The 288,358-nt window shown below is 43.1% G+C and overlaps 8 protein-coding genes across 8 annotated transcripts; 6 read left to right on the top strand and 2 right to left on the bottom strand.

Moving 5' to 3' along the window:
• Window positions 1–7,215: 7,215 nt before the first annotated feature.
• cd81a (CD81 molecule a) lies at window positions 7,216–27,381 on the bottom strand. Its single transcript, XM_084154194.1, has 8 exons — window positions 27,037–27,381; window positions 21,517–21,631; window positions 10,853–10,950; window positions 10,665–10,739; window positions 10,300–10,419; window positions 10,048–10,146; window positions 9,854–9,937; window positions 7,216–9,700 (listed from the first exon to the last, which is right to left on the bottom strand). The coding sequence occupies exons 1-8, from the start codon at window positions 27,100–27,102 to the stop codon at window positions 9,638–9,640; spliced, it is 720 nt and encodes a 239-aa protein (XP_084010320.1). The 5' UTR covers window positions 27,103–27,381; the 3' UTR covers window positions 7,216–9,637.
• Window positions 27,382–47,619: 20,238 nt separating this feature from the next.
• On the top strand, window positions 47,620–81,156 carry kcnc1a (potassium voltage-gated channel, Shaw-related subfamily, member 1a; the record flags this gene model as incomplete). Its single annotated transcript, XM_084154237.1, has 4 exons — window positions 47,620–48,156; window positions 64,563–65,502; window positions 77,037–77,222; window positions 81,092–81,156. 4 exons carry the CDS (start codon window positions 47,620–47,622, stop codon window positions 81,154–81,156), a joined length of 1,728 nt encoding a protein of 575 aa, XP_084010363.1.
• Window positions 81,157–99,763: 18,607 nt separating this feature from the next.
• LOC311111217 (tryptophan 5-hydroxylase 1-like) lies at window positions 99,764–107,178 on the bottom strand (the record flags this gene model as incomplete). Its single annotated transcript, XM_084153929.1, has 11 exons — window positions 99,764–99,938; window positions 100,052–100,185; window positions 100,285–100,380; window positions 100,489–100,615; window positions 101,048–101,183; window positions 101,386–101,582; window positions 101,743–101,810; window positions 103,971–104,071; window positions 104,437–104,629; window positions 105,267–105,422; window positions 107,077–107,178. The coding sequence occupies 11 exons, from the start codon at window positions 107,176–107,178 to the stop codon at window positions 99,764–99,766; spliced, it is 1,485 nt and encodes a 494-aa protein (XP_084010055.1).
• A 10,271-nt stretch (window positions 107,179–117,449) lies between these two features.
• Window positions 117,450–131,392, top strand: LOC311111111 (AP-2 complex subunit alpha-2-like). Its single transcript, XM_084153784.1, has 23 exons — window positions 117,450–117,616; window positions 118,893–118,961; window positions 121,035–121,177; window positions 121,367–121,560; window positions 121,740–121,869; window positions 122,147–122,248; window positions 122,433–122,541; window positions 122,691–122,841; window positions 122,965–123,133; window positions 123,301–123,438; window positions 123,635–123,817; window positions 124,689–124,786; window positions 124,939–125,170; window positions 125,576–125,749; window positions 126,458–126,651; window positions 126,800–126,871; window positions 127,079–127,161; window positions 127,270–127,359; window positions 127,507–127,630; window positions 128,114–128,230; window positions 128,850–128,919; window positions 129,890–130,024; window positions 130,186–131,392. The coding sequence occupies exons 1-23, from the start codon at window positions 117,550–117,552 to the stop codon at window positions 130,261–130,263; spliced, it is 2,922 nt and encodes a 973-aa protein (XP_084009910.1). The 5' UTR covers window positions 117,450–117,549; the 3' UTR covers window positions 130,264–131,392.
• Window positions 131,393–157,534: 26,142 nt separating this feature from the next.
• On the top strand, window positions 157,535–170,078 carry LOC311111371 (mucin-5B-like; the record flags this gene model as incomplete). The annotated part of the gene is made up of 25 exons (XM_084154088.1): window positions 157,535–157,703; window positions 158,032–158,094; window positions 159,119–159,380; window positions 159,654–159,735; window positions 162,129–162,345; window positions 162,437–162,562; window positions 162,976–163,093; window positions 163,192–163,330; window positions 163,591–163,701; window positions 163,842–163,911; window positions 164,129–164,266; window positions 164,370–164,534; window positions 164,651–164,745; window positions 164,976–165,102; window positions 165,213–165,468; window positions 165,711–165,763; window positions 166,041–166,141; window positions 166,951–167,102; window positions 167,181–167,319; window positions 167,665–167,775; window positions 168,012–168,191; window positions 168,324–168,563; window positions 168,644–168,800; window positions 168,917–169,045; window positions 169,888–170,078. The coding sequence occupies 25 exons, from the start codon at window positions 157,535–157,537 to the stop codon at window positions 170,076–170,078; spliced, it is 3,591 nt and encodes a 1,196-aa protein (XP_084010214.1).
• Window positions 170,079–170,421: 343 nt separating this feature from the next.
• Window positions 170,422–189,423, top strand: LOC311111370 (mucin-5AC-like; the record flags this gene model as incomplete). Its single annotated transcript, XM_084154087.1, has 21 exons — window positions 170,422–170,506; window positions 170,920–171,584; window positions 181,461–183,162; window positions 183,301–183,527; window positions 183,670–183,841; window positions 184,083–184,330; window positions 184,536–184,719; window positions 184,807–184,999; window positions 185,192–185,370; window positions 185,464–185,533; window positions 185,623–185,753; window positions 186,113–186,147; window positions 186,450–186,618; window positions 186,762–186,860; window positions 186,959–186,999; window positions 187,304–187,426; window positions 187,678–187,776; window positions 187,981–188,109; window positions 188,416–188,455; window positions 188,606–188,729; window positions 189,043–189,423. 21 exons carry the CDS (start codon window positions 170,422–170,424, stop codon window positions 189,248–189,250), a joined length of 4,923 nt encoding a protein of 1,640 aa, XP_084010213.1. The 3' UTR covers window positions 189,251–189,423.
• Window positions 189,424–199,203: 9,780 nt separating this feature from the next.
• Window positions 199,204–230,260, top strand: LOC311111369 (mucin-5B-like; the record flags this gene model as incomplete). Its single annotated transcript, XM_084154086.1, has 44 exons — window positions 199,204–199,225; window positions 201,749–202,010; window positions 202,139–202,253; window positions 202,706–202,796; window positions 202,890–202,996; window positions 203,126–203,339; window positions 203,441–203,566; window positions 203,889–203,962; window positions 204,172–204,291; window positions 204,491–204,601; window positions 204,891–204,960; window positions 205,084–205,221; window positions 205,322–205,486; window positions 205,596–205,690; window positions 205,791–205,917; window positions 206,309–206,551; window positions 207,115–207,215; window positions 207,436–207,587; window positions 207,705–207,843; window positions 207,928–208,038; window positions 208,179–208,358; window positions 208,478–208,717; window positions 208,848–209,004; window positions 209,232–209,360; window positions 209,551–209,672; window positions 221,548–221,673; window positions 222,490–222,570; window positions 224,914–225,085; window positions 225,186–225,433; window positions 225,640–225,823; window positions 225,983–226,184; window positions 226,401–226,573; window positions 226,718–226,787; window positions 226,889–227,010; window positions 227,198–227,229; window positions 227,599–227,767; window positions 227,935–228,039; window positions 228,192–228,232; window positions 228,441–228,563; window positions 228,692–228,790; window positions 228,886–229,014; window positions 229,227–229,266; window positions 229,473–229,596; window positions 229,799–230,260. 44 exons carry the CDS (start codon window positions 199,204–199,206, stop codon window positions 230,010–230,012), a joined length of 5,865 nt encoding a protein of 1,954 aa, XP_084010212.1. The 3' UTR covers window positions 230,013–230,260.
• A 5,246-nt stretch (window positions 230,261–235,506) lies between these two features.
• LOC311111368 (mucin-5B-like) lies at window positions 235,507–282,388 on the top strand (the record flags this gene model as incomplete). The annotated part of the gene is made up of 27 exons (XM_084154085.1): window positions 235,507–235,699; window positions 235,848–235,870; window positions 236,014–236,228; window positions 236,357–236,460; window positions 236,543–237,097; window positions 268,407–268,668; window positions 268,953–269,034; window positions 271,122–271,338; window positions 271,440–271,565; window positions 271,991–272,108; window positions 272,207–272,345; window positions 272,895–273,005; window positions 273,149–273,218; window positions 273,436–273,573; window positions 273,677–273,841; window positions 273,958–274,052; window positions 274,283–274,409; window positions 274,520–274,775; window positions 276,665–276,803; window positions 277,148–277,258; window positions 277,499–277,678; window positions 277,811–278,050; window positions 278,131–278,287; window positions 278,404–278,532; window positions 279,961–280,122; window positions 280,786–281,398; window positions 282,286–282,388. The coding sequence occupies 27 exons, from the start codon at window positions 235,507–235,509 to the stop codon at window positions 282,386–282,388; spliced, it is 4,830 nt and encodes a 1,609-aa protein (XP_084010211.1).
• Window positions 282,389–288,358: the final 5,970 nt, after the last annotated feature.

Raw genomic sequence — 288,358 nt, 5'->3', positions numbered from 1 at the left:
GGCTTATTTTGTCACAAAAATAAATCGGTGCTGATGATTTATTGTGTTGGTGTCAGCCTGATCGTTGTCTCAAAGTGATAGTGTTTTCATATTTCAGAACAGATGTTTGAATTATTAATCTGGTTGGTGTTAAGATCATGATTGCCAAAGCCATAGTTTAACATGAGGGACAGATAGGAGCTGTTAGCAGGGGTCTATAAATCAGGCATGACTGTGTGCTTGTGCTCAGGATGGTCATAACAGCTGTCACACAGCTGTCAATCACATCAGGACTCCCAATCAGTGAGGCAATCAGTGACTCTCACAGTCAGCTCCAACAGGGCTGTCACTGTCAGAGACCTCTTCTCTCTCCCATTCCCTAATGGAGAACACAACCATCCCGTCCTTTCTAAACATAAACAGAATGTGCTTGCTTACACCCATGTGCACTCACTCCTCCTTTCACTTCCAAGCCAGCCACACCCTGTAATGTCAGAAATGTGTGGCATTTGTAACACCAAGCGTTTACAAAGAGGTGATGACAAATGTGAGTATTTCACAACCATCATCTCTGTGACTAGAGAGGTCTTAGGCCCACGGTTAGGCTGCTTGGGTCTGACGCAGGTGGTTTTGTACAGGATAGAGCCTTCATTGAGGTGAGAACAAATAAAGAAAAACACTTTGTTGAGGAGAGTGGGACAGAGCCACTGCAGTGTGTACAGACAGTAATGATAAAAAGCCATGAGTGCATGGCTTTGGGGCCATTGTTACCTTTAGTCTTGGAGTTTGATCAATGGTAGGCATTTTCCCCTATGTGCAGGTCCAGAATCTATTATTCCCTACCCTTGTCTATGATTATAATTTACTATGAAATGGACCCAAGACATAAGATGGACCCAAGACAGAGTACTCTCATAAAGTGAGATTCTTTGGTACAACATGGAACACATAGAACCTTGTCCAGAGACAGTATAGTGTCTGCCCTCTCTGAGGTAGTGTTAGAGGTTTTCTTGGAGTTTGCCTGGTCTTTATTCCCTAATGGGTCTGGTTGTAAGGTTGTTAAACTGTTCTGGTATGTGAAGAATCTGTGCAGCACTGTCAGGTCAGGGGAGTGGCCTCTTCATCCTTAAATCCGGGCTGAGGACGGTCAAAGTGCCACGCCACAAGAGGGTGAGTTGAGGTGTTCTAATGACAGAGGTGTAAAGTAACTAATTAATTACTCTCGTTACTGTAATTGAGTAGCTTTTCTAAGTACTTGTACTTTTTTCAGTATTTTTCCAAATCACTGATGTTACTTCTACTTGAGTCAAATTTCATTAAAGTAACAGTACTTCTACTTGAGTAGGATATTTCAGTACTCTTTCCACCCCTTGTGAGTAAGTGAAAGATGATTTTTTTGAGTCAGTGAGTGAGTGAGTGAGTGAGTGAGTGAGTGAGTGAGGAAAGAGAATGTGAATGGGTGACTGAGTGATAATGTCAGCCGGTCACATGGACAAGTAACAAGTAACAGAGGGGTGAATGAGGAATTGAATGGGTGAAAGAATTAGAAACGTTTATTTCTGGAGTCTGAAATATATTGAAGTCTGTTTATTCACTTAATTTTTTACATTTTAAGTTTAATTTATTTTCAAATGTTAAAAGTATATTTTTAACAAATCCTTATTTGTTTTTACATACAGATGTGCCTTGTTACAACTCAAAATAAATGAATGTAGTTCCTAGTGTAGAATAATTTCCTCTCTTCCGTTTCTAAATGAAAATATAATGTATAACAACATTCAGGTAACATGCAGTGAAATTAGCTGAATTATAAAGGTCAATGTTTTTATTTGAAAAGTAACTCAATTACTTTTACTCTGAGTACTTTTTAAATTAGCTACTTTTTACTTTTACTTGAGTAAAATGTAATTAAAGTAGCAGTACTTCTACTTGAGTAGGATATTTCTAATGAGTAAGTCTTTATTGGCTGAGCGTTTGTGTTATCTTGCTCTAGCAAATAGGATTGCTAGCCGGTCCTCGGTAAAGATCTGCTTGTCTTTAGACTCAGGATTGGACATGTTAGTGTGGACATCTAGTCTTACTCAACCCTGGTCCCAGCCCCACCTAGGCTACATTAGATCTTCCAAATACTTCAGGATCTGAGGTCATAGTTCACATTAAATAATATGCCATTTAGCAGACGCTTTTATCCAAAGCAACTTACAGTCATGTGTGCATACATTTTTACGTATGGGTGGTCCCAGGGATCGAACCCACTACCCTGGCGTTACAAGTGCCATGCTCTACCAATTGAGCTACAGAGGACCACAACACAGATAAGCTAAGAAGCCTGCCCTTACTAATAGATCTAAGTTTTGTAATGTACAAATAGATTGAGTTTAATTAATGGATCTTGAGTGACTTGAATAAAGAAGTGGAAAACATATCAAGGATAATAATTGTGTGCTGGAGAGTGCTATGCATTAGTTTATAGATTCCTAGAAAGTAATCCATAGTGGTAGATCCCTTGCTAGCATGCTCTAAAAAGCCTTATTCATGTTTTGTAGCAATGGAATACCATCACAAGATACTGTATACACTGAGTATACAAAACATTAGGAACACCTGCTCGTTCCATGACATAGACTGACCAGGTGAATCCAGGTGAAAGCTATGATCCCTTCCTGATGTCACTTGTTAAATCCACTTCAATCAGTGTAGATGAAGGGGAGGAGACAGGTTAAAGAAGGATTTTTAAGCCTTAAGACAATTGTGACATGGATTGTGTCAAATCTAATCTAATCAAATCAAATTTTATTGGTCACATACACATTTTTAGCAGATGTTATTGCGGGTGTAGCAAAATGCTTGTGTTCCTAGCTCCAACAGTGAAGTAGTATCTAACAATTCACAACAATACACACAAATCTAAAAGTAAAAGAATAGAATTAAGAAATATATCAATATTAGGACGAGCAATGTCTGAGTGGCATTGACTAAAATACAGTAGAATAGAGTATATACATATGAAATGAGTAAAACAGTATGTTAACATTATTAAAGTGACTAGTGTTCCATTTAAAGTGACCAATGATTCCATGTCTATGTACAGTGGGGGAAAAAAGTATTTAGTCAGCCACCAATTGTGCAAGTTCTCCCACTTAAAAAGATGAGAGAGGCCTGTAATTTTCATCATAGGTACATGTCAACTATGACAGACAAAATCAGAAAGAAAAATCCAGAAAATCACATTGTAGGATTTTTAATGAATTTATTTGCAAATTATGGTGGAAAATAAGTATTTGGTCAATAACAAAAGTTTCTCAATACTTTGTTATATACCCTTTGTTGGCAATGACACAGGTCAAACGTTTTCTGTAAGTCTTCACAAGGTTTTCACACACTGTTGCTGGTATTTTGGCCCATTCCTCCATGCAGATCTCCTCTAGAGCAGTGATGTTTTGGGGCTGTCGCTGGGAAACACGGACTTTCAACTCCCTCCAAAGATTTTCTATGGGGTTGAGATCTGGAGACTGGCTAGGCCACTCCAGGACTTTGAAATGCTTCTTACGAAGCCACTCCTTCGTTGCCCGGGCGGTGTGTTTGGGATCATTGTCATGCTGAAAGACCCAGCCACGTTTCATCTTCAATGCCCTTGCTGATGGAAGGTTTTCACTCAAAATCTCACGATACATGGCCCCATTCATTCTTTCCTTTACACGGATCAGTCGTCCTGGTCCCTTTGCAGAAAAACAGCCCCAAAGCATGATGTTTCCACCCCCATGCTTCACAGTAGGTATGGTGTTCTTTGGATGCAACTCAGCATTCTTTGTCCTCCAAACACGACGAGTTGAGTTTTTACCAAAAAGTTCTATTTTGGTTTCATCTGACCATATGACATTCTCCCAATCCTCTTCTGGATCATCCAAATGCACTCTAGCAAACTTCAGACGGGCCTGGACATGTACTGGCTTAAGCAGGGGGACACTGCAGGATTTGAGTCCCTGGCGGCGTACTGTGTTACTGATGGTAGGCTTTGTTACTTTGGTCCCAGCTCTCTGCAGGTCATTCACTAGGTCCCCCCGTGTGGTTCTGGGATTTTTGCTCACCGTTCTTGTGATCATTTTGACCCCACGGGGTGAGATCTTGCGTGGAGCCCCAGATCAAGGGAGATTATCAGTGGTCTTGTATGTCTTCCATTTCCTAATAATTGCTCTCACAGTTGATTTCTTCAAACCAAGCTGCTTACCTATTGCAGATTCAGTCTTCCCAGCCTGGTGCAGGTCTTCAATTTTGTTTCTGGTGTCCTTTGACAGCTCTTTGGTCTTGGCCATAGTGGAGTTTGGAGTGTGACTGTTTGAGGTTGTGGACAGGTGTCTTTTATACTGATAACAAGTTCAAACAGGTGCCATTAATACAGGTAACGAGTGGAGGACAGAGGAACCTCTTAAAGAAGAAGTTACAGGTCTGTGAGAGCCAGAAATGTTGCTTGTTTGTAGGTGACCAAATACTTATTTTCCACCATAATTTGCAAATAAATTCATTAAAAATCCTACAATGTGATTTTCTGGAAAAAAAATTCTCAATTTGTCTGTCATATTTGATGTGTACCTATGATGAAAATTACAGGCCTCTCTCATCTTTTTAAGTGGGAGAACTTGCACAATTGGTGGCTGACTAAATACTTTTTATCTCCACTGTACATACTGTAGGGCAGCAGCCTCTAAGGTGCAGGGTTGAGTAACTGGGTGGTAACCGGTTAGTGATGGCTATTTAACACTCTGATAGCCTTGAGATAGAAGCTGTTTTTCAGTCTCTCTGTCCCAGCTTTGACGCACCTGTACTGACCTCACCTTCTAGATGATAGCGGGGTGAACAGGCCGTGGCTCGGGAGGTTGATGTCCTTGATGATCTTTTAGGCCTTCCTGTGACATCGGGTGCTGTAGGTGTCCTGGAGGGCAGGCAGTGTGCCTCCGGTGATGCGTTGGTCAGACTGCACCACCCTCTGGAGAGCCCTGCGGTTGCGGGCGGTGCAGTTGCCGTACCAGGCGGTGATACAGCCCGACAGGATACTCTCAATTGTACATCTGTAAATGTTTCTGAAGGTCTTAGGGGCCAAGATATATTTATTCAGTCTCCTGAGGTTGAAGAGGCGCTGTTGCGCCTTCTTCACCACACTGCCTGTGTGGGTGGACCATTTCAGATTGTCAGTGATGTGTACGCCAAGGAACTTGAAGCTTTTCACTTTCTCAACTGCGGTCCCATCGATGTGAATAGGGGCGTGCTCTCGAAGTTGTTTCCTAAAGTCCACGATCAACTCCTTCGTTTTGTTGACATTGAGGTTATTTACCTGGCACCACTCTGCCAGGGCCCTCACCTTCTCCCTGTAGGCTGTCTCGTCATTGTTGGTAATCAGGCCTACTACTGTTGTGTCATCTGCAAACTTGATGGTTGAGTTAGAGGTGTGCCTGACCACGCAGTCATGGGTGAACAGGGAGTACAGGAGGGGGCTGAGCACGCACCCTTGTGGGGCCCCTGTGTTGAGGATCAGCGTAGTGGAGGTGTTGTTTCCTACCTTCCCCACCTGGGGGCGGCCCATCAGGAAGTCCAGGACCCCGTTGCACAGGGCGGGGTTCAGACCCAGGGCCATGTGTATGCCATTCAGAGATTTAAGTGCCTTTGAACGGGGTATGGTAGTAGGTGCCAGCTGCACCGGTTTGTGTCAAGAACTGCAATGCTGCTGGGTTCAACAGTTTCCCGTGTGTTTCAAGAATGGTCCACCACCCAAAAGACATCCAGCCAACTTGACACAACTGTGGGAAGCATTGAAGTCAGCATGGGCCAGCATCTCTGTGGAACGCTTTCGACACTTTGTGGAGTCCATGCCCAGACGAATTGAGGCTGTTCTGAGGGAAAAGGGGAAGGTGTTCCTAATGTTTGGTACACTCAGTGTACATGTAACTATTGATAATCTATACTGAACAAAAATATAAATGCAACATGCAACAATTTCAATGATTTTACTGAGTTACAGTTCATACAAGGAAATCAGTCAATTGAAATAAATCATTAGGCCCTAATCTATGGATTTCACTTGAATAAAGAAGTGGAAAACATATCAAGGATAATAATTGTGTGCTGGAGGGTGCTATGCATTAGTTTATAGATTCCTAGAAAGTAGGCCCTAATCTATGGATTTCACATGACTGGGCAGGGGCACAGCCTTAGGCGGGCCTGGGAGGGCATAGGCCCACCCACTTGGGAGCCAGGCCTATCCAATCAGAATGAGTTCTTCCCCACAAAATGGCTTTATTACAGACAGAAATACTCCTCAGTTTCATCAGCTACACTGGTGGCTGGTTTTAGACGATTCCGCAGGTGAAGAAGCCGGATGTGGAGGTCCTGGGATGGCGTGGTTACAGGTGGTCTGTGGTTGTGAGGCCGGTTGGACGTACTACCAAATTCTCCAAAACGACGTTGTAGCCGATTTATGGTAGAGAAATTAACATTCAATTATCTGGCAGCAGATCTGGTGGACATTGCTGCAGTCAGCATGTCAATTGTCATTCCCTCAAAACTTGAGATATCTGTGGCATTGTGTTGTGTGACAAAACTGCCCATTTTGTGGCCTTTATTGTCCCCAGCACAAGGTGCGCCTGTGTAATGATCATGCTGTTTAATCAGCTTCTTGATATGCCACCTGTCAGATGGATGGATTATCTTGGCAAAGGAGAAATACTCACTGACAGGGATGTAAACAAATTTGTGCAAAACATTTTAGAGAAATAAGCTTTATCTGCATATGGAACATTTCTGGGATATTTTATTTCAGCTCATGAAACATGGAACCAACACTTTACATGTTGCGTTTATATTTTTGTTCAGTATAGTATTATTTTCTCCTTACAGTGTTAGATCGTATCTTGATTTCCTGTCTAAAACCGCTGACCAAATACAAATTATGACCAATGGTGGTGACTTTTTGAATCCATAGATGTTTTTCTCTATATCCATATAATTAGGTAACTTCGTAATTTGGAAATATAATTTTATGGAATTAGGGTGAAGAAAGATGACCCTGGTTTAACACTTAGGGACATTTCCTCTCTAGGCTAGAATAGAAAACACTGCCACATAGGGCCTACCTGTTAAGGATTTTAACAACAACTCATGTACTATATAAGATGTGAAAAATAGACAGGTTATTCCTTATACTAACAATGAATAGAGAATAAAACAAAAGTCATGGACATCATGCATTATTTGTAAAATACATTTAATCCCTTAATACTTGGGCAACAAAACCAAACCAAAATCTAAAACAGAAGAGAAAGGGCACAGATTTGAGCGGCAGTGGGCTATTGAGTCTGTCACTACATAGTGTATAGTGTTTTTACAGTAGGGCAGTGACATAGATACTAAAGAGAGACACTCTTTTGCTGGCGTTGTTCTTTCACCTTTGTGTTGTACAGCATATACAGCCATGTTGCTAATCTCCCCAACCTTTAGTTAGTAACTCAACTGATTTCTCAGTCCAGCACACTGCCACTGAAGCCGACACCCATTTTTCCTTTGACAAAGTACCAGACAAAATATCACAATGAAAGGCATAGCTACATTGTCTTTACATGGTCATTAGTACAATAATATATAGCTGTACATGTTACAAGACACTTCACCGTATATCAGCATAGGCATTATGTGTTAACAAGACTAGGTTTTGGTTGGCTTAGAAAGCCATACAGTATATTATGTAGGACTATACAAATGATGTGTGAGTATGTGTGAGTGTTTAAGTGCTCATGTGTGTATGTAGGTAAATGTTAAGGGCCTGGTTCCACTTCAATCCCTAGACCCTACCCCTTCAGTGTTCACAGATCTGAAAGGACTGGATGGGTGTAGATAATAGGGTGATAGCTCCACCTAGCACCTCCAATGGACCACATTCAAATCTGTGAACTCTGAAGGGAAGCTGAAGATCGAAATGGAACCGGCCGAGAAGTGCTTTGTAGTTGAGCAGGCCTCCATAATCACAGTGGAGCAAGAATGTATGACAAGAGCTCCCCCTGGCTTTGGAACCATAGCCATTGAATACCATGAAGCGTCACAACAGGCCTGCCCCCTAGTGGTGGGTTGGTCCGAGACAGTAATGGACTTCCAGACACACAAACAACCTCTCACAACTGCATGGTCAGTGGTATTATACAGTATCATCATACAGCACAGATACAACATTGTCCGGCAAGTCCCAGCATAATAAGACGTTTGACTGTCAGAGTATAACAAGCAGGCGTAAAAAGGATTATTTGAAAATAAACTAGATTAGTCTGAATGGCTGAAGAGGTGACATTTCTTATTTTGTTCTTAAATATTTTTTTCAGTTTATGGCACCTGGTATTCCCAGGTGGTCTCCCATCCCAGTACTAACCAGGCCCGACCCTGAACAGGCGTGTTCAGGGTGGTATGGCCACAAGCGTATTTTTTACCCCGTATTAGGTCCCTTGGCTCATCTCTGCAACGGGCTCGGGAGAGGCGAAGGTTGAGTCATGCGTCCTCCGAAACATGACCCGCCTGGCTGCCTACTTCTTAACACAGATGTCAGCCGCACCAATGTGTCGGAGGAAACGCTGTTCGACTGATGACTGTAGTCAGCTTGCAGGCGCCCGGACCTAACACAAGGAGTCGCTAGAGCACGATGAGCCAAGGAAAGCCCCACCAGCCAAACCTTCCCCTACCCCGGGCACTGGGCCAATTATGCGTCGTCTTATAGGGCTCCCAGTCCCGGCCGGTTGTGACAGTCTGGGATAGAACCCCAGGCTGTAGTGGCGCCTCAGCACTGCAGTGCAGTGCGTTTGACCGCTGCGCCAGCCCAGGACCCTAAGATGTGAGATTTCTGTAGGTATGCATAGTACACAGCAATAGGTTAAGGACAGGACATTCAATGTCGTTTTACAGGAACAAGGTGTTGTTGGGAAGGATGGGACATTCGACTCATAAGGCTTGGAGGCATGGGGTCTCTTTATCGCGTAGATTGCTAGTTGTTATAAAAGCACAGGGGAAACTATCACCTCTATTATCTTGGTTTTAAACGGGATAGTAAAATCAATAGTATCCATTCACTGTTTCTTAGTGGTTGTTCTCTCTGGAGAAAACTCAGGCAGACAAGCAGTTAGTGCAGAAAATTCTGGGGAGAAGGGATTCAATACAATATCCATGCTTGACAGTCATAAAGCACTGCAAATATATACAGTTTATACATAATCATTTGAAAAGAGATTGATAAACCAACAGAATACAATGTTTTGGACTCCAGCAAAGTAGAAATACTTCACAATTATCACAAAAGAATTCCAGGATCTGTACTCGTGTGTGTGTGTGTGTGTGTGTGTGTGTGTGCGTGTGTAAATGCCATGCCAATGTAAACCTCAACATTTTGTACAGACTAACATTAGTCAAAATATTGAACAGCTATCTGTGACTGACAAGAATAGTTGGTACTGTATTATCAAAAACTGTGTGAGAAGATGCATTTTTTATCTTGTACAACTGACAAAATTGGCAAGCAACTATTTGAGGAAGTGACAGGCTATAAAACCAAATAAAGGAAGATAAATATTTTCCTTCAGTCATTGGCTAGTGTCTCCAGAGGTCACTAGCCCTTGCTCCTTCCCCCTGGACTTTAGTACACCGGGCTGTTGCGGATCCCACAGCACAGGACCATGCTAAAGGTCATCTCAAAGATCTGACAGGAGAGAGAACAAAGACATGAGAGGGGCATTATGGGTCTCTTCATAGAGAGGGGCATTATGGGTCTCTTTAAAGAGAGGCAAGGATCCCATATCTTCTATGAGCTAAACTTCCACACAAGCTACATTCGCTCTTTCATGATACTCACCATAATAATAGCAACTATCAGGGCAGCGATGCCAATCAGGTAAACCTTCTCATTAAAGAGCTCCTTGATTTTCACATGACAGTCCTGTCAAAACAAACAAAATAACACACTTCAGTCGAAATTGTACCTTGTGGTTTATGTACTGTATAACCAACATTATGTATTGTCCTCATAGTTGGCCTTAGAGTACTTACTGAAGTGGAAGCGGAGACTGACTTGGGGCAGATGTCTGTCAAACCTTGGGTGATTAGCGTAGTGAACGGGTTGCTGATGCCCCTACCACAGCAATCCAACTAAAATAAAAAGGCACGTGTTAGTGGAGTTGTATTAGTGAGATGTGTCTTTCTGTGTTTGGATGTTGATATGAGATTAACTTTGCCGTGTGTTTGAAATCAGCTTACAAGCGAGTTTGGGACAGTTATGCTTTTAGTTTTAGCTTGACTTACCGTCTCATGGAAGACCTTCAGCACAGCAGCGGCAGCCTGTTTCTTGTCCTGGTCTGTTAAAGTGTTTGCTAGAGAGTTGTCATACACATTGTCGTAGAAGGTAATCAGCTCTTTGGAAATCTGCAACCAAAAGGACAGGATGTGTCTGGTCAGAGTATGACAGATATGGAACTCTGAAGGTGATAACTGAATGTGACTTTGTCATGATCACATTAGAGCCACACTATCACATTATCAAATGGCTTTTAACTCTATCATGTTGTACTGTATGCTACGCTGTGTGTTTCAACATACATTTTGTTTTTGTGTGTGTATGTGTGCAATGTGTTTCTGTGTGTAAGATCAGAGTTAGTATGTGTCCTCACCGAATCTTTGTGCATGAATCCAAAGATTCCAGCTGCCACCTCACAAGCGAACAGGATCACCAAGCAGGCAAAGAACTGGAGGAAAACAAAGACATTCATTCAGTGGCCAATTTAGGGGATAGCTGGGAATGGGCTGGCTAGACCACATACAAGTGACTCTTTGCTGCATGGTGTTCTGTATGACTCACTGTTCCAAGAAGACACTGAGACTCCTGAATGGCACCATAGCAGCCGAGGAACCCGACAACCATCATCACAGCGCCAACAGCGATCAGGATGTGAACACCTAAAATAGAGAGGGAGAGAGAATAAACAAAGACAACTGGGTCAATAGTCAATATTCTGCAGAACATTGCTAGTGTGTCTACACCTTTATGATGAGTGCAATCATCTTAACTACCACCAGGTGGCATGAGTTTGTGTTAATTATTTGGTTTAGCATGTTTTTCTTCTGCCTAAATATGGGAACTTTGCAGTTATAAACACAAGGTGCTTGGCTCACAATCCAATACAATAAGCATTCATGTCATGTCAAGAAGCATCCACACATTGTAGATAAATGTTATTCTTATGAAGAACATATGGCATAAGAATTGTGGAGAATGCAGGAGTGGGGAAGGATATTTTGTTTTCAGTTGACAGGTTTATAATATATCAAAGTCAACTCTCACCAGGTAGTGCAATGTTTTGTTTTTACAGCTCCTTGGTGAGGTCAGATTTCATTAGCCCCTCCCATCATGCCTTGTTTTCATCTATCAGACCCTCAGACAGGGCTAGCATGGTAACCATGGAAACCCAGGGTAGCTCTACTGATGTTGGTGTGCAGGACTGATTTTACCCATAAATTAAATCATAAAACCTGCTCTTAGAAATAAGTCCAACTATGCATAAGGCCATATAACGCCTAGCGCCTCACACTGAATGTCAATCAGGGGGTTTAGGTGATATTAGATGGGCAGTTTTCATTATCTTTTGTTCTGACCCACCATTCGTCTCTCTTCATGTGACCTCATTATTAGACTTTAGCATGCCCCCCCCCCCCCCCCCCCACCCCCACACTGCAGAAGTGTTCCTGTGGTCCAGAGCAACAGTTGCCTGAGCCACTGCTTCCCAAGGCACTTAACATTATTGTTCACTGCCGTTTCCGTGACGACAGCCCTGAAGTTTTGAGGGGACAGTAGCTCAGAGAAGATAGGGCTGGTGTGAGGTGAGCTGTGTGGTGAATCTGTGTGGTACCCATTTAACGGCTGAACAGTGAATGCAGACCGGGGTTGAAATTGCTCACTAACCACAGATAATAATGTTCATTTTTAGCTCAAGAAATATATTTATTTATGCTTTAGTTTACAGGCCCTTCTCTTTCCCTTTCTGCAACCTTTATATGTCTCAGATAAATTAGGTTCATGGGGGCTTTATGCAAAGTATTACGGTACCAATTTTGATAAACCAATTTGGGTAAAAACACATATTTTGTCTTGCTTGAGACACTATACTGGGCTTTTAGTAGGGGTACTGTATGCCACTGTCTCATATGAGGTTTTCTTTTATCTCTCCCTCTCCCCATCCATCATCCTTAAGACCTCCACCCACGCCCCACAGACTACACTCCCATTCCATCCCTCTACTCAGTCCTTGATAGATACAGGGAGGGGCCTGGTCACGATTTGGGTTAATGTTATTTTGTCCTGCATAATGTAATCGCAAAGCTTATTGGATTCTCATCCTCTGGTCCTGTATGTCCTCCCATCCCCCATCCCCTCCTATTCCACTGAAGGGACATAGACGGCCAGGACAGCACCTCTCTCCTGCCTGCTCGCCTGGCTCATTTAGAAATCGATGGCTTGGAGGCTGATCAAGTGCTCCTTCAATTTCCTTGATTGTGGCTGTGTGGCGGGGGGAATTGAATCACGGATGGGGAGCTTTTTACGAGCGCTGCTCAGCCATCCCTTACCATGACATCATCAGAATAAAACAGGGGCATGACCGGCATGTTTAGCAGTGGGTCGATGCAGTATCACACCCTTCTCTCTCTTCCTTCCTTCCTTTCTTTCACCACTTGTTTGAGCTACAGTATATCCATCCGTTCCTGCATTTGACCAATCTATGCGTTATCAACAATTTATTTACTTTAATTTTATCTTAGTTTTCGTCTGTATACAAGTTCTAAAAATGTTGCTCTGAGAGTCAACTGGTTGGCTAAAATAGCAGACTAGACTGGAGGCCTCAGTTAGGTAATCCAAGCAGCCTCAGAGGAAACTCAACATTTTGATCTTTGTGACCCAGGTGCTTCCTGTGGTGAGCAGCAAACACAACATTTTTCCTATGTGAAGCAGTGGCAATGATGACACACGGTAGCCGTCTAGTTTTCTTATGACCAACGTTTAAATAATCCATCCTACCCACTTGTGTCCTGAGTGGCGCAGTGGTCTAAGGCACTGCATCGCAGTGCTAACTGTGCTACTAGAGATCCTGGTTCGAATCCAGGCTCTGTCGCAGCCGGCCGCGACCGGGAGACTCATGGGCGGTGCACAATTGGCCCAGCGTCGTCCAGGGTAGGGGAGGGAATGGCCGGCAGGGATGTAGCTCAGTTGATAGAGCATGGCGTTTGCAACGCCAGGGTTGTGGGTTCGATTCCCACGGGGGGCCAGTATATAAAAAAAAAAATGTATTCACTAACTGTAAGTCGCTCTGGATAAGAGCGTCTGCTAAATGACGTAAATGTTGTGTACTAGTGAGAACATGGTTGCTACCATATGACATCATTGGATACCACTAGATTAGAGGGAAGAGTGAACAGAGCCTACAAAGTCTTTCCATTGGGAAAAAAAAGGGCATTTCAAACAAACTAGATGTTTTTATTATTACCAAAAAATGTATGTTAGAACACAAATAATGTGTATAATAACACAAATATGTGAAATACCGTAGGCTTTGATCTGAGGTAAATAGTATTTCTGCTGGTTGATTAATCAGGAGGTTCCAAACATCAGAGCCCCTGATTGTCACGGTTTCGGCCGAGGCTGCTCCTCCTCCTTGTTCGGGCAGGCTTCGGCGGTCGTCGTCTCCGGAGTACTAGCTGCCACCGTTCTATGTTTCATGTTCGTTTGGTTTTGTCTGTTTGTAACACCTGTCCCTTGTTAGTGTTTGATTGTGTTCCCTATTTAGTTTCGTTTATTTGGGTCAGGTGTTATGTGTGATTGTTATTGTCAGCTATTACCTCCGAGGAGTTTTCTCTCTCGTTTGTTGTTATTTCGTGAGTTCGCACTGCGTGCGCTTTTTCTTGTTTTCCGCACTGTGTGTTGTGCGTAATTGTTCGTGCCGCCCGGTTGGGTTGGCGACTCATTCCTGTTTTGGAAATTACTAAAGTCTGTTGAAGAACATCCTTGTTCCTGCGCTTGATTCCCTTCACTACATCCACACACAGCACTCTGACACTGATGTGACCTTCTACTCTGACCTCACTCACTGTGGATGAATGGTGACCTACACTCTTAGACAAAAAGGTGCTATCTTGAACCTAAAAGGGTTCTTCGGCTGTCCCCATAGGGGAACCCTTTGAAGAACCCTATTTGATTCCAGGTAGAACCCTTTTGGTTCCAGGTAGAACCCTTTCCACAGAGGGTTCTACCTGGAGCCAAAAGGGGTTCTCCTGTAGGGATAGCCGAAGAACCCTTTTGAAACCCTTTTTATAGGCAACGGAAGAACATTTTGAAAACTGCACTTTGTCAAGTACTGTATGTGTTAAATCCTTCAGGTAAAGATAGAGAATACAAGATGCTTCAAATGGAACTTCTGTTTATTTGAAACACATACATTGTTCTTGGGTGCACGACCAAGGATATATAGTACAATGGATTTCCACTGCGTCATCACCGGTCATTGCTTGTACGGAAATTATCTGAGAAACACAGGGAGAAGTGCTGACCACACCCAGGTCATCTAGAAAACTGATGAATCCTGACCTCATTGTGTTTCAGTTGTTTTATTCAAACTATTATCGGTTTCTCTGGAGGATACACTTTCTTTATGTGTAATAAACACTATAGCCTAACCTTGGAGTTAGATTCCAATGTACACTACATAGGCCAGTTACCAACAATTGTGTTTTTAAGTTGAAATTGAATTCAATATGCCACAGACTACATTCTAAACTTAATAGGTACGGGTGTGATGTGAATTACCGTACTGTTCCGCTACCTCGTACAAACCGAAATGCCACTGCTTATGTCACTATTTGAAATGTGTCTTTGGCTATGGAAAAACATGTAGAGGCTGTACCAGGCTGTGCACATGAAAACTGATACAGCACTGTGGTACTGGATAGTCAATTACTATCCAGAAAAGGTGTGTGTGTGCTTGTGTGTGTCCATGTGTGTGCATGCCTGTGAACGGTAATGCAGCTGTTAGTCTCATTAAATCCCGGGGCAGGCAGCTGGCTCTGAGCCAGGGGGGATAGACCCTTGAGTGAGAGGAAACATAAGGTCCAACACCAGCTCTGGAACCAGTGCAGTCTATGACATCAGGTTCTCCACACCACGCTGCTACAGTGCCCAGTCTATGGGCCATGAGAGAGAGAGATGTGCTGTGTGGGGCCTATCACAGAAGGAGAAGGTATAGGCATGAGGGAAAGAAATGGAAAAGAGAAGAGAGAAAAAGAGAGGAGGAGGATACCAGAGAAAGAGAGATATGAACAGAGCAAGAGAAAAACAAGAGGATTGAGATGAGGATAGAGAGAGTGGTAGGGAGGTGGAGAGAGGCAAACCAAGAAGGATATCGGAGAGAGGAGTGACAATTAAAACAAAGGAAGGAGGGAGAGAAAAGAAAGGACGGAGAGAGGTAGACAGAGCTGAAGAGGAGGAGGGAGAGAGTGTAACACAGACGTTAAACACAAACAGATGTGGACAAAGCTGAACTTCAGTGGAAAGTAACAGGCTAGAGGGGAAACTTTCTCAAGAAGAGGGTGGGGCAGTATGAGGGAGGAGAGGGGGAGACTGGTGAGGATTTATTTTCCTTTCGTTTAGAAAAAAAGCAACAAGGACCATGCTCTGAAGATAAAAATACTTTATGTAATGGGCAGGCTGTGAGTATTACGTTTTTTTGGGCTGTGTGTACGTTAAAGTCCCTCTCCTGTTCCATTTGTTTTTGCATGTTTTAAACAAGCAAGTAAATTGTTGAAGGACATACAAACCCAGTTACTGAAAAACAACCACAGTCCCTTGGTTTCTCTTAATCAACTTTGAAGTGGCTGGAGAGAAGAAATGTTAAAATAATGCCCTGAAAACATCCAAAACAACATTGGAAATCCCCTGAGGATGGATTGTGCTCCATTTGGCTACTGTTTATTAGATCTGCATGGACCTTGTGCTTCTTTAGCCTAATCAAGGCTAAATGGCTGTAGTTTCCTCTACTGCAAGTTCACTTCCCCATTTACTCCATTTGACCTCCTTCCTTATATCTGTTTACCTTTCTGACCTGCGTTCATGAATGATAGAATGAATGACTGATAACAAGGAAGATTATTCATGAAGCCAACACTGAATGCAGAATTGGAACGTTGCAGCTTGTGAAAGTTGAGGGTAGAGAGAGGACATTTATGAAGGAAGTTGACCTCACAAGGAAGGAATTTCATGTGGAGTATACAAAAGGGCTGACAAGTTTGAGCCCCTGAGTAGCAGAGCAAATCCCTCGCTGATGTTAGTAACCTCAACCAAGTCACACAACCACGGCCAACTACACAGTATCTGACAGTGAAGTGTGAACACAGCCACGGCCAACTACACAGTATCTGACAGTGAAGTGTGGACACAACCACGGCCAACTACACAGTATCTGACAGTGAAGTGTGGACACAACCACGGCCAACTACACAGTATCTGACAGTGAAGTGTGAACACAACCACGGCCAACTACACAGTATCTGACAGTGAAGTGTGAACACAACCACGGCCAACTACACAGTATCTGACAGTGAAGTGTGAACACAACCACGGCCAACTACACAGTATCTGACAGTGAAGTGTGAACACAACCACGGCCAACTACACAGTATCTGACAGTGAAGTGTGAACACAACCACGGCCAACTACACAGTATCTGACAGTGAAGTGTGAGTGATGCCATACTAGACCTGAACATGACAGAGGAGTCTGGGGGTCATTTAGTGGAACGCCAGCTTTTTGAGACACACCGAGTCCGGACTCTGGAAGCAGCTCAGTATTACATAAACCATCCAGGCTCCATTACTGTTCTATAATATCTCTACCTAAGGACATTATCTAGAGGAAGTGGTAGGGAGAGGTATGAGTGGGAGACTCCTGGGACAGGGGTGGCGCTAATAAACATCTTCTGGCATCTTCTCCCCTCATGGGTGGGCCTTTACTGGAATCTATCAGGAGAAAAGTGGACATAGTACCGGGGGTTTACTCTCACTGAGAGTATTTAAATGGGCCAGTAGAATTACCCTCTTACCTCTTTCCTCTGTCCAACCTCACAACGCACGAGAGGAACCTGAGTACCACCCAAGTCCTGGCAAAATTACATGAAATGTAACTGTGGTTTTATTGGTTGTAGTTCATGTAAAATGTATTCACACTTATTTTAATTTATGATCCGCTCTCGTTCTCTGTCCCTCAATATGGTTTGATTGTGTAATGTAAGGAGATGTTGGTTATTTTGGTAATGTGGTTATATGTCAAAGGCAATGTCTATGTTTGTCTTTTCCTGTGAGGCTGGGTGCCTCTGTGACTTCCTGTGCTTGCAACAGAGGTTTTTGCTCTCTGCAATACAGTGCTGTGTGTTGTGGTGAGGCACCCAGTTCCATCTGAACATAACCAGACTTTGTCTCATAAAATATTTACACTTTGGACCAGAATTGTTCAAACTAGCAAACATCATACATTAGATCTGTTCTCACTCTGACAACTCCCTTAACTTTCCCAATCACTAGTTGGGCAAGGTGGTTTCAGAACACAGAGCTACCATTTAAAAAGTTCCAATGAATCAACATTGATACAATATCACCAATTACCAAGCTATGACAAGCATGATGAAAAATCCTTAGTGAGTCCTTACTTATTTTCCAATGTATAACATTTCTACAATATATGTCCAATATCAAGATGCAGTTCTACAGTAGCAAGGCCGCAGTACTTCCTACTGCTACTCCCACAAAGCAGATCAATAGCCTCATGATATCCCCTAGCACAGAGGTGGGCAAACTACAGCCCATTCAATCAGGCCACTCTTGAACATCTAGATAGAAAGTATATAGAAATTGGGGCCTCCCGGGTGGGGCAGCGGTCTAAGGCACTGCATCGCAGTGCTAGAGGCGTCACAACCGGCCGTGATCGGGAGTCCCATAGGGCGGCGCACAATTGGCCAACGTCGTCCGGGTTAGGGGAGGGTTTGGCCAGGGGGGGCTTTACTTGGCTCATCGCGCTCTAGCTACTCCTTGTGATGGGCCAGGCGCCTGCAGGCTGACTTCGGTAGTCAGGTGAACGGTGTTTCCTCCGACACATTGGTGCGGCTGGGTTCCGGGTTAAGCAGGTGGGTGTTAAGAAGCGTGGTTTCGGAGGACGCATGACTCAACATTCGCCTCCCGAGCCTGTTGGGGAGTTGCAGCGATGAGACAAGATCGAAATTGGGGAGAAAAAGGGAGCAATATATATATATATATATACATATACACTACCGGTCAAATGTTTTAGAACACCTACTCATTCAAGGGTTTTTCTTTATTTTTTACTATTTTCTACATTGTAGAATAATAGTGAAGACATTAAAACTAGTAACCAAAAAAGTGTTAAACAAGAAGGAAATAAATTCCACAAATTAACTTTTAACAAGGCACACCTGTTAATTGAAATGCATTCCAGGCGACTACCTCATGAAGCTGGTTGAGAGAATGCCAAGAGTGTTCAAAGCTGTCATCAAGGCAAAGGTTGGGTATATGAAGAATCTCAAATATAAAATATATTTTGATATGTTTAACACTTGTTTGGTTACTACATGCTTCTATATATGTTATTTCATAGTTTCGATGTCTTCACTATTATTCTACAATGTAGAAAACAGTAAAGATAAAGAAAATCCCTTGAATGAATAGGTGTTCTAAAACCTTTGACCGGTAGTGTATATAGAAATTATAATGAGCCTATATATTTTCAAATAACTGGCCTTTTTCTGGGCCGCAAATTAATTTTGACACACAAATCGGTAAAAAAATATAATCTGTACGGCACTCTGTTGAATTTCGAAATAACAATGTGGCCCTCGAGACAAAACGTTTGCCCACCTTTGCCACAGCAGGTATTGCTATCATGGCTGAGCAGCCCCTTCAGCTGTCCCCAGCCATCGATGGCCACCCACTGGCCTGGGATAAAGGGGGCTGTGTCCATGGAGCCCCATGAGGTCATGGGTCAAGGCCTGCCCAGGCCATTACAGTGGAACTTCCCATCACCATCCCTTCTATTACAACTTCACAGGCTATGTCCCAAATGGCACCCTATTCCTTTTATAGGGAATTACTTATGGGCCCTGACCAAAAGTAGTGCACTATGTAGGGAGTATGGTGCCATTTGGGACACATCCACAGTCTCTGGGACTGTGAGAAACACACAAAATGGATGCTGATAATGCGTATGAGCGACCTACTAGTCTCACTTCCACTAGCAATATTGTACTACTTACAATCACTTCACACACTTGCACTTCCCACAAGAAGAATCCCATAAACACTTTTAAATTCAAGCACAAAGTCAGTGGGGTAATGCCCCCCTCTAACAGACTATTTCAGGATATTTTAATGAGTTTTCACTTTACTGGAATTGCTTAATTGTTGAGACCGTCACATTCAAAGATTTGAAGCTATGCCTTGTAATGATAGGGAACGTACAATCTTGTAGATGATTATCATGGATTATAATGGCATACATTATACAGTTAGATATCACTTGAGTAAGATAAAAGATTAGCCTGCTAACATCTGTGTTAATAACCTCTGGTTAATCATGACAGGCGAATGGCCACAGTCATAAAATTGAGAGCTTTTGTCTCTTATAAAACAAAAACTATTAACCTTGTGTAAAAATGCACAAACTCTACAAAAGGGTGTGGACACAACGCTGTGCTTATAATTGTTTTAATCACAACAATGACTTAGAAAAAGTGGTTTGACTGATTTTATGTCGTAACCTCAGGAAAGAGAGAATGTGATGACAACAATCAATTGCTCCCTTTCCTGTTGTATTAAAGAAATGCCTGTTACAGAACTTGGTTTCTAAGAGCCACGGGATTTCCATTAGGTTGGAAATATAATCATGGTCAGCATTATGCCAAGATTCCTTTAAGAACAGGGAGGGAAGAGGACCCAGAGAGAGAAAGAGGCCTAGTGAGAGACAAGGAGTAGTGGGGGGTGAGACTAGAGGATATCAAAGTTTACATAATAGTGAAACTGAAAACCTGATGCACTTGGTGTGTGGAATCATTGTCATGGTCAGAAAAACAGACAGTTGAGACTCTCTGGAGAATTGGCCAAGCCTCCAAAACAAGAAAACATGTCCAAGCCTTTATTTAGGCTTAAAATGATGTTTAAAGTTTTCCGAATAAAAGATGTGTGTACGCCCAGCAACAGTTTCTCAACAGAGATACAGTATAAACACGGCTATGGCTGCTTCTATTTGAATTCCACCCATAATGTTACATGGGTATGACTAATGCAGGATGTGGTGATGATGCGGTGATGATGCGGTGATGATGCGGTGGTGTCTGGGAAAGTTTATTATAGCTGGTCTGTTGTGACACTTGAACAATTGGGGTTAGAGTGCTGTGACCCTTGTTTAGGTTGCTGTTTGTCCAGTTGTTACCAATTACCTCTGTCAGACAGAAATAAAGACCTCAGCTATAGAACGCTTGGTCATGGCCCATAACACCCAGCTGCTAACTAAGAATAATAAGTTTACCAGAAGGGATCTCCCTTTTTAGTGCAATGGGAAAATCCCTGGCAACCTCAGTCCAGCATACATACATAGTGGACTGCCACAATCAAGAAAGATACTATTCAGTGAATTCTGAGGTATAAACCCAATACTACTGTAACAGTACTTGTACTAAACAAAACGCCCAAAATACCTTACGGTACTATCCCTGTAAATGTTTGGTAGATACTTCCAGTTTCAGAATAAGACTTGTATATGTGTGGGTAGTAGTTGTCTAAACAAAGATATTGGATAAACATTGCACTGCTCTCTGGGAAAACGTGTTTCTCGCTCAACATCTGAGCAACATAGGCTACATTCTTCCTGATAACACAGGGGATTTTTTATTCTGTAAACCCCTTAATTAAAAGGTTAACTGAGGGAATTTAGAATTCCTCACTGATGGCATTCATTTTTCCAAACGAAGCCACACCCCTGGGGGTATCACAGTTTTTATTTAAAATATATAAATATCACATTGCCCTGTCTTTGAGAGTAAGTGATTTTGAAAGAAATTAAAATAATCACTATTTTGAATCCTTTAATTAAACACTCATAATTTGAATCTTTAAGTTACTCTAAAGGAACTCCCATTACGTTTGTCACACTTTGACCATACTGGTAGAGAAGTAGAATCTGCCATTTTAGAAGACCCTGAGGGATCAGTGGAGCATACTGTTTGTTCTGCTTGACCGTGTCCCTGAGCACTCCAGAGGAGTACAACTACACAATGGACAAGGTGTCAAATAGAGAGAACCCAGCTCACAACACCTTGTTTATGGCACATCAATAAATGTTTATAACACACATATTCACCATGTTAAATGCATGCTACAGTATAGTCTGTAGACAAGGAGGGAGAGTGTTAAAGTACTTACTGTTTAAGAAGGTGGTTGGTGCTTGTTGGCCGTCAAACTTCAACTCTAGCAGGCTGCTGGTGTGGCCATCATGTCGAAGCCATAGTGCCACGCCCAGGACCACACCTCCTGCGAGCTGGACAGAAGAGAGAGAATGAGAAAATTGGAAGGGTTAGACACATGCACTCACATAGAATAACCATCATTCATTTAGCTTGCAAACTTCGCTTTGAAGCCTTCTTTTGTTAGGTGTAGTGAATAGAACTTCAGTGTTGTTCATGTTCTTTGCAGACTGAACATTGTCACTTCCACCACTTTCTTCTCTAAAGCAACAGTGCCTCTGCCTAACCTCCCTGCCAAAGTAGGGGTCAATGGTGGAATCCCTGTGACTCCACTTTACCTAAACTGACTGAACTTTATTCAGCCGAGGTTTCCATATTTTTTTTAGTCATTTAGCAGACATTCTTATCCAGAGCGACTTACAGTTAGTGTATACATTTATTTTATATTTACTTTTTCAAACTGGCCCCCCGTGGGAATCGAACCCACAACCCTGGCGTTGCAAACGCCATGCTCTACCAACTGAGCTACATCACTGCTGGCCATTCCCTCCCCTACCCTTGACGACGCTGGGCCAATTGTGCGCCGCCCCATGGGTCTCCCGGTCGCGGCCGGCCACGACAGAGCCTGGATTCGAACCAGGATCTCTAGTGGCACAGCTAGCACTGCGATGCAGTGCCTTAGACCACTGTGCCACTGCACCACTTTCAGCAGTGTCTGGTTTCTCCCTGAATTTGGATGAACAGTGAAGAGTATTTTCTACCATAGCCTCCATTTTGGCTCTGAGAATGGGGGTCTTCTTGGCCCCGTCTAGTACCTCTCCAGAAACAGCACAGAGCTGAACATAGAAGGAGAGACGAGGTGGGGAAAGTGAGGCCTTATTCAAAGAGTCATTTCTGCATTCATTTTTGTTTCTATTCAGCAGTATAGCAGCTGGGGTTCGCCAGGAGTGGATTGGTGTTGACAGATCTTTACGGTTGTTATTAGGAAGGGGAGTGTTGGTGCTTAGGTAATTAATCTAAACAGCACCGGTTCTGCCGCAGTCCCAACAAACACAGGCAGCACAGCTCTGGCTAAGGAATGTCCAGACAAGTGGAGGACAAAGGAGGCCCTGCCCACCCACCCACAACCCCAGTGTCCTCTTAGCCCCTGCCCTTACTTATGCTATAACAGCACAGCCACATCTGCTAACAGCTGCATAACAACACAGAACACTTGAAGAGATCACATTCTACAGAGACCATTCCACCTTCTCTGATGGTGGGGTGGTGGCTGTAATGCTTCAGATGAAGAGAGCTTTCACTAAGGCTTCCTGTACCTGGAGTCAGTGTCTCTACAAGCTGCTACTGTACCTCTGCCCTGCAGTTGGTAAAATCCATCTAACTGGACTTAACTCCAAAAGGTTTATTAGGATAGTGAAATGTAATATATCTAACCCATATCTTCACAGCAGGAATATGTTTAGACTTAACCTTATTTAGCTGTATAATAATCATGGTCCCTCTGGTTGAGTCTTAAGTTCATGGAGACTATCAGACATTCTGACTGAAAATAGCCTCCCCTACCCAGCCTCTCTGCTCTTCTCTCCTCCACATCTCCCTCAGCAAGGTCCATTCCACTGCTGAGGCTCGCTGCTGCCTGGCAACCAGATCAACACTGCAGCCTGCCAAAGGGTGAGGCCCCTGAACGGTTGCATTCTGGAGGAGCCAAGAGAGACGTCTGCACAGTCGTCTCTTTTGGGATTTCTGTAATTTGGACATTAATATACTGTATCTAGTATTTGAGACAGACACAGGCCCCCGAGACACAGTATAGTGTACATAAATTACGTTAATATGATACTGTACTGTATCATACAATGTTTAATATAAGCTTCTTATAAACTTTTTTTTCACAAATGGAAAGAGTCCATAATTATTTCCAAATTCTATATTGAGGCCTAATGGTCCCATAATACATAAAGTTGCATACAAATTCCTTACTGTTGCTAGGGGGAAAACTATGACTAAGAGCAGTGACTGGGAAGGCATGCCAGTTCTCTGCAGCTTTATTGCCAAACTCCTCTTTCAGGAGTCTTCCCTCACCCCTGTCAGCTGTTGATGTTCCCAGTATGGGCAAATGGCCACTCTGATGTATAATATAATATAATATGCCATTTAGCAGACGCTTTTATCCAAAGCGACTTACAGTCATGTGTGCATACATTTTTACGTATGGGTGGTCCTGGGGATCGAACCCACTACCCTGGTGGTACAAGCGCCATGCTCTACCAATTGAGCTATAGAGGACCTCATGTCTACTGTAGACACACTATGACTCCCCTCCCTCCTTCCTTCCCTCCACCTACCCAACCCTCCCTCCCTCCCTCAATAAGTCAGCCCTCACATCTCTTTTCCTTTGCCTTTCCAACAGGCTGGCCTGGGAGCAACCTGCAGAGACAGGTGGCAGCATGGGTAAAATAAGGGAGGTCGCATGTGTCAGTGCACAGTCATTAGTTTGCTTCCACGCTAGGGGGTCTCATTGAAGAAGGGAACTTTGGACTCCTTTTCCTACCAGGACACCAAAGCCCTATGAGGGCAACAGAGATATTTCACTGTGTTTGATTCTCTGTGTGGTTGCTGCGGCAAGATTCCACTGTAGGATGTTAAACTGTTTGGAAAGTATTCCATAGTTCTATCCCAAGTACAGTGTTTCTTTCCATGGCCTCCTCCCATCCATGTACTGATCAAGTCCAGATCTACTTAGAGTTGGCTTTATAGGCTACAAAAAAAGATGTCACCACAGACAACAGTCACTATCCACTAACATAATTATTAGGTAACTAAATGTTTATACAATATTGTTACTATAGTAATTACAATGATACGACACAGGTGTGAGAATGCAAATCCAATCCATTATTATTCATATTATCAAAGTGGTACGAAGCCAACCATATGACTAGCAAGTGAGTCTTGTGAAAATCTCTGGGAGACCAACCAACCATATCATTATATTAACCCTATCAGGTGAACTTAAACATATCATTTCCATGCTAGCTAAAAAGTAAAATTCACATAAAAAAATAACAACACACCAAAACAGCTACCATCTTCAAGTACACATCACAAACTGCTTATCTCACTTCGTACTTCCATCAACTCTTGCCTAAGAAAGAGCATTTCAGCATGTTGACAGAATTAGAGAGTTGAATGTGTCACTTATCTGTGCAAGGATATACAGTACATGCTCTTCCTGTACTATGACTGGCAACCACAACACAGTATACCTTACATTTACATCATTTAGCAGACACTCTTATCCAGAGCGACTTACAAATTGGTGCATTCAAAAAAAAATGGGGGGGGGGGGGGGGGTACCCCACTGTGCCAGTACCCCACTGTGTTTCCCCTTTGCTGTATTATGACTGTATCCTGATAGTACAGCACTACATGCTTTGCTGCTATCTGTCTGGGACAAGATAACATACCACGTTACCTCCCTAGCACCTCAGCTCTTTTTACTGCGGTCTAGTGAGAGGGCTATTTCTGCCACATGCCTTGTGTGCAGGGGGTTGTAGAATGCTTGGCGCGCTGCTGCTGCTGGTGGTGGTGGGGATGGCTCGAATGCAGAAGCCACAGTTCCTGTAAACCACGGGTCCACCGGCCCCTTTCCACTCAACTCTGATTTATGTTCTGAGAGGCCCATGAGTCTTGTCCTTATAATGTGGATGTAGAAGACGACATTGCCTGGCATTGTTTAAATCAGAATTGTATTTGATATATCTCAATGACTTGTTGTCCTGGCTCAAGAGGCAATCCACAGGAATGAACAAAGTGATTGAAATGTTTTCATGTGAAAGGATGTGTTCAAACTAAAGGTAATTAGCTAGATCTTTTTTTCTGCTTGTTCTTGAAGTGATTTGCCACCTGTTCAACATATGCAAAATGGCAAGGGTAGCAACCCCTAATCAGAAAAATATTTACAATGACAGCCTTGGGATTAATTATCCTTGAGAGAACAGAGAATTGATGATATACATTTCCAGTCTAATGGATATGGTCATTGAGCAAGCAAAAGACCCTGACACATCAATCCATGCAACCACTTAAGCAATCATGAATCTTAAAATGAGTATATCTCAGTCTCCACAGATGACTGCTATGCCACACCCCAGCCCCTTATACAACTGATCCTTCCCAACCGTCTTCATGACTGAGCCAAGACTCACAATGTATTTTACTCCCACACTGACAACCCACATGCACAAGTGCGGGTCTTGGCACAGTCAATAATTTCTCAAGTGCAGTGCCCTCACCTAACCCGGGGTCACCTAAAGTTGCCTTGGGGATATATTAACAACAATAGTCCGGAGGTCAACCAATACATTTCCTTCTGATTGTTGCGGTTCTACTCACGCTCTTAAGAATACTTCCGCCTTATCATCAATCATGAATAACATATCCCTATAATAATAATATACATCTCAAGACAGAAGAATATATCTGTCTGCTGACTATATCTATATGTTTAAGACTATATCTATACATTTGGATATAACATGTTGTAATAGACTAATTTAAAAAAGTGAATGGTTCACATAGGGACATAAAATGACTAAGGAACATTTCACTTCCACTAAGGATGGTGTGACAATCTGTTGGCTTTTGCAAAGTTAGCCTAAATGTTTGTGGTCTTTTAGCCAAAGTTTCCATCCACCGCAATGATTCTTCCACCATCACAAAACTTCCCCAATGAATCACAGGGGCAAAGGCATTTCAGGGGATTTACACAACTTCACGATTAACGGGCCTCTTTTATAAAAAATAAAAAAAAAGTCCCGAACTTAATCAAGTTCATTGGAGGCAAAAACACCCCTGAAAATTAGGGGTGTATGTATGAGATTACTGAGGGACAACATCGAGGTATTCCAATCTAAACAATGACTGAAATTGGATCTGTAATCGACATCGGACCACAATCTATGTACCGGAATACACACTATGTTCTTAGTTCCTGCACAATCATATTCTGGTCAATCATATTCTGCACTCGGTTATTATTTCTATCATTATTTTAGTTGGCAACATCATTTCAATCTTCACAAATCGTGACATGCGGTCACTAGAATATGGCTGCTCTTGTACGGCTATTCCCGATAAATAAGAACGCACCCCATATCGCCATATGGCAGCATAGGCTACGAGTCTAGGCCTATTCAAAAACAAAACAGCTATTTGTATTTTATTTGAATAAAAATATCAAAATAAACAATACATTATTGACTGAAAATGGCATATAAATAAGCCTACTACATCGGTATCTACAGGCCTATTTGGGTGATGTTTTCCCCAGATCGTATACCTATTTGGCAACAACAAAAAATACAAAATAAAACACGTAACTCTTTTCAGCGGGAAGGGGGGGAGGTTACTGCCCCTACAGATAAACAACCAAATGCTTGGCCATTTAAAAGCGTATATTACAAGAAAAAAATCTCACCCAGAAGATGAAGTTGAAGAAGAAAAGCATGTATTTGATACATTTAGTGCAGCCTTCGACTCCCATGGTTGAAGTTTTCAGATCCCTTTCGGTGGTGAGAGAAGGCGGTTGTTGAATGAAAAGAATCCGATTTTTTTAGCCGCTAGACTCTTTGTCGAGGTCGACGCAAATAGGCAACACCCAAGTTCTCCCCCGCCCTTTAAAAACTAAGTGGAAGAGACTCGGACTGCTTGCCAACAAGATATGTAGGATACGCAATCCTTTCGCGTGACCCCGCCTCAGTTGTTTTAATTCTCCTCTCCCCTTGCACAAATCGAACAATATTGTTGTACAACGGTGCCGCCTACAGAGGAAGTGGTGCATGGAAGCTGAGGAGGCTATACCAATGGGGCCCAGTGGGTGAGTTTGGGGCCGCTATTATACAATCATTGATAGGCCTACAACAACACCCTGAGTGTGCATAGAGTCGACTTTTTTTCTTCCATAGGTTTATCTGTGACTGGGGCTTCAGGTATCATGGCATCAAATTGTTGGGGTCTGTGTTGTGCTCAGTTTTGCATGTTAGTAGGCTAACTAGTTTAAGGTGTAGCCATTCACTTAGGCCTATAGAGAGGGCTACAGGCTGCTGTATCATATGGAGTGATATAGTTATTGACATCCTGACAGGACAGGTTAGCTCTGAGATGGAGGTGGAAGCTCAATTACTGAGGCCTTTATAGTGCATGCATTTTTCATGGCTCATTCAAAGACCCAAACAGAGTCTTTACATTTGAATAGCCATTTGAAGTTGGAAGACTTCCAGAATATGGTAATTCATCAATTGTGATTCTTTGGGGAGCTATACCTCACAGTCACACCACATGTCTAGAAATCACCACCAAATATATATAGGATATATAGCGCAGATCTAGCATAGAAGTATTTCAGCATGCAATAGGCCTAGGCTACTTGAGTATACAGTATTGTAACGACCCGGTATTGTGTTCTGTGTTCGTGGGTGTGTTATCGTTCTCATGGGTGCTAGCAGGGGTTAAATATGCCAGGACAGATGGAAAGGTTGGGGGGGTATGATGGGTAATCCCGCGGGGTTTTGGAATGCTTAAATAGGGGTTACGGTCTCATCTCTCTCTCTTCTGTTTTGGGACCCTTGACTTGACATGTTATAATAATGATATATTTGTGTATGTTCAAGGTTTAGCGGCGTGGGCTGTGGCCTGAACAATAGCCCATTCAGGAATAAACCTGTGTTCTGCTTGTACACCTGGTGCCCGTCTCTCTTTTACTTTATGACCCAGCTGGGTCATTACATTGGTGTCAGAAGTGCTTTCGAACGACGGGATAGATCGAGATTAGGCGAGTTAGCTGTTTCAGTATAGGCCGTGGTTAGCTTTAGCGTGACTCGCATCTACGGTCATGATGATCGGGGCGAGGCGGAAAATTAAGGAAGAGTCGGACAAAGTGTCGGGAGGGTCAGGCGACGACGGCTGTAGAAGAGCTGGAGAGCCACATGGCGGAAGTTAAATAGTCAGTCAGCAAGATGGCAGAACGGGCGGGTTTTCCTTCAAACCGCTCGACCAGAACAGACGTCACGGCGACGGAGATATCGACGTCACCGCGTGCGGAAATGGCTGGGCCTCCTTATGTAAACAGAGATGGCAGCGCCCTATTGCCATTAGCCACGGTAGCGGCTAAACTTCCAAAGTTCAATGGACAAGGTAAATGGGAAGTTTTTTTCACTCCATTCGAGTTGTTGGCTAGAGCCGGGAGGTGGTCTGACGAGACGAAAGGGTTACAGCTTGCCCTGAGCCTGGCAGAGGAGGCGTCGGAATGCCTGCTAACGCTAGCCCCGGACGAGAGGGGCGACTACGGTGCGCTAGTGGAGGCATTGGGGGGCCGTTTCGGCAGCGATGCACAGCCCAACATGCTGCGGATTGAACTGAGTAACAAAAAGAGACTTCAGGGGGAATCATTAAAGGCGTTGGCAAGTGATATTCTGAGCCTGACCAGGCGGGCTTATGCAACTATGCCGATTGGGGTGCAAGACGAGCTGGCACGGAACAGTTTTATTAGAGCGCTCTCCCCCACCGAACTGGGTAAGCATGTTCAGATGTCGGATCCAGCATCTCTGCGGGCTGCAGTGGAGATAGCCAGGAAGAGGGAGCTGATCTGGGGTGAGGGAGTGAGAGTGGAGGTTGCCAGTCAACCAGAGGTGAGAGCAGCGGCGGCCGGGGTGCCGGGGGTCACCAAACCAGAGTGGGTCGACGAGTTGGGCGGGTTAGTCAAGACCGCTTCGCTTGTCATTGAGAGGGGCTCCAGACAACATCGCAGTGTCAGCTCAACTCCCATTGTCTGCTGGGGTTGTGGCCAGCCTGGCCACATTCAGCGGGAGTGTGGCAGATTCTCCCGTCACCAGGGAAACGACAGCGGGTTCTCGCGCAGGGGGCAGCGCGGGCCCACCCCTCCGCCCCCGAACCCACAGTAAGCAGAATAGGTACCCAGCAGCGCAGGCAAGAGGGTGGGGACCTGCTTCCCCAGGGTGTAGCTGCCACCGTGTTTCCTAGTCCGGTAGTTGTGGTGGGACGTACCACCATTGGGGACTTCTGCAATGTCATCGTCAAGGTAGAGGGGGTGGAATGTTTGGCCCTGGTCGATACGGGCTCTACAGTAACCCTGGTGAGACCAGACATACTACCTGTTGGGGTGCGGGTGGAGCCGACCCTTGTCCAGCTACGGACTGTCACGGGGGAGCTAGCCCCCATGTTAGGGAAGTGTCGGTTGTCTGTGACTGTGGGGGGGGGAGAACTGTGGGGTGTCCGGTGTGGGTAGCAGCGGTACAGGACCCCTGTATACTGGGAATGGACTTTTTGAAAAACTGTGGGGCTCAGTTGGACTTAGCTTCGGGCACTTTGAGGCTGTCGGGGGGGCCCACAGTGGGAATGTCGCCTTCGGGAGGGCCAGCAGGGGGCAGTCTTCCTCCAAGCTTGCCGAAACTCCACTGGTCGTCCCGGCTGCTCCCTTGGTCGTTGTGCCATCCCAGCAGCTGTCTCCGGCGGCAACGACCTTCACTCCCCATAATGGTGCAAGCACAGGCATCCCAGTAGCCCAAAACACACTGGCTCCTTCACCCCATCAGCCCGACGGGGGGAAGGAGGAAGTTATCGATGCCGTTGAGGCTGTGTGGCTGAAAAACTGTCAAGGTCTGGATGAGAGACAACAGAGACAGTTAAAGCAGCTGCTGTTTGACTTTAAAGATAGCTTCGCTTGGGGGGAAGATGAGGTAGGGCAAACGCACCTGGTTCAGCACGACATCGACACTGGGGACAACCAACCCATTAAAATTCGGCCCCGTCGCATTGCCCTTGCCAAGAGGGAAGCAGCAGCCACAGCTATTGCTGACATGTTGCGGGCTGATTTCATTGAGCCATCAGATAGCCCATGGTCTGCGCCGGTCGTCATGGTGCCTAAGAAAGGGGGTAAACTTAGGTTTTGTGCGGACTACAGGGGCCTAAATTCTGTCACCACTAAAGACTCTTACCCCATACAGAGGATCGATGAGTCGCTAGACCACGTCAGAGGGTCCTCGTGGTTCTCTTCCCTTGATCTGCGCAGTGGCTACTGGCAGGTGCCCCTCTCGCCTGGGGCACGTGAAAAAACGGCCTTCTCCACGGATAGGGGCCATTGGCAGTTCAAGGTGCTGTGCTTCGGGCTTTGTAATGTTCCTGCCACCTTTGAGAGGCTCATGGACAGAGTGCTGGTGGGGGTTCCGAGAGACGAGTGTGTCGTGTACCTAGACGACATATTGGTGCACGGCACGTCGTTTGAGGGGGCACTGGGGGCACTTAGGCGAGTGCTGGAGAGGATCTCGGGGGCGGGGCTAAAATTACATCCGGAAAAGTGCCATTTCATGCAAAGGGAGTTGGCGTTCCTGGGTCATCAGCTGGGTGGTGAGGGCATCAGCACGATGCCAGACAAAGTGGAGGCTGTGAGGGGGTGGCCAATTCCAAGGGGGAAAAAAGAGGTTAAGAGCTTCCTGGGTCTGGCATCCTACTATCATAGGTTTGTGAAAGGGTTTGCGGGGATAGCAGCTCTTTTGAACCACCTTCTCAAGAAGGACACTGTTTTTCAGTGGACTGAAGAGCACCAGCGGGCGTTTGAGGCCCTCAAACGTGCCCTGGTGGAGGCCCCTGTCCTGTCCTCACCAGACCCGAACCGTCCGTTTATCCTGGACACCGACGCAAGCAATGAGGGCTTGGGGGCTGTGCTGGCTCAGCGTGGTTCTGACGGGGAGCACGTAGTAGCTTATTACAGCAGAACTTTTGATAAGGCTGAAAAACGCTACTGCGTGACAAGGAGGGAGCTTTTGGCTGTCGTGGCAGCAGTACGCCATTTCAAGTACTACCTGGGGGGCCTGCCGTTTGTGGTGCGGACGGATCACTCCGCCCTGCAGTGGCTTCTCTCCTTCAAGGAGCCAGAGGGTCAGATCGCCCGCTGGTTGGAGGAGATGCAACCCTACAACTTCTAGGTGGAGCACAGGGCCGGCCTTCACCACAGCAATGCAGACGCCTTGTCCCGCCGCCCGTGTGCTGAGGACGGCTGTGGGTACTGCGCCAAACGGGTGGAGCGAGAGAGGGAACTGTGCATGGAGGAGGGAGTCACCGCCATGGTGAGTCAGCTGAGGGTAACAGAGTGCCGGGAGCTTGAGGCTGTGGACGTCGGGGAGTGGAGGCGTCGCCAGGAGGAGGACGCAGAGCTGCGTCCTGTGCTGGGGTGGGTGGAAGAGAGAAGACGACCACCGTGGGGGGAAGTAGCCCCTCTATCACCAGTCACCAAAGGACTCTGGGCTAAATTCTCAGTCCTTAGAGTGGCTGAGGGAGTGCTCCAGAGGGGGTGGAAAAAGCCAGCTACTGGAGAAATGACGTGGCAGGTAGTGGTTCCCAAAAGGCTGCAAGGGAGCGTGTTACAGCAGCTTCACGGGGGAGTAGGCGCAGGGCATTTTGGGGTCTCCAAAACGTTAAAGCGCGTACGTAAAGGCTTCTATTGGGCCAGGCACAGGAGGGATGTGGAGGACTTTTGCAGGCAGTGTGACGAGTGTGCTGCTAAGAAAGGACCTCCAGGTCAGTCACACACCCTCCTACAACAATTCCCAGTAGGGGAGCCCATGGAGAGACTGGGGGTAGACATAGTTGGACCGTTTCCAACCACAGACAGCGGTAACAGGTGGATTCTAACTGCTATGGACTACTTCACCAAGTGGCCAGAGGCTTACGCTCTCCCAGACCAGGAGGCAGAAACAGTAGCTGATGCGTTGGTAGGGGGAATAATCAGTCGGTTTGGGGTGCCACAGTCTATACACAGCGACCAGGGGAGAAACTTTGAGTCACGGGTGTTCTCAGAGTTGTGTAGACGGTTAGGCGCGGAGAAGACGCGCACTACTCCGCTTCACCCCCAGAGTGATGGGCTGGTGGAAAGATGTAACAGAACATTAGCACAACAGCTGGCTATCGTTACCTCAAAACACCAGAGAGATTGGGACACCCACTTACCGTTTATTCTTATGGCATGTAGGTCGGCTGTTCAAGAATCGACTGCGTGCTCCCCAGCGCTACTAATGTTAGGTCATGAGTTGCGCACCCCAGCCGAACTGACGTTTGGCCACCCTCCTGATAACGACGACGGGGTTTTGCCTGGCCCGAACTATGTTCGTCGTCTGCAGAACCGGTTAGAAGCGGCTCACACCTTCGCAAGAGAGTAACTCGAGAACGCAGGAATGCGCCAAAAGCGCCACTATGACTCACGCGCTAGGGGGAGGCACTTTGGAGCGGGAGAACGCGCGTGGCTTCACAACCCCACGCGCAAGAAGGGGCGGTGCCCAAAGCTGGACAGTGCCTGGGTGGGGCCGTGCCTGGTGATAGAGAGAGTGGGGGAGGTGACGTACCGGGTGGAGGTTCCCCCACGGAGCAGGAAGGTGGTGGTCCACCGGGACCGATTGGCGCCCTACAGAGGGAGGAAAACGGTAGGGAATGGAAGTGAGGACTCTGATGTGAGCACACGGGGACAGTCTAGCGAGGAGACTCTAGCGCAACCTGAGCCTGGAACGGGGGCTGCCTCTTCGGAGGGCGCTGGAAATGACATTGGGGCAGATGAGTGTTCTGGGTGTCCACCAGTGAGAGTCAAGGGGAGGCACAAGAGACTGATGCGACCTCCGGGTCGTTTTAAGGATTTTGTTTTGTAACCCTAGTGGCTAGGGTTTAGAAAGGTGGGGGCTATGTAACGACCCGGTATTGTGTTCTGTGTTCGTGGGTGTGTTATCGTTCTCATGGGTGCTAGCAGGGGTTAAATATGCCAGGACAGATGGAAAGGTTGGGGGGGATATGATGGGTAATCCCGCAGTGTTTTGGAATGCTTAAATAGGGGTTACGGTCTCATCTCTCTCTCTTCTGTTTTGGGACCCTTGACTTGACATGTTATATTTGTGTATGTTCGAGGTTTAGCGGCGTGGGCTGTGGCCTGAACAATAGCCCATTCAGGAATAAACCTGTGTTCTGCCTGTACACCTGGTGCCCGTCTCTCTTTTACTTTATGACCCAGCTGGGTCATTACAGTATGTTATAAAGACACAATGACAACAAAGATCATAAGTAAAGTAGTAATACAAGCTTAGATTTGGGGATAGAGTAAGGCAGTCATACTAGCACATAGGCATTTATAAATTACAATTTGGGTATATATATATTGAAATTACATTCAATTGTGCTTTCTGCTGTCCATGTATTACCGTTTTGTGTCCACTGGGTGTGAGCACTGTATTATACAGTGAGGGGCGAAAGTATTTGATCCCCTGCTGATTTTGTACGTTTGCCCACTGACAAAGAAATGATCAGTCTATAATTTTAATGCTAGGTTTATTTGAACAGTGAGAGACAGAATAACAACAACAAAAATCCAGAAAAACGCATGTAAAAATTTGTATAAATTGATTTGCATTTTAATGAGGGAAATAAGTATTTCACCCCCTCTCTATCAGAAACATTTCTGGCTCCCAGGTGTCTTTTATACAGGTAACGAGCTGAGATTAGGAGCACAATCTTAAAGGGAGTGCTCCTAATCACAGCGTGTTACCTGTATAAAAGACACCTGTCCACAGAAGTAATCAATCAATCAGATTCCAAACTCTCCACCATGGCCAAGACATAAGAGCTCTCCAAGGATGTCAGGGACAAGATTGTAGACCTACACAAGGCTGGAATGGGCTACAAGACCCTCGCCAAGCAGCTTGGTGAGAAGGTGACAACAGTTGGTGCGATTATTCGCAAATGGAAGAAACACAAAAGACCTGTCAATCTCCCTCGGCCTAGGGCTCCATGCAAGATCTCACCTCATGGAGTTGCAATGATCATGAGAACGGTGAGGAATCAGCCCAGAACTACACGGGAGGATCTTGTCAATGATCTCAAGGCAGCTGGGACCATAGTCACCAAGAAAACAATTGCCGTGAAGGACTGAAATCCTGCAGCGCCCGCAAGGTCCCCCTGCTCAAGAAAGCACATATACAGGCCCGTCTGAAATTTGCCAATGAACATCTGAATGATTCAGAGGAGAACTGGGTGAAAGTGTTGTGGTCAGATGAGACCAAAATCGAGCTCTTTGGCATCAACTCAACTCGCCGTGTTTGGAGGAGGAGGAATGCTGCCTATGACCCCAAGAACACCATCCCCACCGTCAAACATGGAGGTAGAAACATTATGCTTTGGGGGTGTTTTTCTGCTAAGGGGACAGGACAACTTCACCGCATCAAAGGGACGATGGACGGGGCCATGTACCGTCAAATCTTGGGTGAGAACCTCCTTCCCTCAGCCAGGGCATTGAAAATGGGTAGTGGATGGGTATTCCAGCATGACAATGACCCAAAACACACGGCCAAGGCAACAAAGGAGTGGCTCAAGAAGAAGCACATTAAGGTCCTGGAGTGGCCTAGCCAGTCTCCAGACCTTAATCCCATAGAAAATCTGTGGAGGGAGCTGAAGGTTCGAGTTGCCAAACGTCAGGCTCGAAACCTTAATGACTTGGAGAAGATCTGCAAAGAGGAGTGGGACAAAATCCCTCCTGAGATGTGTGCAAACCTGGTGGCCAACTACAAGAAACGTCTGACCTCTGTGATTGCCAACAAAGGTTTTGCCACCAAGTACTAAATCATGTTTTGCATACTTATTTCCCTCATTAAAATGAAAATCAATTTATAACATTTTTGACATGCGTTTTTCTGGATTTTGTTGTTGTTATTCTGTCTCTCACTGTTCAAATAAACCTACCATTAAAATTATAGACTGATCATGTCTTTGTCAGTGGGCAAACGTACAACATCAGCAGGGGATCAAATACTTTTTTCCCCTCACTGTATCTTCGTTTTAATGGATGAATGTTTTTTCAGGAAACGTATTACAGATCATCTGGCTGTTTATCTGGCGGCGCTGATGGCCATACTGTTGGCCTTGCAGTGGGTGGAGGAAGTCAAACAAGACAGAGTAGTTATTTGCTCAGATTCATGTGCAGTGTTAATGAGCAAGGCAGAGGCAAAAAGACTGATATATACAGTGATGGTGCAGAGATGGCAGGAGCAGTGGAATAGAGATAATAAGGGAAGGCATTTATTTCAAGTACAGAGGAAAGTCGGGGAGGGGAGGACGGCAGGAAGGGACAGAAGAGAGGAGGCTATTTTTACAAGATTAAAGGTGGGACACAGCCAGTGGAATAAGACATGTGATAGGAAAGCATCCAACAGGAAAGTGTGAATATTGTCAGGAAACAGAGACCATGGGAGCATGTATTGCGTGGGCAGTGTCAGAGGGAAAGAGAGAGGATGAGATCTAGTATGAGGGAGAAGGGGATACAGGAAATTAGTTTAAAGGGTATATTGAGTAGAACGTCATTAGATATAGTCTCAAATATTTTGTTATCTTTTTTAAGAGAAACGGGGCTGGCAGGTAGGTTTTAGTTTCTTCCTGTCGCTGGCCCACACTCCAGTACAGTAGGTGGCGGTAATGCACCATAACGTTGGATGCCAACCGCCGATAAACCCCACTGAAGAAGAAGAAGAAGGAAAAAGAAGAAGATCGTACCACATTGATGTGCAAGTTTTTTTCAATTCAGAAGTTGAAAGAAGTTCGGCGCGAATAATATTGTTCAAGCAAGAATAAGGAAATAACGAGAGGTGAGCGAAATGTTTAATATGTTGTATTTGTAACATAGTTAACTATTAAATGCATTACAGAAGTGTAACGTTAGATCAGCTAATGTTAACCTGGCCGTTTGTTACCTTCTTTGTGAATTAATGAATTGGCTTGAATCCTGGGCTATGTATTCGTTTGCATTGTTTTTGGTTTAGTTTTGTAGCTAATTCTAACAGTCAGGCATCGAAAATGTATGGCAATATAATATTTGATCAAAAACACATGGTGCTGAGTGCTTTTACTTAAACCACACTCAGTAAACGCATTGTAACGTTATTTTCAGTAAATTAATTAATAAGCTTGGTCCCCATTGCTTTTGCTCTATAGTTTTCACCAACATGAAGAGAAAAAAGGACATAATGTCCTTCTTCCAAAGAAAAGACAAGGCAGAAAGTCAGACAGAGCCAGAGGTTCAGGTGTGGAGAGAGCAAGAGAGCAGAAAGAGAGCAGGAAGTCTTGTCCATTGGGAGAGTGAGGGCATAGTAGAGCAGGAAAGTGAGACAGATGGAGAGGCTGAGGGGGACGTAGAGGCTGAGAGTGAGACACCAACAGAGGAGCCATGTGCGTCCACAAGCAGTGGACCATCAGGTTTGTGATGTTGAATAAATCTGTGGTTACTTGTAAAGCAGTGCAATTAGTCAGTTTATATGGTGTATAGAAATCTGTCTGTTTATGATTGAAATGAATGATCTCATTTAACATGCTATTGGGCTTGTGATATAGATATCAGATTTCAGAATTTGTCTGATGGCTATGGATGTGTCTAAAATCACCCAAATAGATACTTTTAATTATAGTTTTTTTTCTTCGACAGATATCAGCAAATCCTGGGAGGACCCACCGGTGCAAGCTGTAAAAAAATAAATAAACTGTAAAAATTAATAAGTGGCCATTTTCATTGTGATGATAGTTATATCATAATACAGTAATCCGAATACCAATCGACAAAACAATCTATTTAAATATGTAGTATCCAACAGGTCCTTGATAGTAAAACAACATATGACAAATCACTAATGCATTTTACTTGCAAATTCTGTTTTTTGGCAAGCTTACAACTAGACATAGCAGCACAATTGATGGCTCTATTTAGCCTCTGACTGAGTCTGATCACAGTTCACAGCTTTTTAATTTTTTTATTTAACCTTTATTTAACCAGGTAAGCCAGTTGAGAACAAGTTCTCATTTACAACTGCGACCTGGCCAAGAAAAAGCAAAACAGTGCGATAAAAACAACAACAACACAGTTACATTGATGAAATAAATGTTATTTATTTTCTATTCTAATTGTTCTGTGAAAGGTACTCTACTGTTAAAGGGGTATTCAATCAATAAACACTTTGTCCATGGTGCCATATTATGATTGACCATCTCCGTGCCAGGGTTGTGGTGTCCTCTTTTGGTACAACATAACTGCATACCTTACCCACTTAGCTGAATCACAGTGCAAATAAAATACTAAACTTCAACTAATAAACATAAAACTGTATAGTAATAATAGTGATGGTGTGTTTTAATTTTCATAAGCATAAGTATGAAAAATGTATGCACTCACTAACTGTAAGTCGCTCTGGATAAGAGCGTCTACTAAATGATTAAAATTTAAATGTAAAAATGTAAATGCCCTAAACATGGAACACAACAAACAGGTTCAAGAAAATCGGGACTATATTAAAACAATAGAAGTACTACTACTTACAGCCACACAAAACATTGCACAAAGAGGACACGATGAGTCTGCAGAGTCTGATAATAAAGGGAACTTCATGGCAATCCTAGAAACAATAGCTAAGCATGACACAACTGTGAAAAAATGGTTGACTTCCATTCATAATGCAAAATACACAAGCAAATTGATTCAGAATGAGGTTCTGAGTTGTTTGGCAGACATGGGTTGAACAAAAATTATAGAAGAAGTGAAAGACAGTGAGGTCTTTAGCATAATGGCAGATGAAACAAAAGGGAGCAGATATCTCTAGTACTCAGGTACTATTTCAGTGGAGCTGTCCATTAGAGCTTTCTCCACTTTGAATCGGTTGATCGTCTAGATACAGCAGGGGTTACTGACAAAATCATACACATATTAGAAAGTAATGGTATTGAATTCAAAAACAACATAGTAGGCCAAGCATTTGACGGTGCTTCATTTATGAGTGGCAAGCATTCAGGCGTCCAGGCACGCATTAAAGAACAAGTAAAGCATGCCTTTTACATCCACTGCAGTGCACACTGTCTAAACTTAGTTTTAGTGGATACAGACAAAGCTGTCCCTGAGGTAGGACAGTTCTCCTTACTAGAAAGACTGTATGTCTTCACATCTGGGTCATACAGTGGGGGAAAAAAGTATTTAGTCAGCCACCAATTGTGCAAGTTCTCCCACTTAAAAAGATGAGAGACCTGTAATTTTCATCATAGGTACACGTCAACTATGACAGACAAAATGAGATTTTTTTTCTCCAGAAAATCACATTATAGGATTTTTAAGGAATTTATTTGCAAATTATGGTGGAAAATAAGTATTTGGTCAATAACAAAAGTTTCTCAATACTTTGTATATACCCTTTGTTGGCAATGACACCGGTCAAACGTTTTCTGTAAGTCTTCACAAGGTTTTCACACACTGTTGCTGGTATTTTGGCCCATTCCTGCATGCAGATCTCCTCTAGAGCAGTGATGTTTTGGGGCTGTCGCTGAGCAACACGGACTTTCAACTCCCTCCAAAGATTTTCTATGGGGTTGAGATCTGGAGACTGGCTAGGCCACTCCAGGACCTTGAAATGCTTCTTACGAAGCCACTCCTTCGTTGCCCGGACGGTGTGTTTGGGATCATTGTCATGCTGAAAGACCCAGCCACGTTTCATCTTCAATGCCCTTGCTGATGGAAGGAGGTTTTCACTCAAAATCTCACGATACATGGCCCCATTCATTCTTTCCTTTACACGGATCAGTCGTCCTGGTCCCTTTGCAGAAAAACAGCCCCAAAGCATGATGTTTCCACCCCCATGCTTCACAGTAGGTATGGTGTTCTTTGGATGCAACTCAGCATTCTTTGTCCTCCAAACACGACGAGTTGAGTTTTTACCAAAAAGTTCTATTTTGGTTTCATCTGACCATATGACATTCTCCCAATCCTCTTCTGGATTATCCAAATGCACTCTAGCAAACTTCAGACGGGCCTGGACATGTACTGGCTTAAGCAGGGGGACATGTCTGGCACTGCAGGATTTGAGTCCCTGGCGGCGTAGTGTGTTACTGATGGTAGGCTTTGTTACTTTGGTCCCAGCTCTCTGCAGGTCATTCACTAGGTCCCCCCGTGTGGTTCTGGGATTTTTGCTCACCGTTCTTGTGATCATTTTGACCCCACGGGGTGAGATATTGCGTGGAGCCCCAGATCGAGGGAGATTATCAGTGGTCTTGTATACGTCTTCCATTTCCTAATAATTGCTCCCACAGTTGATTTCTTCAAACCAAGCTGCTTACCTATTGCAGATTCAGTCTTCCCAGCCTGGTGCAGGTCTACAATTTTGTTTCTGGTGTCCTTTGACAGCTCTTTGGCCTTGGCCATAGTGGAGTTTGGAGTGTGACTGTTTGAGGTTGTGGACAGGTGTCTTTTATACTGATAACAAGTTCAAACAGGTGCCATTAATACAGGTAACGAGTGGAGGACAGAGGAGCCTCTTAAAGAAGAAGTTACAGGTCTGTGAGAGCCAGAAATCTTGCTTTTTTGTAGGTGACCAAATACTTATTTTCCACCATAATTTGCAAATAAATTCATTAAAAATCCTACAATGTGATTTTCTGGATTTTCTTTTCTCAATTTGTCTGTCATAGTTGACGTGTACCTATGATGAAAATTACAGGCCTCTCATCTTTTTAAGTGGGAGAACTTGCACAATTGGTGGCTGACTAAATACTTTTTTTCCCCACTGTATGTGCATAAAAAAATGGATTAGCGTACACAGAGAGATGTACCCAGGTGCAGCTAGAGAGCTTCAGAGACTAAGTGACACTCGCTGGGCATGTCGATATATGGCTCTACATACTATTATGGATAGATTGCCTGCCATTAAGCGAGTCCTGCAAGACATAGTCCAAGAACACAACGGTGACAGATCTGTTGAGGCACGAGGTCTGCTTGCACAAATAGATGTACAATTCATTGTGTGCCTTGTTACTCTCCATAAAGTTTTTGGAGAAGCAACATTTCTATCAGATATGCTACAGTCTTCATCACTTGACCTGTCAAAGGCTGTTGATTTAGTTGAAGCCTTAGTTCAAACTTTGAATGACTACAGGGATAAGTAATTTTTTGATTACCTATTAATGCCTGCAATGCAGTGGAAAAAACGACATGACAACAATGATGTCTAATGTAACTGGCCCCTCTAACAGTACAACTGGCACCAGCCTGCCCCCCCCCCGCCCCCAGTTGAAATGGTGGGAGGGCCGGAACATAATTTGTAGATTGCAAGTTGACCGCAAGAAGCTCAAACAGATATAATATTTGACTAAAACATAATAATTTCAAACCTTGCTTACATTTGTTTGTATACAATCACGTGTCTCTGTTATGCGTGGGAATACTTTGGAACAGATTTCCACAAATGTAAATCACTTGGAGCTGATTTCCTGGTGTTTTCAGTCTTTTATGGCCAACAATGAATATAAATAAAGCAAATAAAAAAATTGTTGTTGTTGTAGCCAGAAAATTTGGAGGGCCAAATAAAATCACCCGTGGGCCAAATTCGGCTCACAGTCCTCCAGTTGGGGAACCCTATCCTAGACAATAGATGAGCCCAGTCTAAGATCCCATCACTGATCTGGAGTATCCTGATGTTGATAAGGTTATGGATGCTGTCTGTAAGCTAATAAACTCATGTGCTCTTGAAAGCTGTTTTAACACACGTGATTGAATAGGCACAATTTAAATTACTCGTAATAGCTTTTGCTTCAACTCACAAGACGCCACAAGAGGGCAGTGTCTGTACTGCATAATAAACATACTTCTCTCTACATAAATACTTTCCCCACATAAGTATACTATGTATAAGTACCAACGGTACAGGCTGGTGTTTGTGGTGTAATGGTGTGGGGAAGGTGTTCCTGCACACGTTAGGTCCCTTGATACCAACTGAGCAACGTTTCCATGTTCCGAAGTATTCAGGCTGTATTGGAGGCAAACTGGGGTCCGACCCGGTACTAGATGGGTGTACCTAATAAACTGGCCACTAAATGTATATGAGTATACTATTTATAAGTATGTATACTATGTATAAGTAGCTTATTTATATATACAGTACCAGTCAAAAGTTTGGACACACCTACTCATTCAAGGGTTTTTCTTTATTTTTACTATTTTCTACATTATAGAATAATAGTGAAGACATCAAAACAATGAAATAACACATGGAATCATGTAGTAACCCAAAAAGTGTTAAACAAATACAAATATATTTGAGATTTGAGATTTTTCAAATCACCACTCTCCCTTGATGACAGCTTTGCACACTCATGGCATTCTCTCAACCAGCTTCATGAGGTAGTCACCTGGAATGCATTTCAATTAACAGGTGTGCCTTCTTAAAAGTTAAATTGTGGAATTTCTTTCCTTCTTGATGTGTTTGAGCCAATCAGTTGTGTTGTGACAAGGTAGGGTTGGTATACAGAAGATAGCCCTTTTTGGTAAAAGACCAAGTCCATATTATGGCAAGAACAGCTCAAATAAGCAAAGAGAAACAACAGTCCATCATTACTTTAAGACATGAATGTCAGTCAATACGGAACATTTCAAGAAATGTGAACGTTTCTTCTAGTGCAGTCGCAAAAACCATCAAGCGCTCTGATGAAACTGGCTCTCATGAGGACCGCCACAGGAATGGAAGACTCAGAGTTACCTCTGCTGCAGAGGATAAGTTCATTAGAGTTACCAGACTCAGAAATTGAAGCCCAAATACAGTTGAAGTCAGAAGTTTAAATACACTTAGGTTGGAGTCATTAAAACTCGTTTTTCAACCACTCCACAAATGTCTTGTTAACAAACAATAGTTTTGGCAAGTCGGTTAGGACATCTACACTGCACTCGTGAGTCCTCACTGGAGGAGGACGGGGCGCGGAGTGTAAAGGACGGAGACATTCATAGACCTCCAGCGCCGGTTCCCAGTCCGGCACGCCCCGTACCTGCTCCTCGCACCAAGCCAGTGGTGCGTGTTCCCAGTCCGGCCTGTTCCTGCTCCTCGCACCAAGCCAGTGGTGCGTGTTCCCAGTCCGGTCCGGCCTGTTCCTGCTCCTCGCACCAAGCCAATGGTGCGTGTCGCCAGTCCGGCACGGCCCGTGCCCGTTCCACCGGTGCCTGGTCCGGCACCGGCCACCGGCTCCACTCCGCAGCCAGAGCAGTCCGCTCCACCGGTGCCTGATCCAGCTCCGGTCAGCGGCTCCACTCCGGAGCCGGAGCCGCCACCGAGGCTGGAAGCCCACCCGGACCCTCCCCTATTCAGTCAGGTTTGTGCGGAGTCCGCACCTTTGGGGGGGGGGGGGGTACTGTCACGCCCCTGGCCTATAGAACTCTAGCTAGTTTGGTCAGGGTGTGTTTGTATTTCTATGTTTGGCCGGGTGTGGTTCCCAATCAGAGGCAGCTGTCGCTCGTTGTCTCTGATTGGGGATCATACTTAGGCAGTCAGTTTTCCTGCCTGTGTTGTGGGTTTTTGTTGTGTTCCTGTTGAGGCTTGTGTGTTAGCTCTTTGGACCGTCACGGTTAAGTTTGTTATTTTGGTTACTGTGTCGTGTGTTTATTAGTTAATAAACATGTACGCCTTTCACGCTGCACCTTGGTCCGACCCGTTTCTTAACGTACGTGACACAATTGGAGGTGTACCTGTGGATGTATTTCAAGGCCTACCTTCAAACTCAGTGCCTCTTTGCTTGATATCATGGGAAAATCTAAAGAAATCAGCCAAGACCTCAGAAAAAACATTGGTGACCTCCACAAGTCTGGTTCATCCTTGGGAGCAATTTCCAAATGCCTGAAGGTACCACGTTCATCTGTACAAACAATAGTACGCAAGTATAAACACCATGGGACCACGCAGCCGTCATACCGCTCAGGAAGTAGACGCGTTCTGTCTCCTAGAGATGAACGTACTTTGGTGCGAAAAGTGCAAATCAATCCCAGAACAACAGCAAAGGACCTTGTGAAGATGCTGGAGGAAACAGGTACAAATGTATCTATATCCACAGTAAAACTAGTCCTATATTGACATAACCTGAAAGGCCGCTCAGCAAGGAAGAAGCCACTGCTCCAAAACCGCCATAAAAAAGCCAGACAACAGTTTGCAACTGCATATGGGGACAAAGATCGTACTTTTTGTAGAAATGTCCTCTGGTCTGATGAAACAAAAATATTAATGTTTGGCCATAATGACCATCGTTATGTTTGGAGGAAAAAGGGGGTTGCTTGCAAGCCGAAGAACACCATCCCAACTGTGAAGCACGGGGGTGGCAGCATCATGCTGTGGGGGTGCTTTGCTGCAGGAGGGACTGGTGCACTTTACAAAATAGATGACATCATGAGGAAGGAAAATTATGTGGATATATTGAAGCAACATCTCAAGACATCAGTCAGGAAGTTAAAGCTTGGTCGCAAATGGGTCTTCCAAGTGGACAATGACCCCAAGCATACTTCCAAAGTTGTGGCAAAATGGCTTAAGGACAACAAAGTAAAGGTATTGGAGTGGCCATCACAAAGCCCTGACTTCAATCCTATAGAAATGTGTAGGCAGAACTGAAAAAGTGTGTGCCTGCAAGGAGGCCTACAAACCTGACTCAGTTACACCAGCTCTGTCAGGAGGAATGGGCCAAAATTCACCCAACTTATTGTGGGAAGCTTGTGGAAGGCTACCCGAAACGTTTGACCCAAGTTAAACAATTTAAATGCAATGCTACCAAATACTAATTGAGTGTATTTAAACTTCTGACCCACTGGGAATGTGATGAAAGAAATGAAAGCTGAAATAAATCATTCTCTCTACTATTATTCTGACATTTCACATTCTTAAAATAAAGTGGTGATCCTAACTGACCTAAGACAGGGAATTTTTACTAGGATTAAATGTCAGGAATTGTGAAAAACTGAGTTTAAATGTATTTGGCTAAGGTGTATGTAAACTTCTGACTTCAACTGTAAATGCTTCACTGAGTTCAAGAAACAGACAACTCTCAAAATCAACTGTTCAGAGGAGACTGTGTGAATCAGGCCTTCATGGTCGAATTGCTGCAAAGAAACCACTACTAAAGGACACCAATAAAAAGAAGAGACTTTCTTGGGCCAAGAAACACGAGCAATGGACATTAGACTGGTGGAAATTACCTCGTGAAGCTGGTTGAGAGAATGCCAAGAGTGTGCAAAGCTGTCATCAAGGCAGAGTGGCGATTTTGAAGAATCTCAAATAGAAAATATATTTTGATCTGTTTAACACTTTTTTGGTTACTACATGATTACATATGTGTTATTTCATAGTTGTGATGTCTTTACTATTATTCTACAATTTAGAAAATAGTGAAAATAAAGAAAAACCCTTGAATGAGTAGGTGTGTCAAAACTTTTGACTGGTACTATATCTATCTATCCATCTATCCATCTATCCATCTATCCATCTATCCATCTATCCATCTATCCATCTATCCATCCATCCATCCATCCATCCATCCTGTAACAAATAGTAACTTGACTCAATGTCATGCTCAAAATAAGTGTGTTGTCATGTACAGTGGGGGAAAAAAGTATTTAGTCAGCCACCAATTGTGCAAGTTCTCCCACTTAAAAAGATGAGAGAGGCCTGTAATTTTCATCATAGGTACACGTCAACTATGACAGACAAATTGAGAAAAGAAAATCCAGAAAATTACATTGTAGGATTTTTAATGAATTTATTTGCAAATTATGGTGGAAAATAAGTATTTGGTCACCTACAAACAAGCAAGATTTCTGTCTCTCACAGACCTGTAACTTCTTCTTTAAGAGGCTCCTCTGTCCTCCACTCGTTACCTGTATTAATGGCACCTGTTTGAACTTGTTATCAGTATAAAAGACACCTGTCCACAACCTCAAAAAGTCACACTCCAAACTCCACTATGGCCAAGACCAAAGAGCTGTCAAAGGACACCAGAAACACAATTGTAGACCTGCACCAGGCTGGGAAGACTGAATCTGCAATAGGTAAGCAGCTTGGTTTGAAGAAATCAACTGTGGGAGCAATTATTAGGAAATGGAAGACGTATACAAGACCACTGATAATCTCCCTCGATCTGGGGCTCCACGCAAGATCTCACCCCGTGGGGTCAAAATGATCACAAGAACGGTGAGCAAAAATCCCAGAACCACACGGGGGGACCTAGTGAATGACCTGCAGAGAGCTGGGACCAAAGTAACAAAGCCTACCATCAGTAACACACTACGCCGCCAGGGACTCAAATCCTGCAGTGCCAGACGTGTCCCCCTGCTTAAGCCAGTACATGTCCAGGCCCGTCTGAAGTTTGCTAGAGTGCATTTGGATAATCCAGAAGAGGATTGGGATAATGTCATATGGTCAGATGAAACCAAAATAGAACTTTTTGGTAAAAACTCAACTCGTCGTGTTTGGAGGATAAAGAATGCTGAGTTGCATCCAAAGAACACCATACCTACTGTGAAGCATGGGGGTGGAAACATCATGCTTTGGGGCTGTTTTTCTGCAAAGGGACCAGGACGACTGATCCGTGTAAAGGAAAGAATGAATGGGGCCATGTATCGTGAGATTTTGAGTGAAAACCTCCTTCCATCAGCAAGGGCATTGAAGATGAAACGTGGCTGGGTCTTTCAGCATGACAATGATCCCAAACACACCGTCCGGGCAACGAAGGAGTGGCTTCGTAAGAAGCATTTCAAGGTCCTGGAGTGGCCTAGCCAGTCTCCAGATCTCAACCCCATAGAAAATCTTTGGAGGGAGTTGAAAGTCCGTGTTGCTCAGCTACAGCCCCAAAACATCACTGCTCTAGAGGAGATCTGCATGCAGGAATGGGCCAAAATACCAGCAACAGTGTGTGAAAACCTTGTGAAGACTTACAGAAAACGTTTGACCTGTGTCATTGCCAACAAAGGGTATATAACAAAGTATTGAGAAACTTTTGTTATTGACCAAATACTTATTTTCCACCATAATTTGCAAATAAATTCATTAAAAATCCTATAATGTGATTTTCTGGAATTTTTTTTCTCATTTTGTCTGTTACAGGCCTCTCTCATCTTTTTAAGTGGGAGAACTTGCACAATTGGTGGCTGACTAAATACTTTTTCCCCCACTGTAGGTGATTCACCTATGTGTAAGCCCATATGTGACCTGTCCATGGTGCTGACAGAGCCCAAACAGCTGTCAGCGACACACCCCTCATCAATTTAGCTGCATGCACCTGTGCATCCTTACCAACTAATGAATGTTATTTAATGTACTGTACAAAACCATGAGAAGGAGTCTGTGCAACCCTGCCTCACGGTATACAGCGCATACTGCAGGCGCTCCCCTCATCCTCCTCTGAACAGAATTTCGAACAGAACACATTAAGTTGCTGTGATATGCAGTGGCACTCGTTCAAGGATCTGTGTTTTAGACGTATAGGAATTCAGGAGCATTATCGAACACAGAAAATGTACAGTAATTGTCACGGATCAATGTTGATCTCCCTGTAGCAGTCCTGCATCTGGGATCAAGGAGAATATAACGAAGGGAAAGGGACTAGTGGGTGCAAGAGTATTGTTTCAAAGACAGTGGGAGGGGAAGATGAGAGAGAGAGGAGGAGGAGGAGGAGGAGGAGGGAGGGATTGTGAGGAGTGTGCGCTCAGAGAGACTGGTGCTGTCCGTTCAGCACCACAGCTCCCATCTTTCGTTGAATGCCACAAGGGCTGTACGTTTCCCTAATTAAAAACCGGCGTGGATTTGGAACTAGTTTTTCATTATATGGAGTCAAAGCCTACACACATTTTTCATCAACGCTTTTCGGAGGGGTGTTCATCATTGGTTTTGTGATGTAGCCTAACCATGAACATTTAGCTTTTTTTTCATCCTGTTTCTGGGGCACCACATGCTGTTTCTTGCTTAAGCCTACCTGGCAACTATATCAAACATCCGTTGAGGCGTTGCTTTCTTTGGTATTATTAAAAGTTGGGATTTATCTGAATGCTTGAGAGGAGCCTGTGTGGGAAGAAATCTGCCTTCTCTTTTCCTCTTTCAACTCGAGTTCATGTTCCGGCCAGATCTCACTGCGTTGCCTTGCACATGTTTTGCAATTTAATGCTTGGAACCTGCTCGAGACATGCCTAAGCGACGCAATGGGCCAAGGCGACGAGAACGATCGTATTGTGATTAACGTGGGAGGTATCAGACACCAGACCTACCGCAGCACCCTTCGCACATTACCGGGCACCCGGTTAGCTTGGCTCGCCGAGCCCGATGCTCACTGTCACTTTGACTATGATCCCAAGGTTGAAGAATTTTTCTTTGACCGGCACCCGGGTGTGTTTGCGCACATCCTCAATTACTATAGGACCGGGAAGTTGCACTGCCCTGCAGATGTTTGCGGCCCATTGTATGAGGAGGAGTTAGCGTTCTGGGGTATCGATGAGACGGACGTGGAACCATGTTGTTGGATGACTTATCGGCAACATCGAGAGGCCGAGGAGGCATTGGATAGCTTTGGGGGTGGCCCCCCGGAGAATTCAGAGGACGATGGGGATGAGGAAACGCTGGGAATGATCAATAGGTTGGCTCTTGATGGACCAGATGCCAAGTCCGGGGGGCATTGGCGACGTTGGCAGCGGTTGCTTTGGGCACTTTTCGAGGATCCCTATTCTTCTAAATATGCAAGGGTAAGTAAGGGTTGGAATCAGTCATCTTGACTCTATAAAAGTTTAGATAGGCCTACTACTAGCCTGAAAAAACAATGCATTACAATATATCTTTCTGGGCTCGTGCGTGTGTGAAAGAGAGATATTTGCTTTAACATAGTTCCTTTCACGTTTATCCAACGTTCACCCAATACAAGTTAGTAGCTTACTAATAGCCCTCGCGAATATTCATTGAGATTTGAAGCTTAAAGTTAAAATCGGAAGTTGGTACATACATTTTCTGACTTTTAAATGAATGACATATACCCATTGATTATTGAATAATATAACTTACAAATAACTGATTAGCTTAGTTCAACTGTCGGATCCCAACAGAACCCACATAATAAACTTGTTTTACTTCATTGTTAAACAAGTCAATTGAAAACAAACACTCTATAGCCTCTAAAAGGTTGACATCATGAATGGTCAGACCTTGCATCCATAGCCATGTCTATGAATTTGAGAGTGGTTACATTTCTCAAGCCCCATCTCTCAGCTGTTTATCCGAACAGTGGTGGGGTGTCCGCTTTGTTATTGTTTGAACTGCAGATTTCCCCTTTAATGGTTCCATCACCAGCACACAAACATATCGCAAAGTGATGATGCACTGTGCTCACTCTCTGACATGTGCATTCTGGGCGTCTAGTCGCATTGATCGACGGCCTCCTTTCCTGCAGTTCAGCTGTGCAACATGCAGTCACCCTGCTTTCAGACAATGTGAGGTCTTATGAATTACCTCATTAGAACTAGATAAAATAAAACTTAGAATGAGAGTTTAATTGTTTATATGCCCCTCGCCGTTTTTAATGAAGACCAGGTTGTGAGTACACTGGGGGAGTAACAAGACATGCACCTGGCTCTTTCCTAAGCTGGAACAGAATGGTGATCAATAGTGATCAAGAAGAGGATTATTTGTAATGGTCAACAGACCTACATAGTTTAGTCTGGTACAGATTTAGCTTATTCATTACATTGCCTGGTTGGAGCTGTCTGTGGTTATGTAGGCTTATAGCTGCATTTATAACCAGACCTTTCTGTCTCTTCTCCTTGCAAATCGACTTAGCTTTGAACAACAAAACCTATCACACATGGCATTCCCATTCCCAATGCCTTTTAGTTTCACTTGAAAACAATTCAAAAGTAGTCTCTTACTGACCCAATAGGATCCTGACCCACTGTCCTGAGACAGCTGTGAGGAGATGCAGGGATCAGAAATCCATCCTCCCCTAGCTCAGTACAGGATACACCATGTTAGAGTATAACATCTTCAGAATGTATCTATAATCGATCAACTGGTCAATCAATCAATATGCGTTATGCATTATATGTGTTACGTTTTGGTTGGTTATTGGTCCTCTTCAGTGGCGGCTCCTGAAAAAATTCTCAGGGGGGGCAATTCTTCTGATGATTTAGGTGACCTACACACATTTTAAAAAATATATGTCCAGCAACAACATGAAGACAGGGGCAGCATATAAGTCAATACCAGAAGCATTTATTGACTGATCTCAAAAGTGTTGGCTTACAAAAGCAAAATAAGTTATCACAGTAAAAATAATCAAGGGTGTTCTTTCACATTCCTCAACACTGCATAAACAATATGCATTTCCATAAAACACCTCATCTAATTGTGCCACAAAGTTGACAAGTCCAAGAAAAATACCAGGGTTGGTGGAGCCCTCAGTTTCATCTTTGCCTCGCAAAGCTAACTCAAACACTCCGCAAAACTTCACACACTGGATTAGCCGGCTGAGGATGTGGCGGTTCTTGCTAACCTCATCGTTGTGGCGGCGGACAGCTAGCCTGTATCCCTCATCCAGTTGAGTGGCAATGTTCACTCTCCCCAAAGCAGACAATCTCAAACAGCTATCCATGTGGGTCTTTGACAGCTCATGTTTCTTAATCTTTTCTGAAAGATGGTGCATGTCCGTTACACCAGTCGCTGTCCAAGCGGTGCTGTCTGCCGTGCCGCCTTCAGGGTGAAAGAGTAAGCAGGGGTAGCAGAAGACTGCATTAGCTACATCGCAGCCTGCTAGCCAGGTTTTTCGTTCGTACCAATTTTTGGAAAATCCTCGGGTGTAGGACTTTCCCCCTTTAGTAGAAACCTGTTGAATTATTAAATTTGGTCTGGGAGGATCTAATTGTTTCGTTGCCAATTTATCTTGATTTGTTCGCCGACAAAAAGGAACTTCTTTCAAAGAGACAATCGAGTTGCACTGAACGCTAGCCATCTTGACAGTAGTACGTGAATTGATTGACGCTGCTACCCGCTCTTTTCTTAGTTACGTTCATGGTTATGTTACGTATGACGAAAGCGCGTAAGTGCAAGCCCTCCCGGAACCCATAGAGATTGTATTGAAAGCTCTGATATTTGAAAAAAAAAGATTTTACATGAGAGTCTATGAGAGACTTCTGGGGCGATTTTCAACCTGACTGAAATCGCCCCAAAAGGGGCGGGGCCATTTGAAGCACGACTTTAGCCTGATTGGACATTTAGTGGCAGATCAGACGTCTAGATTAGAACACTGATAACTACTGTTGCTGTGATATAATTGATTAGAAAAAAAATCCCTTCCTTTTCCCGTTTGGCAGTGCGTCGCCCATATCGCCCTAATGAACACACCGCCCCTGGTCCTCTTGCTGTTCCTAGGAGACTGAGCAGTTTGCAAATTACGCAAGTGCAAGCAATAGCCTCTGCTTTGGTTCTGTCAATTTCCATAAATGCTTAGATCAATGTATATAAGTGCATCTGCTTACTCGTTTACACTGGAGCATACTGGCTTGCCTCCAGCTTTTGCACCTCTCAATTCCCCTGAGGGGCAGTGATTACAATAGTGCAGGGTTGAGTAACAGTATAGTCTACCCTCTCTCTTCCACTAGTTAAGTGTATTGTCTACACTCTGGTTCTCTCATATAGCCTCCTTCCCATTGCCTTACTCTCTTTACCTGTTTCTCATTCTCAGTCTCTCATTTTGACAGTAAATCCTTGAGTTACTATAAATGAACATGCTCCGGTGCCTTAGTAACTGGAGATCACATGGACCATAGAGACCATGCAGTGTACACAGACACACCATAGGGCCTTCACAGAGCATTGGGAGAACAAAACGTGAAGCTACAGGTGTAGGATCTTAATTTGATCACACTTATGTTGCTGAGAAGTTTCCTGCACCGCAGGAAATGCATATGTGCTTTGTGATTTACATATATTCACTGAAAACCCACAGTAACACACAGTTATATTAACAGTATTGCACTTTTCATGTAGCCTACTTTTGGTCAGCTAATAGCCTAACCACCGATCAAGCAACATTATGGAGTAAACATTTAAATCCTGTTGCAGCAAGATTATTTTGCTGTGACAATGCTGCTGTACTGACCAATTATGTGAGATGAACCAGCCAGGGAGTCGATTAGTTGTTATTAAATCCTTATTAGGCCCAGTTTTGGTCAGAAGGGGCAAACGTAACACTGATCTCAGAGGAAGAAAATATTGACCATCCGTCCTTATCTTTTGCTCCAGTAACTTTGGTTTCCTCCTGTGTAAATAATAGATATAGAAGGAAGAAAGGAGAGAGAGAGAATCCAATTTTTATATCTCCTTTGGAGTCCCCTTTGTTGGTGCTGGGTAGCATGGAGGACCTCATTATCACCTTTCTTAATAAACACCCAGCCTCAGCTCTGCCACCTCATACACCCTCCTTCCCTGCTGGCGGACATGCTGCGCTTCCACTCTATATCCCATTTGACAAGCAGAACTAATACCTGGGCATTACATGGTGATTAATGCAGTGCCAGTGTAGCAGTGATGTAAGTAAATGCAGTTACATACAGTACCTTTGTATATGAAGCAGGTGTAGCTTGTACAACATGATGTCCCGTGTAGCTCAGTTGGTAGAGCATGACGTTTGCAACGCCAGGGTTGTGGGTTCGTTTCCCATGGGGGACCAGTATGGTAGAAAAAAAATGTATGCACTCATTAACTGTAAGTCGCTCTGGATAAGAGCGTCTGCTAAATAACTAAAATGTAAATGTAAATGTCTTTACCACTACTAACCGTTCTTGTGGACAGGTATTAGTGCAGTGGGACTCACGTTGCTTTCAGACATGGCTCACATACTCTCACATACTCCCAGTGAGCAGTATATTAAATTAACCTGTCTTTAGTTTGGAAGGCAATCTGAGGGAATTTAGACTGACCATAATTCGGACATGTGGGTATGACTACTATACGGGGGATGGACTGATAACACCAAAGACAGGAAGTCCTCCTTATGAAAGGGATCATTGAGGCGTCATGTGCCCTTGGACTTTTGATGACTCGGCCCTTAACGCCTGGATTTGCGAGAGGGCAAATCGTTTAGATTAGTTTATCGATCGATCTAATTGCTGGATGTAAGGATGTGAAGAAATACTTAAGTAAAACAGGTGTTTAAGTGGTGAGGATGATGAGAAATGAAGGAAGAGCATGACTGAAAGCAGGTTGGTGGGGTTTTGGGACAGGTAGGGTAGGTGTGGGTTTGCTCAGGTTAGAAGTGGAGGTGGGAGCTGCTGGATGGGAATGGGTAGGAGGTTTCTTTTCACTCAGCCATGGCTGTGTGTTGTAATGTTTCACTCCACGTCACATAAGAAAAACAGCAGTGAGTTTATGTGGAGGAAGAGCTTTGAAATCAATATCATGCTAGGCTTTTAAAGTGGACACGTCAGCTTTAACGTGAGGAGCCTACTGACTATACAGACACCCTGCCAGCTACCATGACCTTCAGCTATCTGGGAGGAAACTGCCCTTGAGTTTAGAAGGAGATCCATTTAACTTAAAAAAGAGTAGAAAAGTGCACCTGCATGGAAAGTAGCTATACGGCTACGTAACCACCCTAGAGAGACAGTGTGGGGACGGCAGCTTCTAACCACCACAGAGTGAGTAACAGATCCAGGCTGAACTGAACACAGCAAGGCTGGTTGCTCCTTAGGGGGCTGGAGCGATTAGCATTAATTAGGCCGCAGAAGCGGAGTTGGGCACAGACCCTGGTAATTAATGGAGAGAGAGAGGGAGGCATCCTATTACACAGAAGACATGCTGCATGGCTAACCTTGTCACACTTTAACAGGAAGTCATCTAGGTTTTAAGGAGATCCACACAGAGACTGGTTCGTCTGGAGGGCTGTGGATGGACATATTATTTTATCAACCAACACCAGCTCGTAGTCTATCATGTGGCATACTATAGTACATTGAGGTTCACATGTCTACCTGTATGAACACACATCATGCACCTGCAGGTGAGCATGTGCATGAAACACATCCACACAGTCAAACTCCAATAGGGAAATGTACAAACCAATCAAAAGCTGGTCACAGTGCAACCCCATCCATCCTCTGTTCCCTCAGGGTGGGATGTCTAACGCAGCTCTTTCTCCCAAAAGAAGTGGAGCAGGACACCCCTTAAAAAGCACTGGGGTTTGTCCCTGCGCTCCTGTATAATTAATATCCCAGGCAGAGAGGAACGAGGCACCCAGCAAAAAGCACTCAAACTGGTGCCGATTTAGAGCCAGAATACAGGCCTCTCACGCCACCATTACGCTGCCTAACAGAGAGGGAAGTTACACTCACTTGTTCTGCCTTCATCTACAAGATAACACTGGCTCCAACAACCTTTCCTCTGAACAAACACCCAACAGTCATCTGAGAAATCCCAAACACCAAAACGATTTGATCTTCATGACCTGCAAAACCACAAGGTTTTCTTTCTTTCCAGTTTGGGCCTGAATGGTCAGGCATGGTGAGGGAGTGTTTATTCAGTCACTACTTTTGTCCATTAGCTATACATGCTGGCATAGCCATTACCTCAGCCAGAGACCATACCAACTGACATGGTGGTGCCACTCAGATTTATCCCACTGAAGATATAACCCATATAAGACTGTTCTGTAATATTGTGCCCTCCCTGTTGACATACTTGCCCTACTTAAGGGCAACCCAGTTTTCACAGAAAACACTAATGTGTGGCTCTCAAATATCACCATGATTATTGAATGAACATACATGTCTTTCAATAGCTTAGTCTCATTAAAAAGAAAATTGATTCAAACTACAGTGATTTAGCCAAGTTTTGATTGAGATTGTTTTGCATTTGAATGTTAAGTCAAACTGAATGTGTTTCTTGCTCTGTGCTAATTGGTGGACCAGAAATGGACAGAGACATTAGGGACAGCAGGCAGGGTGACAGCCTGCAGAAGAGAATGGTTATGGATGAGGAGGGAAATGAGGCTTCACTGAGGGAAGCAGGGATATCCTCAGAACGCTGTCAACAATGTGACTACAGGCTTTTCAACTGATCATCATGTTTTTATCTGCCATAAGGCTTATTATGTCACAATCCCCTCAGATTCCTCTGATATGTTTATTAACATGTTCATAAGTGTATTCATGTTAAGTGTGTGTGTGACTTGAAAAAATATGATTTAGGATGACAAATATGATATAACCATGATAGCCACACAGTACAGCAGGATGCAACCCCCACAACAAGATCACAGGGCATGTTTGTGGACAATAACACACACCTACAGTGACTACGTACAGTACAGTGAGGGAAAAAAGTATTTGATCCCCTGCTGATTTTGTACGTTTGCCCACTGACAAAGAAATGATCAGTCTATAATTTTAATGGTAGGTTTATTTGAACAGTGAGAGACAGAATAACAAGAAAATAATCCAGAAAAACGTATGTCAAAAATGTTATAAATTGATTTGCATTTTAATGAAGGAAATAAGTATTTGACCCCCTCTCAATCAGAAAGATTTCTGGCTCTCAGGTGTCTTTTATACAGGTAACGAGCTGTGATTAGGAGCACACTCTTAAAGGGAGTGCTCTTAATCTCAGCTTGTTACCTGTATAAAATACACCTGTCCACAGAAGCAATCAATCAATCCGATTCCAAACTCTCCACCATGGCCAAGATCAAAGAGCTCTCCAAGGATGTCAGGGACAAGATTGTAGACCTACACAAGGCTGGTGAGAAGGTGACAACAGTTGGTGCGATTATTCGCAAATGGAAGAAACACAAAATAACTGTCAATCTCCCTCGGCCTGGGACTCCATGCAAGATCTCACCTCGTGGAGTTGCAATGATCATGAGAACGGTGAGGAATCAGCTCAGAACTACACAGGAGGATCTTGTCAATGATCTCAAGGCAGCTGGGACCATAGTCACCAAGAAAACAATTGGTAACACACTACGCCGTGAAGGACTGAAATCCTGCAGCGCCCGCAAGGTCCCCCTGCTCAAGAAAGCACATATACAGGCCCGTCTGAAGTTTGCCAATGAACATCTGAATGATTCAGAGGAGAACTGGGTGAAAGTGTTGTGGTCAGATGAGACCAAAATCGAGCTCTTTGGCATCAACTCAACTCGCCGTGTTTGGAGGAGGAGGAATGCTGCCCATGATCCCAAGAACACCATCCCCACCGTCAAACATGGAGGTGGAAACATTATGCTTTGGGGGTGTTTTTCTGCTAAGGGGACAGGACAACTTCACCGCATCAAAGGGACGATGGACGGCGGCATGTACCGTCAAATCTTGGGTGAGAACCTTCTTCCCTCAGCCAGGGCATTGGAAATGGGTCGTGCATGGGTATTCCAGCATGACAATGACCCAAAACACACGGCCAAGGCAACAAAGGAGTGGCTCAAGAATAAGCAAATTAAGGTCCTGGAGTGGCCTAGCCAGTCTCCAGACCTTAATCCCATAGAACATTTGTGGAGGAAGCTGAAGGTTCGAGTTGCCAAACGTCAGGCTCGAAACCTTAATGACTTGGAGAAGATCTGCAAAGAGGAGTGGGACAAAATCCCTCCTGAGATGTGTGCAAACCTGGTGGCCAACTACAAGAAACGTCTGACCTCTGTGATTGCCAACAAGGGTTTTGCCACCTAGTACTAAGTCATGTTTTGCAGAGGGGTCAAATACTTATTTCTCTCATTAAAATCCAAATAAATTTATAACATTTCTGACATGCGTTTTTCTGGATTTTTTTGTTTTTCTGTCTCTCACTGTTCAAATAAACCTACCATTAAAATTATAGACTGATCATGTCTTTGTCAGTGGGCAAACGTACAAAATCAGCAGGGGATCAAATACTTTTTTCCCTCACTGTACTGTATGTAGTCACTTGCTATTGGTATGTGTGTCCAAGTTAGGTGATTACTGATGGATATAGGCCTGTCTGCTTCAAGACCTCACCATCACGGTTCACAACTCCACGGTGTCCCCCTCCCAGAGTGCAAATAACCTTGGTGTGACCCTGGACAACACCCTATCATTCACTGCAAACATCAAAGCAGTGACTCGCTCCTGCAGGTTCATGCTCTACAACATTCGTAAAGTACAACCTTACCTCATACAGGAAGCAGCGCAGGTTCTAATCCAGGCACTTGTCATCTCCCGTCTGGACTACTGCAACTCACTGTCGGCTGGGCTCCCTGCTTGTGCCATCAACCCCCTGCAACATATCCAGAACGCTGCAGCCCGCCTGGTGTTCAACCTTCCCAAGTTATCCCATGTCACCCCGCTCGTCCGCACACTCCACTGGCTTCCAGTCAAAGCTCGCATCCACTACAAGACCATGGTACTTGCCTACGGAGCAGCAAGAGGAAATGCCCTTCCCTACCTTCAGGCTATGCTCAAACTCTACACCACAACCCGAGCACTCTGTTCTGCCACATCAGATCTCTTGGCCTTCCTACCCCTACAGGAGGGCAGCTCCCGCTCAGCCCAGTCCAAGCTCTTATCTGTCCTGGCACCCCAATGGTGGAACCAGCTTCCCTATGAAGCTAGGACAGCAGAGTCCCTGCCCATCTTCCAAAAACATCTAAAACCATACCTCTTCAAAGAGTATCTTAAATAATCCCACAGCACCCCCCTTCGCACCCCCTCCTCACCCCGCCCCATAAAAAAATTTAAAAAGCATTTTGTGATCTTACTCTTGCACTTTACTTTTCCCTCTTACTGCAGTAGCTCTGACTTTGCTGTTAGCTAATTATTGAGGAAAAATGTACTTACTATGACTATCTTAAGATGAATGCACTAACTGTAAGTCGCTCTGGATAAGAGCTTCTGCAAAATTACTAAAATGTAAATGTTTTGTGTGAGTGGTGTGGGCAGCAGTGATGATGAGGATTGGCACTGAGCACAGGGATCACTAACACACATGGCCTAGGCAAATGTTTGGTGTGTCTGTTGCCAGGGGAGTCCATTAGCAGAGAGAGCAGGCGTTAAACCCAGGCCACTGGATAGCATGATGATGCTCTGACCACGGCTTCCTTATAAAGCTCACTTATTGGTATCCCAACCACTTCAGCCAAATGTCTGACTCCTTCTGTATCTTATCATTTACTATGGTGCTTAGTCTGCCTACATATACTGTCATTCATGTTACAGTAAGTTACGCCTCGGTTCTTGAGTCTCAGTAATCATAAGGGCTCTTGAGCTAAGTTAGTATACCTAATTCAAGAATCATTCTCTATAATTTCCGTCCTCTCATCAAAATAGAGGCTTTCATAGTTGATGTGAGTAATTTACCCAAAGCAAGGCATTGGAACAGTTGGAACAGAGCCACATTATGTGTTGGCACTATCAAGTCACTGTATTTGAAGTGTTTTAGATAACTTAGAGGCAAACTAATTGATAGATGGTTTAGTAAAGGCTTTGCCTTTGATATTTGAACATGGCTGGCTTAAAGAAGATAGAGTCAAGATGTGCAAGTTCTCATTATTCTTCTTCCTGTAGTTTCAGATGACTCAATCTGTTGTGGTTTGTGTATGAATGAATTTGTATAGTTCATTATAGTGCTGTAAATGCTGCATATGCATTCTTTCTTTCCGGTGTGCACAGTAATACAGGAAATCAGTTAAGTGGGATTGCCTGTTTCATAGCAGTAACCTTTTCATGTTTTTATCTCCTATCAGAGACTGCAGTAGGTGAGTGGAACAGGGAGGGAGGTGGTGGTGGAGCTCTGAGCTAACTCAGCATTCTGAGGCATCATACAGCTGCTGCGGCACATGTTCAATCTCTACTGTCTCTACTGGCACTCTCAGATCATACTTTGACAGGGTAATCTAAAAACAGCCAGCTAGCATTTCATCCTTGGATGCATACCATGGTTACCAATGGCTGTTACTGTGCTAACAAAGGTCTTCCAAACAAATGTTCAATCAATCAGTTCAATAAGACTTTTTACAGTATAAAGGATCTGGTGTAGGCTATTTGTTGATTGGTTGGAGAGAAAATCAATATAATAGTTTTTACATTTGAATAACCATGTCACTACATGTGTATGTTATATTAATTTTGTTTCTGGACTTGACTGTCTGTATAGCATTAGTTTCATTGGCCACATCTTCTGATATAATATCATTTTTAATGAATGAAAGCCACTTATGATATTAGCCGCTGATGAAAATGTTTCCTTGATTAATAGATTTTTTTAAACCCTTTATTGTAGTTAACAGGGAGTCATGCTGAGACCAAAGTCTCTTTCACAGATGAGCCCTGTATACACATCAATACACATCAAACACGTCAATATTCACATCAATATAGCAAAAGCAAAACACATAGAGGATGATACAGGAGTTGCTGAGCCAACTGTGGATGAGGCCTTAGCTGTTTATGTTGTCGGTAGTTATATTGGGATGTCTATTTATTGACACTGCTTTTAAATTGTCAGTCAAGGCCCTTCTAGAACTCCATGGGAGCTCATACAAAGGCTAAGCATCTCATGTAGAGATCCTGGTTCGAATCCAGGCTCTGTCGCAGCCGGCCGCGACCGGGAGACTCATGGGCGGCGCACAATTGGCCCAGCGTCGTCCGGGGTAGGGGAGGGAATGGCCGGCAGGGATGTAGCTCAGTTGATAGAGCATGGCGTTTGCAACGCCAGGGTTGTGGGTTCGATTCCCATGGGGGGCCAGTATTAAAAAAATATGTGTTCACTAACTGTAAGTCACTCTGGATAAGAGCGTCTGCTAAATGACTAAAATGTAAATGTAATGTACTGAAACGTAGATGGACAATTATTAGGCAAGGCCTGTAACTTGATCCCTACACAGTAAAAAATAATAATGTTGTTTTTAAGGTAATTTACTGGCAGACAGTTACCTGTAAGTTACTGAAAAAAGCGGTACAGTATGTTACTGAAAATTCCAAAGAAACTTTTGTTTACAGTAATGTACAGTTAAACCAAAGTTTCTTTGGAATTTACAGTAACATACTGTATATATATATTTTTTTACAGTAACTTACAGGTATCTGGCTGCCAGTAAGTTACTGTAAATACAACAGGATTTTATTTAAACCCACAGAGACAGTCCTTGATTCGCGGGAAACAACCTTATCCACCCTCATCATCAGCATGTGAAAAGGTCCCCTGTGTTCTCATTTTACGATTTAGTTATTTTGCAGACGCTTTTATCCAGAACAAATTACAGTAGTGAGTGCATACATTTTCATTTTGTTCATACTGGTCCCCGTGGGAATCAAACCCACAACCCTGGCATTGCAAGTGCCATGCTCTACCAACTGAGCCACACTGGAACTCACGCTTTTTCTCTCATCTCTCTCTCCTCTCTCTCTCATGCAGATTCATGCCTAATAACATTTAGGAACACAAACTCAAACAAACACACTTTACATAAAACAAACACACTATATATTAAAAAAACTAACATAAGTATCTATCTAAAATTACACATACTACCCGTAATACACACTCATAAACAGGCAACGCAAATACATTGTCACAAACGCATACAGTAAGCACAGAGAAAGGCAGATGGATGGAGGGAAAGGTAGTTGCATAAGAGAACGTGACATGCTTTCATCTCTAGGAGGCATGCGTCTAAAAGAGATGGAGAGAGTGGGCGGGGTTGTAGGAGAGAAGGGTCTGGTTGCAGTTTTATTTTGTTTAGCATTGACTCAATGCTGTCTCCTACACTTGCAATGGCACTGTGACTGAAGCATCTACCGATGTAGGATCTTAATTTGAGCCAGTTTACTTCAGCAGGAAAAGAATCCTGCAGCAACAGGATATGTGCATTATTATGTGGATTATAATTAATTGACATTTCTGTAGAGGTTGATATATTTTTCGTTAAGGCAAATAATGTCTGAAATGCCAAACTTTAGAAGCCTTTTTAAAACTCAAATACACTACAAGTTTGCATTTCAGCAACAAAATAGTGATCAAATTAAGATCCTACATCTGTAATTTACCTCCAACATTTTATATACTTGACATGTATACGCTTTCTGTGGCACAGTCTACGTTGCAGCCTTTTAACTTAATTACATTGTGTAATCACTATCTCAATGGATCCTCTCGAACAAACGACATGCTTGCGATGTTGTTGTGTATTGTTAGATATTAGATATTACTGCATTGTTGGAGCTAGGAACACAACCATTCCGCAAGAAGATCTGCTAAGTACTGTATGTGTATGCGACCAGTACAATTTGCAGAGCAGAACCCACAGCAAAATCCAAATATCTCCAAATATTTTGTGCTCAATACCATTGATTTAGTTCCATATTGAATGTTAATATCCATGTAGTATTCTGCTCAGTGGTTCTGTCCTTAAACTAGAAGGTACAGAAAACTACCAAGTGTCAAACTAACACTTACATACAGTATTTATTATGGACATGTTTCTATCTTTATTCATCTCTGTCAATTAAGATAGTTATTTAGTGGTGTTGTTGTTCATTCAGTTCCATGTAGCAGAGGCGTGTTAGTGAAGCTGCTGGGTTTATTTCCCACAGGTATGGCTTCTATAACCAGCTCTGATGAGTGTGTGATGTGTTCTGACAGAAAGGCCTGCTGATTGGTTTCCTTGGAGGAAGGTTATATTCTCAGTTATAAACTCAGCGTTGTCCTTGGCTCCCTCCCACTGAAGGGTGAGGCCTTGCCAGCCCAGACACAAAGGGGAAAACAACCACCCTCTCAAATAGAGCTGATAAGGGCAAATGCTTACTTGCTCTGGTCAGGCTGCAGTGTAGACATTATGTTGGGGTTGCCGTCAGTTCTGTGCACGGGATTGTACTGTATGAGTGGAATTGTAGGTAGGTAGTCCTCCACCTGTAATGCAAACAGGACAATGGCTCATGTTCAGCACTTCTAATAATTATTTGCTCCAAACCGGAATGATACAGATAAAGGATCTTAATTTGATCCCCCTGTTGAAGGAGAACTTTCCTGCAATGCAATTTCCACTTAGAAATTTCAGACTTGATTTTCCCTTACGAAAAATGTATCAACCCCTACAAAAATGTCCATTAATTATAATCCACATAATAATTCACATTTCCTGTTGCTGCAGGATCATTTTCCTGCTGTAGCAAATTAGCTCAAATTAAGATGTCTCATGTCTTTTGTATTATTTTCACTTGACTATTACAATGGTGGAAATTTGACTCCCTAATGGTTCATTCAAATGACTTCCTGGCTTTCTGTAACACTGATTTATCACAAATCAACAAGCTAATCACACATCTATTACGGAAACACACCCACATACAAACCATGACAACATACAGTAATTCACATGAGTGTGTTATAATGCACGTTGCCTTTCATATATAGTAAGACACTCACTCATTAGTTTTCTGTAAATGTTGTTGATACATGTTCTGTTGAGAACACCAGGGAAAATATCATTCTGCTAGCATTTTCCATCAAATACATTACAATCTGCCTTGGATGATGTTTACACACACAGCCATGCATGCTAACAAGCACATGCTCTCACACACGCTCAGACACATTCATGCATGCACACACATTGCTTGTGCTGCAGGTCAGAGGTAAGAAGGAGGAAGGGTGGCTCTCATGTTGGCTTAATGTATTGTAAAATGAGATTACCAGTTTGTCTCAAGATAAAGCGTTTAGAGAATGCATTTAGGATACTAATGACACACATGCCATGATACCACTCTGCTTAGAAGTTCCTCAATGATGTGGTGATCCTTTCCTGTATCTATATTACAGTATTGTTTCTATGTTCTGTACCAGCGGTCTGTGGACAGTCATGGAGTAAAGATAAAGGAAAGGTTAGTTAATGTTTTTCAAAGATAGCTGTTTCATTTCCTTTCTCTGGAGAGTTCAATTGGACTCATGGAATTTGTGTTAACGGCTCAAGTTCCTTCATTAGTGAACAATGTGATACTTTTCCAATGTTCCAGGTTTTCCTCTAACAGCTGCATATCATACATTATTAATAATGTTGCTGTACTGATACAGATAGTTGATTGTGTTGGAGAAAATGTTGGATGTTCTGAGAGTAATGTCACATGGACTTAGATTTTGGATATTCTGCACAGGAAGTTGACAGCAGTTAAATTGTTTCTCAGTCCAATGACATGCCTCGGTAATTAAGCACATGCAGGGATGCTGCTGATTTTATTTTCACACCAGTGAAAGAATGGAAGCAAGTCTGTCACCTTTGCTGGGCTTGTGAGAGAAAATGTTGTGGCGACAAGGACAGTAACACTCTTCCTTCTGGCCTTACCACAACCTGTCTTCATTTCAGAAACCCAACCAGAAGGATATTTTTATGTGGAGGACAGGACAGATGGAAACAGTCAAGAGTGTGAAAACGAAGTCATTGAATTTAATTTACACTTGTGGATTGAAGTGTTCTTGTGGTTGTTGTTGCTGCAGTGGTTGTTGTTATTGTTGTTGCTGCTGTGGTTGTTGTTGTTGTCAATGTCTAGTGTGTGTTGTGTGTGTGTCAGAGAATGAGAGTGAGAGTGTGAATGAATGTGTGTGTTTCTAAGAAAGAAATTGCAGTGGGCTTTTCTTCTTTCAGACGCCACCCTCCCTGTCATGTGAGCCATCATCTCCAGACCTCTGCTGCCTCAGGCGGGTGGAGTTACCATATCTAATGTACTGTGTTATCACTTGCATTATCACACATTGCAGAAGGGCCTGCAGCTTGCAAAGCCTTCAACAACAATAGACAGTATCAGAGTGATTCGCTCTAGATCAGTTTCTTTAAAAGTAATGAATTTCTCTCAATGTAATGAGTCAGTCAGACTGTATTGTCTTTTCTGTCTGACTCTTTCTGATTGTATAAGTGGGACACAGGGTACATTTACTACCCTGAATTAAACCTAATGGGAAAAGGCATTGCCTAGGGTTAAGTGTAAAGGGTTAACTGGGATATGTTTTTTTGTGCCTTTTTCCATTACACAAGCCTCCCAAGGGTCACTGGAGACCACTTAATTTCTCAACACCCTGGTGTGCTTCTTTTGTCAATGAATCCTTTCTCCTGAGAGGTTGTTGTTATTATTGTGAGTATCAGGGTTGTAAGGCGTGCCTGTACTATACCGTAAAGTTGAAAAGATCCATTTGATTGACACTTTATATTGGCATTGCTTTGGCTCGGTTTGTTAAAGGTCAAGGATGTTGGAAGTTGTGGACCATGCACAAAAATAACTGTCTTAGAAAAATAACCTAATTGGCATTTGTTCTCCTATAATGTAATCACTAAGCCCTTTGTGTCCAGGTAGTACTCTGGCTCTATTACTACTGGACTGTGGTTGTGGTGTATGTGCCTGCCTCCTCTCAGACTTGGACCTGTTTAAGGATGCAGTCCGGGATCTTAAGCAAAACAAATTCGTAACATATTGTATGAATTGGATTCGTAAACATATCATATCAATTGGATGACGTAGTACACAACTGGATGACGTGTTACACAAAAAACTGGGACCTGTTTTGGCTTGTGAGCACCACTTTCAAAACTACTGGCTGAAATTATACAAAAGTTCTGGAGCATCGCTATAATATTCCAGTGGTGTTAAGTGGAGTTATGCAACCCCATCAGCCTCTTCTGGCAGCAGCAGCACTGCTGTCAGCCCTAATCTATGGGCAGCAGTGTATAGCAGCCTATACATTAAGGACTATGCATTATAGCACCATTCAAAATTGATGCGGTGGCACCGTCACGTTATCGTTTGGGCCAGATGCCATGGTGAACACAGTGCCCTCCCGGAAATAATACCTTAAGTGCTGGTGCAAAAGCTGACCCAGAAACAAGCTTTCCCCTATACAGTACATAACATCCCTCTTCCCTTCCCTCCTCCCTGCAGGCCCCACCAGTACTAGCAACTCTCTTACCGGAGGAGCACCACAGTTTAGGTGCACGCCCTTTCAAGTGACACCCAGTTAAGAGTACTGACCTAGATTTGTGTTGTAGAACTGAAGAGAGCTGTGGGGGTGTGCTAATGCTCTGTTCCTACAGGTTTGTATTCTAATCTCCCTCGCTTATAATCTCTCCTTCTCTCTTTCCCTCTCCCTCCTTCTCTCCATCCCTCTCCTCTCTCCCCTGCAGTGGATAGCCTTCGCCTCCCTGTTCTTCATCCTGGTTTCCATCACCACCTTCTGCCTGGAGACACACGAGGCCTTCAACCCCATCATCAACCGGACGGAAATCGACCCGCTGGACAACAGCACGCGGGTCTACCAGGAGACTGAGACCGTGGTCTTCCTCACCTATATTGAGGGGGTCTGTGTGCTGTGGTTTACATTTGAGTTCATTATGCGAGTGACATTCTGTCCGAGCAAGCTGGAGTTTTTCCGTAACACCCTCAACATCATCGACTTTATTGCCATCATGCCCTTCTACCTGGAGGTGGGGCTGAGTGGGCTCTCTTCCAAGGCAGCTAAGGATGTACTGGGTTTCCTACGCGTGGTACGCTTTGTCCGGATCCTCCGAATCTTTAAGCTGACTCGGCACTTTGTGGGACTGCGTGTCCTGGGTCATACACTTCGAGCCAGCACCAATGAGTTCCTACTTCTCATCATCTTCCTCGCCCTGGGTGTGCTCATCTTCGCCACTATGATCTATTATGCTGAACGGATTGGTGCCAAGCCCAATGACCCCCGAGCCAGCGAGCACACACACTTCAAGAACATTCCTATTGGATTCTGGTGGGCTGTGGTGACCATGACAACCCTTGGCTATGGAGACATGTACCCTCAGACATGGTCTGGCATGCTGGTGGGAGCGCTGTGTGCTCTGGCTGGTGTGCTGACTATCGCCATGCCAGTGCCTGTTATTGTCAATAACTTTGGTATGTATTACTCCCTGGCGATGGCCAAACAGAAGTTACCAAAGAAAAAGAACAAGCATATCCCCCGCGCCCCACTTCTGGGCTCCCCCAATTACTGTAAGTCGGAGGTAACCTCACCTCACCACAGCACGCAGGACGACACATGGCCCCTGGCACCACAAGAACCACCAGAAGAGATCTTAGAAATAAACAGAGCAGGTAGGAAAACTTTCTGCCGAATGTCCGTCTGAATCTGAATGAAAAGAAAATAAATGCTCAAACAGACTGAACACCCCTGCCTTCACTCCTCCTCCTCCTCCTCCTCCTCCTCCTCCTCCTCCTCCTCCTACTCCTCCTCCTCTCTCCTCTTCCCCCTCCTCCTCCTGCTAACTCACCAGTCAGAAAAACAGCCATTCACCACACCAGGATCCATTGAATGTAGAGAGCCCCTACATGACAGTATGTTGACCAGTGACCACTCCACACATACACATGTCATCAACTCCACTGCCTACTCACCAGACATTATCAACCTCATACCACACCAGACCAATCTCCCCCTCAACTACCTTTTCATCTCTACCCTGACCAGTTTTATGCAGTGATGAAAACACCAAAGATAACACAGTGGCACATACAGTAGCCAGCCATCCTGACAGCAGATGTTAAATAGCCTATTTTCTCCCCTCAGATGGAAAATACATCACCATTTATGAATCACACCCATGCATTTATGATATTTCCTAGTTAACGTATCTGCTTTTGTGCTGTCTCTGGAAAAATACTGCAGTACTGTGAAAAAAGTTTAAAGCCTGCAGACATATTGTTCATTTGTATTCATTTGCCAAATGTATTTTTATGATGCATAGGCCAGCTAGCAGAATAGGAAGCTTCTCAGAATATACTGTATATATACAGTATCTCACAAAAGTGAGTACACCCCTCACATTTTTGTAAATATTTGAGTGTATCTTTTCATGTGGCAACACTGAAGAAATGACACTTTGCTACAATGTAAAGTAGTGAGTGTACAGCTTGTATAACAGTGTAAATTTGCTGTCCCCTCAAAATAACTCAACACACAGACATTAATGTCTAAACCGCTGGCAACAAAAGTTAGTACACCCCTAAGTGTCATGTGACACTCCCCGGTGTCATGTGACTCATTAGTGTTACAAGGTCTCAGGTGTGAATGGGGAGCAGGTGTGTTAAATTTGGTGTCATCGCTCTCACACTTCTTCATACTGGTCACTGGAAGTTCAACATGGCACCTCATGGCAAAGAACTCTCTGAGGATCTGAAAAAAAGAATTGTTTCTCTACATAAAGATGGCCTGGGCTATAAGAAGATTGCCAAGACCCTGAAACTGAGCTGCAGCACGGTGGCCAAGACCATACAGCGGTTTAACAGGACAGGTTCCACTCAGAACAGGCCTCGCCATGGTCGACCAAAGAAGTTGAGTGCACGTGCTCAGCGTCATATCCAGAGGTTGTCTTTGGGAAATAGACGTATGAGTGCTGCCAGCATTGCTGCAGAGGTTGAAGGGGTGGGGGGTCAGCCTGTCAGTGCTCAGACCATATGCCGTACACTGCATCAAATTGGTCTGCATGGCTGTCGTCCCAGAAGGAAGCCTCTTCTAAAGATGATGTACAAGAAAGCCCGCAAACAGTTTGCTGAAGACAAGCAGACTAAGGACATGGATTACTGGAACCATGTCCTGTGGTCTGATGAGACCAAGATAAACTTATTTGTTTCAGATGGTGTCAAGCGTGTGTGGCGGCAACCAGGTGAGGAGTACAAAGACAAGTGTGTCTTGCCTACAGTCAAGCATGGTGGTGGGAGTGTCATGGTCTGGGGCTGCATGAGTGCTGCCGGGACTGGGGAGCTACAGTTCATTGAGGGAACCATGAATGCCATCATGTACTGTGACATACTGAAGCAGAGCATGATCCCCTCCCTCCGGAGACTGGGCTGCAGGGCAGTATTCCAACATGATAACGACCCCAAACACACCTCCAAGACGACCACTGCCTTGCTAAAGAAGCTGAGGGTCTCCAGACCTAAACCCTATTGAGCATCTGTGGGGCATCCTCAAACGGAAGGTGGAGGAGTGTAAGGTCTCTAACATCCACCAGCTCTGTGATGTCGTCATGGAGGACTGGAAGAGGACTCCAGTGGCAACCTGTGAAGCTCTGGTGAACTCCATGCCTGTCAGAATGCGACGTGAATGCGGTAGGCGAAGTCAAACGCAGGACACCGAGCTACTGGAAACAATACTTTACTAACAAAGTAACCAGAATACAAAACAACCTCCAAACAGGGAGGGGAATACCCGCACACTAGCAACTGCCGAAAATGACGAGAACAATCACACACAACACACAATGAACGACATAGGGTTAAATAGGGAATACAATACAACATAATAGGAAACAGGTGTACACAATCAAGACAAAACAAGTCAAACACAGAAACATAGATCGGTGGCAGCTAGTACTCCGGGGACGACGAACGCTGAAGCCTACCCGAGCAAGGAGGAGGAGCAGCCTCGGCTGATTCCGTGACAGTACCCCCCCCCCCTTGACGCGCGGCCCCAGCCGTGCGCCGACCCCGGCCTCGGGGATGGCCAGGAGGACGTGGAGCAGGGCGAGTCAGATGACTCCGGTGGAAGTCCCTCAACATGGAGGGATCTAGGATGTCCCTCCTGGGGACCCAGCACCGTTCCTCCGGACCGTACCCCTCCCACTCCACGAGATACTGCAGGCCCCCCGTCCGACACCTCGAATCCAAGATGGAACGGACTGAGTACGCCGGAGCCCCCTCGATGTCCAACGGGGGCGGAGGAGCCTCTCGTACCTCACTCTCCTGGAGTGGACCAGCCACCACCGGCCTGAGGAGAGACACATGGAACGAGGGGTTAATGCGGTAATTAATGGGCAGTTGTAACCTATAGCATACCTCGTTCAGTCTCCTCAGGACTTTAAATGGCCCCACAAACCGCCGACCCAGCTTCCGGCAGGGCAGGCGAAGGGGCAGGTTTCGGGTCGAGAGCCAGACCCGATCTCCCGGTGCATACACCGAACCCTCACTGCGGTGGCGATCGGCACTCGCCTTTTGCCGCCTGATAGCCCGCTGCAGATGGACATGCGCAGCGTTCCAAGTTTCTTCCGAGCGCCGAAACCACTCGTCCACCGCAGGGGCTTCGGTCTGGCTCTGATGCCAAGGTGCCAGAACCGGCTGATAACATAGCACACACTGGAAAGGCGTAAGGTTAGTGGACGAATGGCGGAGTGAGTTTTGGGCTATCTCTGCCCAGGGAATATATCCCGACCACTCCTCTTGCCGGTCCTGGCAATACGACCTCAGAAACCTACCCACATCCTGGTTCACTCTCTCCACCTGCCCATTACTCTCGGGGTGAAAACCTGAGGTAAGGCTAATCGAGACCCCCAGACCTTCCATAAATGCCCCCCAGACTCTAGAGGTGAACTGGGGACCCTGATCAGACACTATATCCTCAGGCACCCCATAGTGCCGGAAGACGTGTGTAAACAGGGCCTCAGCAGTTTGTAGGGCAGTAGGGAGACCTGGCAGGGGAATGAGACGGCAGGCTTTAGAAAACCGATCCACAACGACCAAGATCGTAGTGTTCCCCTGGGAGGGGGGAAGGTCCATGACAAAATCCACCGATAGGTGAGACCACGGCTGTTGTGGAACGGGTAGGGGTTGTAACTTCCCCCAGGGCAGGTGTCTAGGTGCCTTACACTGGGCGCACACCGAGCAGGAGGAAACATAAACCCTCACGTCCTTCGCTAAAGTTGGCCACCAGTACTTCCCACTAAGGCAGTGCACTGTCCGACCAATACCAGGATGACCAGAGGAGGGTGACGTGTGAGCCCAGTATATCAAACGATCGCGAACCTCGAGCGGCACGTACCTCCGACCCTCTGGACACTGTGGAGGAGTAGGATCGGAACGTAACGCCCGCTCGATTTCCGCATGAACCTCCCACACCACCGGTGCCACCAGACAAGACGCCGGGAGTATGGGAGTGGGCTCAATGGACCTCTCCTCTGTGTCATATAGTCGGGACAGGGTGTCTGCCTTAGCGTTTTGGGACCCTGGTCTATAGGTGAGCTTAAAGACAAAGCGGAAGAGAAACATAGACCACCTTGCCTGGCGAGGATTCAGCCTCCTCGCTGCCCAGATGTAGTCCAGGTTACGATGGTCAGTCAGAATGAGAAAAGGGTGTTTAGCCCCCTCAAGCCAATGTCTCCACACCTTCAGGGCTTGAACCACAGCTAGCAGCTCCCTGTCCCCCCACGTCATAATTGCGCTCCGCCGGACTGAGCTTCTTAGAATAGAAAGCACAGGGTCAGAGTTTAGGTGGCGTACCCGAGCGCTGAGACAGCACAGCGCCGATCCCAGCCTCGGAAGCGTCCACCTCCACCTGGAATGCCAAAGAGGGATCCGGATGCGCCAGCACCGGAGCCGAGGTAAATAGGTCCTTCAGACGTTTAAACGCCCTGTCCGCCTCAGCTGACCACTGCAGGCGCACCGGACCCCCCTTTAGCAGAGAGGTAATGGGAGCTGCTACCTGTCCAAAGCCCTGGATAAACCTCCGGTAGTAATTGGCAAAACCCAAGAAGCGCTGCACCTCCTTTACCGTGGTGGGAGTCTGCCAATTACGCACGGCAGAAACGCGGTCAATCTCCATCTCTACCCCTGACGCAGACAACCGATGTCCCAGGAAGGAGATGGACTCCTGGAAGAACAGACATTTCTCCGCCTTCGCATACAGGTCATGCTCCAACAGTCTACCAAGCACTCGACGCACCAGGGACACATGCTCGGCTCGTGTAGCGGAGTATATTAGAATGTCATCAATATATACCACAACACCCTGTCCATGCAAGTCCCGGAAAATCTCGTCCACAAATGATAGGAAGACTGAAGGAGCATTCATTAAACCGTATGGCATGACGAGGTACTCATAGTGACCCGAGGTGGTACTGAATGCTGTCTTCCACTCATCTCCCTCCCTAATGCGCACCAGGTTGTACGCGCTCCTGAGATCCAATTTTGTGAAGAATCGTGCCCCGTGTAATGACTCCGTCATACTAGCAATCAGAGGGAGAGGATAGCTGTATTTGATGGTGATCTGATTTAGACCACGGTAATCAATACACGGGCATAAACCCCCATCCTTCTTCTTCACAAAAAAGAAACTTGAGGACGCAGGGGAAGTGGACGGCCGTATGTAACCCTGTCTCAGAGATTTGGTGACGTAGGTCTCCATAGCGGCCGTTTCCTCCTGAGACAGAGGATACACGTGACTACGTGGAAGCGCAGCGCCTACTTGGAGGTCTATCGCACAATTCCCCTGTCGATGAGGTGGTAATTGAGTCGCCTTCTTCTTACTGAAGGCGAGTGCCAAATCGGCATACTCAGGTGGAATGTGCAAGGTGGGAACTTGGTTCGGGCTTTCCACCGTCGTTGCCCCTACGGAAACGCCTACACACCGCCCAGTACACTAATCAGACCATCTCTTGAGAGCTCTCTGCTGCCATGAAATGTTGGGGTTATGAGATGTTAACCAGGGAAGCCCCAACACCACGGGAAACGCAGGAGAATCAATGAAATACAAACGTAATATCTCCTCATGGCCCTCCTGCGTTTTCATCCGGAGAGGCGCCGTGACCTCCCTAAACAATCCTGACCCCAAAGGGTGGCTATCTAGGGCATGAATAGGGAAGGGAACATCAACAGGTACGATAGGAATCCCTAACTTATAGGTGAACTGGCGATCGATAAAATTCCCAGCTGCGCCTGAATCTACTAGCGCCTTATGCTGGGAGTGAGGAGAAACCTCGGGAAACACCACTTTAATACACATATGATCAACAGAGAGCTCTGGGTGAGTTGGGTGCCTACTCACCTGGAATGACTCATCAGTGTGTCGTCCACTGCCTCGATTCCTAGGAGACCCTCCCCAGCACCGACCAGCAGTGTGTCCTCTGCGGCCACAGTTGGTGCAGGGGACGGCCTCCCTCCTGGTCTCCCTCCTGGTCTCCCTAGCACCAGCACCCCCGAGCTCCATAGGGGTCGGCTCGGAAGTGCTGGGGGATGGAATGGACGGCCCCGAATCCGGACGTCCGCGGGTAGCCAACAGGGTATCCAGGCGAATCGACATGTCCACCAGTTGATCAAAGCTGAGGTTGGTGTCCCTGCAGGCCAATTCCCGACGCACGTCCTCCCTCAGGCTACATCTATAGTGGTCGATGAGGGCCCTCTCATTCCATCCCGTGTTGGCAGCCAGCGTCCGGAAGTCCAGCGCGAACTACTGCGCGCTCCTCCTCCCCTGTCTAAGGTGGAATAGACGCTCACCCGCCACTTTACCCTCTGGTGGATGATCGAATACTGCCCGGAAGCGGCGGGTGAACTCCGCATAGCTGACCGTAGCGGCGTCTATCCCACCCCACTCGGCGTTGGCCCACTCCAGCGCCTTGCCGGACAGACAGGAGATGAGGGCGGACACGCTCTCGTATCCCGAGGGCGCCAGGTGAATGGTTGCTAGGTAGAGTTCAACCTGGAGTAGGAAACCCTGGCACCCGGCCACTGTGCCATCATAAGCCCTCGGGAGCGAGAGCCGAATCCCACTGGACCCCGGAGGTGAAACGATGGGCATCGCCGATGGTGGTGGTATCGTTGGAGGGGATATAGGTAGACCCCCTCTTTCCCATCGCTCAATGGTGTTCACCACCCGTTCCATGGCGGTGCCGAGAGCCTGGATCATGGTCGCTTGGTGTTCAACGCGTGCCTCCATAGATCCAGCTGGCACCGCCTCTCCTGCTGACTCCATGAGAGGTGTGTGATTCTGTCAGAATGCGACGTGAATGCGGTAGGCGAAGTCAAACGCAGGACACCGAGCTACTGGAAACGATACTTTACTAACAAAGTAACCAGAATACAAAACAACCTCCAAACAGGGAGGGGAATACCCGCACACTAGCAACTGCCGAAAATGACGAGAACAATCACACACAACACACAATGAACAACAGAGGGTTAAATAGGGAATACAATACAACATAATAGGAAACAGGTGTACACAATCAAGACAAAACAAGTCAAACACAGAAACATAGATCGGTGGCAGCTAGTACTCCGGGGACGACGAACGCCGAAGCCTGCCCGAGCAAGGAGGAGGAGCAGCCTCGGCTGATTCCGTGACAATGCCCAAGAGGGTTAAGGCAGTGCTGCAAAATATTGACACTTTGGGCCCAATTTGGACATTTTCACTTAGGGGTGTACTCACTTTTGTTGCCAGCGGTTTAGACATTAATGGCTGTGTGTTGTGTTATTTTGAGGGGACAGCAAATTTACACTGTTATACAAGCTGTACACTCACTACTTTACATTGTAGCAAAGTGTCATTTCTTCAGTGTTGTCACATGAAAATATACACTCAAATATTTACAAAAATGTGAGGGGTGTACTCACTTTTGTGAGATACTGTATATATTTTTAACAGCGAATGCCATTATTTCACAGTTAACTTTTTGAACTAACATTGCACCAGTGATATCGCACTCTATAAATGACTGCAATAAAAGAGACAGCCTGGTTGCCTGGAGACCTGTTTAACATGTGTGACTCATAGGGGAAGTTGGACAAAGACAACAGAGAGTGAGGTTTCCCTCATAGAACCTATCAATTTGCAGGAAGTCCCTTAGATGGATGATGACTGTGTTGCTCTTTCATGTTTTTCTGCTTGGTGACCAGGCCAGCTGTGGTGAGCACAAGCAGCTTTGGGGGATTCTCAGTTCCTCACAGGCTGATATACTGTACATCGCCTACTTATGATAGGGATAGGGCCCAACTGATTCCATGGGGTTCTATGAAGTAGTGTGAGTAGTGAGATCAGTGTGTATTTATGCCCTGCCACGAGGGCCTGAAGTGGCCATGAGTACATCTGGTGATGGTTCCTTATTTACTGCCACATGTTACGGCCAAGCATCATTACACACTACGTCTATGACTAACAGCCCTTTGCTGAGTCATGAGCACTCTCTCACACACACACAAAACACACTGCACCCCTCACTCGCTGGCTGTACTCCTGTTTATAATAGAATCCTTTATAACTTTATAATCTATGTTTTCCCTGGAGAGTTGAGTTTCCAAGATGTCCCACTTACAAGGTGTTTCTACTGATAAGATTCCAACGATACTTAAATATTCAGTGATAGTTATTTGTTTGTAGATGACCTTGACCTCTATCTGCACCTTTACTTTGCAGCATGTCAGATGGTGTCTACACGCTGAGCCATCAGGGCTTGTCACCTGACCTGACTCCCTGCAGAGAGAACAACTAGAGGTGACATAATGACCTGTCTGCTGGAGGAGAGAGGAAAAACAATAACAAGGGTCACACTTCCTGACTTCCTGACTTCCTCTAGTCATATGATACAGGATGTACTGAAGTCCCATTACTTCTATGATCTTGACCAATGAGAGTTAGAGTTTCACCAGGCACTGCCATAATGTACGTTCTCTGGAGGTGGTAAAAACAATGATTGTTTTCACCTTCCCACCATCCTCTCTCTTACTTAATGTCTCGTTTATTTAATTCCCCCCAATCTTTTTTCCGTGCCAATGCATGTTGCCATGACAACAGTGTCCAAGCAACGCACATGGCACAATAGGATTCAGGTTCTGCCAGGAACTGCAGCCATTCACTTGCTTCTCCTATTATTCACACTGGGCTGCAGAGCAGAATGATGGAGTAACCAGGCAATCTGAAACTCATTTAGCACCCAATCAGAAAACAATTTGACCAGCTCATCCATCTACTGTACATGATGTCACTGAATGGTAATTTAACACACAGACATTAGAGCAACACTTTACATTACATGGACATTATTCCAAAGTGACTATAAGGGATACATTTATGTAATCAACTGCTTCCAAGTATGTAATAACACATGAATACACACATTCAGGAACGTGCTGAGCATGGGCCATCAAGATGGGTTGGGTTCAGCTCAGGGGGAAATTAATAATGTATGTGGAATGTTGTGCTTCTGGCACTTAAATTGGCATTCTCTATATACGGCCTACCGTGGAGTGAGAACTCTGTCTGAGTCCTCCAGTCATTGAACAAGAGGCATGGGCTGTTTGATTAGGATGAGGGATAGGCTAGGATTGCCAAATATGCAATGCATCAATTTACTCTTTACAGCAGTCTACAAAGAGCTCACTTTCTCTGAATAAGAGAGCTGGGAAAGGTTACATAACTTTTAAAGTACTGTACTGTACTCCTCATAACACTGGTCCCTTGAGCAGCTGATGTGATCGAGCATTCTGGCTCGACACACACAGACACAATCACACACGCGCGCACGCGCACGCGCACAAAACGTAGCTACTTGCTTATTTATGACATCCATTACTTTGCTACATACTTGAATATGGTGTGTGCTTATTGTTGGAAGTTTAAACAGATGGACACATCTATTTTTACTAATCAATGTCAAAACACACAGACACACATGAAGGGACCAGTGGGGAGTTGACCCAGTGACGTGCCATTGGGATGACAATGGGAGTGCAGTCCCAGACAGTGAGCACTAAGCAAGCCAGTGCAGTAAAAAAAAAACACCCTCTGAAATGTCTGTCATCATTAATTCAGTGAGCCGTTTTTAGCCACACGTGCACACAGACACACACTTCTGGACCAGGTCTGCTAACTTACATACAGTATCACGCTGTATATCTCTTCTGTGGTTGTGCAGTGTGGCAATACATTTGAATGAGAGGCGATGAGTATGGTTCTGCGATAAATGTTGTTAGTACAGTAGAAAGTAGAGAGTAAGGTGGCTTCAGGCTGTAGTGATGGCTGACCAAAATGACCAAAATGCATCATGCTTCCTCCACAATGCCAGTGATGGACAGATCTCAGTGATATGGTCATTACTGCTGTGTCATCTTTACCCTCCCTCTCTTTCCCGTAAAGAGGCACCAACTGGACAAATCCTATGCCACTTCATCACATCAGACATGCACGATGACCAGGCCAACAGCCAATCAATAGAGCCCATGACCTGGATACAGATATCCAGAAGATGAATGAGGGGATGGGGGGAAATAACAGAGGGATGAAAAAAAGACAAAGTCGATAGGGAGAAAGAGAGGAACAGACAGGGTGCAATTCAAGTGAAGGAGGAGGGAAGGAGTGAGGGACGTAGAGTATGGTGTCTTTATTCATTGAACTATTCCGAAGAAAGTGACTCATCTCCCACTCTCTCTCCCCTCCTTCCTCTCCCTCCATCCCAGGGGGTCTGCGTCACATGTACAATGGCTGTGTGTGGCTGGCTAGGGTCTGTCTGCTGCCTGCTGCGCTGACAAGAGCAAATGAATATCTGTACATGTGTAATGGGGTGGAGCATTAATGCAGCAGCAGAGAGACCATTGCTAATATCTGCAAGTGTTACCCACAAATCATGTTTTACTACAGAGGTGACAGTGGTGGTCTGGGCTGTGTGATCCAGTCTGGAGATGTAATGCTTATAAGGCCCACATGAGGTATGACATGTGAGGCCTGGATGATCAAATGGTAGTGTTTCCAGTTCTCTCAGATTGTTGGGAGTTGGTCATGTACAGAAGGTAGAGTTTGTGAACTCCACTACCTTTATTAACCATACTGAAGATGAAGAATCGTAATGCACCAGTGGTGGAAAAAGTACCCGATTTGTCATACTTGAGTAAAAGGAAAGATACCTTTAATAGAAAATGACTCAAGTTAAAGTGAAAGTCACCCAGTAAAGTACTACTTGAGTAAAAGTCTAAAAGTATTTGGTTTTAAATATACTTCAGTATCAAAAGTACAAATAATTTAGAATTCCTTATATTAAGCAAACCAGACGGCACAATTTTTATTTATTTATTTACGGATAGCCAGGGTCACACTCCAACACTCAGACATCATTTACGAACAAAGCATTTGTGTTTAGTGAGTCCGCCAGATCAGAGGCAGTAGGGATGACCAGGGATGTTCTCTTGATAAGTGTGTGAATTTGATCATTTTCCTGTCCTGCTAAGCATTCAAAATGTAATGAGTACTTTTGGGTGTCAGGGAAAAGTACAGCATTTTCTTTAGGAATGTAGTGAAGTAATAAAAATAGGAAAGTAAAGTACAGATATTTTAAAAAATGACTTAAGTAGTACTTTAAAGTATTTTTACTTAAGGACTTTACACCACTGTATGGCACTATGGTTGTTTTATTAACCTGTAAATAGTCACTGCTATGTCTGGAAATACTGGTGGTAAATTTACAGGACAGGAACTTGTTAGTTTTGAGAGTGAGCGATTTGGGAAACCAAAGAAAGCAGGTATTCTGTGCCAAATTGAGCAGCAAGTATGAAGAGTTTTTGTTAGTTGAAGTTCCAGTGGTTGGGATTTGGGGCAGTTGGGAAAGGTCAATGTTGATTTTACATTTTAAAAAGTTTGACGATTGTGCTTCAAAACTGTGTTACCTGGTTGATTAAAAAAACAGCCAAGCTTGCACATAAATGCCGGTTCTGACACATCCTCTTCCACACCATTGAGGAATCACTACAAAGTTCTTCTCCCTCTGTTTCAGTTCCACAAGCTGTTTTTCAAGATCCCAACGTGAACGGGGAAACGTCCAAGGAGTCAGCCAAGGAGTCAGCCAAGGAGTTAGACAAGGATTTAGCCAAGGAGTCAGCCAAGGAGGCAGCCAAGGAGGCAGAAAAAGCAGCGCTGGCCAATGAAGACTGTCCCCACATAGACCAGATCCTATCACCTGACGACGGCCATATCTTAAGCCCTATTGACCGGTCCGAGCAGCAGCCCTGCTTCCTCCTGGCTATGGGAGGGCGGCCAGGCCACACGGCGGCCAGAGTCAGGAAGGGTACGTAATATGACACACGTAGACACAGGCCTTACATCAGGGCACACATCCCAGGGCTTAAATCTCAGGGCACACTTGCCTCAGGGCACACACTTCAGGGCACACACTTCAGGGCACACACTTCAGGGCACACACTTCAGGGAACACACCTCAGGGAACACACCTCAGGGCACACACTCAGACTCAAGCACAAACATACTTTCATGTGTACTCAGGGAGGAGAAACTGCACACACACAAGTCTGAAACGTGACACAAAAATACACTTTAGAGAGCACACAGATTATTTTTGTTATTGCTATCTCCTATATGACCGTAGGTCTTGTCCTTACTATCCTTGTGTATACAGCCTCCAACACAAACAACTTTAGGTCCCCCACCCACATACTACTGCTGAGCGACACAGCATCACCCCCAACATTCTTATTTGGCATTTGGACGCTAGCCTTTTTCCCTGTCCAACTCTTCTCACTCTCTTTCATTAAAACTGAATCATCTGAATTACTCTTACCTTCGTTTATTTACTTCCGCATGAAATAAGTTACTGAACAAATATATAAACAAATCACTAATCAGTGGTCTTGTTTTTTTGTTTTGGGATTTTCTTGAAATTCTTCTTTACTTTACCCTGCCAACCCTCCTCTCCATCTCTGGCTGTTCTATCCTCTCCATGTGGTTTGTTCACAATCACTGAGACTATCACACTGCCCCCTGGGCCAACCTTAACTTTCCCTTTTTCTGTTTTTCTTTGTCATATGTTTGTTTTTCTTTGTTTTTCCTCCACCCATTGTCTGATCTGTTTGTTCCTCCCTCCATCCCCCCATCCTTGACTTGTGTCTAATTGGCCGGTAGCTGGCCCTTCCCAGGGGAGGTCACTGACAGAGCCGGCGCCCCCATGCCCACCGCTCGACCCCCAAGGCCCCCAGGCCTACCCTCTGCTGCAGCTAGCTGGGTGGGTATGTGGCCAAGAGGACGGCCATGCCACACTCACAACCTGACGCCCCAGCCTCTAACACTAAAGAATAGCACAATCAAAGACATGCCTTGTTCACCACCGAGAGATCCTTGATATCCTTATGCTCTATGATAACATCAGGCCCTCACCTTATCCTCTAGTCTACAGTTACACCAGACAAAGGTAGGACAACTGCAAGCCAAAGGCTTCTATGATCAATCAACTCTGAAAAAGAAGAAGAAGAAGAAGCTGCTTCCACAATTGTTGCAGTATGAAACTATAATGCCAGTGTCGTCCGCAGCTTCTTAAATTAGCTGCTTGTGAGCGTAGGGAGATGAATCACAAGCACATAATACCATATATTGTTGTCATGGGCTAATAGCATTGCTAAATCTCACCTGCCATCTTCCCCAGCCAAGTTCCAAGACACTTGCTAAGACAGAACCTGATACAGCCTCCATACAGTATACAGTTTACACATACTTTTTATCCTTCCTCTTCTAGTGCACGTGGAGCTTTTTTTGGTTGAAAGGTCACACATTCCCACTGTGCCCCATAGTGGACTGCTCTTTGTGAGCATGATCTGTTTTGGATGGACAAGTTCAGTGACTCTCAAGAGCCATAACACAAACACAACAGTAATCCACTGTGTCCACGTCATGAGACTGATCCATTACATTTACATTTGTACATTTTAGTCATTTAGCAGACACTCTTATCCAGAGCGACTTACAATTAGTGAGTGCATATATTATTATTTATTTTTTCATAGATTAATCAAGTAGGATGACCACTAACATGAAATACAACATATCAACAACATAACAGTAGCTAAGAGAACACATGCCCTCACTGTTGTATTTTCTATGCCATGTGTTTATGAATGTGCTTCGGAGTGTGTGTACGGTATGTCTGCGAGTGTGTCTGTGTGTGATTGTCTATGTATACGTTGCCAATGTAAAGGGAACCTGTTTCTCTGTTGCTCCATGTTGGCATGTGTTGTGCTTGTCTCTTAACTCAACACTGCTGATGGTTGGCATTGGAGGTAAGGGGTGAAGTATGGTGAGGAATAAGAGAGGCCACATGACGTTACATTATATGACAAGCATGGTGAGAAGCAAGACGGGATATTTCAACAGCGTCCTACCTCTGATCTAACAATTAATAATAATTCAACAAGATCTAACTTCAGCTAAGAACTATTTTTATGTTATTGCTTCACAAACAGATGACAGGCTATTGTTGTTCTTAAATATCAGCATATCTTAATATTATGTAACAAGATCACAATATAATTGGACTGCAGTAGATACATGTTGAAGTCTAGCTGAATATGGCTCTGTGCCAGCACTCTTATAGACAGTATTACAAAGCAGACTGGATACTGTTAGTCTCTCTTCTCCATTTGATATTGTTAACCAGAAAATGATCTTGATGTTGACCGAGCTGAATAAGTGTTAGATAAGTGTTAGTGCCTGGAGCCAGATTGGCTGTTGGGCTCTCAACCCTGCAATAAAATACATTGATGTGCCTTCTCTTTCTGAGCCGTGCCTCAACCCCCAACCCCCCCACCCCCACCCACCCCCCCAAACCGCTCTCTGCATGCTTCCGGGACCTTAATCAAACAGAGAATGCATGAATTTTAATACATGTATGTACAATTGGCCTACAATGTTGGATCAATAACATTCTAACGTTTGAAAAAAGAGTGGAAGTAAATTCTTTGAAAGATAGAGGTCCCATACAGATACCCTACTGGAGTGGTGTCAGTGTTTGCAGGGACCTGCAGCACACCTAGTGTCCTGTAGCAGACTATCCTATCCATTCTGTAGGCATGGATCAGTGGCACAGGGCGGTCTCCTAGGGTCCCCTCTAGACCCCTGCCCCTCTCCCCGTTACCCACCCACAGAAACCCCGTCCGCAGCTGGCTCCTGTCCCACCGTGTTGTATCGGTCTGTCCCATTCCTGTCCTCTGAACCTTGCTCTCTGTCTTCAGCTTTTCGCTTCCCTCTCTTCTTTTTTCTGTGGTTATCTATCTGTGTTGCTTGTTCTCTGTCTCTGTAAACTGTCCCTTCTCAAAACTGATAATGGGAAGAGAGTCTTTAATACCTGAAATATGGAAGTTTGAGATCCATAGGAAAGAGAAGGTCAGCTCAGGTAGATTCCGAAAGATCTGGAATAACTCATATAGAACCCTACACCTATGAATGGGAGAAAAATACTATTGTATTGCCCATCCAAATGAGGAAAAGGACCCAGCTGTAAATATTCACTGTAGGTAAAGTACTCCAACACTTCAATTATTGGAACTTAGTCATGTCAATATTGAAGGCAAACCATCAATAGATTCAGTAGTAAAGATATATATTTTTGCTTATTTATATTATATTTCATAATACTTTTTTAAAAGGTAAAGAATTTCTCCTCCCACCACTAGAACACCCACAAAGTAGCTACTTCAAAGAGAAGTCAAATTTTCCCATTTTTGGTTGACGTCTTCTTCCGTTCTGCTCTTCTGTCTTTTATTCTGTCAGTCTTCCTATCCAGCTACAATCCTGTCTTTCTCTGTTGGGGAGGCTCCCCCTCAGGGAGGTTGTGTGTATGGACAGAACTCCGATACAACAGAGAGTAGGCCCAGTCACACATCCCGACACTCTGTTCCTCTGCTGTCCTCTCAAATTGTCTCTTTCTTTCACTTCTCTGTATCTTTGTCCCTCGTTTTCTCTCCTTCTCCTGGATCACCACAGAGCAAGTTCTTTTCTTTTTAAAACATCTGTAAGAGGTCATCTGTCTCTGTAAACCCCCCCCCCCCCCCCCATTGTCTTACTTTTCTCAAATGAATCCACGCTCTTGGGAATGACCAATGACTGGCTGATGCTCAGCAACCCAACCCTTCCCTCTATTCTCCACCACAGATCCCTGTAAAGAGGAGACTGTCTTAGTTAAGTATATGCAGGCAGAAGTTCTCAGAGTGACCTGAGGGGGGCGCACCACAGTCTGACTCTGAGTGGGAGAAACCAACGAACGCTTTGGGAGAAATCCCCCTCTCCAACGTTTCTTGATTCCACGGATGGAGGGCTTGACAGGGCCACATTCACAGTGAGGAAGAGAAACAGTAGATACAGAGGGTTCTTACAGTGAGATCACTTGTCTTACTTTGATGGACAGGTTTTCTCTTAAATGTGGAAGAAAATCAAAGATAGAAGAAGTCCTTTTTGCTTTTCTTCATTGTTGTTTTTGTACTGACTTTTTCTCAAGGAAGAACTGGAAGAGGACAGAAAGACACATCACAAAGGAACACTGGTCTGACATCTTGGCCTGAATGGCCAAAAGGAGTGGAATGAAATCAATAAGTAGAGGACAATAAGAATAACTGCTAATGGCATTTATGTCACCCGGTACCATCAGCTAAACCTGACTCTTTTTATTTAGCATGAGTTGCATCGTGGACTACACATTTTTTTCCAAAACAAACTATAGCTATTACGACTATCCATATGAATAATATATTTTTCTTTTAACGATTCCTCACTTTTGCATACAATTTATGTAGCCAGACTATTAAGGTGTTCAATGACAGTGTGTTTTCTTTTCACCTTTCTTCCTATTTTTCTTTGTGGTACAGAGTACATGTTACCTGGCAGCTCTGGTCATATTGACCACTATTCCCTAACTAGAGACTTGTAGAGAGAAGGAGAATATACATATTTCAGCAAGCTCTCTCTGTTGTGAAAAGCTAAAATAACTTTTGACCTTGTTTCTGTTGGCATGCTTGTGAGTCTGGATCTTAATGAGAAGAATCATTTAGGCTAAATTAGTGATACAGTGGGGAGAACAAGTATTTGATACACTGCCGATTTTGCAGGTTTTCCTACTTACAAAGCATGTAGAGGTCTGTAATTTTTATCATAGGTACACTTAAACTGTGAGAGACAAAAATCCAGAAAATCACATTGTATGATTTTTAAGTAATTAATTTGCATTTTATTGCATGACATAAGTATTTGATCACCTACCAACCAGTAAGAATTCCGGCTCTCACAGACCTGTTAGTTTTTCTTTAAGAAGCCCTCCTGTTCTCCACTCATTACCTGTATTAACTGCACCTGTTTGAACTCGTTACCTGCATAAAAGACACCTGTCCACACACTCAATCAAACAGACTCCAACCTCTCCACAATGGCCAAGACCAGAGAGCTGTGTAAGGACATCAGGGATAAAATTGTAGACCTGCACAAGGCTGGGATGGGCTCCAGGACAATAGGCAAGCAGCTTGGTGAGAAGGCGCAATTATTAGAAAATGGAAGAAGTTCAAGATGACGGTCAATCACCCTCGGTCTGGGACTCCATGCAAGATCTCACCTCGTGGGGCATCAATGGTCATGAGGAAGGTGAAGGATCAGCCCAGAACTACACGGCAGGACCTGGTCAATGACCTGAAGAGAGCTGGGACCACAGTCTCAAAGAAAACCATTAGTAACACACTACGCCGTCATGGATTAAAATCCTGCAGCGCACGCAAGGTACCCCTGCTCAAGCCAGCGCATGTCCAGGCCCATCTGAAGTTTGCCAATGACCATCTGGATGATCCAGAGGAGGAATGGGAGAAGGACATGTGGTCTGATGAGACAAAAATAGAGCTTTTTGGTCTAAACTCCACTCGCCGTGTTTGGAGGAAGAAGAAGGATGAGTACAACCCCAAGAACACCATCCCAACCGTGAAGCATGGAGGTGGAAACATCATTCTTTGGGGATGCTTTTCTGCAAAGGGGACAGGACGACTGCACCGTATTGAGGGGAGGATGGATGGGGCCATGTATCGCGAGATCTTGGCCAACAACCTCCTTCCCTCAGTAAGAGCATTGAAGATGGGTCGTGGCTGGGTCTTCCAGCATGACAACGACCCGAAACACACAGCCAGGGCAACTAAGGAGTGGCTCCGTAAGAAGCATCTCAAGGTCCTGGAGTGGCCTAGCCAGTCTCCAGACCTGAACCCAATAGAACATCTTTGGAGGGAGCTGAAAGTCCGTATTGCCCAGCGACAGCCCCGAAACCTGAAGGATCTGGAGAAGGTCAGTATGGAGGAGTGGGCCAAAGTCCCTGCTGCAGTGTGTGCAAACCTGGTCAAGACCTACAGGAAACATATGATCTCTGTAATTGCAAACAAAGATTTCTGTACCAAATATTAAGTTCTGCTTTTCTGATGTATCAAATACTTATGTCATGCAATAAAATGCAAATTAATTACTTAAAAATCATACAGTGTGATTTTCTGGATTATTTTTTTAGATTTCGTCTCTCACAGTTGAAGTGTACCTATGATAAAAATTACAGACCTCTACATGCTTTGTAAGTAGGAAAACCTGCAAAATCGGCAGTGTATCAAATACTTGTTCTCCCCACTGTATATGTTTCTGTCTACTGCTATACATCTTGATGTATACAATCGATTATTTATGGAGAACTTATCGTAGTGAACCATTGTTACTTTCACATACTAAGTATATAATTTAAACAGTGTTATTTTTGAAAGAAAATGAAAAAGCTGGTTGAGTCAGGTTGTGTCTGACCATCTTTCCCTCTCACAACCTTTAGCTACTATGAAAGCAGCAAAAATATATGTATATTTTAAAGCGTTGTTTGCAATTAAGAACATGGGGGAAATCAACTGCATGCACAATGTTATGCAACATGAAATCAATAGGTAAAAAAAGAGTTCAAGAATACAACTCTAGCATGAAATAAATTTTGTATGAAACCTGTCAGAGGGGTCTGTACTTCATTGAATGGATTGAATGTATATGAATGTATTTCTCCCTTTCTCTCCTCTGGTGTACCAAGCTTTTTGGAAACCAAAAGGAAGTGAATGGGATGGTCTTAAACAGGAGTGAAATCAAGTCTGAACCCAGAGTGGCCTGAAAGATGCATGGCAGAATGCACAGCATGGTGATGATTAAACCCTCAACAACATCTAAAGGGGACTTTAAATGAAAGCATGGTTTGAACATACCCGTAAGACTTCCCTTTAAAACAACCTCTTTTATACAGACATTCTACATAAAGAGGTGTGATGCATTGGCTAAGCATGGGTGAAGCATGGACAAACTAGCTGGTTTACCATGGGATGCCTGCCCGATGGCACACATTAAATTCCTCTAAAGTAATCTCATCTCTGCCCCTCCCTCTGCACTTTGAGCATCATCCACCATTAACTCTCACCCACGCCCTCACCCAGCAGGCCCTCGCCCAGCAGGCCCTCGCCCAGCAGGCCCTCACCCAGCAGGCCCTGGGTAATAACACTTCTGTCTCTCTTCTCTCTAGCATCCCGCCCAGGCCGGGCCAGGCGATCACAGAACACAGACCAGTCAGTCTGTGTTATGAACCACGGTGTCCCAACCACACTTTGTGTGGGCCACAACGTCCCATCCCCCGACTGATAATGCTCTTAGTCTGTTTGTACATAGATGACCAGTGCCAGGGGGGTGCTGACGTGGACAGCTGGCCATGCTGCCAGCCCCTGCCCAGCCTTAAATGTCACCCAGAAGAGTCGTTGTTCTCACACCTTTCTCATTGGCTGCTGTACCTATGACTGGTTGATTTCATGCTGTACACACTTGAGTAAGAATTAACATTGTGTGTGTGTGTGTGTGCGCGTGTGTATGTTTGTGTGTGTGTGTGTGCGTGCGTGTGTTTATTGAAGTTTATGTTTGTTTTCTATAAGTGTTGTATATCTGCTTCTCTTCCTTGTGTCTGACTTCATGTAACTATGTTGGAGAAAGTCTAATCAAGAGTGTCATTTTCATCCCAGTAACACAGTCATTTTACCCCTGAGTTAAAACTTGCCAAATATTTGTTTTCTGGCTGTTTTTGTCATACCACGTCTGAGTTGTCTTTTTGATATATTTGCATTTTTTACCCTCAACTTTGCTTTGAGAATTGTTGAATGTCTTCACTCTTTACACATTAAGGTTTGCGTGTAAGAAAAATGAATTCAGCAAAGTGATCATAACTGCAACAATGACATTTTTTCAGTTGGTCTTAATCAGTTAGTTTTTTATGTCATAAAAATGTAACTTGCCCTAAATTCAACTGTAGTTGTGCTTTAAATTAGTTTGATATCCCCAGTTATACAAACAATTGACACATTTCTTGCCTAAATATGTATTGGATGTATGGTACTATGCCTGCATAGGGAACCTTGCAGTTATCAGCAATGGAAATAAACATTTATTAGAGGTATTTCTTACAAATACAGCATTACTCTGTTAACTTCATGCTGCAAGGTGGAAAACTGGCATCCGGACAATGTGCTGTAGATTTCATATACATATTGCACTCAGAACAAGGTTTTGATATGCATGTGCTTAATTTATGTGGCCATGAGACTAACAGAGATCAAGCAGTAACATAAGTCAATACAAAACTGGTTTTGATGGGATACAAACTAAATGATTATCCATGTTGTAACTACATAGAAAATGACAACTGGTTGGTTGGTTTCTGAACTCTCTTTCAACAGTACTGTATGTGGTACACTTACATGAAACAATGTTTTCACAAGCGTATAATGTTTTCACAAGCTTTGGGCTTTGCTTTTCTAGTTAGCTATAGAATATGGACTAATATCCCCTTTGTCACCTGGCCTAATGTATCAAAGTGCCAGGTTATTACCAATATGTTGCATGAGCAATCTATGGTACTAGATACCATTATTGGCATTGAGATGTGTGTAAGAGAGGTAGGCTGAGGAACAGTTTTCCACTATTTCCATAAACTCAGTCTGAATGCCTTTATTATAAAGAAAAATCCACTTTGCTGCAAAGTCGTCACATTTTCCTTTTACCAACTCCCAGGGGGATTATTCACCACATAATTTCCTACATGGAATATCAAACACAAAATATACATTAACCACATAGTTATTGAAGGTTGATAGCCTAATGACGGAATATATGCATAGTCTATGTATACTAATAACCTCTTAATTTGGCTCACAAATGCTCTTAGCATACGATTGCTGCCACAGACAATATATACACTGCCTGTATAATAAACCATTCAACCAGCGCTCCAAACTAGACATCAGGGTAAACTATTGGGTTTGGTAGAAAAGGTCTCTTGCACTGAACAACAGACCAGTGTATTTCATTATGTAGAACTTGAATTGAGAATATTTGCTATTTAAATGTTGCTATTTAATCAGTGAAGGGTTGGGGTGCATATCTGTATAATGTAAAGTGTTTGTATTTCTAAAGTCCGTTTTTAGACCAGACTACTTAGCTCAGCTAACAGGGTAAAGCGGAACCAGCCAAGTAAAGACTTTGAATTCCTCCTATAGTGAACTAGTCAATGTAGACATTAAGCTGTATTTACACACTGCAACACTGCCTCACCAATGCACACTTTTGATCCACATACACAAACCTATCCAAGGGGTGGAGTGAAGCATGGAACAGTGCAAGCCACTATTATGCAACAGGGAGACTCCTCCCTCTTCAATGGTGCCATATTTTAGGGATCAGAGTGTTTACTAAACATTTGCTAAGGGAATTGCATATTTTTTCCACAGTTGTTTTTCTTTGCAGCAAACCACAGTACAGTATACCATATACTCCAACATCTTGCAAAATATATATAAAATTAGGTAGAAAGATGTTCAGTAGTGAATGCTAACCAACCTTAGTGCTGAGATTGGTTATGGTTTGAAGTTAGTGCTTGTATAAGAAGAGGTTTTAAGATGATAAAAGAACTGCCTGTGTGAACATACGATGTGCATCGTTCACACAACTCAGTCTATGTTGGAAGAATGCCAGATGTTTGTTTTGATTTCTCATGCCCCCTCTGTCGACCAACACAGGGACACATTATTATGTTCCCTTTGAAGATATGTATTCTAACTGAACTTTTCTGGATGATCCTTCAAAAATAACCGCATTAATAAGATACAAAAATAAATGAAATAAATTATCTCTTTGTTTTTGTGCTTATATGTTTTGTTTGAGTGAATCATTTATTGTTTTTAATCTCTCACATGTACACTTCTATCTGAACAGCGCATGTTTTGAATGTTTATTACGTTCATATACTCTCTACATTCGGCTTGCTGCTCTGCCCCTGTTCCAATGGAAACCATCTGCACAGGAGGACACATCAGAACATTGGAGGCAAAAATTACATTCATACTGGCACACATGTAATCAGATGATTGTGTCAGACCACCTTAAGAGAGGAGAGTCAGTCAGAGTAATCTGATAAACATATGCACATTTAGCCTAAGCAGTATCCAGACGAATACGATATAACCTCAGAGGTGCTGCACCTGAAAACAAACCGAGAAACTCTCCCACACAGTCATACAAACACACCTACAATGTTTGAGTCACTGTTAAAGTTACATTAAACCCACAGTAGTAGTAAATGTTCCTGAAAAATAATTGTGGAATCTGTGAGACAAGCAAAGCATATACAGTGAGGGAAAACAGTTTTTGATCCCCTGCTGATTTTGTACGTTTGCCCACTGACAAAGAAATAATCAGTCTATAATTTTAATGGTAGGTTTATTTGAACAGTGAGAGACAGAATAACAACAAAAAAATCCAGAAAAACACATGTTAAAAATGTTATAAATTGATTTGCATTTTAATGAGGGAAATAAGTATTTGACACTCTCTCAATCAGAAAGATTTCTGGCTCCCAGGTGTCTTTTATACAGGTAACGAGCTGAGATTAGGAGCACACTCTTAAAGGGAGTGCTCCTAATCTCAGTTTGATAACTGTATAAAATACACCTGTCCACAGAAGCAATCAATCAATCTGATTCCAAATTCTCCACCATGGCCAAGACCAAAGAGCTCTCCAAGGATGTCAGGGACAAGATTGTAGACCTACACAAGGCTGGAATGGGCTACAAAACCATCGCCAAGCAGCTTGGTGAGAAGGTGACAACAGTTGGTGCGATTATTCGCAAATGGAAGAAACACAAAATAACTGTCAGTCTCCCTCGGCCTGGGGCTCCATGCAAGATCTCACCTCGTGGAGTTGTAATGATCATGAGAACGGTGAGGAATCAGCCCAGAACTACACGGTAGGATCTTGTCAATGATCCCAAGGCAGCTGGGACCATAGTCACCAAGAAAACAATTGGTAACACATTACGCCGCGAAGGACTGAAATCCTGCAGCGCCCGCAAGGTCCCCCTGCTCAAGAAAGTACAGTGGGGAAAAAAAGTATTTAGTCAGCCACCAATTGTGCAAGTTCTCCCACTTAAAAAGATGAGAGAGGCCTGTAATTTTCATCATAGGTACACGTCAACTATGACAGACAAAATGAGATTTTTTTTTCCAGAAAATCACATTGTAGGATTTTTAATGAATTTATTTGCAAATTATGGTGGAAAATAAGTATTCGGTCACCTACAAACAAGCAAGATTTCTGGCTCTCACAGACCTGTAACTTCTTCTTTAAGAGGCTCCTCTGTCCTCCACTCGTTACCTGTATTAATGGCACCTGTTTGAACGTGTTATCAGTATAAAAGACACCTGTCCACAACCTCAAACAGTCACACTCCAAACTCCACTATGGCCAAGACCAAAGAGCTGTCAAAGGACACCAGAAACACAATTGTAGACCTGCACCAGGCTGGGAAGACTGAATCTGCAATAGGTAAGCAGCTTGGTTTGAAGAAATCAACTGTGGGAGCAATTATTAGGAAATGGAAGACATACAAGACCACTGATAATCTCCCTCGATCTGGGGCTCCACGCAAGATCACACCCCGTGGGGTCAAAATGATCACAAGAACGGTGAGCAAAAATCCCAGAACCACACGGGGGGACCTAGTGAATGACCTGCAGAGAGCTGGGACCAAAGTAACAAAGCCTACCATCAGTAACACACTACGCCGCCAGGGACTCAAATCCTGCAGTGCCAGACGTGTCCCCCTGCTTAAGCCAGTACATGTCCAGGCCTGTCTGAAGTTTGCTAGAGTGCATTTGGATGATCCAGAAGAGGATTGGGAGAATGTCATATGGTCAGAAAAAACTAAAATAGAACTTTTTGGTAAAAACTCAACTCGTCGTGTTTGGAGGACAAAGAATGCTGAGTTGCATCCAAAGAACACCATACCTACTGTGAAGCATGGGGGTGGAAACATCATGCTTTGGGGCTGTTTTTCTGCAAAGGGACCAGGACGACTGATCCGTGTAAAGGAAAGAATGAATGGGGCCATGTATCGTGAGATTTTGAGTGAAAACCTCCTTCCATCAGCAAGGGCATTGAAGATGAAACGTGGCTGGGTCTTTCAGTATGACAATGATCCCAAACACACCGCCCGGGCAACGAAGGAGTGGCTTCGTAAGAAGCATTTCAAGGTCCTGGAGTGGCCTAGCCAGTCTCCAGATCTCAACCCCATAGAAAATCTTTGGAGGGAGTTGAAAGTCTGTGTTGCCCAGCGACAGCCCCAAAACATCATTGCTCTAGAGGAGATCGGCATGGAGGAATGGGCCAAAATACCAGCAACAGTGTGTGAAAACCTTGTGAAGACTTACAGAAAATGTTTGACATGTGTCATTGCCAACAAAGGGTATAGAACAAAGTATTGAGAAACTTTTGTTATTGAACAAATACTTATTTTCCACCATAATTTGCAAATAAATTCATTAAAAATCCTACAATGGGATTTTCTGGATTTTTTTTCCTCATTTTGTCTGTCATAGTTGACGTGTACCTATGATGAAAATTACAGGCCTCTCTCATCTTTTTAAGTGGAAGAACTTGCACAATTGGTGGCTGACTAAATACTTTTTTCCCCCACTGTACATATACAGGGCCGTCTGAAGTTTGCCAATGAACATCTGAATGATTCAGAGGAGAACTGGGTGAAAGTGTTGTGGTCAGATGAGACCAAAATCGAGCTCTTTGGCATCAACTCAACTCGCCGTGTTTGTAGGAGGAGGAATGCTGCCCATGATCCCAAGAACACCATCCCCACCCTCAAACATGGAGGTGGAAACATTATGCTTTGGGGGTGTTTTTCTGTTAAGGGGACAGGACAACTTCACCGCATCAAAGGGACAATGGACGGGGCCATGTACCGTCAAATCTTGGGTGAGAACCTCAGCAGGGGATCAAATACTTTTTTCCCTCACTGTACCCTTTATTAAACCATTGAACTTGGCAAGATAGTTTCTATTGTTTAGCTGTCAATACCATCAGCCTATCCACATGATTTAGTGGTTCAGTGTATATGGCACACTGACAATGGGCCAGGGCCAGGGGACTACTAGGGCCTTGATATACAGCTACTGCAGCATAACAAGGCCTGTGAATGACTGGAGTAGAATATATCTGTGTGGCAATTACACTGTTTGTAAATTAGCTAGTTAATCTCATTTGCGTGGCTGGTTCCATAATATACTTTATTTTGAGTGTGCTGTACTGTGTTCACACAATTCATTTGGAATTGTATGAAAGTTCCGTTTCTCTTTTTTTGATTACTGTCACGATCGTCAGGGAGAGACCAATGCGCAGCGTGATGAATGAACATGTTTACTTTATTAAATAAAGCACGACCAAAACAACAAACGACTCGTAACGTCCACGGTGACAATGACCGAACACGGAACAAAAACCCACAAACACAAAGTGAAAAACAGACAGTCCCAATCAGAGACAACCAGCCAACAGCTGACACTCGTTGCCTCTGATTGGGAGTCACTAAGGCAAACATAGAAAACAACAAACCAGAACCCCCAACATAGAAATAAACCACATAGAATGAACACACCCTGGCTCAACATATAGAGTCCCAGAGCCAGGGTGTGACAGAACCCCCCCCTAAAGGCGCGGACTGCGACCGCGCCTCAACCAGAGAAAAATAGGGGAGGGCTGGGTGGGCACTCCTCCTCGGCGGCGGTTCTGGCTCCGGGCTTGCCCACCACCCTCCAATAAACCCCCCATAGCGCCCCTGGTCCGGTCTGGCCCCGCTGGCTGGAGCTGACCTGGACGTAGCAGGAGCGGCTAGCTTCAGCTCCGTTGGGGAGCAATAAAGCGGTACCTGATTTGGCACCGATGACCCAGGCACGGGTTGTGCTGGACTGACGACGCGCACCCCAGGCTTGGTGCGTGAGGCAGGAAAGGACTGGACCTGGCTGTCGATGCGCACCCCTGGCTTGGTGCGTGGAGCAGCAACGGGCCGGATCGGGCTGACGATACGCACCCCTGGCTTGGTGCGTGGAGCCGGAACGGGCCTCACCGGACTGATGACTCGCACCCCTGGCTTGGTGCGTGGAGCAGCAACGGGCCGGACCGGGCTGACGATGCGCACCCCTGGCTTGGTGCGTGGAGCAGCGACGGGCCGGACCGGGCAGACGATACGCACCCCTGGCTTGGTTCGTGGAGCCGGAACGGGCCTCACCGGACTGGCGACTCGCACCCCTGGCTTGGTGCGTGGAGCAGCAACGGGCCGGACCGGGCTGACGATGCGCACCCCTGGCTTGGTGCGTGGAGCCGGAACGGGCCTCACCGGACTGACGAAGCACACCACTGGCTTGGTGCGTGGAGGAGGAACGGGCCTTACCAGGCTGACGACGCAAACCATAGGCTTGGTGCGTGGAGCAGGGACAGGCCGGACTGGGCTGACGAAGCGCACCACTGACTTGGTGCGGGGGGCAGGAACGGGCCGAGCCGGGCTGACGAAGCGCACCACTGACTTGGTGCGGGGAGCAGGAACGGGCCGAGCCGGGCTGACGAAGCGCACCACTGACTTGGTGCGGGGAGCAGGAACAGACCGGACCGTACTGGGGACACACACCACTGGCCCTACACCGGGATCTGGAACGGGCCGGACCGGACTGGTAACACACCCCAGTACCTCTCGCCGTGCCTCTCTACCTTCCATCCCCTCTTCGACCAGTGGCCCCCGTAACCTGGCGGCCTCCTCTGCCAACCCGCTGGACCGCTCTATCGCGGCCTCCTGCTGCCCCGACATCGTGAGCCCCCCCCTAAAAAATGTCTGGGGGTCTCTCCTCCCCGTGGGCCAGGCCTCTATCATTCTCGCCCAACTCTCGCTCTTCTGCCCCCAATTCCAGCCATTCTGCTCTTCATTAGGCTTGACCCAGTCTAGACTCTTCCTCCACTGTTCCCAAGTCCATCCACTCTGCTCTTTACAAGGCTGGACCCAGTCGAGGTTGCCACGGAGATCTGCAAGCGATTCCCCTGGCGATGGCTCCTGGACACGCTGCTTGGTCCAGTTTTGGTGGGTTTTTCTGTCACGATCGTCAGGGTGAGACCAATGCGCAGCGTGATGAATGAACATATTTACTTTATTAAATAAAGCACGACCAAAACAACAAACGACTCGTAACGTCCACAGTGACAATGACCGAACACGGAACAAAAACCCACAAACACAAAGTGAAAAACAGACAGTTAAATATGGCTCCCAATCAGAGACAACCAGCCAACAGCTGACACTCGTTGCCTCTGATTGGGAGTCACTAAGGCAAACATAGAAAACAACAAACCAGAACCCCCAACATAGAAATAAACCACATAGAATGAACACACCCTGGCTCAACATATAGAGTCCCAGAGCCAGGGTGTGACAATTACACTGAGGACATCCACCCGAGGATCCAAGGTTGTCTGGCTGTGGGTTTGCTTGGTTGTTTATTTGGTTGTTTATTTCTTTGTGTAAGTATCTGCTCATTGCCAAATGTATCCTTACATTAAATCACCAATGGACATGCAGGTGCAGTTATTTTACATGTTCCAGGTGTTTGGCCCTAATTGCAATTGAGTCCAGTGAATGGCTGAATGCATTTGCCTTGGAGTGCAGCACTGTGCAGTCCAGTGTTATGAGTTCCTTTCTGTGCTGGTGAGCTTTGATCATGGACAAGCAGGCCAGGTCTCCATCACTGGCAGAAATAGGCACCATGGCAACCTAGTTACCTAACAGGGCTTGTTACCAAGGCAACACAAGCATGATCATCTCTCAAGGGCAGCACATTTTCCCACCCCTTTATTCTACATGATTTCCGTTCTCTCTCTCTCTCTCTCTCTCTCTCTCTCCCTCTCTCTCTCTCTCTCTCTCTCTCTCTCTCTCTCTCTCTTGCTCTCGCTCTTTCGCTCTCTCTCTGTAGATGTTGCATAGAGATCACGATGTCTCCCTTCTGTTTTCACACTGGCTGTTGATATAATTTTATTTACTTTACCCATCTGTTGCTTAGTGTTCTCAATATCTTGTTTGTGTTATGTCATTATTGTGCTACTGTACACACAGAGTTTTTTTTCTTTTTTCGTCAGACCGGGAAAGGATTGACACTGTCACACAGAAATGTACACACACAACACATATTATTACATATGTTATGGCCCATTATAACAGGACACCTGCTGTACTATTGGTAACTCTGTCCACATGGCCACATATTTGATTTAAAAAACATACTGTACTACCTAAATACTGTACATACAGACAATATAAACACAGCTATCTTGTGGGATTGAAAGAGACACATGTTTTCTTATTATATACTGCTCCCATAACTCTAAAATCACTTTTACCACTTACATGGCAACTTAAACAAGTTTGTCCCATGTTTTGTAGATACTCCATGACAGTTGCTGAGTGAGTGCATTCTCTGGGCTAGGAGGGACGGAAAGCAGGGAGAGGGAGTTGAGACTGTTGTCTCATCTAGAAGAGACTCTCTCATCCCTTTGGCCTATTTCTGCACTATAAATAACAGACTCTCAGATCTGTGTTCCCCATCAGCTGCTGTATCACCACACTGACTGTTCCTCTGAGGAAGATAGGGAAGTGAGCCATAGAAATAGGAGACTCCTCATGGATATAACCCGTTTTGGCATGAACATTGCCATTGAGGGCTTCCACCATGCTTCCACCATTTTAAAGTAGTCAAAGTAGTCGACTGGGTAGGGCTTCCTATGGGTTGTAGCCTCAATGGCGCTACCCATGCTGTCACCGATGCTATAATGGCACTGATATAAAGATGAGTCCTCTATCTATCTCTATGATGTAACCACACAGGTGGCCATTAGAGGGCACTAGAGAAGAGGAGTACAGAGACGGGTGTAATTGCCAGCGAGGGAAATAGCAGAAAGTAGAAAAGGAGATGGGAAGAAAGTGAAGACAACAAAGAAGACCATGATTGAAGTCCATGGTAAGTTAAGTGTTTGAACCAGACTTGTTAATGTTAGGCTGGAATAAAAACCTGCACACACTGCAGACCTCCAAGACCAGAGTTGTCCATCCCTGTTGTAAAGCGATGAAGAACTCACAATTGAGTGTCTGTGTACTGGCAGAGTTAGCATTAAACCATGATAGTTCAATGCTTTGAGCTTTGTGGTTCCAGAGCCCAATGCTGTCAGCAGTCACATCATCTTCCTCCCCTGTCACACCGTGCAGGATGATGGAACAGGGGTCTCTGAAATGTTAATGCTAGGCAATTAAACCTTCATAACCGCTTAGGCAGGCCGGCCGGCCGGGCAGGTGATGAAGATAGAGGAGGTCAGAGCAACCAAGGTTCCTAGAGGCTAGAAGGGGGAAATGTGATCCTGGAGCTATATGAACAAACCATGGACAGGGTAAAAATAGACCAAGAAGCTCAGACCAAGAGCCTGCAGAATCTGGTCTGCTGCCAGGGCATGTTGGAACATGTCTGCTTTGATTGCTGTCGTCCTACTTTGGTCTAGTCAGGAGTTGTGACTAGTTCATAGTGAGTGGCAAGAAAACTGTGTTTGTTTAACATTTTACGTTCTGATGTCTTTTGCGCCCAGTCAGCGGAATGTTGGATGTTTACACATTTGAAACAACATGTCATTGGGGATTCATATCATGCTCACTCATGAGAGTATAACCTCAACAAGGGCAGATATGGTCAATAAGCACATATTCATATAAAATGTATTGATCAGCGCCCTTCCTTGAGTGTGGAGGCCATGGAGGTTACAGAGTGCTCATCCACTGTTGGTGTCATGTGTTCAGGGCAGAGGGAGGGTGAAGACAAGGGCAGATCAGTAATGAATATACAGTAGAGGACTGGTACCCTGAGCATCTGCTGTTCATGGCCAGAAATACATCACCTCAGTAGAGGGAGGAGTCCCGGCAAGGCACACATCAGAGTGAAGAGAGGGCTCTCTAGCTTTAATCCTGTGTGTGTGTGTGTGTGTGTGTGTGTGTGTGTGTGTGTGTGTGTGTGTGTGTGTGTGTGTGTGTGTGTGTCGGTGCGTGCGTACTTATCACTCCATATAAAACTATGAACCCATGAGATGAATGATGATGATATGGTCTTGAGGTCACACAAAGACAGATCAGATTGATATTTCACATTAGTTCCAGCTTTTTATTTGAGATTTTATTAGAATCCCCACTAGTCTTACTGGGGTCTGACACATAACGAAAAAGACATTACAGACAAATGACTTTACAATTTACATACATTTAAAAACATGAACATGTAGTGTGTGTGTGCATCTATCAGTTCCACATACATGTCAGTACATACACACAACAAGTAGGTCACATGGGAGAGAGGCGTTGTGCCGTAAGGTGTTGCTTTATTTGTTTTTAAACCAGGTTTGCTGTTCACTTGCGCTATATAAGATGGAAGGGAGTTCCATGCAATCATGGCTCTGTATAATACTGTGCATTTCCTTGAATTTGTACTGGACATGGGGACTGTGAAAAGACCCCTGGTGGCATACCTTTTATTTTATTTTTATTTAACCTTTATTTAACTAGGCAAGTCAGTTAAGAACAAATTCTTATTTACAATGACAGCCTACCAAAAGGCAAAAGGCCTCCTGCGGGGACGGGGGCTTGGATTAAAGATAAAAATAGAGGACAAAACACACATCACGACAATAGAGACACCACAATACTACATAAAGAGAGACCTAAGATAACCACGTAGCATGGCAGCAACACATGACAACACAGCATGGTAGCAACACCACATGACAACAACATGGTAGCAACACAACATGGCAGCAGCACAACATGGTAGCAGCACAAAACATGGTACACACATTATTGGGCACAGACAACAGCACAAAGACAAGAAGGTAGAGACAACAATACATCACGCAAAGCGGCCACAACTGTCAGTAAGAGTATCCATGATTGTCTGGTGCGGTAAGTGTGTATGTCATTACTGTGTGTAAGTTCACTATGCAAACAATTTGGAATTTCCAACACATGAAAGTTTCTTATAAAAACAAGAAGCAATGCAGTCAGTCTTTCCTCAACTTAGCCAAGAGAGACTGGCATGCATAATATTGATATTAGCCCTCTGGGCCAGCTGCAGCTTAACTAGGTCTTTCTTTGCTGCACTTGACCATATGACTGGACAATAATCAAGGTAAGATAAAACTAGAGCCTACAGGACCAGCTCAAGAGGTGCAGCCTTCAAGTTGTGTCACGTTATGAGCAAACAAGAGGAAGTCAATAATCTAAAAAACATGTCCCTTTTTGTCCGGTTTTAAACCATAGGGGTTGACATGATGTCACTATGTTCTGCAAGTATACGTTACACATTCAGGAAACGACATGCTATGCTCTCCCTGTGTCTCTGTTTATTTATCTGCAGTAGACCTATCCCCCCCCTTTCTTTCACTCCCTTTCTGAACCCTCCCTCTTTATTTCCTCCCTCTCTGTCTACACTCTGTTTCACTCCTCCTCCAGTGGTTATTCCTTTTAAGCTCAGCAGTCCTTCCAGATCCCTTGTTTCTGGTGTTGTCACCATAGAAATAAAACAAACTCATTCTAGTTGCGTGGTTGCCACATTGTGGCATTGCCTATGTGTCCTTCTGCTTCTCGCTCTTCCAGATGGCTTAGGATCTTCAAAGATGTTGGGGCATAACAGTATGGAGGGAATCGTGTACAGCTATGTAAAGCCCTGCATAATCATGTGAAACCAATCCACACAGAAAAAAGAGAGAACAATGTGTCACACAAACACTATGGCAAATGGTTATTACACACACACACAAGCACATAACGTTTTACTGACCTCCTGGTCTTCCCTGTAGATTAGTGTCTGGAGAGAGGTTCGGTGTCTCTGGATGACGTCACATTCTATTCTCTTTATTCTACTAGTTATACAGTACGCAGTAGGAACACACGTGACACACCTCTACCTCACTGGCTCACAACGTGATGCTATCACCATCTCGTACATCAGCCAAGGGCATGGGGGAATTAATGTGATTCCTTTTAAGGCTATTATCTGCCCTGTGTTTTCGATGTTAAATACGCATGATCATCACTCCTAAGTGCCCCTGTTATATTAATCACAGTTATTGACTTGCAAGTGGCATGCGGACAGTATAACCTCTATTCATCTCATCCGTCTCCCTCTGAGGCCTGGTCAAATTAGACACATACAGTATATTAAATACACAGTGTGAAGGATTGCACACACACACACACACACAAACACACACACACACACATGCATGCACAAATGCACACACAGGCATAGGCGGGGCTGGGGACAGTGACACGTACAGTAACAGCTCATATAAATACACACACATTTCACACACATTCTCCCTTTTAAATCAACCGACATACAATCATCTGAGTTGATGGCAGGTGATACAAAAGCCACTTCTCTATGTCCTCACTCTCTCTCATCGGCACTGCCTATTCAACATGACCAAACTAACATGTCTTTACTGTTTGCAATAGTATATCCTAGGCATATGGGGAAAAAACATTATCAAAGCAGTGAGATAGATGACAGTACAGGTCAAGGCTCCAGGTCCAATTCTCCAGAGTCTACCCCACCAGATCCTGCATCAAACCACCTTATGGATTCCTGTCCATCCTGCATTCTCAGTCTGATCAATACCCCAATGGGTTGTGCCTTGAGAACAAATACTCCATATGCAATGAATGCATATAATGCCTGTTCTGTGTGATGCCAATTGTAGGCTCTTCATATCTTTCAAAAATGACTTATTGCACTAATGCTACTGGGCCTTAACCAAGGTTGACCCCTCCTGCCATGTGTGAGAGTTACTATCTTTCCATAAATTGATACAATCTCTCCCCCCTCTGGCCATCGATTTATATTGCAGCCGGTGAAGAACAGAGCTTCTTCTGTAAAACAATCTCAATTTAACTCTGTGTTGCTTGAGAAATTGTTTAGCTGACATTAAAGGTATTTATATCCACCTCAATGTTGCTAGCTTTTTATGTGTTCGCAAAGGAAAGTTGAATTATAACTATTGCACATAGTATTACACAGTGTGTGAACATGGAGTACATTTAATGAGAATAAAAACAGAACAAAGCAACTACTGTAAATCTTTTCCCCATAGCTAGAGGCCCAGATTGTTATTATCAGAGTGCAAAGACTAACACACACAAAACAATGCAAGGATCGGTTTACCAGGGATCCATTTACACAAATTAAAGATTTTTCAATAGAAGTACATTCATGTCATCATTCAAACACTGATACATGCACATGCATTCCTTCCTTTAACATCTTATGCGAAAGACCACTGGAGGTCAACAGCAGCAGGTCAATAAGGTGCACACACACACAGTCTTGTACAGCTAACCTTGTGGGGACACACAATTCAGTCCCATTCAAAATCCAATTTTCCCTAACCCTAAACCTAACCCTAACCCATACTCTTCCCCAAACCCTAACCAAAAAACCTAACCTTAACCCTAAACCTAAACTTAGCTCCTAACCCTAACTCTAACCTTAACCCTAAACCCCCTAGAAATAGCATTTGACCTTGTGGAGACCAACAAAATGTCCCCAGTTGGACAAATGTGTGTTTGTTTACTATTCTGGTCCCCACAAGAATAGTTAAACACATCCACACACACACACAATCAATCATATAATACTACCACATCTCTATGCTTTGTGCAATGTGATAATACATGTACATAGACTGTCACTCACTATACACACAAGCGTGTAACTTTACCTCCACACATTGATTGAAACGGTTTATGTCAATAGAGTACAATACAATATCTATAAGACTACTTTTGCATTAACAGAGAACTTTCAATAGAAAAGAAATACAGTATATCAAAAACAAGAGAATATTAGTAATTATAAGCAAGAGCCAAGGAAAGGTCAGATTCGGTCACATTCTAATCATCCTTAGTCAATATCATTATTCACATGACAAACCCAAAAATGTATTCAATTTCAAAGTAAACTACTGGTTATTAATTTAATAAAGTTAATATAACATTTGAATTTGAAGAGTTATTATTTATTTTGTAGGTAAAAGGCTAGTTGGGGATATCAGTGAGTAGGATTAGAGCAGCGAGCTGCTTGGTAAGGATCAGGTGGTAGCCAACTACAGACAGCAGTACAGGGCTGTGTCAGGTATATGGTTGCAAAATTCCAGTAACTTTCTCAAAATTCCCATGTTTTCCAAAAAATCCTGGTTGGAGGATATCAGATTTCTTGCTTATTCCCTCCTGATTCTGTGGATCCACCAACCAGGATTTCTGGACTACCTTGAAATGTTGGGAAAGTTACCAGAATTTTGCAACCCTTGTCAAGCATGAGGGCCAGGCAGGCACGTCAGACAGCGTAGTGTTTGTTAAGGCGCTGTAGGGCGTCGCCCACGATGTCCAGTTCATGTCTCAGATCCTCCACCATGCTGTTGATACTGGAGGTGTCCTTCAGCACGTCCACACTGTGGGTGTAGGGGTTGTACCTCACTGTAAATGGACGCTTGATGGTCTTGGCAAACTCCCTGTGTGCATAAGAACAGATAATGACGAAAACATAACACAGCCCAGGTTTGGAAAGGTGAAAGAATAGTTTATTAGCCCACAGAACAGCCAAGAATGTTCACAAACAACCTACCTCATCTTGACTTTGGCCTCTTCAAAGCTCTCTGACACAAAGTAGACGTCTTGGAATGTAGTGATAATGCACTCCTGCTTGCAGGTGACCTTGGGGTCAAAGGGCATGATCTTTGCATTGCCAGAGAGTGCATGCTGTATGAGGGAAAAAAGTATCTTAGGATTCTTGGTTTGTATCAGATGGTGTTTTTACCCTTGAAATGGTGTTTGAATATGAATATCAAATGCCTTTACCTTCAGCTCACTGATAGAGGAGAGAAGTCCTGCGCCGTAGGCTCTCATCTTTCCTTCCTGCTTGCACAGGCCAAACTCTACTGTGAAAAAGTAACACTGCAAAACAAAAACAGGCAACAACGTTTAAATATATGAGTTAGACAAGAAAAACAGTTCAATTCAAGCACAGTGTTTGGATATTGGTGTCATGGAAATAGCACTTACAGTGGCCAGCGTCTGGACAGACTCGTCTGAGGCCCCCAAAGAAGCCAGACCTATCTCCTGGGAGAACTGGGCAAAACTAGGCTCCGCCAGCAGGGGGACATGACCCAACAGCTCATGACATGTGTCTCTGTAACGCACACAAACACACACATATATATGTTGATTGTTAAGCTTGTAGGCGGCATGTGCAACTTTGTGACAGTGTAACCAAGTGTTCTTCCATTTTATTTTTGAAACAATCAATGAATGATTATGTATGCACCTTTGAATATCTATCTCATACTGGACTGTAGCTGTGGAAAATGTCCTTTTGAGTTGCAATCAGCTGTAAGAGTTAAGTTTGCTTAGGGATGTGATACAGGCTCTCTGTATGGAAAGAAACTCCATGTTCCTGTATGATTATTTTCGGTACGGTGACATATTGCTATGTTTATGTCCCTATGAATATCACACTGATTTACTCAACGTCAGATAGATTTGTGTTCAACAATGAAAATAAATTAACATTTTACAAGTCCAACTTCTCCTTATTAATGTAACATGCGTTAAGGGTACTTACGGCTCAGGTGTGTAGAGAGGGTCAGAGCTGTGGCGAACATACTGAGTGCAGTGGAAAACCCGGAAAGCCAGACCTGCCAGAAAGTCTCGTGGGGAGAGGTAACCTGCCACGGGCCGAATGATAAAGCCTGTGCGCTCTGACGACACACACACACACACACGCACACATATGTTTTTACTCATGTAAAAGGCCACGACACATTCAGCAACATCTAATTTGATACCCCTAAATCCACACTTTCCATTTTACAATAACTTTCATTATGCTGATAAACCTGAGCATCAGACTGAATGAGACTGTGTGGTGTCATGTACAGTTGCCGACTCTGCCTGTCTCACCTCTGAGGAAGTGTGACACATCCTCCAGCTGGGGGATGTTGTCCTCCCTGCAGTCACAGTGCTTGGAGAGCAGTGGCAGGTTATTCAGGTACTCCCGGCAAGCATGGGTTGGATACAGCTTATTGAGCTCCCGATAGACCACACCCCAGGTCTTCACCTCCTCCTCTGTGAACTCGACACGCGGAATTGGCTCCCCACTAAAAGAGAGAGAGAGGAAGAAAGAGAGATACAGAAAGATAATGAAAGAGTGGAGCTACAGTAGAAATGTCTAACTATACCTGTGTGCATTAGGACATTGAAGCATTAATGTCATAGCTTTCCAAATCAGATCTCACATAGCATGATAATATGACCTACTGTTTGTAGCTCATAGCAAGATCAGCAAAATGTTTCCTTCTTTTGCGATAGACGTTGTCCTTGAAGCCCTGCAGACAAAAAAGATACAGTTGAAGTCAGAAGTTTACATACACCTTAGCCAAATACATTTAAACTCAGTTTTTCACAATTCCTGACATTTAATCCTAGTAAAAATTCCTTGTCTTAGGTCAGTTAGGATCATCACTTTATTTTAAGAATGTGAAATGTCAGAATAATAGTAGAGAGAATGATTTATTTCAGCTTTTATTTCTTTCATCACATTCCCAGTGGGTCAGAAGTTTACATACACTCAATTAGTATTTGGTAGCATTGCCTTTAAATTGTTTAACTTGGGTCAAAAGTGTCAGGTAGCCTTCCACAAGCTTCCCACAATAAGTTGGGTGAATTTTGGCCCATTCCTCCTGACAGAGCTGGTGTAACTGAGCCAGGTTTGTAGGCCTCCTTGCTCGCACACACTTTTTCAGTTCTGCCCACACATGTTCTATAGGATTGAGGTCAAGACTTTGTGATGGCCACTCCAATACCTTGACTTTGTTGTCCTTAAGCCATTTTGCCACAACTTTGGAAGTATGCTTGGGGTCATTGTCCATTTGGAAGACCCATTTGCGACCAAGCTTTAACTTCCTGACTGATGTCTTGAGATGTTGCTTCAATCTATCCACCTAATTTTCCTTCCTCATGATGCCATCTATTTTGTGACGTGCACCATTCCCTCCTGCAGCAAAGCACCCCCACAGCATGATGCTGCCACCCCCGTGCTTCATGGTTGGGATGGTGTTTACATAACGATGGTCATTATGGCCAAACAGTTCTATTTTTGTTTAATCAGACCAGAGGACATTTCTCCAAAAAGTACAATCTTTGTCCCCATGTGCAGTTGCAAACCGTAGTCTGGCTTTTTTATGGCGGTTTTGGAGCAGTGGCTTCTTCCTTGCTGAGCGGCCTTTCAGTTTATGTCAATATAGGACTCGTTTTACTGCGGATATAAATCATTTTGTACCTGTTTCGTCCAGCATCTTCATAAGGTCCTTTGCTGTTGTTCTGGGATTGATTTGCACTTTTCGCACCAAAGTACGTTCATCTCTAGGAGACAGAACGCGTCTCCTTCCTGAGCGGTATGATGGCTGCGTGGTCCCATGGTGTTTATACTTGCGTACTATTGTTTGTACAGATGTATGTGGTACCTTCAGGCGTTTGGAAATTGCTCCTAAGGATGAACCAGACTTGTGGATGTCTACAATATTTTTTCTGAGGTCTTGGCTGATTTCTTTTCATTTTCCCATGATGTCAAGCAAATAGGCACTGAGTTTGAAGGTAGGCCTTGAAATACATCCACAGGTACACTTCCAATTGACTCAAATGATGTCAATTAGCCTATCAGAAGCTTCTAAAGCCGTGACATCATTTTCTGGAATTATCCAAGCTGTTTAAAGGCACAGTCAACTTAGTGTATGTAAACTTCTGACCCACTGGAATTGTGATACAGTGAATTATAAGTGAAATAATCTGTCTGTAAACAATTGTTGGAAAAATTACTTGTATCATGCACAAAGTAGATGTCCTAACCGACTTGCCAAAACTATAGTTTGTTAACAAGACATTTGTGGAGTGGTTGAAAAACGAGTTTTAATGACTCCAACCTAAGTGTATGTAAACTTCCGACTTCAACTGTAAGTCATTGAGGTGTGACAGCAACTGATGCACTATCTTACTGAGTGGCTGTTCCGTAAGTGTGCCATTTATCACAATAGAGGTATTAGTCTAATCCTCCATCTGCCACTCTAATACAGTCAGTGTAGTTCTAACTGGCTTTGATAGTTGTAACATTGTTACAGGTTTGTCTCCTGTTTCAGTAGGTCAGTGAGAGTCTGAGACATAGAGATCCTATAATTAAGTTAATTCATTGAATGGATATCTCGTGGCCTATGGTGGTCTAGCGGTCTAAGCCGCTGACCACGGCACACATGTATACCAGAGTCGGCATGGATTCAAATCAGGCCCACTGCCCTTTGACTCCCCCCATCTTACCTGTCTTTCCAACACTGTTCTATCTCTTCAATAAAAGCTCAAAAATTACAAAAGGAGTGTGACTGCCACAGTCGTTAAAAAAAGAACATTGTAAAATAATTATAGAATATCTATGGTCAGACAGGCTTGCAACTAGAATGTGACGTCATTGACCAGAGCATATTAAAAGGTATGCCTACTGGGTGATCAGCATCCAGGTCTAAGCCATACATCAAGACACGGTTAGCACACATGTCCAGGTCTGAGATTTTCTTTGGGAACCAGGGAATATCTTCAGTGTCTGAAACAAAAAAAAACATGGGATGATCTGGGATGGCCTCTACACTAGATTTTAGTCATGGTCAGACCTATCTGGGATCCTTGGGACATCCCTACCCCACTGAAGTTTACATTTTAAATGGTTAAGGTAAGGGTTATGGGTAGGTACGGATATGGTTATGGTTCGAGTAAGGGTAGGGGTTAAGGTTAGGGTTTAGGGTAGGGACGTCCCAAGGATTCCGGATAGCACTGACCCTTTAGTAACCTCGTACAACAATCCGGAAGTCTCTCTTTCGCTGCCGTAATCAGTCTGGTAATAGGTAATAGGCCTACGAGGCTAGACTTTAGGGACTCTGAAATCATTTCAAAAGTAGCAGCTAGGCCTACCTTCTTCAGGCAGGCTGGAATTGTCAGACTGGTCATGGTCCATATCAACTACGTTGGCGGCGTGCTTTCGTAGCAGCTCAGTGAGCTCCTTGAGTTGCTCATGGCCGCTGTCACAGTCAACAAAGATCTCAAACTCTGAGCCGCGCCGCCTTGATTTTCGGGACTCGATGTGAACAAGGTTGACGTGGTTCTCCTGGTGATGATAATAATAACAAGACATTTAAAGTGATGTCATTTATCTTGATGTACATGATTATGTCTCTACCGGTGTTGGGGAAGCTACTCTGAAAATATAGTTTACTAAGCTACCAATTACTTCACACTGGAAGAAGTTAAGCTACACTAAAGCTAACCTTAAGAAAAATATAGTTTACTTAACTAAATTAGTTAACTAGTCCAAACTACTTCGTGATAAATGATCATATCTAAATCTGAAATGTCATAGACTACAAGTTGCATGAACAGATCACTCTGGAGTCGGATGTTAACGGAATGTTCAATTTAGCCTATTAAACACAAAAACTATGTTTCAAGTGAGAATTAGGCAAGTCAGATGCTGAAAAAGAAAGGAAATTACTTCACCCATATTTTATTTTTGGAAAAAAGGTAGTGTGTAGTTCCAGTAGTTAGCTACACCTCTACATGGCAAAAAAAGTTATTCACTTCTGAAAATACTCCCAAGATTTGAATTGAGTTCAACTACCACCAAACCACTGCAAACTGTAGTTAAATTACTAGTTGAATTACATGTAGTTCACTACTTCCCAACACTGGTGTCTACCATCACCCGTTTGGTATATGCTAGCCTACTTTAAAATATTAAACCTTACTTGAAAAAGTTTTAGCGCCTTAACGAGCCCGCCAACTTCATTCTTGAGGGAGAAGGCGATGGCCGCGCGACCCTTTTCTAAAGAGCGACCATTCTCCCAAATTGAACTCTTGTTGTCCTTGTTCTCGTCGATCTTGGTGAAGGTACATTTTTTAATCTGTTGGGAAAAGAGAGGGAAAATATTTATGAAAAACAAACCTCGGAGCTGGCTAGGCCTATTTGTGGAAAGTAAGGATTTGGCTGTGTTTTGGGTTATGCTACACCATTTATCAAGGCTGAACAGGAAGTTAATTGTTTTGGAAAAGCACATCACCTCCGACGACAAATTTGTTTGAAAGGGCAAGGGGCGTTTTAGATGGACTGATAGGCCCACGGATTTGTTCAATATCCTGTGCGTAAGAGCCGTATTTGAACTAGAGTTTGCTAGCCTCACAAAGAAAGGGCACCTAAATCAAAAAATGTATTTACACAGCCAAAGCTCACCAAAGTGTAAATGAAGAGTAAACAATCACAAGTATTCATTGCAGCTGAATGCAAACTGAATACTCCGCCTAATCAGGGTACTTCGAGATTTCAGCACTGGACAGCGACAACACTGGGCCGCGCTCAGACGCAATAAATAAAAAGATATAGGGACAAAATAATAAGATAATAATTTAGACTGATGTTGTTAGGTCTAAATATTTACCACACACTTAATTAGCCTATAGATTGGAAGCGTTAAACTGTCCCCCAAAAAAATCCGGTAGGCAAAATTTATTTTGACCATGCTGAGTTGTGTCTGTCTCATTGTAAAGAGATCTGCAGGAGTAATCGCATTTGGTGACGAATGATAGCCCTCTCCAATCCAAATCCAACGCGGGATTATAGATGGCTACTTTCAGCGCAGCAATAAATCCATCAAGGGAACATATCCGTAGGATCCCCTGTAGCTCAGTTGGTAGAGCATGGTGCTTGCAACGCCAGGGTTGTGGGTTTGTTTCCCTCGGGGGGCCAGTATGAAAATGTATGCACTCACTAACTGTAAGTCGCTCTGGATAAGAGCGTCTGCTAAATGACTAAAATGTAAAATGTAAATGTATTCTCTTATCATCTTTAGGTGTTCAAATTGTTGATTTTGTCGGTGTGATTTCAGTTAATGCCAAGTGGTTTTTGGGGCCAGTCTATGCCGATCATCAGAATATTTGAAGCATTTTTGGAATAGGCTAATTAAGCTAAATTAAATGTACATCAACTCACAGGAAATACCATTAAAATCAACATGTTGTACACAAACTCGCAAATGCTTATCAATTACGTGCATGGTTTTAGTTTATATCTCAGTGATATGCCTAAATCTAGATGCTGTGGCTCGTTGTGAACACAGACAAATTAACTTTCTTTAATCTAGTCGGATGTCTGCGAAGGTCTGCGGTGTGAGCGTTCTGAAAAGTTATGAATGCGTGATCCTTTATTTCACTTAACAATAATGTGTCTTGCAATGACCTCCTTATTGTATGACGTAGGCTACGCATCTCATTTGTCTCCAGATTTAGGTGGTTTATGGCACCAGTAAGAGAGCTAGCTAAACCTAACCAGAGGTGAACATAAATAAATGAACTAATGAAGTGGAGGTTAAGATTACAGATTGGCGCAACAAAAGTAAATGCTTTATGTTTGATTATTCAAGCCTTTGACAAAAGCTTATTAATGACACCCAAAGACAAGTCACAATTCAACGTAAAATAACTGTTAATTTGTATTGTTGCATGAAAAATAATTTCGTTTAGCTTAGCCAGTTATTATTTACTTACAATATAAATATAATTTACCTCATTATTCAGTTGCTTTTCTTCGTAACACGTATGCAATGAAGAACTCATAGAGTCGAAAGACCTTCCTCTGCGCGGCCCGTCAATCTTGTTTGAATACATGTCAAAGTTCTTTGATTAATATGTTTGAGTGAGAATAAGTAAGGCAGCCCACTACCGCTGTAACGGCTATGATATACCTATGAGTCTCTCACTCAAAGCACAAGGCGCCTCAGTATTTATGAACACTGAGTGGAAGGAGGGGGTGGGGATGGGGTGGGGGGAGGAGGAGTGCACGTGTCAGGACTACGCGGAAAATAAGGAGTATCAACACTAAATGCCTAAATGTAACATGGTAATGGTTATAAAACTAACCTCACGATAATGTCACACACTGATGTGTACAAAATATTTACTTTTATGAAGGGAATCAGTACCCTATAATAATGAGGCACTGTTGGTGTAGTTGTGATCCCTTGCTAATTGACACAAGAGAAGCCTATCATACAGCCTTCACCAACAACAAAACATCCCAGGTCTAAGGGTTTTTATATCGATATCATATCATATACAGTACCGGTCAAAAGTTTTAGAACACCTACTCATTCAAGGGTTTTTCTTTATTTTTACTATATTCTACATTGTAGAATAATAGTGAAGACATCAAAACAATGAAATAACACATGTTGAATCATGTAGTAACCAAAAAAGTGTTAAACAAATTAAAATATATTTTCTATTTGAGATTCTTCAAATAGCCACCCTTTGCCTTGCTGACAGCTTTGCACACTCTTGGCATTCTATCAACCAGCTTCACCTGGAATGCTTTTCCAACAGTCTTGAAAGAGTTCCCACATATGCTGAGCACTTGTTGGCTGCTTTTCCTTCACTCTGCGGTCCGACTCATCCCAAACCATCGCTATTTGATTGAGGTCGGGGGATTTTGGAGGCCAGGTCATCTGATGCAGCACTCCATCACTCTCCTTCTTGGTAAAATAGCCCATACACAGCCTGGAGGTGTGTTGGGTCATTGTCCTGTTGAAAAACAAATGATAGTCCCACTAAACCCAAACCAGATGGGAAGGCGTATCGCTGCAGAATGCAGTGGTAGCCATGCTGGTTAAGTGTGCCTTGAATTTGAAATAAATCACAGACAGTGTCACCAGCAAAGCACCCCCACACCATAACACCTCCTCCTCCATGCTTTACAGTGGGAAATACACATGCAGAGATCATCCATTCACCCACACCGTGTCTCACAAAGCCACGGCGGTTGGAACAAAAAATCTCAAATTTGGACTCCAGACCAAAGGACAAATTTCCACCGGTCTAATGTCGATTGCTCGTGTTTCTTGGCCCAAGCAAGTCTCTTCTTCTTATTGGTGTCATTTAGTAGTGGTTTCTTTGCAGCAATTCGACCATGAAGGCCTGATTCACACAGAATCCTCTGAACAATTGATGTTGAGATGTGTCTGTTACTTGAACTCTGTGAAGCATTTATTTGGGCTGCAATTTCTGAGGCTGGTAACTCTAAACTTATCCTCTGCAGCAGAGGTAACTCTGGGTCTTCTATTCCTGTGGCGGTCCTCATGAGAGCCAGTTTCATCATAGCGCTTGACTTGGTCTTATACCAAATAGCGCTATCTTCTGTATACCCCCCCCCCCCCCCCCCACACACACACACACACCTTGTCACAACACAACTGATTGGCATAAACACATTAAGAAGGAAATACATTTCACAAATGAACTTTTAAGAAGGAACATCTGTTAATTGAAATGCATTCCAGGTGACTACCTCATGAAGCTGGTTGAGAGAATGCCAAGCATGTGGAAAGCTGTCATCAAGGGAAAGGATGGCTATTTGAAGAATCTCAAATTATAAATATATTTTGATTTGTTTAAGACTTTTTTGGTTAATACATGATTCCATATGTGTTATTTCATAGTTTTGATGTCTTCACTATTATTCTACATGTAGAAAATAGTAAAAATAAAGAAAAACCACACAATCCCAACTACTCATCCTTATAACAATTTCAGCACCACAGCATAATGGACAGCTCCCCGCGTCTGGACAGTTTTGCGGCTTCCAAAATCTATCTATACGGCACTCACAAAACGTGACCTGTTGTAGACCTTGACATTTTCACATTTGTTTGTTGTACAATTAGTCATTGTAGTCTTCCACTTGTTCTCTTTTGACTGTGGTTAGAGAACGTTTTGAAAGACTCCTGTTGAGTAAAGGCCACAGAAAAGACCAAACATTAATGTAACTAAGAGTATATTAAATAGTGGTGACAGATACTCCTGCCCCGCTTCCCATCGCAGTCAGTGCCTTTGGAAAGTATTCAGACCCCTTGACTTTTTCCACATTTTGTTACGTTACAGTGTTATTCTAAAATGGATTTAAAAAATAAAATAATCCTCAGCAATCTACACACAATACCCCATAATGACAAAGCGAAAACACGTTTTTAGACATTTTTGCACATTTATTAAAAATAAAAAACAGAAATACCTTATTTACATAAGTATTCAAACCCTTTGCTATGAGACACGAAATTGAGCTCAGGTGCATCCTGTTTCCATTGATCATCCTTGAGATGTTTCTACAACTTGATTGGAGTCCACCTGTGGTAAATTCAATTGATTGGATATGATTTGGTAAGGCACACACTTGTCTATATAAGGTCCAACAGTTGACAGTGCATGTCAGAGCAAAAACCAAGCCATGAGGTCGAAGGAATTGTCCGTAGAGCTCCGAGACAGGATTGTGTCGAGGCACAGATCTGGGGAAGGGTACCAAAACATTTCTGCAGCATTGAAGGTCCCCAAGAACACAGTGGCCTCCATCATTAAATGGAAGAAGTTTGGAACCACCTAGACTCTTCCTAGAGCTGGCCGCCCGGCCAAACTGAACAATCAGGGGAGAAGGGCCTTGGTCAGGGAGGTGACAAACAACCCATGGTCACTATGACAGAGCTCCAGAGTTCCTCTGTGGAGATGGGAGAACCTTCCAGAAGGACAACCATCTCTGCAGCACTCCACCAATCAGGCCTTTATGGTAGTGTGGCCAGACAGAAGTCACTCCTCAGTAAAAGACAGATGACAGCCCACTTGGAGTTTGCCAAAAGGCACCTAAAGACTCTCAGACCATGAGAAACAAGATTCTATGGTCTGATGAAACCAAGATTGAACTCTTTGGCCTGAATGCCAAGTATCACGTCTGGAGGAAACCTGGCACCATCCCTACGGTGAAGCACAGTGGTGGCAGCATCATGCTGTGGGGATATTTTTCAGCGGCAGGGACTGGGAGATTAGTCAGGATCGAGGCAAAGATGAACGGAGCAAAGTACAGAGAGATCCTTGATGAAAACATGCTCCAGAGCGATTAGGACCTCAGACTGGGGCGAAGGTTTACCTTCCAACAGGACAACGACCCTAAGCACACAGCCAAGACAATGTAGGAGTGGCTTCGGGACAAGTCTCTGAATGTCCTTGAGTGGCTCAGCCAGAGCCTGGACTTGAACCCAATCGAACATCTCTGGAGAGACCTGAAAATAGCTGTGCAGCAACGCTCCCCATCCAACCTGACACAGCTTGAGAGGATCTGCAGAGAGGAATGGGAGAAACTCCCCAAATACAGGTGTGCCAAGCTTGTAGCATCATACCCAAGAAGACTCAAGGCTGTAATTGCTGCCAAAGGTGCTCCAACAAAGTACTGAGTAAAGGGTCTGAATACTTATGTAAATGTGATATTTCCGTTTTTTTATTTTTAATACATTTACAAAAATGTCTAATAACCTGTTTTTGCTTTGTCATTATGGGGTATTGTGTGTAGATTGATGAGGGAAAAAACAATTTAATCAAATTTAGAAGGCTGTAACATAACAAAATTTGGAAAAATTCAAGGGGTCTGAATACTTTCAGAATACACTGTACTTCCTGAAAAACTCCAGGACCCAGTCACACGTGTTAGGCTACTGTATGACGAACCTGAGGGAGCGGGGGCGTTATGTTCCTAAGGGGGCTTGGTACAACATCATAAAGGTGTTAATGAACACTGGTCGTATTATAATAATGATGTGGATCTTATGAGCAATTCTTGTGTTTACAAGCTCACACTGTTAGTAATTGCATTAAAAGTGCAAATAATGAGGGTTTCCTATTGGAAAAATAAGTGCAACACATGACTAATCTTTTATTCAGACATTCTCACGCAACCGCTCCTGCTTTATTGGTCTTTGTCTCTACCTCCACTCCTCGGTCACTAGACTGAGAGACTGACGTAGGCTAGCCATGTCTGCCGGTAAACAAGACTGACCACGCGCTGCTTTGTGCGTCTCAAATACCCATCTAATTAGAGCATGTGCAAAGAGGCTACTCAGCAGCCCAATTCACTTCTACCTCTGACTGAATTGGAAAAGAGCCAGTTTTAGCCGGATTAGTGGAAAATAGTTAAATACTGGTTGCGTGAAGTGTTCTGTGCAAGGTAGCCTGTATACAGTTGTAGGCTACACAATATTTGGGAGGATTTGTGTGTGTGTTACATGAGAGGTCTAGGACCTCCGTAAGTGAGGGGATACAGAGATCTGAGGATCGGGCTGGGTGTCTATCTAGGAATGAGGTATGGTTTCATGTGTAGCCTAATTAGTATAGATAGTCTGAGGGGATGGATATGATTTGACCTCTCTTCAGTTTGTGGTGGGAAAAGTGCAGTAATGAGGCCAGGAATCCAGTAATATCCCAGAAATTATTATAGTTATAGGAAATATTTTTGTGAAGCCTTCTATAGTATACTGTTTAGCTGATTAGGTTCTCACACAAGCCACCCTCACTTGCACTTTTTTTTTTACATTAGCAAATAAATATAATAAAACAATCTTAAAAGTTCATATTTTGCCAATAGGTTTACCAATAGGTAGTACTCCTGAGTGGCGCAGTGGTCTAAGGCACTGCATCGCAGTGCTAACTGTGCCACTAGAGATCCTGGTTCGAATTCAGGCTCTGTCGCCGCCGGCCGCGACCGGGAGACTCATGGGCGGCGCACAATTGGCCCAGCGTCGTCCAGGTTAGGGGAGGGAATGGCCGGCAGGGATGTAGCTCAGTTGATAGAGCATGGCGTTTGCAACGCCAGGGTTGTGGGTTCGATTCCCACGGGGGGGCAGTATAAAACAAATATGTTTTCACTAACTGTAAGTCGCTCTGGATAAGAGCGTCTGCTAAATGACTAAAATGTAAATGTAATGTAAATGTAAGCAGCCTGACATATTTGACATATTTTTTTAATGTACAGAGCACACATTTTTCTGTCAATTATCCTTTGGAAACAGCAGCCATATTCACATTCACAACATCACATCCTGTCTGTGGGAAACTCAATATGAGACCTGGCCCATTCAAATATACGTACTTACAATTCAATGTCAGATCCATCACTATGATGTCTAATGTAGTTAAGGAGCTCAGTCCCTCTACACTCCAGCCAATATAACTATGAAGCCTTGTGTGTTTTCATGTTCTCTAAAGTAGCCATGGAGCCTGGACCATCTTCATACAGTCTAATGATCAGTATCCGGTATAATGCAAGACAGCATATTCATCATTATCCCCTCATTCAAGTTCATTTACGCTCTTATTGGTTCGCGTCAGGTTTCATTTTGTCTTTCAATTGCATGGACCTTTGTCTGGACTGGATAGATTACTGCAAGTTGAATTTGGTTCAAAATCTTAGTCTATCAAAATATAAAGCAAACTGAAATAAGGGCCTATGTTGACTCCTTTATTGGCAATGCAATGATGGGTCAGGGTGCAATCAGATTTAATCGCTGATGTCTTTGTGTGGACAACAGACACCCTTGTGATAAATGCATGGTAACATTGTGAGTTGACATTGAGAAGACCCAGATTTCAGACAACTGTGATGTCCTGGTTTAGCACCTTGAAGGGATGAGCCTTTTGAGATGCATTGAGATTGGAGAGAAGGATTATTGCACAGCATGAGATTTACTTAATCTGTGCCTCCCTCATCTCTTCCACATCGGCAACAACCAGGCTGAGGTGTGAGTCACCATGTCAGAGAAGATTGCATGACTACCATGACCTTCACACTGAAGACATTTAAAAGATTTGTTTGGTAGAATTTTTGCCAAGCATTGAAAAATGGATTCAAAGATCAGTTTATTGACTAGTTGCTCAAACCTCTCTTTTCATCTGTCAAATGTTTTGATTGAAGGGAAACATTTGACACATAATTGGTACCCCCCCCCCCCCCCCCCGGCCCCTTCTTTAATGCCCCTCTGTTTACCAGACTTTCTCACATCAATTTCCAGAAAAGCTCAAGCTTGTCTTAAACCTAGCGCATGTGAGAGGTCAGTCAGAGGAGGTGAGGATGATGAGAGTGAGCCAGGGGCTGAGAGAGATTCTCATTTTAGGAGGGTCTGCATGGGGATTACTGGACTCTGATCCTGTTCATCGCTACCCATTGACCCCCACTTTCTCTCCTCTACCCTCCTTCACATCCTTTCAGTCAATTTGGCCTCAGTATATAAGGACAGATGAGAATTGAATTCTAGTTTAAGGTGTGTTATTAAAATCATGTAACACTGCTTCACTCAACTGATTCTCTCACCAGATGTTTAACTTACAATTTCTAATTTCTTAATTCTACCACATTAATGAATTTCCTTATTATGATACAATGCATGGAAGAAAGGGAATGAGAATAAACAGTAATGGAACATACACTCCCATACATACATTATGTATTTGAAGGTGATAGTACTGTCACGATCATCGTAATGAGTGGACCAAGGCGCAGCGTGAAATGCGTACATCTTTTATTGAGTACTATTAACAATAACAAAACAACAAAACGAAACGTGAAGTCCTCGGTCATAAACACAAACCTACACGGAACAAGATCCCACAAAACACAAGTGCAAAACAGGCTGCCTAAGTATGGTTCCCAATCAGAGACAACGAGCCACAGCTGTCTCTAATTGGGAACCACCCTGGCCAACATAGAAATAAACGATCTAGAAAGAAACACATAGAAAACAAAACATAGACACTACACACCCTGGCTCAACATTTAAGAGTCCCCAGAGCCAGGGCGTGACAAGTACAAAATGACACATTTTATTTTAGGGTATTTTAATACATACAGTGGGGTCCGAAATGATTGACACCCTTGATAAAGATGAGAAGAAAAAATTAAAATAAAAAATATTTAAAATACTGGGGAAATAATTAGGAAATTATATTATCAGAGAAAGGGTTTTTGTTTAACAAGTAATATTTTTTTTTCTCAAAAAGGTAGGGGACAAAATTATTTACGCCTCTGTTTTCAATACCTTTCAATACCTCACCTTACTAGAACAACGGCACTGAGCCTTTTTCTAAAATATTGGAGAACACATTGGGAAAGATCTTAGACCATTACTCCATACAGAATCCATCAAGATCCTTGATATCCTTCGTCTGCGCTTATGGACTGCCCTCTTCAATTCAAACCACAAGTTTTCAATGGGTTTCAAGATTGAGATGAGATGGCCATTGCAAAATGTTGATGTTGTGGCCAATTAACCATTTCCATGTGGAATTTGATGTGTGCTTGGTGTGAATAATAATAAATATCATACCAAATATCTTGTTTTTGGGGCATGATCTTTGTGCATCAGTAACTTTCTAACTCATCACTATTCACGATTCATTCATGATTATCCGTAATCATGGTAACATCCACATTAATGTAGAAGTGTTCAGAAACATATTATATTCGTATTTATAATAAAAGTGACTCCAAAATGACACAATACATTATTTACCATTAATTTCTATTGGCCGGTAAATAATCTGAAACACAACCAAAACAAACTGCAAATGCATCCAACAAGTTTGTTAGACACAAGCTTGATGTAGTCATTGCGTGCTAGGAAAATGGGACCAAATACTAAAACTTTGACTACATTTAATACACTAAAAGGGAATTTGTCCAAATACTTATGACACCTTCAAATGGGGGGACTAGAGACATAAAGTGCTGACATTTCTAAATGGTAAAACAGATATGTATGAAAATACCCTCACATAAAATGTGACATTCTGTGCTAAGGCCTCATACTTTATAAAACATTTCATCTCAAATCCCAAACACTGGAGTATAGAGCCAAATTAAACGTTTTAGCTTCACTGTCCAAAAAAAAACAGGGAAATATTGTCTAGACTAATTAATAATAGGAACAGACTGGTAAAAATTATGTACATTTGCACTACTATGCAAAGGTTTGAAAATGATGTTTAATTGTTTGGTATGGTCATAGATTCTTTGTGCTACATTGTCAATGTTTTTTGTATACCTGCAACTGTGATTCACGTGTAGCGGAGATGTTAATTAAGAAGACTGAGTGTATGCATCTCTCTTTCAGCAGGAGAGTGTCTTTTGTCAGAGCCCTTTTTGAAGAGTCCTCTATTATGGGGGAGGAAAGCTATGCTCACCCATCTGATTATCAGAAAACCTGCTTTTCATTCGGTTCCTCTGCATCTATCACCCATGTGACAACCAGAATTAAGCTTCTATTCTCCCCATGGATCCATTGGAACCTATTCGATAAACACTGAACACCTGTCTGTCACCTTTATATAAGAAGTAGACTCGTGTAAAACAAAGGTTAAGAAATATATCTTACTGTAAACATAGCATCTAAAAAAACATACATCGAGAAAATGATGGCAGTGGTGGTGGTGGTGTAACCATGTTGGCCAACTGTCTAGATCAGATTCCACAATAAGCATGCGACTGTTGAGCAGACTACGTGGAGGGAGCTAATTGAAGAGCACTGTATTTGTCACTGATGTTGGAATGGCTGAAGAGGTGATGTGTCTGGGTTGATGGGCCAGGGAGGATCTCACGTAGTGATGTAGGCTACATGTATACATTTGTATGCAATAATTGACTGTCTGGAGAAAATCTGTATCAGTACATCTGGACAATATTTCCCTTCTACTGTGAGAGCTGCATCTTGTCTCGCCATAACTGTTTTCCATGAAAACAGTATAGCCATGGCTGAGCCACGTGAAAGCAGGAAGACAGGTTTGACGTAGGAGGGCAGGGTGCAAACATGTGCAGTCAAGAGAGTGCACATGATGAGAAAATATGAATGCATGGTTCAATGGAAATTCAGGCTGTCAGGTCCACTTTGTTCAAGACATGGATCCACGGGATGAATGACAGCTAAAGGAAAGCTCTGGGGCAACAGTGAACGGGAAGTCAAATCATATTATCTGTATGGCCATGAACCTGAATGTGGGCGTTTAATTGCATGGGGGAATAGTCTTGATAATATTATCTGATAGAGAACATGTAGAGCGAATAAGATGAAATACGATGTACAGAGTACGACAACTACACATAGGCCTATGTACTGTATCAAATAAAATATCTGGCAAATTTTGTCCCGTTTTCAGAACATATTGCCCTGCCTTCTCTCACTCTGCCCAGAAAACCTTTTCACGGGGCTCTACGCATATCAATGTGTTCTGTATCAGGAGGCTCACTGTGTCTCTCTATAGTTCATTCCCTCCAACCTTAGTCTGGCAGTCTCTCTCTGCCTTCTATAGGCAAATAGCGGTCCATGCTTTAGGTAGATTTTTACATTTTAGTCATTTAGCCGACACTCTTATCCAGAGCGACTTACAGTTAGTGAGTCCATAAATTTTCATACTGGCCCCCCGTGGGAAACGAACCTACAACCCTGGTGTTGCAAGCGCCATGCTCTACCAATTGAGCTACAACTAGATGAACAGAGATAGGCCCTACCACTGTCTCTAATTCTAAGACTGATTCATGATACTGTACCCCCAGCCCCCACCCAAAGAGTTTGTGTTTGCATGCAACCATAGACTGTATTTAACAAGTCTTTGTGGTTTCCAAAAGTGATGACAGCAGCACCACCGTGTGAAGGACCAAGGAAACATTTTTTCACACATGATGAAACTTGATGAAAATTGTCTCAAACTAAATACATACTGAATCGGCCTGCAAGATACAAAAGGCATAACTTGCACATAGATTGTAGTACCATGCGGTCAAAATGACAGAATCCAAACATTTATCTTTCACACATATGATAAGGTGACATGTAGCTGTGTTTATCCATGAAATTGTTGCTGTTGTCTCTCTCTGCTAGATTATACTAACTAAAAGTATTTCTGAAACAGCATTCACCATTCATCAATAACACCACCACTAACTGTACTTGAAATGAGTGGCCGACTGCACCACTTTTCACGCCCTGGGAATCTTGGAGTTGGCTCATTCGCTCTAAAAATGCCTGTTGTCTGACGTTTACACATCCTGAGCCCCCAGTCTCTGGGCATGTCTCCGCCTCTTTAACAGAAACCTACTCCCGAACAGCTGAAATAGAGTTTATTTACGGTCTGACTGCAGAGAATAGGTTAAAAAAATATATATATATCGAGTTTAACAAAATGCCTGCAGTCTCTAAAGGAGATGGAATGCGTGGCCTCGCTGTGTTTATATCCGACATAAGGAACTGTGAGTAGATGATGTTGACCTGTTGATTAGCCACTAGTAGCTGCTAGCTTAGCTAGCTACATTTCATTTGAGAGGAATGCAAGGCTAGCTATAAAACAAGCTACGTAAAGGCACACGCGCTCCATGTTTAAACAGCTAGCTACTTAATTAACAAAAAACGTAACTTGTTGCCTTCCAACTAGCTAACCTGCCAACGTCAGTTAACGGTAGTTAACAAACTGACGTTAGCCATGATAGCTAGCCAACGTTAGCTAGATTGAAGCAAAAATAGCCCGCTAAGGACGGTAGCTAATTATGTTTTCCTAAGCAAATTTCCAAACTGAAATAAAGGTAAATAGCTAGCTACACAGACAGCCAATTCAAGCTTTTACTAGTTATACTTAGCTAACTAGCTGGTTTAATGTCATGCTAAACTAGCTAGCTAGTTTGGCAAACTAGCTAATGGGCGTGGGTCACACAGCGCAGAGTCAGGAAATAAAACATGGCATGGTAACTTTAATCATTTTGGCTGGCTGGTGTTACACCGTTTTATTTGGTGATGGCTATAATCTGCTAGCAAACTAGTTTGCTAGCTACCTATACACATGTTGACTAACTAGCTGGCTAATTAGCTAACTTTTTCTCTAGCAACTATCATCATGCTCTGTCTATGAATGAGTATGTATTCCTCCGACAACAACACTAGTAGCTGGATTGCATACACTACCATCAAGAAACCCAGCTGCAGTGCAGGGTTTTGTGGTGGTTGGACTGGGAACATTCACCTAGACTAGAGCCATGGAAGTCTAAATGTGCTCCGTGAGCAAATTAGTCTATTTAGAGCACTAGTTTCCTTGCCTTAATTCATAGAGACAGTGAAGATGACCAACTTTTCATAACTTCAATGTAGGTGTGAATGAGGCAGGCTACAGATCCATGCAGACAAACTGATCCTAAACTGTAGGTCTGGATCTGTTCCTCCCGACCCAGGTATGCTCTCCTGACCTAAATCCATGCTGTAATTTAGGCATCCTACTACTAAGACCGTTGCTCCTGAAGGGCATCCAATTTATTTCCTGACCTCACCTCCCCAGTTCATGGTGCATAGGCACATCAATACACATACTTTGCAGAAAATAAAAGAAACAATCAATAATTTAGCCCAGTCTATGAGTACTGTGGTACAGTCAAACTATTTTTCCGTTCTGCAAGTGCTGTAGTTCAGTCTTGCAACTGCAGAGTTTATGGACTATACAGATGACATTGAACATATAACACGTTTTATTTTCCATTTCAGGTAAAAGTAAAGAAGCAGAGATCAAGAGAATTAACAAAGAGTTGGCCAACATCCGCTCAAAATTTAAAGGTAAGCCAAGCAAAGGCCTTTAAATCTGGGTGTGAACACACTTTGGTGTCTGAAGGTTCAACATAAAGTTTGTGGGAACTGACACTAGTCATTTACTGGAGATCACCATGCAGATATGTAGCTACGCTGAATGTCAGAAGTGTTTTCTCTACCACCTGTTCCATCTTGTCTAAAATAAGTCAGCTGTTCCAAAGTGAAAATGGATAGTGGCTCCTATAACATCAGGTGACTTGTGTTTTGGTGGGTAGAAAACATGTAGGGCCTATCTGCAAAGTTGCTTTTGAGGGGCTTATGGGCCAGCTCATTTGTATCATGAAACAACACATTTGTATGGAAAGGCTTGCCTTCCAAACTGATGGAATACTTAGGCTACCACTGAGGCAGGCTATTTGGTTAAAGAACGACTCCCCCTAAAAAGCAACTTCTTATTTTGAAAATGTATTCTAGTGTCAAAATTTACTACAGTGTAAATAGGATAAGTTTGGTCATAAAGTCAGTCTTGTCCAAAACTGAGATTTGCGAGATGATAGGAAAAAATGTTATGTCATGGAATGAAGGGTACTGCCCAGAGCTGGCAGCACCCAAGTACGCTTATCATTAATTTGGAGCACAGCTGCACATGACCCAATCGTAACACCCATGGTCAACTTGGTTTCACATTCGATATCCCTATGGAACATGGGACAATATTTTTAAAAGGTCAGTACCTCCAAATTTCAATGACATAAAGACCTCAAACCAACTATAAATTGTAGAAATGCATAAAATATTGTCCCTTTTACATTGTATAATTTATTGACGGTCCCTAACTACCCCCAGAGATGGGCTATATTCAAGTTCAGTGAGGCAAGGAGAAGCTAAAGGGCATAGCCGGACAAGGAGAGTTGGCAGGTAGCTTAGTGGGTAAGAGCGTTGTGCCAGTAACCGAAAGGTCGCTGGTTCTAATCCCCGAGCCGACTAGGTGAAAAATCTGTCGATGTGCCCTTAAGCAAGGCACTTAACCCTAATTGCTCCTGTCAGTCGCTCTGGATAAGAGCGTCTGCTAAATGACTAAAATGTAAATGTAAATTGAGTCAACTGTTCTGTCAGGAAGCTGAGGGGGGCACAGTATGTCAGCAGGCTGGAATCCTTTCCCCTGTTTTCCAGAGGAACTTCCTGTGGAGCTCTACAGAAAATCTCTTTTTTCTCTTCCTCCTCTCTCTTGCTCCTTTATTCTCTTTTTCTCTCTCTCTCTCTCACTCTCACCATACACACATTCATGAAAGGTTTTATGATTGTGATGTAAACATCTTCATGTTTATCTTACTTTGAACCAGATAATACTTAGTTTACGCAGAAAGTTCAGAAAAGAGAGAAAGAGAAAATTATAGCCTTATCTTAGAGAAACTCCTTATGCAGTGTCCAACTAATCCTTAATGTAGAGCCCCTCCTAATCTCTCTCACGGGACAACGTCGCCACACACAGTAGAGGAGGGGTTCCAGACTGGTGGGGGCTACAGTAAACCCCCATTCCCACTTTCAGAATGCTGTTGCAGCTCTTCATGCTATAATGTGCGTTGGTCTGCATTTGGTAGCGCACTTCCAGGTTTCCTGTAAGCGGCATTGGACATTCTTTATTTATTCGTGCAACGTTCTGAATCTGTCATTATTTTCATTGCACAGCTGCACTCATTTGGCCTCCCTCCATTTGTCCTCTTTCACCATGGTGAAAAAAGTGCTGCACTCAGCTTTTGTCTTGTGGTGCTGACTCACCCTCTCCTCCACTACAGTTGGTTGTGGGATTGATTTACCTAGCAACATGGAATGTCGTACTCATATCTATTCCTAAGTAGGTTTCTCGTTTTTGTTCCCAGAATAGGAGTGCTTAGCATGTTGCTCTTTTAGGCCTCCGTGCTTCAGATTAGGATTCATTTTAAAAGAGAGTAACACTAAAGCTCCGTGCTCTCAAACACGTGATCAGTCATGGTGACTTGGCTTGCCTTAAAAGTATTTCCTTCCAGTTTGACTTTTTTCCTATTTTTTTTGCTTTTAAATCTTCATAGTCATGACAGCAACCTTTCTATTTTGCTGCAGGGGATAAAGCACTAGATGGATACAGTAAGAAGAAATATGTGTGCAAGCTGCTTTTCATATTCCTTCTTGGCCATGACATCGACTTTGGCCACATGGAGGCAGTCAACCTGCTCAGTTCCAACAAGTACACAGAGAAACAAATTGTGAGTAAAGAAGGTCTTTGAATTTGATTGCATGACTGTAAGTGAGTGGATTAAGTTATGTATCTGATTGGACAAAAAACATTGTTTATACCACAATCTATTCTCAAGGTTTATGTTAAACTATTATGATTACTTCCCTTTAATTCCTTTCAGGTTTGATAAACCCTTTGTTTCTATCCAACTCCACAGGGTTACCTGTTCATCTCAGTGTTGGTCAACTCAAACAGTGACCTCATCAGCCTTATCAACAATGCCATAAAGAATGACCTGTCCAGCAGGAATCCCACTTTCATGAACCTGGCCTTGCACTGCATTGCCAATGTGGGCAGCAGGGAGATGGCTGAGGCTTTTGCAGCTGAGGTGCCCCGCATCCTGGTGGCTGGGTAAGAAAGGGTAGTGGTGTGGAGCAGACTTAGCCTAATGACCGAGGTACCCTCTCTGTCAGTTTAACATTGAGGCTGTAACTTTCAGTCAGTCAGGCCTCTTTGTAAAAAACATTAAGCTATGTGCCAGTTAAGTGATGCTGATGTGCTGTCATAATTTGCAAGGGTTTGTCTTGCAGGGACACCATGGACAGTGTGAAGCAGAGTGCTGCCCTGTGCCTACTGCGTCTCAACAGGACCTCTCCAGACCTAGTGCCCATGGGGGAGTGGACCGCCCGGGTGGTTCATCTACTCAATGACCAGCACTTGGTACGGCCTGCCATGGGTTCAGGGGTTATTATGAGAGGACTGTGGACCTTTGGTGTTAGTGAGGAAGATTTGGATGGGTGGTGTGTGGATGAGAGGATTCTTTCACCATGACTTTCTCTGTCTTCATTGTTAGGGCTATGTTTGAGACAAATTAATATTTTGTGTGCGTAATGAGGGAAAAACATTGCAATATTCTGGGATTTGTTTGTGTATAGTGTAATGCTAATGATTAGCTGTTTGTGTGTAATGGCAGTTGTATTACTTCCCTTTTCCGCAGGGTGTGGTGACCGCTGCCACCAGCCTGATCACCACACTGGCACAGAAGAGCCCAGAGGACTTCAAGACCTCTGTCTCCTTGGCTGTAGCCAGACTCAGCAGGGTGGGCATATGGCAGTGTGCAGGGCTTTTCTTTCATTTCTTTCATCAATATATCACGTTTTATTTCAGGTTTTGTCCAATGTCTACTTTTGACCATTGAATATCATTATAAACCTTAGATATTAGTCAGTTGTTTGCTTGAGGCGTAATGTGTTAGTCATGTCTCATGTCCTCCTGTTCTCTAGATCGTCTCCTCGGCCTCCACTGACCTGCAGGACTACACCTACTATTTTGTTGCAGCTCCCTGGCTTTCTGTCAAGCTCCTGCGTCTCCTACAGTGCTATCCACCGCCTGGTAAGAAGCTGTGTGAGCATGAGGACCTGCGTGTGGTGTTTGACTGTATGAACATAATATTACTCAGAAAAGGACTGTAGTGTTGACGGGATGAACATAGTTGTCCTTTCATCTGTGGCACCCTTCCTCACCCTTTCCTGTCCCCACAGAGGATGGTGCGATCCGGGGCCGTCTGACGGAGTGTCTGGAAACCATCCTGAACAAGGCCCAGGAGCCTCCCAAGTCAAAGAAGGTGCAGCACTCCAACGCTAAGAACGCTGTGCTGTTTGAGGCCATCAGTCTAATCATCCACCATGACAGGTCAGTCTCTCTCGCAGTTGCAGCAGCTACGGAGGACCAATGTATTCAAGAAAGGCAGTTTGTATGTGTTGAGTTGGACTGTCCTTGTGACAATGGCACCAATGTCTGTCTTTCTCCCCACAGCGAGCCCACTCTGTTGGTGCGGGCCTGTAACCAGCTGGGCCAGTTCCTCCTGCACCGGGAGACTAACCTGCGCTACCTAGCCCTGGAGAGCATGTGCACCCTAGCCAGCTCTGAGTTCTCCCATGAGGCCGTTAAGACACATATCGAGACGGTCATAAATGCCCTCAAAGTACGCTAACACACCTGTACCTGCATTCAGAAGCTACATCTGCCAATCCTAGTATTGCAGTGTCTTCTTCAGTATATACTGTATGTATGGCTGTGTCTGTTTTGTTCCTGTTAGTGTGACTCTGCCTTAGTCCTGATGTTTGTGTTTGACCTGGTTGAATCCTGCAGACAGAGAGAGATGTCAGTGTGCGTCAGCGTGCTGTGGACCTGCTCTATGCCATGTGTGACCGCAGCAACTCCAAACAAATTGTAGCAGAGATGCTCAGCTACCTGGAGACTGCAGACTACTCCATCAGAGAGGAGATAGTGAGTTCTAGGCCAGCATCTAACCATTTCTCTAATATTTCTCTAATTTCACCAACCAAAAGTTCGTTATGATAGCTTCATGTTTTAAATGCCACTGATGTCATTTAGAATAATACATTCCTCAGAACTAAATAAAAACATGAATGGCATTGTTGTTAATCGTTCTTTGATCTGATAAGACAACCTCTCACCACAGGTGCTAAAGGTGGCAATCCTGGCAGAGAAGTATGCAGTTGACTACACCTGGTATGTTGACACCATCCTCAACCTGATCCGCTTCGCTGGGGACTATGTCAGTGACGAGGTCTGGTACCGCGTCATCCAGATCGTCATCAACAGAGATGAAGTGCAAGGTTATGCTGCCAAGACAGTGTTCGAGGTGCTTATTTTATTTTTAACTGAGCCATGGGGGGAAAATCTACCGAACTCATAGTAACCTAATGTTTGTCTGTCTGGATTTACTAATGGTGCTTCTGTTCTAGTGTAGGTTTGTTTCCTCAATCATATTAGTTTCAAGCAGCTCACTTCCGATGCTCATCACAGGCTCTGCCTGCTTGGATGTGACCTGTGAGGTCAGGGGGATGGAGAGTGTCATTCACTATTCACCACTAACCCTGTCTTTGTCTTCTCAGGGAGGAAACTGAGCCCGCTTTGGTTCAGCAATATGAGATGACTTGATTCTCTCTTCAGTCTCTCTGCTTGTGTCTGTCTCTGTCTCTCACTGGTAGGTCACTGTAAGATCCTAAAACAGACCGATGCAGACTGCTGCTCCATCCCTCCATCCCAGTTTTGTGGATGTGTAGTCTCGAGCCCTCCCTCCTCTTCAGTTTCATTGCCCATTTCCTCCACCACTGCATACTCTGACATCAGATACATTGATGTCTACTGCAGATATACATCCTTTCCGAACCAGTGAAACACCTTCCCATTTTTCCTTTAGTCAATTCCACCATAGTTTCAGCTTTGTTTTGTTTTATAGTCACCTTTGTCCCCATGTTCAGACTTGCTACCCCACATGTTGGTCTGCCCAGATTGAATCTCAACTTCATGACATACCCATCATGGGAATGCCCTCATGTGCATGTTAAGATCTGGTGACTGATATGCTCTCAGCCCCGTATCCCTCCACTCTGGTTGGAGTTTGTGTGGGATTCGCTTGATACCGTTTGTTGTGTTGCTCCCAAGTCCCCACCCACTCCAATCTATTATCCTATTTCATACATAACTCTGACTCTCTTTCCTTTCCACAGGCACTCCAGGCCCCGGCCTGCCATGAGAACCTGGTGAAGGTCGGAGGGTACATTCTAGGGGAGTTTGGGAACTTGATAGCAGGAGATTCAAGGTCAAGGTTAGTAACCAATCAATGCCATATATTTCAGTGATCCACTGTTATTCTGAGTTGGAGAAATGTACAGTCAATAATATATTTTGGAGCTGAGAACAGGCATCACTCACTGTGTGTCATCCGTTGACTGTGTCCTTCTTGCTCTGACTCCTTAGTCCACTCATCCAGTTTGACCTGCTCCACTCCAAGTTTCACCTGTGCTCGGTACCCACCCGGGCTTTGCTGCTCTCTGCCTACATCAAGTTCATCAACCTGTTCCCTGAGGTGAAGGGTACCATCCAGGAGGTGTTGCGCTCAGACAGCCAGCTCCGCAACGCAGACGTTGAGCTACAGCAGCGTGCTGTGGAGTACCTGCGCCTCAGCTGCATTGCCAGCACTGACATACTGGTCGGTGACATTCCACCCTGCCTTCGTGCCATCATAAGCCTGATTGATTGATTGCATTTATTAGAAAGTTAAAAGTAGTAGAATGCTCTAGCCGGAGACAACATTACATGCATTAGAAATGATCTAGCATAAAAAGACAATAAAGCCTGAATGCTTATTTCCATTGTGGTCCTCTATGGCAGCGAGATAGCAGTTGGGCAAGATTTACACTTTACATTTAATGCAATTAAAAACAAAACATTTATATTACACACATTTGGTTTTTAGTTGTTTCAGAATACAACCCACAGAAAATCTTTGTTGGTAGATAGACTGAAATTCAGAAAAGGATACTCTGTAGAGCCTCCAGTTCCTCCACCACAGGTCACTCCCTTCATTCCCCATTCATTCTGTGCTCCCGTCAAGGCCACGGTGCTGGAGGAGATGCCTCCCTTCCCTGAGAGGGAGTCCTCTATACTGGCCAAACTCAAGAGGAAGAAGGGACCAGGAAACCTGCATCCCGATTTGGATGAGAACCGCAAAGAACGCAGTGTCAATGGGGGTACTGCAGACCACAGCAGCACTACCACAAATGCCAAGGTATTACTGTTGTCCTGTGTTGTTTACTTATTAGAGCCTCCTTTTCCTCCTCTCCTGCCTACATTTCCTATTTTTCTGTCCTGGTCTTTTCCATAACTCTCCTCAGCTCTCTCGTTCTGTCCTGCCTTCACCGTTTCCTCCTCTCTTCATTAGAGCTCTCCTCTCTCGCTTGTTGGGGATCTTCTGGCCCCCGCCTCGACTGCACCCCCCACCAACCGGCCACGTCCGGTCTCCTCTTCCTCCCTACTGCAGGCCCCCCTCACCCCCGTGCCTCCTCAGGCCTCTGCTGTCCCCATGCTGCTCCCTGCTGGGCCCCTCTTTCAGGTTCTGGTTGTTTTGGATGCTCATGCTGGGTTTTTCACTTGTCACTTCCCTAACCTTAATACACTGTCCTAACAAGATCATGTAATCTGATCTGCTTACGGAATAAAGACAATTCCAGATGCTAAGATGACGCATTGCTTTTGTGTGAGCTTGATTACTTTGCAGTATATACAGTTTTTTTCTGTTTATTGTTGAGTCCTAAGTATAGTCCTAATAATTACAGATCCCCCCCCAGAGGTTTGTTTTGTTTTGCATGTTGTGTGTGTTGCACTGCTCTGTACTTTCATCAGCGATTTTTTTAACCGTAAGACCTATTGGAGCGGTTTACTGGTTCAGATCCTGACCTTCCGAAGTGAAGTAACTGTGACCATTACCTCTCCTAAGGTGGCCGCATCCCCCACTCCCTCCACAGACCTGCTTGGCCTGGGCAGCACCTCCACTATCACCACTCAAAACTCTGCCCCTCTTGCCTCCAAGGGGGCAAGCCTGCTTGTGGATGTCTTCTCTGAAAACCTAGCAGCCTTTCCTGTAGAGACACCAGTGGCAGTGGGGCCTGTTGCAGATGAGAACTTCTCCAGGTAAGGAGTGTCAGTGGGTCAAATATCAGAGGGAGGGAGGGAGGGGCTTTTTAACTGCATTGACCCCTCCTGAGCTTACTAAAACCTGGTGTGAATGTGCTCCTCTCGCCCTTTACATTCTCGCTGTGCATCTCACTCTTGGCTTCAGTTTCCTGCCGAATACTCCACAAGTAGCATATGCCAACGCCACTCTGCCCACTGCAGAGGAACCTGAAGACAAGTAAGAGACGTCATCAGTGCAGTCTTTTCAAAACACTTGCATGCTCACAGCAGATTGCGCAGGTGAAAGGGACATTAGTTACATCCCTACTGTACACTGGGGGACTCTTGGCATCCTGGTTGGAATCCAATCCTGGGAGACAATACAGTACATTAAGCCCAAGATACCAGATATGAGATGCTTACCACTTGCGCCATTCCCTTACAGGTTTGTTTGCAAGAACAATGGTGTCCTGTACGAGAACCAGCTCCTCCAGATCGGCCTGAAGTCTGAATTCAGACAGAATCTGGGTGAGTAGGCCTCAGCAAAAATACATATGCACCTAAGTGTGATTATGATCAGGTTTTGACCCTTAGATCTTTAGGTTTTAATTCATTCTCTTGTTTTCTAACATATAGGTCGGATGTATGTGTTCTTTGGTAACAAGACATCAACCCAGTTCATGAATTTCGCTGCCTCTGTGGTCTGCCAAGATACTCTGCAGGCTCATATCCTTTACTAGAAGCTGTTATGTCATTTTCATCAATAATACCAGTATGCTGTTTTAATAAATCACTCCCAGTGTATATTATGAATAGTCTAGGGGTGGCTGTTTATTTCTCCCTATTGGGCCTTTTTCTTAACTGTTCCCCTACAACTGAATGTCCATGCCAAGCCTGCAGACCCCACTGTGGACGGGGGTGCACAACTCCAGCAGATACTCAACATTGAGTGTGTGTCTGACTTTGTGGATGCACCAGTGCTCAACATCCAGTTTAGGTAAGAATGTATTTTCTTCCTTTTTATATGCTCAATACATTGCATATCGGAGTGTGTGTTTCAGGGTGCAACTATTTGCCAGGTTGGTGATAAATGTTTGCATGAACATTGTTGGAAATGCTACTATAGGGGGCCTCCTGAGTGGCGCAGCTGTCTAAGGCAAATGCTTGAGGCGTCACTACAGACCCGGGTTCGATCCCAGGCTGTGTCACAACCGGCCGTGATCGGTCGTCAGTTGAACAGGGTTTCCTCCAACACATTGGTGCAGCTGGCTTCTGGGATAAGCGGGCGGGTGTTAAGAAGCGTGGTTTGGCGGGTAATGTTTCGGAGGATGCGTGACTCGACCTTTGCCTCTCCCGAGCCCGTTGGGGAGTTGCAAAGATGAGACAAGTTCGCAATTGGATATCACAAAAAAACAAGGAAATGCTACTGTATTTGTTTCCCAGTTATTGAACATTGTTTCACTCCTGTTTCTACCCACAGGTACGGTGGAACACTCCAGAACATTGCTGTTAAACTGCCTATTACTTTGAACAAGTTCTTCCAGCCTACAGAGATGACATCGCAGGACTTCTTTCAGCGCTGGAAACAACTTGGAGCGTAAGGAAACATATCTCTGCTATATACTTGGTCATATATCACAACATCTTTCTCTCTCTTTTAATATGGACACTATCAGTTTACTCCTCCTCGTATTCCGAGGACACAAAAGGGTTCATTCATTCAGATTGGCCTGCATGTGCAAATATTGATATAAATAGTTTGTACTATCTCTCACTATATATTTAAATGTGAAGGATTTGCCAACAGAATAGGTACACAGTGTCTTGTGAAAGTATTCCATTAGAGCTTGAGAAACGTTGCCAAGAGGAATAGATCAATGTTTTCCCAGGAGTGTGTGCAAAGTCTGTGGTGACTAATAAACGATTCACCGGTATTCCAGAAAGTGCTTCTACCAAATATTGATTCTTGTATGCAATCAAGGCATCTCTGTAGTAGGTAGTACAGATCAGTGAAATACATCTTAGTCTAATGCATTTTAATAAAATGCAACTAAATGTGAAAATTGTGCAAGGATGTCAACACGTTCACATGGAAATACATTTGTAGCTATTTTCCGTCTTTCAGCAATAAGGTAAAACCTAGTGTAGTTACACATCCTTAACCGCTGAGGGCGAAGCTGCTAGTGGTATATGACTTGGACTTTCTCTACCCGCAGACCTCAGCAAGAGGTACAAAAGATCTTCAAAGCAAAGCATTCCATGGACACAGAGGTTACCAAAGCCAAGGTGAGATCCCTTTATGATTACAATTGCTATGGAGATTTTCTCTTGACTTGTGTGGGTTGCCTAGTAGCAGCACAACAGTTGGATTAGTTCATTGTTTTTTGTATGTTCATCAGCCCTTTCTTTATTCAAAATATACACCTGATAAGTAGATTTTGTTGATAGAAATGAAAGACGGAAGTGAGAAACTGCATGAAGGTCACCTGACTTCACTAGCAATGCTGTGTAACATGGTGACCACACCTCCTGCGTGGCATGGACTCTACAAGGTGTTGAGCCTTGCAAAATAAATGTGCACACGTTATTCAATGATTTCATCCAAACTGCTCGCACGCGTCAACGAGCGTCTGCGTAGCTAGGCACAAAAATTGAACTTGGTTCAATTTTTGACGTGCTGCATGTCCCGCCTGTCCCATCTCCTCATTGGTTTTCAGGAGTGTATATACACACGTGGGTGATTGAAAGCTGAACTGAGGTCCACGTTCTAGTCCAGTTGGTGGGAATGCACCTTAAAGTTGGTTGCCAACTGCCATATAAAGTCCACAGAAGAAGACTGAAGGAGGAGAGATTACTAGAAACTAACTAGGTTTCTCCTTTTATCCGTGGATGAGTTGTCGGAGTAGAGAACACACGATTTTGTGTGACTCAAAATTCTACAAAGATCCAGGGAAAAAAGGATATTGTGCTTTTAAAGGTAAAATAACAACCTGATGTTTGTATCCCAGGACAAATTAGCTAGCAACAGCAAGCTAGTTAGCTAATTGTCCATTCATGTTTAATGTGTTTCGACCTGTCCCCAAATGAATATAGTTGGTTCAGAGTTCGTTTTGATATTTCAACCTGCATGTCCTGATCGCGTCTGGTGTGAATTGACAAAATCAACATGTGCACGATGGTGCACAGTCTTGTCAGCATGTTGGGATGTGTTGTCGATAGTCTTAACCTTGATCTGGTGTCTGTTTTTGTTTTCCAGATAATCGGGTTTGGTGCTGCTTTGCTGGATGGGGTAGATCCGAACCCCTCTAACTTTGTGGGCGCTGGTGTCATCCATACGAAGACCACCCAGGTTGGCTGCCTCTTGAGACTGGAGCCTAATACTCAAGCACAGGTATGTAGACCTCACCTCCCTCCAGTGAGAATTACTCTCCACCCCAGGACCATGTCACCAACTCTTTCCTCTTTCTTAAATGGTGGTTGAAAGGAGTTTTCAATATCCAGACAATGCATTTGACCCACCTATTTAACCCCTCTCTCCTTCCATTTTTTCAGATGTACCGCTTAACACTAAGGACAAGCAGAGATACTGTGTCACAGCGCCTATGTGATCTGCTCTCAGAACAATTCTGAACTGCTTCCAGATCAGGTGGTCTTACCTGGTATACCACAGAGCTGTACAAGCTGCCCCTGCCACTTGTGAAGACACCACATAGTTCATAACAAACAAGTCACACTTATCCTTCCCGTCTGTCTCATTTAAATTGGAATTGATACAGTGTACAGTGTAAATTCTTTTTTTATATTTTACTTATTATAAATGTATATCAAATTACTTTTTCACTCACTTTACTAATATTTCACTGCGTTAAATCTGCCTTATATGTCCATGTGCGCACAGAATATTTACGGCTCTGCTTTTGTTGTGGAAAGAGCTTAGTCCTCTCCCTGTACTTTAAAGACATATTAACTGGAAGAATTGGAGTTCAGGGGGGACTGGCAAGAAAATGCCTTAATTGTCTGACCCTCTTCCCCAACTGAGCAATGATTGTGTCCATAGATGTGCCTATTTTGTGTTTCAGATCCAGGGTTACTGTTACACAAGCATACATGAAAAGACGTTGTCTTATTTAGTTCTAAGGACTGCAGCAGTTTTCTCTGCTCTTGTCTTACCTTAAAACAAGCCCCTGAACACCTTATGACCCTATTGCAAACCCTAGCCATTGTGTAGGTTTTTTAGTGTATGGGTGAGAATTTAAACCGCAGCGGTCATTATGTAGATATTTCCGGCTGGTCTTAACAGTCAGGTAAAGGGACTGCTATGAGAAATCATCTTCTTGCTAGTAATATGTGTGTGTGCATATGTTGAAAACCAACCACTAAGGAATGAAGTGCCGGCATTATATTCAAATATGCATACAATTGTGTGTCCAACCGAATTTGTTCTCTGTCCCAAATCAGGGGGTTATTGGTGTCTAATGAAATCAGTTTTTAAAAAGACAGGCCATATATAGAGCACTGAAGAACTATAAGCGTACAGAACGACCAATTTACAACAGGGTTTCTTGACGCCTGTGGCCATTACAGTCGTATGGCTGTTGGCTAACTGTAGTTTAACTTGTAGGTCAATATTGAATCACTGCCTGTCCTCCCCGTGCCTTTACATTATATGGGTAAAAAAAATATGTATCAACAGTCAAGCCTTCTCTGCTCCCAATCATATTACGGGTGTTGCCAATTAAAGTTGATTGAGTCACTTTTACTCTTTTGTCCTAGGTATGTCCTATTGTTTAAGTGCTAATGCCCGAGAAGCCGGTGTTTGGAGGATATATTGGCACAGGTGGTGTTAGGCCCGAGGCGAAGTCTAGGGCCGGCAAACCGTGCCAATATATCCTCCAAACACTGGCTTTGAGGGCATTATCACTTTTATACAAGGGGTTAGCAACATATTCAAATAATGATTGACATATTTTCATTAAAAACTTTATTTTGTTGAATTTATTCATACTATTTCATCCTTCCACAAGATATAGTCCTGACACAAATCTAGGGTTGCTACCCAAGATGGCTGGTCGTTAGTTCTATCAGTTTGGTTGCTAGAGACGCGACCCAGTCGTTCAGTCTTTTTGTTCTGCATCTATGGACGCAACCCAGTCGTTCATTCTAAATGTTCCATCGCAATACTGGCTGGCAACGTTATTCTCCCTTGCTTGCTAATTAGCCAACTACGGCTAATTTACAGTCACGTCAAAAGGTGTAGCCAGAATAACAGCAAAGTAGCCTCATTTTGCATTTGTTCAAGCTGTTTTCTATTGACATTTATTTGGATACATCCATATTGACATTTATTTGGATACATTGAGCTAATGAGGCGCGATTTCGCCTGGCATAGAAAATGTGCTCATTCATCAGGACACTGTTGTTCAGAGGAGCTAGCCAACAACACAGCTAACACAATCACTTCAAACTGAAGCTGGAAAGACTGCAAACTAGCTGCACTTTGTTTGACCTTTATTTAATTGAAATTTCTTTGTATATATCCATAAAAATGATGCCAGTTGATTCATGATTTCGACTGGCTGAGAAACGCTGCCTGCCTGTCTGTCTCGTCCCGACAAGTTCAATACTATGGGACAGCAGGAGATCGAATTTGAATATTGAAACAATGTTGCAAATGTCGGAGACAGACAGCAAGGTTTATACAAATCTCCGCTGTTGAAAACTAAATGTTAGTCTAAAAGAAATGTGAGATAATGTCTAGATGCTTTTTATAGTGGAGATCAAGTTTATAAAGTGCCTGGCTGGGTTGATGAGACAGTGGATTGCACAGTCAGATGGAACAGAGTAAATAGGCATTTAACGTCATAGATTTAGCCGCTGGTAATTTGTGGAATAGACACCGGCTGGAATACAGTTTAAACCAATCAGCATTCAGGATTAGACCCACCCTTTGTATAATCATAGATATTACACAACCACACCAGCATCTGTCACCACCACCGAACCCTTCTAGAACAAAGGCTGGAGCTCTTCTATTTATTTCATAGGTTAATAAGCTTAGACTATTTACACAATAGGCAAAGGTTTTAGGTTGTTGATAGTGTACCATCAGAACATTCGGCAGATTATTTTACAATTGAAATGGTAGAATGCAATATACAGTTGAAGTCGGAAGTTTACATACACCTTAGCCAAATACAATTAAACTCAGTTTTTCACAATTCCTGACATTTAATCCTAGTAAAGATTCCCTATCTTAGGTCAGTTAGGATCACCACTTTTATTTTAAGAATGTGAAATGTCAGAATAATAGTAGAGAGAATGATTTATTTCAGCTTTCATCACATTCCCAGTGGGTCAGAAGTTTACATACACTCAATTAGTATTTGGTAGCATTGCCTTTAAATTGTTTAACTTGGGTCAAACGTTTCGGGTAGCCTTCCACAATAAATTGGGTGAATTTTGGCCCATTCCTCCTGACAGAGCTGGTGTAACTGAGTCAGGTTTGTAGGCCTCCTTGCTCGCACATGCTTTTTCAGTTCTGCCCACAAATGTTCTATAGGATTGAGGTCAGGGCTTTGTGATGGCCACTCCAATACCTTGACTTTGTTGTCCTTAAGCCATTTTGCCACAGCTTTGGAAGTATGCTTGGGGTCATTGTCCATTTGGAAGATCCATTTGCGACCAAGCTTTAACTTCCTGACTGATGTCTTGAGATATTGCTTCAATATATCCACATAATTTTCCTTCCTCATGATGCCATCTATTTTGTGATGTGCACCAGTCCCTCCTGCAGCAAAGCACCCCCACAGCATGATGCTGCCACCCCCGTGCTTCACGGTTGGGATGGTGTTCTTTGGCTTGCAAGCCAACCCCTTTTTCCTCCGAACATAACGATTGTCATTATGGCCAAACAGTTCTATTTTTGTTTCAACAGACCAGAGGACATTTCTCCAAAAAGTACGATCTTTGTCCCCATGTGCAGTTGCAAACCGTAGTCTGGCTTTTTTATGCCGGTTTTGGAGCAGTGGCGTCTTCCTTGCCGAGTGGCATTTCAGATTATGCCGATATAGGACTCGTTTAACTGTGGATATAGATACTTTTGTACCTGTTTCCTCCAGCATCTTCACAAGATCCTTTGCTGCTGTTCTGGATTGATTTGCACTTTTCGCACCAAAGTACGTTCATCTCTAGGAGACAGAACGCGTCTCCTTCCTGAGCGGTATGACTGCTACGTGGTACCGTGGTGTTTATACTTGCGTACTATTGTTTGTACAGATGAACGTGGGATCTTCAGGCGTTTGGAAATTGCTCCCAAGGATGAACCAGACTTGTGGAGGTCTACAATTTTTTTTCTGAGGTCTTGGCTGATTTCTTATGATTTTCCCATGATGTCAAGCAAAGAGGCACAAGAAATGTGTAGAGTGGTTGAAAAACGAGTTTCAATGACTTCAACCTAAGTGTATGTAAACCTCCGACTTCAACTGTATAATACATGCATCCATTAGGTATGCATAACCCAGTTCTTCCAAATGCCAGAGAGAGCACCTTTATGCTCATAAAATAGGTGGTCGGTGTGTCTGAAAGTGTTCAACTTAAACAAGACATTGAATTACAAACTCTGGACATGTTGATGGTTTCGATGATGATAAGAATTACAGTGGGTTATTTTCTCTTGGCCTCTAGAGAGTACTCTTCACACAGCAGTGGAATGATGGTTCAGGAAAGGAGCCAAGTTTCAGGGTTTGCCCTATGCTTGTACACTTGGAAAATGTTGCATGAAACTTAACTAATAGTGGAATATGTGATGGCCACAATTATTTCCGTGATGTGTAAGGAGGAGCAGTTTGGTTTTATGCATAGATATTTACCCTGAAACAATAATATAATTGCGCTGAAATTAAGGGTTAACTGGGCAAAATATCTTAATGGAGTGTAACTATTTCTACCATACTATTACCATGTTATTACCACTCTATCCTGTGCTGTAATGTAAAATGATATTTCTTTATATTATATATAGTATATTTCACCATTATATTTCACATGGGATCTATAGTACTGGTATTTGGTTATAGCAAATTCAATGTAATATTAAAGGTTTTTTTAAAAGATTACGGAATTTTCCAGAATCACCAACACATCTCAGAGGTATACTACAAAGCAGGCTCAATGAATGGCTAACTAACTTTGATAAAACAACTGAAATGACTATTGAAGTTAAACTTAGATATGTGTTTTGGGTTTTTGAATCAATTAGACCATGCCCATGTCAAGCTTATCTTTCCAGAAAATACGTTATTTCAGAATATTTAGGCAAGTTAGTTGGCTAACTCATTGATGCTGCTTTGTAGTCTACCCCTCAGCATAACTTGTCAAAATTCCATTAAGCCCCAGCCGGACCTAGACTTTTAGCCACACCCATATGTGGGTTGTGGTTCCTCCCTGGTCCCCATTTACTCAATAGCACCACTCCTGTTTGTTAAACAGTGCAATCAGCTACCTCTGATAAACTTTGATAAAACCTGATATGCTTTATTAATCTGTCTTTTTTTTTATCTATCTCAGCTGTATAATCAAATAGGAGTGGAAGCCCACATGAACGTGCACAATGTCAGACACATCCACTAGATGTGTTTCTCAATAGCACACGTATGGACATACAGTATAGGCTTACATGCACATAAAATACGTGTGCCCAAGTAGGCCTACAGCCAATTTTATATATGCTTCCATAAAAACATACATTAAAGGCCCACTGCAGGCAAAAACGTGATTGTCCTGTGTTTTATATACACTGAGTGTACAAAACATTGCAACCCCCCCCACACCCTTTTCCCCTCAAAACAGCCTATATTTGTCAGGGCATGGACTCTACAAGGTGTCGAAAGCAGTCCACAGGGATGCTGGCCCATGTTGACTCAAATGCTTCCCACAGTTGTCAATTTAGCTGGATGTCCTTTGGGTGGTGAACCATTCTTGATGCACACGGGGAACGTCTGAGTTTGAAAAACCCAGCAGTGTTGCAGTTCTTGACGCAAACCGGTGTGCCTGGCACCTACTGCCATACCCTGTTCAAAGGCACTTAAATCTTTTGTCTTGCCCATTCACCCTCTGAATAGCACACACACAATCCATGTCTCAATTGTCTCAAGGCGTAAAAATCCTTCTACACTGATAAAAGTGGATTTAACATAGCTTTCACCTCGATTCACCTGGTCAGTCTATGTCACGTGGTCCTCTATAGCTCAATTGGTAGAGCATGGCGCTTGTAACGCCAGGGTAGTGAGTTCGATCCCGGGACCACCCATATGTAAAAATGTATGCACACATGACTGTAAGTCACTTTGGATAAAAGCGTCTGCTAAATGGCATATTATTATGGAAAGAGCAGATGTCCTTAATATTTTGTACACTCAGTGTATATTTCCAAACTATTAGGTTGGAATAATAATGAAATTGTGAAAATTATGATGCCCTTTTAGTGTAAGAGCTGTTTGAAAAGAACACCTGAAATTTCAGCCTGTTTTCGTGTGATGGAGTTTTGGCATTCAATGGTGACATCACCATTCGGTAAATTACACTGAACAAAAATATAAATGCAACATGCAACAATTTCAAAGATTTTACTGAGTTACAGTTCATATTAGGAAATCAGTCAATTGAAATAAATTCATTAGGCCCTAATCTATGGATTTCACATGACTGGTAATAGAGATATGCATCTGTTTTTAGTCACTGATGCCTAAAGTAGGGGCGTGGATCAGAAAACAAGTCAGTATCTGTTGTGACCACCATATGCCTCATGCAGTGCAACACATCTCCTTTGCATAGAGTTGATCAGGCTGTTGATTGTGGCCTGTGGAATGTTGTCCCACTCCTCTTCAATGGCTGTGCGAAGTCGCTGGACATTGGCGGGAACTGGAACATGCAGTCGTACACGTCGATCCTCCCAAACATGCTCAATGGGTGACATGTCTGCTGAGTATGCAGGCCATGGAAGAACTGGGATATTTTCAGCTTCCAGGAATTGTGTACAGATCCTTGCAACATGGGGCTGTGCATTATCATGCTGAAACAGGTGATGGCGGCGGATGAATGGCACGACAATGGGCCTCAGGATCTCGTCACGGTATCTCTGTGCAATCAAATTGCCATCGATAACATGCAATTGTGTTTGTTGTCCGTAGCTTATGCCTGCCCATACTATAACCCCACCACCACCATGGGGCACTCTGTTCACAACATTGGCATCAGCAAACCGCTCCCCCACACAATGCCATATCTGTTGTCTGCTATCTGCCCGGTACAGTTGAAACCGGGATTCATCCTTGAAGAGCACACTTCTTTAGTGTACCAGTGGCCATCGAAGATGAGCATTTGCCCACTGAAGTCGGTTACGACGCTGAACTGCAGTCAGGTCAAGACCCTGGTGAGGATGACATGCACACAGATGAGCTTACCTGAGACAGTTTCTGACAGTTTGTGCAGAACTGATAAACACTCCAAACAGCCTACCCGACCGCTCGGAGGCGTCCGCATGGTCGTAAAGCACACCGTTGCCTCGACATGTCCCCTCCGTCCCCAGTAAATGTTGCGCCCCTGGTTGTAGGCCTACAAATATGGGCTTCTCCTTCCTACTCCCCGCCCATTAATGCAGTAGCCTATTTTACATTCAGCAAGCAAGAGCAAGCGTGCATCTTTCCTCCAATAGGCTATTGGTAGTCTGGCTTGTCCTGGGAGTCCAAAAGATTAAAAAGGAATATCTGTGGCAGCGGAGAGCCCTGGTGCGCAATTGCGGAACAAAACAATGAAGACAGACAGGCTCGAGATGTAGCCTATAGCCTAAGTTAGAAACACATGCATATTAGCCCATAATTCATAAGCTCAATGTTAAGCTATATACTGCAATGAATATATCCAGTCAATTTACATTTTAGTAGACGCTCTTATCCAGAGCGACTTACAGGAGCAATTAGGGTTAAATGCCTTGCTCAAGGGCACATCGACAGATTTTTCACCTAGTCGGCTCGGGGATTAGAACCAGCAACCTTTCGGTTACTGGCACAACGTTCTTAACCACTAAGCTACCTGCCGCCCCAATTTACACAGCGAAAGAAAAAAAAGTGTATCAGATAACGAAATCAGAGGTAGCCTACACAATCTGTGCTCCTGAGGCTACGCTGATTGCGCTCCCTCCCAGTCCCTGGGTACACAGCTGGAAAAGCTACCCTATTGTTTCAGTTTTTTAGGGACAACAAATGTATCCTACCTAGGGTACAACAACACAATGTAATTAAGAATGTTATTATTGTTTTCAAGTGAGTACAAAACTCTAGTCTAGGCTATAAACTGCAGTGAATGTGTGAGAAGTTATTCAAATTAGCCTACATCACTGCAGTTTACAATAACTGTGTATTCACTTGATCAAAATAATACATTCCTCATTGCACTGTGTTGTTGTAGCCCAGGTTTAATAATTTTCTTGTCTAAAAACGTAGGCCTAATCAATAGTGGAGCTTTGAGCGTAGCTTGGAGGAACGCACTACAGATTTGTCATTTCATAAACTGTTATTTTTCTTAGACTTTGACAGGTAAATGTTTAGCCCATAGCCCTAATATTCTGCTAATGAATGGCCTAATACTGTATCTAGCTATTATGTAGCTTCTTACTACGGCTACACATCACTAGCCTCTCTCTTACAACTGTTCCGTGCACAACAGACTATAGGCTATGGAAACCTTTCCTGAAATAGGCATTCCTCTTCTCGTGTAGTCCTAGGAAAAGCTATAGGCTACAAAAGCTATAGGGCATTTATTTTGATAATGTTTTATACTAGGCCTAATAGCCTATTTGGGGAAAGAAGCAGACTTGCTCTTGCTAATTGCTGAATGTGGCCTAGAGCATAGAAAATGCATGTTGGGGAAAGTTCAGGAGAGAAAGTGCATTGGTGTGACCATTTTTTTCCGGTTATGATAACATTGTTGCACTGATCCATTGCAAATATACTGAACAAAAATATAAACGCAACATGTGAAGTGTTAGTCCCATGTTTCATGAGCTGAAATAAAAGATCCCAGAAATTGAGCATTTCTCATTTGCCAAGATAATCTATCCACCTGACAGGTGTGTCATATCAAGAAGCTGATTAAACAGCATGATCATTACACAGGTGCACCTTGTGCTGGGACCAATAAAAGACCAATCTAAAAGGTGCAGTTTTATCACACAACACAATGCCACATATGTCTCAAGTTTTGAGGGAACCTGCAATTGGCATGCTGACTGCAGGAATGTTCACCAGAGCTGTTGGCAGTGAATTGAATGTTGATTTCTCTACCATAAGCCACCTCAAATATTGTTTTAGAGAATTTGGCAGTACGTCCAACTGGCCTCACAACCGCAGACCACGAGTAACCACACCAGCCCAGGACCTCCACATGCGGCTTCTTCACCTGCGGGATCATCTAAGACCAGCCACCCCAGACAGCTTGATGAAACTGTGGGTTTGCACAACCAAAGAATTTCTGAACAAACTGTCAGAAACCGTCACAGGGAAGCTCATCTGTGTGTTCAATGTCCTCACCAGGGTCTTGACCAGACTTCAGTTTTGCGTCATAACCGACTTCAGTGGGCAAATGCACAGAGATACAGTGATGAGATCCTGAGGCCCATTGTCTTGCCATTCATCCGCCACCATCACCTCATGTTTCAGCATGATAATGCACATCCCCATGTCGCAAGAATCTGTACACAATTCCTGGAAGCTAAAAATGTCCCAGTACTTCCATGGCCTGCATACTCATCAGACATGTCACCCATTGAGCATGTTTGGGATGCTCTGGATCAATGCGTACGACAGCGTGTTCCAGTTCCCGACAATATCCAGCAACTTCACAAAGCCATTGAAGAGGAGTGGGACAACGTTCCACATGCCACAATGAACAGCCTGATCTTCCACCACTCCGGCACTCGGCGTCGCCGGTTTACTAACCACCGGTCCTGGCAACCCATCATTACGCACACCTGGCAACCCTCATTATGCACACCTGCGTCCTATCATTAGGCACACCTGGACTTTATTCATACCCTGATTACTCCCCCTTTATTTTGCCCTCAGGTGTCATCAGTCCTTAGGTGTTATTGGTTTTCTCTCACATTCAGTACGCTTCCCATGTTTGTTCTTTTGTATCTGCTCAGTATTAAACTCACCTTCTGCACCTGCTTTTTGGCTCCCGGTGTATACATTATACATACCTTTTTTTAAAAAGGTATCTGTGACCAACAGATGCATATCTGTATTCCCAGTCATGTGAAATCCATAGATTAGGGCCTAATGAATTTATTTCAACATTAGACTGTTGTTGTACCGTATATATGTAAATGCAGCCATATACAATTGAGGCAGAAAGGTTTCGACCCTCATTGTGTGAGGTCCCAGCCACATGACCCTTGCCCTGACTCCCACAATGCTCCAGGGATGGGGGTGGGACCTGTCTGTCTGTCGGTCAGTCGGTCTATCAATCTGTCCATTTTTTACAACCTACTCAGTGGTGGAAAAAGTATCCAATTGTCATACTTGAGTAAAAGTACCTTAATAGAAAATTACTCAAGTAAAATACTACTTGAGTAAAAGTCAAAGTATTTGGTTTTAAATATACTTAAGTATCAAAAGTAAATGTAAAAGTATAAATAATTTCAAATTCCTTATATTAAGACTATTTCTTTCATTGTAGAATAATAGTGAAGACATCAAAACTATGAAAGAACACATATGAAATCATGTGGTAACAAAAAAAGTGTTAAACTAATCAAAATATATTTGAGATTTGAGATTCTTCAAATAGCCACCCTTTGCCTTGATGACAGCTTTGCACACTCTTGGTATTCTCTCAACCAGCTTCACCTTGAATGCTTTTCCAACAGTCTTGAAGGAGTTCCCACATATGCTAAGCACTTGTTGGCTGCTTTTCCTTCACTCTGCCGTCAGACTAATCCCAAACCATCTCATTTGGGTTGAGGTCGGGGGATTGTGGAGACCAGGTCATCTGATGCAGCACTCCATCACTCTCCTTCTTGGTATAATAGGCCTTACACAGCCTGGAGGTCCAGTTGAAATATAAATGATAGTCCCACTAAGCCCAAACCAGATGTGATGGTGTATCGGTGCAGAATGCTGTGGTAGCCATGATGGTGAAGTGTGACTTGAATTCTAAATAAATAAATAAATCACAGACAGTGTCACCAGCAAAGCACCCCCACACTATAACACCTCCTCCTCCATGCTTTATGGTGGGAACTACACATGCGGAGATAATCCATTCACCCACACCGCGTCTCACAAAGACACGACGGTTGGAACCAAAAATCTCCAATTTGGACTCCAGACCAAAGGACACATTTCCACCAGTCTAATGTCCATTGCTCTTGTTTCTTGGCCCAAGCAGGTCTCTTCTTATTATTGGTGTCCTTTAGTAGTGGTTTCTTTGCAGCAATTCGACCATGAAGGCCTGATTCACACAGTCCCCTCTGAACATTATTTGGGCTGCAATTTGAGGCTGGTAACTCTAATGAAGTTATCCTCTGCAGCAGAGTTAACTCTGGGTCTTCCATTCCTGTGGCGGTCCTCATGAGAGCCAGTTTCATCATAGCGCTTGATTGGTTTTGCGACTGCACTTGAAGAAACTTTCAAAGTTCTTGACATTTTCCATATTGACTGACCTTCATGTCTTAAAGTAATGATGGACTGTCGTTTCTCTTTGCTTATTTGAGCTGTTCTTGCCATAATATGGACTTGGTCTTTTACCAAATAGGGCTATCTTCTGTATACCCCTCTACCTTGTCACAACACAACTGATTGGCTCAAACACATAAAGACGAAAATAAATTCTACCAATTAACCTTTAAGACGGTACACCTGTTCATTGAAATGCATTCCAGGTGACTACCTCATGAAGCTGGTTGAGAGAATGCCAAGAGTGTGCAAAGCTGTCATCAAGGCAAAGGGTGGCTATTTGAAGAATCTCAAATATAAAATATATTTTGATTTTTTTGGTTACTACATGATTCCATATGTGTTATTTCATAGTTTTGATGTCTTCACCATTATTTTACAATGTAGAACATTGTAAAAATAAAGAAAAACCCTGGAATGAGTAGCTGTGTCCAAACCTTTGACTGGCAGTGTACATGTTATACTTTTTAAGCTCATGTTAGACTGTAATCTTGGCAAAGTGGTTGTATGCTAATATTAGTGTGAGAGATTATAAAAAATTTTTGGCTCACCAAGTGTAATTCATGAGTAACTTGGAAGGCACCAGTGAGCTACAAATATTTGCAGAAGAAAAAGGCTGACAAATATTGAGGTGTGGACACCCTGCAGGGACTGTTTAATTGCATACGCAAACAGACGTATATGTTAAGTGTTTCATCACATAAGATCTTTCTGTCCAGAACTGTTGCAACAAATCTAAGTCACTGCTTCCTGACGCTCCCTGCGGGCAGCCGCTCCACCTGTGTATCTAGGGGTGGGAAAGGCTTTTGAACCAGTACCTTGTCATTGGTGATAGAACCCAAAGAACAAACTGATGCTTGAACATGCCACAATTTGTGAAACACTTTTTTGAGGTTTCTAAATACTTTATAGCTACATGTATGTATAGGAAAATCTCTTCAAAAAACATTTGAAGATTATTTTTACATCTTGGGAGATTAACAAAGCCTTGCATAGTATTATTAATTAATGTGCTCAGAACTAACATAGGTAACAACATTAACGTCTAAAGTGGAATGAAAAGCTCTCACTTGTAAAGTTAAGATATGCAAACAAAATGTTTTGTTGCTTTTTTTTCAGTTGTCAACATCATAACATCACACCAAATGTACAGTATGTTGCTACCACACTTTGTTTAGTTATGGCTACATATTGTTTTGTCTGCTTAGTTACAATAAAGATATAGATTAACGCCCAGGTTTGTCTGGCTCTCAGTGACACGCAATGTACGCTGACAATCTCCTCCCAGAAAGAGATCCCCACTCCCCCCATGGAGTTCTAACCACAGACCTATGGGTTTTAATTGTAAAATGAAAAGCCCTGTGTGGGCAAATTAGTGACACAGTGTGGAGATATGGGCACATTGCTGATCAGGGTTTTCACTTTGCAAATTTTGTATTAGGCTGAATTTATACTCCCCTAGACAGACTCAGTAGAGGCTTTGTGACATCACCATGCACCACACAGAGGGCTAGGTACAGAGATTTTGGTCCATGCCGTAGGTTAAAGCTTTAAGTACTGGTATCTTGCTACAGTGAGCGTTTGGTGGAGTAGAAACCCAGCCTTAGATGTTTGTCCAAATATTTATTAAACCTTCAAATGGGGGGACTAGATACATAAAGTGCTTTCATTTCTAAACTGTAAAACAGATATGTATGAAAATACCCTCAAATAAAAGGTGACATTCTGTACTGTTGCCTCATATAAAACATTTGCTGGAGTATAGAGCTAAATTAAACATTTTAGCTTCACTGTACCAATAAATACAAGGAGGAGTGTATGTATGTATTTTTTATTTTACAGCAGGATTGACTGAATAGCTAAGTCTCTGTGAGACTGCCAAAGTGATTCTCCTTTGCGCTGCACTTGAGAAATTGTTATTCTGATATCACTCATGGCTAAATATAAGGCCTGATGACCTACATTTCAGGGAGGTCCCCATCAAATGATTCATTTCAAATGATAATTCTATCACATCAATGACATCAAATACAGCTTTATTACTTTTTAAATGGACATATATTAATGAGTGCCGGGATCCAGATCCTGTTCTTGGAAACGTAATGCTGACAAAGTTTGGCAGTGCAACCATTACTATGACCAGCATACATATTTACCCTGTTGAGTCATAGGAGTGGCAGTGAATGAAGTGGGAATGACCATTTAATGGCAATTTTTTCAAGTGATTAATAAACTATGGGATTATTAGGTTGCCACACCATTAAATTAAGATGTTAGGGCATCAGTGCAGTCCAATTTCTCCAGTCTTATATAGCTAGATGGGCTGACATTTCTTTCTTTCTGATTAAATTAAAATGTTGATATAATTTCAAGATGAATTGAAAGCTGCAATACAGTACATACAGCAAGACATGAAGCAAGATAGGCTTTATTAAAGGGGAAATTCAGGATTTTACAACTTGTTGTTAGATGGTTCCTCATCCTAAAAGGAGTCTGTGGGCCAGGAGAAACTGTAATCCATTTTCTAAGCAGCCACTATAAATGTCAGCTAACTTTAGCCACCGCTAGCAAAAAATTGATGGAAGGGATGGGGAAACATTTGTTGCTTCAACTTTGACCCAGCTACCTTTGATGTATGGTATATGTACAGTACTGGATATCTGTACCAATGACCCAAAATTATTATTAAGTTCATTATTGGCCATTGGGATATACGGCATAGAGCTCTCTGGTTGTCCAGGTGTGAATGGCCCTTCTAGTGTGTAGTCTCCATGGCAAACCAATTATTTTGTAACATGTAATGGGGAAATCCGTGGAGTTCTACCCTACCTCATAAAGGAAGTGGCGCAGGTCCTAATCCAGGCACTTGTCCTCTCCCGTCTGGACTACTGCAACTCTCTGTTGGCTGCGCTCCCTGCTTGTGCCATCAAACCCCTGCAACTTATCCAGAACTCTGCAGCCCGCCTGGTTTTCAACCTTCCCATGTTCTCTCATGTCACCCTGCTCCTCCACACACTCCACTGGCTTCCAGTCAAAGCTCACATCCACTACATTCCAGACCAATGTCTTCTTTGTCCTGGCACCCAACGGTGGAAGAAGCTTCCCCCTGAAGCTACTGTAGGACAGTAGAGCCCCCCCTACTGATAGCTACGTTATTGAGGAAAAATGTACTTTCTCTCCCTGTGATATGTGATTGTCTCACCGAGCTATCAGTTTCATCAGGTGTCCGGGTGGTTGGTCTCAGATGATCCCGTAGGTGAAGAAGTGGAGGTCCTAGGCTTGCGTGGTTACACGTGGTCTGTGGTTGTGAGGCCGGTTGGACGTACTGCCAAAATTGGAGGCGGCTTATTGTAGAGAAATTAACATTCAATTATCTGGCAATAGTTCTGTTGGACATTCTTGCAGTCAGCATGCCAATTGCACACTCCCTCAAAACTTGAGACATCTGCGGCGTTTTGTGACAAAACTGCACATTTTAGAGTGGCCTTTTATTGTCCCCAGCACAAGGTATGCTTCTTGATATGCCACACCTGTCAGGTGGATGGATTATCTTGGCAAAGGAGAAATGCTCACTAACAGGGATGTATAAATTTGTGGCCAAAATATGATAGAAATAAGCTTTTTGTGCTTATGGAACATTTCTGGGATATTTTATTTCAGCTGATGAAACATGGGACCAACACTTGTTGCGTTTATATGTTGCGTTTATATTTTTGTTCAGTATAGGTAATCCACCTAATTTTCGAACGCTGGAAGCCAAACGCTGAAACTATGGATACAACTTTTTTCGCCAGTGGTGGAGGCTGCCATGCAAATTTTGCCCGCCTACAGAGGTCTCTATTGGTCCGCTAATACAGGAATAGTAAAAGGCCCAGTGCACTACTTTTTTTTAAACTACATGTATTTGAGTGGTTACCAGCATTTGTAACTTGAGTCTGACAATTATCTGTACAAAACAATTAATCTAATAATATTTGTAGAATATAAAAATACTTGCAAATGCAACTTATTTCTATATAAAACTGAAATGGTCTACTAATTCCTTTTACATTTTAGAAGACGCTATAAAAGCCAATTTATGTTTGTTCCGAAAATGTGGTTGGAGGCGCGGTATGGATGGTGTGACGCAATTGTGGAGCCCAAACCTAGCTCCATACCGCATCACACCACCCAAATGTGTATAAACACAAACTCACTTCCTTGACAACAGCTATGACTTCTGCAGAGGCCATATCCCAGTAAATGCTGTTCACTATACAGCCACTGCAGACATCAGATTGACCACCTTTTATCCAAAGCAACTTACATCATATCATCACAAACCACTTGATGTGTCAGTGTACTCAATTACTGTATTGTGCATTGTTTTTCTTAATGGTGATGGAAAGTCTCCAGGTATAAACCTAGTTGACCAGCCTATGTACTATACAGTAATGTACATTTACATTAAGTGGTTTGTAAGGATGGTAAATTAATACTGCACATAAAGTGGTTATTGTCCATGTTATTTGATCAATAAATATTTAATTTGATGTGGATGTTTTGGGTCTTTGCCCATAACTTCGCACCTTTTGATGTAAATTTTTGAGGACAGGGTTTTGTTCTTTCTGGATTCTATTAGAATGATGATTGCAGAGAAAGGGAGAGAGCAACAACTTTTAAATATCCATCTATTGAATCCTGCAAGATCCTGTTCTTAATTATACAACTACCTTTTTTGCCAAAGCAGAGATGCTGTTTTTTTTTTTTTCCCACGCTACAGACATCTATATTGATCGGCTAATACGGGACTAGTATGTGTTTAATTTTATTTTTTACAATTCATATTTTTGCAGCACCTTCAGCAGCCCCAGCTTTTGACCGGTTATTCAAATGACATAGGCATATGTCCTGTTTTGTTTCATGCCGAAATAACTGCATAGGCCAACAGCCTGGGCCTGATTTCGCAACGTTTGGATCAGTTTGGGTGTATTCTCGACAGTTTAGAAAGGTACATTAGCAGGCCACTCATATGGTGTAGGCCTATTTTTTCAGGATGTAGCCCAGGGGTTAAGATAGGCTACTGTAGGAAAATATGGGCTTCTCCTTCCAACTCCCCGCCCATTAATGCAGTAGCCTATTTTACATTCAGCAAGCAAGCCTCCAATAGGCAATAGCCTCCAATAGGCTATTGGTAAGCTAAAGAAAATTATTCAAAATAAGTGTCAATATTTCCTCAACTTTTTTTTCGAACTTAGGCTATAGGCTATCTCGAGCCTGTCTGTCTTCATTGTTCTGTTGCTAAAGGCTAAAGAAAATTATTCAAAATAAGTGTCCAACAAGATTTTGTTTTCTGGCTTTTCCTGGGATTCAAGATTTAAAAGGAATATCTGTGGCAGCGGAGAGGCCAAGTGCACAATTGCGCAACAGAACAATGAAGACAGACAGGCTCGAGATGTAGCCTATAGCCCAAGTTCGAAAAAAAAGTCATAGATAGCCTACACTGTGTGCGCTCCGGAGGCTATGCTGATTGCACTCCCTCCCAGTCCATGGGTACACAGCTGGAAAAGCTACCCTATTGTTTCAGTTTTTAGGGACAACAAATGTATCCTACCTAGGCCTCAACAACACAATGTAATACAACTCTAGTCTAGGCTGTAAACTGCAGTGAATGTGTGAGCGGTTTTTCAAATTAGCCTACATCACTGCAGTTTACAATAATTTTGTATTCACTTGATAAAATAATACATTCCTCATTGCACTGTGTTGTTGTAGCCCAGGTTTAATAATTGTATTGTCTAAAAACGTAGGCCTAATCAATAGTGGAGCTTTGAGCGCAGCCTGGAGGAACGCACTACAGATTTGCCATTTCATTATCTGTTAACTGTTATTTTTCTTGGACTTTGACAAGTAAATGTTTAGCCTATAGCCCTAATATTTAGCTAATCAATGGCCTAATATCTAAATAATATTTCGCTTCTTACTTTGGCTACACATAACTAGCCTCTCTCTTCCAACTGCTCCCGTGCGCAATAGGCTATAGGCTGTGCAAGCCTTTCCGCAATAGGCATTCCTCTTCTCGTGAAATCCTAGGAAGAGCTATAGGCTACAAAAGCTATAGGACATTTATTTTGATAATGTTTTATACTAGGCCTAATAGCCTATTTGGGGAAAGAAGCAAGCTTGCTCTTGCTAATTGCTGAATGTGGCCTAGAGCATAGAAAATGCATGTTGGGGAAAGTTAAGAAGAGAAAGTGCATTGGTGTGATCACTTTTGTCCAGTTATGATAACATTGTTGCACTGATGCATTGCAAATATACTGAATAAAAATACAAACGCAACATGTGAAGTGTTGGTCCCATGTTTCATGAGCTGAAATAAAAGATCCCAGAAATTGAGCATTTCTCCTTTGCCAAGATAATCTATCCACCTGACAGGTGTGGCATATCAAGAAGCTGATTAAACAGCATGATCATTACACAGGTGCACCTTGTGCTGGGGCCAATAAAAGGCCACTCTAAAATGCGCAGTTTTGTCACACAATACAATGCCACCGATGTCTCAAGTTTTGAGGGAGCCTGCAATTGGCATGCTGACTGCAGGAATGTCCACCAGAGCTGTTGGCAGTGAATTGAATTTTAAGTTATCTACCATAAGCCGCCTCCAACGTTGTTTTAGATAATTTGGCAGTACGTCCAACCGGCCCCACAACCGCAGACCACAATTAACCACGCCAGCCCAGGACCTCCACATCCGGCTTCTTCACCTGCGGGAACGTCTAAGACCAGTCACCCCAGACAGCTGATGAAACTGTGGGTTTGCACAACCAAAGAATTTCCACACAAACTCTTAGAAACCGTCTCAGGGAAGCTCATCTTTGTGCTCAACGTCCTCACCAAGGTCTTGACCTGACTTCAGTTCGGCGTCATAACCGACTTGAGTGGGCAAATGTTCACCTTCGATGGCCATTGGCACGCTGGAGAAGTGTGCTCTTCACGAATGAATCCCAGTTTCAACTGTACGGGGCAGATGGCAGCAAATGGCAGACAGCGTGTATGGGAGAGCGGTTTGCTGATGTCAATGTTGTGAACAGAGTGCCCCATGGTGGCGGTGGGGTTGTGGTATGGGCAGGCATAAGCTACGGACAACGAACACAGTTGCATGTTATCAATGTCAATTTGAATGCACAGAGGTACCGTGACGACATCCTGAGGCCCATTGTCATGCCATTCATCCACTGCCATCACCTCATATTTCAGCATGATAATGCACAGCCCCATGTCGCAAGGATCTGTACACAATTCCTGGAATCTGAAAATGTCCCAGTTCTTCCATGGCCTGCATACTCACCAGACATGTCACCCATAGAGCATGTTTGGGATGCTCTGGATCGACGTGTACAACAGCGTGTTCCAGTTTCCGCCAATAACCAGCAAATTCGCACAGCCATTGAAGAGTAGTGGGACAACATTCCACAGGCCACAATCAACAGCCTGATCAACTCTATGTCCTACCTTTCTTTCACGGTATCTGTGACCAACAGATGCATATCTATATTCCCAGTCATTTGAAATCCATAGATTACATTTTTGTTCAGTCTATAATTTCCCATGTCCAATATCACTTGGTTGAAATAGGTTATCATTGTTTGGTAATGCTGTAACCTGATGTTGTTCCAACTGAGCTTGAGAGAGAAAATCCCAGCATGATGCATATTCCACATTTCCAAGCATCATAGAAAATAGTTCATTGTAGCAATGAGACATCTTTGACTTTTGCAAAGAAAAAGCCATATCTCAGACTGCCCATCTTAATATTTTCTTTTTATTGGCCAGTCTGAGATATGGCTTTTTCTTTGCAACTCTGCCTAGAAGGTCAGCATCCCGGAGTCGCCTCTTCACTGTTGACGTTGATACTGGTGTTTTACGGGTACTATTTAATGAAGCTGCCAGTTGAGGACCTGTGAGGCGACTGTTTCTCTAACTAGACACTAATGTTTTTGTCCTCTTGCTCAGTTGTGCACCGGGGCCTCCCACTCCTCTTTCTATTCTGGTAAGCGCCAATTTGCGCTGTTCTGTGAAGGGAGTAGTACACAGCGTTGTACGAGATCTTCAGTTTCTTGGCAATTTCTTGCATGGAATAGCCTTCATTTCTCAGAACAAGAATAGACTGACGAGTTTCAGAAGAAAGTTATTTGTTTCTGGCCATTTTGAGGCTGTTATCGAACCCACAATTGCTGATGCTCCAGATACTCAACTAGTCTCAAGAAGGCCAGTTTTCAGCTGTGCTAACGTAATTGCAAAATGGTTTTCTAATGATCAATTAGCCTTTTAAAATGATAAACTTGGATTAGCAAACACAACGTGCCATAGGAACACAGGACTGATGGTTGCTGATAACGGGCCTCTGTACGCCTATGTAGATATTCCATAAAAAATCAGCCGTTTCCAGCTACAATAGCGATTTCCAACATTAACAATGTCTACACTGTATTTCTGATCAATTAGATGTTATTTTAATGGACAAAAAAAATTGCTTTTCTTTAAAAAACAAGGACATTTCTAAGTGACCCCAAACTTTTGAACGGTAGTGTATGTATTTTTTGTTTTACAGCAGGATTGATTGAATAGCTAAGTCTCTGTGAGACTGCCAAAGTGATTCTCCTTCGCACTGCTCTTGAGAAATTGTTGTTATGATATCACTCATGGCTAAATATAAGTCCTGATGACCTACATTTCAGGGAGGTCCCCATCAAGTTATTACTTTCAAATGGTAATTCTATCACATCAATGACATCAAATACAGCTTTATTACTTTTTAAATGGACATATATTAATGAGTGCCGGGATCCAGATCCTGTTCTTGGAAACGTAATGCTGACAAACTTTGGCAGTGCAACCATTACTATGACCAGCATACATATTTACCCTGTTGAGTCATAGGAGTAGCATTGAATGAAGTGGGAATGACTATTTAATGGCATTTTTTTCAAGTGATTAATAAACTATGGGATTATTAGGTTGCCACACCATTCAATTAAGAGGTTAGGGCATCAGTGCATAGTCTAATTTCTCTGGTCTTATATAGCTAGATGGGCTGACATTTCTTTCTTTCTGATGAAATTAAAATGTTGATATAATTTCAAGATGAATTGAAAGCTGCAATACAATACATACAGCAAGACATGAAGCAAGATAGGCTTTATTAAAGGGGAAGTTCAGGATTTTACAACTTGTTAGATGGTTCCTTATCCTAAAAGTAGCATGTGGGCCAGGAGAAACTGTAATCCATTCTCTAAACAGCCACTATAAATGTCAGCTAACTTTATCCACCGCTAGCAAAACATTTATGGAAGTGATGGGGGCATGTGTGCAATTGTCAAAATGTCACGGTCAAATAAACTGAAATGAATGTCATATTTGGTTTGATGTTACTAAAAGGGGATTTGGCTCATATCGAGGCTCAAACCCAGGACCTCCTGACAGCCCTCCTGAAGTGCATTACCAATCGGCGCCAATGCGAAAAGCTAGCTATAATCTAGTGCAAGTGGGGACACTTCAGGCTGAGGAGTAAGTTTCACACATCCCCATGTGCCTCACACATGTCCCTTCCATTGATTGTTAGCTAGTGGTGGCTAAAGTTAGCTGAAGTTTGTAGTGGCTGTTTAAAGAAAACCGAAGAATGGATTACATTTTCTCCTGGCCCATAGACTACTTTCAGGGTGAGGAACAATCTAACATCAAGTTGTAAAATCCTGAACTTCCGATGTGCAGGTTTGGACAACCCTAGGTTGCACTATTGTTGACTATTCCATTGGTTCCATTATAACAGGCAAGTTAATCTAGTGCACCTCAAGTATTTAACACATGTATTTGACCCAGGTCTGGTATTTTTGTTGCTTCAACTTTGACCCAACTACCTTTGATGTATGGTATATGTACAGTACTGGATATCTGTACCAATGTCCCAAAATTATCATTAAGTGAATTATTGGCCATAGGGATATACGGCATAGAGCTCTCTGGTTGTTGTGTCCAGGTGTGAATGGCTCTTCCAGTGTGTAGGCTCCATGGCACTGTGCGCAAATTACTAAAACCAATTATTTTGCAACATGTTATGGAGAAATGATTCATTATTCTTATTGTGGCGTTAACCATGAATACTGGTACAATATACAATATGATTTATTTGGTAACACTTTACATTAAGGTAGGCTACACATACAGTATTAACCACTTATTTGTAGTTTATAAGTGTGTATATAAGTAGCTAAAAGGCCTTTATTGTGTCTTATTAGCCATATATTAGGACTTGTTAAAGTGTTTTCCTATTCAAACATTATAAGTCATGTGTTAGCCATAATAAATATATTATTATTTAATAAAGAGCAAGTTACACAAGAAACATAGTTTTTGTAGACCTTCTCCAATTCCTCTCTTCCCTCATCAACTCATCCCACCCCTCTGACTTCAAAATGGCCCGAGTTGCTCCCGTCCTCAAGAAACCAACACTCGACTCATCTGATGTCAAAAACTATAGAGCTGTGTCCCTTCTTTCTTTTCTTTCCAAAACACATGACCATGCAGTCTCTGATCAACTTTCTCGTTATCTCTCTCAGAACAATCTTCTTGACCCTAACCAGTCAGGCTTCAAGACGGGTCACTCAACCGAGACTGCTCTTCTCTGTGTCACGGAGGCTCTCCGCATTGCCAAAGCTGACTCTCTCGCCTCTGTTCTCATCCTACTAGTTCTATCCGCTGCCTTCGACACTGTGAACCATCAGATCCTCCTCTCCACCCTCTCAGGGCTGGGGGTCTCAGGCTCTGCACACTCTTGAATTGCATCCTACCTGGCAGGCCGCTCCTACCAGTTGACGTGGAGAGGATCTGTGTCTGCTCCACGTACTCACACTACTGGTGTCCCCCAGGGCTCGGTTCTAAGCCCTCTCCTCTTCTCTCTATACAAAAAGTCCCTCGTCTCTCCTATCATTTCTACACAGATGACACTCAACTACTTTTCTCATTCCCCCTTCTGACACCCAGGTGGCAGCACACATCTCTGCTTGCCTGGCAGATATTTCAACTTGGATGTCGGCCCACCACTTCAAGCTCAACCTCGACAAGACGGAACTGCTCTTCCTCCAGGGGAAGGCCTGCCCGCTCAAACACCTCTCCATCATGGTTGACTGACAACTCCACAGTGTTGCCCTCTCAGAGTGCAAAGAACCTTGGCATGACCCTGGTTCTCTGCAAACATCAAAGCAGTGACCCGCTCCTGCAGGATCATGCTCTACAACATCTGTAGAGTACGACCCTACCTAAGACATGAAGTGGCGCTGGTCCTAATCCAGGCACTTGTCCTCTCCCGTCTGGACTGCTGCAACTCGCTGTTGGCTGGGCTCCACGCTTGTGCCATCAAACCCCTGCAACTTATCCAGAACACTGCAGCCCACCTGGTTTTCAACCTTCCCAAGATCTCTCGTCACCCCGCTTTTCCGCACACTCCACTCGCTTCCAGTCAAAGCTCGCATCCACTACAAGACCATGGTGCTTACCTATGGAACAGCAAGAGGAACTTCCCCTCCCTACCTTCAGGCTATGCTGAAACCCTACACCCCAACACGAGCACTCCGTTCTGCCACCTCAGGTCTCTTAGCCCTCCCACCCCTACGGGAGGGCAGCTCCCGCTCAGACCAGTCCACGCTCTTCTTTGTCCTGGCACCCCAATGGTGGAACCAGCTTCCCCCTGAAGCTACTGTAGGACAGTAGAGCCCACCCCCCTACTGATAGCTTAGTTACTGAGGAAAAATTTACTTTCTATGCCTGTGATATGTGGTTGTCCCACCGAGCTATCTTAAGATAAGTGCACTAACTGTAAGTCGTTCTTGATAAGAGCGTCTGCTAAATCACTAAAATGTAAAAAAATTTAAAATGTTGTAGCTGTCTCAATGTGGAACTAATAAAGACATAGTGTGCTACTTGCAGAAATGTTGTCCAGAAATGACCTCATTGGGCACATCAAATACATATGGAGAGCATCACTATCCAAATTCACATGGAGACCACTGTATTCTAGCAGAAAATGCTAATAATAATAATCTTGTCAAAGGTCTAGTTGGGGATACAGTTTGAGTAAAATCTTTCTAACCCTTGTGTGAAATTCATGAATAGCTCAGTGACAATTGCATTTTCAAATCATGAATCAAGTGATGCTTTGCAATAGGAACACAGCTTTCAAAAATATATTCCATTCATTCACTGTTTTAATGGTGTGATGAGTGTGATAGAAGGAGTCAGGCGCAGGAGGGTAAATCACCGAATACAGAGTTTATTCCGTCGTACACAATTGCGCTGGATAGCGACACACGAAAACAGGCACAGGGGAAACTATCTACCCTGGCAATACACGGTACGGGATACTCCAACAATATACAGGCACAGGGGAAATATCTATCCACCGAGCTACACTACTCTCACAATAAACAATCACCCACAAGGACTCCTGAGTGGCGCAGTGGTCTAAGGCACTGCATCGCAGTGCTAACTGTGCCACTAGAGATCCTGGTTCGAATCCAGGCTCTGTCGCGACCGGGAGACTCATGGGCGGCACACAATTGGCCCAGCGTCGTCCAGGGGAGGGAATGGCCGGCAGGGATGTAGCTCAGTTGATAGAGCATGGCGTTTGCAACGCCAGGGTTGTGGGTTTGATTCCCACGGGGGGCCAGTATAAAAAAAAAAATGTATTCACTAACTGTAAGTCGCTCTGGATAAGAGCGTCTGCTAAATGACTAAAATGAAATGTAAATGTATGACAAGGGGGGCAGAGGGAACACTTATACACGGACTAATGAGGGGATAAGAACCAGGTGTGTGTAATTGACAAGACAAGACAAATGGAATGATGAGATATGGAGCGGCAGTGGCTAGTAAGCCGGTGACGACGAACGCCGAAGCCTGCCCGAACAAGTCGTGACAAATGGCCGTATTTTGAAGCCAAAAAGGGGTTTTCATGCAAACACTCTCATTTTGAACCTCAGTTCTGGGTCGTTCCATTTGATTTCAATCACTTTTTGTCCGCACCCCTTTTAATTTGAACAAAACTTTTCATACATATTTGCCCATGGTAGAAGTGGTCAGAAAGTGGAGATAGAAGTGTTCAAAGTTGACCCATTTTGCATACCCCACCTTACCATGAGACATCCATGTCTTCAGCACTGGAAAAGGTATGTTATAATTTAAAACCTTACCAACAGGGTTGTAAAACTATTTCATCTTAAATAGGAATCGCTATTCTATTATCTATATTTCTATGATTTCAATAGGTTTTGTGTGGAAGATTGACAAAATAATTAAAAACAACTGATGTTCCCATTCAAGTCAACATTATCTGATGTGTGGACCTCCAACCATCTTTGTGCTACCATTTGAAAGTAGAAATGTCAACTTTATCTGCCGTGACATGACACACACCCTGTATTCAAGAGCATGCTGTGTATAAACCAATGTAAGTCACAACACAAACACCTCAGATGATCTTAAATAGGGTCTAAGCTACAACATACGAGAAAATTGGAGTAGATAATCGATATTATAGGTTAAAAAAATCATTTTCTTAAATGAAAATATTTTTTTCAAATTATTATAATAAAATAGTTTGTTCTACCCTGTTTGCAAGCTTTTAAATAATATCAAACTAAACCGTTTATATTTTCCAGTGATGAAGACATGGATGTCTCATGGTAGGGTGGGGCATGCAAAATGGGTAAACTTTGAGCACCTCTATCTCCTAAATGTTTTGTCATTCAGGTCCAAAAAGTTACTTTCTGACTACTTCTAAGATGGGCAAATACAGTGGGGGAAAAAAGTATTTAGTCAGCCACCAATTGTGCAAGTTCTCCCACTTAAAAAGATGAGAGAGGCCTGTAATTTTCATCATAGGTACACGTCAACTATGACAGACAAATTGAGAAAAAGAATTCCAGAAAATCACATTATAGGATTTTTTATGAATTTATTTGCAAATTATGGTGGAAAATAAGTATTTGGTCACCCACAAACAAGCAAGATTTCTGGCTCTCACAGACCTGTAACTTCTTCTTTAAGAGGCTCCTCTGTCCTCCACTCGTTACCTGTATTAATGGCACCTGTTTGAACTTGTTATCAGTATAAAAGACACCTGTCCACAACCTCAAACAATCACACTCCAAACTCCACTATGGCCAAGACCAAAGGACACCAGAAACAAAATTGTAGACCTGCACCAGGCTGGGAAGACTGAATCTGCAATAGGTAAGCAGCTTGGTTTGAAGAAATCAACTGTGGGAGCAATTATTAGGAAATGGAAGACATACAAGACCACTGATAATCTCCCTCGATCTGGGGCTCCACGCAAGATCTCACCCCGTGGGGTCAAAATGATCACAAGAACGGTGAGCAAAAATCCCAGAACCACACGGGGGGACCTAGTGAATGACCTGCAGAGAGCTGGGACCAAAGTAACAAAGCCTACCATCAGTAACACACTACGCCGCCAGGGACTCAAATCCTGCAGTGCCGACGTGTCCCCCTGCTTAAGCCAGTACATGTCCAGGCCCGTCTGAAGTTTGCTAGAGTGCATTTGGATGATCCAGAAGAGGATTGGGAGAATGTCATATGGTCAGATGAAACCAAAATAGAACTTTTTGGTAAAAACTCAACTCGTCGTGTTTGGAGGACAAAGAATGCTGAGTTGCATCCAAAGAACACCATACCTACTGTGAAGCATGGGGGTGGAAACATCATGCTTTGGGGCTGTTTTTCTGCAAAGGGACCAGGACGACTGATCCGTGTAAAGGAAAGAATGAATGGGGCCATGTATCGTGAGATTTTGAGTGAAAACCTCCTTCCATCAGCAAGGGCATTGAAGATGAAACGTGGCTGGGTCTTTCAGCATGACAATGATCCCAAACACACCGCCCGGGCAACGAAGGAGTGGCTTCGTAAGAAGCATTTCAAGGTCCTGGAGTGGCCTAGCCAGTCTCCAGATCTCAACCCCATAGAAGATCTTTGGAGGGAGTTAAAAGTCAATGTTGCCCAGCGACAGCCCCAAAACATCACTGCTCTAGAGGAGATCTGCATGGAGGAATGGGCCAAAATACTAGCAACAGTGTGTGAAAACCTTGTGAAGACTTACAGAAAACGTTTGACCTGTGTCATTGCCAACAAAGGGTATATAACAAAGTATTGAGAAACTTTTGTTATTGACCAAATACTTATTTTCCACCATAATTTGCAAATAAATTCATAAAAAATCCTACAATGTGATTTTCTGGATTTTTTTTTCTCATTTTGTCTGTCATAGTTGACGTGTACCTATGATGAAAATTACAGGCCTCTCTCATCTTTTTAAGTGGGAGAACTTGCACAATTGGTGGCTGACTAAATACTTTTTTTCCCCACTGTATCTATAGAATGTTTAGTTCAAATTAAAATTGGTGCAGTCAAAAAGTGATTGAAATCAAATGGAATTACCCTTCTAAAAGAATATTGATATAAGGACATGAGATGGTGGAGCTACATTCCACAGCACCACATAATCACATTGTGCATTGCAACAATACTAATGGCATTTAGAAAACGTTTTGTGTTTATAAAACAATTAATTAGTAATGTACCCAAGGGTTTTCCTTCATATCGAGTCATGAGCAATATTGCCATTGTGTGTAAAAACTCTTTGTGATAAGAGAAACAATACGAAATCGTAGCCTCAGTGTAAGGACAATAGAGTGAATCAGTAATCACTCTTGTGATAGAAACACACCTGCAGCGTGTTATGTTGGTCTATTGAATGAGTCATAAGAAGATAAACAAAACAAATAAACACAAACACTTTATGAACTGTTTTGGTGTTAGTCAGTCCATATATATATTTTAATAAATAAATAAAATATATCTAATAGATAACTAATGCAATAATAATGGTTATGGTCATTGTCTATGACAATGTCTCTTAGATGATGCGTCAGGGCTATATCCTCCTGGGTTGTGGCTCAACTCAACACTAGGTTGACACATAGGTTTGGTTTATTTGGTTGGTCTCAAGAAATACTTGGTCACGAGGTAAACACATCCAGGAACCACTTGTTGATGACACCTTTTTCTGTGCAATGAGAAAATGGGGTTTAAACCTCTCATACTGGTATGAGAGGGCCATGAAATCCTTGGGACGGAGCCAACCCTTCTGCCACACCTTCACGTCCAGAAGAACCTTCCCTTCACTCAGGTGGTATAAAGCCAAGATCCAAGCTGAGTACCTTTCTCATACCACCTGTGTTCACTATCCAGAGGATCACCATGGGGACAACACAGACACCCACATGGGTATTAATATGGATGGCACTGGCGATTGGTTTAACTGCCTCTCAAAGTGGTAGGTAGAATCCATGATTTTGTTTTACATGAAACGTTGTACTTTAGTGTTGACAGGGCTAAACTGTATGTTACTGTATGTCATAGCGCTCTCACAATAGCTCCAATGTTTATCTAATTGGACAGCCTAACAATTACGGAATATTTGACAAAGCTCAGTTCTGCCTTTATGTGCCTTTAAGCATGAGTTATGGTTGATGAATAGGTAAAATACACAGGATTCCACAATGATTTACAGTAAAAGCTTCATGTAACTTATTAATATACACTTTGATTTCAGAGGATACATTAAAGGCCACGGTTAACATCATCCCCTCAATGTCAAGGATACCTGAGATTGCAGGTAAGCTTCATAATACATGTGCTATACAGATGTGTAAGCCCTGAGGATGATGACAATGGTTAACAATGTATGATTACATATCCACAGACAATGGTGAAAGGACAATAACCATGATGGAGACAGTCATAGCAAGTAGTGCAACAGGTTTTGTGGATTAGCTGTTGTTGAAAAGCATGAAGTAGCCTAGCTAATTCATTTATTGTTCAAGTTCATAAACTTGATAGAGATTAGATGTACTTTGAAAAGTCTTGGTTTTTTTAGTTGATCAAATATTGAATTTGGCGTTTACTACTATAGCCCATAGAAACACATTGAATAACACATTAATAAATGCAAAAAAATAAGTCATAAGGAATAAGGGTTTGAAGTGTCTGGAAATATTTTTGTTTTTTGGACACATATTTATCCCCTTTTTTTTGTTGGCACAAAACTACCTCCATACTTCCATTCATTTGTATCGGTTAACTTCAGACAAGTCCTGTGATACTTGTGGGTGTCATAGACCAAATGGTTCAGACGCTACAGACAGAAGTTGGCACATCGGTGGTACTGACATCAGACAAGTCCCGTGACACAATAGAGTGGTCATATTAGTAGGTAGGCCAAATCGTTCGGACACTACAGACGTTTTCGTGAGAAGACTGATTTTCAGGATGTCCCCTGGTGTGACTAACCGCTCTGTAGCTCTGTCACTTTCAACCTCAGATGCGGATGGTCGACATAGGTAGATGCAGTGGATTGAGACGCAGCCCATGCAAAAAACTGACATCTTTAGTTAAACTGACAGATTTTGATGAGGATTTTTTTATGTTGTTAATTAGATTGACACGTGGGTGCTTCAGTAGACTCTTATGGTGAGTGAGTGAGGCCAATCTAGCAGTCAACCAATGGACTCCTAGTGAAAAGCAAATTTAGGTCTTACGAGGGGCAAAAATGGGAAATACTCATTTCTTTCTCTGTATCTAAAGATAAAACCTGCTGAATTGTATGCTATTATACCTGATTTGGTTGTCCTTTTCCCCAGGAGTGAGTCCTATACATAATGGCCAGGTCTGCAGTACGTGGGGTAACTACCACTTCAAGACCTTTGACGGAGACATCTTTCAGCTCCCCTCCACCTGCAACTATGTTGTGACCTCACTGTGCCATAGCAGTTATGAGGATTTCAACATCCAGATGAGGCGGCAGGTGGTGGACAACCAGCCCACCATTAGCAAGATCACCATGAAGCTGGATGGCACAGTGGTGGAGCTATCCAAGGGTTCTGTTGTTGTTAATGGGAATAAGTAAGTTCCTCCAGAATGTGTCATGTAGCTGTATTTCTCAATCAGTGCTCAGTGCTCAAGTAGTTGGATGTCATATTGTTCTGCCAGTGGCTTTGACATAAAATATGAGACCCCACCAATTATGCTCAAGCACACATTTACAGTGCTAGAGATGAGAATGCTGTTTTTAAACTAACAATGAAAATGTCTTAAAATGAAGTCAATTGAGCTAATTGAAAATGGGTTGATCTAAGTTCTAGTTGAATCTAATGCTTTGTCTTCCTCTTCCTCCAGTGCCGCCTTACCATTCAGCCAGTCTGGTGTTCTCATTGAAGAGACTCCCTCCTACATCAAGATCAAAGCAAAACTGGGATTGGTAGCCATATGGAACCAGGAGGATTCCTTCTTGGTAGTACAACAATTATGCATTTATGAATATTTCTGTTGTGGATGTCAGAGCTAGGTTTTTGCAGTGTGGTCAATGTCTGCATTTGATGGCCTGTGCTGTGGTGGGCACTTGGAATGACTGTGGGCACTTGGAATGACTTTGTTAACAGCAGTTAACATCATCTTAACAACAGTTAAGGTAGTCCTAATCTGTAGTTATTTTAAGGAATAGGTTGTCACTGCTGTTAAATGTTAGTTTTGTTAGAGTCATTCCCCGTTTTTGTTGAGTGTTGTGCGGTTATGGAGGTAATCTGTCACCCTAAAACTTCGAATGATCTGCTATTTCAGGTGGAGATGGACATAAAATTCAGAAACAAGACCTGTGGTCTATGTGGAGATTTTAATGGAGTTCAGCAATTCGATGAGTTCTATAGCCATGGTACATTTCACTGACACTATCAACATATCAACCTTAGCCTATTATTTGGAATACAGTTGACATTGAACAAACACTGGATTTATTTTTATGCCAAAGGTATGAAATTGTCCCCTGTCGACTTCGGAAACTTCTGGAAATTGGATGGTCCAACTGAAAGCTGTACTGAAAACACACTGCCTTCAAATCAGAAATTCCCCAATCTGGTAGGTTAATCTTTATGGTTTATGATAAAAATAGGGTTATTGGTTAGGCTGCTGTGTACTTAACAACATGTACAGTGGGGTCCGAAATGATTGACTCCCTTGATAAAGATTAGCAGAAATGAATATAATGCTACAGTATGCTCCATTTCTTTTTAAATTATATTAATTTATAGAAATACAATTGCTCTGAAAAATAGATTTTGTTTAAATGTAATATATTTTTTTCTCTCCAGGCAGGGGTCAAAATTATTGACACCCCTGTTTTCAATACCTTTCAATACCTCACCTTGCAAGAATAATGGCACTGAGCCTTTTTCTAAAATGTTTTATGAGTTGGAGAACACATTGTGAAGGATTTTAGACCATACCTCCATACAGAATCCTTCCAGATCCTTGATATCCTTTGTCTGTACTTATGGACTGCCCTTTTCAAATCAAACCACAGATTTTCAATGGGTGTGAAGTTCAGATGTGAAAATGCAAAATGTTGATTTTGTGGACAAATAAATATTTATTTGGGGATTTTTATGTGTGCATGGGGTTATTGTCTTGCTGGAATATCCCCTTGCATCCAAGTTTTAGCCACCTGGCAGAGGCAACCAGGTTTTGGCAAAAATGTCCTGGTACTGGGTAAAATTCATGATAGCGTTGACCTTTACAAGAGCCCCAGGACCAGTGGAACCAAAATAGCCCCATAACATCAAAGATCCACCACCATATTTTACAGTAGCTATGGGGTTCTTTTCTTCTTATGCATTCTCATTTCGATGCCAAACCCACCACTGGTGTGCGTGGCCAAATACCTATATTTTCATGTAATCTGACCAATGCACCAGTTCCACTCCAAGTGACAATGCCGTTTAGCAAACTCCAGACATTAACATTTGTAGGATTAAATTAACATGGATCTCTTTGGCCGTTCACACCAGTGGTAGGTTTGCGTCGAAATGAGAATGCCTGAGCAGAAAATAACCCCATACTTACTGTAAAATATGGTGGGGTTTATTGGTGGGGGCTATATTGGTGTTGTGGTTCTATTTTGCTTCCACTGGTCCTGGGTCCCTTGTTAAGGTCAACGGCATCATGAACTTTACACAATACCAGGACCTTTTAGTCAAAAACCTGGTTGCCTCTGCCAGGACGCTGAAACTTGGCCTTAAGTGGATATTCCAGCAAGACAATAACCTCAAGCACACATCAAAATCCACAAAGAAATTGTTATTTGGCCACAAAATCAACATTTTGCAATGGCCATCTCAGTCTCTGGATATGAAACCCATTGGTTTGAATTAAAGAGTGCAGTCCATAAGAACAGATGAAGGATATCAAGGATATCAAGGAATATTCTGATGGAGGAATTGTCTAAGATCCCTCCTAATCACTGGAGGCTGCTGAGGAGAGGACGGCTCATAATAATGGCTGGAACGGAGTAAATGGAATGGCATCAAACACATGGAAACCATGTGTTTGATGTATTTGTGAAAACAGAGATGTCAATCATTTTGACCCCTACCTTTTTGAGATTTTTTAAAAATTGCTTGTTAAACAAAATCTCTTTCTAGGAGCAATTGTATTAGTATCAAATAATATATTTTCCCAAATTTGTTTTGTATACAATATAGTTCAGTATTTGAATAATTTATTTTATTCATTTCTGCTTATCTTTATCAAGGGTGTCAATAATTTCAGACTCCACTGTATATGACCTAATTATAACATCTCTCTGTTTTTGTTTGATAGAAACCAATTTGTGAGCAGTTGCTCTCCGGTCCTGCCTTCAGCAGCTGTAAGGACTTGTTGGCCATCGACTCATTTGTTGAGGCCTGTGTATCTGACCTGTGCAACTGTGATAACAGCACCAAGTCCTTCTGCCTGTGCAACACCATCTCAGAGTATTCCCGCCAGTGTGTTCATGCAGGCGGGAAGCCCAAACAATGGAGGACTGAACAGTTCTGCTGTAAGCATGCCCTTATTCCCTGTATCAACAAATCACACATTGGTTAGTTGCAACAGTATACTGACATTTTGAAATAACCTTATCTTTGCAGATAAGACATGCCCCTTCAACATGGAGTACCAGGAGTGTGGAAACCCCTGTGTTGACACCTGCTCCAACCCTGAGAGAGGCCAGCTGTGTGAGGAACACTGCTCAGATGGCTGCTTTTGTCCTCCAGGTAGGCAGACATATTTAAACGTTCTCTGCACATCCTCTTCTTCAAAGAGATGTAATAAAAAATGCATTGGAATGTAGCAGACTATATACTGATAGAATGCAAAACAACTGATCCCATATTGTTGACTGGACTATGCTGCCCTACAAAGGCAACTACAAATGTAGTCAAAACTCTTTGATATGATGTAATGGCTAGATACTGTATATTATCTGATTCATGTGGTATTTAGCCACAACAAGCCAGTTGATCAGAATATATCATGGAGTTTCAGAAATTATTGTCTGTCGAGACAGAACAATACTTTGAAGTCAGATTTTGCAGTAAAAGAAAATACATAGTTACTGCGTTTTGCCTTTGTAGGGAGGTATGTTGGGATGGAGACATAATAAACACATGTATGCTCTCACCCAAAGGCACCGTTTTTGATGACGTTAACAAGAATGGTTGTATTGCCTTGAGTCAATGCTCCTGCCTCCACAATGGAAAAACCTACACACCAGGAGAGTCTTTTTCAAGCACTTGTAAAGATTGGTAAGAAACCCAGGCTAAGAATTCTGACTTGAGTCTAAAAGTTATTCCAGGGGTGACAATTTGTAAATTCCATTGAATAATTGATATTTTGCCCTTAGCTCCTGTGGTGGTGGTCAGTGGAAGTGTGTGGACAAGGACTGTCCTGGCACCTGCGCTGTGGAGGGAGGATCCCACATCAATACCTATGATGGAAAAGGCTACACCTTCCATGGGGACTGCTCTTATGTTCTGACCAAGGTCAATATGCAGTTAGAACTGGGGATGGAGCAAAAACCTACAGGAGAGCAGCTCTCCAGGAACATAGTTGGAGAGCCCTGATATAGAACAACACTATTCATTTTGTATCCATATATTTATTTATGAAGAAATGTGGGTTGTTCATGTTTACTCTGTCTCTTGATTTATACTGAGATATTCATTTTTCAGAAAGATTCAGAAGGATATTTCCTGTTATTGAGGCAAATATTTGAGACAACTTATTTATGTGTTTTTTTCAGGACTGTGATGGGATGCAATTCACTGTACTGGGTGATGTGGTGCAGTGTGGGCTTTCTGACAGTGAGTCTTGTCTAAAGGCTGTTACCCTGTCCCTCTCAGAAGGAGCCACTGTAAGTATTATTTGACTGACATGCTCTCAGCCTTTGACTGCAGTAGATGCTTTTTCCCCAATGTTGTTAGGTTTTAGATTTGAATGTATTATTTGAATATCATGAATAAGCATATTGATACACAATGCCCCTCTATGCAGGTGATCAACATACAACCCAATGGAAAAGCCTTTGTAAATGGAATCTATTCTCAGCTGCCCTTTTCTGCTGGTAAGTTACAGTTGCACAATAAACATAGAGTACTATCAATGTAGTCATGACTAGGCATACATGAAACTTGTGTCCTACAGTTAAAGCACATAATTGTATGGGGAATACATAAGGATAATTGGGAATGTCGTAATGGTGATGTAGCTATATCATTCAACACTGACACATATTTTACTTAACGTCATAATGCTCCATCTTCCCACTTTGTTCCTTATAGCTGGAGTAACCATTTTCAGAGCCTCCTCATTTTTCATCATTGTCCAGACCACCTTTGGCCTCCAGTTGGAAATCCAACTCTCACCAATCATGCAGGTCTATATTGCTGCAAGCACCGTTTGGCAGCAGAGAACTTGTGGTATGTCTCATCATCCGTTGACCAACCACCACATTCCACTGAGGTGTTCATGTTCTGTGAATGATTTATTTTCCCTGTGTATAAATACATGTTCATCCTACAGGTCTTTGTGGAAACTTTAACAACAACCAAGGAGATGATTTCAAGGTCCTGAGTGGAGTGACTGAGGGCACAGCCATTAGTTTTGCAAACACCTGGAAAACACGAGCCAGCTGCCCAGACATCAAGAGTAGCTTTGAAAGCCCCTGCAGTTTAAGTCTTGACAATGGTAGCTGCATGTTTTATTACCTTTCCATGTCAGTTTTAAATGTTATGGAGAATGGTGCAAGTGTTTCTTAAAGTCAGCCTAACTATTTCCTGTGGTTTATTTTTTCTCTATTTCAGAGAAATACGCCCAGCACTGGTGCTCTCAGCTGGCTGATCCTAAAGGGTTGTTTGCTCCGTGCCACGCAGCGATAAGCCCAGACATGTACAAAGAAGTGAGACGCTTTCACCATACTATTCATTTCTGACAATTTCCTTAGCATAGCTAATACACAAATGCATGTAACATGTAATGCCAGCTATTATGGGGCAATTGAGAATTACATTGCTTGCTGTTAAATATTGTTTATTTGCAAAGTATTTGTGCATATTATGCACACACAATTAACACAAACTATTGTACAGTATAGTATGGATGCTGTTCTGACTGTGGTTCTCTATTCAGAACTGCATGTACGACAGCTGTAACTGTGAGAAGAGTGAGGACTGCATGTGTGCTGCCGTGTCCTCTTATGTCCACGCTTGTGCTGCCGAGGGCATCCAGCTCAGCGGCTGGAGAGACACTATCTGCAGTAAGTGACAAAACCACACCATAATACCTAAGAAGATGTGCAAATTGTGGGAGAATAAGATACAAATATTATAAATATTTACAACTAACACTAATTGTTGCCATCCCCAGCCAAATACTCCACCTCATGCCCTAGCACCATGGTCTACGCCTACAGCATAAAAAGCAGTGATCGCTCCTGCCGCTGCTACAGCGACTCTGACTTTACCTGTTCTATCACCTTCGAGTCTGTGGATGGGTGTGTCTGTTCTGAGGGAACCTACCTGGATGATGAGGGCAAGTGTGTTCCACCAGCCAGCTGCCCTTGTTATTACAAGGGCTCAGTGGTGTCCCCTGGAGAGGTCATCAGCAAGGATGGAACCATGTGGTATGGACCGAGATATTTACCTACCTATACTCAAACTGTATATCAATGTATTTCACTACACAATGTAAAAAAACACTGAACTGTTGCTCGGTTGCTTGCTTTTCTGCTAATATTTAGTGAACACCTTTTATTGTAAAGGCATATTTTTTCAAACTTTATGAACCAAGAGCTTTAGGCCTTGCTTTCCTGTAGTGTATAGGGTGTAGGGACATTCAAGTACCATTAACATTATTTTATTTCAGCACCTGCAAGGAGGGCAATCTCCACTGTATTGGAGATTCACCTGATCAGCCATGTAAGTTCATGTATATAAATTGTCAAAACAACTCACAATTTTCAGCTATTGTACTGTGACAGGCAACACTGCATTTGAATATAAGTCTGTTCTTTTAATGGCACTATACCAAATCCTATATACATATATGGTGTGTGGTAATATTATGCTATTGGCAACAGAACCAGGCTATGTGCATGTTGAAATATCTCCATCCTAGTACACACTTTACACAGCATATTGATTTTATGAAAGACACAACAGAGTCATGATGCATGAATTAACTTTATTTTCACAGCATGTGTTGCACCAATGGTTTTCTTCAACTGCTCCAATGCAAGCCCAGGAATAAGAGGGTTAGAGTGTCAGAAGAGCTGCAATATTCTGGATATGGCCTGTGTGAGTCCCCTATTCACCTTGTCTCCAGGCTATTGCGCACAGTACATATAAACCTGTGTACAAAACATTAAGAACACCTTCCTAACATTGATATTAATACACAATCTGTCTCAAGGCTTAAAAATCCTTCTTTAACCTGTCTCCTCCTCTTCATCTACACTGATTGAAGTGGATTTAACAAGTGACATCAATAAGGGATCAATGCTTGCACCTGGATTCACCTGGTCAGTCCATGTCATGGAAAGAGCATGTTCTTAATGTTTTGTACTCCCAGTCATCTAATTCCCATAGGATTGTGAATTAAAATCTAGTGTAAAATATAAACAATACGTTATTCTTTTATTGTTACAGTTAACATATAGTTAACCTCGTCTCCAGGCTATTGCGCACAGCACATTTTAGCCTGGTACATCAAAGATTCAATTTTGGCCTTAATGGGAGTGACCATATAATTCTATGGGAGTGACCTTATTGAGTAAAGTATTTGTCATCATTTAATTTGAGTGAATCACACGACTGCAAGGCGTGGCTCTGTGCTTGTGATGTGCTAGTGTATGGGGGAGGGCTAGGGGGAAGTTGTTGTGGGAGATGATTGGTTGGTAGATTAAGCCAATTACGCCAACGCCTATATGCTTGGAGTTTCTCCCAGTCTTTCTGTATTGGATAATGGCTAACGAAGGCCAAGTTTGACTTTTCGGTCCACCAGACTCCTCACACATTTGGGCGGAACTTTCTGGAAACCAGATTAACATATAGTTAACACCATTTGTACACAGTAGATTTTCAAATCAATAATTTTTACTTTACAGATCAGCACAGAGTGCATATCAGGCTGTATGTGTCCCTCTGGACTGGTAGCCGATGGAAAAGGAGGCTGCATCAAGCCAGACCTTTGTCCTTGTTCTCACAATGGAGCTACTTACCAACCAGGAGACAGCATCAAGGTCGACTGCAATACCTGGTAAGCTCATCTTGCCTCAGTTGGGGTTTTAAACCAATTAAGACTTCAGTCTGATATATCTGTTTTTGCCACTTTCAGCACTTGTAAAGACAGAAAATGGCAGTGCACAACAAACCTATGTCATGGAACCTGTGCCATTTATGGAGATGGCCACTACATTACTTTTGATGGGAAACGATTCACTTTCGAAGGAGACTGTGAATACACTCTTACAAAGGTATGCTTGCAGGGTAACTTGATAGTCTAACTGATCGACACCAATATTATAATACTTTTTTTATTGGTCAAGTATTAATACATGCTGACCAATAAGTGTTTGTGTTTACTTTTTTAAGGTATGTACTGTAGGCGTTTCTGGGGAGTTTGAAAAGCAACATTTGAAACTAGACATTATCTACTGTTGCTTTGTGGAAGCTGCTATAGCATTCCCAACAAGCTGAACCTTTTCACTATTCCAATGATTGACTTACTGCATGTGTGGTTGGAGATAATGTACCATCCACCAAAATACTGTGTTGGCTGTTGTTAAATGTATGACTGAAATTGAGTCTACCTTAAACAGGACTACTGTGGTAACAACAATGCCAACGGCAGCTTCAGAGTCATCACTGAGAACGTCCCTTGTGGAACAACAGGCACCACCTGCTCCAAGGCCATCAAGCTCTTCCTGGGGGTAACTAGATTCCTGCTTCCTGCCTGGCACATACCATTACTGAAGCCAAAACTAGTACTATTCATTCATACATACAGTACATACATACAGTACATACTATAAAGCATACTAAACAGAATACATAAATCAAAGCTTCATGAGGCAAAGATATAGCATAAATTATAACATAAGGAGTAATTAGATGAATTAATATCTTAATAACTATACACTCAAACTATTTTTTAAATCTCTTTCAGAACAATGAATTAATCCTGACAGAAGGAAACTACCAAGTTGTTGAGAGAAATTCAGGGGAGGCGGTTCCCTACCAGATTCGCACAATGGGCATCTACCTTGTTATTGAAGCAAATAATGGTTTGATTCTCATGTGGGACAGGAAAACAAGCATGTTCATCAAACTTAACCCACAGTTCAAGGTACATTTGAACTTTGATTGAATTACATATTAGATTTGTAAATATGTTTCTAGTATTCCATCAAATGATATTCACAAGTCTGTTATGACTCCTTTTATCACTCAACTGAATCTAATGCTATGTCCTATTCAGGGACATGTCTGTGGTCTGTGTGGAAACTATGATGGCAACGCAAACAATGACTTCACCACCAGGAGCCAGGCAATTGTTGTCAAGCCTCTAGACTTTGGAAACAGCTGGAAAGTCTCTGCAAGCTGCCCTGATGCAAAGACCAAAAGGAGCCCCTGTATTGCCAACCCTTATAGGCAGTCTTGGTCACAGAAACAGTGCAGCATCATACAGAGCAAAGTTTTCACAGACTGCCATTCTAAAGTAAGTTAAGACTTTAGTTGTTCACTGAATGTTTTGGAATTTGATATGATCATGTCGACTAAATTCTGTTTTCCAATTAGGTGGACCCCTCTCCTTTCTACGATGCTTGTGTGACAGACTCATGTGCTTGTGACAGTGGTGGAGACTGTGAGTGTTTCTGTACCGCTGTGGCAGCTTATGCAGAGGCCTGTAATGAGGCTGGAGCCTGCATAGCCTGGAGAAGCCCACAAATCTGCCGTGAGTCTCTAAATGTTCAACTCATTTAAGTGCTGACATAAAAATAGACTTAATCCAGTCAGTTTAAACCGAATTGAAGATAATACTTACAGAGAGCTTTTGTCCACCACATACAGCACTGTTCTGTGATTACTACAACCCCCCTGGAGAATGTGAGTGGCACTACAAGGCATGTGGAGCTCAGTGTATGAAGACCTGCAGGAATCCCTCCGGGAGCTGCTCCACTCAGATACCACCTCTTGAAGGTACAGTAGACATTCATTTAGGATCTATTTTGAGAACAACAATTTTCTATAACAGGCACTTAGTATTTGTTTAATGTTAACGCTAGAGTCCTTAATTGAAACAATAAAAAAGTGTGACACCCCGCCTCTGTTTTTGTAAAAAGCTGAGGGATGGGCCTGGAGAAATGTAACCACTCTCAAATTCATAGACGCAAGGGCTGACCATTCATGATATGAAAATGATCGTTTTAACCATGTTTTGAGGTTATGCAGTGTTTGATTACATTTCTATTGTTTACAGACAATGGATTAAAACAAGAGTATATTTTGGGATCTTATGGGGTACGACAGTTGAACTAAGCTCAGGAGGCATTTATAAGTTACTTTCTTCAAGAATCAATGGGTATATATTATTCATTTATATGTCAAAAAAATGGCTGTAGCAACAAAGGATTCTAGCTTTAAATTGCTATCAATTTTATCAGGCTGGAATTGGTAGTGTGAAACAAATGCAGGCTAAATTTTTTACCAAACCATGCTAAATGAAAAGTGATCCAGTAAGTATATGGCTTGGCTCAGCTTGATGGTAAAGTGTTTGTGTACCTGGTGTTGTAATTATACCGTACATACATGGTGTAACTATAGTATGAACTTGATCTCTAATCTATTCATTTATTTTGTCTTTCTGTTGGACTATTCCAGTTTTACAATCATCAAATATTTAGAAGAATAACTGTCTGAAGTCATTTGAGATATTCTTTATTTTTCACTCAGTTTTTATTCTCTGTGTTTCTTCACCATATCCCTTTATCAATCAATTGCTTTTTCATCATTAATATTCAAACATTTTCCTTCTTCTTTAGGTTGCTATCCAAAATGTCCTCCTGCTCAACCCTTCTTTGATGAAGATACAATGCAATGTGTGGAGAAGGAGCAGTGTGGCTGCTATGGCACAGATGGAAAACACTACAATAATGGAGAAAAAGTACCGACCACAGAAAACTGCCAGACATGGTATGCCTTTAGTAATACAGAGAATATTGGACTTTGCTAAAATTGTGAACACCGTAACTGTGTTTGAATGTCAAGAATGAAACTAAGTAGAATTATAAATGTTTCTTTTTCCAAAGCTATTGTAATTCCGTGACAGTGGACTGCAAATACGATGAACAAGGTATAAATGGATCCCTAAACAAAAACAAAAACAAAAACACATTAATAATGTTTTCAATATTCCAGTACCCTAAAATATATCTTATCATTTCAGCTTGCACTTGCACCTACAATGGGAACAAATACCCCTATGGGCATGTCATATACGATACAACGGATGGACATAGCAGCTGTATCACAGCAGTTTGTGGGAAGAATGGAACCATACAAAGGGACATGTACCTATGTTCAACTACAAATCCAACAACTTCTATTACATCTCATCCAACACCATCTACAAATGTTCCTACCTCTACATCATCCTCTACAGTGACAACAAATGTTTTCACTTTCTCAACACCAACACCAACTGGTGGGTACCTGAGACTGAGGCTTGAGTGACTAGTGACTAGTATGACTTGGTTATATATCAGAGGAGGCTGATGAAGGGAGGACGACTCATAATAATGAGTGGAAAAGAGTGAATGGAATGGTATCAAACACATGGAAACCAGATGTCTCTGTTTGAGACCATTCCATTGATTCCATTCCAGCCTTTACTATGACCCCGTCCTCTCTGTTTAAAGTGCCACCAGCCAACATTGTTGCATATGAAGTTTAAAAACTACAGCAAGTATCTCTTGTGATCAAAATGGCTGAGGACACTGCTAATTATGCACCTTCAGAAGAAAATATATTTTATTTTTAACTGACTAACTGTAATGTAATCCCTGTATCTATAGAACCAGCCACAACTTCAACAGAGACAACACCGTATCCAACATCCTTTACCACAACATGTGGCTATCCATGTGTATGGTCACAATGGTTTGATACCACATTCCCTACACTTGGAACTCCAGGAGGAGACTCTGAAACCTACAACAACATAAGAGCAGAGGGACACGATATATGTGAGAAGCCAAGCAAGATTCAATGCAGAGCCGAGAAGTACCCAAATGTTAGCATAAGCCAAGTGGGCCAAGTGGTTCTGTGTAATGTTGCAGAAGGTTTGACTTGCAGAAATGAAGACCAGTCAGGCCCATTCCCACTGTGCTTTAACTACCAAGTTCGAGTCCTCTGCTGTGATGAAAATCTTTGCACATCTAAGCCTACAACCATTGCACCAACAACTACAAGGCCACCTATTGCAACAACAACAACTACAACAGAAACCACCTCCACTATATCAACAACCACGTTGACTACAAAAACCCCTAACTGCACAGTTTGTGAGTGGTCACCTTGGTATAATGTGGACTATCCTCAATTTGGTCCTGGGGGTGGCGACAATGAATCAATTAAAAAGATTATACAATCTGGAAAAGATATTTGTGAAAAACCAGTGGATGTCATGTGCCAAGCAGTGCGATATCCAGGGGTCCCATTGTCTGAATTAGGACAGAAGGTAGAATGTAATACGGAGGTTGGACTAATATGCCAGAACAAAGATCAAGGCATTCCTCCAATATGCCTTGACTATGAAATTAAGGTGAAGTGTTGTAAGACTGTGAAATGTCACACTACAACACCAGTACCTAAAAGTACAGCTACTGTCACAACTACAACAATGTCAACATCCACATTACCTACAAGAACAAGTAAACCAATGACAATCACTACTCCTCCAACCTCAACTCAACCTCTAACCACAACTACAACTCCTACCACTACTCCAACACCCACAACTACAATCTTAACATCGACTGCTCCACCAACCACATCAACAACAATTCCTCCCACCACTACTCCAACACCCACTACAAAGACCTCAACATCGACAGCTCCACCTACAACAACAACAACTCAGCCTCCCACCTCTACTACAACTCCAACCACTACTCCTATATTTACCTACTCTACCCCCTGCAGTGGTGAAGAAAGTTGTGTGTGGTCAGATTGGATCAACCTTGGTCAGCCAACCTCTGGATCTGAAGGTGGAGATAATGAATCCATTAAGAACATCATTGCTGCTGGTTATCACATTTGCTCAGTTCCAGAGGCAGTTGAATGTAGAGCAAAACAATACCCTGGACTTCAGATCTCTCAGCTTGGCCAAGACGTGACTTGCAATCCATCCGTTGGACTGATTTGTAACAACAATAAGCAAGGTCTTCTGCAAAAGTGCTTTGATTACGAGATTCGAGTGAAATGTTGTCAATGTGGACCCACAACATCCATCCCAACCACAACAACAACATCAACAGTTCCTCCAACCACAACTCCTACACCCACTACTAAAACCTTAACATCGACAGTTTCATCTACAACAACAAGTCGGCCTCCCACCTCTACTACAACTCCAACCACTACTCCTACATACACCACAACAGGAGTATCAACTACTCCCTGCAGTGGTGAAGAAACATGTGTGTGGTCAGACTGGATCAACCTTGGTCAGCCAACCTCTGGATCTGAAGGTGGAGATAATGAATCCATTAAGAACATCATTGCTGCTGGTTATCACATTTGCTCAGCTCCAGAGGCAGTTGAGTGCAGAGCAAAACAATACCCTGGACTTCAGATCTCTCAGCTTGGCCAAGATGTGACTTGCAATCCATCCGTTGGACTGATTTGTAACAACAATAAGCAAGGTCTTCAGCAAAAGTGCTTTGATTACGAGATTCGAGTGAAATGTTGTCAATGTGAACCCACAACACACATCCCAACCACAACAACAACATCAACAGTTCCTCCAACCACAACTCCTACACCCACTACTAAAACCTTAACATCGACAGTTCCATCTACAACAACAAGTCGGCCTCCCACCTCTACTACAACTCCAACCACTACTCCTACATACACCACAAAAGGAGTATCAACTACTCCCTGCAGTGGTGAAGAAACATGTGTGTGGTCAGACTGGATCAACCTTGGTCAGCCAACCTCTGGATCTGAAGGTGGAGATAATGAATCCATTAAGAACATCATTGCTGCTGGTTATCACATTTGCTCAGCTCCAGAGGCAGTTGAGTGCAGAGCAAAACAATACCCTGGACTTCAGATCTCTCAGCTTGGCCAAGACGTGACTTGCAATCCATCCGTTGGACTGATTTGTAACAACAATAAGCAAGGTCTTCAGCAAAAGTGCTTTGATTACGAGATTCGAGTGAAATGTTGTCAATGTGGACCCACAACATCCATCCCAACCACAACAACAACATCAACAGTTCCTCCAACCACAACTTCTACACCCACTACTAAAACCTTAACATCGACAGTTCCATCTACAACAACAAGTCGGCCTCCCACCTCTACTACAACTCCAACCACTACTCCTACATACACCACAACAGGAGTATCAACTACTCCCTGCAGTGGTGAAGAAACATGTGTATGGTCAGACTGGATCAACCTTGGTCAGCCAACCTCTGGATCTGAAGGTGGAGATAATGAATCCATTAAGAACATCATTGCTGCTGGTTATCACATTTGCTCAGCTCCAGAGGCAGTTGAGTGCAGAGCAAAACAATACCCTGGACTTCAGATCTCTCAGCTTGGCCAAGATGTGACTTGCAATCCATCCGTTGGACTGATTTGTAACAACAATAAGCAAGGTCTTCAGCAAAAGTGCTTTGATTACGAGATTCGAGTGAAATGTTGTCAATGTGAACCCACAACACACATCCCAACCACAACAACAACATCAACAGTTCCTCCAACCACAACTCCTACACCCACTACTAAAACCTTAACATCGACAGTTCCATCTACAACAACAAGTCGGCCTCCCACCTCTACTACAACTCCAACCACTACTCCTACATACACCACAAAAGGAGTATCAACTACTCCCTGCAGTGGTGAAGAAACATGTGTGTGGTCAGACTGGATCAACCTTGGTCAGCCAACCTCTGGATCTGAAGGTGGAGATAATGAATCCATTAAGAACATCATTGCTGCTGGTTATCACATTTGCTCAGCTCCAGAGGCAGTTGAGTGCAGAGCAAAACAATACCCTGGACTTCAGATCTCTCAGCTTGGCCAAGACGTGACTTGCAATCCATCCGTTGGACTGATTTGTAACAACAATAAGCAAGGTCTTCAGCAAAAGTGCTTTGATTACGAGATTCGAGTGAAATGTTGTCAATGTGGACCCACAACATCCATCCCAACCACAACAACAACATCAACAGTTCCTCCAACCACAACTCCTACACCCACTACTAAAACCTTAACATCGACAGTTCCATCTACAACAACAAGTCGGCCTCCCACCTCTACTACAACTCCAACCACTACTCCTACATACACCACAACAGGAGTATCAACTACTCCCTGCAGTGGTGAAGAAACATGTGTGTGGTCAGACTGGATCAACCTTGGTCAGCCAACCTCTGGATCTGAAGGTGGAGATAATGAATCCATTAAGAACATCATTGCTGCTGGTTATCACATTTGCTCAGTTCCAGAGGCAGTTGAATGTAGAGCAAAACAATACCCTGGACTTCAGATCTCTCAGCTTGGCCAAGATGTGACTTGCAATCCATCCGTTGGACTGATTTGTAACAACAATAAGCAAGGTCTTCAGCAAAAGTGCTTTGATTACGAGATTCGAGTGAAATGTTGTCAATGTGAACCCACAACACACATCCCAACGACAACAACAACATCAACAGTTCCTCCAACCACAACTCCTACACCCACTACTAAAACCTTAACATCGACAGTTCCATCTACAACAACAAGTCGGCCTCTCACCTCTACTACAACTCCAACCACTACTCCTACATACACCACAACAGGAGTATCAACTACTCCCTGCAGTGGTGAAGAAACATGTGTGTGGTCAGACTGGATCAACCTTGGTCAGCCAACCTCTGGATCTGAAGGTGGAGATAATGAATCCATTAAGAACATCATTGCTGCTGGTTATCACATTTGCTCAGTTCCAGAGGCAGTTGAATGTAGAGCAAAACAATACCCTGGACTTCAGATCTCTCAGCTTGGCCAAGACGTGACTTGCAATCCATCCGTTGGACTGATTTGTAACAACAATAAGCAAGGTCTTCAGCAAAAGTGCTTTGATTACGAGATTCGAGTGAAATGTTGTCAATGTGGACCCACAACATCCATCCCAACCACAACAACAACATCAACAGTTCCTCCAACCACAACTCCTACACCCACTACTAAAACCTTAACATCGACAGTTCCATCTACAACAACAAGTCGGCCTCCCACCTCTACTACAACTCCAACCACTACTCCTACATACACCACAACAGGAGTATCAACTACTCCCTGCAGTGGTGAAGAAACATGTGTGTGGTCAGACTGGATCAACCTTGGTCAGCCAACCTCTGGATCTGAAGGTGGAGATAATGAATCCATTAAGAACATCATTGCTGCTGGTTATCACATTTGCTCAGTTCCAGAGGCAGTTGAATGTAGAGCAAAACAATACCCTGGACTTCAGATCTCTCAGCTTGGCCAAGACGTGACTTGCAATCCATCCGTTGGACTGATTTGTAACAACAATAAGCAAGGTCTTCAGCAAAAGTGCTTTGATTACGAGATTCGAGTGAAATGTTGTCAATGTGGACCCACAACATCCATCCCAACCACAACAACAACATCAACAGTTCCTCCAACCACAACTCCTACACCCACTACTAAAACCTTAACATCGACAGTTCCATCTACAACAACAAGTCGGCCTCCCACCTCTACTACAACTCAAACCACTACTCCTACATACACCACAACAGGAGTATCAACTACTCCCTGCAGTGGTGAAGAAACATGTGTGTGGTCAGACTGGATCAACCTTGGTCAGCCAACCTCTGGATCTGAAGGTGGAGATAATGAATCCATTAAGAACATCATTGCTGCTGGTTATCACATTTGCTCAGTTCCAGAGGCAGTTGAATGTAGAGCAAAACAATACCCTGGACTTCAGATCTCTCAGCTTGGCCAAGACGTGACTTGCAATCCATCCGTTGGACTGATTTGTAACAACAATAAGCAAGGTCTTCAGCAAAAGTGCTTTGATTACGAGATTCGAGTGAAATGTTGTCAATGTGGACCCACAACATCCATCCCAACCACAACAACAACATCAACAGTTCCTCCAACCACAACTCCTACACCCACTACTAAAACCTTAACATCGACAGTTCCATCTACAACAACAAGTCGGCCTCCCACCTCTACTACAACTCCAACCACTACTCCTACATACACCACAACAGGAGTATCAACTACTCCCTGCAGTGGTGAAGAAACATGTGTGTGGTCAGACTGGATCAACCTTGGTCAGCCAACCTCTGGATCTGAAGGTGGAGATAATGAATCCATTAAGAACATCATTGCTGCTGGTTATCACATTTGCTCAGTTCCAGAGGCAGTTGAATGTAGAGCAAAACAATACCCTGGACTTCAGATCTCTCAGCTTGGCCAAGATGTGACTTGCAATCCATCCGTTGGACTGATTTGTAACAACAATAAGCAAGGTCTTCAGCAAAAGTGCTTTGATTACGAGATTCGAGTGAAATGTTGTCAATGTGGACCCACAACATCCATCCCAACCACAACAACAACATCAACAGTTCCTCCAACCACAACTCCTACACCCACTACTAAAACCTTAACATCGACAGTTCCATCTACAACAACAAGTCGGCCTCCCACCTCTACTACAACTCCAACCACTACTCCTACATACACCACAACAGGAGTATCAACTACTCCCTGCAGTGGTGAAGAAACATGTGTGTGGTCAGACTGGATCAACCTTGGTCAGCCAACCTCTGGATCTGAAGGTGGAGATAATGAATCCATTAAGAACATCATTGCTGCTGGTTATCACATTTGCTCAGTTCCAGAGGCAGTTGAATGTAGAGCAAAACAATACCCTGGACTTCAGATCTCTCAGCTTGGCCAAGATGTGACTTGCAATCCATCCGTTGGACTGATTTGTAACAACAATAAGCAAGGTCTTCAGCAAAAGTGCTTTGATTACGAGATTCGAGTGAAATGTTGTCAATGTGAACCCACAACACATATCCCAACGACAACAACAACATCAACAGTTCCTCCAACCACAACTCCTACACCCACTACTAAAACCTTAACATCGACAGTTCCATCTACAACAACAAGTCGGCCTCTCACCTCTACTACAACTCCAACCACTACTCCTACATACACCACAACAGGAGTATCAACTACTCCCTGCAGTGGTGAAGAAACATGTGTGTGGTCAGACTGGATCAACCTTGGTCAGCCAACCTCTGGATCTGAAGGTGGAGATAATGAATCCATTAAGAACATCATTGCTGCTGGTTATCACATTTGCTCAGTTCCAGAGGCAGTTGAATGTAGAGCAAAACAATACCCTGGACTTCAGATCTCTCAGCTTGGCCAAGACGTGACTTGCAATCCATCCGTTGGACTGATTTGTAACAACAATAAGCAAGGTCTTCAGCAAAAGTGCTTTGATTACGAGATTCGAGTGAAATGTTGTCAATGTGGACCCACAACATCCATCCCAACCACAACAACAACATCAACAGTTCCTCCAACCACAACTCCTACACCCACTACTAAAACCTTAACATCGACAGTTCCATCTACAACAACAAGTCGGCCTCCCACCTCTACTACAACTCCAACCACTACTCCTACATACACCACAACAGGAGTATCAACTACTCCCTGCAGTGGTGAAGAAACATGTGTGTGGTCAGACTGGATCAACCTTGGTCAGCCAACCTCTGGATCTGAAGGTGGAGATAATGAATCCATTAAGAACATCATTGCTGCTGGTTATCACATTTGCTCAGTTCCAGAGGCAGTTGAATGTAGAGCAAAACAATACCCTGGACTTCAGATCTCTCAGCTTGGCCAAGATGTGACTTGCAATCCATCCGTTGGACTGATTTGTAACAACAATAAGCAAGGTCTTCAGCAAAAGTGCTTTGATTACGAGATTCGAGTGAAATGTTGTCAATGTGGACCCACAACATCCATCCCAACCACAACAACAACATCAACAGTTCCTCCAACCACAACTCCTACACCCACTACTAAAACCTTAACATCGACAGTTCCATCTACAACAACAAGTCGGCCTCCCACCTCTACTACAACTCCAACCACTACTCCTACATACACCACAACAGGAGTATCAACTACTCCCTGCAGTGGTGAAGAAACATGTGTGTGGTCAGACTGGATCAACCTTGGTCAGCCAACCTCTGGATCTGAAGGTGGAGATAATGAATCCATTAAGAACATCATTGCTGCTGGTTATCACATTTGCTCAGTTCCAGAGGCAGTTGAATGTAGAGCAAAACAATACCCTGGACTTCAGATCTCTCAGCTTGGCCAAGATGTGACTTGCAATCCATCCGTTGGACTGATTTGTAACAACAATAAGCAAGGTCTTCAGCAAAAGTGCTTTGATTACGAGATTCGAGTGAAATGTTGTCAATGTGAACCCACAACACATATCCCAACGACAACAACAACATCAACAGTTCCTCCAACCACAACTCCTACACCCACTACTAAAACCTTAACATCGACAGTTCCATCTACAACAACAAGTCGGCCTCTCACCTCTACTACAACTCCAACCACTACTCCTACATACACCACAACAGGAGTATCAACTACTCCCTGCAGTGGTGAAGAAACATGTGTGTGGTCAGACTGGATCAACCTTGGTCAGCCAACCTCTGGATCTGAAGGTGGAGATAATGAATCCATTAAGAACATCATTGCTGCTGGTTATCACATTTGCTCAGTTCCAGAGGCAGTTGAATGTAGAGCAAAACAATACCCTGGACTTCAGATCTCTCAGCTTGGCCAAGACGTGACTTGCAATCCATCCGTTGGACTGATTTGTAACAACAATAAGCAAGGTCTTCAGCAAAAGTGCTTTGATTACGAGATTCGAGTGAAATGTTGTCAATGTGGACCCACAACATCCATCCCAACCACAACAACAACATCAACAGTTCCTCCAACCACAACTCCTACACCCACTACTAAAACCTTAACATCGACAGTTCCATCTACAACAACAAGTCGGCCTCCCACCTCTACTACAACTCCAACCACTACTCCTACATACACCACAACAGGAGTATCAACTACTCCCTGCAGTGGTGAAGAAACATGTGTTTGGTCAGACTGGATCAACCTTGGTCAGCCAACCTCTGGATCTGAAGGTGGAGATAATGAATCCATTAAGAACATCATTGCTGCTGGTTATCACATTTGCTCAGTTCCAGAGGCAGTTGAATGTAGAGCAAAACAATACCCTGGACTTCAGATCTCTCAGCTTGGCCAAGATGTGACTTGCAATCCATCCGTTGGACTGATTTGTAACAACAATAAGCAAGGTCTTCAGCAAAAGTGCTTTGATTACGAGATTCGAGTGAAATGTTGTCAATGTGAACCCACAACACACATCCCAACCACAACAACAACATCAACAGTTCCTCCAACCACAACTCCTACACCCACTACTAAAACCTTAACATCGACAGTTCCATCTACAACAACAAGTCGGCCTCTCACCTCTACTACAACTCCAACCACTACTCCTACATACACCACAACAGGAGTATCAACTACTCCCTGCAGTGGTGAAGAAACATGTGTGTGGTCAGACTGGATCAACCTTGGTCAGCCAACCTCTGGATCTGAAGGTGGAGATAATGAATCCATTAAGAACATCATTTCTGCTGGTTATCACATTTGCTCAGTTCCAGAGGCAGTTGAATGTAGAGCAAAACAATACCCTGGACTTCAGATCTCTCAGCTTGGCCAAGACGTGACTTGCAATCCATCCGTTGGACTGATTTGTAACAACAATAAGCAAGGTCTTCAGCAAAAGTGCTTTGATTACGAGATTCGAGTGAAATGTTGTCAATGTGGACCCACAACATCCATCCCAACCACAACAACAACATCAACAGTTCCTCCAACCACAACTCCTACACCCACTACTAAAACCTTAACATCGACAGTTCCATCTACAACAACAAGTCGGCCTCCCACCTCTACTACAACTCCAACCACTACTCCTACATACACCACAACAGGAGTATCAACTACTCCCTGCAGTGGTGAAGAAACATGTGTGTGGTCAGACTGGATCAACCTTGGTCAGCCAACCTCTGGATCTGAAGGTGGAGATAATGAATCCATTAAGAACATCATTGCTGCTGGTTATCACATTTGCTCAGTTCCAGAGGCAGTTGAATGTAGAGCAAAACAATACCCTGGACTTCAGATCTCTCAGCTTGGCCAAGATGTGACTTGCAATCCATCTGTTGGACTGATTTGTAACAACAATAAGCAAGGTCTTCAGCAAAAGTGCTTTGATTACGAGATTCGAGTGAAATGTTGTCAATGTGAACCCACAACACACATCCCAACCACAACAACAACATCAACAGTTCCTCCAACCACAACTCCTACACCCACTACTAAAACCTTAACATCGACAGTTCCATCTACAACAACAAGTCGGCCTCTCACCTCTACTACAACTCCAACCACTACTCCTACATACACCACAACAGGAGTATCAACTACTCCCTGCAGTGGTGAAGAAACATGTGTGTGGTCAGACTGGATCAACCTTGGTCAGCCAACCTCTGGATCTGAAGGTGGAGATAATGAATCCATTAAGAACATCATTTCTGCTGGTTATCACATTTGCTCAGTTCCAGAGGCAGTTGAATGTAGAGCAAAACAATACCCTGGACTTCAGATCTCTCAGCTTGGCCAAGACGTGACTTGCAATCCATCCGTTGGACTGATTTGTAACAACAATAAGCAAGGTCTTCAGCAAAAGTGCTTTGATTACGAGATTCGAGTGAAATGTTGTCAATGTGAACCCACAACACACATCCCAACCACAACAACAACATCAACAGTTCCTCCAACCACAACTCCTACACCCACTACTAAAACCTTAACATCGACAGTTCCATCTACAACAACAAGTCGGCCTCTCACCTCTACTACAACTCCAACCACTACTCCTACATACACCACAACAGGAGTATCAACTACTCCCTGCAGTGGTGAAGAAACATGTGTGTGGTCAGACTGGATCAACCTTGGTCAGCCAACCTCTGGATCTGAAGGTGGAGATAATGAATCCATTAAGAACATCATTTCTGCTGGTTATCACATTTGCTCAGTTCCAGAGGCAGTTGAATGTAGAGCAAAACAATACCCTGGACTTCAGATCTCTCAGCTTGGCCAAGACGTGACTTGCAATCCATCCGTTGGACTGATTTGTAACAACAATAAGCAAGGTCTTCATCAAAAGTGCTTTGATTACGAGATTCGAGTGAAATGTTGTCAATGTGGACCCACAACATCCATCCCAACCACAACAACAACATCAACAGTTCCTCCAACCACAACTCCTACACCCACTACTAAAACCTTAACATCGACAGTTCCATCTACAACAACAAGTCGGCCTCCCACCTCTACTACAACTCCAACCACTACTCCTACATACACCACAACAGGAGTATCAACTACTCCCTGCAGTGGTGAAGAAACATGTGTATGGTCAGACTGGATCAACCTTGGTCAGCCAACCTCTGGATCTGAAGGTGGAGATAATGAATCCATTAAGAACATCATTGCTGCTGGTTATCACATTTGCTCAGCTCCAGAGGCAGTTGAGTGCAGAGCTAAACAGTACCCTGGACTTCAGATCTCTCAGCTTGGCCAAGATCTGACTTGCAATCCATCCGTTGGACTGATTTGTAACAACAATAAGCAAGGTCTCCAGCAAAAGTGCTTTGATTATGAGATTCGAGTGAAATGTTGTCAATGTGGACCCACAACTCACATCCCAACCACAACAACAACATCAACAGTTCCTCCAACCACAACTCCTACACCCACTACTAAAACCTTAACATCGACAGTTCCATCTACAACAACAAGTCGGCCTGCCACCTCTACTACAACTCCAACCACTACTCCTACATACACCACAACAGGAGTAACAACTACCCACTGCAGTGGTGAAGAAACATGTGTGTGGTCAGACTGGATCAACCTTGGTCAGCCAACCTCTGGATCTGAAGGTGGAGATAATGAATCCATTAAGAACATCATTGCTGCTGGTTATCACATTTGCTCAGCTCCAGAGGCAGTTGAGTGCAGAGCTGAAGAGTACCCTGGACTTCAGATCTCTCAGCTTGGCCAAGACGTGACTTGCAATCCATCCGTTGGACTGATTTGTAACAACAATAAGCAAGGTCTTCAGCAAAAGTGCTTTGATTACGAGATTCGAGTGAAATGTTGTCAATGTGGACCCACAACATCCATCCCAACCACAACAACAACATCAACAGTTCCTCCAACCACAACTCCTACACCCACTACTAAAACCTTAACATCGACAGTTCCATCTACAACAACAAGTCGGCCTCCCACCTCTACTACAACTCCAACCACTACTCCTACATACACCACAACAGGAGTATCAACTACTCCCTGCAGTGGTGAAGAAACATGTGTGTGGTCAGACTGGATCAACCTTGGTCAGCCAACCTTTGGATCTGAAGGTGGAGATAATGAATCCATTAAGAACATCATTGCTGCTGGTTATCACATTTGCTCAGCTCCAGAGGCAGTTGAGTGCAGAGCTGAAGAGTACCCTGGACTTCAGATCTCTCAGCTTGGCCAAGACGTGACTTGCAATCCATCCGTTGGACTGATTTGTAACAACAATAAGCAAGGTCTTCAGCAAAAGTGCTTTGATTATGAGATTCGAGTGAAATGTTGTCAATGTGGACCCACAACTCACATCCCAACGACCACAACATTGGCTCCCACAACAACAATGACAACAACTCAGCCACCCTTCACTAGTGTTATTCCTACAACCTCAGTTGTTGTAATAACTGGTGGAACAACCAAACCAACGATTCCACCCACTGAACCCCTTAATTGTTCTTGCTACTTCAATCATACTGATTTCCCCATTGGTAAGTTTTAATTTTCCCCCTTTCCAAGTTTGAAACCTTTTGTACGTTACCATTAATTTAGCCATTATTAATGTTCAATTTGTATGGCATTATACACGTTAAATTTGAAATATTTTAATGCTCCTAAAATACTTTCAGGCTCAAATGTCTACAATGTCTCTGACCATGATGGATGGTGCTACACTGCTTTCTGCAACAAGACTTGTGAAGTAGAAACACATTCTACCAGATGTAATACATCAACTACTCCAGTTCCTCCTACTACACCAACCACTACACACCTTCCAACAACAACAGAAAGACCAACCACCACCACAAAACATCCAACTTTCATACCCTGTGTCTATGAACATCCTCCAAGAAAGGTATTTACTCTGCTATAGATAATAACGTTTGTGGAATCATTCCATAGGAATTATTATTTACAAAATGATGATTTTATTACAAAAATAATTGTTTTATTTCATAGATATTTCCTGTAAGCCTAATATTTTTCTGTGTTTGTAGAACGGTGAAAGCTGGATACATAACCAGTGCACCAATCGAACATGTGCCAACGGGAAAGTTATTAATGAGCATGTACAATGTGAGACTCCGAAGCCTATAGCATGTGAAAATAACTATCCTCCAATCCAAGTGTATGACGAATCTGGATGCTGTTTCCACTATGAGTGTCAATGTAAGTTCACAAAAAAAAGTTTTTTCTTTGTGTCACAAAATCCACTTTAGCTATTGATTTTAGTTCAAAATCTGAAAAATTATACTTACTATTGACTGGTTTCGAGTTATCTAATAGTTACCAGCAGTAAATGTATATGAATGTCTAACAAGGGAAACATATCATCACAGCACTATTAATTCAGCATAAAACATTCCACATCCGTGTGCTTTTAAATGATAATTCTTCTCTTCTTACAAAGGTATCTGCTATGGTTGGGGAGACCCTCACTATGTCACCTTTGATGGAACATACTATGGCTTCCAAGGAAATTGTTCTTACGTCTTGGTCAAAGAAATCCTGCCAAAGTACAACTTCAGTGTTGTAATCGACAATTACTATTGTGATGCCCCAGATGGGCTTTCCTGTCCTCAGTCTCTGACAATTTATTATCAATCTTACGAGATATTCATGACCAAGAAGGACGTTGATGGAGTTTTCACAAGTCTGGTAATTAAAATATCTAAAATACTGAATGTTCAAGACATTTTCATTCATTTTTCATTTAAGAGGAATTAGCTTTTTGATTAGCTTAGATATAAATTAGCTTTCATTTAAGATGGATATACTTCCTCTATGTATTAGATAAAGGAGACAGTTCTAGAATAGTATTGGGTATACAAATATTGAATTATTGTAACCATTTTTGTCTTAGATTGATGTAAACCAGCAACGCATCATCCCAGCATATGAGACCAAGGACTTCCGCATCACAGACAACGGAATTGACACCCTTTTAGTCATACCAGCAATTAATGCCAAGGTGTCTTTCACTGGTCTTATGTTTAGCATATACCTGCCCTGGGACAAGTTCAGTGGCAACACTGAGGGACAGTGTGGTGAGTACAGGTGTTTTACGGTCACTCTGTTACCATGATTACCCCATGATGTCTCATTGTCTAACAATGGTATTCAATATTATTCAGGGACATGTGACAACAACCGGACAGATGACTGTCGCTTGCCAAATGGGACTATCGATTCATCTTGTCCTGACATGGCACACCAATGGCATGTTGCAGACCACAATAACAGTCATTGCACGCCACCACCACCAGAGCCGACACCACCACAACCAACATGCAGCGATCCACCTATTTGTCATCTCATTCAAAGCGAGTAAGTAGCAATTCGTATTTACAAGAAACCTATCTTCTCTGTAGGATCGATAACCTTTCAATCAGAATCATCTCAGTGCCAGCAACTTGACATACTAAAACACGGCAATCATTTGAAAAAGCCTGAAGACAGTACGAAGTGAATTATCATGTTTAAGTATCTACTCTAACTGAAGCGTGGCATCTTTTTAAGGGTCTTTGAGAGTTGCCATAAGGTAATCCCCTACGAGCCATTCCTTGTGGCATGCATCTTTGATGTGTGTCATATGAGTGATGTCAAAATTGGCTGCACCAGCATGCAGACCTATGCTGATGCATGTGCACAAGAAGGAGTCTGTATTGAGTGGAGAAATTATACAAATGGACAATGTGGTAAGTAGATCACTCCTCAAGACCAAAAAACTCAGACAGCCTCTCTATGATGTAGCTTATTAGTTATTAACCTTTTTCTCTCACCCTCTACAGACTTCACATGCGAGAAACCCAAGGTTTATAATGCCTGCGGTCCACAAGTTGAACCAACCTGTAATGCCAGGTATGTATAATGCTGTTGTTGTTCAGTGGATGGGCATAATGATGGGGAAAAGTCTCTCAGGTATTGACACTTTTTAAATATCTCTGCAGGTACAATTTGAAATTCATCCAGACTCAAAATGAGTTCAGTGTCATGGGAGATATACAATTGGAGGGATGTTATTGCCCCAATGGTACCATTCTGATGAGTTCCACTTCAAACGACTGTATCCCCAGCTGTGGTAAGGATGGTTCAATAACAGCATTGTATGATGACGGTGTGGTGACTTACAGTATGGTGCTGTGATAGTAGCTACATCCTGATGACCTTCACTTTGGGAAGCACAAAGTGTTAATTGTTCATTGCTACTGTAATTGTCTTTTGAAAGCTGGTTCAGCTTTTTGTAAAAAAACAACAACAACAAAAAACGGTTTAACCACAGCATTTTTCACAGATACTTCAATGGTGTTGGTTTTGGTTTATATTGATTTATATTGATGTTATCAAGTGCTTCCGGTACATACAGTACATTATCAAAACTAAGTAGTGGAATGTACTGTATTTCAATTACAATGTATTATTTTCTCTTTGGTTCATCAGATGTTTGCCCGTTGCCAAATGGAGAATGGAAAGAGGTAAAATTGTAGTTGAATTTCTCTCACAGGTTTTAGCAGAGAACAGAAACAATTTGTTTCTGATATACACATTAACATCATGTGGGTAGTTCACCTTTGACAATCATGTATAATAATTTATGCAATAGTAATAATAATAATAATAATAACAATAATAATAATAATTTCTTACATTTCTATAGTGCTTTTCTTAGAACCTCAAAGCGCTTCAGTAATGCATGATTCCACACACTGAATGATTCAACTTTGTGCTGGTCGTGTCAATGCAAACCTTGATGAGCTTAAATTGTTCCTCATTGCAGGCTAATGAGACCTGGGTGAGCAACTGCCAGGATTGTGTTTGTGACCCGTCCAGTCTGGGAATCCAATGCCAGCCTGTGGCATGCCAACATCAGCCTCCTCTCACCTGTGATCAGGAGGGCCAAGTTAAGGTCGTAGAAACTGTTGACTGTTGTCAAAAGGACAAATGTGGTGAGTGACTTGTTAGGATAATGTGCTCTATATGTGGGCTTTCTAACATCTCCGTTTAAACATTAACATTTTTGGTGACTACCTAATATATCCAACCAATGTGGCCATTTTAATCGTTTTTAATAGTTGTTTCTTTCTAACAGAGTGTGATGTCAAACGATGCTCTACTTCCAAGATAACTTGTCCAGTCGGATTCGAGATAGAGGCAACTATGGGAGTCTGTTGCCCAACTTATCAATGCTGTGAGTATGCGTCTGCATGTGCTTGAGTGTGCATACCATAGATATCCCAACATGTTAGTTGCTGTATTGAGTGGTTATCCATGTTCTTTGCCCCACAGTGCCAATGGATGTCTGTGTATTTAACAACACTGAATATCAGGTGAGAATGCATTCTATGCAATGTTCATTTTGGCCAGTCCCACCACTTCTACACTATCAACAATTTTGAATGTAACTTATTAAAAGAGGACAATGTTATTTTACTTGCATACATTAATAACAAATGAAGTTAAACTAAACAAATTAAAACCCTCCATAAAGCAATTAGAGGCCTCTATTAGGGTGCCAAAAATATTTTTGGGTCAATCCTTTTATGAGATTAGACAAACATTAGATTAGATAGAACACAAAAAGTGTCTCAATTCATACATTTTCCATTGAAATGTTGCATTTTCTCATTCCAGCCTGGTACCAATGTTCCCGAGGACAAGTGTAAGAATTGTGTGTGTGGTGACAGGGTGGATGCCCAAACCCATCTACATATCATTGAGTGTCAACCTACTGAATGTGACACTCACTGCCAGCAGGTAAGTGATCTCCATTGACACATCTACACCCTTTGGCCTCATATGTAATTCAACCAACTTAGTGTAATATTTGCCGAGTTCTTATCCATGTCAAAATATTATAATAACCCTGATTCATCTGTGTCCACTATTGGGCTACTACTGAATAAGTGTAATTACTAGTGAATTACCTGGATCACACATTGGTATGAGAGAGATCATGTGCACATCATAAAGGTTTTCTCCTCTCTGGGCTGACTTCTTCCTTACAGGGCTATGATCATCAAGCCGTTCCTGGGCAGTGTTGTGGGAAGTGTGTACAGACAAGCTGTGTGGTTATGCTGCCAGATAACACCACACACACTATTCAGGTAAAATAGCATCAGGCAGCATTACTATTTACAATTCGTTAAACATATCAGTCCTATTTCACTTTATTATTTAAAAACACCAACATGTAATTGTACTGTAGCACTAAAGTTTTATGCAAAATAACTATCTTACCAATGATACAGTATATCTTAAATCTTTTGAAGAATCTCCTGTTGATATCTTTCACATTCTCACCTCTACAGCCTGGTTCCGTCTGGATACCATCTGGAGACAAGTGTCTAAAGTTTGAGTGCGTAAAGATTATGGACCAACTCATCACAATGGAGGCTAAGACTGTGTGCCCTGACTTCTACCCAGAAGACTGCATACCCGTGAGTTACAATAACCATCTGTCAAATTATCTGTAGGCCGGGAAGCTGGCCCATTTAAAAACAACTGGACAATGTGCAAAATCATACTCGTGAAATTCAGTTTAAACATGCCCAGTCGCTCAGACCAAGTCCTGTTGCTTAATATGGTAAACCTACTGTGTATTTATGTGAGGTTATAGACACCTGCTGCTTAAAGTGAACCATGCAAGAGCACTGCACTGAAAAACATGTGGAGCCGGTTTGGTAAACGCTACGTCAGTGACTTCAAAATGTTCTTGCTTTTTCTTCCATGTTCTTGTTTTTAAGGGAACTGAAGTCATTGCTCCAGATGGTTGCTGCCATGTCTGTGAGTGTCTTTTTAACACCATCCTTTTTGATGGACATTTGTAAATCATTCTTGCCCTTTATCATGCATTGAAAAAATAATTTTAGCTATTGCCATGGTCCTCAGAATGGTTAACATTAATTTGTTCGAAAATGTCACTTTTGTGTGCAGGTATTCCAATAAATAAGCCATGCAATGTGACAAAGGGCAAAGTGTACCTGGACAGCAATGGCTGCAAGTCTGCAAACGAGGTGGAAGTGACAACATGCGGTGGATCATGTAGCACCTATGCCATGTGAGTATTTTGATAATTCCTGAAATATTTCAAGAACACTAACACATTAATCCTCCCAATAAAGCAGAATTGGGCTGCCTGTCTAAATGCAAACTACAAATTATATTTTCAGTAATATGTTATGTTACAATGGCTGTGTTTGCAAAGGAAGCCCAATTCTGATATTTTGCCCAATTATTGGCAAAAGAGCTCATCTGATTGGTCAAAACATCAGAATTAGGCTGCCTGTGTAAACTCAGTCAATGTTATATAATTACAACTGCTACCATCACTACTTCCACATAATGACATGGCCTCTCGTTTCTGTTTTCAGGTATTCTCTTGAGGCCAACATGATGGAGCGCTCTTGTACCTGCTGTCGGGAAGTATCCACCACCAAGAAGGAAGTGGAGATGATCTGCCCAGACGGGTCAAAGTACAACCACTCCTACATCCACATCAATAAATGTGGCTGCCAGAGGACAGAGTGCGTGACCCCGGAGGAGACCCAGGTCACAAGGTCACGACGCAGGAGAAGATGAATGACTCGCCACTACCATCCCTTTACTGCTTAGATTAGTTCTCTATTCATGTTCAACTTGTTCAGTTTCCTGCAAAGTAGGATAAATAGTTTCTGCTTTTTTGTCTAATTTTGTTTTGTTTTAGCCATTCAAAACACATAAATAAAGTTGGCAATAGGCTATGCATATATACCACGTTCTTGTTTTCATTCCTTTTGAAATTCTGTTGAGAAATATTTGATTGCAGACATCCAGTTCAACAGTGACTTATCCTCTTCCAGACAAACAACCACAATTAAAAGTGTCAAAACACTTATTTAAATTTGAGATGGTGTTAGGTTAGAGAAACTGATCAGTAATCAGAAAGTTGCTGGTTTCAGATCCCTGGCACCACTTCCTACTGTTGTCTTTGAATGGCATATTATTATTATTATTATTATTATTATTATTATTATTTGAGCAACGCACTTAGCTAACCTCTACATAGCTCCAGGGGCAGCACTGTGGCTGACCCTGTGCTCCTCCCTATACAGTACTTAAGACACCATTTCGTATTTGATGGACTAATAATGTAATAAAGTACTTGTCCTAACTCATCTCTCATATTAAATAAAGTATACATGATATAAAATTATAAACATAAAAACCAAGAAGGAGCAGATCACTTAATTTTAACTGTACAAAGTGTACAAAGTATAAAATGTACAAAATGCAAAGGGAAGTACATGGGGCATGTGTGATTATATATAACAAACTGGGTATTGTGCATTATGCACTTAAACAATTTCTTTCAAATGTTTTTGATAGAGTTTGTCAAACTGTGTGAACAGAAATGGGAAGGTTCCCACCTTAGTTGGAGGGAATTATACAACTATTTTGCTATTTGTTTGCTATTATAACCAGTCCTCTGTTACAGATGACTTACCTTACTGATGTTGTAGCCTCACAACAATCAGACAAAAAGTGGATCAATAGACATTCAAATCAAAACTAATATTGCAGAAAAGAGCACTCTGCCTGCTTTATAACATAGCACTTTGTTATACTGACTTGTTTACACCTGGCACAACAAGTGTTGGTGTCCAAAGGAACATTTTGCTAACATCTTTTGGTTAGTTGAGGCTTCAATGGCTCTTTAAAATTAGAAATTCTCTCTGTTTCTTGAAACACCTTACCTGAAACAGAATGATGGAAAATTGAAAATTGGGCCATTCAACAGACCACCACAGTCAAGGCATTTGACAAACATAACATCGATTTCAATCAAAGTCAGTTTAGTGTCAATTGCTATGGACAGGACATTACGGATATTTAGAAGATTATGCCTTGAAGTGCCATAGTGTCAGAGTGGATTAAATATACACTACCGGTCCAAAGTTTTAGAACAGCTACTCATTCAAGGGATTTTCTTTTTTCTACTATTTTCTACATTGTAGAATAATAGTGAAGACATCAAAACTACAAAATACAGAAAATAGCCCTATTTGGTAAAAGACCAGATCCATATTATGGCAAGAAAAGCTCAAATAAGCAAAAAGAAACGACAGTCCAGCATTACTTTAAGACATGAAGGTCAATCAATCTGGAACATTTCAAGAACTTTTAAAGTTTCTTCAAGTGCAGTCGCAAAAACAATCAAGCTCTATGATGAAACTGGCTCTCATGAGGACCGCCACAGGAATGGAAGACCCAGAGTTACCTCTGCGGCAGAGGATAAGTTCATTAGAGTTACCAGCCTCAGAAATTGCAGCCAAATAAATGCTTCACAGAGTTCAAGTAACAGACACATCTCAACATCAACTGTTCAGAGGAGACTGTGTGAATCAGGCCTTTGCGGTTGAATTGCTGCAAAGAAACCACTACTAAAGGACACCAATAAGAAGAAGAGACTTGCTTGGGCCAAGAAACACGAGCGATGGACATTAGACCGGTGGAAATTTGTCCTTTGGTCTGGAGTCCAAATTTGAGATTTTTGGTTTCAACCACTGTGTCTTTGTGAGACGCAGAGTAGGTGAACAGATGATCTCCGCATGTGTGGTTCCCACTGTGAAGCATGGAGGAGGAGGTGTGATGGTGTGGGGGTGCTTTGCTGGTGACACTGTCTGTGATTTATTTAGAATTCAAGGCACACTTTACCAACATGGCTACCACAGCATTTTGCAGCGATATGCCATCCCATCTGGTTTGCCTTGGCGTGACCCTGGACAACACTCTGTCGTTCTCCGCTAACATCAAGGCGGTGACCCGATCCTGTAGGTTCATGCTCTACAACATTCGCAGAGTACGACCCTGCCTTACACATGAAGCGGCACAGGTCCTAATCCAGGCACTTGTCATCTCCCGTCTGGATTACTGCAACTCGCTGTTGGCTGGGCTCCCTGCCTGTGCCATTAAACCCCTACAACTCATCCAGAATGCCGCAGCCCGTCTGGTGTTCTACCTTCCCAAGTTCTCTCACGTCACCCCGCTCCTCCGCACACTCCACAGGCTTCCAGTTGAAGCTCGCATCTGCTACAAGACCATGGTGCTTGCCTACGGAGCTGTGAGGGGAACGGCACCTCCGTACCTTCAGGCTCTGATCAGTCCCTACACCCAAACGAGGGCTTTGCGTTCATCCACCTCTGGCCTGCTGGCCCCCCTACCTCTGCGGAAGCACAGTTCCCGCTCAGCCCAGTCAAAACTGTTCGCTGCTCTGGCACCCCAATGGTGGAACAAGCTCCCTCACGACGCCAGGACAGCGGAGTCACTCACCACCTTCCGGAGACATTTGAAACCCCACATCTTTAAGGAATAACTGGAATAGGGTAAAGTAATCCTTCTACCCCCCCTTACCCCACTCCAAAGAAAAGAAAAAAATATATATTGTAAAGTGGTTGTCCCACTGGCTATCATAAGGTGAATGCACCAATTTGTAAGTCGCTCTGGATAAGAGCGTCTGCTAAATTACGAAAATGTAAATGTAAATGTTTGCGCTCAGTGGGACTATCATTTGTTTTTCAACAGGACAATGACCCAACACACCTTCAGGCTGTGTAAGGGCTATTTGACCAAGAAGGAGAGTGATGTAGTGCTGCATCAGATGACCTGGCCTCCACAATCACCCGACCTCAACCCAATTGAGATGGTTTGGGATGAGTTGGACTGCAGAATGAAGGAAAAGCAGCCAACAAGTGATCAGCATATGTGGGAACTCCTTCAAGACTGTTGGAAAAGCATTCCAGGTGAAAATGGTTGAGAGAATGCCAAGAGTGTGCGAAGCTGTCATCAAGGCAAAGGGTGGCTACTTAGAAAAATCTCAAGTATAAAATATATTTTGATTTGTTTAAAACTTTTTTGGTTACTACATGGTTTCATATGTGTTATTTCATAGTTTTGATGTCTTCACTATTATTCTACAATGTAGAAAATAGTAGAAATAAAGCAAATCCATTGAATGAGTAGGTGTTCTAAAACTTTAGACCGTTAGTGTACATTTAAATGATAATTAGATTAATTATTGTATTGATTCTGAATCAACATTGAAAGACCCACCTAAACAGGAAAACAGCATTCCTGTGAGATTAAAAGTTTTCAGTAGAACAGGTTGGGTCAATTTAAAAGGGACCCCATTGCCCAAAGGCCTTAATACTAGGACTGTTTATTAGTTTTACCCAGCTCCAGGCACTGTATACTTGCTGCCTAGTCATCAAAGAAGGAACTCTGAGCTCACAGAAAGTGGGTCATATGTATAACATAATTAGACCAGGAACAGTAAAATACCCATGAAATAATATAATGGTCAAATAAATAAGCGAACGTATTTTTTTTATGTAAACATTTATCAAACATGGTGTTGTTGGGGAACTGCTCTTTACTAGCCTATATAGCCGATAAAACAGAAAACATATGTTGCTCAACTGTGTGCTCCACACTGGATAGTTACTCCTGAGTAATTTCTCCCACTCTATTCAAAATAAATATACAGTGGGGAGAACAAGTATTTGATACACTGCCGATTTTGCAGGTTTTCCTACTTACAAAGCATCTAGAGGTCTGTCATTTTTATCATAGGTACACTTCAACTGTGAGAGACGGAATCTAACACAAAAATCCAGAAAATCACATTGTATGATTTTTAAGTAATTCATTTGCATTTTATTGCATGACAAAAGTATTTGATACATCAGAAAAGCAGAACTTAATATTTGGTACAGAAACCTTTGTTTGCAATTACAGAGATCATACGTTTCCTGTAGGTCTTGACCAGGTTTGCACACACTGCAGTAGGGATTTTGGCCCACTCCTCCATACAGACCTTCTCCAGATCCTTCAGGTATCGGGGCTGTCGCTGGGCAATACGGACTTTCAGCTCCCTCCAAAGATGTTCTATTGGGTTCAGGTCTGGAGACTGGCTAGGCCACTCCAGGACCTTGAGATGCTTCTTACGGAGCCACTCCTTAGTTGCCCTGGCTGTGTGTTTCGGGTCGTTGTCATGCTGGAAGACCCAGCCACGACCAATCTTCAATGCTCTTACTGAGGGAAGGAGGTTGTTGGCCAAGATCTCGTGATACATGGCCCCATCCATCCTCCCCTCAATACGGTGCAGTTGTCCTGTCCCCTTTGCAGAAAAGTATCCCCAAAGAATGATGTTTCCACCTCCATGCTTCACGGTTGGGATGGTGTTGTTGGGGTTGTACTCATCCTTCTTCTTCCTCCAAACACGGCGAGTGGAGTTTAGACCAAAAAGCTCTATTTTTGTCTCTTCAGACCACATGACCTTCTCCCATTCCTCCTCTGGATCATCCAGATGGTCATTGGCAAACTTCAGACGGGCCTGGACATGCGCTGGCTTGAGCAGGGGGACCTTGCGTGCGCTGCAGGATTTTAATCCATGACGGCGTAGTGTGTTACTAATGGTTTTCTTTGAGACTGTGGTCACAGCTCTCTTCAGGTCATTGACCAGGTCCTGCCGTGTAGTTCTGGGCTGAATCCTCACCTTCCTCATGATCATTGATGCCCCAGGAGGTGAGATCTTGCATGGAGCCCCAGACCGAGGTTGATTGACCGTCATCTTGAACTTCTTCCATTTTCTAATAATTGCTCCAACTGTTGTTCCCTTCTCACAGAGCTGCTTGCCTATTGTTCTGTAGCCCATCCCAGCCTTGTGCAGGTCTACAATGTTATCCCTGATGTCCTTACACAGCTCTCTGGTCTTGGCCATTGTGGAGAGGTTGGAGTCTGTTTGATTGAGTGTGTGGACAGGTGTCTTTTATACAGGTAACAAGTTCAAACAGGTGCAGTTAATACAGGTAATGAGTGGACAACAGGAGGGCTTCTTAAAGAAAAACTAACAGGTCTGTGAGAGCCGGAATTCTTACTGGTTGGTAGGTGATCAAATACTTATGTCATGCAATAAAATGCAAATTAATTACTTAAAAATCATACAATGTGATATTCTGGATTTTTGTGTTAGATTCCGTCTCTCACAGTTGAAGTGTACCTATGATAAAAATTACAGACCTCTACATGCTGTCACACCCTGGCCTTAGTTATCTTTGTTTTCATTAATAATTTAGTTAGGTCAGGGTGTGACATGGTGAAGTATGTGTTTTGGGTTTGTCTAGGGGTTTGTAGGTGTATGGGGTAATGTCTTGTCTAGGTGTTTGTATGTTGATGGCTGCCTGGATTGGTTCTCAATTGGAGACAGCTGTGGTTTATTGTCTCTAATTGGGAGCCATATTTAAGGCAGCCATGGGCATCATGTGTTTGTGGGTAATTGTCTATGTTGAACGTTTGTTGCGTGTCTGTGCACTTACGTTATTTAGCTTCACGGTCGTTTGTTGTTTTGTTAGTTTTGGATAGTGTTCGGTTTCGTGTTTTTCCCTCTTCCATAATAAAGAGATGTATTTTGCACACGCTGCGCCTTGGTCCGCTTCTATGCTTGACGATCGTGACAGAATTACCCACCATCAAAGGACCAAGCGGCGTGTCCAGGAGCCAAGGGTCTGGACATGGGAGGAGATTTTGGAAGGTAAAGGGTCTTGGACTTGGGAGGAAATCCTGGATGGGATGGATCGACGGCCATGGTGTGAAACAGTGGAGAGGCGACTGAGAGAGGAGCAACGGCGTCAGCAGGGCCATCGTCGGAAGGACGAGAGGCAACCCCAAAAAGTTTTTTGGGGGGGGCACATGGCTTGGGCGGCTGGGCAGCAGGAGGCTGCCACAGGGAGACGTGGAGAGAAGGCTACCGGTTTACGGGAGCCATTGGCGAGTAGAGGGAGGGAAGCAGTTGAGGCACGGCGTAAGAGACTGAGGTGTGTTACCAGTCCGGTCCGGCCCGTTCCTGATCCCCGGTTAAGGCCAGTGGTGTGTGTTCCCAGTACGGACCGGCCTGTTCCTACTCCACGCATCAAGCCCACGGTGTGCGTCGCCAGTCCAGCCCGGCCGGTTCCTGCTCCACGTACGAAGCCTACGATGAACGTCGCCAGCCCAGCCCGGCCTGTTCCTGCTCAACGCACAAAGCCTACGGTGTGCGTCGCCAGCCCAGCCCGGCCTGTTCCTGCTCCACGTACGAAGCCTACGGTGTGCGTGGCCAGCCCAGCCCGACCTGTTCCTGCTCCACGTACCAGACCCACGGTGTACGTCGCCAGCCCGACCCGGCCTGTTCCTGCCACCCGCACCAAGTCCACGGTGTGCGTCGCCAGTCCAGCCCGGCCGGTTCCTGCTCCACGTACTAAGCCTACGGTGTACGTCGCCAGCCCGACCCGGCCTGTTCCTGCCACTCGCACCAAACCTACGGTGCGCGTCGCCAGCCCGGTCCGGCCTGTTCCTGCCACTCGCACCAAACCTACGGTGCGCGTCGCCAGCCCGGTCCGGCCTGTTCCTGCTCCCCGCACTAGCCCTGAGATGCGTGTCCTCAGCCCGGGACCACCAGTTCCGGCACCACGCACTAGGCCTTATGTGCGTCCCCAGGGTCCAGCATGCCCTGTTCCTTCTCCCCGCACTAGACCTGAGATGCGTGTCCTCAGCCCGGTACCTCCTGTTCCGGCACCACGCACCAGGCCTATAGTGCGTCTCGGCCGGCCAGAGTCTGCCGTCTGCCCAACGGCGCCTGAACTGCCCGTCTGCCCAACGGCGCCTGAACTGCCCGTCTGCCCAACGGCGCTTGAACTGCCCGTCTGCCCAACGGCGCCTGAACTGCCCGTCTGCCCAACGCCGTCTGAACTGTCCGTCTGCCAAGCGCTGCATGAACTGCCCGTCGGTACTGAGCCTGCAAAGCCGCCCGTCTGCCATGAGCCTTTAGAGCCGTCCGCCAGACGGGAGCCGCTAAAGCCTTCCGCCAGACAGGAGCCGCTAGAGCCTTCCGCCAGACAGGAGCAGCCGAAGCCTTCCGCCAGACAGGAGCAGCCAGAGCCTTCCGCCAGACAGGATCAGCCAGAGCCTTCCGCCAGACAGGATCAGCCAGAGCCTTCCGCCAGACAGGATCAGCCAGAGCCTTCCGCCAGCCATGAGCAGCCAGATCCGTCAGCCAGCCATGAGCAGCCAGATCCGTCAGCCAGCCATGAGCCGTCCAGCCAGGATCCGCCAGAGCCGTCCAGCCAGGATCCGCCAGAGCCGTCCAGCCAGGATCCGCCAGAGCCGTCCAGCCGGGATCCGCCAGAGCCGTCCAGCCAGGATCCGCCAGCCAGCCAGGATCCGCCAGAGCCAGCCAGCCAGGATCCGCCATTCAGTCCGGTGCTGCCCCTTAGTCCGGTGCTGCCCCTTAGCCCGGTGCTGCCCCTTATCCTGGTGCTGCCCCTTAATCCAGTGGGGTTAAGTTGGAGGGTGGTCATTTGGAGGAGGCTACGAAAGCGGGTAGTGACTATGGTGGGGTGGGGACCACGACCAGTGCCAGAGCCGCCACCGTGGACAGACGCCCACCCAGACCCTCCCCTAGACTTTATGCTGGTGCGCCCGGAGTTCGCACCTTAAGGGGGGGGTTATGTCACACCCTGGCCTTAGTTATCTTTGTTTTCATTAATAATTTAGTTAGGTCAGGGTGTGACATGGTGAAGTATGTGTTTTGGGTTTGTCTAGGGGTTTGTAGGTGTATGGGGTAATGTCTTGTCTAGGTGTTTGTATGTTGATGGCTGCCTGGATTGGTTCTCAATTGGAGACAGCTGTGGTTTATTGTCTCTAATTGGGAGCCATATTTAAGGCAGCCATGGGCATCATGTGTTTGTGGGTAATTGTCTATGTTGAACGTTTGTTGCGTGTCTGTGCACTTACGTTATTTAGCTTCACGGTCGTTTGTTGTTTTGTTAGTTTTGGATAGTGTTCGGTTTCGTGTTTTTCCCTCTTCCATAATAAAGAGATGTATTTTGCCTACATCAATCTAACCTTTAGTTACACTTAACATTAAGCTGTCGCCCATAAATCGTCATAGTTTGTTTGAGTTATTCAGAGAGCTCATCAACTTGCACTGTATAATATTACTTCTGTTTGCTGAATTGAGTTTACTCTCAACCTCAATCTATTTACCCAGAGCTTGTGTAATAATGGTTCTATACAAAACCAAGTATAGCTATGACGATAGAACAGTCAAATACGCAACCCAGAGCTGCTAAAATCATCAAACATTGTTGAAGCCTTAGGGTAAGGTGGAACCGCACATAGCCTCTGGCAAGACCTAGGTGGGGATGGGTGGGGAAAGATGGATAGGCTATTCAGTCAGTGAAGGCTTTGTTTGGTAAGAAACAACCTGGGGTGTAGACACAAGAGCATATACCATAGCCTAGGCAGTGTGAAAGACATTTAAAGGCTGGGCCAATTATCAGTCATAAATCAGTCAATAGCATTTCAGAAGAGCGCCCTAGGTACGGTAGTGAGGTTTGAGGTCTGTCTGAATTCCGGATTGACACTATGAATATTCCATTGTCCAATGTAAAGATGAGTCAGATATGAAAAATACTAACCTGCAAACCTGCAACAGATTTTTCCCTATAGCAGATTAATGTAGACATGATCATATGCAGATATGATAATTTCACACAGAGGTCAGCTCTGTCAGCAATGGATCATAAAATCCCTGAGGCAAGTTAGATGATTGACTTAATAAAAAAAGGCAATTCTTCAACAAATGTTGATCAACTGACATCACAATATTTAATGTAATGTGTTACATTCATAGCAGGAAAAGCACTGAAACCAAGCAAGATTTGGTTTGATTAGAACACAGAGCTGCCAAAATGAAGGAAACACCAACATAAAGTGTCTTAATAGGGCATTGGCCCACCATGAGCTGCCAGAACAGCTTCAATGCACCTTGGCATATATTCTACAAGTGTCTGGAACTCTATTGGAGGGATGCAACAACATATCTATCATGACAAATCCCATCATTTAGTGTTTTGTTGATGGTGGTTGAAAGCACTGTCTCAGGCTCCGCTCTAGAATCTCCCACAAGTGTTCAATTGGGTTGATTTCTGTTGGCTGACACCCACCCACATACACACGACCCTAAACATGGTGGAATGTAAATTGCTTCATTAACTCAGGAACCACATCTGTGTAGAAGCACCTGCTTTCAATATACTTTGTATCCCTCATTTACTGAAGTTTTTCCCTTATTTAGGCAGTTACCTGTACAATGGTGGTAAATAAATGAGTGTCAATGTAAAATGAAATATAGAAAGGCATGCAGGTATAGCAAACTTTTAGTTAAATGTTTACTTTTGGGTCGTTTAGTGTGATATTTATGTTTTGTAAAAAGAAAATGGAGCATATTTACAGTATGATGAGACTAAAGTGAGGGTTTGAAGGTGTGTCTAACCTTAACAATAACCATACGCCTTAAAAGGTTTGACAAAACAATTAATATGTTACATTTTCAAACATGAATTTGGAAAACAGTGATTAACATTATATTAGTTATAATAGTTGTGAAGAAATGCACACCAGTGTGTCAAAATTATTTTCAAAACAATAATGGATGACCTTTCGTTTTTTAAATCAGGATGCAGTTCCTGGATCAGCTTGGTGAGTCACACTAGCCTACGAATACTAACTATGAATACTATTAGCCTGATCGCTCCTTTGAGCAACAGTGGAGAGACAAACATTTGCATTTGGACAGTGTGTGCTCAAGATACTGAGCCAATAGAGTGAATTAATGTATTATTAATTTGTTACACATTGCCTGAGTTTAAGATGGCCATGGAGATTCACAATTTTGTTCTATCAAACCTCACCACTTATTTATTATGAATGTATCTGTAATTATACATTAAAATATACATTACATAAAGAGAAACCATCTATTGTGTTGTGGACACCAGGAAGAGTGTCTGCTGCTTTCGGGATAATGGGGATCCTAATAAAACAACAAATACCAAATGCTCAAACCACTGGAGTGGAGATGCTGCCTGAGATAAATACATACTGAATGAGGAAGGAAGGCACCAATCTATGTAAATAAGGAAATCACATAAGACTACTAAGTAACTTCTCTTATGCAATATTAACACCTGAGTTTATAATAAAAATATAGGTACACAGATAATCACAATAATAGAATACTTAATGAAAATAGCTAAATCTGTATGTAAATGCTCATGATTAGTGGACTGAAGAACCCTCATAAGACAGAACATCAGAGTCTTAAAGTCGTCATTGAGTCATGTTTAACCTTTGGCCCCACCTCTGTTTTAACCTTTAAGGTCCTTCCTCAAATACAGGTGGTTATAAAGACCTGATCCATCCTAAGCACCTCTCTCATATTACCTGTGGAGTACCTGTTCACTACTCACAGGATCACCATGGGGACAACCAAGGATATACAGATATGGACACTGATATGCCTGGCACTACTGATCAGATCAACACAAACAGGTTGGCAGAATATTAATTAACTTGCATAAATCAGAAACTGTTCTGATTATTATTATAATATCATTATTATACATTTTTCAAAGTCTGACAAATCTGTAAAATCGACGTATTATTTCATAAATCAGACTGATTGTTACATACAAATACTAAGTATTCAGGACAACACCAAATTATTATGATTATTGACACTTGGAATGTATGTATGGAAGAATGTAATCAACAAACAAATCTATGTTAATTCAGCAGGTCTATAGGTTTAAAAGCTGTAACCACAAGTTTAGTTTATAAATATACCCTCAATATATAATTAGGTGACTTTCAGATTTGATTATATACAGTATATATATCTTATGTAAAATCTCATTATCAAAAATAAATATGTATTAGCTATTCAGAAATGTACTAACACACAGAACATTGATTACATGTATTATACATGCATTTTGAAGAATTAGGCAGTAGGCATACAGTAGCAGTTTTTACGCAATCAGTAATAACGGTTTTCCTGTTTTCTGCTTCAGGGCAGCATACACATTTACTATGATCATATGATTACATTATTCATTTAAGTTTTCATCCTATTTCTGTTTCTTATACACATTTGTTTATGAGATTGTTTCTGTCTAAATTTGAAAATGTTACACATTTGTGGTGAAAAATCTGTAACCTTATAGAAATCGTTATCATTATTGATTGTTATCATGAGTGGTTGTAGCATAGTTTATAGTGTTATAAATACATAAAGCACTCCCCCCACTGAGTGTGTGTTAGTACCTTTCAACAAAAATTCAGATCGGGAACGAAAACAAGAACAGAATACAGACAAAACTAAAATGTATATCGTTAAAATAACAGTTGTGGTAAGTATATCTGATATTACTCAAATAATACTGACAGGAAACATCAGATGCCTAAATATGTAAAATAGGAACTGAACTGTCATCGGAATTCAATGTGTTTAGTTTACAAAGCAGACACTTGATTAAGGAATCTTCAGGCCCGTTGTATGTGTCGGATGACCTGTCAGCCAGGCCTGAGCTTTCCAAAATCTTTGACCCCACCTACGCGATTCATAGAACATCAAAGTAGTTCAGGCACAGAAGATTGACCCTCAAACATTGATTTTACAATTATTAGCCCCCTGCAGCTGTGTGGCTCAATTGTCAAGTGAAACAAACTGCCACATTAACTATGCAGCTTTTGGTAAAGTAGGTGCTCGATTTAATCTCTATCGCCACAAAGGCAGACTCCGCGAACGCAGGAACATTCCCTTTAAAATTCAATTGCACGATAGCGCTGAACTTCGGCGATATGGATCGAATGGAGCCTTAGGTCCGCCGTTAATATTGAATGGGTCACATCATGCCTCAAATGTCCCTTCATCTGGGACATACTGCTGTGCAAATCAAATATACTTCTAAAAGTGCAGTGCGACAATCTATATCTGCAGTGATTGAATTCCATCCGTAATGTACATATAATATTGTAAAATACTCATGAATTGCTTTTATTTCAGTGAGCCCCACCACAACTGTAACAATCATCCCGACAATAACCACGACAATACCCACGTTTTCAGGTAAATGTCTGACAGAATGCACACCAAATAAATGACTGGGTATCCATCAATAAGCTAACAAGGAACTGACATTTGTATTCCTTGTCCCTTAGGAGTGAATGCCTCACACAATGACCAGGTCTGCAGCACATGGGGTAACTACCATTTCAAGACCTTCGACGGGGACTTTTTCCAGCTCCCCTCCACCTGCAACCATGTTGTTACCTCACTGTGTAAAAGCAGCTATGAGGCTTTCAACATCCAGATGAGGAGGCAGGTGGTGGACAACCAGCCAACCATTAGCAAGATCACCATGAAGCTGGATGGTGTAGTGGTGGAGCTATCCAAGGGTGTTGTTGTGGTCAATGGACAGACGTGAGTTTCCCTGTCATTTAACTGATACGCCATTCTGCAAGCACCTCTCTTGAGGATTTAATTTTTTACATTCTGGAATTTAATACAAATGTATAGGATGACCTTTAAGCATCTTCTTCCTCCTGAAGGGTGACCCTGCCATTCAGCTTGTCTGGTGTCAGCATCGTGAAGACTACATCCAATGTGAAGGTCATAGCCAAACTGGGGCTGGTTGCCGTTTGGAACAAGGATGACTCCCTAATGGTAAAATACCTGCTTTTCTAATACTTAATAATGTTACATTTTTCTTTAGATTAAAAGCATATTCTTTGTCATCAATGGCAATGATCAGCAGTTGATCGGGAGTGAGAGACACCTATTTTTGGCTGCACCTTGTCTCATGTTGGTTGAAGCACTGTCTACTCACCTCCTGATATGTTAACATTGAAAGGCAGAATTACTTGAAGAACGAGGATGAATTAAACAGGATCTGTGAAGATCTATAGGCTATACACACACAGGCTCATACTCCAATGTTTATTTGATGAAGTGTTTGCAAATATTTGTAGATTTGAATGAGATTTTCACTCCCTAATACAAAGACCAATAAAAAGAAAGGTTATAAACATGGAGGATAGCCAAGACTGAACATGTGAATGGCGCTGAATAGGATGAGATTTTTTTTACTAAACACATTACATCTGGACATTCTACAGATTGAAATGAACGAGAAGTACAGAAACCAGACCTGCGGACTCTGTGGTGACTTCAATGAAGTCCAAACATATAATGAGTTCATCATCAATGGTAAAAAGAAATCTGAAATTGCCCAAACTATTGAAATGTAACTACATTACATACTGTAGGTGGAACTAATTGTCAATGTTTGTGTTGTTGCAGGTGGGGAACTCTCTAGCTCTGACTATGGAAACCTCTGGAAATTGGATGGCCCTCTGGAAGTCTGTGAGGAGCCTATGCTAACTTCTGCAGAGAGTTGTGGAGATGAGGTATGCATTTCAAACAACAGAAGAAGAATACTAAACAATGTTAATAGAAGTTAGAAATGGCAATCAATCCATGTGATCCAACAAATGTTTTTTATATGGTAACCTTTTGTGGTTTGTCTCCATCTGTAGGAATTTTGTCAGCAGCTGTTCTCCAATGCAGCTTTCAGTAGCTGCACAAATTATTTGGACATGGACTCCTTTGTCGAGACCTGCCTGGCTGACCTGTGCCACTGTGATAACAGCACCAACTCCTTCTGCCTGTGCAACACCATCTCAGAGTACTCCCGTCAGTGTGTTCACGCAGGGGGGAAGCCACAGCAATGGAGGACTAAACAGTTCTGCTGTAAGCATGCAGATACTCTTCAACATGCCCCCCAACCACCAAATGATCAGGTTCACAATCTCTGTTAAAGAAACAGTTCATCACAATGTTTCTTTTCTCAGATAAGACATGCCCCTACAACATGGAGTACCAGGAGTGTGGAAGCCCCTGTGTTGACACCTGCTCCAACCCAGAGGCCAGCCAGTTGTGTGAAGACCACTGTACAGACGGCTGTTTCTGTCCTCTAGGTACCACATAGGTTCAACTCTGGTGTATAAGTTAACCTTAAGCACATCATGAAAACATCACACCTTTACCCATTATGCCTTTTATATCAATGTGTGCAAAGTATCTGAATAATGTGACAAAGAAAGGAGTAAATATTGGATTTTTCTCAGTTGCTTCCTGGAGTCAATGCAGTTCTCTGTGTAAAGTACACATTAGAATAACACTCCTTACTGAATGCAGTTTTAGCAATCTCTTAAACAGTGAAAATGAATAATTTTCTGTTAGGAACTAAAATCTTTCTTAATGTTGTATTAAAATTCTGCCGGATCTCTCACCAAATAGGTACTGTATTCGATGATGTCAGCAACAGTGGCTGTATTCCAGTGAGCGAATGCCTTTGTGTCCACAATGGACAAGTATACAAATCTGGAGAATCTTATACCAGCAACTGTAAAGAATGGTAGGCCAAGTACATCATCTGATTTAAACATGACGTATCCCATACCTCATGTTCATGAATCATGCCAAACTCTACAGTGTGATTATCAAAACGAAATACTGTATGAATGCAGTTGTGAAATAAGCCAGTATAAATGTTCCCTTTAGCACCTGTGCTGGTGGTCAGTGGGCCTGTACGGACAAGGACTGTCCTGGGACCTGCTCTGTGGAGGGAGGATCCCACATCAACACCTATGATGGGAAAGCCTACACATTCCATGGGGACTGCTCTTACATTCTGACCAAGGTCAGTTCATGTGGTGCAGTAAAGCAAAGCAATAGAAACTAGTAGAAAATCTTCATAACTTTTCAGTGCAAAGGTGAGGTAAAATTGCTTTTCCTCAAGCCACATGTTGACCTAGACATATGTCCAAAGGGTTCATTCTTTAAGTGAGTCACTCTCATTTCATGTTTATTCCGTCAAACTCATGCTTGTTTTCCTTCAGCAATGCAATGGAACTGAATTCACCGTGCTGGGAGACATTGTGAAGTGTGGGTTGACTGACACTGAGACCTGTATGAGGGCTGTTACCCTAGCCCTCTCCAGCAGATCCACCGTAAGGCAACTCTCCAAATATGTTTCAGAGCAAATAACATAATGACCTGTCAACTCATTTCAAAGCAAAGACACTTCTTTAAGATCATTATTCTGGCTTGCAAATAAATGTCCCTCAAACTTTTTGTCTAAACACACAATAACCTTATTTAAAATTGCCCTGATTTGGCAAATATTGCCGGGCTGTTTGCAATCTGTATGGAAATGTTTGAGTCTTCAGCGGAATGTTCAACAAAAATATATGAACAAATTAGAATTGTATCAAATATATGATTTTATCTAATTCACAGGTAATCCGAGTCCAGTCAAGTGGAAGTGTTTTTGTAAATCAGATTCTTTCTCAGCTCCCACTCTATACAGGTGAGATAATCCATTGTAATACCTAATTAAATTGTTGTGTGGATCAGTGTATAAACTCCATATCATTTATATTCACTAGATGAAGCCTTAATGGTGTCCCTCTTTTTATTTCATGTATTGCAGCTGAAGTGACCATCTTCAAGCCCTCCTCATTCTACATTGTTATCCAGACAACCCTTGGAGTTCAACTTCAGATCCAGCTTTCACCAGTTATGCAGATCTACATAACTGCCATCTCATCCTACAAAGGAACAACCTGTGGTATGCTTCAGATTCATCCACCAGTTTCATACCTTATTCTTCGGTGTCTCTATTCATAAAAATCGAATAACATCATATGACTTCAATTATTTATCCACAGGCCTTTGCGGAAACTACAATGATGTTCAGGCAGATGAGTTCAGAGTCATCAGTGGATTGGTGGAGGGCACAGCTGTAGCTTTTGCCAACACGTGGAAGACCATGGCCAGCTGCCCTGATGTCAAGAGTAGCTTTGAAAACCCCTGCAGTTTGAGCATTGAAAATGGTACATATTTATTAAACCTACAGATGAATCACTTGTTGAATGATTATAACAAAGTTATATAAGAAAGAATATGCTGATGTTGAACAAATTATGATTGTCTTTTTCACAGAGAAATATGCCCAGCACTGGTGTTCCATGTTATCAGATCCTAAAGGAGTGTTCTCCCCTTGCCATTCTGAAATAAGACCTGATGCCTACAAAACCGTAAGTTAGTTAAGAAGGATACAATCACAAAGTAAAACTATTAAAGTCTTATGTGATGAGGTTATAGTCCTGACACACTTTGACTATTTTTTTCCAACAGAACTGCATGTATGACAGCTGTAACTGTGAGAAGAGTGAGGACTGCATGTGTGCTGCCGTGTCCTCTTATGTCCATGCTTGTGCTGCCGAGGGCATCCAGCTCAGCGGCTGGAGAGACACTATCTGCAGTAAGTAGACAGCATGGCACCATGGAGACCTCTTGCAATGTGTGGTCCTCTGTAGCTCAGCTGGTAGAGCACGGCGCTTGTAACGCCAAGGTAGTGGGTTCGATCCCCGGGACCACCCATACACAAACAAACAAACAAAAAAATGTATGCACGCATGACTGTAAGTCGCTTTGGATAAAAGCGTCTGCTAAATGGCATATTATTATTATTATTATGTTATTATCATAAGTGCTGCAAATCAATTAGAATGTAATGATTTTATTGACACAACAACCGTAGGGTTGAGTTACTAAATACAAATAACCGGAAGAAATAACTCCACAAATACAAAGATATAAGCAAACAAAAAATAGTATTGCTAATACTACTCATATCTAATGACTTTTCTCAGATAAATTCGCCACCTGCCCCAGTCAAACAGTTTATACCTACAACATGACCAGCTGTGGACGCACCTGCCGCTCCCTGAGTATGACAGACCGATCTTGCCAGGTGGAGTTTGTTCCGGTGGACGGCTGTGGCTGTGCAGAGGGCACATACATGGACGAGGCTGGCCAGTGTGTTGCCCCCACCAACTGTCCCTGCTATGACAAGGGCTCAGTGGTCCCTGCAGGAGAGGCTATCAGCAGAGACGGTGCCACCTGGTAAACACCTCCCTCATACATATAAAGCTAGGCGACCAAAATAAATACAAGTACTAGTGAAACTTGATGGATATATTCAAAACTGTGTCGTAATGATATTTGCTGTTAATTTGATTATCTAACTAACTATAACTATTAATACTGTAACTACGTTACAGCACTTGTAGGCAAGGGACACTGAGTTGCACTGGGGGAGCAAGACTATTTAGTAAGTTTGATGTTCTTTGCTTCCAATTTAGTAGCTATTTCTAAAATAAATGTGTCGATATTTGTATTTGTATTTATTATGGATCCCCATTACTTTTCCTGGGGTCCAGCAAAATCAAGGCAGTTATACATTTTAAAAACATAATATGATTTAACTCTTTACATGCATCCTTCACAAAACAGGTACATTTGAAATGAACCAAGAGGATTCAAGCAATTCATGTAAGACAATGTGATTAATGATGATGAATGTGGATATTTCTGGATATATTACAATTATATTCTGCTTGTTTGAGAATTGAAAATAGTTTTTTAAAACTTGTATTGTTATTCCATATATCCCCAGTATGCACACAGCCTATGGTTTTCTTCAACTGCTCAACTGCACCTCCAGGAGCTTCAGGGTCAGAGTGTCAGAAGAGCTGCAAAACTCTGGACATGACCTGTGTGAGTCCCTCATTAACTCTAAATGGGATTGTCACACACTGTCACTATTATACCGAGTTTTGTGTTGACTGAACAAAAACATTTGAGAATCTCAATTATGTCAAATACCCCCCCCCCCAACCCCCCCACCCCTCCTACCCCTCCCCCCGTGCACAAAAACATAGTCCACATTCCTTTAATTTGCCATGACTTATGTGTGTATTTTGTTAAATCACTTTAGATCAGCACAGAGTGCACATCAGGTTGTATGTGCCCCACCGGACTGGTGTCTGATGGGAACGGAGACTGCATCAAGGAGGAACTTTGTCCTTGTTCTCACAATGGAGCTACTTACCAAGCTGGAGAGACCGTTAAGGTTGACTGCAATACATGGTATGCCTGTTTTGTGTCTTACATCTCAGGGGGGAGAAAACATAAAGAACATAGACTTACAAATCATGAAAAAACTGACCGGCAATTTTTGTGACATTATGTGTGTGTTGTTCACAGTACTTGCAAGGACAGACAATGGCAGTGTACCACACATCTTTGTGATGGAGTTTGTGCAATCTACGGAGAGGGTCACTATATCACCTTTGATGAGAAAAGGTTCAACTTTAATGGAAACTGTGAATACACTCTCATTCAGGTTTGTGTCTCTATTTGGTAGAATTTTATCAGCATTGAAAAGTGTGAATTTGAACAATATTAAGAATATTTTCCTTTCGCACAGGACTACTGTGGCAATACTAATGGCAGTGGTAGCTTCAGAGTCCTCACTGAGAACGTTCCTTGTGGAACTAAAGGCACCACCTGCTCCAAGACCATCAAACTCTTCCTGGGGGTAATGAGCAACTTGACTTCACACAATACTGTACATTCCATCCCTCGTGTAAAGCACAATCAACAAATGATCAACCAAACATCAAGTTGAGATCCGATTTCAGACCAAGTTATGTATGAAAACATATTTCTCTATTTCAGACCAGTGAGCTCATATTGGCAGATGGGACTGCTCAAGTTGTCAGGAGTACTCCAGAAGAGCAGTTTCCTAAACAGATCAGTCTTCTGGGGAATTATCTGGTCATTGAAGTCAAAAGTGGTCTAATCCTCATGTGGGACAAGAAGACCAGTCTGTCTATCAAGCTTAGCCCACAATACCAGGTATATTAAGATACTCTGATGAAGAACTGAATTCAGTATTCAGTCAAAACTGATATTACCAAGACTTTTGTAGAACCCTGCCAAGTCAATCATTTAAATTCATGATCTCTTTTCTTCAGGGGCAAGTGTGTGGTCTGTGTGGAAACTATGATGGCAACGCAAACAATGACTTCACAACTAGAGCCCAGGCGACTGTTGTTGATCCGGTGGAATTTGGAAACAGCTGGAAAGTTTCATCAAGCTGCCCAAGTGTATCCGCTGTAGTGCATCCATGTACCTCCAACCCGTACAGAGCGTCTTGGGCCCAGAAACAGTGCAGCATCATTAACAGTGATGTCTTCGCAGCCTGCCAGAACCAGGTATGGATATATTCAATTAGGATATATTTCTAGTAAGATATGTGGATTTGTCTTTTGTGGACAAAGAAATGTACTTCACCATGTACCATGAACTACTGTATATCTTACAACACATTGCTGTGCTTTTAAGGTGGACCCCTCTCCTTACTACGATGCTTGTGTGAGAGACTCATGTGCTTGTGACAGTGGTGGAGACTGTGAGTGCTTCTGTACCGCAGTGGCAGCTTATGCAAAGGCCTGCAATGAAGCTGGAGCATGCGTAGCCTGGAGAAGCCCCCGAATTTGCCGTAAGTTTCTTCACAATCAACAGTGAAGTCTGAGCTGAGTAAAATCAAGAAGGTTGAACTGAATTTTTTTGGGTTCTGGTTCAACTACATTAAGGCGCTTGTCAATTCAGTACTGGACCAGGTTGACACATTATCATATAGGACAGTTGATCATGGAAAGGTATCATTATTCTAGTTCAAATAATGAAAACGTTTTTTGTCCACCATATTTTGTCCTCCACATACAGCACTGTTCTGTGATTACTACAACCCCCCTGGAGAATGTGAGTGGCACTACAAGGCATGTGGAGCTCAGTGTATGAAGACCTGCAGAAACCCTTCCGGAAACTGTTCTAGTTTAATTCCAGCATTGGAAGGTAGGGATATGACTCATATTTTGTCTCATTTTGGGTATGATTTCTGAATAACAATTTAAATTGGATCTGACCCCGACAATGGTTATAAAACAACATGTCTGAGCAGCCTCAGGATACATTTACAGTGACTCCTGTTATCCTTAACAAGACTTGACCTTTTGTAACCTCTTGGCTATTGTGCTTATTACAGGCTGCTATCCTAACTGCCCTGCGGCACAACCTTACTTCAATGAGGAGACAATGAAGTGTGTGGAGAGGGAACAATGTGGCTGCTATGACTATGAAGGAAACCAGTACACCAATGGACAGAATGTTCCGGCACAAAACTGTGAAACATGGTATGTTTAAATCATTCAATTCACAGTACCTGTGCTATTTCAGAGCATATTCTGAATGTTCCAACTGTGAAAGTACTATGTATTCCGTGTTATATTAATTCTGGGGAAGAGGGTAGGGGATTGGCAAAGACTGGAAGGGTCATGCTAGTTTTTCCATAGTGATGCCAATAATGGCTGTATGACAATCTGAAAACTTGCCCTGCTCCCCATGGATTTCACAACATACTTTATTACCAAGTCCTGACTAGTCTTAGCTCTTTACTAATATTTTGAACAAAATATTTATATCTATATAATTTGAACCTGTGAATAATTTCAATGTTTAAATTATTTAAATTGTTTAATTAAATTTAAATTGATTTTTCTTCTTTTAAAGCACCTGCACAATGACTGGAGTGAGCTGTAGTTATAATGTAAATGGTAAGGATGACATCCCCAAATTAAAGTAAAACATTTAGCAATGACCAAAGCAACATTGATTGAATCTAATTGTAAAATATTTTCCCCCCTGTAGATTGTACATGCTTGCATAATGGTAAACAACACCAATATGGAGAAACCATCTACAATACAACAGATGGGATTAGTAACTGCATAGTTGCTGTTTGTGCCGCGAATGGAACCATTACCAGGAACATTTACCCTTGTCAAGTGATCACAACTCCAGTACCAACCACAACATCCCCTCTGACCACAACAACTGTCCATGCAACTACAACACAGGCCTCTACAACAACACTAAAGCCCACAACTGTCTTCCATTTCTCAACATCTGGTAAGCAGAGAAACTCTAAAATGATTAAAGTACAAAAACAATTTTGCTAAGTACCATACTGATAAATGGCAATCTTGATAACAATTAATAGCAATTTATATGTAAAAGTTGGACCCAAGAACGGACCCAAGAACAATTATACCCAAACCCGACGACAAGCAAACCTAGAACCATACCCTATAGGGTCCGGGTCTAGACCAGACCCGATAGGACCCGAGTGTCAGAAAAATAATGTTTATCAGCCAAGTTTCTTCACTGGTTAACATATAGGACTTTATATTTTGCCTTCTATAAGTCAGTATATTAACCTTATTTGCAAAAATGTAATATGCTATAGGCTATGCAGAGCTTTGATTGGGTCATTTCGGGTCCACTCGGGTTCATCAGCTGTACTTACATAGACCCAAGGGCTGATGACAATCAAACAGCAATCAACCCGAACCCGGGAAAAAGTTAGCCCTTTGGACCAAGACCCGCTCGGGTCACGGGTGGGTCTCGAGTATTTGGGTTTGGGTGGACCCGTGAAGACCTGTAGGTGTTAATGATACGTTTAATTCATATTAACGATATGTTAAAATGTAGTATTGTAAATATGAGCTATTTGGTAAATGAAAATGTTATTTTTCTGGCCTAGTTAACTGAAGATATATATTTTTCAAAAACAGAACCTACATCTACTTCAACTTGGTCATCCACAACAATGGAGACCACACCTGAAATCAATATTGGCACAACAACTACATCATTAAATCCTACAACTACAACATCAGGAGCAAGTACAGTCACAATTCCGAATCCGACAACTGTAACTACAACAACTATGGTACCCTCAACAAGTGGACAAGTAGCTACATCGACCACAGCTGAAATTTCAACAAAGGAAGAAACCACAACTGAGACCATTACATCTACAAAGCCATCTAAAGTAGTCACCACCGGCCCAACAACCACTTCCACCACTGTAATTGTTGAAACCTCTACCTCAGCATCACAGCCCACAACAACAGGTGAAGAAACAACAGGGCCAGTTGTCATAACTTCCAAACCCACTACATTAACAACAACTACAATTGCACCCACAACAACTGCAGAGGTAACTACACCTACCACTGGTGGAACAACCACAATTGAAGAAACCACAACTGAGACAATTCCATCTACATCAACAAAGCCACCTAAAGTAGTCACCACCGGCCCAACAACCACTTCCACCACTGTAATAATTGGAACCTCTACCTCAACATCACAGCCTACAACAACAGGTGAAGAAACAACAGGACCAGTTGTCATAACTTCCAAACCCTCTACTTTAACAACAACTACAATTGCACCCATAACAACTGCAGAGGTAACTACACCTACCACTGGTGGAACAACCACAATTGAAGAAACCACAACTGAGACAATTCCATCTACATCCACAAAGCCACCTAAAGTAGTCACCACCGGCCCAACAACCACTTCCACCACTGTAATTGTTGAAACCTCTACCTCAACATCACAGCCCACAACAACAGGTGAAGAAACAACAGGGCCAGTTGTCATAACTTCCAAACCCACTACTTTAACAACAACTACAATTGCACCCACAACAACTGCAGAGGTAACTACACCTACCACTGGTGGAACAACCACAATTGAAGAAACCACAACTGAGATAATTCCATCTACATCAACAAAGCCACCTAAAGTAGTCACCACCGGCCCAACAACCACTTCCACCACTGTAATTGTTGAAACCTCTACCTCAACATCACAACCCACAACAACAGGTGAAGAAACAACAGGGCCAGTTGTCATAACATCCAAACCCACTACATTAACAACAACTACAATTGCACCCACAACAACTGCAGAGGTAACTACACCTACCACTGGTGGAACAACAACCATTGAAGAAACCACAACTGAGACAATTCCATCTACATCCACAAAGCCACCTAAAGTAGTCACCACCGGCCCAACAACCACTTCCACCACTGTAATTGTTGAAACCTCTACCTCAACATTCAAGCCCACAACAACAGGTGAAGAAACAACAGGGCCAGTTGTCATAACATCCAAACCCACTACATTAACAACAACTACAATTGCACCCACAACAACTGCAGAGGTAACTACACCTACCACTGGTGGAACAACCACAATTGAAGAAACCACAACTGAGACAATTCCATCTACATCCACAAAGCCACCTAAAGAAGTCACCACCGGCCCAACAACCACTTCCACCACTGTAATAATTGGAACCTCTACCTCAACATCACAGCCTACAACAACAGGTGAAGAAACAACAGGGCCAGTTGTCATAACTTCCAAACCCACTACATTAACAACAACTACAATTGCACCCACAACAACTGCAGAGGTAACTACACCTACCACTGGTGGAACAACCACAATTGAAGAAACCACAACTGAGACAATTCCATCTACATCAACAAAGCCACCTAAAGTAGTCACCACCGGCCCAACAACCACTTCCACCACTGTAATTGTTGAAACCTCTACCTCAACATCACAGCCCACAACAACAGGTGAAGAAACAACAGGGCCAGTTGTCATAACTTCCAAACCCACTACATTAACAACAACTACAATTGCACCCACAACAACTGCAGAGGTAACTACACCTACCACTGGTGGAACTACAACAATTGAAGAAACCACAACTGAGACAATTCCATCTACATCCACAAAGCCACCTAAAGTAGTCACCACCGGCCCAACAACCACTTCCACCACTGTAATTGTTGAAACCTCTACCTCAACTTCACAACCCACAACAACAGGTGAAGAAACAACAGGGCCAGTTGTCATAACTTCCAAACCCACTACATTAACAACAACTACAATTGCACCCACAACAACTGCAGAGGTAACTACACCTACCACTGGTGGAACAACCACAATTGAAGAAACCACAACTGAGACAATTCCATCTACTTCAACAAAGCCACCTAAAGTAGTCACCACCGGCCCAACAACCACTTCCATCACTGTAATTGTTGAAACCTCTACCTCAACATCACAGCCCACAACAACAGGTGTAGAAACAACAGGGCCAGTTGTCATAACTTCCAAACCCACTACTTTAACAACAACTACAAATGCACCCACAACAACTGCAGAGGTAACTACACCTATCACTGGTGGAACAACCACCATTGAAGAAACCACAACTGAGACAATTCCATCTACATCCACAAAGCCACCTAAAGTAGTCACCACCGGCCCAACAACCACTTCCACCACTGTAATTGTTGAAACCTCTACCTCAACATCACAGCCCACAACAACAGGTGAAGAAACAACAGGGCCAGTTGTCATAACATCCAAACCCACTACTTTAACAACAACTACAATTGCACCCACAACAACTGCAGAGGTAACTATACCTACCACTGGTGGAACAACAACCATTGAAGAAACCACAACTGAGACAATTCCATCTACTTCAACAAAGCCACCTAAAGTAGTCACCACCGGCCCAACAACCACTTCCACCACTGTAATAATTGGAACCTCTACCTCAACATCACAGCCTACAACAACAGGTGAAGAAACAACAGGGCCAGTTGTCATAACTTCCAAACCCTCTACTTTAACAACAACTACAATTGCACCCATAACAACTGCAGAGGTAACTACACCTACCACTGGTGGAACAACCACAATTGAAGAAACCACAACTGAGACAATTCCATCTACATCAACAAAGCCACCTAAAGTAGTCACCACCGGCCCAACAACCACTTCCACCACTGTAATTGTTGAAACCTCTACCTCAACATCACAACCCACAACAACAGGTGAAGAAACAACAGGGCCAGTTGTCATAACTTCCAAACCCACTACATTAACAACAACTACAATTGCACCCACAACAACTGCAGAGGTAACTACACCTACCACTGGTGGAACAACCACAATTGAAGAAACCACAACTGAGACAATTCCATCTACATCAACAAAGCCACCTAAAGTAGTCACCACCGGCCCAACAACCACTTCCACCACTGTAATTGTTGAAACCTCTACCTCAACATCACAGCCCACAACAACAGGTGAAGAAACAACAGGGCCAGTTGTCATAACTTCCAAACCCACTACATTAACAACAACTACAATTGCACCAACAACAACTACAGAGGTAACTACACCTACCACTGGTGGAACTACAACAATTGAACAAACCACAACTGAGACAATTCCATCTACATCCACAAAGCCACCTAAAGTAGTCACCACTGGCCCAACCTTCACTTCCACCACTGTAATTGTTGAAACCTCTACCTCAACATCACAGCCCACAACAACAGGTGAAGAAACAACAGGGCCAGTTGTCATAACTTCCAAACCCACTACTTTAACAACAACTACAATTGCACCCACAACAACTGCAGAGGTAACTACACCTACCACTGGTGGAACAACCACAATTGAAGAAACCACAACTGAGACAATTCCATCTACATCAACAAAGCCACCTAAAGTAGTCACCACCGGCCCAACAACCAATTCCACCACTGTAATTGTTGAAACCTCTACCTCAACATCACAGCCCACAACAACAGGTGAAGAAACAACAGGGCCAGTTGTCATAACATCCAAACCCACTACTTTAACAACAACTACAATTGCACCCACAACAACTGCAGAGGTAACTACACCTACCACTGTTGGAACAACAACCATTGAAGAAACCACAACTGAGACAATTCCATCTACATCCACAAACCCACCTAAAGTAGTCACCACTGGCCCAACAACCACTTCCACCACTGCAATTGTTGAAACCTCTACCTCAACATCACAGCCCACAACAACAGGTGAAGAAACAACAGGGCCAGTTGTCATAACTTCCAAACCAACTACTTTAACAACAACTACAATTGCACCCACAACAACTGCAGAGGTAACTACACCTACCACTGGTAGAACAACCACAATTGAAGAAACCACAACTGAGACAATTCCATCTACATCAACAAAGCCACCTAAAGTAGTCACCACCGGCCCAACAACCACTTCCACCACTGTAATTGTTGAAACATCTACCTCAACATCACAGCCCACAACAACAGGTGAAGAAACAACAGGGCCAGTTGTCATAACTTCCAAACCCTCTACTTTAACAACAACTACAATTGCACCCATAACAACTGCAGAGGTAACTACACCTACCACTGGTGGAACAACCACAATTGAAGAAACCACAACTGAGAGTATTCCATCTACATCCACAAAGCCACCTAAAGTAGTCACCACAGGCCCAACAACCACTTCCACCACTGTAATAATTGAAACCTCTACCTCAACATCACAGCCCACAACAACAGGTGAAGAAACAACAGGGCCAGTTGTCATAACTTCCAAACCCACTACATTAACAACAACTACAATTGCACCGACAACAGCTGGAGAGGTAACTACACCTACCACTGGTGGAACAACCACCATTGAAGAAACCACAACTGAGACAATTCCATCTACATCAACAAAGCCACCTAAAGTAGTCACCACCGGCCCAACAACCACTTCCACCACTGTAATTGTTGAAACCTCTACCTCAACATCACAGCCCACAACAACAGGTGAAGAAACAACAGGGCCAGTTGTCATAACTTCCAAACCCTCTACTTTAACAACAACTACAATTGCACCCACAACAACTGCAGAGGTAACTACACCTACCACTGGTGGAACAACCACAATTGAAGAAACCACAACTGAGACAATTCCATCTACATCCACAAGGCCACCTAAAGTAGTCACCACCAGCCCAACAACCACTTCCACCACTGTAATTGTTGAAACCTCTACCTCAACATCACAGCCCACAACAACAGGTGTAGAAACAACAGGGCCAGTTGTCATAACATCCAAACCCACTACTTTAACAACAACTACAATTGCACCCACAACAACTGCAGAGGTAACTACACCTACCACTGGTGGAACAACAACCATTGAAGAAACCACAACTGAGACTATTCCATCTACATCCACAAAGCCACCTAAAGTAGTCACCACAGGCCCAACAACCACTTCCACCACTGTAATAATTGAAACCTCTACCTCAACATCACAGCCCACAACAACAGGTGTAGAAACAACAGGGCCAGTTGTCATAACATCCAAACCCACTACATTAACAACAACTTCAATTGCACCCACAACAACTGCAGAGGTAACTACACCTACCACTGGTGGAACAACCACCATTGAAGAAACCACAACTGAGACAATTCCATCTACATCAACAAAGCCACCTAAAGTAGTTACCACCGGCCCAACAACCACTTCCACCACTGTAATTGTTGAAACCTCTACCTCAACATCACAGCCCACAACAACAGGTGAAGAAACAACAGGGCCAGTTGTCATAACTTCCAAACCCTCTACTTTAACAACAACTACAATTGCACCCACAACAACTGCAGAGGTAACTACACCTACCACTGGTGGAACAACCACCATTGAAGAAACCACACCTGAGACAATTCCATCTACATCCACAAAGCCACCTAAAGTAGTCACCACCGGCCCAACAACCACTTCCACCACTGTAATTGTTGAAACCTCTACCTCAACATCACAGCCCACAACAACAGGTGAAGAAACAACAGGGCCAGTTGTCATAACATCCAAACCCACTACTTTAACAACAACTACAATTGCACCCACAACAACTGCAGAGGTAACTACACCTACCACTGTTGGAACAACAACCATTGAAGAAACCACAACTGAGACAATTCCATCTACATCAACAAACCCACCTAAAGTAGTCACCACCGGCCCAACAACCACTTCCACCACTGCAATTGTTGAAACCTCTACCTCAACATCACAGCCCACAACAACAGGTGAAGAAACAACAGGGCCAGTTGTCATAACTTCCAAACCAACTACTTTAACAACAACTACAATTGCACCCACAACAACTGCAGAGGTAACTACACCTACCACTGGTAGAACAACTACAATTGAAGAAACCACAACTGAGACAATTCCATCTACATCAACAAAGCCACCTAAAGTAGTCACCACCGGCCCAACAACCACTTCCACCACTGTAATTCTTGAAACCTCTACCTCAACATCACAGCCCACAACAATAGGTGAAGAAACAACAGGGCCAGTTGTCATAACATCCAAACCCACTACATTAACAACAACTACAATTGCACCCACAACAACTGCAGAGGTAACTACACCTACAACAGGTGGAACTACAACAATTGAACAAACCACAACTGAGACAATTCTATCTACATCAACAAAGCCACCTAAAGTAGTCACCACCGGACCAACAACCACTTCCACCACTGTAATTATTGAAACCTCTACATCAACATCACAACCCACAACAACAGGTGAAGAAACAACAGGGCCAGTTGTCATAACTTCCAAACCCATTACTTTAACAACAACTACAATTGCACCCACAACAACTGCAGAGGTAACTACACCTACCACTGTTGGAACAACCACAATTGAAGAAACCACAACTGAGACAATTCCATCTACATCCACAAAGCCACCTAAAGTAGTCACCACCGGCCCAACAACCACTTCCACCAATGTAATTGTTGAAACCTCTACCTCAACATCACAGCCCACAACAACAGGTGTAGAAACAACAGGGCCAGTTGTCATAACATCCAAACCCACTACTTTAACAACAACTACAATTGCACCCACAACAACTGCAGAGGTAACTACACCTACCACTGGTGGAACAACAACCATTGAAGAAACCACAACTGAGACTATTCCATCTACATCCACAAAGCCACCTAAAGTAGTCACCACAGGCCCAACAACCACTTCCACCACTGTAATAATTGAAACCTCTACCTCAACATCACAGCCCACAACAACAGGTGTAGAAACAACAGGGCCAGTTGTCATAACATCCAAACCCACTACATTAACAACAACTTCAATTGCACCCACAACAACTGCAGAGGTAACTACACCTACCACTGGTGGAACAACCAGCATTGAAGAAACCACAACTGAGACAATTCCATCTACATCCACAAAGCCACCTAAAGTAGTCACCACCGGCCCAACAACCACTTCCACCACTGTAATTGTTGAAACCTCTACCTCAACATCACAGCCCACAACAACAGGTGAAGAAACAACAGGGCCAGTTGTCATAACTTCCAAACCCACTAAATTAACAACAACTACAATTGCACCGACAACAACTGGAGAGGTAACTACACCTACCACTGGTGGAACAACCACCATTGAAGAAACCACAACTGAGACAATTCCATCTACATCAACAAAGCCACCTAAAGTAGTCACCACCGGCCCAACAACCACTTCCACCACTGTAATTGTTGAAACCTCTACCTCAACATCACAGCCCACAACAACAGGTGAAGAAACAACAGGGCCAGTTGTCATAACTTCCAAACCCTCTACTTTAACAACAACTACAATTGCACCCACAACAACTGCAGAGGTAACTACACCTACCACTGGTGGAACAACCACCATTGAAGAAACCACACCTGAGACAATTCCATCTACATCCACAAAGCCACCTAAAGTAGTCACCACCGGCCCAACAACCACTTCCACCACTGTAATTGTTGAAACCTCTACCTCAACATCACAGCCCACAACAACAGGTGAAGAAACAACAGGGCCAGTTGTCATAACATCCAAACCCACTACTTTAACAACAACTACAATTGCACCCACAACAACTGCAGAGGTAACTACACCTACCACTGTTGGAACAACAACCATTGAAGAAACCACAACTGAGACAATTCCATCTACATCAACAAACCCACCTAAAGTAGTCACCACCGGCCCAACAACCACTTCCACCACTGCAATTGTTGAAACCTCTACCTCAACATCACAGCCCACAACAACAGGTGAAGAAACAACAGGGCCAGTTGTCATAACTTCCAAACCAACTACTTTAACAACAACTACAATTGCACCCACAACAACTGCAGAGGTAACTACACCTACCACTGGTAGAACAACTACAATTGAAGAAACCACAACTGAGACAATTCCATCTACATCAACAAAGCCACCTAAAGTAGTCACCACCGGCCCAACAACCACTTCCACCACTGTAATTCTTGAAACCTCTACCTCAACATCACAGCCCACAACAATAGGTGAAGAAACAACAGGGCCAGTTGTCATAACATCCAAACCCACTACATTAACAACAACTACAATTGCACCCACAACAACTGCAGAGGTAACTACACCTACAACAGGTGGAACTACAACAATTGAACAAACCACAACTGAGACAATTCTATCTACATCAACAAAGCCACCTAAAGTAGTCACCACCGGACCAACAACCACTTCCACCACTGTAATTATTGAAACCTCTACATCAACATCACAACCCACAACAACAGGTGAAGAAACAACAGGGCCAGTTGTCATAACTTCCAAACCCATTACTTTAACAACAACTACAATTGCACCCACAACAACTGCAGAGGTAACTACACCTACCACTGTTGGAACAACCACAATTGAAGAAACCACAACTGAGACAATTCCATCTACATCCACAAAGCCACCTAAAGTAGTCACCACCGGCCCAACAACCACTTCCACCAATGTAATTGTTGAAACCTCTACCTCAACATCACAGCCCACAACAACAGGTGTAGAAACAACAGGGCCAGTTGTCATAACATCCAAACCCACTACTTTAACAACAACTACAATTGCACCCACAACAACTGCAGAGGTAACTACACCTACCACTGGTGGAACAACAACCATTGAAGAAACCACAACTGAGACAATTCCATCTACATCCACAAAGCCACCTAAAGTAGTCACCACCGGCCCAACAACCACTTCCACCACTGTAATTGTTGAAACCTCTACCTCAACATCACAGCCCACAACAACAGGTGAAGAAACAACAGGGCCAGTTGTCATAACTTCCAAACCCTCTACTTTAACAACAACTACAATTGCACCCACAACAACTGCAGAGGTAACTACACCTACCACTGGTGGAACAACCACCATTGAAGAAACCACAACTGAGACAATTCCATCTACATCCACAAAGCCACCTAAAGTAGTCACCACCGGCCCAACAACCACTTCCACCACTGTAATTGTTGAAACCTCTACCTCAACATCACAGCCCACAACAACAGGTGAAGAAACAACAGGGCCAGTTGTCATAACATCCAAACCCACTACTTTAACAACAACTACAATTGCACCCACAACAACTGCAGAGGTAACTACACCTACCACTGTTGGAACAACAACCATTGAAGAAACCACAACTGAGACAATTCCATCTACATCAACAAACCCACCTAAAGTAGTCACCACCGGCCCAACAACCACTTCCACCACTGCAATTGTTGAAACCTCTACCTCAACATCACAGCCCACAACAACAGGTGAAGAAACAACAGGGCCAGTTGTCATAACTTCCAAACCAACTACTTTAACAACAACTACAATTGCACCCACAACAACTGCAGAGGTAACTACACCTACCACTGGTAGAACAACCACAATTGAAGAAACCACAACTGAGACAATTCCATCTACATCAACAAAGCCACCTAAAGTAGTCACCACCGGCCCAACAACCACTTCCACCACTGTAATTCTTGAAACCTCTACCTCAACATCACAGCCCACAACAATAGGTGAAGAAACAACAGGGCCAGTTGTCATAACATCCAAACCCACTACATTAACAACAACTACAATTGCACCCACAACAACTGCAGAGGTAACTACACCTACAACAGGTGGAACTACAACAATTGAACAAACCACAACTGAGACAATTCCATCTACATCAACAAAGCCACCTAAAGTAGTCACCACCGGACCAACAACCACTTCCACCACTGTAATTATTGAAACCTCTACATCAACATCACAACCCACAACAACAGGTGAAGAAACAACAGGGCCAGTTGTCATAACATCCAAACCCATTACTTTAACAACAACTACAATTGCACCCACAACAACTGCAGAGGTAACTACACCTACCACTGTTGGAACAACCACAATTGAAGAAACCACAACTGAGACAATTCCATCTACATCCACAAAGCCACCTAAAGTAGTCACCACCGGCCCAACAACCACTTCCACCACTGTAATTGTTGAAACCTCTACCTCAACATCACAGCCCACAACAACAGGTGTAGAAACAACAGGGCCAGTTGTCATAACATCCAAACCCACTACTTTAACAACAACTACAATTGCACCCACAACAACTGCAGAGGTAACTACACCTACCACTGGTGGAACAACAACCATTGAAGAAACCACAACTGAGACAATTCCATCTACATCCACAAAGCCACCTAAAGTAGTCACCACCGGCCCAACAACCACTTCCACCACTGTAATTGTTGAAACCTCTACCTCAACATCACAGCCCACAACAACAGGTGAAGAAACAACAGGGCCAGTTGTCATAACTTCCAAACCCTCTACTTTAACAACAACTACAATTGCACCCATAACAACTGCAGAGGTAACTACACCTACCACTGGTGGAACAACCACAATTGAAGAAACCACAACTGAGACTATTCCATCTACATCCACAATGCCACCTAAAGTAGTCACCACAGGCCCAACAACCACTTTCACCACTGTAATAATTGAAACCTCTACCTCAACATCACAGCCCACAACAACAGGTGTAGAAACAACAGGGCCAGTTGTCATAACATCCAAACCCACTACATTAACAACAACTACAATTGCACCCACAACAACTGCAGAGGTAACTACACCTACCACTGGTGGAACAACCAGCATTGAAGAAACCACAACTGAGACAATTCCATCTACATCCACAAAGCCACCTAAAGTAGTCACCACCGGCCCAACAACCACTTCCACCACTGTAATTGTTGAAACCTCTACCTCAACATCACAGCCCACAACAACAGGTTTACAAACAACAGGGCCAGTTGTCATAACATCCAAACCCACTACATTAACAACAACTACAATTGCACCCACAACAACTGCAGAGGTAACTACACCTACCACTGGTGGAACAACCACCATTGAAGTTACCACAACTGAGACAATTCCATCTACATCCACAAAGCCACCTAAAGTAGTCACCACCGGCCCAACAACCACTTCCACCACTGTAATTGTTGAAACCTCTACCTCAACATCACAGCCCACAACAACAGGTGAAGAAACAACAGGGCCAGTTGTCATAACTTCCAAACCCACTACATTAACAACAACTACAATTGCACCCACAACAACTGCAGAGGTAACTACACCTACCACTGGTGGAACAACCACAATTGAAGAAACCACAACTGAGACAATTCCATCTACATCCACAAAGCCACCTAAAGTAGTCACCACCGGCCCAACAACCACTTCCACCACTGTAATTGTTGAAACCTCTACCTCAACATCACAGCCCACAACAACAGTTGAAGAAACAACAGGGCCAGTTGTCATAACATCCAAACCCACTACATTAACAACAACTACAATTGCACCCACAACAACTGCAGAGGTAACTACACCTACAACAGGTGGAACTACAACAATTGAACAAACCACAACTGAGACAATTCCATCTACATCCACAAAGCCACCTAAAGTAGTCACCACCGGCCCAACAACCACTTCCACCACTGTAATTGTTGAAACCTCTACCTCAACATCACAGCCCACAACAACAGGTGAAGAAACAACAGGGCCAGTTGTCATAACTTCCAAACCCTCTACTTTAATAACAACTACAATTGCACCCATAACAACTGCAGAGGTAACTACACCTACCACTGGTGGAACAACCACAATTGAAGAAACCACAACTGAGACAATTCCATCTACATCAACAAAGCCACCTAAAGTAGTCACCACCGGCCCAACAACCACTTCCACCACTGTAATTATTGAAACCTCTACCTCAACATCACAACCCACAACAACAGGTGTAGAAACAACAGGGCCAGTTGTCATAACTTCCAAACCCACTACTTTAACAACAACTACAATTTCACCCACAACAACTGCAGAGGTAACTACACCTACCACTGGTGGAACAACCACCATTGAAGAAACCACAACTGAGACAATTCCATCTACATCAACAAAGCCACCTAAAGTAGTCACCACCGGCCCAACAACCACTTCCACCACTGTAATTGTTGAAACCTCTACCTCAACATCACAGCCCACAACAACAGGTGAAGAAACAACAGGGCCAGTTGTCATAACATCCAAACACGCTACTTTAACAACAACTACAATTGCACCCACAACAACTGCAGAGGTAACTACACCTACCACTGGTGGAACAACCACAATTGAAGAAACCACAACTGAGACTATTTCATCTACTTCCACAAGGCCACCTAAAGTAGTCACCACTGGCTCAATTACATATTCTACAACAGCTATCATTGTGACTTCACCTTCAACATCACTGACTTCAACTTCAACATCACAGCCTTCAACAACAAGTACAGAAACAACAGAGCCAGTTGTCATCACAGGCATTTTAGAAACAACAAGAAATCCTTCAACTTCACCACAAGTGATTATTACACCTACATCAACAGTAGTCACCACCAGCCAGTGCATTTGCAATGTTAATGGGACACAGTATCTACCAGGTAATATGTTATAAATGTTATTCAGACAATCAAAATAAATGACATTTCACTAATCTTTTAATGAACTTTCATTTGCAAACTGAAATGTTCTAACGCTTGCCTTTCTCAACAATCAGGGAACCTAGTGTATAATGTGACCGATGGTTCAGGGTGGTGCTTCACCGCTTACTGCAAAGCAACGTGCCAAGTTGAAGTGGAATCAAATCCATGTCCTTCCTCTACACCCTCCACTGTATCCCCCACAACGTCAGAAGAGACCATGACCACACCACCAACAACTCAATCCACCCCAGACTGCACTAGCATTCAGCCACCAAGAAAGGTAATTTTTCCCTAAAAATCGATTTTTTTGTTGTTGGTAATAATACAATGGGTGAATGGGTATATAGCTCTTGTTGGTGTAAAGCTTGAGACATGGATTGTGTATGTGTACATTCAGAGGTTGAATGTCGCAAGACAAAAAATTGAAGTGCATTTGAACGGGGTATGGTAGTAGGTGCCAGGCACAACAGTTGGTGTCAAGAACTGCAACGCTGCTGGGTTTTTCACGCTAAACCGTTTCCTGTATGTATCAAGAATGGTCCACCACCCAAAGGACATCCAGCCAGCTTGACACAACTGTGGGTAGCACTGTAGTCAAAATGGGCCAGCATCCCTGTGGAAAGCGTTCCACACCTTGTAGAGTCCAAGCCCCGACGTAGAGTATGTTCTACCCTCTGTGTGCATGTTTGAGTAATTGCTTTCCCTTATCAAATCAATGGCAGAATGGAGAATCTTGGCAGCTGAATAGCTGTACCACAGCAATTTGCCAGGATGGCATTGTTGTCCAGCTACCAGTAAAATGCAAGCCAGTGGAGCCACTACAGTGTGAGAATGGCCGTCCACCTGTCAAGGTCTATGATTCAGCTGGATGCTGCTTCACATATGAATGTGAATGTAAGTGACAACATACAATCTAAAACCCCAACATTTGAGTTTTCAATGTCCTCTGTCAATAGCTTAGATTATTATCAACTCATATTTTATCATGTTGCAGGTGTATGCAGTGGATGGGGTGGATCTCACTACAAGACATTTGATGGAGTATATTACAATTTCCAGGAGAACTGCTCATACACCTTAATGAAAGAAATCAACTTCAAATACAACCTTACCATTATTGTTGATAACCACTACTGTGGAAACGCTGACAGTGGATTCTGTCCTCAGTCCCTTATCATTCATTACAAATCCTATGAAGGGATTCTTACCCAGCAGAGATCTGGTGAAACAACAGAAAATGTGGTAACTATTTTAAAATATAATTCTCATTGCTTTTATTATTTAATATCCATAATTGTTTTATGTATGCTACTGCGTTATCATGCTTTATTGAAATCTCATGACTTTCAATTAAAACCAATAATGGTGTTAACATTGTCATGTTACTGCTTTCAAGATAACACATGACTCAACCATCTAAATGTGTATTCATTTCTACACAAATGCAGGTATATGTCAACAGTAAACGAATCTACCCAGCTTACAGAATGGGTGACATTGCTCTAACAAGTACAGGTGTGGAGGTCATGCTGGAGATCCCTGATCTTAAGGTTCAGGTGTCTTACAAGGGGTCATCATTTAGCATCAACCTTCCTTACTCCCTCTTCCAAAGCAGCACAGAGGGCCAGTGTGGTGAGTATTATTAAAGAGGGTCAATATACATTTCACAGTTTCAAACCTTCAGTAGATGCTCCTATCTAGACCACCCTATAGAAATTGCATACAACAAGGAATCTATGACCTGGCCTTGCTAACTAGGGTTTACCCTACTTAATGTCCATATTTTTCAAGGTACCTGTGATAATTCCCAGAAGAATGACTGCCAGTCACCTAATGGTCAGATACAGGGTTGCTCAGTCACAGCTAGCCAGTGGCTGGTTCGAAACCAGGACTGTCCAACTCCTCCAACAGCACCACCCTCTACCACCCCGGCAACCCCAAGCACGTCCCCTACCCCCTGCAAGACAGCCATTTGTGAAATCATGAACAGCATGTAAGGAACATATCAAACTAATTTTGAAAAAGGGAACAAGCACACAATAGGAATGCCTAAATGATAATTCACTTCCTAATGTGATTTATCAATTGTAATGTACATTATCTGTACTGTTAATTTGCTTGTATTTGCACCTGTTTTTATCATAATACAGGTACCGTATTATTAATTAGCATTTCTTTAAATCACTCTCTATGTTATTTTCTGTCAAAGGGTCTTTGAGGCATGCCATAAAGCGGTTTCTCCTGACGCCTTTGTTCAGGCCTGTAGATCAGATGTCTGCAACAATGCTAATTCTAGATGCTCTAGTCTGGAGGCGTATGCATCTGAATGTGCAAATAAAGGGATCTGCATTGACTGGAGGAAGTCCACCGATGGAGAATGTGGTGAGCTATGAATGCAAGCATAGATGTCATGCCACAAATTAATTGACTAATGTGTAACATCAGCAGATGTCATAAGCAGCTACTGTGTTGTTGTTGTTTTTCTGCTGTTGTTTAGCATAACTGTGACCTATTTTTGTCCTGCAGAGCAAACATGCCCAGACACTAAGGTGTACATGCCATGTGGTCCAGCAGTTGAACCAACATGTAATACCAGGTAATCTTTATTCTGATTGGATGTCATATGAATTTCCTTCATATGAGCCTTCTTTTAAATAAATGATCTCCTGCATAATCCCAAACTATTTTTGTATGCAGATATAATGAGAAGTATTTGAACAATCAAACCCAAATGACCAATAAGACGAAGGAGGGTTGCTTCTGTCCATCTGGAACCGTCTTGTTCAGCACCTACTCTGATACTTGTGTGGTCTCCTGTGGTAAGAATGGGTTATGGGTCATTAGACCTTTCTGTACTTTGAAACCTTGAATTAAGCATGAATCATGGTTTACTGGCTTTATTTGTAATGGAACGGTTAACAAAATGTGTTGATGTGGAGGTGTGAAGAACAAGACCCCAACCATGTGAGACAAAACTTTTAAACACACCCTCTATATATTTTTCAGGCTGCACCGGACCTGATGGCAACCCCAAAATGGTAAGAATTTCCTTCATCTAAATATTCTCCAGATATTAATTCTCACATAGACATATCATGAGATGCATATCACATGAGTCAAGGGAACTCACATACTTAGGATGAATACTTTTCATTGACATTGTAAAGGTCTTGGACTCTTTATTCCTTCCAGTGAACTGACTAGAAGAAAACTTTTAATATCTGAATAACCACCTCCAACCCATTTCGTATCACCTAATGATGGTGCATATGAACTGCCATGGTTAAATCCAGTTCATTGCAGAACAACAACATTTGAGTTACTCATCTGTCTGTTTTGAGTTTTCATAAAGATGGAGTCTTTTCTTTTCATGTGTTGACCTGACATGACCCTGTTTTTCCCTTAAGCCTGGTGATACATGGGAGAGTGTTTGCCAGCAGTGCACCTGTGACAAAGACTCTATGGTTGTCCAGTGCCAGCCTATCACTTGCCCCACACCAGCCATACCCATCTGCAATGAGACTGGATACAGACTGGTGAACAAGACAGAAGGCTGCTGCCAGAAATTTACATGTGGTGAGTGATGGATCAGTGACCCTTCAGTGAATCATTAGAAAGCCAACTCTTACTCACACAGTACTAGACCAATATTATCTGAAGTGTTCTGTAGGGTCATAGGGGGGTTATTTGACCCTCTATCAGCTTGTCTTTTAATCACTTCTCATTGGTTACCTCTGTAACAGAGTGCGATGCACTGCTTTGCCCCAAAATCATGATGGACTGCCAGCCAGGGTGGGAGGCAATTATAAGCACGTCCATCTCAAGCTGCTGTCCAGAGTATACCTGTGGTAAGTCCCCTTGATTTGCTTCATCAGTGGTTTAGTTAGTTCATTGACTTTGTAATTCCCAGGTATCACTGGTTTTGAATTACGTTTGTATTAACTATGACATTAATCACTGGTATCACTGACTGATTTCTTCTCAATGTGTGTCTGTTCAGTTCCTAAGGGTGTATGTGTCTACAATAACATTGAGTACCAGGTAAGAATAAATCGTTTCAAAGAAATTAAATTCAACAAGCTTCTGAAAGATACACACACAAATAGCTTGAGATAAGCTGTATTGTGTTTGCTGCCCTCATAATTGGTCACATTCTACTATAGAACTGCTCCCTTTGCACTCTGACCCTCCTCCATTCAAACAGTCTGTTATAGTGGATGATAACTTTTGTCTCTCTCCTTCACTCCAGCCTGGTGCTCAAGTTCCTAAAGGAACATGCGAGAATTGCACCTGCAGCTCGATTATGGATCCTAGTACCAAGCTCAACAACATTGTGTGCACAAATATCTCCTGCGACACTACATGTTCACAGGTAGTCATGTCTCTCTTAACAAAGATGAAAAATGCATTTACATATTTATAAAAATACTCTGGAGGCTACCGCATGTTTATAAAATAAGTGAACAATGATTCAATGATGGCTCTCCATCCTTGTCTTAGGGCTTCCAGTATCAGGCCATACCTGGTCAGTGTTGTGGGAAGTGTGTACAGACAAGCTGTGTGGTTAATATGCCAGATAACACCAAACACACTATTCAGGTGAGTATAACAAGAGTGTGTATGAGGATGTATAATCTGTCTGCATGATCTGAAACTCCATCATAATTCTTCATAATCTCTTCCTTGTGCGACAGGTGAACCAAACATGGTCACCACCTGGTGACAAATGTGTGAAGTACACATGTGAGAAAACTGATGGCCAATATATACCAAGGGAGGTGAAGACTGTGTGCCCTGCATTCAGCCCAGAGAACTGTGTCCCAGTGAGTTTATGTCTTATCTCACCTCCATCGTGGGGACAATCAATTTACACTGCAGTTACACTGTTTTCCATTCTCACTCAGAATGTTACTATCATTCCTAGCACTCTAGGGTCATAGCGATAGATGTTTCAGTAACATTTAGAATGGAAGGGAGCTCACATAATGTATACAATCTGCCACTTATAAATCATTTCTCCTATTTTTCACCCCAGGGCACAGAAAAGACAGATGCAAATGGATGCTGCAAGACCTGTAAGTAACACGTCCAGCCAAAGCATTCCTAATAACCACCTATCTACTGGTTAATAATAGCATGCTATGTCACCTAAACAATAAAATAAGACCAACAGGAAACATTGTGCCTACATGCTGGCCAAAAATGTATATATTGTCTGTTTCTGCTTAAGCTATGTCATAATGTATCAAACAATAACTCTTGATGCATCTTCCCTGACCAGGCACAGAACGCAGCAATGTCTGTGAGATGAAGTACACCACCACTAGCATTGTCATCAGTGGCTGTGCGACCGCTGAGCCTGTGGAGATCAATTCCTGCTCAGGAAACTGTGGAACCTCTTCCATGTAAGTACTACAGATGCTGAATGCAGCACTAGTCAATGTCATGCAGGCCCCAGTCAGTGATCACTTATTCACCACATATTGTGCCCTTTTTGAACTAGGAGCTTATTTGACTTATTTACTGCTCCTGTGCTCATCTTGTCAAGACAACCCAGGAAATTCAAGCCCTCTTTTCAACTTGTCTTGTGTTTATGTGAATGTGCAGGTACTCAGCAGAGGCCAACACCATGATGCACTACTGCTCCTGCTGCCAAGAGGCGACCACTAGCCAGAAAGAGGTGGAGCTGATCTGCCCTGATGGGTCAAAGGTCAAGCACTCCTACATCCACGTTGAGTCGTGCGGATGTCACGTCACAGACTGTGATGCAGGCACGACCGCCGCCCCTGGGATGACCAGACAGCGCAGGAGAAGGCGCTAAACGTCTAGGGAGACAACATGCACACTGATATCAGAATTATCCTCATGACATCGAATGTTTTAGTCCAACTTTGTTTTCTTGTTAACTTTTATTTAAATCTGTCATGCCAGTGTATTTCTACAATCGGCAGCACTTAATATTATGTTCTTATACCTTCATTGTAGAATGAATGTATTTTCTATGATAAATGTAGTGGAGAATCTCTTTTCTTATTTGTAGTGATTAATAAACAACAGCAACATCATGTGCTTCTGCATGTTCCTTTTGCTTTTTGAGCAATTCTCACATTCCTTCAAGCTATTCACAGTGATCACTATAACAGTAACATTATGCTACTTGGAGGTTTAACTTCCAAAATAATGGAAAGTGTCTTAATATGGTGTTGGGCCACCACGAGCCGCCAGAAGAGCTTGAATGCACCTTGGCATAGATTCTCAAAGTGTCGGAAACTCTACTGGAGGGATGCGACACCATTCTTCCAAGTGAAATTCCATCATTTGGTGTTTTGTTGATGGTGGTGGAAAATGCTGTCTCAGGCGCTGCTCCAGAATCTCCCATAAGTGTTCAATTGGGTTGAGATCTGGTGACTGAGACGGACATGGCATATGGTTTTTATGCTCATCAAACCATTCAGGAAACACTTGTACCCTGTTGATGGGGGCATTGTCATCCACTCCCATCAGGATATACATTTTTCACAATACTTTAGGTTAGTATATTGATGCAACAAAACAAGCAGTAAGCCACAAATTAATAAGGTATAAGAAAATATGTAGCTAGAATATGGTAGTGACATTCCTGTGTCAATGACAACATGGTGGGGTTTAAAGGGTAAATCTGCAGTTCAAACAAAAACAAAGTGGACACCCTTCCTCTGGGGCTGGAGAAATGTAACCACTCTCAAATTCACAAACAGAGTTATTGATATAGGGGCCGACTATCCATGAGATCAAAATGATAGTTTAAGGATTCAGTCCGATCACGTTTTGCCCACTGTATGCACGTTTTAAAGGCAATGTTCCAGTGATTGCGGAGACCACATTAATGGTAAACGCTGCATATGTCAGCTCAATCGAAAATTGCCTTTATATGTCCATTGCGCTGTAACACAGATCTTCCATTGTATGTTGGCCTTAATCATGTTGAGTCTATACAGTGGTTGTTTACAATTACATTGTTTACAAACAAAGAAGTAAAACAAGCTTATATGTTGGGTTCTGATGGGGTACGACAGTTGAACTAAACTCATGAGTCATTTTTAAGTTACATTCTTCAAAAATCAAAGGGTATATATAAATCATTTTAAAGTCCAAAAATGGCACGGCAAACAAACCAGTAGGTTGAGATATACACTACAAGACCAAACAAATGCAGATATAACATTTATTTCCATAATGTGTCATGAGTAAAGGAAACATGTCAAATTGCAAACATAATTTAATGACCCTAAAAAGTTTTGTACATTCAAACCAGATAACCAATTAAACCCTGAAGAGGGTGGCCAGCAGAAATAGGTGGGACGTGCTTAGGGATGCTGAGGGTTGGGATGTGGAATTGGAGACAAGTGGGAGTGGAGTTGCTGGGCGGGGGACAGAATGACGGTCAACGATCAAAGTCAAAAAATAAAGTCAAAATAAAACATAACAAAAAAGTATGTTTGAATGACACTGAGGGGCAGTGTTGTTACAGCTAATGCCTGTTTGCCTGAGGCTGATGCCGTGCAGGTGTTTGTACACATGCATATACACACACTCTCATTCAAATGCACACACGTGCACATACACCGACACACACACACACATATGTAAATAGTGCCATACATGCACTCAAACATATTCAGTTGGCCTTGCTGTTATGATTTTTCTCGGATGGTTGAGGGGCAGCTCTTGGGGAACTGTGGGGGGGATCTTGGAGGGCTGGTGGCCTGGCGGTTAGGAGCTTTTAGATGGCTGTAATAATAAAGACCATAGGCAGCTCTTGAGTTTTAAGTTTGGGGAAGCTTACAATTTATCCTACCATTTCAACTGATCTGCTCGAAAGTTATGATTATTTTTATATGCACATTTTGTTGAACAGTTTAATTTCAATAATAACGTTTTCGTTTCTCAAAATCATTGTCACGTGGTTAACCATAAATCTTAATAAAAATGATTAAAATCAAAAAGTTGAAATTCAACTAAGGCTAGAACACCAGCCTCTGCCATATGGACACCACAGGAGGTGGGTGGCAGCCTAATTGGGGAGAATGGGCTCATGGTAATGACTGGAGCGGAATTAGTGGAATGGTATTAAATACATCAATTACATGGTTTCCAGGTGTTTGATGCCATTCCATTTGGTCCGTTCCAGACATTATTATGAGCTGTTCTCCCCTCAGCAGCCTCCTGTGATGGACACATTGATACACTGTGGTCCATTGGTGGCTAAAGAAATGACCACATAGAACTCAGAGATAGTCTATAGGCCAATGCAGCAGTAGGCCTATTTTCTATTTGTATTTGTATTTATTATCGAATCCAGGCTCTGTCGCAGCCGGCCGCGACCGGGAGACTCATGGGCGGCGCACAATTGGCCCAGCGTCGTCCAGGGTAGGGGAGGGAATGGCCGGCAGGGATGTAGCTCAGTTGATAGAGCATGGCGTTTGCAACGCCAGGGTTGTGGGTTCGATTCCCACGGGGGGCCAGTATAAAAAAAGAAATAGAAAAAAAGAATGTAATCACTAACTAACTGTAAGTCGCTCTGGATAAGAGCGTCTGCTAAATGACTAAAATGTAAAAAAATGTAAATTATGGATCCCCATTAGCTGCTACCAAGGCAGCAGCTACTCTTCCTGCGGTCCAGCAAAAATAAGGCAGTTATACATTTTTTAAAACATTAACAATACATCCATAACAGATTTCACAGCACACTAAGTGTGTGCGCTCAGGCCCCTACTCCACTACCACATATCTACAACACAAAATGTACGTGTGTGTATAGAGCGTATGTTATCATGTGTGTGTCGGGAGGAAGTGGTACTTCCCAATCGGGAGGAAGTGGTACTTATGGGGGGTGATTCAGGCCAGAATTCAGCCTCGTAAAGCTACTGATACCTCTCATCAAGTCACCTAACGTCTTCCTAGCGCCATAAAATACCGTCATGAATTAACATGAACTGTCAATGGAGACACGTTTTTTTCTAAGGTGTCAAACTGCCAACGCGTTCATGTCACGTACACGTCATGTAGACATATTGTTCACATCGTGTAACGTGGCACTGAAACGTCACGAGTCAGTTTGCTTGTAAATTTATTATGAAAGATCTCACCATGAATGCCTTAAAAATGTCTACGTGACATCTACGTGTACATCATGCTTTCACGTCGTGTACACGTGATACTTACGCGTCACGTGTTAGTTTAAGTGTCTGTTTAGTTTATTATTAAAGATCTCACCATGAACACTTTACAAACGTCTACATGATGTTTACATGTACATGATTTTGTGAAAAGTATTCTAATCAATTTCATTTGGCGATTTAGCTAAAATAGGCATGTCACCTCAATACAAAAATTATTAGGCTAGTTGATTTGCAGCCAGCCACCATTACTGTGTAGATATGCCTATTTCTCAAATCAATATGGATACAAGGGCTTCTTTGTTGGAGTTAGCCCTATTCAGAAATAAGACGTAGCCTAGGTCTCTAGTGCGCATTCAAAACAACTCAGAACTCGGCAATTTCTGACTTCCGACTTCAGTGCGTTCAAGACAACTGGGAACTCGGAGAATAAAAACGAGCTCAGACTGGGAAAAATAGTTTTGAACGGTTATCCGACTCAGTTTACCACCAGTTTATTGGTTTAACAGACACAATCACTGTCACCATGCAATCCTTAGGCAATACATTTCTGTGGAGATGGTTAAAAGCAGGGCTTGAATTGAGGGGGTGTGTGAGGATATAGGCCTAACCCTTGTTATAGAGACGGGAAAAAGCATATGCTACCCCTTGTTTGCTTAGCCGTAGAAGAAACAACGGTCCATATTATATAAAGTGATCTAGGCTATAACAATGATTTACTCCACGATTATTTCAGCATAGTCTACTAGCCTATCGAAGGTCTTGCTCAGCCTCCACATGGTTTCTTGGTAAACCTATAGGCTCATGAAAACATTCACTTTTAAATGAAAAGCAAGTGTCACTATCACAGGAAAATATGGTTGTTTTATTAAATGCTCCGCAATTTAGAATATTAGTGGTAGGCTATGCTTAGAGCAAAAAAACAAAAAGATAGAATCGGTGTGGACCGATTAACAGATAAACACTTTATTCAGAAGAATATCATTGAAGCAGGCTATTCATTTCAGTGCAGTTGTGTTCTTATGCATAACCTTAGCCTAAATGGAACCGAAAACACCCCAGTCTGTCTTGATCACAGATCATGATGAAGCCTGAACATTTCAGCTATATTTGTAATTGATTTAGCCCACAATCGCCTAGAGATTTGATACACGTGAAAACCTATATTTAATCTGGATTTGACAAACAATAGCCTGACTAGGATCCTTTGACTTTTCCCCACGTTATATTTGTTCCCAATTAGGCTAAATGTAGTCCTATTAATAAGCTTTTAATGTTTTCCTATTAATTTGCATAGGCTAACCATTGCGATTAATGATATTTACTATCTTCTTCTTTATATGAATAAACAGGCATCAGGGGAAAACAAAAACAAATACAAAGAATTGTTTTGAGCACTTGGTCCCCTTCTTGATTCTCCTCCGGTGGCTCTCCTTCGGTTTCTCTTTCGCCTTGTCCATGTTCAGTCTCACCTTAATTGATCATATAAATAAATGCAATTATATTTCATATTATTACAAATGCATCTCTTACATATCTCGTGGAGGGCCAGAAACTAAATTAACAGAGGACAATAATGTTTATCTGGTCAAAAACCTCCACATCCTTCTCAGCCCATGCCTGAAGGTGGTCCTCGAGGCATCTTGATCTGGTTTGACAACTTCCACCACATCAGATGGAGTTTCAGTGATCTCAAAGTACGTTATACAAAAATAGCAATAGACAAACACTAAGTCAATCAGACATTTTTCATACTACAGTATATGCAAAAATGGTATATACAATTGCATTGTTTACCTCAGTAAACAGTTGCGGCTTAATTCCTTCTCTTACATGTAAACCATTAGTAACCTATCCAACCTCCATTACTGTCACGCCTACTCTTGCTCCCTCCCTCCGGCGCTCAACGTCGCCGGGCTACTAACCACCGGCCCTGGCTTCATTAATATGCACACCTGTTCCCCATTATTACGCACACCTGGTCGTCATTCCCTCCTTGATTACCCCCTTTATTTTGTCTTCAGTCACTAGGTGTTTTCTCTCATGTTCAGTACGCTCCTCATATTTGTTCATCTGCATCGGTTCTTTATTAAACTCACCTTCTGCACCTGTTTCCTGACTCCCGGCGCATACGTTACAGAATAACACCTCAACAATATGGAAGCAGCAGAAGATTCAACCCTCTTCCAGACGGTTAACGAACAAGGTCATCTACTCCATCAACACCACGACCTGCTGGCGAAACTGGGTATGGCCATAGAGGAGGTCCTCCGCGTTCTCCACCACCTCAACACCACCACAGAGGTTTTCTATTCCCCTATCAGAGGACCTCCTACCATGGGTCGTCACAGTGAGCCAGCCCCTCAGCCTACCTAGCCATCCGCCCAGGTCAGCGATGCCCTCTCGGTGGTGGGGGCTCCCTTCCGGAGAAATATGACGGCACTCCATCGAAATGCCGTGGCTTCCTACTCCAGTGCTCCCTCTATTTCACCTATCAGACGGGAGCCCCCACCACCGAGAGGTCCAAGGTTGCCACAGTAATTTCCCTGCTGACCGGACGGGCGTTGGAGTGGGCTACGGCCGTCTGGGAGAGAGGAGAGGAGGAACTGGGTTCCTATGGGAGGTTCATGGCTCTGTTCAGGGTGGTCTTCAACCATCCTCTAGCTCCAGCAGGGTGCCCAGACCGCTGCGGAGTACGCCCTCACCTTTCGGACTGTGGCAGCTTCCAGCAGATGGAATGAGCCGGCGCTCCGCACTCTATTTAGCAGTGGACTGCGCAAGGAGGTCCAGACGGAGTTGGCATGTCAGGATGATAATATTTCCTTGGACGCTCTCATCTTGATGGCCATCGGTCTGGATAACCTTCTACAGGAGCATCGGTGACCACCTCGCCTCCCTCCTTTGGCTGTCCTGAGGCAGAGCCTGAACCTGTGGAGGTAGGGGCCACACACCTCTCCGCGGCAGAGCAGCGTCACCGGTGACAGCTGGGGCTCTGTCCCTATTGCAGCCAGGAGGGGCACCAGCTTCAGGGGTGTCCGGTGCGTCCTAACCCCGGGTCCATTAGAGCAGAGGGGCAGCCCCGTGACCTTCCATCTCCCAGGGTAGGCATGCGTATCCTATTTTCATCGTTTCCCTCAGCCCTTTATGGTTCCTATTTCACTGGCTGGTTGTCCCTCAAGTGTTGTCTCTACAGCTCTAGTGGCCTCTGGAGCCGCTGGGAACTTCATCGACCAGGCCCTCGCCTCCTCCCTGAACTTAACCTCATACCAGCTCTCCTCTCGTTTTCCTATCCAAGCTCTGGACATACGACCATTGGGATCCGTCACAGATACGCACATCACCGCACCACTCACCCTCACCGTGGGACCCAAGCACCAGGAAAGCCTTCCCTTCTTCATCACCTCCGCACCTGTACACAAGGTAATCCTCGGCCTCCCGTGGCTCCAACGTCACAATCCCACCATCACATGTTCGAGTATGAAAACTACTGCCTGGGGACCAGGATGCCGGAGGACCTGCTTTCCCGTACCCTGTGGTTCCATGCCGGTTGAGGGCCCTGTTAGTGTCCACCAGCCCATCAATCGGTCCTGCCGTATCGTTGGCCCCATGTGTTGGGACGTAGATATGGACATCCGCCAGGCTCTGAAGCAGGAACCTGTTCCTACCACCTGCCCTCTGGAGCGCATCTACATTTCCACAGGGGTGAGAAATCGTCTGTTGACTTGGGCACACACATCCCTCACCACTGGTGAGTGAATTACTTACAATGGGGAAAATAACAACCAGTTTTTCACTCAGTTAAAACTCCCTTCAATTGTCTTCAAACATCACCAAACTCATGGACTATGTAGTTAACCATGTTACCTCAATATTTTGAGTCATATTGCACTTTTGCACATTACATACTTGAATTAATAGGGTAAAATGATGAGACGGAGAAACGTAGTTTCCAGTAGTAGACATTCTCCAAGATAGAAGAAGAAACCTCCCAGACCTCCCAGTCTCACTAACCCTCCACATTGACGTCACAGCTCCCCCTAGCGCCAGTAATCATATACATTAGCTAAAATTCTGGACCACTGTTATTCAAAATTCCGCGATGCTTACAAGGCCCTCCGCCGCCCTCCTTTAGGCAAATATGACCACGACTCCATTTTGCTTTTCTCTTCCTGTAGGCAGAAACTCAAACAGGAAGTACCCATGCTAAGGACCATTCAACGCTGGTCTGACCAATCGGAATCCACGCTTCAGGATTGTTTTGATCACACGGACTGGGATATGTTCCGAGTAGCTTCCGAAAATTATTTAGACGAATACACTGATATGGTAACTGAGTATATCAGGAAGTGATTAGGAGATGTCGTACCCACTGTGACTATTAAAACCTACCCAAACCAGAAACCATGGATAGATGGCAGCATTCGCGCAAAACTGAAAGTGCAAACCACCGCATTTAACCATGGCAAGGTGACTAGGAATATGGCAGAATACAAACAGTGTTGTTATTCACTCCGCAAGGCAATCAAACAAGCAAAACGTCAGTGTAGAGACAAAGTGGAGTCGCAATTTAATGGCTCAGACACGAGACGTATGTGGCAGGATCTACAGACAATCACAGACTACAAAAGGAAAACCAGCCTCGTCGCCGAGACCGACATCTTGCTTCCGGACAAGCTAAACAGCTTTTTCGCCCGCTTTGAGGATAACACAGTGCCACCAACGCAGCCCGCTACCAAGGACTGTGGGCTCTCCTTCTCCATGACCGACGTGAGTAAAACATTTCAACTTAACCCTTGCGAGGCTTCCGGCCCAGACGGCATCCCTAGCCGCGTCCTCAGAGCATGCACAGACCAGCTGGCTGGTGTGTTTACGGACATATTCAATCTCTCCCTATCCCAGTCTGCTGTCCCCACATGCTTCAAGATGGCCACCATTGTTCCTATACCCAAGAAAGCAAAGGTAACTGAACTAAACGACTATCACCCCGTAGCACTCACCTCTGTCATCATGAAGTGCTTTGAGAGTCTAGTCAAGGATCATATCACCTCTACCTTACCTGCCACCCTAGACCCACTTCAATTTGCTTACCGCCCCAACAGATCCACAGACGATACAATCGCCATCACTCTGCACACTGCCCTATCCCATCTGGACAAGAGGAATACCTATGTAAGAATGCTGTTCATTGACTATAGCTCAGCATTCAACACCATAGTACCCTCCAAGCTCATCATTAAGCTTGAGGCCCTGGGTCTGAACCCCGCCCTGTGCAACTGGGTCCTGGACCTCCTGACGGGCCACCCCCAGGTGGTGAAGGTAGGAAACAACACCTCCACTTCGCTGATCCTCAACACTGGGGCCCCACAAGGGTGCGAGCTCAGCCCACTTCTGTACTCCCTGTTCACCCATGGCTTGGTGGCCAAGCACGCCTCCAACTCAATCATCAAGTTTGCAGACGACACAACAGTAGTAGGCTTGATTACCAACAATAACGAGACAGAGTGTGGTGCCAGGAAAATAACCCCTCACTCAACGTCAACAAAACAAAGGAGATGATCGTGGACTTCAGGAAACAGCAGAGGGTGCACCCCCCTATCCACATCGACGGGACCGCAGTGGAGAAGGTGGAAAGCTTCAAGTTCCTTGGCGTACATATCATTGACAAACTGAAATGGACCACCCACACAGACAGTGTGGTGAAGAAGGTGCAACAGAGCCTCTTCAACCTCAGGAGGCTAAAGAAATTTGGCTTGGCACCTAAAACCCTCACAAACTTTTACAGATGCACAATTGAGAGCATCCTGTCGGGCTGTATCACCGCCTGGTACGGCAACTGCACCGCCCACAACTGCAAGGCTCTCCAGAGGGTTGTGCGGTCTGCACAACGCATTGCCGGGGGCAAACTACCCGCCCTCCAGGACACCTACAGCACCCGATGTCACAGGAAGGCCAAAAAGATCATCAAGGACATCAACCACCTGAGCCACTGCCTGTTCACCCCGCTATCATCCAGAAGGCAAGGTCAGTACAGGTGCATCAAAGCTGGGACCGAGAGACTGGAAAACAGCTTCTATCTCAAGGCCATTAGACTGTTAAACAGCCATCACTAGCACATTAGTGCCTGCTGCCTATAGACATAGACTAGAAATCACTGACCACTTTAAGAAATGGAACACTAGCCACTTTAATAATGTTTACATATCTTGCATTACTCATCTCATATGTATATACTGTATTCTATACTATTCTACGGTATCTTAATCACTTAATAATGTTTACATATCTTGCATTACTCATCTGATACAGTGCTATGAAAAAGTATTTGCCCCCTTTCTAATTTTCTCTACTTTTGCATATTTCTGATACTGAATGTTATCAGATCTTCAACCAAAACCTAATATTAGATAAAGGGAACATAAGTGAGCAAATAACACAACAATTACATTTTTATTTCATTTATTTCATAAACAAAGATATGCAACACCCAATTCCCCTGTGTGAAAAAGTAATTGCCCCCTTACACTCAATAACTGGTTGTGCCACCTTTAGCTGCAATGACTCCAACCAAATGCTTCCTGTAGTTGTTGATCAGTCTCTCACGTCGCTGTGGAGGAATTTTGGCCCACTCTTCCATGCAGAACTGCTTTACCTCAGTGACGTGTGGGTTTTCAAGCATGAACTGCTCGTTTCAAGTCCTGCCACAACATCTCAATTGGGATTAGGTCTGGACTTTGACTAGGCCATTCCAAAACTTCAAATTTGTTGCTTTTTAGCAATTTTCATGTAGACTTGATTGTGTGTTTTGGATCATTGTCTTGCTGCATGACCCAGCTGCGCTTCAGCTTCAGCTCACAGACGGATGGTCTGACATTCTCCTGTAGAATTCTCTGATACAGAGCAGAATTCATGGTTCCTTCTATTAAGGCAAGTCGTCCAGGTCCTGAGGCAGCAAAGCATCCCCAAACCATCACACTACCACCACCATGCTTGACCTTTGATATGATGTTCTTACTGTGGAATGCAGTGTTTGGTTTTCGCCAGGCATAATGGGACCCATCTCGTCCAAAAAGTTGACTCAAGTTTGCCAAAAAGCACCAGGATGATCATCAAGACTCTTGGAAGAACGTTCTATGGACAGATGATTCAAAAGTATAACTTTTTGGATGACATGGTTCCAGTAATGCCTGGCAAAAACCAAACTCTGCATTCCACAGTAAGCACATCATACCAAAGGTCAAGCATGGTGGTGGTGGTGTGATGGTTTGGGGATGCTTTGCTGCCTCAGGACCTGGACGACTTGCCTTAATAGAAGGAACCATGAATTCTGTAAGGGGGCAATTACTTTTTCACACAGGGGAATTGGGTGTTGCATAACTTTGTTTATGAAATAAATGAAATAAAAATGTAATTGTTGTGTTATTTGTTCACTTATGTTATCTTTATCTAATATTAGGTTTTGGTTGAAGATCTGATAACATTCACTATCACAAATATGCAAAAGTAGAGAAAATTAGAAAGGGGGCAAATACTTTTTCATAGCACTGTATGTATATACTGTATCCTATACTATTCTACTGTATCTTAGTCCATGCCGCTCTGACATCGCTCGTCCATATATGTAAATATTCTTAATTCATTCCTTACTTAGATTTGTGTGTATTGGATATATGTTGTGAAATTGTTCGATATTACTGCATTGTCGGAGCTAGAAGCACAAGCATTTCGCTACACCTGCAATAACATCTGCTGAACACGTGTATGTGACCCATCAAATTTGATTTGATTTGACATTACTTTAAATGCAAATACCTGGGAGGCCTAGGGAATGATACAAGGGTTGGCGCCATAAAATAACAAACAAAATAAAACGTAAAAAATATGACCATACATAAATTTGTGTGTCACATATACACATGGCATATGCTTGGGTACATTTACCTTTTAGTCATTTAGCAGACGCTCTTATCCAGAGCGACTTACAGTTAGTGAGTGCATACATTATTTTATTTTTTCATACTGGCCCCCCGTGGGAATCGCATCCACAACCCTGGCGTTGCAAACGCCATGCTCTACCAACTGAGCTACACGGGTACCACCTTGACATCTCTGATCTGCTTGCCTCAATAAATTAATGCTAGAACATTGGTAGCCAGGGTTAGCTATTTGTATCTAGTCTCTAAATAATTGCATAACGGTGCAAGTTAGACACATGTTATCTTTTGTTTGCATGTGAGCATGTCTTTTTTTGTCGGTCCTGTCAATGTTGAGTGATCACACATGCCTCAGCACACATAGAAGGTTACTTTGCCTGCTTGCAAATGTGTGCTAAAAGTGGGGATGTTTCATAGAGTATCTGATTATCTTAACTCCCCACCACCAATGAACCACCACTGCAACATAGCACTTTTTTTCTGAGTGTAGGCCTATCTACAACCTAAAAATGATTATTCCGCTGTACCCATAGGAGAACCCTTTTTGGTTCCAGGTAGAAACCCTTCTGTGCCTAGGTAGAACCCTTTTGGGATCCATTCCACAGGAACCAAAAAGGGTTCTCCTTTGGTGACCATCAAAGAACCCTGTTGGAACCCCTTTTTCAAAGAGTGTACTCAACAAGTTCAACCTGTTAAGTTTACACCATTTCATTCTGTACTCAAACATCTGCCTGGTATTCAAGATAACACGCAACAGAGCACCACCACCTTTGAAGGTTTTCATAAACCTCTGCTCAGATTTAAATAGCAGTGTTTCAAGAACCTCCACCAGGGGTGACTGTAGTATCCTCAAACAGACAAAAAGGAGACACAAGAGGGCACCCCACACTCATTTTGGATACCAAGGGGTCTTTTATTTTCATACTGTATGCTCTCACTCTCATCACTATCTCCTTTGCCATCTTTCATTTATGTCATTTCAACATTGACACAGAGGGGCACATCACACTCATGTATTTTCTCGGAACTCCATCCATACACACACACACACTACTGTAGCATCTTGTTTACATTTCTCACACTTTAGGCATCCAGCTGAGGCCTTGGATGGATCATGTTGCAATGAGATGGGCACAGGGGTATGTATGTACAGTCCATTTTAGTGTGGTGGCAAATTAGTTGAACAGGAGAAGAGGATGTGGTTGCTTGTGGAGGGAGAGCAGTGGGTAGAACAGCTGCAGTGACACTGATAGGTTGCTTTGGCTCATCACTTCTTGACTAAAATAAAGATAGATTTAGAAATTAGTTCTACATTGCCATAGTTCAACAGCTGAAAATCCTTCATTAACATACTCCCAGAGACGGCAAGACATTCAGTATTCACTGAATGAAGTAGCCTACCCATCCCCATTTACAATTTCATTCATCATTTAAATAAATTATACTATAGCACATTCAATGACGTTATTATTGTAGACTATAGGCTACTCCTGTATCTACCTTGTACAATACCGTAATCATTGAATGAAGTAGCGTACCCATCAACATTTACAATTTCATTGATCAATTAGATAAATAATACTAGCACATACAGTTACATTATTGTAGAATAGGCTACTCCTGTATCCACACTATATTAGGATACCGTTATGATTTCATTGGTCTTGTCAGGCATGATTTCTTCGTTTGAAGTTATGTTGTACCTCATTTCCCTTCTTCAGTGAAAAGTAGTTATGCATCCCCCATTCAATTAAGTTTGAGTGTGAATGTGTAGGCCTAGTGACAGTGGAAAAATAAACCCATAGCTTCAGCACACAATGTGTCAGGTTTTGGCCATGACTGTTCGGGTTTTGGTCACTAGATGTCCCCATTGCACCTTTTTTGTACCTTTTGTTTTTTCTTGATCTAATTATTGTTTGCACCTGTAGGTCATTCCCTTGTTAGTATTTAAACCCTGTGTGTTCCTCAGTTCCTTGCTCAGTGTTTGTAAGTTAGCACCCAGCCCCAGCCCAAGCCTTGTGTTATATGGATATTTCTCTGGTGGGATTTTTACCACTTTGTGGAGTTTCCTTGTTTTTTTGGAGGTTTTCCTCTTTGTGCCTCTTGGCTTTATTTTTGGACATTGTGGATTTAGTTTCTTTGCCTGAGGATTTTGTTCTTTATTAAACCACCATCTCTAGTACTGCTGTGTCTGCCTCATCTTCTGGGTTCTGACAATTATTAGTGACTGTTTCTCGCACCGGGTCGTGACAGAAACACTGAGCCATTATTATGAACCCAGAGGCAGCCAGTACCCAGGATTTTTGTTCCATGCTGTCCCACCATGAGGGGACTGTCCAACGCCACGAAGCTGCTCTGGTTCAGCAAGAGGCCTTAATGGCTAGACATTCTCAACTTCTGTCAGAGATGCTGACGTCCATAAAGCAGATTTCGGATCGACTTTCCCCGGCAACCGCTTCTGCTCCAGTTCATCCGATTCAAGGGCCCCTGGCAGTTAATCCCCTGGCGGAACCTCGTCTGCCGCCTCCCCAACGGTTCTCAGGGGATCCAAGTGTTTGTAAGGGGTTTTTCACCCAATGTTCTCTCTCCTTTGAGCTGCAACCATCGTCGTTTCCCACCGACCGGTCCAAGATAGCATATATCATCACCCTGCTGTCGGAAAAGGCTCTAGCCTGGGCTACTGCTGTGTGGGATGCCCAAAGTCCCTGCTGTGCCAGCTACTCTGCCTTTGCTGAAGAATTCAAGCGAGTGTTTCAAGGTCCTACCAACGGCCCTGACTCAGCCAAACAGCTCCTGACTCTCCGCCAAGGTCGGCGCAGCGTGACGGACTATGCCATCCAGTTCCGCACTGTGGCAGCAGCAAGTGGCTGGAACGACGAGGCGCTCACAGTGTGTTTTTTGAAGGGTCTTTCTGACACCATCCAAGATGAACTGGCCACTCGGGAACCACCGGACAACCTCGAGTCCCTTATCAAGTTGGCTTCACGCATAGACCAGCGTCTGAGAGAGAGAGAACAAAACCATAGACCGCTCACCCTAGTTCCTATCGGTTCCAACTCCGAGTCTCCACCTTTATCCTCGCTGGCTCCACCAGAACCCATGCAGGTTGGACGCATCTCCCAGGCTGAGAGAGACCGCCGGATGAGGGAGCGATGCTGTCTATATTGCGGCAAACCGGGCCATTTCCGCTCCACGTGTCCCGGGCTCCAGGGAAACGCACTCTCCCGTGCAGGCCTGGGAGGACTGTAACGGGAAACATAACCTCCTCCCATCCATCCAACTCCCGCCTGCTCATTCCTGTTACCCTTTCCTGGGACGACCACGAGGTTTCTCTTCAAGCCTTGGTAGACTCTGGAGCCGCAGGTAACTTCATGGATGGGATCTGGGCGAAGGAGAATGGCGTTCCTTCTGAACCTCTAAGTGACCCCATAAGGGTTACTACGTTGGATAGAAGTCCTTTGGGATCTGGACTTGTCACTCGTGCCACTACCCCCTTACGACTTTCAGTTTCCCAACACAAGGAAGTGATGAACTTTCATCTGATCGCCTGTTCCGAGTTTCCTCTCGTCCTTGGCTATCCCTGGCTTCACAGCCATAACCCTCACATCGACTGGTCTGTGGGCACTATCAAGCAGTGGGGTCCCACGTGCCAAGCCACTTGTATCTTCCCGAGTTCCCAGAGTTCTCCTTCCGAGTCTCTAGAATCCATCGACTTGTCCCGAGTTCCCGAGTGTTACCATGACCTCAAACTGGTATTTAGCAAACAGAGGGCCACCAAACTACCACCCCATAGACCTTACGATTGCACCATCGACCTGTTGCCGGGGACCTGCCCTCCCAGGGGTCGGATCTTTTCCCTTTCTCCACCCGAACGAGCTGCTATGGATACCTACATCAAGGACGCTCTGACAGCAGGCCTCATGCGTCCATCTACCTCGCCGGCGGGAGCAGGGTTTTTCTTTGTGGCCAAGAAAGACGGCGGATTACGACCTTGCATCGACTACCGGGGACTCAATGCCATAACTGTCCGTAACCGCTACCCGCTACCTCTTATGGCCACAGCCTTTGAGCTGCTCCAGGAAGCAGTTGTCTTCACTAAGCTTGACCTTCGGAACGCATACCATCTTGTGCGGATCAAACCCGGGGACGAGTGGAAGACCGCTTTCAACACGCCTACTGGTCACTACGAATACTCGGTGATGCCCTTCGGCCTGACCAACGCTCCGGCTGTGTTCCAAGCGCTCATAAACGATGTGCTTAGGGATATGCTTAACATCTTCGTGTTTGTGTACTTGGATGACATCCTCATCTTTTCGAGCTCCCTTCAAGAACACACTAAGCATGTCAGACAAGTGCTCAAACGCCTCCTAGACAGCCATTTGTACGTTAAGCCGGAGAAGTGTGAATTCCATTCCTCTCGAGTACAATTCCTGGGATTTATTGTGGAACCCGGACGAGTCCAGATGGACCCCAAGAAGGTAGAGGCGGTAGCGGATTGGCCCACCCCCAAGTCCGTTAAGGAAGTTCAACGTTTCCTGGGCTTCACCAACTTTTACCGCAAGTTCATCAAGAACTTCAGCTCGGTGGCAGCCCCTCTCTCGGCGGTAACCAAGGGTGGCAACACAAGGTTTCTGTGGGGGAGAGAAGCTGAGACGGCCTTCCAAGGACTCAAGCAGCGCATCCTCTCTGCTCCCATCCTGACACTACCAACGGCGGAGGAACCTTTTGTGGTGGAGGTAGACGCATCAGAGGTTGGGGTTGGAGCTGTCCTGTCTCAGAGGGGTGAAGACAAGAAGCTTCATCCTTGCGCCTTCTTCTCTCACCGGCTTACCCCGGCCGAGAGGAATTACGATGTGGGGGATCGTGAACTCCTAGCGGTTAAGATGGCATTGAAGGAATGGAGACACTGGCTCGAGGGGGCTTCTCAACCGTTTCAAGTGCTTACGGACCACAAGAATCTGGAGTATATCCAGCAGGCGAAGCGGTTGAACGCCAGACAAGCTCGATGGTCTCTTTTCTTCAGCCGATTTCAGTTTATCCTCACCTATAGACCCGGGTCGAAGAATCTCAAACCGGACGCCTTGTCACGAATCTACTCTCCTGCCATTCGAGAAGATACTGACATGACTGTCCTTCCGGCCGCTAAGATCGTGGCTCCGATCTCGTGGCAAGTGGAGGATACCGTGAAACAGGCTCAAGCCATCGAACCGGGCCCTGGTGGAGGTCCTGCTAATCGGTTGTTTGTTCCCAAGGCAGCAAGGTCCCAAGTCCTTCGGTGGGGGCACTCCTCTCGCCTCACCTGTCACCCGGGCATAGGCCGCACCTTGGAGTTCATCCAGCGTAAGTTCTGGTGGCCCACCATGAAGGAGGACGTTGCCACTTTCATCAAGGCCTGTTCCGTGTGCTGCCAGGGAAAATCTTCTCACCTTCGCCCTCAAGGACTCCTTCACCCTCTATCTATTCCCCACCGACCCTGGTCCCATATCTCATTGGACTTTATTACTGGCCTTCCTCCGTCCCATGGTAATACTACGATCCTAGTCATCATCGACAGGTTTTCTAAGGCGGCCAGGTTTGTTCCTTTGACCAAATTACCTTCTGCCAAGGAAACAGCTGAGTTGGTGATTAACCATGTTCCGAGTCTTTGGGATCCCGCAAGATATGGTTTCCGACAGAGGTCCCCAGTTCGCCTCAAGGTTTTGGAAGGCCTTCTGCCAACTCATAGGGGCCACGGCCAGTTTATCTTCCGGGTACCATCCGGAGTCCAATGGCCAAACTGAGAGGATGAATCAGGAGCTGGAAACCACCCTCAGATGCATGGTTTCCAACAACCCGTCCACTTGGTCATCCTTCATTGTTTGGGCCGAGTACGCGCACAACACCTTGTGCTCCTCCTCCACTGGTATGTCCCCGCATGAGTGTCAGTTTGGCTATGCACCTCTATTGTTCCCGGACCAGGAGGCAGAAGTCAGAGTGCCTTCAGCCTCGAGGTTCATCAGACGCTGTCGGCTTACGTGGAAGAAGGCACGTCTTAATCTTCTGCGTTCCTCTCAGCAGTACCAACGACAAGCAAACAGAGGTCGCCGTCCCGGTCCTACCCTGTACCCCGGCCAGAGAGTATGGCTCTCAACTAAGAACCTACCGCTACGGGTGGAGTCTCGCAAGCTGTCCCAGAGGTTCATCGGTCCCTTTAAGATTGCCAGGAGAGTCAATCCCGTTACTTTTCGCCTGCACTTACCCAGATCCCTTAAGATCAATCCAACATTTCACATTTCTTTATTAAAACCTGTTGTTTTTTCTCCCCTTATTCCGGCAGGCAGACCTCCCCCTCCGCCCCGTGTCATCGGTGGCCAGTCGGCTTATACCGTCCACCGGATACTGGATTCCCGCCGGGTGCAGCGGTCCTGGCAGTATCTGGTGGACTGGGAAGGCTACGGTCCCGAGGAGCGCTCCTGGGTTCCTGCCAAGGACATACTGGACCCTGACCTCATTCGTCAGTTCAGGGCCCTCCACCCTGAGAAGGCTGGTAGGAACGTCAGGAGCCGTTCCTAGGAGGGGGATTCTGTCAGGTTTTGGCCATGACTGTTCGGGTTTTGGTCACTAGATGTCCCCATTGCACCTTTTTTGTACCTTTTGTTTTTTCTTGATCTAATTATTGTTTGCACCTGTAGGTCATTCCCTTGTTAGTATTTAAACCCTGTGTGTTCCTCAGTTCCTTGCTCAGTGTTTGTAAGTTAGCACCCAGCCCCAGCCCAAGCCTTGTGTTATATGGATATTTCTCTGGTGGGATTTTTACCACTTTGTGGAGTTTCCTTGTTTTTTTGGAGGTTTTCCTCTTTGTGCCTCTTGGCTTTATTTTTGGACATTGTGGATTTAGTTTCTTTGCCTGAGGATTTTGTTCTTTATTAAACCACCATCTCTAGTACTGCTGTGTCTGCCTCATCTTCTGGGTTCTGACAATTATTAGTGACTGTTTCTCGCACCGGGTCGTGACACAATGGCATGTAGGGGTAGTGTATTACAATGTTAAATATGTATACTGTATATCCAGGGAGTACGGTCACTGCTATCCAGATTCCTTGAACCATAAACTATAACCCTTACCTAACACTAAACTTAACCCTTACCTTAACCATTTTACATTTCTACTTGATTGAGGTAGGGACATGTTGACTTTGTCGTAACCCGGCACAGGGGAGGGACGGATATTTTATTTTGATTTTATTTCACCTTTATTTAACCAGGTAAACCAGTTGACAACAAGTTCTCATTTACAACTGCGACCTGGCCAAGATAAAGCAAAGCAGTGCGATAAAAAACAACAACACAGAGTTACATATGGGTTAAACAAAACATAAAGTCAAAAATACAACAGAAAATCTATACACAGTGTGTGCAAATGTAGCAAGTTATGGAGGTAAGGCAATAAATAGGCCATAGTGAAAAATAATTTCAATTTAGTATTAACACTGGAATGATAGAGATGATGTGCAAATAAAGATACTGGGGTGCAAATGAGCAAAATAAATAACAATATGGGGATGAGGTAGTTGGGTGGGCTAATTTCAGATGGGCTGTGTACAGGTGCAGTGATTGGTAAGATGCTCTGACAACTGATGCTTAAAGTTAGTGAGGGAGATAAGAGTCTCCAGCTTCAGAGATTTTTGCAGTTCGTTCCAGTCATTGGCAGCAGAGAACTGGAAGGAATGGCGGCCAAAGGAGGTGTTGGCTTTGGGGATGACCAGTGAGATATACAGTGCCCTCCACAATTATTGGCACCCCTGTTTAAGATGTGGTCGAGGACTTCCAAAAATTCTCATTTTTTTTTAAACAACATAGAACCCAAATGCAAAAAAATAGAAAAATCCAACCTTTTATTTAAGTACATTACTTTGGTGTAAAAAAAAAATCACACATTTAGAAAAAAATAAACTTGAAATCATGTGTCCCACAATTATTGGCACCCCTGATGTTAATACTTTGTACAACCCCCTTTTGCCTACAAGACAGCACTTAATCTCCTCCTATAACATTTCACAAGATTGGAGAACACAGAGAGAGGGATCTTTGACCATTCTTCTTTGCACAATCTTTCTAGATCATCCAGTGTCCTGGGTCCTCTCTTATGCACTCTCCTCTTGAGCTCGCCCCACAGGTTTTCGATTGGGTTGAGGTCTGGGGACTGAGATGGCCATGGGAGGACCTTGAGTTTGTGACTGCTGAACCATTTTTGTGTAGATTTTGCCACATGTTTTGGATCATTATCCTGCTGAAAGACCCAATGACGACCCATCTTCAGCTTTCTGGCAGAGGCCATCCGGTTTTTATTTAAAATGTCCTGGTAGTTCAAAGCGTTCATAATGCCATGCACCCTAACAAGGTTCCCAGGGCCTTTGGAAGAGAAACAGGCCCACAACATCACAGATCCTCCACCATACTTCACGGTGGGCATGAGGTGCTTTTCGGCATACTCATCTTTTGTTTTACGCCAGACCCACTTAGAGTGTTTGTTGCCAAAAAGCTAAATCTTAGTCTCATCTGACCAAAGCACACGATCCCAGTTGAAGTCCCAGTGCCGCTTAGCAAACTCCAGACGTTTACGTTTGTGAGTGTTAGTGAGAAAAGGCTTTTTCCTTGCATGCCTCCCAAACAGCTTGTTGGCATATAGAGAGCGTCTGATGGTTGTTTTGGAGACTTTGTGACCCCAAGATGCCACTCTTTGATGCAATTCTGTGACAGTGAGCTTAGGACTTTTTTTTACTTCTCTTACAATCCTCCTCACTGTGCGTTGTGGCAAGATAAACTTGGGACCTCTTCCAGCCTTGTTTGTCACTGTTCCAGTTGTTTTAAACTTCTTAATGATTCCTCTGACTGTAGATACGGGCAAGTTAAGGCAAGTGGCTATTTTCTTGTAGCCATTGCCTGACTTATGAAGGTCGACACAAATCTGCCTTACTTGAATGGTGTGTTCTCTTGTCTTTGCCATGTTGACAAATGGGTAAGAGAATTAGGCCTCTGTGTCACGTCATATTTATACCCCAGGGAAACAGGAAGTCACTAATTAAAAGTTCCTAGATACCCTGACCAACTTTAGCAACTACAGAAAAATATATTTAAAAAAAAATCAATTAAAATTTTCAGCGGAATTGTTAGGGGTGCCAATAATTGTGGGACACATGATTTCAAGTTTATTTTTTTCTAAATGGGTGATTTTTTTTTTACCACCAAAGTAATGTACTTAAATAAAAGGTTGGATTTTTCTCTTTTTTTTGCATTTGGGTTCTATGTTGTTTTAAAAAAAAGGAGAATTTTTGGAAGTCCTCGACCACATCTTAAACAGGGGTGCCAATAATAGTGGAGGGCACTGTACCTGCTGGAGCGCATACTACATGTGGGTGTTGCTATGGTGACCAATGAGTTAAGATAAGGCGGGGATTTGCCTAGCAGTGATTTATAGATGACCTGGAGCCAGTGGGTTTGGCGACGAATATGTATTGAGGACCAGCCAACAAGAGCGTACAGGTCACAGTAGTGGGTAGTATTTGGGGCTTTGGTGACAAAACGGATATAGAAACATACAGAGTTTCTTATGCTGGTGTAATCACTTAACTTAATCATATTTAAGCATATTGAAAGTTCCAATCTGCATGAACATTTGTTTTCTCGCTGTGGGTACATACGGGCTTTTATTAGTATCCAGCTAAAGGTGTTCTCTGAGCTACACGTGAAACTACACTTCCACTTTATAACCAGTAGGTGGAGCTATGAGTCACTAGAAATCCAGAGGTCAGCATTTTTAAAAAATCGGTTCAAGTGATAAGTGCCTTTTCCTCTGGGGGTTGAGTAGAACCAGTGCAGCAAAAGTGTGTGTTTGTGTGTGTACTCTGCTTTAGAACAAGTGTGTGCATGCAATGCAGCAGGGATTCTCTTCAAGTGTGTGTTCAGTACAGCACAGGTAAACAAATCAATCCTGGGCAGGAAGCATGTGTGATTGTCCCCTACCTCCTCCAATCTCACTGTAGTCTCTGTAATCTGCACAGTTTCACAGTAAGGTCACTCCATCAGTGTTATGAGCATATTTAGGCTTATACAGCTCTATGATTAACTCTGTGAGTGAATGGTATATCTGTTATATTGAAAAGACACAAGGCAATGTGTCTATGCCTTTATACTGTGAGGGAATGATTATGTTGACATCTGCAGAGCCACCCCTCACCTTTCACAGACACGCCCAAAAACATACACACACACACACACAGACTAGCTGTCCTAGCGTTCACCCAGGGGGTAATTGACTGTCTGTGCTCAGCTGAAGAGATCTGCTGGCCCCTCCAAGGTGTCTTTCATCAGGCTGGGTAAATACAGGGGGAGGAGATGGAGAGAGGGAAGAGAGAGAGCGATGGAGGTAAAAGGCAAGGGATGGATGGATGGAAAGATGGAGTGAGTGTAATCAAAGAACCATAGGGAGAAGGTAAATGGAGGAAAGCCCACTCACTGCATCCCGATCTCTCCCTCACCTTCTCTCGTTCTGTCCCTTCGAGAGTCTTTGAATAACATAATTACTAGACCTAGAAATCATTCCTTTGCTCACAAGCCATTGTCCACATAATAACGTCTACCAGGGTAAACTATAAGATAATATATTTCTTCAGCACTTGGAGAAGGGTGGAAAAGGGTCACTGCAGAAGAAACGGAGGAAGAGGAACACAGAAAAGAGTGGGATAGGGAGAGGGACACACACACACACACAGAGCCAAGGGTTGCCCTGCCCTCGCTACTCTTACTGCAGTTCAGCTAGAATCAAACTGGGGAAAATCATAGCTAGAGAGAAATAAAGAATAAGGTAGCCTTTTTACTGTAAATAGGATATTACCTTCTGAATGAAATCGTTAGAAAATTGGGCTAGAGATTGTGAGTGTATTCTAAAGGCAGAGTGGAGGGAAGAGAGAGATGAGTGATTTAGATCGGCAAGCCCATAAATTAGTGAAATATGGCAGAGAAACTGAGACTCGAAGGAAGCCACAAATTCTATCAGAATAAATAAGGTGAAAGGTTGTGAAAACGCAGGGAAGGTTGTGATTCACTGCTGTTTTAATGAGGCTGGTTTTTTGTGGGGGTTTTTTTGTGGGGGGGAGATTAGCTTAATATTGCAGATAGATTGTAACTTCCATCAATGTAATTGTCTGCATCACTTCCAATACCCCATGTTTATATATATATATATATATATATATATATATATATATATATATATATATATATATATATATATATATACACTTCAACTGTGAGAGACGGAATCTAAAACAAAAATCCAGAAAATCACATTGTATGATTTTTAAGTAATTAATTTGCATTTTATTGCATGACATAAGTATTTGATACATCAGAAAAGCATAACTTAATATTTGGTACAGAAACCTTTGTTTGCAATTACAGAGATCATACGTTTCCTGTAGTTCTTGACCAGGTTTGCACACACTGCAGCAGGGATTTTGGCCCACTCCTCCATACAGACCTTCTCCAGATCCTTCAGGTTTCGGGGCTGTCGCTAGGCAATACGGACTTTCAGCTCCCTCCAAAGATTTTCTAATGGGTTCAGGTCTGGAGACTGGCTAGGCCACTCCAGGACCTTGAGTTGCTTCTTACGGAGCCACTCCTTAGTTGCCCTGGCTGTGTGTTTTGGGTCATTGTCATGCTGGAAGACCCAGCCACGACCCATCTTCAATGCTCTTACTGAGGGAAGGAGGTTGTTGGCCAAGATCTCGCGATACATGGCCCCATCCATCCTCCCCTCAATACGGTGCAGTCGTCCTGTCCCCTTTGCAGAAAAGCATCCCCAAAGAATGATGTTTCCACCTCCATGCTTCACGGTTGGGATGGTGTTCTTGGGGTTGTACTCATCCTTCTTCTTCCTCCAAACACGGCGAGTGGAGTTTAGACCAAAAAGTTATATTTTTGTCTCATCAGACCACATGACCTTCTCCCATTCCTCCTCTGGATCATCCAGATGGTCATTGGCAAACTTCAGACGGGCCTGGACATGCGCTGGATTGAGCAGGGGGACCTTGCATGCGCTGCAGGATTTTAATCCATGACGGCGTAGTGTGTTTCTAATGGTTTTCTTTGAGACTGTGGTCCCAGCTCTCTTCAGGTCATTGACCAGGTCCTGCCGTGTAGTTCTGGGCTGATCCCTCACCTTCCTCATGATCATTGATGCCCCACGAGGTGAGATCTTGCATGGAGCCCCAGACCGAGGGTGATTGACCGTCATCTTGAACTTCTTCCATTTTCTAATAATTGCGCCAGCAGTTGTTGCCTTCTCACCAAGCTGCTTGCCTATTGTCCTGTAGCCCATCCCAGCCTTGTGCAGGTCTACAATTTTATCCCTGATGTCCTTACACAGCTCTCTGGTCTTGGCCATTGTGGAGAGGTTGGAGTCTGTTTGATTGAGTGTGTGGACAGGTGTCTTTTATACAGGTAACGAGTTCAAACAGGTGCAGTTAATACAGGTAATGAGTGGAGAACAGGAGGGCTTCTTAAAGAAAAACTAACAGGTCTGTGAGAGCCGGAATTCTTACTGGTTGGTAGGTGATCAAATACTTATGTCATGCAATAAAATGCAAATTAATTACTTAAAAATCATACAATGTGATTTTCTGGATTTTTGTTTTAGATTCCGCCTCTCACAGTTGAAGTGTACCTATGATAAAAATTACAGACCTCTACATGCTTTGTAAGTAGGAAAACCTGCAAAATCGGCAGTGTATCAAATACTTGTTCTCTCCACTGTACATATATACACATACACATACCCACATACAGTGGGGGAAAAAAGTATTTAGTCAGCCACCAATTGTGCAAGTTCTCCCACTTAAAAAGATGAGAGAGGCCTGTAATTTTCATCATAGGTACACGTCAACTATGACAGACAAAATGAGAAAAGAAAATCCAGAAAATCACATTGTAGGATTTTTAATGAATTTATTTGCAAATTATGGTGGAAAATAAGTATTTGGTCAATAACAAAAGTTTCTCAATACTTTGTTATATACCCTTTGTTGGCAATGACACAGTGGGGAGAACAAGTATTTGATACACTGCCGATTTTGCAGGTTTTCCTACTTACAAAGCATGTAGAGGTCTGTAATTTTTATCACACAGCCAGGGAAACTAAGGAGTGGCTCCGTAAGAAGCATCTCAAGGTCCTGGAGTGGCCTAGCCAGTCTCCAGACCTGAACCCAATAGAAAATCTTTGGAGGGAGCTGAAAGTCCGTATTGCCTAGCGACAGCCCCGAAACCTGAAGGATCTGGAGAAGGTCTGTATGGAGGAGTGGGCCAAAATCCCTGCTGCAGTGTGTGCAAACCTGGTCAAGACCTACAGGAAACGTATGATCTCTATAATTGCAAACAAAGGTTTCTGTACCAAAGTTCTGCTTTTCTGATGTATCAAATACTTATGTCATGCAATACAATGCAAATGAATTACTTAAAAATCATACAATGTGATTTTCTGGATTTTTGTTTTAGATTCCGTCTCTCACAGTTGAAGTGTACCTATGATAAAAATTACAGACCTCTACATGCTTTGTAAGTAGGAAAACCTGCAAAATCGGCAGTGTATCAAATACTTGTTCTCCCCACTGTATATATATATATATATATATATATATATATATATATATATATGTGTATGTATGTATGTATGTATGTATATATCTATATATGTATATACAGTGGGGGAAAAAGTATTTAGTCAGCCACCAATTGTGCAAGTTCTCCCACTTAAAAAGATGAGAGAGGCCTGTAATAAAATAAAAATCCAGAAAATCACATTGTAGGATTTTTTATGAATTTATTTGCAAATTATGGTGGAAAATAAGTATTTTGTCAATAGCAAAAGTTTCTCAATACTTTGTTATATACCCTTTGTTGGCAATGACACAGGTCAAACGTTTTCTGTAAGTCTTCACAAGGTTTTCACACACTGTTGCTGGTATTTTTGCCCATTCCTCCATGCAGATCTCCTCTAAAGCAGTTATGTTTTGGGGCTGTCGCTGGGCAATACGGACTTTCAGCTCCCCCCAAAGATTTTCTATTGGGTTCAGATCTGGAGACTGGCTAGGCCACTCTAGGACCTTGAGATGCTTCTTACGGAGCCACTCCTTAGTTGCCCTGGCTGTGTGTTTCGGGTCGTTGTCATGCTGGAAGACCCAGCCACGACCCATCTTCAATGCTCTTACTGAGGGAAGGAGGTTGTTGGCCAAGATCTCGCGATACATGGCCCCATCCATCCTCCCCTCAATACGGTGAAGTCGTCCTGTCCCCTTTGCAGAAAAGCATCCCCAAAGAATGATGTTTCCACCTCCATGCTTCACGGTTGGGATGGTGTTCTTGGGGTTGTACTCATCCTTCTTCTTCCTCCAAACACGGCGAGTGGAGTTTAGACCAAAAAGTTATATTTTTGTCTAATCAGACCACATGACCTTCTCCCATTCCTCCTCTGGATCATCCAGATGGTCATTGGCAAACTTCAGACGGGCCTGGACATGCGCTGGCTTGAGCAGGGGGACCTTGCGTGCGCTGCAGGATTTTAATCCATGACGGCGTAGTGTGTTACTAATGGTTTTCTTTGAGACTGTGGTCCCAGCTCTCTTCAGGTCATTGACCAGGTCCTGCCGTGTAGTTCTGGGCTGATCCCTCACCTTCCTCATGATCATTGATGCCCCACGAGGTGAGATCTTGCATGGAGCCCCAGACCGAGGGTGATTGACCGTCATCTTGAACTTCTTCCATTTTCTAATAATTGCGCCAACAGTTGTTGCCTTCTCACCAAGCTGCTTGCCTATTGTCCTGTAGCCCATCCCAGCCTTGTGCAGGTCTACAATGTTATCCCTGATGTCCTTACACAGCTCTCTGGTCTTGGCCATTGTGGAGAGGTTGGAGTCTGTTTGATTGAGTGTGTGGACAGGTGTCTTTTATACAGGTAATGAGCTCAAACAGGTGCAGTTAATACAGGTAATGAGTGGAGAACAGGAGGGCTTCTTAAAGAAAAACTTACAGGTCTGTGAGAGCCGGAATTCGTACTGGTTGGTAGGTGATCAAATACTTATGTCATGCAATAAAATGCAAATTAATTACTTAAAAATCATACAATGTGATTTTCTGGATTTTTGTTTTAGATTCTGTCTCTCACAGTTGAAGTGTACCTATGATAAAAATTACAGACCTCTACATGATTTGTAAGTAGGAAAACCTGCAAAATCGGCAGTGTATCAAATACTTGTTCTCCCCACTGTATATATATATATATATATATATATATATATATATATATATATATATATACATACAGTATTTGCGGGAAAAAATGAAATACAAATAAAAAAAATATTTAAAAAAATTGATTAAACCACAAAGACCAGGGAGGTTTTCCAATGCCACGCAAAGAAGGGCACCTATTGGTAGATGGGTAAAAAACTAAACAAGCAGACAATGAAAATTTAAATTTTTGTCATTTAGCAGACGCTCTTATCCAGAGCGACTTACAGTTAGTGAGTGCATACAATTTTCATACTGCCCCCCCCATGGGAATCAAACCCACAACCCTGGCGTTGCAAGCACCATAATCTAACAACTGAGCTACAGGAGGCCCCAAATAGCCCTTTGATCATGGTGAAGTTATTAATTACACTTTGGATGGTGTATCAATACACCCAGTCACTACAAAGATACAGGCGTTATTCCTAACTCAGTTGCCGGAGAGGAAGGAAACTGCTGAGGGATTTCACCATGAGGCCAATTGTGACTTTAAAACAGTTACAACGTTTAATAGCTGTGATAGGGAAAAAATGAGGATCAATCAACAACATTGTAGTTACTCCACAATACTAACCTAATTGACAGAGTGAAAGGAAGGTAGCCTGTACAGAATAAAAATATTCCAAAACATGCATCCTGTTTGCAACAAGGCACTAAAGTAATACCGCTAAAAAAATGGCTAAGCAATGCACTTTCTGTCCTGAATACAAAGTGCAATGTTTGGGGCAAATCCAATACAACACGTTACTGAGTAGCATAGCGGTGGCTGAACCATATTATGGGTATGCTTGTAATTGTCAAGGACTGAGGAGTTTTTCAGGATAAAAAATAAACGGGATGGAGCTAAGCACAGTCAAAATCCTAGAGGAAAACCTGGTTCAGTCTGCTGGGAGATGAATTCACCTTTCAGCAGGACAATAACCTAAAACACAAGGCCAAATCTATGCTGGAGTTGCTTACCAAGAAGATAGTGAATGTTCCTGAGTGGCCAAGTTACAGTTTTGACTTAAATCTACTTGAATATCTATGGCAATACCTGAAAATGGTTTTCTAGCAATGATAAACAACCAATTTGATAGAGGTGGAAGAATTTTGAAAAGAAAAATGAGCAAATGTTGCACAATCCAGGTGTGGAAAGCTCTTAGAGACTTACCCAAAAAGACTCACAGCTGTAATCGCTGCCAAATGTGATTCTAACATGTATTGACTCAGGGGGTTGAATTGACACTGTGTTAACAAACCTCCAAACGAGCTTCAACACCATACAACACTCCTTCTGTAGCCTCCAACTGCTCTTAAACACTAGTAAAACTAAATGCATGCTCTTCAACCGAACACTGCTTGCACCCGCCCACCCGACTAGAATCACTACTCTCGGCGGATCTGACCTAGAGTATGTGGACAACTACAAATACCTAGGTGTCTGGTTAGACTGTAAACTCTCCTTCCAGACTCACATTAAGCATCTCCAATAAAAAGTTAGATCTAGAATCGGCTTCCTATTTCGCAACAAAGCCTCTTTTCACTCATGCTGCCAAACATGCCCTCGTAAAACTGACTATCCTACCGATCCTTGACTTCGGAGATGTCATTTACAAAATAGCCTCCAACACTCTACTCAGCAAATTGGATGTAGTCTATCACAGTGCCATCCGTTTTGTCACCAAAGCCCCATATACTACCCACCACTGTGACCTGTACGCTCTCGTTGGCTGGCCCTCACTACATATTCGTCGCCAAACCCACTGGCTCCAGGTCATCTATAAGTCACTGCTAGGCAAATCCCCGTCTTATCTTAGCTCACTGGTCACCATAGCAACACCCACCTGTAGTATGCGCTCCAGCAGGTATATCTCACTGGTCATCCCCAAAGCCAACACCTCCTTTGGCCGCCATTCCTTCCAGTTCTCTGCTGCCAATGACTGGAACGAACTGCAAAAATCTCTGAAGCTGGAGACTCTTATCTCCCTCACTAACTTTATGCATCAGTTGTCAGAGCAGCTTACCGATCACTGCACCTGTACACAGCCATTCTGAAATTAGCCCACCCAACTACCTCATCCCCATATTGTTATTTATTTTGCTAATTTGCACCCCAGTATCTCTATTTGCACTTCATATTTTGCACATCTATCATTCCAGTGTTAATACGAAACTGTAACTATTGCCTTACCTCTGTAACTTACTACATTCGCACACACTGTATATATATTTTCTGTTGTATTTTTGACTTTATGTTTTGTTTACCCCATATGTAACTCTGTGTTGTTGTTTTTATCGCACTGCTTTGCTTTATCTTGGCCAGGTCGCAGTTGTAAATGAGAACTGGCTTACCTGGTTAAATATAGGTAAAAAATAAATAAAAAAAGTCAAGATATATTAGTGTTTTATTTGTAATGTTTCTAAATTGCACACATTTCAAACCACAATAATTTGTTTTCCGTGTTCAACACAAACTACAATGTCCTATGTCAAACATCACTTGGTTGAAGGAGTTTATCATTGTTTGCTAATACTGTAACCTGATGTTGTCCCATTTGAGCTTGAGAGAGAAAATCCCAGCATGATGCAAATTCAACATATCAAGATAGAAATGGGTTCATATTTGACGCTCTATTTACAACATTAGACTGTTGTTGTACCGTACGTACGTAAATGCAGCCACATACACTTGAGGCAAAGAGGTTTTGACCCTCGTTACCTGAGGTCTCAGCCACATGACCATTGCCCTGACTTCTAGATTGCTCCAGGGGTGGGGGGTGAGATCTGTCTGTTGGTCGGTCTATCTGTCTGTCCATTTGTTACAACCTAGGTACATGTTATACTTTTAAAGCTAATGCTAGACTGTAGTTTTGGGTAAAGTGGTTGTATGCTAATATTAGCGTGAGAAAGACTAGCAGGTTTTTTTGAGGGCTTACCAATGTGTAACTTGGATGGCACCAATGAGTTGCAAATATTTGCAGAAGGGCTGACAAATATTGAGGTATGGATACCCAGCAGGGACTGTGTAATTGCATACGCAAGCAGAAGTATATGTTAAGTTCCTGTGTTTCACCACATAAGGTCTTTCCGTCCAGATCTTTATCCACAAATCTGAGTCACTGCTTCCTGACACTCCCTGCGGGCAGCCAAAATAAACACTTATTTTGGAAGCATCATAACATCACACCAAATGTACAGTATGTAGTTACCACACTTTGTTTAGTTATGGTTACATATCGTTTTGTCTGCTTGGTTACAATAAAGACACAGACTAACGCCCAGGTTTGTCTGGCTCTCAGTGACACGCAATGTACGCTGACAATCTCCTCCCAGAAAGAGATCCCCACTCCCCCCATGTAGTTCTAACCACAGACCTATGGGTTCTAACTGTAAAATGAAAAGTTCTGTGTGCAAAATATCAAAATATGTGGAGAGAGGGGCACATTGCTGATCAGGGTTTTCACTTAGAAAATGTTGTATTAGGCTGAATTTATACTCCCCTAGACATACTCAGTAGAGGCTTTGTGACATCACCATGCACCACACAGAGGGCTAGGTACAGAGATTTGGTGCATGCCGTAGGTTAAAGCTTTAAGTACTGGTGTCTTGCTACGGTGAACGTTTGTTGGAGTATAAACCCAGCCTTAGCTAGACATCATCTTCACTGGTATGGGCTTTGCATTTCCCCCTTGGACTAAATAGCCTTGTCACATATATGGACTGAGACATTTACAAATCAGGAAGGAGGAAGTGATGGTAATTTTTGGTAGGTATTGTTTGATGCATATATATTTCCTTCTTTTAAATGGAGTTGGGGATTATAAATCATTCACAAACCTATAGTTTATGGTTTAAAGAAATAAATACTTATCGCTCTGACGTTGCACCTTTACTTTTTCTGGGATTTTGCATCTTTGGGACCTTGTCTAAGTTACCAATGTTGTTTTTGACTTGAATAAGTCTAAAATAACATATACAGAGACATAAAAAACATTGAATCCCATGCAGTTATGTATGTACAGTCGTGGTCAAAAGTTTTGAGAGTAATACAAATACTAATTTTCACAAAGTCTGCTGCCTCAGATTTGATGATGGCAATTTGCATATACTCCAGAATTTCATGAAGAGTGATCAGATGAATTGCAATTAATTGCAAAGTCCCTCTTTGCCATGAAAATGAACTTAATTCCAAAAAAACATTTCCACTGCATTTCAGCCCTGCCACAAAAGGACCAGCTGTCATCATGTCAGTGATTCTCTCGTTAACACAGGTGAGAGCGTTGACGAGGACAAGGCTGGAGATCACTCTGTCATTCTGATTGAGTTAGAATAACAGACTGGAAGCTTTAAAAGGAGGGTGGTGCTTGAAATCATTGTTCTTCCTCTGTTAACCATGGTTACCTGCAAGGAAACACGTGCCGTCATCATTGCTTTGCACAAAAAGGGCTTCACAGGCAAGGATATTGCTGCTAGTAAGATTGCACCTAAATCAACAATTTATCGGATCATCAAGAACTTCAAGGAGAGAGGTTCAATTGTTGTGAAGAAGGCGTCAGGGCACCCAAGAAAGTCCAGCAAGCGCCAGGACCGTCTCCTAAAGTTGATTCAGCTGCGGGATCAGGGCACCACCAGTGCAGAGCTTGCTCAGGAATAGCAGCAGGCAGGTGTGAGTGCATCTGCACGCACAGTGAGGTGAATACTTTTGGAGGATGGCCTGGTGTCAAGAAGGGCAGCAAAGAAGCCACTTCTCTCCAGGAAAAACATCAGGGACAGACTGATATTTTGCAAAAGGTACAGGGATTGGACTGCTGAGGACTGGGGTAAAGTCATCCCCTTTCCGATTGTTTGGGGCATACGGAAAACACCTTGTCCGGAGAAGACAAGGTGAGCGCTACCATCAGTCCTGTGTCATGCCAACAGTAAAGCATCCTGAGACCATTCATGTGTGGGGTTGCTTCTCAGCCGAGGGAGTGGGCTCACTCACAATTTTTCCTAAGAACACAGCCATGAATAAAGAATGGTACCAACACATCCTCCGAGAACAGTTTGGTGATGACCAATGCCTTTTCCAGCATGATGAAGCACCTTGCCATTAGGCAAAAGTGATAACTAAGTGGCTCAGGGAACAAAACATCGACATTTTGGGTCCATGGCGAGGAAACTCCCCAGACCTTAATCCCATTGAGAACTTGTGGCCGATCCTCAAGAGGGGGGTGGACAAACAAAAACCCACAAATTCTGACAAACTCCAAGCATTGAGTATGCAAGAATGGGCTGCCGTCAGTCAGGATGTGGCCCAGAAGTTAATTGACAGCATGCCAGGGCGGATTGCAGAGGTCTTGAAAAAGAGGGTCAACACTGCAAATATTGACTCTTTGCATAAACTTAATGTAATTGTCAATAAAAGCCTTTGACACTTATGGAATGCTTGTAATTATACTTCGGACAAAAATATCTCATAACACTGAAGCAGCGAACTTTGTGAAGACCAATACTTGTTGTCATTCTCAAAACTTTTGACCACGACTGTACACTCCCCATATTTATTTGGACAGTGAAGCTAAAAGGTTTAGCCGTATACTCCAGCATTTTGGATTTGAGATCAAATGTTTTATATGAGGCGACAGTACAGAATGTCAACATTTATCACCACTATAAGTGAATTTATCAAAATTCTTACAACACCTTCTAATGGGGGGACTAGATACATAAAGTGCTTTCATTTCTAAACGGTAAAACAGATACAATATGTATGAAAATACCCTCAAATAAAAGGTGACATTCTACTGTCGCCTCATTTAAAACATTTCATCTCAGGTCCAAAATGCTGGAGTCTAGAGGCAAACTAAACACTTTAGCTTCACTGTCCAAATAAATACGAACAAAGTGGGGTGTATGAATAGCAGGATTGATTGCAGGATTGATTTAATAGCTAAGTCCCTGTGAGACTGCCAAAGTGATACTCCTTTGCGCTGCACTTGATCAATTGTTGTTCTGATATCACTCATGCCTAAATGTAAGGCCTGCTGACCTCTCAGGGAGGTCCCTCATCTAATGATTAGTTTCAAATCATTCTATCAAATCAATGACATCAAATACAGCTTTATTACTTTTTAAATGGGCGTATATTCATGAGTGCCGGGATCCAGATCCTGTTCTTGAAAGCGTAATGCTGACTTATTTTGGCAGTGCAACCATTATTATGACCAGCCTACATATAAGTATAAGGAGTGGCAGTGAATGAAGTGGGAATGACCAATCAATGGCACATTTTTCAGGTGATTAATGAACTGTGGGATGATTAGATTGCCACACCTTTAATCCTTAGCCTACAATTTCCGCTTGCCCACAGAAATTGAATTAACATAATAAAAAAATACCCATCAAAATCCTTTTAAGTGAAGAGCTTAGGGCGTCAGTGCAGAGTCCCAATTTCTCTTGTCTTATATGGCTAGATGGGCTGACATTTCTTCCTATTGGTTAAATTGATTTTTTTATATAATTTTAAGATGAATTGAAAGCTACAATACAGTACATACAGCAAGACATAAAGCAAGATAGGCTTTATTAAAGGGTAAATTCAGGATTTTACAACTTGTTGTTAGATGATTCCTCATCCTAAAAGTAGTCTGTGGGCCAGGAGAAACTGTAATTCGTTCTCTAGACAGCCATTATAAATGTCAGCTAACTTTAGCCACTTGTGCGCAGTTGTCAAAATGTCAAGTTCAAATAAACTGAAATAAACTTCATATTTGGTTTGATGTTACTAAAAGGTGAATAATTCATTTTTTAAAACATGCACATGTCAAGGACATCACGCTGCTTGATTAGCGAGTGCCACTTCCTCCTAATTTGGCTCACACCGAGGCTCAAACCCAGGACCTCTGCCTTGCTATCACGCGTGACTGCCCTCCTATTTGACCGAGGTCTGGTATTTTTGTTGCTTCCTCTGACCCAACTACCTTTGATGTATGGTATATGTACAGTACTGGATATCTGTACCAATGACCCAACATTATTATTAAGTTCATTATTGACCATAGGGATATACGGCATAGAGCACTCTGGTTGCTGTGTCCAGGTGTGAATGGCCCTTTGGTGTCTATTCTAGTGTGTAGTCTCCATAGCATAGCTCTGTGGGCAAATTACTAAAACCAATTATTTTGCAACATGTTATGGGAAATTATTCATTATTCTTATTGTGGCGTTAAACATGAATACTGGTATAATATACAAACTGATTTATTTGGTAACACTTTACTTTAAGGTAGGCTACACATATAAGCCACTTATTTGTAGTTTATACAGTGGGGAGAACAAGTATTTGATACACTGCCGATTTTGCAGGTTTTCCTACTTACAAAGCATGTAGTCTGTAATTTTTATCATAGGTACACTTCAACTGTGAGAGACGGAATCTAAAACAAAAATCCAGAAAATCACATTGTATGATTTTTAAGTAATTAATTTGCATTTTATTGCATGACATAAGTATTTGATCACCTACCAACCAGTAAGAATTCCGGCTCTCACAGACCTGTTAGTTTTTCTTTAAGAAGCCCTCCTGTTCTCCACTCATTACCTGTATTAACTGCACCTGTTTGAACTCGTTACCTGTATAAAAGACACCCGTCCACACACTCAATCAAACAGACTCCAACCTCTCCACAATGGCCAAGACCAGAGAGCTGTGTAAGGACATCAGGGATAACATTGTAGACCTGCACAAGGCTGGGATGGGCTACAGGACAATAGGCAAGCAGCTTGGTGAGAAGGCAACAACTGTTGGTGCAATTATTAGAAAATGGAAGAAATTCAAGATGACGGTCAATCACCCTCGGTCTGGGGCTCCATGCAAGATCTCACCTCGTGGGGCATCAATGATCATGAGGAAGGTGAGGGATCAGCCCAGAACTACACGGCAGGACCTGGTCAATGACCTGAAGAGAGCTGGGACCACAGTCTCAAAGAAAACCATTAGTAATACACTACGCCGTCATGGATTAAAATCCTGCAGCGCACGCAAGGTGCCCCTGCTCAAGCCAGCGCATGTCCAGGCCCGTCTGAAGTTTGCCAATGACCATCTGGATGATCCAAAGGAGGAATGGGAGAAGGTCATGTGGTCTGATGAGACAAAAATAGAGCTTTTTGGTCTAAACTCCACTCGCCGTGTTTGGAGGAAGAAGAAGGATGAGTACAACCCCAAGAACACCATTCCAACCGTGAAGCATGGAGGTGGAAACATCATTCTTTGGGGATGCTTTTCTGCAAAGGGGACAGGACGACTGCACCGTATTGAGGGGAGGATGGATGGGGCCATGTATCGCGAGATCTTGGCCAACAACCTCCTTCCCTCAGTAAGAGCATTGAAGATGGGTCGTGGCTGGGTCTTCCAGCATGACAACGACCCGAAACACACAGCCAGGGCAACTAAGGAGTGGCTCTGTAAGAAGCATCTCAAGGTCCTGGAGTGGCCTAGCCAGTCTCCAGACCTGAACCCAATAGAAAATCTTTGGAGGGAGCTGGAAGTCCGTATTGCCCAGCAACAGCCCCGAAACCTGAAGGATCTGGAGAAGGTCTGTATGGAGGAGTGGGCCAAAATCCCTGCTGCAATGTGTGCAAACCTGGTCAAGACCTACAGGAAACGTATGATCTCTGTAATTGCAAACAAAGGTTTCTGTACCAAATATTAAGTTCTGCTTTTCTGATGTATCAAATACTTATGTCATGCAATAAAATGCAAATTAATTACTTAAAAATCATACAATGTGATTTTCTGGATTTTTGTTTTAGATTCCGTCTCTCACAGTTGAAGTATACCTATGATAAAAATGACAGACCTCTACATGCTTTGTAAGTAGGAAAACCTGCAAAATCGGCAGTGTATCAAATACTTGTTCTCCCCACTGTAAGTGTGTATATAAGTAGCTAAAAGGCCTTTATTGTGTCTTATTAGCCATATATTAGGGCTTGTTTAAGTGTTTTCCTATTCAAACATTATAAGTCATCTGTTAGCCATAATAAAGACATTATTATTTAATAAAGAGCAAGTTACACAAGAAACATACTCTTAGTAGCTGTCTCAATATGGAACTAATAAAGACAGTGTGTTATTTGCAGAAATAGCAGCAAGTGCTAATACATAGTTGCCTTTCATATTTAAAGATACTTGCAGAGATATTGTCCAGAAATGACCTCATTGGCGACATCAAATACATATGGAGAGCATCACTATCCAAATTCACATGGAGAACTCAGTTGGTAGAGCATGGCGCTTGCAATGCCAGGGTTGTGGGTTCGATTCCCACGGGGGGCCAGTATGAAAAATGTATGCACTCACTGAAACTGTAAGTCGCTCTGGATAAGAGCGTCTGCTAAATGACTCAAATGTAAATGTAAAATGTACTAGTAGCAAGTGATAATACATGGTGGTCATTCTAATTTAAAGATACTATGGAAAGAAGTTTGGTTGCTAATTGTTATAAGCTATTTATGTACTGTACATGCTTATGAACTACACATTAGTGGCTAATATGTGTACCTAAATATAAAATGTTAACATTTATTTACTTTCAAGGATATAACTGTATGTTTAAATCACAAGATGGTATCAATATCCTTAATAGCCTTGTCAAAGACTATTAATCTTTCTAACCCTTGTGTGAAATTAATGAATAGCTCAGTGACAATTGCATTTTCTAATCTCAAGTCAAGTGATGCTTTTCAACAGGAACACAGCTTTCAACAATACATTATATAATTCACAGTTTTAATTATACAATAGTTTGACTACCCTGTTTGCAAGCTTTTAAATTCTATCAAACTCAACCGTTTGTCTTTTCCAGTGACGAAGACATGGATGTCTCATTGTAGGGTGGGGTATGCAAAATGGGTCAACTGTGAGCACCTATATCTCCTAAATATTTTGGCATTCAGGTCCAAAAAGTTTGTTTCTGACTACTTCTATGATGGGCAAACATGTATAGACATTTTTGTTCAAGTTAGAAGGGGTGCAGTCAAAAAGTTATTGACATCAAATGGAACGACCCTTCTAGAAGAATATTGATATAAGGACATGAGATGGTGGAGCAACATTCCACAGCACCACAGAATCACATTGTGCATTACAACAATACTAATGGCATTTTGAAAACGTTTTGTGTTAATAAATCAATTCATTAGTAATGTAACCAAGGGTTTTCCTTCATATCGAGTCATGAGCAATATTTCCATTGTGTGTAAAAACTTTTTGTGATAAGAGAAACAATACGGAATTGTAGCCTCAGTGTAAGGACAAATAGAGTGAATCAGTAATCACTCTTGTCATAGGAACACACCTGCAGCGTGTTATGTTGGTCTATTGAATGAGTCATAAGAAGATAAACAAAACAAATAAACACAAACACTTTATGACCTGTTTTGGTGTTTGTTCAGTCCATATACAGTATTTTTTATAAATAAATAAAATAAATCCAATAGATAATTAATGTAATAATAATGGTTATGGTCATTGTCAATGACAGTGTCTCCTGAATGATGGGTCTGGGCTATATCCTCCTGGGTTGTGGCTCATCTTAAGACTAGGTTGACACATAGGTTTGGTTTATTTTGATGGTCACGATAAATATTGGAACTTGGTCACAAGGTAAACAAATCTAGGAACCACTTGTTCATTACAACTTTTTCTGTGCAATGAGAAAATGGGGTTTAAACCTCTCATACTGGTATGAGAGGGCCATGAAATCCTTGGGACGGAGCCAACCCTTCTGCCACACCTTCACGTCCAGAAGAACCTAAGACCTTCCCTTCACTCAGGTGGTATAAAGCCAAGATCCAAGCTGAGTACCTTTCTCATACCACCTGTGTTCACAACCCAGAGGATCACCATGGGGACAACACAGACACCCACATGGGTATTAATATGGATGGCACTGGCGATTGGTTTGACTGCCTCTCAAAGTGGTAGGTAGAATCCATGATTTTGTTTTACATGAAACCTTGTATTTAGAGTTGACAGGGCTAAACTGTATGTTACTGTATGTCATAGCGCTCTCACAATAGCTCCAATGTTTATCTAATTGGACAGCCTAACAATGAGGGAAAATTTGCTCAAAGCTCAGTCCTGCCTTTATGTGCCTTTAAGCATGAGTTATGGTTGATGAATAGGTAAATGTAGGATTGGCAAGAGAACTACATAACAGAGCCTGAAATACACAGGATTCCACAATGATTTACAGCAAACGCTTCATGTAACTTATTAATATACACTTTGATTTCAGAGGATACATTAAAGGCCACAGTTAACATCATCCCCTCAATGTCAAGGATACCTGAGATTGCAGGTAAGCTTCATAATACATGTGCTATACAGATGTGTAAGCCCTGAGGATGATGACAGTGATTAACACTGCAGCCATACATATCCACAGACAATGGTGAAAGGACAATAACCATGATGGAGACAGTCATAGCAAGTAGTGCAACAGGTTTTGTGGATTAGCTGTTGTTGCAAAGCAAGAAGTAGCCTAGCTAATTCATTTATTGTTCAAGTTCATAAACTTGATAGAGATTAGAAGTACTTTGAAAGTCTTGGTTTTTTAGTTCATAAGTACTCGTTACACAATTTAAACATGGTGAGTGAGTGAAGACAATCTAGCAATCAACCAATGGACTCCTAGTTAAAAGCAAATCTAGATCCTACGAGGGACAAAAATGGGAAATATATCTGCTCCCTGTAGTCTACTCATTTCTTTCTCTGTATCTAAAGATAAAACCTGCTGAATTTTATTCTATCATAGCTGAATTGGTTGTCGTTTTCCCCAGGAGTGAGTCCTATACATAATGGCCAGGTCTGCAGTACGTGGGGTAACTACCACTTCAAGACCTTTGACGGAGACATCTTTCAGCTCCCCTCCACCTGCAACTATGTTGTGACCTCACTGTGCCATAGCAGCTATGAGGCTTTCAACATCCAGATGAGGAGGCAGGTGGTGGACAACCAGCCCACCATTAGCAAGATCACCATGAAGCTGGATGGCACAGTGGTGGAGCTATCCAAGGGTTCTGTTGTTGTTAATGGGAATAAGTAAGTTCCTCCAGAATGTGTCATGTAGCTGTATTTCTCAATCAGTGCTCAGTGCTCAAGTAGTTGGATGTCATATTGGTCTCCCAGTGGCTTTGACTTAAAAGATGAGACCCCACCTTGTACTGTGTAACTATGCTCAAGCACACATTTACAGTGATAGAGATGAGAATGTTGTTTTAAAACTACCAATTAAAATGTCATAAAATGATGTCAATTGAGCTAATTGAAAATGGGTTGATCTAAGTTCTAGTTGAATCTAATGCTTTGTCTTCCTCTTCCTCCAGTGCCACCTTACCATTCAGCCAGTCTGGTGTTCTCATTGAAGAGACTCCCTCCTACATCAAGATCAAAGCAAAACTGGGATTGGTAGCCATATGGAACCAGGAGGATTCCTTCTTGGTAGTACAACAATTATGCATTTATGAATATTTCTGTTGTGGATGTCAGAGCTAGGTTTTTGCAGTGTGGTCAATGTCTGCATTTGATGGCCTGTGCTGTGGTGGGCACTTGGAATGACTGTGGGCACTTGGAATGACTTTGTTAACAGCAGTTAACATCATCTTAACAACAGTTAAGGTAGTCCTAATCTGTAGTTATTTTAAGGAATAGGTTGTCTCTGCTGTTAATGTTAGTTTTGTTAGAGTCATTAGTCATTTTTGTCGAGTGTTGTGCGGTTATGGAGGTAATCTGTCGCCCTAAAACTTCTAATGATCTGCTATTTCAGGTGGAGATGGACATCAAATTCAGAAACAAGACCTGTGGTCTATGTGGAGATTTTAATGGAGTTCAGCAATTTGATGAGTTCTATAGACATGGTACATTTCACTGACGCTATCAACATATCAACCTTAGCCTATTATTTGGAATACTGTTGGCATTCAACAATAACTGGGTTTATTTTTATGCCAAAGGAATGAAATTGTCCCCTGTCGACTTCGGAAACATCTGGAAATTGGATGGTCCAACTGAAAGCTGTACTGAAAACACACTGCCTTCAAATCAGAAATGCCCCAATGTGGTAGGTTAATCTTCATGGCTTATGATAAAAATAGGGTTATTGGTAAGGCTGCTGTGTACTTAACAACATGTACAGTGGGGTCCAAAACTATTGACTCCCTTGATAAAGATGAGCAAAAATCACTGTATACTGCTACAGTATATTGTATGCTACAGTATACAATTGCTCAGAATTTTTTTTTTCTCTCCAAAAGGCAGGGTTTAAAATTCTTGATAGCCCTATTTTCAATACCTTTCAATTCCTCACCTTGCGAGGATAACAGCACTGAGCTTTTTTCTAAAATGTTTTGTGAGTTGGAGAACACATTGTGAGGGATTTTCGACCATTCCTCCATACAGAATCCTTCCAAATCCTTGATATCCTTTGTCTGTGCTTATGTACTGCCCTCTTCAATTAAAACCACATATTTTCAATAGGTGTCAAGTTCAGGGACTGAGATGGCCAATGCAAAATGTTGATTTTGAGGTCAATTAAGTATTTATTTGTGGCTTTTGATGTGTGCATAGGGTTATTGTCTTGGTGGAAGATCAAAATATCCCCATAACATTAATAATCCACCCCCCAATCCAAGTGCCAATGTCGTTTAGCAAACTCAAGACGTTAACATTTGTTGGATGAAATTAAAATGGAATTCACTGGCCATTCACACCAATGGTGGGTTTGGCGTCGAAATGAGAATGCATGAGCAGAAAAGAACCCCATACTTACTGTAAAATATGATGGTGTATCTTTGATGTTATGGAGTTATTTTGCTTCCACTGGTCCTTTTTTGTGAAGGTCAACGGCATCATGAACTTTACCCAGTACTAGGACCTTTTAGCCAAAAACCTGGTTGCCTCTTCCAGGAAGCTGAAACTTGGCCACAAGTGGGTCATCCAGCAAGACACTAACCCCAAGCACATATCAAAATCCACAAATAAATTATTTATTGGCCACAAAATCAACATTTTGCAATGGCCATCTCAGTCTCGGGATTTGAAACCCATTGAAATCCTGTGGTTTGAATTAAAGAGTACAGTCCATAAGCGCAGACGAAGGATATCAAGGATCTGGATGGATTCTGATGGAGGAATGGTCTAAGATCCCTCCTATTGTGTTCTCCAACTCATAAAACATTTTAGAAAAAGGCTTGTTGCCGTTATCCTCGCAAGGTGAGGTATTGAAATATATTGAAAACAGGGGACTCAATTATTTTGACCGCTACCTTTTTGAGATTGTTTTTTATTACTTGTTAAACAAAATCTCTTTCTCTGAGCAATTGTATTAGTATAAAATAATATATTTTCCCAACTTTTTCTTTGTATACAATATAGCTCAGTATTTGAATAATTTATTTTATACAGTCATTTCTGCTCATCTTTATCAAGGGTGTCAATCATTTCAGACTCCATTGTATTTGACCTAATTATAACATCTCTCTGTTTTTGTTTGATAGAAACCAGTTTGTGAGCAGTTGCTCTCCGGTCCTGCCTTCAGCAGCTGTAAGGACTTGTTGGCCATCGACTCATTTGTTGAGGCCTGTGTTTCTGACCTGTGCAACTGTGATAACAGCACCAAGTCCTTCTGCCTGTGCAACACCATCTCAGAGTATTCCCGCCAGTGTGTTCATGCAGGCGGGAAACCCAAACAATGGAGGACTGAACAGTTCTGCTGTAAGCATGCCGTTACTCTATCAACATTCAAACCGCACATTGGTCAGTTGGTTGATAAAAATGTAACATACTAATATTTTGAAATAACCTTATCTTTGCAGATAAGACATGCCCCTTCAACATGGAGCACCAGGAGTGTGGAAACCCCTGTGTTGACACCTGCTCCAACCCTGAGAGAGGCCAGCTGTGTGAGGAACACTGCTCAGATGGCTGCTTTTGTCCTCCAGGTAGGCAGACATATTTAAACGTTTTCTGCACATCCTCTTCTTCAAAGAGATGTAATAAAAAATGCATTGGGATGTAGCAGACTATATACTGATAGAATGCAAAACAACTGATCCCATATTGTTGACTGGACTATGTTGCCCTACAAAGGCAACTACAAATGTAGTCAAAACTCTTTGATATGTTGTAATGGCCAGATACTGTATATTATCTGATTAATGTGTCATTTCGTTTCCTGACACAAGAACAATCCCGGTGATCAGAATATATCATGGAGTTTCAGAAATTGCTCTCTGTCTAGACAGAAAAATACTTCAAAGTCAGATTTTGCAGTAAAAAGAAAAACGTAGTTACTGCGTTTTGCGTTTGTAGGGAGGTATGTTGGGAGGGAGACACATAATAAACACATGTATGCTCTCACCCAAAGGCACCGTTTTTGATGATGTCAACAAGAATGGTTGTATTGCCTTGAGTCAATGCTCCTGCCTCCACAATGGAAAAACCTACACACCAGGAGAGTCTTTTTCAAGCACTTGTAAAGATTGGTAAGAAACCCAGGCTAAGAATTCTGACTTGAGTCTAAAAGTTGTTCCAGGGGTGACAATTTGTAAGTTCCATTGAATAATTGATATTTTGCCCTTAGCTCCTGTGGTGGTGGTCAGTGGAAGTGTGCGGACAAGGACTGTCCTGGCACCTGCGCTGTGGAGGGAGGATCCCACATCAACACCTATGATGGAAAAGCCTACACCTTCCATGGGGACTGCTCTTATGTTCTGACCAAGGTCAATATGCAGTTTCCTCACCAAAGACCTGTGTGCATCAATCTCATTCACATAAAAAACATGTTAAAACTTGCTAACTTCTTTTGTAGTTAATATGTCTGTATTACAGATTTTTCTCCAGCTTCTTTACTTTTATTCTGACAAATCCAGTTTTTATTATGACAATTAAAATCTAACTATATAGAACAGGGCTCTCCAACTTTATTCCTGGAGTGCTACTGTCCTGTAGGTTTTCACTCAAACCCTAATTTAGCGCACCTCATTCTAATAATTAGCTGGTTGATGAGCTGAATCAGGTTAGTTACAACTGGGGATGGAGCAAAAACCTACAGGAGAGTAGCTCTCCAGGAACATAGTTGGAGAGCCCTGATATAGAACAACACTATTCATCTTGCATCCATATATTTATTTATGAAGAAATATGGGTTCTTCATGTTTACTCTGTCTCTTGTTTTACACTGAGATATTCATTTTTCAGAAAGATTCACAAGGATATTTCCTTTTATTGAGGCAAGTATTTTGTGACAACTTATTCATGTTTTTTTTCAGGACTGTGATGGGATGCAATTCACTGTACTGGGTGATGTGGTGCAGTGTGGGCTTTCTGACAGTGAGACTTGTCTAAAGGTTGTTACCCTGTCCCTCTCAGAAGGAGCCACTGTAAGTATTAATTGACTGACATGCTCTCAGCCTTTGACTGCAGTGGAAGTTTCTTTTCTCCAAATGTTGTTAAGTTTTAGGTTTGAATGTATTCTTTTAATATACTGAATAAACATATGGATACACAATGCCCCTCTATGCAGGTGATCAACATACAACCCAATGGAAAAGCCTTTGTAAATGGAATCTATTCTCAGCTGCCCTTTTCTGCTGGTAAGTTACAGTTGCACAATAAACATACAGTACTATCAATGTAGTCATGACTAGGCATACATGAAACTTGTGTCCTACAGTTAAAGCACATAATTGTATGGGGAATACATAAGGATAATTGGGAATGTCGTAATGGTGATGTAGCTATATCATTCAACACTGACACATATTTTACTTAACGTCATAATGCTCCATCTTCCCACTTTGTTCCTTATAGCTGGAGTAACCATTTTCAGAGCCTCCTCATTTTTCATCATTGTCCAGACCACCTTTGGCCTCCAGTTGGAAATCCAACTCTCACCAATCATGCAGGTCTATATTGCTGCAAGCACCGTTTGGCAGCAGAGAACTTGTGGTATGTCTCATCATCCGTTGACCAACCACCACATTCCACTGAGGTGTTCATGTTCTGGGAATTATTTATTTTCCCTGTATATAAATACATGTTCATCCTACAGGTCTTTGTGGAAACTTTAACAACAACCAAGGAGATGATTTCAAGGTCCTGAGTGGAGTGACTGAGGGCACAGCCATTAGTTTTGCAAACACCTGGAAAACACGAGCCAGCTGCCCAGACATCAAGAGTAGCTTTGAAAGCCCCTGCAGTTTAAGTCTTGACAATGGTAGCTGCATGTTTTATTACCTTTCCATGTCAGTTTTAAATGTTATGGAGAATGGTGCAAGTGTTTCTTAAAGTCAGCCTAACTATTTCCTGTGGTTTATTTTTTCTCTATTTCAGAGAAATACGCCCAGCACTGGTGCTCTCAGCTGGCTGATCCTAAAGGGTTGTTTGCTCCGTGCCACGCAGCGATAAGCCCAGACATGTACAAAGAAGTGAGACCCTTTCACCATACTATTCATTTCTGACAATTTCCTTAGCATAGCTAATACACAAATGCATGTAACATGTAATGCCAGCTATTATGGGGCAATTGAGAATTACATTGCTTGCTGTTAAATATTGTTTATTTGCAAAGTATTTGTGCATATTATGCACACACAATTAACACAAACTATTGTACAGTATAGTATGGATGCTGTTCTGACTGTGGTTCTCTATTCAGAACTGCATGTATGACAGCTGTAACTGTGAGAAGAGTGAGGACTGCATGTGTGCTGCCGTGTCCTCTTATGTCCATGCTTGTGCTGCCGAGGGCATCCAGCTCAGCGGCTGGAGAGACACTATCTGCAGTAAGTGACAATACCACACCATAATACCTAAGAAGATGTGCAAATTGTGGGAGAATAAGATACAAATATTATAAATATTTACAACTAACACTAATTGTTGCCATCCCCAGCCAAATACTCCACCTCGTGCCCTAGCACCATGGTCTACGCCTACAGCATAAAAAGCAGTGATCGCTCCTGCCGCTGCTACAGCGACTCTGACTTTACCTGTTCAATCACCTTCGAGTCTGTGGATGGGTGTGTCTGTTCTGAGGGAACCTACCTGGATGATGAGGGCAAGTGTGTTCCACCAGCCAGCTGCCCTTGTTATTACAAGGGCTCAGTGGTGTCCCCTGGAGAGGTCATCAGCAAGGATGGAACCATGTGGTATGGACCGAGATATTTACCTACCTATACTCAAACTGTATATCAATGTATTTCACTACACAATGTAAAAAAACACTGAACTGTTGCTCGGTTGCTTGCTTTTCTGCTAATATTTAGTGAACACCTTTTATTGTAAAGGCATATTTTTTTAAACTTTATGAATCAAGAGCCTTAGGCCTTGCTTTCCTGTAGTGAGTATAGGGACATTCAAGTACCATTAACATTATTTTATTTCAGCACCTGCAAGGAGGGCAATCTCCACTGTATTGGAGGTTCACCTGATCAGCCATGTAAGTCCATGTATATAAATTGTCAAAACAACTCACAATTTTGAGCTATTGTACTGTGACAGGCAACACTGCATTTGAATATAAGTCTGTTCTTTTAACGGCACTATGCCAAATCCTACATACATATATGGTGTGTGGTAATAGTTTGCTATTGGCAACAGAACCAGGCTATGTGCATGTTGAAATATATATATATATATATATATATATATATATCTCCATCCTAGTACACACTTTACACAGCATATTGATTTTATGAAAGACACAACAGAGTCATGATACATTAATTAACTTTATTTTCACAGCATGTGTTGCACCAATGGTTTTCTTCAACTGCTCCAATGCAAGCCCAGGAATAAGAGGGTTAGAGTGTCAGAAGAGCTGCAATATTCTGGATATGGCCTGTGTGAGTCCCCTATTCACCTTGTCTCCAGGCTATTGCGCACAGTACATATAAACCTGTGTACAAAACATTAAGAACACCTTCCTAACATTGATATTAATACACAATCTGTCTCAAGGCTTAAAAATCCTTCTTTAACCTGTCTCCTCCTCTTCATCTACACTGATTGAAGTGGATTTAACAAGTGACATCAATAAGGGATCAATGCTTTCACCTGGTCAGTCCATGTCATGGAAAGAGCATGTTCTTAATGTTTTGTACACCCAGTCATCTAATTCCCTTAGGATTGTGAATTAAAATCGAGTGTAAAATATAAACATTACGTTTTTCTTTTATTGTTACAATTAACATACAAAGAAAAAAATAAAAAAATATATATTATTATTTTTTGAAAAATATATAACAAAAAATTGTAAGGTGGTTGTCCCACTGGCTATCAAAAGGTGAATGCACCAATTTGTAAGTCGCTCTGGATAAGAGCGTCTGCTAAATGACGTGAATGTAAATGTAAACATATAGTGAACCTCGTCTCCAGGCTATTGCACACAGCACATATAAGCTTGGTACATCAACGATTCAAATGTGGCCTTAATGGGAGTGACCATATAATTCTATGGGAGTGACTTTATTGAGTAAAGTATTTGTCATCATTTCATTTTTGCGAATCACACGACTGCGAGGCGTGGCTCTGTGCTTGTGTTGTGCTAGCGTATGGGGGAGGGCTAGGGGGAAGTTGTTGTGGGAGATGATTGGTTGGTAGATTAAGCCAATTATGCCAACGCCTATATGCTTGGAGTTTCTCCCAGTCTTTCTGTATTGGATAATGGCTAACGAAGGCCAAGTTTGACCTGTCGGTCCACCAGACTCCTCACACATTTGGGCGGAACTTTCTGGAAACCAGATTAACATATAGTTAACACCATTTGTACACAGTAGATTTTCAAATCAATAATTTTTACTTTACAGATCAGCACAGAGTGCATATCAGGCTGTATGTGTCCCTCTGGACTGGTAGCCAATGGAAAAGGAGGATGCATCAAGCCAGACCTTTGTCCTTGTTCTCACAATGGAGCTACTTACCAACCAGGAGACAGCATCAAGGTCGACTGCAATACCTGGTAAGCTCATCTTGCCTCAGTTGGGGTTTTAAACCAACTAAGACTTCAGTCTGATATATCTGTTTTTGCCACTTTCAGCACTTGTAAAGACAGAAAATGGCAGTGCACAACAAACCTATGTCATGGAACCTGTGCAATTTATGGAGATGGCCACTACATTACTTTTGATGGGAAACGATTCACTTTCGAAGGAGACTGTGAATACACTCTTACAAAGGTATGCTTGCAGGGTAACTTGATAGTCTAACTGATCAACACCAATATTATAATATTTTTTTATTGGTCAAGTATTAATACATGCTGACCAATAAGGGTTTGTGTTTACTTTTTTAAGGTATGTACTGTAGGCGTTTCTGGGGAGTTTGAAAAGCAACATTTGAAACTGGACATTATCTACTGTTGCTTTGTGGAAGCTGCTATAGCATTCCCAACAAGCTGAACCTTTTCACTATTCCAATGATTGACTTACTGCATGTGTGGTTGGAGATAATGTACCATCCACCAAAATACTGTGTTGGCTGTTGTTAAATGTATGACTGAAATTGAGTCTACCTTAAACAGGACTACTGTGGTAACAACAATGCCAACGGCAGCTTCAGAGTCATCACTGAGAACGTCCCTTGTGGAACAACAGGCACCACCTGCTCCAAGGCCATCAAGCTCTTCCTGGGGGTAACTAGATTCCTGCTTCCTGCCTGGCACATACCATTGCTGAAGCCAAGACTACTACCATTCATTAATTCATACATACAGTACATACATACAGTACATACTATAAAGCATACTAAACAGAATACATAAATCAAAGCTTCATGAGGCAAAAATATAGCATAAATTATAACATAAGGAGTAATTAGATGAATTAATATCTTAATAACTATACACTCAAACTATTTTTTAAATATCTTTCAGAACAATGAATTAATCCTGACCGAAGGAAACTACCAAGTTGTTGAGAGAAATTCAGGGGAGGCGGTTCCCTACCAGATTCGCACAATGGGCATCTACCTTGTGATTGAAGCAAATAATGGTTTGATTCTCATGTGGGACAGGAAAACAAGCATGTTCATCAAACTTAACCCACAGTTCAAGGTACATTTGAACTTTGATTGAATGACATATTAGATTAGTAAATATGTTTCTAGTATTCCATCAAATGATATTCACAAGTCTGTTATGACTACTTTTATCACTCAACTGAATCTAATGCAATGTCCTATTCAGGGACATGTCTGTGGTCTGTGTGGAAACTATGATGGCAACGCAAACAATGACTTCACCACCAGGAGCCAGGCAGTTGTTGTCAAGCCTCTAGACTTTGGAAACAGCTGGAAAGCCTCTGCAAGCTGCCCCGATGCAAAGACCAAAAGGAGCCCCTGTATTGCCAACCCTTATAGGCAGTCTTGGTCACAGAAACAGTGCAGCATCATACAGAGCAACGTTTTCACAGACTGCCATTCTAAAGTAAGTTAAGACTTTAGTTGTTCACTGAATGTTTTGGAATTTGATATGATCATGTCGACTAAATTCTGTTTTCCAATTAGGTGGACCCCTCTCCTTTCTATGATGCTTGTGTGACAGACTCATGTGCTTGTGACAGTGGTGGAGACTGTGAGTGTTTCTGTACTGCTGTGGCAGCTTATGCAGAGGCCTGTAATGAGGCTGGAGCCTGCATAGCCTGGAGAAGCCCACAAATCTGCCGTGAGTCTCTAAATGTTCAACTCATTTAAGTGCTGACATAAAAATAGACTTAATCCAGTCAGTTTAAACCGAATTGAAGATAATACTTACAGAGAGCTTTTGTCCTCCACATACAGCACTGTTCTGTGATTACTACAACCCCCCTGGAGAATGTGAGTGGCACTACAAGGCATGTGGAGCTCAGTGTATGAAGACCTGCAGGAATCCCTCCGGGAGCTGCTCCACTCAGATACCACCTCTTGAAGGTAGAGTAGACATTCATTTAGGATCTATTTTGGGCAACAACAATTTTCCATAACAAATAAAATAAAATAAAATGTTATTTGTCATATGCGCCGAATACAACACCGTGAAATGCTTACTTACAAGCCCTTAATCAAGAAATAGAGTTAAGAAAATATTTGCTAATTAAACTAAAGTAAAAAATAAAATAAAAAGTAACACATTAAGATTGCATAACAATAACAAGGCTATATTCAGGGGGTACCGGTACCGAGTCAATGTGTGGGGGTATAGGTTAGTCTAGGTAATTTTAACCACTGTAGGTAGGGGTAAATAATCCGGGTGGCCATTTGATTAATTGTTCAGCAGTGTTATGGCTTGGGGGTAGAAGCTGTTAAGGAGCCTTTTGGACCTAGACTTAGCGCTCCGGTACCGCTTGCCATGCAGTAGCAGAGAGAACAGTCTATGACTTGGGTGGCTGGAGTCTTTCACAATTTTTTGGGCATTCCTCTGACACCACCTAGTATATAGGTCCTGGATGGCAGGAAGCTTGGCCCCAGTGATGTATTGGGCCTTACGCACTACCCTCTGTAGGGGATGCCGAGCAGTTGCCAAACCAGGCTGTGATGCAACCGGTCAGGATGCTCTCGATGGTGCAGCTGTAGAACTTTTTGAGGATCTGGGGATCCATGCCAAATCTTTTCTGTCTCCTGAGAGGGAAAAGGTGTTGTCGTGCCCTCTTCACGACTGTCTTGGTGTGTTTGGACCATGATAGTTTGTTGGTGATGTGGACACCAAGGAACTTGAAACTCTCGACCCGCTCCACTACAGCCCCGTCGATGTTAATGGGGGCCTGTTCGGCCCACCTTTTCCTGTAGTCCACGATCATCTCCTTTGTCTTGCTCACATTGAGGGAGAGGTTGTTGTCTTGGCACCACACTGTGGGCTGTCTCATCATTGTCGGTGATCAGGCCTACCACTGTTGTGTCGTCAGCAAACTTAATGATAGTGTTGGAGTCGTGCTTGGCCATGCAGTCGTGGGTGAACAGGGAGTACAGGAGGGGACTAAGCACGCACTCCTGAGGGGCCCCGGTGTTGAGGATCAGTGTGGCAGATGTGTTGTTGCCTACCCTTACCACCTGGGGGAGGCCCGTCAGGAAGTCCAGAATCCAGTTGCAGAGGGAGGTGTTTAGTCCCAGGGTCCTTAGCTTAGTGATGAGCTTTGTGGGCACTATGGTGTTGAACACTGAGCTGTAGTCAATGAACAGCATTCTCACATAGGTGTTCCAGTTTTACAATCATCAAATATTTAGAAGAATAACTGTCTGAGGTCATTTGAGATATTCTTTATTTTTCACTCAGTTTCTATTCCCTGTGTTTCTTCACCATATCCCTCTATCAATCAATTGCTTTTTGATCATTAATATTAATATATTTTTCTTCTTCTTTAGGTTGCTATCCTAAATGTCCTCCTGCTCAACCCCTATTTGATGAAGATACAATGCAATGTGTGGAGAAGGAGCAGTGTGGCTGCTATGGCAGAGATGGAAAACACTACAATAATGGAGAAAAAGTACCGACCACAGAAAACTGCCAGACATGGTATGCCTTTAGTAATACAGAGAATTTTGGTCTTCCCTAAAATTGTGAACACCGTAACTGTGTTTGAATGTCAAGAATGAAAGTAGAATTGTAAATGTTTCTTTTTCCAAAGCTATTGTAATTCCGTGACAGTGGATTGCAAATACGATGAACAAGGTATGAATGGATCCTTCAACTAAAACAACAACACATAAATTATTTATTCACCATTCCAGTACCCTAAAATATATCTTACCCTTTCAGCTTGCACTTGTACCTACAATGGGAACAAATACCCCTATGGACATACCATCTATCACACCACAAATGGGCACGGCAGTTGTATCACAGCCGTTTGTGGGAAGAATGGAACCATTCACAGGGACATGTACCCATGTTCAACTCCAACTCCAGCTTCAACTCCATCTGTTCCTAACTCTACTCCATCCTCTACATTGACAACAACTGTCTTTACTTTCTCAACACCCACAACTGGTGGGTACCTGAGACTGAGACTTGAATGACTGTGAATTAGTTGTTGTATGAAGTTATGTGAAATGTAAAAACTACAGCAGGTATCTTTTGCGATCAAAATGGCTAAGAACATTGCTAATTATGCACCTAAATTACCTGTTTTTACACAATTTAAAATGGTTTGTTTGTTTTAAACTGTTATGTAATCCCTGTATCTATAGAACCAGCCACAACTTCAACAGAGACAACACCGTATCCAACATCCTTTACTACAACATGTGGCTATCCATGTGTATGGTCACAATGGTTTGATACCACATTCCCTACACTTGGAACTCCAGGAGGAGACTCTGAAACCTACAACAACATAAGAGCAGAGGGACACGATATATGTGAGAAGCCAAGCAAGATTCAATGCAGAGCCGAGAAGTACCCAAATGTTAGCATAAGCCAAGTGGGCCAAGTGGTTCTGTGTAATGTTGCAGAAGGTTTGACTTGCAGAAATGAAGACCAGTCAGGCCCATTCCCACTGTGCTTTAACTACCAAGTTCGAGTCCTCTGCTGTGATGAAAATCTTTGCACATCTAAGCCTACAACCATTGCACCAACAACTACAAGGCCACCTTTTACAACAACAACAACTACAACAGAAACCACCTCCACTATATCAACAACCACGTTGACTACAAAAACCCCTAACTGCACAGTTTGTGAGTGGTCACCTTGGTATAATGTGGACTATCCTCAATTTGGTCCTGGGGGTGGCGACAATGAATCAATTAAAAAGATTATACAATCTGGAAAAGATATTTGTGAAAAACCAGTGGATGTCATGTGCCAAGCAGTGCGATATCCAGGGGTCCCATTGTCTGAATTAGGACAGAAGGTAGAATGTAATACGGAGGTTGGACTAATATGCCAGAACAAAGATCAAGGCATTCCTCCAATATGCCTTGACTATGAAATTAAGGTGAAGTGTTGTAAGACTGTGAAATGTCACACTACAACAAAAGTACCTATAACTACACCTACTGTCACAACTACAACAATGTCAACATCCACATTACCTACAACAACAAGTAAACCAATGACAATCACTACTCCTCCAACCTCAACTCAACCTCTAACCACAACTACAACTCCTACCACTACTCCAACACCCACAACTACAATCTTAACATCGACTGCTCCACCAACCACATCAACAACAATTCCTCCCACCACTACTCCAACACCCACTACAAAGACCTCAACATCGACAGCTCCACCTACAACAACAACAACTCAGCCTCCCACCTCTACTACAACTCCAACCACTACTCCTATATTTACCTACTCTACCCCCTGCAGTGGTGAAGAAAGTTGTGTGTGGTCAGATTGGATCAACCTTGGTCAGCCAACCTCTGGATCTGAAGGTGGAGATAATGAATCCATTAAGAACATCATTGCTGCTGGTTATCACATTTGCTCATCTCCAGAGGCAGTTGAGTGCAGAGCAAAACAATACCCTGGACTTCAGATCTCTCAACTTGGCCAAGATGTGACTTGCAATCCATCCGTTGGACTGATTTGTAACAACAATAAGCAAGGTCTTCAGCAAAAGTGCTTTGATTACGAGATTCGAGTGAAATGTTGTCAATGTGAACCCACAACACACATCCCAACCACAACAACAACATCAACAGTTCCTACACCCACTACTAAAACCTTAATATCGACAGTTCCATCTACAACAACAAGTCGGCCTCCCACCTCTACTACAACTCCAACCACTACTCCTACATACACCACAACAGGAGTATCAACTACTCCCTGCAGTGGTGAAGAAACATGTGTGTGGTCAGACTGGATCAACCTTGGTCAGCCAACCTCTGGATCTGAAGGTGGAGATAATGAATCCATTAAGAACATCATTGCTGCTGGTTATCACATTTGCTCATCACCAGAGGCAGTTGAATGTAGAGCAAAACAATACCCTGGACTTCAGATCTCTCAGCTTGGCCAAGACGTGACTTGCAATCCATCTGTTGGACTGATTTGTAACAATAATAAGCAAGGTCTTCAGCAAAAGTGCTTCGATTATGAGATTCGAGTGAAATGTTGTCAATGTGGAACCACAACACACATCCCAACCACCACAACAACAACAGTTCCTGGAACCACTACTCCTACACCCACTACTACAACCTCAACATCGACAGCTCCACCTACAACAAAAACAACAACTAAGCATCCCAGCCCCACTACAACTCCAACCACTACTCCTACATCAACTTCAACAGGAGTAACAACTACCCACTGCAGTGGTGAAGAAACATGTGTGTGGTCAGACTGGATCAACCTTGGTCAGCCAACCTCTGGATCTGAAGGTGGAGATAATGAATCCATTAAGAACATCATTGCTGCTGGTTATCACATTTGCTCATCTCCAGAGGCAGTTGAATGTAGAGCAAAACAATACCCTGGACTTCAGATCTCTCAGCTTGGCCAAGACGTGACTTGCAATCCATCCGTTGGACTGATTTGTAACAATAATAAGCAAGGTCTTCAGCAAAAGTGCTTTGATTATGAGATTCGAGTGAAATGTTGTCAATGTGGAACCACAACACACATCCCAACCACCACAACAACAACAGTTCCTGGAACCACTACTCCTACACCCACTACTACAACCTCAACAACGACAGCTCCACCTACAACAAAAACAACAACTCAGCATCTCAGCCCCACTACAACTCCAACCACTACTCCTACATCAACCTCAACAGGAGTAACAACTACCCAATGCAGTGGTGAAGAAACATGTGTGTGGTCAGACTGGATCAACCTTGGTCAGCCAACCTCTGGATCTGAAGGTGGAGATAATGAATCCATTAAGAACATCATTGCTGCTGGTTATCACATTTGCTCATCACCAGAGGCAGTTGAATGTAGAGCAAAACAATACCCTGGACTTCAGATCTCTCAGCTTGGCCAAGACGTGACTTGCAATCCATCTGTTGGACTGATTTGTAACAATAATAAGCAAGGTCTTCAGCAAAAGTGCTTCGATTATGAGATTCGAGTGAAATGTTGTCAATGTGGAACCACAACACACATCCCAACCACCACAACAACAACAGTTCCTGGAACCACTACTCCTACACCCACTACTACAACCTCAACATCGACAGCTCCACCTACAACAAAAACAACAACTAAGCATCCCAGCCCCACTACAACTCCAACCACTACTCCTACATCAACTTCAACAGGAGTAACAACTACCCACTGCAGTGGTGAAGAAACATGTATGTGGTCAGACTGGATCAACCTTGGTCAGCCAACCTCTGGATCTGAAGGTGGAGATAATGAATCCATTAAGAACATCATTGCTGCTGGTTATCACATTTGCTCATCACCAGAGGCAGTTGAATGTAGAGCAAAACAATACCCTGGACTTCAGATCTCTCAGCTTGGCCAAGACGTGACTTGCAATCCATCTGTTGGACTGATTTGTAACAATAATAAGCAAGGTCTTCAGCAAAAGTGCTTCGATTATGAGATTCAAGTGAAATGTTGTCAATGTGGAACCACAACACACATCCCAACCACCACAACAACAACAGTTCCTGGAACCACTACTCCTACACCCACTACTACAACCTCAACATCGACAGCTCCACCTACAACAAAAACAACAACTAAGCATCCCAGCCCCACTACAACTCCAACCACTACTCCTACATCAACTTCAACAGGAGTAACAACTACCCACTGCAGTGGTGAAGAAACATGTGTGTGGTCAGACTGGATCAACCTTGGTCAGCCAACCTCTGGATCTGAAGGTGGAGATAATGAATCCATTAAGAACATCATTGCTGCTGGTTATCACATTTGCTCATCTCCAGAGGCAGTTGAATGTAGAGCAAAACAATACCCTGGACTTCAGATCTCTCAGCTTGGCCAAGACGTGACTTGCAATCCATCCGTTGGACTGATTTGTAACAATAATAAGCAACGTCTTCAGCAAAAGTGCTTCGATTATGAGATTCGAGTGAAATGTTGTCAATGTGGAACCACAACACACATCCCAACCACCACAACAACAACAGTTCCTGGAACCACTACTCCTACACCCACTACTACAACCTCAACATCGACAGCTCCACCTACAACAAAAACAACAACTAAGCATCCCAGCCCCAGCCCCACTACAACTCCAACCACTTCTCCTACATCAACTTCAACAGGAGTAACAACTACCCACTGCAGTGGTGAAGAAACATGTGTGTGGTCAGACTGGATCAACCTTGGTCAGCCAACCTCTGGATCTGAAGGTGGAGATAATGAATCCATTAAGAACATCATTGCTGCTGGTTATCACATTTGCTCATCTCCAGAGGCAGTTGACTGTAGAGCAAAACAATACCCTGGACTTCAGATCTCTCAGCTTGGCCAAGACGTGACTTGCAATCCATCCGTTGGACTGATTTGTAACAATAATAAGCAAGGTCTTCAGCAAAAGTGCTTCGATTATGAGATTCGAGTGAAATGTTGCAAATGTGGAACCACAACACACATCCCAACCACCACAACAACAACAGTTCCTGGAACCACTACTCCTACACCCACTACTACAACCTCAACATCGACAGCTCCACCTACAACAAAAACAACAACTCAGCATCTCAGCCCCACTACAACTCCAACCACTACTCCTACATCAACCTCAACAGGAGTAACAACTACCCACTGCAATGGTGAAGAAACATGTGTGTGGTCAGACTGGATCAACCTTGGTCAGCCAACCTCTGGATCTGAAGGTGGAGATAATGAATCCATTAAGAACATCATTGCTGCTGGTTATCACATTTGCTCATCTCCAGAGGCAGTTGAATGTAGAGCAAAACAATACCCTGGACTTCAGATCTCTCAGCTTGGCCAAGACGTGACTTGCAATCCATCTGTTGGACTGATTTGTAACAATAATAAGCAAGGTCTTCAGCAAAAGTGCTTCGATTATGAGATTCAAGTGAAATGTTGTCAATGTGGAACCACAACACACATCCCAACCACCACAACAACAACAGTTCCTGGAACCACTACTCCTACACCCACTACTACAACCTCAACATCGACAGCTCCATCTACAACAAAAACAACAACTAAGCATCCCAGCCCCACTACAACTCCAACCACTACTCCTACATCAACTTCAACAGGAGTAACAACTACCCACTGCAGTGGTGAAGAAACATGTGTGTGGTCAGACTGGATCAACCTTGGTCAGCCAACCTCTGGATCTGAAGGTGGAGATAATGAATCCATTAAGAACATCATTGCTGCTGGTTATCACATTTGCTCATCTCCAGAGGCAGTTGAATGTAGAGCAAAACAATACCCTGGACTTCAGATCTCTCAGCTTGGCCAAGACGTGACTTGCAATCCATCCGTTGGACTGATTTGTAACAATAATAAGCAAGGTCTTCAGCAAAAGTGCTTCGATTATGAGATTCGAGTGAAATGTTGTCAATGTGGAACCACAACACACATCCCAACCACCACAACAACAACAGTTCCTGGAACCACTACTCCTACACCCACTACTACAACCTCAACATCGACAGCTCCACCTACAACAAAAACAACAACTAAGCATCCCAGCCCCAGCCCCACTACAACTCCAACCACTTCTCCTACATCAACTTCAACAGGAGTAACAACTACCCACTGCAGTGGTGAAGAAACATGTGTGTGGTCAGACTGGATCAACCTTGGTCAGCCAACCTCTGGATCTGAAGGTGGAGATAATGAATCCATTAAGAACATCATTGCTGCTGGTTATCACATTTGCTCATCTCCAGAGGCAGTTGAATGTAGAGCAAAACAATACCCTGGACTTCAGATCTCTCAGCTTGGCCAAGACGTGACTTGCAATCCATCCGTTGGACTGATTTGTAACAATAATAAGCAAGGTCTTCAGCAAAAGTGCTTCGATTATGAGATTCGAGTGAAATGTTGCAAATGTGGAACCACAACACACATCCCAACCACCACAACAACAACAGTTCCTGGAACCACTACTCCTACACCCACTACTACAACCTCAACATCGACAGCTCCACCTACAACAAAAACAACAACTCAGCATCTCAGCCCCACTACAACTCCAACCACTACTCCTACATCAACCTCAACAGGAGTAACAACTACCCACTGCAATGGTGAAGAAACATGTGTGTGGTCAGACTGGATCAACCTTGGTCAGCCAACCTCTGGATCTGAAGGTGGAGATAATGAATCCATTAAGAACATCATTGCTGCTGGTTATCACATTTGCTCATCTCCAGAGGCAGTTGAATGTAGAGCAAAACAATACCCTGGACTTCAGATCTCTCAGCTTGGCCAAGACGTGACTTGCAATCCATCCGTTGGACTGATTTGTAACAATAATAAGCAAGGTCTTCAGCAAAAGTGCTTTGATTATGAGATTCGAGTGAAATGTTGTCAATGTGGAACCACAACACACATCCCAACCACCACAACAACAATAGTTCCTGGAACCACTACTCCTACACCCACTACTACAACCTCAACATCGACAGCTCCACCTACAACAAAAACAACAACTAAGCATCTCAGCCCCACTACAACTCCAACCACTACTCCTACATCAACCTCAACAGGAGTAACAACTACACACTGCAGTGGTGAAGAAACATGTGTGTGGTCAGACTGGATCAACCTTGGTCAGCCAACCTCTGGATCTGAAGGTGGAGATAATGAATCCATTAAGAACATCATTGCTGCTGGTTATCACATTTGCTCATCTCCAGAGGCAGTTGAATGTAGAGCAAAACAATACCCTGGACTTCAGATCTCTCAGCTTGGCCAAGACGTGACTTGCAATCCATCCGTTGGACTGATTTGTAACAATAATAAGCAAGGTCTTCAGCAAAAGTGCTTTGATTATGAGATTCGAGTGAAATGTTGTCAATGTGGAACCACAACACACATCCCAACCACCATAACAACAACAGTTCCTGGAACCACTACTCCTACACCCACTACTACAACCTCAACATCGACAGCTCCACCTACAACAAAAACAACAACTAAGCATCTCAGCCCCACTACAACTCCAACCACTACTCCTACATCAACCTCAACAGGAGTAACAACTACCCACTGCAATGGTGAAGAAACATGTGTGTGGTCAGACTGGATCAACCTTGGTCAGCCAACCTCTGGATCTGAAGGTGGAGATAATGAATCCATTAAGAACATCATTGCTGCTGGTTATCACATTTGCTCATCTCCAGAGGCAGTTGAATGTAGAGCAAAACAATACCCTGGACTTCAGATCTCTCAGCTTGGCCAAGACGTGACTTGCAATCCATCCGTTGGACTGATTTGTAACAATAATAAGCAAGGTCTTCAGCAAAAGTGCTTTGATTATGAGATTCGAGTGAAATGTTGTCAATGTGGAACCACAACACACATCCCAACCACCACAACAACAATAGTTCCTGGAACCACTACTCCTACACCCACTACTACAACCTCAACATCGACAGCTCCACCTACAACAAAAACAACAACTAAGCATCTCAGCCCCACTACAACTCCAACCACTACTCCTACATCAACCTCAACAGGAGTAACAACTACACACTGCAGTGGTGAAGAAACATGTGTGTGGTCAGACTGGATCAACCTTGGTCAGCCAACCTCTGGATCTGAAGGTGGAGATAATGAATCCATTAAGAACATCATTGCTGCTGGTTATCACATTTGCTCATCTCCAGAGGC

Source organism: Coregonus lavaretus, assembly GCF_964263955.1.
Source record: "Coregonus lavaretus genome assembly, chromosome: 37".
Taxonomy (NCBI): Eukaryota; Metazoa; Chordata; class Actinopteri; order Salmoniformes; family Salmonidae; genus Coregonus; species Coregonus lavaretus.
This window is presented reverse-complemented; position numbering and strand designations above follow the sequence as displayed.

Coding starts and splice junctions, on each gene's coding strand:
- cd81a (XM_084154194.1), bottom strand. CDS start 27,102: ATGGGAGTCGAAGGCTGCACTAAATGTATCAAATACATGCTTTTCTTC. Junction 10,951..21,516: donor ACCAACCACCTTCTTAAACA/GTAAGTACTTTA, acceptor TCTCTATTTTAG/GTGTTCACATCCTGATCGCT. Junction 9,938..10,047: donor CAGTCTCCGCTTCCACTTCA/GTAAGTACTCTA, acceptor TTGTTTTGACAG/GACTGTCATGTGAAAATCAA.
- LOC311111111 (XM_084153784.1), top strand. CDS start 117,550: ATGCCTGCAGTCTCTAAAGGAGATGGAATGCGTGGCCTCGCTGTGTTT. Junction 127,360..127,506: donor CCAAGATACTCTGCAGGCTC/ATATCCTTTACT, acceptor CTGTTCCCCTAC/AACTGAATGTCCATGCCAAG. Junction 128,231..128,849: donor CGCTGGAAACAACTTGGAGC/GTAAGGAAACAT, acceptor CTCTACCCGCAG/ACCTCAGCAAGAGGTACAAA.